This window comes from Homo sapiens, chromosome 1 (genome assembly GCF_000001405.40).
Source record: "Homo sapiens chromosome 1, GRCh38.p14 Primary Assembly".
NCBI classification, from domain to species: Eukaryota; Metazoa; Chordata; class Mammalia; order Primates; family Hominidae; genus Homo; species Homo sapiens.
In genome coordinates, this window is record NC_000001.11 from 208509891 (window position 1) to 208753683 (window position 243793).

General features: G+C 40.5%; 4 long non-coding RNA genes and 1 pseudogene across 12 annotated transcripts, besides 15 other annotated features; 1 reads left to right on the top strand and 4 right to left on the bottom strand.

The window, feature by feature from the left end:
* Positions 74144-74313: an enhancer, noted in NCBI's record as "experimental_1926 CRE fragment used in MPRA reporter constructs". NCBI's record gives its function as "activates a minimal promoter by MPRAs in K562 erythroleukemia cells, with activity observed for the introgressed 1:208757464 variant allele {active_cell/tissue: K562}" and the evidence as "EXISTENCE:reporter gene assay evidence [ECO:0000049][PMID:34662402]".
* Positions 90912-91412: an enhancer, noted in NCBI's record as "H3K4me1 hESC enhancer chr1:208774147-208774647 (GRCh37/hg19 assembly coordinates)". NCBI's record gives its function as "activates a minimal SCP1, AML or CMV promoter by ChIP-STARR-seq in primed H9 embryonic stem cells {active_cell/tissue: H9 hESC(primed)}" and the evidence as "EXISTENCE:reporter gene assay evidence [ECO:0000049][PMID:30033119]".
* Positions 94406-94455: an enhancer, noted in NCBI's record as "active region_2463". NCBI's record gives its function as "activates an Ori minimal core promoter by ATAC-STARR-seq in GM12878 lymphoblastoid cells {active_cell/tissue: GM12878}" and the evidence as "EXISTENCE:reporter gene assay evidence [ECO:0000049][PMID:35858748]".
* LINC01735 (long intergenic non-protein coding RNA 1735) lies at positions 96225-104232 on the bottom strand. Its single transcript, XR_001738430.2, has 2 exons — positions 102200-104232; positions 96225-97385 (listed from the first exon to the last, which is right to left on the bottom strand). It is a non-coding gene; the product is annotated as a long intergenic non-protein coding RNA 1735 (long non-coding RNA).
* Positions 98187-98356: an enhancer, noted in NCBI's record as "experimental_1994 CRE fragment used in MPRA reporter constructs". NCBI's record gives its function as "activates a minimal promoter by MPRAs in K562 erythroleukemia cells, with activity observed for the non-introgressed 1:208781507 or rs1417077 variant allele {active_cell/tissue: K562}" and the evidence as "EXISTENCE:reporter gene assay evidence [ECO:0000049][PMID:34662402]".
* Position 98272: a transcriptional cis regulatory region, noted in NCBI's record as "Neanderthal adaptively introgressed variant 1:208781507 (GRCh37/hg19 assembly coordinates) or rs1417077 in the experimental_1994 CRE". NCBI's record gives its function as "modulates activity of the experimental_1994 enhancer by MPRAs in K562 erythroleukemia cells {active_cell/tissue: K562}" and the evidence as "EXISTENCE:reporter gene assay evidence [ECO:0000049][PMID:34662402]".
* Positions 102814-102983: an enhancer, noted in NCBI's record as "experimental_2023 CRE fragment used in MPRA reporter constructs". NCBI's record gives its function as "activates a minimal promoter by MPRAs in K562 erythroleukemia cells, with activity observed for the non-introgressed 1:208786134 variant allele {active_cell/tissue: K562}" and the evidence as "EXISTENCE:reporter gene assay evidence [ECO:0000049][PMID:34662402]".
* Positions 102814-103053: a biological region, named in NCBI's record as "Neanderthal introgressed variant-containing enhancers experimental_2023 and experimental_2030".
* Positions 102884-103053: an enhancer, noted in NCBI's record as "experimental_2030 CRE fragment used in MPRA reporter constructs". NCBI's record gives its function as "activates a minimal promoter by MPRAs in K562 erythroleukemia cells, with activity observed for the introgressed 1:208786204 variant allele {active_cell/tissue: K562}" and the evidence as "EXISTENCE:reporter gene assay evidence [ECO:0000049][PMID:34662402]".
* Positions 104233-116400: 12168 nt separating the features above from the next.
* On the bottom strand, positions 116401-128358 carry LINC02769 (long intergenic non-protein coding RNA 2769). The gene is made up of 3 exons (NR_187286.1): positions 126095-128358; positions 118084-118206; positions 116401-117023 (listed from the first exon to the last, which is right to left on the bottom strand). It is a non-coding gene; the product is annotated as a long intergenic non-protein coding RNA 2769 (long non-coding RNA).
* Positions 122409-122578: an enhancer, noted in NCBI's record as "experimental_2148 CRE fragment used in MPRA reporter constructs". NCBI's record gives its function as "activates a minimal promoter by MPRAs in K562 erythroleukemia cells, with activity observed for the non-introgressed 1:208805729 variant allele {active_cell/tissue: K562}" and the evidence as "EXISTENCE:reporter gene assay evidence [ECO:0000049][PMID:34662402]".
* Positions 142469-142655: a silencer, noted in NCBI's record as "fragment chr1:208825704-208825890 (GRCh37/hg19 assembly coordinates)". NCBI's record gives its function as "represses an EF-1alpha promoter that drives an FKBP-Casp9 reporter gene in an ReSE screen in K562 erythroleukemia cells {active_cell/tissue: K562}" and the evidence as "EXISTENCE:reporter gene assay evidence [ECO:0000049][PMID:32094911]".
* LOC105372892 (uncharacterized) lies at positions 161457-218525 on the bottom strand. Of its 9 annotated transcripts, XR_007066861.1 has the most exons (6): positions 218433-218525; positions 218051-218116; positions 173658-173748; positions 170987-171042; positions 170419-170531; positions 165588-165868 (listed from the first exon to the last, which is right to left on the bottom strand). It is a non-coding gene; the product is annotated as an uncharacterized LOC105372892 (long non-coding RNA). The 9 variants fall into 9 exon arrangements; XR_007066854.1 differs by lacking the exons at positions 170419-170531; positions 173658-173748 and adding an exon at positions 161457-161660 and having other exon boundaries at positions 165732-165868; XR_007066856.1 differs by lacking the exon at positions 173658-173748.
* RPS26P13 (ribosomal protein S26 pseudogene 13) lies at positions 187393-187830 on the bottom strand (annotated as a pseudogene).
* Positions 187922-188091: an enhancer, noted in NCBI's record as "experimental_2240 CRE fragment used in MPRA reporter constructs". NCBI's record gives its function as "activates a minimal promoter by MPRAs in K562 erythroleukemia cells, with activity observed for both the introgressed and non-introgressed 1:208871242 variant alleles {active_cell/tissue: K562}" and the evidence as "EXISTENCE:reporter gene assay evidence [ECO:0000049][PMID:34662402]".
* Positions 190988-191157: an enhancer, noted in NCBI's record as "experimental_2254 CRE fragment used in MPRA reporter constructs". NCBI's record gives its function as "activates a minimal promoter by MPRAs in K562 erythroleukemia cells, with activity observed for both the introgressed and non-introgressed 1:208874308 variant alleles {active_cell/tissue: K562}" and the evidence as "EXISTENCE:reporter gene assay evidence [ECO:0000049][PMID:34662402]".
* A 272-nt stretch (positions 218526-218797) lies between the features above and the next one.
* On the top strand, positions 218798-223294 carry LINC01717 (long intergenic non-protein coding RNA 1717). Its single transcript, NR_146914.1, has 4 exons — positions 218798-218844; positions 219253-219387; positions 219928-220185; positions 223208-223294. It is a non-coding gene; the product is annotated as a long intergenic non-protein coding RNA 1717 (long non-coding RNA).
* Positions 220807-220976: an enhancer, noted in NCBI's record as "experimental_2323 CRE fragment used in MPRA reporter constructs". NCBI's record gives its function as "activates a minimal promoter by MPRAs in K562 erythroleukemia cells, with activity observed for both the introgressed and non-introgressed 1:208904127 variant alleles {active_cell/tissue: K562}" and the evidence as "EXISTENCE:reporter gene assay evidence [ECO:0000049][PMID:34662402]".
* Positions 225757-225926: an enhancer, noted in NCBI's record as "experimental_2353 CRE fragment used in MPRA reporter constructs". NCBI's record gives its function as "activates a minimal promoter by MPRAs in K562 erythroleukemia cells, with activity observed for the introgressed 1:208909077 or rs58229061 variant allele {active_cell/tissue: K562}" and the evidence as "EXISTENCE:reporter gene assay evidence [ECO:0000049][PMID:34662402]".
* Position 225842: a transcriptional cis regulatory region, noted in NCBI's record as "Neanderthal adaptively introgressed variant 1:208909077 (GRCh37/hg19 assembly coordinates) or rs58229061 in the experimental_2353 CRE". NCBI's record gives its function as "modulates activity of the experimental_2353 enhancer by MPRAs in K562 erythroleukemia cells {active_cell/tissue: K562}" and the evidence as "EXISTENCE:reporter gene assay evidence [ECO:0000049][PMID:34662402]".

Sequence of the window (243793 nt, forward strand, 5' to 3'; positions counted from 1 at the left end):
ACTGTGCAAAAATCAAGGTGAAACAGGAAATGGGATAGTGTTTTTCTAATTCCACAGTTTGAGACATCGTGCAGTGCCCAATAGCACATCTATCCCATTAGCAAGTAATTGTTGTTATTCAAGAAGGAAACTAAATGCTATTTCTCTTTCAATTTATGTGTATTATTATTATTTTTAAATGGCTAGAGTGTTGTTAAGACATAAATACCCACGGAGTTTTTTGGACCTAACTACTTAATAAATAGAACTGTTAGGTATTTCTTTTGGCCTATAGGACTGTGAAAACACTTTCCTAAAACATTAAGGATGCCATGAATGGAAAAGGTTTGGGAACCTCTGCTAGAAAGTACCCTGAAGATGCTTTCACATTGTACACATTGTAGTACACATTGGCTGATAGCTGTCCCCAGCCCAAGTCCTGGAAACAGCTAAGTATGAGTAAGCTAGATGACCACAGAATGTTAAAAATGCAAAAGGCCTTTAAAATCCTCCTGGTTAGCACCCTCAGGCTAGCAACCAGAGTCCTTGAGATGCCTTGCCCAATCCTATTTTTTCTTTGTCTGGGTTGCAAAAGGAGGGAGAAGGGAAAGGCCAATGTGTGTGGAGGGGGCAGTAGTGGAGAGGTGCAATCCCTGAGAAAGCAAATAGGGCTGACTCAATAAGAGAAGGTGACATCGAATCACGAAAATCACACACCTGCTGTGTCTTCCCCCATCAGTAGGGTGGGTGGGCAGTGGATCAAGAGTAACCTGAGGGGGCTTTAAGGATGCCTTAACATAGACAACCCTGAATTCTTCATAAGAGAAAGAAAGGTGGAAGCAGGGTTCTGGCACGTGGGGACTGTGCTGCTGTGTTCCAGTGTCTGGCTCCAAGAGGCTCTTGCCTTGTTTGTTTGTTCCTCAAGGGTAGGCTGGGACATTCATATCACAAGAAATCACCTCTATCTAAATTAAATCTCCCCTGTCTCAAAGAGGCAGGGCGGGATCTGCAAGGGGAGTGGTTTGGGTTTTGTATTCTTGCGTGCCTAGCATTAAGTCAGCATCTGCATCAGTAGTACATGGCTGAACAGGAGTGTCCATGGCTGTTTGAAAAGGGGAGGTGGGTTGGGGTGGAGGGTGGCGGGGGCTTGTGGCAAGAAAGGGAAAGGATTCAGAGCCCTGGGGCAGGTTGTCAAGGTCAGGTGTGGAGGTGCTGCAGTTTACCTAAATGTCAGGAGATGGGCTACCTGTCAGATAATGCAAACTCAATTATATCTCTAGGGATTCTAGAGGTCAGCAGAGCTGAGCCTGGTTATCTGTTTGCAAGACACAAAGCAATATCCAGATAAATTGCTAATGAAAGAGAGCTATGTAGACCTCTGTTCGGCCACCTAGAGACTGGTATATGGAAGAGACATATTTACAAAGTTCAGAGCTTAAAGGAGGCAGCCTGGTGTGGCGGAAATAGTTCTGGTTTAGGCATTAGGCATTGAGGGACGTTAGTCCTGCTCAGCTGCTAATTAGCTGTGTGACCTCTGGTAACTCATTTTGCTTTTTCAGACATCAGCTCCCCATCTGCCCACACACAGGGCTGCTGAGAGGCCAGGGTAACATAATAAATGTGACCATTTATCAAATGCTTTCTAAGTGCCACGTGCAGTTTCAAGCACTGCACATACTTTATCTCATTTAACCCTCACAGGCCCTATCTGAGGTAGAGATTAACATAATGTATAATCAAAAGTAGAGATGAGGAGGCTGAGGTCATGTTGATGGAACTCATGTGCTCATCTCTCTGAGCACCATGGCATAGTTGGGAGGCTTAAGTGTTCCTAAGACTCTGATGTAGTCGATCTGGGGTGGGGCCCATATATTTGTGATTTAATAAGTGCCTGGGTCATTCTGATGTGAGTGGTTCATGAAGTCCTGTTTAAAAAATACAATTGTCCCTACGTATATGTGGGGTATTGGTTCCAGTGTACCCAGATCTGCACATACTCCAGTCCCACAATCTGCCCAGCAGAGCCCATGTACACAAAAAAGTCAGCCCTCCATATGTGTGAGTTTTGCATCCTGAGATACTTTATTTTTGATCCACCTTTGGTTGAGAAAAATACCCCTATATACATGGACCTGTGTAATTCACACCCATGTTGTTCAAGGGTCAACTGTATTTCCCTAAGCCATATTGCCCCACTTCCACTCTAGAAACCATAACGTGACTTACCCATATGAGGAAGGTGTTGACCAGAGGACACCTTGGAGTTCAGAGGCCATCAAATGTAGGTTGAGAGAGGAACATCAGAGAATGTGTGTCCTTCTGGGGTCCCAGATCCTGGCATGGTCTCAGACTGTCACCCTTGGAAGCCTATAACATGTGCAGTGAGGCTGCCAGGGCAGCTTGGTGGTTGAGTGGTTCTTCTGCACAGGAAGGTAAGTAAGGCCCATGGTTCCTACCCACTCTGTCCATCACTAATTACCTCATCTCATGTGTGCAATTAGTTTAGGATTTTTGCCTGTAGTATCTTCTTTGATCCTTTCACAACCACTTTATAAAATGTATAAGATTTCCCTATTTTATAGACAAGGAAATTGAAGTTCTGAGAGGATAAATGCCTCACCTCAGAGGTCTGGTCTCACAGCTGGTAAGTGGTGGGGTGTGGACTGGAACCCCAGTCTTCTTGCATTAAGTCAAGTGCTCTTTTCAGTACCCCATGGCTGTTTACCAATGACAGCCCCACCATAGGCACAATGGGGCAACAGAAGGAATGGGAAGCAGCATCCTTGCCCTTGAGTAGTTTATAATTTAGTTGGATGATAGGAGTAATGCAACCAGAGGATAATAGAGTGGTCTGGCTGACCCAAAGAGAGCCAAGAACAAATTCAGCCATTAAGAACCTTTCATAATCGGGCATATGTCTGTGTTTGTGATTCAGAAACAAGACTGACTGCACCACATTCAAAGGTGATGTTTCCTTAGGCTGGATAGGCTGATTTAGGTCTCCTCTGCTTATAATCCTTCCATGGTCCCCCCTCCTCATAGGATGAAGTCCAGAGCCCACCTCCCTATCCAGCCTCATCTCGTGCCATACTGCCCTTCTCTGTGTTCTTACAGTTTCCCTTGTCTGGGGTACTTGTTCCTTGCCATGCACCTGTCCCTTACCTGTCCCTTTCCTCCATCACCTCTTTTTTCCAAAAGCACCTCCATCACCTCACCTTTCCAAAGAGAGGTGATGGGGGAAAGGGACAGGTGCATGGCAAGGAACAAGTACCCTTATCGAACATTCAGGTCTCAGTTTAAATCCCCCTTTCTCAGAGAACCCTTCTTTCCCATTCCCTCACAGTGAGATAGGTCCCCAACCTGTTGTATGCCCACAGAGCATCCTGGACATTTTCTGTGAAGCACTCATCACAAATCTAATTGAAATTTAATATTTGTCTCCTCTACTTCAAGTTCCACGGGTCAAATATTGTGCCTATTTCATTAACAACTATATCCCTAGTACCCAGTGACTGGCACATAATACAGATTCAAATATCTGTTGCATCAATGAATGAACTAATAAATGTGGGGACAGGTGGGTGGTTGAAACATCGAATGAGTAGTAGAAACTGAAAGATCTGTGTTTCAGGGATGCAAGCCAGTATACAATGCTCATTTCAGTTCAGTGAATTTTTACTGGCAGTGTGCTAGGCAAAGAACAAAAAGATGAATAAGACCTGGTTCCTTACAATCAGGCTTACAAAAGGGAGAGATGCAAACAAAGGACAGTAGCATATGTGTTTTCTTTTTGAAAAATTGGTATACTTAGCTTTCCCAAAGGTTAGAGCCCAAAGCCAAATGCCCATGGTTAAGAATTCTTTCCAATGGCCTGCATTAGACCCCTTCAGGATATAAGAGGAAAAAGGAGAGGTCTTCAGAGAGGATATTTGGAAGGAGACAAGGCCTTCAAAGCCAGAGGCAGGTCCCATGATATCTGGTACCTAATAATTTTGGTATTGCAGCATTTGTACCATCTGGGAACTTGTTGGAAGTACAAATTTTCGGGCCCTAACCTAGATTCACCAAGTGAGAAACTCTGGGGTGGAGGGACCCAGCCAGTGATGCTGGAGCTGCCTCGTATAAACCCATGAAAACAGATGATGCACATTCCTTTCCAATTCCATGGTCAGTGAGGTCATATTGGTAGTTTGAGCCTGGCTGTTGTGAGAGTATTTGCACCACAGAAATTGGCAAATGCAAATTAGATCTTTTCTTCCTAAGAAAGCCAATTGTTAAAAATTTACCAGTATTCCATTTGCCCAGAAATCCATGCTTTAACAGGGCCTCCAGGGGATTCTGGTATCTTCTAGTTTTTCCTTCCCAATGCTAAGGGCATCCAAAATTTAGGTTTGTGTGGATTTCATGAGCCTGAGCTTGGATGCCTCCAGAAATTGTTTGTTCCTGGTTATGACATGAGTATTAGTAAGGGAACAACTGTTCCTCCTCCAGGGATCTCATCTCCTGCTCCCCTTTCTTTCACCCCATAAAAAGGAGGATACTGAGGGTGAGAAGTGACTGTAGAATGGCTGTTTTTGTCTCCACGTCCAACATTGTTGAAAAGAGACCTGATTTGCAAACAAAGATTATATAGCTGTGAATCTCAGCAGGCTAAAAACAGCCCCATTGTGTCTAGATAGCAAATTGAGGCCTTTTTTAAAAAACAAAATTCAGAAACACTCTGGATGACAGTGGTTTATTGAAATAACCAAATCCTGAATTCTGCCTGTATCAGCACTGTGCTCATCACACACCTGCATATGGTCCCTCAGAACAGACTGATGTGCATTAAGCAAGGAAAGATGAATACAGAAGTAGACAAAAGTTGCTGTGAGCAGTTACATCTCCCACTACTGCAGAGGGGTGAGGGTGGGAGGTAGAAAGGCTTCTATCTTTTAAAACAAAAAATGCTTCATCTGTTTAATCAAATGTATTATTCATTGAACCAGGTATATTGGCTAATGAACCAGATAGTTCCCCTAATGAGTCAAGCAGATCACCTGCTGAAAACATTGTCAATACTAATTCATTCGTCAGCTGTGTTCTGTCTTCTAAAGGCAAGGGGTTTAACCTGGGTCTTGGCTCCAGCCCCAACCGATGCTTATTTTGTGGCTAGTCTTGATCAGAAATAAAGTATGTACTTACATTATGGAGGAGCGAAAACTAGAAATTTGATTGACCACCTATAAAGAGCGTCTTATACACTTGCTGCCATTGTTACTTCCAGGGGTTGCAATCCAGACCCCAAGAGAGGGTTCTTGGATCTCAAGCATAAAAGACTTTGGGACAAGTCCACAGAATAGGCAGAGCAGCTCCAAGGGCTGCTGGTTGGCTATTTCTATGGTTTTATTTTATCATATGCTAAATAAGCGGTGGATTATTCATGAGTTTTCTGGGAAAGGGGTGGGGAATTCCTGGAACTGAGGGTTTTTCCCCGATTAGGACCATATAGGGTAAATTCTGGCTATTGCCATGGTATTTGTAAACTGTCATGGCTCTGGTGGGGGTGTCTTTTAGCATGTTAATTTATTATAATTAGCCTATAATGAGCAGTGAGGACAACCAGAGGTCACTTTTGTTCCCATCTTGGTTTTGGTGGATTTTGGCCGTCATCTTTACTGCAGCCTGTTTTATCAGCGGGATCTTTGTGACTTGTATCTTGTGTCCACCTTCCATCTCATCCTGTGACTAAAATTGCCTCACCTCTTGGAAATACAGTCCAGCAGGTCTCAGCCTCATTTTACCCAGCCCTATTCAAGATGAAGTCACCTGTTCAAACACCTCTGACACAATCTGTAATAATTTGTTGCCAGGAAATAGAAATGGGTGTTCATTTCATTGATTTTGTAATACAATACCTGGCACTTAGTTGATCCTTGATAAGGTTTGTATATATGGACAGAGAAGATGGATGTATTAGTCCATTTTCACACTGCTGATAAAGACATACCCAAGACCGGGAAGAAAAAGAGGTTTAATTAGACTTACAGTTGCACGTGGCTGGGGAGGCCTCAGAATCAAGGCACTTCTTACATGGCAGCATCAAGAGAAAATGAGGAAGATGCAAAAGTGGAAACACCCAATAAAACCATCAGATCTTGTGAGACTTACTCACTACCACAAGAACAGTATTGGGGAAACTACCCCCATGAATCAAATGATCTCCCATCAGTTCCCTCCCATAACACATGGGAATTATAGGAGTGTAATTCGAGATGAGATTTGGGTGGGGACCCAGCCAAACCATATTATTCCACCTGTGGCCCCTCCAAATCTCATGTCCTTACATTTCAAAACCAATCATGCCTTTCCAACAGTCCCCCAAAGTCTTAACTCATTTCAGCATTAACCCAAAAGTCCACAGTCCAAAGTCTTGTCTGAGACAAGGCAAGTCCCTTCTGCCTATGAGCCTGTAAAATCAAAAGCAAGCTAGTTACTTCCTAGATACAATGAGGGTACAGGTATTGGGTAAATACAGTCATTCCAAATGGAAGAAATTGGCCAAAACAAAGGGGTTACAGGGCCCATGCAAGTCCTTGCAGAATCCAGCAAGGCAGTCAAATTGTAAAGCTCCAAAATGATCTCCTTTGACTCCAGGTGTCGCATCCAGGTCATGCTGATGCAAGAGGCGGGTTCCCATGGTCTTGGGCAGCTCCACCCCTATGGCTTTGCAGGGTGCAGCCTCCCTCCCAGCTGCTTTCACAGGCTGGCATTGAGTGTCTGTGCTTATCCATGCAAATGGTGCAAGCTGTTGGTTGATCTACCATTCTGGGGTCTGGAGGATGGTGGTCCTCTTCTCACAGCTCCACTAGGTCATGCCCTAGTAGGGACTCTGTGTGTGAGGGCTCTGACTCTACATTTCCCTTCTGCACTGCCCTAGCAGAGGTTCTCCATGAGTGCCCCGCCCCTGCAGCAAACTTCTGCCTGGGCATCCAGGCATATCCATACATCTTCTGAAATCTAGGTGGAGGTTCCACAGTTCTTGACTTCTGCGCACTCAAAGGCTCAACACCACGTGGAAGCTGCTAAGGCCTAGGGCTTCCACCATCTGACGTCACAGCCTGAGCTCTACATTGGTCTCTTTTAGCCATGGCTGCAGTGGCTGGGATGCAGGGCACCAAGTCCTTAGGCTGCACACAGCACCCTGGGCCTGGCCCACAAAACCATTTTCTCCTAAGTTTCTGGGCCTGTAACTGGAGAGACTGCTGTGAAGACCTCTGACATGCCCTGGAAACGTTTTCCCCATTGTCTTGAGGATTAACATTTGGCTCGTCGTTACTTAGGCAAATTTCTGCAGCCTGCTTGAATTTCTCCTCAGAAAATGGGTTTTTCTTTTCTATCACATTTTCAGGTTGCAAATTTTCTGAACTTTTATGCTCTTCTTCCCTTATAAAACTGAATGCCTTTAACAGCACCCAGGCCACCTCTTGAATGGTTTGCTGCTTAGAAATTTCTTCCACCAGATACCCTAAATCATCTCTGAAGTTCAAAGTTCCACAGATCTCTAGGGCAGGGGCAAAATGTTGCCAGTCTCTTTGTTAAAACATAACAAGAGTCAACTTTGCTCCAGTTCCCAATAAGTTCCTTATCTCCATCTGAGACCATCTCAGCCTGGACCTTATTGTCTGTATAGCTATCAGGCTTTTGGTCAAAGCCATTTGACAAGTCTCTAGGAAGCTCCAAACTTTCCCACATTTTCCTATCTTCTTCTGAGCCCTCCAAACTGTTCCAACCTCTGTCTATTACCCAGTTCCAAATTCACTTCCACATTTTCAGGTATTTTTTCAGCAACACCCCACTCTACTGGTACCAATCTGTATTAGTTCATTTTCATGCTGCTGATAAAGACATACCTGAGACTGGGAAGAAAAATAGGTTTAATTGGACATACAGTTCCACATGGCTGGGGAGGCCTTAGAATCATGGCAGGAAGTGAAAGGCACTTCTTACATGGTGGCTGCAAGAGAAAATGAGGAAGATGCCAAAGTGGAAACCCCTGATAAAACCATCAGATCTTGTGAGACTTATTCACTACCACAAGAACAGTATGTGGGAAACCACCCCCATGATTCAAATTATCTCCCACCAGGTCCCTCCTACAACATGTGGGAATTATGGGAGTAAAAGTCAAGATGAGATTTGGGTGGGGGCACAGCCAAACTATGTCAATGGGTAAATAAATGAATGAATGAATGAATAAACAAATGTTTTAAAAAATGTGGTCTTACAGATTTTACTTTTATTTGCAAGTCTGATTTAGTTTTTCTGCTAAGGCAAATTCTACCTTGCCTCTCTTAAGGAACTGCAGAAGTTTTCTGCTGACTTTCTTAATTCTGTGGAACCAGCAGGGTTATTGCTATAACTAATATCTATAACTATGGTTGATGTATCAGGTTGAGAATTTGAAATACACAGGGCATGAGTTTTCCATTTTGTTTGCCTTAGAGGGGACAAAGATGAAAGCTCATCAGGGTTTTTACTTTCCTGCTGCCAGTCCTGAGTTGGGGAAGGTGCTCTTACCCATCACTCTAGCCATCCAGGCCACATTGCTCCCAATTATATAAAGAGATCCATAGTGTATAAACTCCCCACACCACTCCAGACAGATTGGATTTTCATACCCTCAAGCCTCATAGGAAACTGGGGGGACAGGGGCCATACTGAGCCCATGCTCTATGACGGATATTATATATATTAGCTCATTTAATCCTCTCAACAAGGATTGTAAAATAATTATCTCATTTTACAGAGAAACAGATGGGTTTGGGGGGAGTTAAGTATTATAACTTTTTCAAGATGACATAGTTCAATAATAATAGAACTGACATTTGAACAGACTTCACATTCTTTTTACTTTTCCAACTTGCTTTTTGGTCCTTGAGAATTCTAATTATAGAAAAACACAAAAAAACTAATATACACCTGTGTAAGAATGTGAGCAAGCAAAACTTTAGTACAGGTTCAGCTGTGTTAAGCAGCAGAAGTCAGGTTAGCAATGAGCAAGGAAAGTTACTGCTGCCTAAGTAACTTAGTGGGTTGTTGGGGCTTTGCCGACAAATGATACCACTTCCTAGACTCATGGGCACTTGCTGAGATGCCTAGAGTCCTCCCTGCTGTTGGGCTTTCCTCCTTGCCTGATACCAACTGTGAACAATTTTCCTAGTTACATGATATGACCACTAATCCCATTATAACTATTACTACTGCTAAAAACTAGCAGCTAACATTTATTGAGTACTTACTATGCTATGAAATCTGAATCAGCTTCTTACTGATTAGTGTTTTCATTGTGTATTTGTTACCATCCTTTGCTTTTAACTATTTAGATCTTTATAGTTGATGTGGGTTTTTTGAAGATAGCATGTATTTGGTCTTTCCTTTTTATTAAATCTGACAATCTTTGCTTTTCAGTTGTGATGTTTAGACCTTTCATGTTCAGTGTAAATATTGGTATGGTCACATTTAAACGTGAAGTCTTGCTAGTTGTTTTCTATTTTCCAATCTGTTGTTTGTTACTTGTTTCTTTCTTTTTCTGCCTAATTTTGAATTGAGTACTTTATTGTAATTCCATCTTATTTTCACGCTTGACTTTTTAGTTATACCTGTTTCTGAATTTTTGTTAGTGGTTGCTTTATGGTTTACAGTGTACCTCGAATTTATCACAGTCTGTCTTAATATAATATACCACTTCATGTAAGCTTGAGAACCTTTCCAGTGTCATCTTCCATTATTCTCTCTTCAATCCTTTGTCCTATTGTTTTCATACACTGTATTTCTGCACATGTTATAACCCACTAACTGTACTACTTTTGCTTTAGACAGCCAATTTCCTTTTAAAGTGAATGAAATAAGAAAAATAAAGACTTTTATGATTACCTTTATTTTCACCATTTCTAGCACTTCTTGTTTCTTTATGTAGGTCTAAATTTTCTGTTTGATATCATGATTCATCTGTGGAAGGACTTACATTTCTTGTAGTGCAGTTCTACTTTCAATGCATTCTGTCTGCTTTTGTTGGCCTCAAAAAACCTATTTTGCATGTGTTTTCAAAAGATATTTTTGTTGGGTAGAATTCTTCACTGATTATTTTGCCTACTTATCCAATTAACTACTGAGAGTGACAGTAAAATTCCTAGCTAAAATTGTGGATTTGTCCATTTTTACTGTATTCTGTCAATTTTCTGCTTCATGTATTTGTATGATTTGCTCCTAGATTGCTATGTCTTGTGGTAAATTGACCCCTTTATCTCTAGGAAATATTTTTCTCTGTCTCTGGTAATTATCATCAACTTGAAACCTACTTTGTCTGATATTAATATAGCCACATCAGCTCTCATACGCTTTGCATTTGCAGGGTGTATTAGTTATCTATTGCTGTATAACAATATTACCACACACTTAGTGACTTCAAGCAAATTGATTTTTCAGGGTTTCTATGGATCAAGAGTCTGGTCATAGCTTAAATGGGTCCTCTGCAAGGTTACAGTCATGATTATTGACTAGGTGTTTTGCTGGCAGTTGACTGTAGGACAGAGTCCCTCAGTCCAACAGGATGCAAGTAACTGAACTTTGCCAATAACCACTTGAGTTTGGATGTGGATCCTTCCTGTCAAACCTGGAGATGAGAACCCAGCCCTGGCCAATAATAATTGCATTCTTGCAGACAACTCATCTAAGCCATGACCAGACTCCTGACCCACAGAAACTGAATATTCAATGTGCTTTAAGCCACTAAGTGTGTGGTAATATTGTTAGGCAGCCATAGATAACTAATGCACCATGCAAACACTAAGCATGAAAGCTGATGTGGCTATATTAACATTAGACAAAGTAGGTTTCATGTTAAAGAGAATGACTAGAGACAGAGAGAAGCATTTTCTAAAGAGAAGAGAAGGTATAAGCTGAAGTAAATAATATTTACTCCATGTGTTAGTCACTCTTAATTCCTAGCTGATTGCTGGCAGGAGGTTACCCTCAGCTCTTTGCCATATGGGCCTCCCCAGCATGCCTGCTTGCTTCGTCAAAGCCAGAAAGAGAGTCTCCTAGCAAGATAAGTGTTCCATGATTACAATGCATAATACTGTAAGTGACATCTCAACTTTGCCATATTCTATTGATTAGAAGCAAGTCTTTGGTCTTGTCCACACTCAAGGGGCAGGGATTACACAATGGTATGAACATGGGGTGTCAGGAATTGTGGAGGCCACTTTCAAATATGCCCATCCCATATGGTACACATTTCTCTGCCCTTTGACTTTCAACCTGTGTCTTTATGTTTAAAGTGTGCTAGTCATAAACAGCATACGACTCACTCTTCCTTTGTTATCAAGTCTGGAAATCTCTACCTTTTAATTGGTGCATTGGTTCATTTGAATTTAACTTAATTATTGATATGTTTGTATTTGTCTATCATCTTGCATGTTTTAAAAACTGTGTTCCATTGGCTTTTTGTTACCCAACTCCCCATTTCCTACCATTTTTTTTTTTTGTGAATAATAGCAGTTTTTAGTTTTCTACTTTATCTCCTCCGTTATCTTTTTGTATTTTTTTTGTTTTATTTGTGTGTATGTACATATGGTTGGGTAAGAAGTTTTAATATGTCTTTTTATCTTATCAGAGTCTGTCTTTTAAAAAAATTATACTACTTTTTAAACAATGTAAAAACCTTAGAACAATATACTTCCAATCGCCATTCTCCTGCCTTTTGTGTTTCTTTTATCATCTATTTCACTTTTGCATAGATTAAAACTCCTCAATATATCGTTACAATGTTTACTTTAAACAGTCAGCGGTCTGATTTATGGACATATTTACCATTCCTCATGTTTTTCATTCCTGCAGAACTAGGTTTTTACCTGGTGTCATTTCCCTTCAGTGGGAAGAGCTTCTTTTGCATTTCTTATCATGCACATCTGCTGAAGCCAGAGAATCTAAGCTTTTGTCTGCTTGAACTTGTCTTTATTTTGCCTATATTTTTGAGAGATATTTTCTCTGGGTATGGAATTCTAGGTTGATAATTTTTGTTTTTTAAATGTTTTTCTTACAGCGCTCTAAAAGTGTCTTTCCATTGTCTTCTGGTCTGTATTATTTCTGATGAGAGGGCAACTGTCATTCTTATTTTTTTCTCTGCATGTAATGTGGTTTTTTATTTCCTGTCTGATTTCAGATGTGTTTAAATGTAGTTTTGTTTGTATTTATTCAATATGCTGCTTATTATGGATTCTTGTTTTTTATTCATTTTGGAAATTTCTTAGCCTCTTCAAACATTTCCTCTGCCCTTTTTTTGTGTCTTTTTTCACTCTGGAGTTTTAATTACACAAATGATAGTTCATTTAATAATGTGCCATAAAGCTCAAATGCTCTGTTCTTTTTTTTAAAACATTTTCCTTTATATGTTTCATTTTGAATAATTTATATTGACTCGTTATCAAATTCACTAATTATTTTCTCTGGTCTTGTCGGCTGATGACTCATTGAAAGATTCTTCATTTCTTGCATGGTATTTTTTTTCTTAGCATTTCCATCTGGTTTTTCTTTTTTCATAGAAAGTATAAACTGTCTCTGCCAACTTTCCTCATCCACACTCTCATGTTGTTCTTCTTTTATAGACAATTGTGTAACATATTGATCATATAACATGTAACGATAACTTAGTTATCTTAAAGTCTTTCTCTCATAATTCCAACATCTAGAACATCTCCGTGACTGCTTCTGTTGACTCTTTCCTCAGGGGACACGGAGTGGGCCACATCTTCTTGCTTTCTGTGGATCTCATAGTTATCTTGCTTTTAATTTTGAAATAATTTAAAACTTACAGAAAAGTTGCAAAAATAGTATAAAGAGTTCCAGTATATCTTTTGCCCAGATTCCTCTGATGTTAAGCCCTTATATAACCATGGTACAGTGATCAAAGCTAAGAAATTAATATTGGTATAATACTATTCATTAAACTACAGTCTTTACTCGGATTTCCCTAGTTTTTCTTTGCCATGATCCAATAAAAAATATTGTATTTCATGTAGTTGTAATGTCTCCTTAGTCTCCTCCAATCTGTGAAAGTTCCCAAGTCTTTACTTGTCTTTCATGTCCTTGCCATTTCGTATCATGACTTTTGATTGAATGTCAGACATTACTGATAAAAATACAGTAGAACTCCTTGGTACCAAAATCTGCAGTAGCCAGGATTCTCCTGACTATATAGGATATATATATATATATATATGTTCTATGGGTTCCATTTGCATGATTATATATACATTATATCTATGTTTAATATTTAAATACTTATATATTTAAATAACATATAAATATAATATATAAATAATATTTATTTAAAAATATATAAATAACTCACGTAACCATGCAAACAGAACCAATAGAATATATATATATTTATATAATCATGCAAACAGACTCGTATATATATATGAGTCAATTAACTGACTCGTGCAATCATGGAGGCTGAGAAGTCCCGAGATTTGCAGCCAGCAAACTGGAGACTCAGGAGAGCCCATATGTAGTTCCAGTTTGAGTCTGAAGAAATGAGAACCAAGAGAGAGTCCATTCTATAGTGATAAAAATCATCATGTGTCTCTTCTCTCCTAGGAGGGCCATGTGATTTTTTTGAATTTTGTTTCATTATGTTTTTTGGGAGAGTGTTTGGCTCCTTGATTGGATTAAAAATTGTAATTTTGTAGGCAAACCATCTTGTTCTTATTGTTCGAGTAGCACCAACATTTTCTTGTGATTTTCTGTATCTCACATAGACTTTGAAGTCAATCTTTGTCATTTGAAGCCTCTACATTTTTTTAAGACACAGAATTACCTAGAATATTCTGACTGACCCATTGGAGGTTTATATGTTTTGGTCCCCTATACCTCTAACTCCTTTATCCATGAATCTGGTTTCTCCTCTACCTTAAGTCAACAAACATCAATTCTCTTACTGGCTTCTATAAGAAATCAACTTGCATCAAACTTTTAGTGGAAATTCACTAATATTTTAAGTGATCATTTGGAAGAAGGTCATTTTATAAAACCTTGTCACTCCGTCATCTTTTCTTTTCCCTTCTTCTTTTCTCTTCTCTCTGTTCTTCATCCTCTCCCACCTGACTCACTCTGAAGATGCAGATCACCTTTTAGTTTATGTTCCCACACTTGCATGCTAAGGAATTCGGTAAAACAAAGTACCTTCCATGCAACAGGATCTATCCTCTTGAGGAAGCAACTGGGCTTATAATTGCAAAATTTTCTTGTTATAATATAAAATAAATCAATGTCTGTATCACAAAACAGATTAGATTATATGACTCTTAAGACCCCATCAATCTTGGGAACCATATAAAAACATAGAGATGGGAAAGGAAAGAAGAAAGTGGAAAGAAAATCAATATTTATTGAATGGCTACTATATATTCCATGGTAATAATAATAACACTTCTCAATATTTATTTAATGTTTGTTAATTGCCAGGCAGTCTACTATGCATTAATATTAATTATGTAATTGAATATTACCTATGGGATAGATCCTATTATCATCTCCATTTTGTAGATGATGAAATTGAGGTTTCGAAAGATTAGGTTAATCGCTCAGTCATCCAGATAGTCATTAGTAGAGTACAGAGCAGGAGTTGAACCCTGGCTAGTCTGACTCAAGCTCAGTGCTTAATCACTAACACAAAAATGCCAAGCACTTTCTGTATACTCTTCACAATTCTCACAACCCTCAAAGGTAAGTACTTTTACCTCGTCATTGCACAACTGAGAAAGCTCAGAGACGGTAACACTGATTTGCTCTTGGTCACACATCCAATAAGTGTCAGGGTGCCAGAATAAGACCAATCCTGTGTACCTCCTGAGGCTCTGCTCTTTCCATGGTACCCTGGGCACTCTGGCTGGTTGCTGTTTACATAACGGTGCTAACACTGCTTTGCCAGAAGGGAAAGCAGTTTACGAAGAAATTCTGCCATGAGGGAAGAGGTCAGAGATTCTGGGCTAGAACCTAGGTCTGTGGCTTCTTAGTCCCTGTCATTTTATTTACCTCCAAAGAAATAGCTTCTTTTTTTTTAATTTCAAAGCTGGTGGGCAGTTCTCACTCTCTTGTGACTCTCTTGGGACAAATCATCCGCTGACAAAAGGAGCTGGAGACGCAATAGCATGCAACTAAGTCAATACCAAGCATGCTTAGGCTAATGTAACCCTGAACCAGACCAGCAACTGTGGAATGAGCAGCTGAGTGTGCAGTGACGGTAAGTGGGGAAACAGATGTACTTTGACTGGAGTCAGCAGAACATCTGGCGAACCTGGCCCATTGCTTCGTAATTAATCTTGGTGTTGAATCTAATGACACAATGGGATTGAAAAATTGAGCAATGTGATTGGACACATTTTGATAGTTTAATTTTCAATAACACATGGTCAGAGCTTGTTCGCATAATTACTAAATAGATTAATATGCCAATATCTCTGACCAGCTGGAAGGGAAAGATTTAGGCTTTCAAAGATCTCTGACGGGCCTTTAAATTAAAGCTGAGGTTCTGGAGAGAATGAAGGTGCAGGCCTCCTGAGAATAAGAAGTCAAATCAGGGCTAGGGATGAAGGCCTTGAAAACAATGATTCTTGTTATTACCTCAGAAATAAACCTTCCATGAGTCGCCTTCCTTTCGAATGTCAATTTGTTTGCAGATCTACTGCATCATGAGTTACAGGAAAGTTGGTACACCTGTCATCCTCCCATAAGCTGTGTGAAGTCACTAGTACTATGCTCATGTTACAGGTCAAGAAAAACCTTGTGTAAATGAATCAACAGTGCCAGAGAAATGGTACCAATTATCCCCTGTGTGTTGTGGTCTCCTCTATCAGGCTGAGTGTTTCAGACACAATCCAGTTGCAGTTATCTGCAAGACCTGAAAGAAGGAGGCTAAGTTTCTCACACCTGTAATCTTCAGTCTATGCTCTGTAGCACGCAGAAGCCAGGTAGCTGATATTATTTTCCCTCATGGAAAGAAGAGGGCAAAGGTTTGTCACTGAGAGAAGTTAGGATGAGAACCAAGGCAGGGTCGATGAGGCAGAAAAGCAAGCAAGTGGACCCTGCAGTCAGGCTGCCTGGGTTTCTTGATAAACAGGAATAGGGTAACAATGATAGGCCTGTTTCCTCATCTGTAAAATGGGATATTTGTAGTGCCTATGTCATAATGAATCCCTGTAAAACACTTAGAATAGCAAGTGACACACAGTAAACTTTACTAAATGCTAAGTAGTTTAAATAGAATGGTCTAGGAGGAAGGCTGTGGACTATTTGGGGTTAGGGACTAGAGGAAGGCAGTGGTGCGTGAGGTGATGTATTTTTGTGAGGAGGTGGAGTAGGGTAGTCGGTGTACATGAGCAGAGAATCATTTTAGAGAGAGTAGATTTGAGTTTCGGGGAGGGTGCTTAGGAAATAGGAATCAAAGATCAGGGTGGAGCAGGGTTAGAGTGGGGAGACTTTTGCCTATTTTTCCTCTTATGCCTCCTTTGTTCAGGGTCCTGGAATTCACACCAACACTCAAGCCTCTCCAACAATATCTGCTCATTGACAGTCAGTGGTTAGTGGTCAGTGGACCTGGTGAGGGCAATTAGAGAGACTGTGGCTCCTTAGGACAAGGGCTGGGTATTATTCATCTAACCAGCAACTGATACACAACATATTAATAACTTTTGGTTCTACAAATGAAACTTTGTAGCTTTCTATCTCTTCCTGGCTTTATTCCTCTTCCCTTTTTCTTGGAAGAAGGAGCCAGCCACAGCTGTTGCCTGACAAATGACCATCAGTTGTTTAGAGAAATAGCCTGTCTAAGCATCACTGACAGGCACATTCTTACAGGCCTAGCCCTCATCCCCTGCAGCCTAAGCATGGACACGCCAGCCCCAGGAAAGCAGGCTCTTGTTTAGACTGGATGGCACCTGCTTGCATTGGAGGGGAGAGTGAGGATGTCTCCCAGCCCTGAGGCCTTTCTTGGGGTCCATGGGAGGGGCTTCAGACAGCCCTCCCCAGTCCAAGTCAAGCTGTCAGTAGAAGGCAGGGCTGTTTGTCTCTCTCTGCCCTTTTTCTCTGGGCCCTCAGGGCTAGAACTGCTCAGCACTCAGAGCACTGTGGGCACTTGAAAAAGCTTTCGGGGGAAAATGGCAAAAAAGTGAAAACAAAATTAGAGGGAGAATGAGGCTACCAAAAAGAAAGATTTACAACACCACCCACCTTCTGCCTGCGGCCTTCTCCTGCCTTCTGCCCCCCTCCCCCGGCCTCTCCCTTTCTCTTGCTTTCTCACATACGCTTCAGAAATCAAGGACTGTCATCAAGGCCATTAGCGATGTCTATTCTGGGGATGTACAGTACAAAGCTTAAACCTGGTATTTACTGATGACTGACAAGTGAAACGTTTTAGCTGTCTGGGTGGGGATGTGACAGAGAGCCAGGAGAAAGTCTGCTCCTGTTCTTCAGTCTGTTAATTCTTTAAAAAAAAATGTTTTAAGTGAATTTTGTGCTTGGGGAAAGAGGTGTGATTGGCAGCCCCTGGGGGAGGGGGAGCCTTGAAAGAGATGGTGCTGAATGGGGGCTGTCGCTTAAGAACCACTTATTGTCTGCCAGGTCTTACATTTCTGTGTCACCTGTTCAAGCCCTTGGCAGCCATATAGAATGATAACAATAATGATTGGGAGGATGATATCACTTGTGTCTGCCTCTGAGGAGGTCAGGCTCCATGGGTTATCTGTCCCTGGGGAAAGAATTTATTTCATGGATTTCCACCTATCTATGAGAAGAGGGCAAAGTTATTTTCTTCCCCTGGAAGGAAATTCAATTCAGTTCAACAAACATATGTTGATTTATTGAGCACCTACTATATGTGAGAAGCTAGACCCTGTGCTGTCAATGGAGGGTCTACAGTAAGCTATAAAGATGTGGTGCAAAGCTTAGAAGATAATGCAGGAAGGAAAAAAGAGGGAGAAATGTGTTGAGTAGCAATGTAGGGTGGTGCTGGACTTTGGAGTCAAGAGAGTCCTGGGTTTGAATCCCGGCTTTGCCACTTACCAGGCATGTGGTATGGGGCACACTGTTATCTTTAAGCCTCAGTCTCCTCTGTGAGAAGGTGGGCATAGTCTTAGCGACTTGGTAGAGATTATGTATATAAAGCATCTGCCAGAGTCACTGCTCAATAAATGTGGTGCTGTTATTGTATGTACCATATGCCAACTCACTCCGGAAAGTTTGCTGGAAAATCCAGCCTTCTGCTCAAAAAATGTTTATCTTCTGCAGCTTGTGAAGGTCTCTAAGTGCTGCCCACTGCACATGTGGGTGACTGACCCCATCTCTGAGGTCCACCCCCACAGCTCCATGAAATATTCAATGTCGATGTTATTTGTTGACAGTTATTAGCTCTGCCTCATGTTCCTCTTGCCACAGAGAGGAGGTGATTCATTAATATTTATTCATCTTGATTTGCTTTGTTTTTCTTTTTTTTCAAAAGCCCATTTCAGGATTTATGAACTAATTTTGTAGAATGCATAACTCACGCTCTGTGTGTTTGGGCAGCCTACATTGCCTGGAACAAAATCCTTCCAGGGGTGTAGAGGGTCAGGGTTATTACAGCTCCAGCTAGACTCTGTTTGATCAAATCCGTCTGCAAAGGCATTTAGGAAAGGCTTTGGCCTCTCTGCATTAAGAGCCTCTGTGTTATCTCACTGTGGGTGCAACAACCAACCTGTCCCTGTTCCCGTATTCTCCCAAAGCTCTTTCCTGGGTGCCAGAGACCCTGGCAAGGATTAGCAGCAGGTCCTTAGCTCATCCAAGACATGTGCAGCTTCCTTTGGCCTTGCTTCCTTCCAGGAGCTGAAGACATTTATGCCAGAAATGGTGCAGCTGGACCTACAGGGACTTGTTACTGTTTCACGTAGCCCTCAGACAGCACTCGTGCAGCCAGATAGGCAAGTACATGAGGAGATTGGCTTCTAGCTTCGATGATATAAGCCCTTCCTTTCTCCTTTTGGCTGTGCAGAGCTCCAGGACCTCTGCATCAGACTCGGAACATTCTGTGGGTGCACAGGCATGTTGCACATCCAGAAGCCTGCCAGCGAGCGCCCCCTCCTTTCCTGGCTGAGCTGCTCTCTTTCCCAAGAACCGCCTCTGTTGTCAACGCTGCCATGCAGGCAGCACCCCGGTGCCACATCTTAAGTTAGATGAGAAGGAGTCAGATTGGGGAAGGAGAACACATTCAGCATCTAAAGGACAGGTGTTTTTCAACCTACTCTTGCATATCCTTGAGTGCTGGCGTGTGCTGCAGCCGGCATCGAGCATGAGTGAGGTTCATCTGAGGGTAAGTTAAAGTGGATTCTGTCAGCACACACAAAAGGATGGAAGGGGATTTGGTGTTTCTATAGCAATTATGGGGGGAGAATATTGCTGACGAAAATAAAACCTGAAAATGTGCCCTTGACATGTGACTGCTTTATTCTCTGCTCTCAGATAGGAAAGGAAGACAGTTTGCTCTGTTTTATTCAGATTTTTTTGAAAAAGGAGGCAAACTGACAGACAGGCAGAGACAGACACAATGAGACACAGAAGGAGAGTTGGAGTTCAGGAAGAGAAAAAGATTACAAATAGGCAACTATCCCAGAGGCTGCAAGCCAATCTCCCCCCTCCCCGTGCCCCCAACCACCTTTTCTGACTTGTTATAAGGAGTTTGCCATTTAGCATACCTCTGCCTTTCCCCAGCTCGCTGGAGGATGGGGCAGGAAGCATGGCTGGTTGTAGCTAGACCTATATCCCCTGACATGGCTTGTCTTATTTTTTATTATTATTATTTTTTAATCCAGTATTCTCTGGAGCTGTGCAAAAGTCTCCTGAAGGCTGGTATGCATGGGGGGCAGTGCTCCAGCATGGGCTCCCCCAGGACCCAAAGCAGCAATGCTGCTCAAGATGGGAACAGAGTGAGGGTGGAAGCAGGATTACTTTTCACCCAGCTTGTATTGTAGCCAGCTGGCACACAGAAGGGAGACCCCGATTTCTGTTTTCAATATCCATATTCCATCAACAAGTCCTGATTAATTATTTCCTATTCTGTGTAAGAACCCAGTAGGCAATAGGGAGGTACGAGGTACAATTCTTACCCTAAGGGAATTTTCTGGCTGGTAGAGGATGCAAGGCAACCATCCATGAAACAATGAAAGGTAATATCAGTATACCAAGGAGTATCTAAATAAGATTACAAATGTGATAGAAAAATAATGTCAATATACCAAGGAATATCTAAATAAGGTCACAAATGTGATAGAACCAGAGAGGATCAGATGATGAGGAAGGCTGGAATACACAATAAAGTCTTCACAAAGGGGGTGGGGCTTGACTTGGGCCTTAGAGGGTAGACAGAATTTAGAAAGGCAAGAAAATACCAACACGGAAAGGAACAACATGTGCCAAGGCATTGAGGCATGAATGACAAGAAGAATTCATAATGCAGGAAGGAGATCAGGAGGTCTGAAGAGGGTGGGGGTGGTCAGGGATTGCATCTCTTAGGAAAAAAAACTGTTAAGAGATAATAAGGTGTAGAGAATTGTTTCCTAAGTGCATCCTGAGAACCCCAGTCCGGCAACTTGCATTGTGAAGGGAAAAGGGGGTTCCACATTTAAATAGGCTGGATTTCTCTTTCCAAGATTCACCATTCCTATCCTATCTGCATTTTTAGGGCTCTGAGAAGTCATATTCTAAGGAAACCCCTTAATTTAATTTAATTTTGAATTTTTTAAACGTCTCTCTCTCTCTCTCTCACTCCTCTCTCTCTCTATATATATATGTATGTATATATACACACACATACATGTATATGTGTATATATATTTACATTTGCCAGATGTATATATATTTACCAGATGTGTGTGTATATATATATATATTTACCAGATGTGTGTGTATATATATATATATACACACACACATATATATAAAAAACACCAATATAATATCTGTTACCAAATCTTGGAACTTAGTGTTCTATGACCCGCACACTGGGAAACATAGACACAGGAGCCAAAGTCTCGGGATTTAAGCGCATATCAGCTGTTTCCAACTGAGTAACTTATTAGGTGAGGAAAGCAGTCATATCACTTAACATTCTTGTGCCACCCCATTTGATTGTTGTGATGATACAGTATAAAGTGAGCTAAGGTATACCAAGTCTTTAGCATAGAGCCTGCCCTAGAGTACGCACTGAATAGGAGGTGGCTGCTTGGGCCAGTGCCAAGTGCTGCAAGCACAGTGGAGTGACTTCGACTTGAAGCAGGAAGAAATCAAAGGCTACTGAAAAGTCTCAACTAGGGTAGCCCACTGTGAAAGCAGTTGTTGATAAGGTGCATCTGGAAGGAGCGGCAGGATGGATTGCATGGGGAACGAATCAAGATTTACGAAGGCATAGGTATATGCTACAGGCAGAGGGTCCAGAATCCAGCCAAAGCTGTACACTGATATTTTCCAAAGTGAAGGAAGGAAGTGGGCAAGGGCCAGGAAAGAATCACCTCCCCACTTGCAGATAGCCAGGCAATTATGCTGCAGCTGCATCTGGCTACGTGGGGTCTGGAAAGTGTGGCTTCTCTTCCATGACTCTGACATGGTGAGAGCCCCACCTCCCCTGGGGCTGATGCATTAAGATCCAGCACAGATTGTCACCGTCTCTGCTCTCACAGACATCAGCTCGCCATCAGCTTGGCGAGTGATTGACAGGGACTAAAGGACAGGCATGTCTGCCTGTCTTGTCATGCCCTGCCATGCCACCCCGGTGCCCACCCCTTTCTTACTCCTTACACCTCCTTTCATCGGGCTGCAGCCCAGCTCACCCAACCTGCTATCGTTCACCTGGCTCTTGGGCCCCTGAAGTAGAGGTAAATGCAGATGTGTGTCTTTTCTCTGTGGCTCATGCATTCTCTCTTTCTCTCCCTCTCTTTCTATCTCTCGTCTCTCCCCCTGTGTTTATCTTATTGACTTTCAAATTCAAAAACAACAAACATTTACTGGGCACTTGCTTTAGGCCAGTCACTCTGCTAGGTGTTTTATTTATTTAGCAAACACTTAGGTAGCATTTACAATATGCTAGAAATTGCTCTAAGTACATTTCAAACATTAAATCAATTCTCCTGATTTAATCGCTTGAGGTAGTTGCTGCTGCTATTTTCATTTTTACAGATAAACTGAGGGGCAGAGAGGTTTAAGAAACTTGCTCAGTGTCACTTAGCAAATAAGTAGTGGAACTGGGATTCCATCCCAGGGACCTGGCTTCACCTCCTGTGCTCCTAACCACTGTGTCTTACTGCCGCTGTGCCTGTAGAGCATTATAACATTCACATCAGAACATGTGAATGTTGGGGTATTTTTGTACTTAGGAAAAGAGGGACTCCAAGAAATGATGACTTGTCCAAGGTCACACAGCAGCGAAGAAATGGCAGAATAATAAATCCGAGCCTAGGTCTTTTGTTTCAAGTTCAGGGCTAATTCCTCTCCACAGGCTGGCTCATGTCTTCTGGCATAGTCCCGTATCTAAGAGGGAAGTTGTGTGGGGAGAAGCAGGTTCTGCTGAAGTTAAGGTGCAGCCCCAGAGGCTCCACTTCCAGAGTGGAACTGCACTGCTCAAGCTAGTGAGATGAGGGAGAAGGGGTGGTTCAGGCAGGTGGCAGCTGGGGTGATGCCAGCCCAGGAGCTCTGTGTGCTGAAATTTGCTGGTGGGCACAGAGAACTCCTGTTCAAGCTCTCTCCACCCTGCTGGGAGGGCAGAGGAGAAGACAGCCTGAAGTCTGAGAAAGGGAATCCATCTGGAAACCCATTTGATGTGCAAACTGTAGTAAGCATATGAATTTCCTGGCTTTGTTAAAGGCAGATTCTGATTCAGTGGTCTGGAGAGGGGCCTCAACTTCTGCATATTTAGCAAGTTCTCAGGTGCGGTTGGTGCCACAGGTGGGGATCACATTTACCAGATCTCCTGGGTGTATGTTATCTATGGGTTTCTGGCTCTTTTTTGTGGGAGGTCAGAGGTTGTGGTTTGCAGAGGTCTTGGTTGGTGCTATATACCCTACCCTTGCTGCTAATTCTGGGAGGGTGGAAGGGTAGGGATTAGATATGAAGGAAACAAGGGCCAAGGGCATCCTGCTTTTGCCCTGCCTATTTTCTAGGCTGCCCTGTCCTTTGGCTCCAGTCAAAGCTTCAATGCCCTGCAAGGTTTCCCTGAGACTCTCTTCCTCCAAGCACTTACTGACCAGGTCAAGCCCCCAAGCATCTCTCTCCACAGCAACACTGCATTTGACTGCTCGCCATCTGTCCTTGCTTAAAATGCTCTCAGGTTTGTTCTGTAATTGGCCTCATATGCTTATGCTTCCCCTATCTGACTAGATGATATGAGCTCCTTGTTCTTTTATCCTCAGGCCTAAGACATTGCTTGGTATCTAGGATGAGCTAAAATGTGAAACAAATAAAATAATGAATGAAATAAGACCTCTTTAAAAACTTTCCTTTCTATTGAGAGGTTCTCAGAGGGATGCTGAACAACAGTTTCCAGTTTTAGGTAAACATTTTTAATCCACTTCTTATTTCAGGGGTCTTTCCCAGTGGCCTAAATTTTGGAGAAAATGGGTGAAATGGGCTGGCTGCAGAAACTCAATGGGGCATACGGAGCAGCTAGGAAGGCTTGTGAATTCACTCAGTTAGTCAGGACGGTGAAAAGGCTGAAACCTATAGCCAGGAGGGCTCCTCGTCCCAGCCTAGAGCCCAGCAGCTTGCTCTGCCCTTGGCTTCTCACAGGTCATTTGTTAGCCTCCACAAATTCCATAATCTCCTGCTCACATTCCTGTTTTATTCCAAGCCTGTGATCTTAGTTTCCCAATAGCATTGATCAGATCCATGAAATTATCCCCCCACCCCCATCCCCGAGGGGGAGCCTTCACTAGGGGGAAATTGGGGAGCTAATAAGTTTTCTTGCTGGCTAACCAGTTGCCTGAGGCAAACACCAGCAGCCCTAGGCTCCCAGATCCTGCAGTGATAGATGCTGGCAACCAGGCTGCTCACAGCAGAGTCAGTACTCAGGAGGCAACAGGCAAATTGCATTCTGTTTGCTTGCTTTCCCTGGGCAGTGTTTCTCCAGGACCCCTGGGGGCTTAGGTAGATCTAGCTCTGAACCCTTGAATGTGATCCAGATCTTATTTTGCTTTATTTTATTCTCAAATACTACCCGTTTGGGGGGATAGGTTGTCTCTGATCTTCTCCCTTCCCTGCTGCCCATCTCTGCTTTCCCTAAGAGCAGAGGTGGGAATATCTGCAGGCATGTTGGACATTCTGCCTGTTTGTCAGGCTTTCAGTTCCAGTTATGGCGAACGAATTTGTATTGCAGCAGAGAGGAAAACCCAGTGTCTGGTTATAGTGGTGGGGTTTGGGGAACAGTTGCTTTTTCCTGGGCCAACACTTCATTGCAAGAAATGCTCAAGACCCTCTTCTAAAGCACAGAGGGTTTTAAGGTGGGGCTGCGGGACGCCCTTCCCATTCCTGACCTTCTCTTTTACCTCCCAGGCTCCTGCCCTGCTTCCCTAAACTCTGCAGCTGGCCAGCCTGTCCACTGCCAATCCACGGTGGATCCCTTTTTGCAGGTACTTCTGAGCTCACATGCAGCTTTTGTACAGCCCCTTTGCATTCATCTCCTTCCAGATTTCCAGCTTGACGAAGGCTCAGATGAAGAGTTCCAGAGAACAGATGGGAGGCTGTCATTACATGTTACTGATACACGGAGCGGCTTCAGCCTCATGCATGCCAGTGTGCTCAACCACACCCGTAATTCTTCCTCTGTTCCCCAGCCTGAGCCAGGAGCTCAGCCAGTTTTGGCAAGGAGTGAAAGTGTGAGCTTTCTAGGGGCATTTATATAAAACATGCTAGGATTGACAATGAGTTAGGGAACAAAACCTTTCTTCTTTTATTAGGGGAGAAAATATTGTGTTTCTCTAATTACCTTGTGAAAACTAAAATCAGAAGTCAAAAATTTGCTAGCCTAACTTGGGTGCCATGGCAGTTGGTTCACACAGGAACCTTCTGAAGATTGTTTCTTTGTCTAGTCGCAGACCTCCATGACAGCCACAGAACATACTTGGTAATGAATATTCTAGCAGGTTCTACAAGGTCATGGCACTGGAAGAATCAAAGCGGGTCAAAGGGATCTTATATTTCAGCTTCTCTTATTTGTCAGAGGAGCACAAACATTGGCCAGAGCAGAGAAATAACTCGTCAATGACTTACTAGTAATAAAACTGGGAATTGAACTTGGGTCTAATTCAATGATTTTTCAAGGAAGTACAGTGACCTCAGATTGTATAGTGAGGGATTTTATTTTCTAGAAGTAAGGAATGGAGAGTGGCTTATTTGCAAAATTTTATATGAGAGCCCAGAATTTTCCTTTATGCCTAGGGTGGTTTAAAAATCTCATAGGAAGAAGGACATCAGTTATCTTCTGGGCAATCTAATACTTTTAGTTAAAAAAAAGTTCACTTTGGCCCTCTTTGAATGGTCTCAAGAGAGACAAAAACAAGTTTTCCTTGAGCTTCATTTCTGCATGAAATTTAAACCTTAGGCCTTTGAAACCTGTATAGAAATAGTAAAGCTGAAAACTCTCCCTTGAAAGCTGGCCCAAGATCTGGATTTTTCTTTACTTATCCCATGAGAAGTGGAGCTATATGCACACCCTCAATACAGCCTCTTCCTCTGTTCTAGGAAATCCACCACGTGGCTCTGGAAATTTGAAACCCAAGCACTAATCTGTCGTGGAGATTAATAAGAAGCGTTTGCTCTGAGGAGCTAGGCTGTGACCTAGTAGAGAGTTGTTGGCGCACTGGCTCACGCCTGTAATCCCAAGACTTTGGGAGGCTGAGGTGGGCGGATCACCTGAGGTCAGGAGTTCGAGACCAGCCTGGTCAACATGGTGAAACCCCATCTCTACTAAAAATGCAAAAATTAGCCAGGCATGGTGGCAGGGGCATGTAATCCAAGCTATTCGGGAGGCTGAGTCAGGAGAATCGCTTAAACCCGGGAGGCAGAGGTTGCAGTCAGCCAAGATCGTGCCACTGCAATGCAGCCTGGGCGACAGAGCAAGACTCTGTATCAAAAAACAAAACAAAACAAAAAAAAGTTGTCTATGTGGTAAGCAGAGCTGTGACTCCTCAGGCTCCTTCCTCTGAAGAGATGCTTGTTTTCTAAGGATGAGTTTAGACTGAACTGTGCCCACAAATCATTGCTTGTTCTGCGAATGTCTGTGTGCTTGTTTGAAGTGATGCTTATAGGAGATGGAGAGCTCAGGCTTGTGAGACAACAGGAAGGAGCTGCAGGCATAATCTTCACCCCATGCCAGAGAAAGGACCATCAAAAGGAAATGATTAGGAATCATTAGGAACCAGAGCTCAGCCTGGACTGTTCTGTGGTTTGCCCACTGTAGCACGACAGGAAATTGAACAGACTAAACTTTAAGAAATGCGGAGAATGAAGGGTATCATGAAAAGGAGATAAAAGTCTGTTGCAGATTTTCAGGCCTTAGGTGAGGAAGGCCTGGGATGGGCAGAACTGAATGTGAGAGGCGATTACCGGGGAAGAATAGGTTGGATTTGGTGGCAGACAGCATCTAAGGGATTAAGGAAAGGGAGTAATTGATATTATCTCAAAGAGTTTGAGCCTGCTTACTGTGGATCTGCAGTGCCATTAACTGCATAAAGAAATTTTGAGAAGGGGAATCATTTGAGGTCTGCCTCCGCACTCAGTGGTGGTAGAAATTCTCCTCCCAACAACACAATAGCTACCACCTATAGATTGCCAAGCCCTTCCGCAAATGCATGAAGGGAGGTATTAAGTGACTTGCTCCCTCAAGGTCTTTATCTACTTTTCTGTGGGTTCACCTTTGGTTCCCAGGGGAATTTTGCATTTTTAGTGAAGTAGCCATGCAGAGACAAGGTCTGTAGACTGGTGTGTGGGGACACAAAAGGCAGTGAGCAGATAAGAGCTGACAGTTGCTATGCCAAAAACAGGAGAAAGGGGAGACATATTTCTCTTTATGCAGCGGAGATCTTCTTTGATCAATTTACATAAATTGATTTTTTTAAAGTTTGAAACCTTTCTCCCCATTATTCTTATTTTCCTCTCAAATCAATGAATGCATCTCAGTTTGATTTTCTATAATCAGTGGCTTGCTATGAGCATTTCTATCCTACAGTTTAAAGACCTGTAAATAAACACTTTCGTGTACTCAGGGGAACAGATGCTTAAAGGTGTTCTTTGATAATGTACATGATCAACACTTAATGCATCTTTTTGTAGCTTCCCATTTTCATGAAAACAAGTTATCCTAAAGAGAATTATTTCTAAAGTCAAGGACTGGCTCCTTCTGGAAACCCCCATCTAGCCCCCAGCATAGGTTGATGGCTGGGCTGGGCTTTGTCTCTCAGGCTGCTTGGCAACAATGGGCTCTCTCCTCACTGGGCACTGACCAGCCGCTGGGAACAATGAACTCATGCACCCTCAGCCAGCACCAGGAGTCACTTAGTTCTCCTTTTGACCTTGCCTTTCAAAAGCTGATCCTTATTAACCATCAGGATGCGGTGGGGAGTTGCTGAGACAATCCTCAGCAGCAGCAGGGTGACCCCCGAGTTGTGTCTGCTCTGAGACAATATAACCCCTAAGCTCCAGGGCTCCGAGGGTAGTGATTTAACAAATCGTGTGTTTAAACAACTGATGGCACGACGCTGTTGGAGGGGTCTTTGAAGCACATTTCTAAATAATGGGGGAAATAATGAACACCTCTCACAAGGGTATTTAAATGACATACACATTAGGAGGTTGGGGGGAGGCTCTTCTCTTCTTGCATAATGGACACTTTTTCCTGTTCTTTCATCCTGTTTTCACTTCATGCTTCAAAAATAGTTGTTGAGTGAGCAGACCTCTGGGCACTTTGTAACCAGAAAGAGAAAGACCGCCAATGGCCTGTCACCAGCCTTTCTGAGAGGTCCCAGCCTCTCAGATGCCCTGATGCAGGCAGAGGAGTCCAGTGGAAAGCCCAGAGCATTCCTGCTCCTAAATCCCCTTCCTCACCTGCCATTGGAAACATATTTCCTTATTTAAGACATTGCTGTCAGTAGATGGGAGGTGGCATAGAAAGCTGCTTGTGGGCAGTGACATTTGGCACATTGCAGTTACCCAGATTATGTTCTAAGGAAAATATTAGCTGGGAGAGAATGGGGCACAGGATTAGCAAACTTTGATTTCGTGTTGTGGGGTACGTGGGAGTATGGAAGGGAACAGGCTTGTAGGACTAATTCCAGGTTCTTAATATAGCAAATCTCTGCCTACATCTTTACCTAGTTTCTCACGACTCCCCATATCCGGCTTGTTCCCTAGCATCATGCTGATATTCTTGACACACGCTTACACTGGTCCCTCGCCTAGACCTCTCCTACTTTGCCTGTGTATCTTCTACTCTGCCCTAGTTTCTTCGTGAGGCAGGGTCACAGTACCACTTTTGCTGGTCCTAAGCAATTTGGCCTTTGTGGGCTCTTCTTCCAAAAAAAAAAAAAATGTAAAATTCTATTTGATAACAGCACTGGCATGAAGATGCGTATAATGTAGGCTGAATTCATTGTTACTAGCCGTTATTATTATAATCATCTATTCTTGTTTTAAAAGAAATTAAAATTAAAGCATTTTTGTGGGCCACAGGCTCTGTGGCCTGACGGATGTCATGGCTAACGGATGTCAGCTCTGCACCTGAGAGCCCTTTCTGCCTTCCCCGCAGGTTACACACCCATTGTCTGTTGTTCTCATTAACTTCTCTTTAATATTGCTCTTGCCACACTGTACTGTAGTTTCCTGTTTGCGCAGGTTACGCACCCATTGTCTGTTGTTCTCATTAACTTCTCTTTAATATTGCACTTGCCACACTGTACTGTAGTTTCCTGTTTGTGTATTTGCCTCTCCTATTAAACCTGGTTCTTCTTGAGAAGAGAGAACTGTGCTGTGTTCATTGTGGAATACTGCACAATTCACCCAGGGCCTAACTCGTAAGTAGCCACTCCACACATCCACATTGTACTGAGCGGTTGACAAAGACAGAGCTGGTGGGGCACTGTCCTGAGGGTTCGGCCACAGCAAGGAAGGCACTGGTCAGCAGGAATGGTGCTGACAGGGCAAGTGGGTGGGAGGATTTCGCAGATTTGCCTTGCCTGTTCTACACATTAGCTGAGGGCCGAGACTGCCCACAGGCAGTCATAAACTGGCTGTGGTGGTCAAAGCCACCTGCAGATCTGACAGGAGGAAAGGCTAAGCTCCTCTCTGTCCAACGCGGCTTTAGTGCCCTAAGGAGATCACCTTTCCAAGCACAGCAACCCTGCCTGTGAGCAGGGCCCTGTGTGCCCACATAAAATGGAGAAACAAAAACAACACAATCGATAAACGAGCAATTTCATAAGTATGATTTGGGGTCAGTTTGGCTGGAGGGGAGAATTTAATTGCAAAGCTCCTACGTCTCAACTGCCTGAGGGTAGAAATTGGAGAGAGAAGAATGGGAGACTCGAATGTTGATTATTAATAAGTCTTAAGGGTTGAGGGTGGAGGAAGACCTGTGAAGACTGAGGTTAAAATGATGCAGATGAAGGCACTTTAGGTGAATGCTTTGAATTTATACATTGCTGCTTCAAATGGCCCCAAACTTAAATAGAAAGATGATCTGTGTTGCATTTCAGAATTTGTTCTTATAAAAATGAAAAGCCCAATAGGGTATTGTGCTAACAACCTACTAGAATACCATTTGGCATTAAAAGAAAAAGAAGTTCAAGATGTAGTCCCTACTGTCAAATAGCTTGGAATCCAAACTGGGCAAGGCAGGTCATGTGTGAATCTCTTGTTGAAAGTGACAGAGCAGAGTGAAAACCACATAGACCTCTGGACTGAGTAAGCAAAGAGCAGGTGGGCAAGAGAAGTGAGGGGATCCAGGCTCCCATGCATGAGTGGGCTGGGCTGCCGGGACAGGTTTATCTAGCTGGCCTCACTGGAGGGTTCCAGTGGGACTAATGGATGGTTGCTAAATCTGCATCTCCAGATCTAGTCCTGTTTCTGAGCCCAAGAACCAAAATTCAATCAGCCTTTGGGATATGTTTTCCGCAAAAGACCTTTGTCAACTAAACAGACTTGACCGTTGCCCTCTAGCTCCTGCTGGTGTCCCTATTTCTGTTAATGGCAGCTTCATTACTTAATCAGAATCAGTTTCAGCATTCTTCCTGACTCCATCCTTTCCCGTATGCTCTATTTTAATTGGTACTCTGGCCCCAAAGATTCTTTTTTCACAGCTTCGCTTAAGTCAGATCTCATCTTTCCTACTCACAGGCCACCCCCTTAATATCATTTCGTGTCACCTTCTTCTGGACCGTTGAAATATCCTCCTAATGGTTTCTTCTTAGACTTATTTTAATGTATATATTGGCATTAGAATAATTTTACCCACACTGTCCTGGCTCAACATCTGCAACAGCTGTTCATGGCCTCCTAAAAAAGAGTCTTCATTCAGGCATTCTAGAAAACTGATTGAGAAGAAAAGGCTTTGGTGTCAAACAGACCTAGTTTGAGCCCCAGTTCTATTACTTAGCAGTGTGACATTTGCTGAATTAACCACTCTAATCCTGATAGTTAAAATTTAGGTAATTATTGTGTCTACATCATCATGTTGCTGAAAAGATAATAGATGCAAAGTGCGTAGCACAGTGCCTGGGACAAATAAGTGCTGGATAAAGCAGTTATTATTTTTTAGCTATTATGATGCTTTGCTTCTTATCAATCTGACTACATCTATATTTAAAATAACCCTGATGTTAATTACCTCACACATACCTATGTTCTTACCAAGTGAGACTCTTCACTTGCCTCCTGCAGGGGGGGCTCTGAAATTCATTCTGCTGCCACAGGACTGGCATCCAGGATAGCCGAGTGAGGACCTGGCACCACCTGCTCCCTGAGCACAGCCTGCCAGTAACCCACAGCATTTCCCAAGCCACAAATTCAGACTTCTTCTTCAGTCCCTGGTTAGTGATGAGCCTCTCTTCAGTGCTAGGACCCTTCCCTGAGTCCCAGTAAGATGGGCCGCCCTTGAAACCCTGCTCATCCTGGCAATCTGCTGTATCTTCCTTGCTGGCATGTGGATGTCTCTGTTTCCAACAGGAAGGGCCATCCACCCTTGAAACACTGCTATGTGGAAAATTCTGAGTATGAGGCAGCATAGAAGAGTGGTTAAGGTCATGGTTGTTGGAATCAGCTGAATAGGGTCCCATTTCTGACTCCAGTGTGACCTGGAACAATTTATTTAACCTTTTACTTCCTAATCTTTAAAGCAAGGACAATCATACCACCTTATCCTGTATTCTTCTAAATGCAGGGCCTGCTAAACACACCTATGAGCTTACTTGGGCATGTGATCCCAGAAGAAGGAACCCAAGCCAGGGGAGGAGTGAATCAGTGTAGGAGGGCAGGCAATGCAAGGAGGAGTTATGGATTTGGATACTGCACAAGAGACTGGTGCTCAATTCCATTAGAATTTCTAAGCGGCATTATGAAATCCAAATCAAAATGAGCTGTCCAGGGAACAAAAGGAGAAGCATTTATCCATTAGCTTCTGTCACCCATTAGTCAAGGGTGATCCCCACTTGGCGTTAACCACTGGCACTTGCAGGTTGCACTTGTGTGCGTGCCAAGCTGCAAATCAGAGAAGCTCTAGGACAGGAAATGAGAGGTGCATGGTGAGACTGGAGGAGGTGCTGTCAGGCTGTGCCTGAGCAAAGCTGGTGGAGGCCTTTGCAGGCGGGTTCTGCAGAAGTGGCTGGAGCAAGAGACAGAGCCTAGAGATGCCTCTGTACACATTTCTATCTTGCAGAGCTGTAGTTCTCATGAGGAAATATATTAAAAGGTTAAGCTCCCACAGACATATAATAAATACTTTCTTACTCAAAACTCTCCCATGGCTTTTCATCAAGTTAGAAAAAAATTTAAAGTCCTTGACCGTGGCCTCCAAGTCTCTATATGATCTGGACCTGAGTTACCTTGCAGACTTTATTTCTTACACTCTACCTTTGGCTCTTTCCTCTCCATTTATACCCTGCAGGTTGGACCACAGGCTGCCGTTCACTCTAAAGTGAAAAACACCCTGAGCTTATTTTGGCCTCAGGGCCTTTGCACTTTCTACTGCCTCTGCCTAGAATATCCTTTCCCTTGATGTTTGTATGGCTTTCCCCTCCCTTCATTCATAGCTCTGTTCAACTCTCACCTCCTCAGAGAGGCCTCCCCTGACCAGCCCATCTAAAATAGCACCCCTAATACTGTGGTGACACTCTATCTCCTTACTGAGATCTCCCATACCACTTACCTTTCCTGACATTATGTTGTTTGTAACTTATCTGCTCATTGTCTATATCCGTTTTTAGAATATAAAATCCATAAAGGAAAGGACTTTGTCTATCTTGTTCATAGCTCTATTGCCAATGCCTAGAGCAACATCTGGTACATAGTAAGTGCTCAATAAATGTTTATTGCATGAATCAGTGAATAACTTGTATCACGCCATATCCTGCTTTGGATATGGACAGCAGCCAGCCCCTAAGGCACTCATTGAATCCCGCTCCAGACCCTGCCCTGACCAGACTTCCTCCCCTTCTCTGCCCACCTGTGCACCTAAAGACCTACAGTGCCTTTCAATAGATTTGGTAGAATCATAACAGGGGCCATAGATAGAAACCACTTCCCATCTTGCTGCGTTATGCACATGTGTTTTCCCTTAGAGACAAGGTTAATTTGAAACCCTTCATGATGCTGGACAAAAGTGACTTTGTCACATCACCTCCACCACACATTCAAATTTTCTAAAGTAATCTCTGCATTGCTTATAAATATAAACAGTTTACGTGAACTCCTGACTACCCAGGGCAGGATACCCTAGGGTCAATATCCCTGTTTAGCTCAGGTGCTGAGAAAGCTTCCTCCCCATCCTGTTAGCTAGTTACTTCCAAACCTCATCTATTCCGAGCCAGGTATGTGGAGACTCTGCAGGAAAGTTCTGCTTATTTGTAATATTTATAGTATAATACACTGGGGAATGTGTTCTAATTTCCTAAATTTCTATATTTCCCCCATCCCTATCCAATTTGCTATAGATGACTTATCTACTATTTTCGGCAGATGGTGGTGAAGGTGGTAGGAAATGGAAGTTGTGATAGAGATAGTGATAGAAGCAGAGATGGAAGTGGAGGTGGAGGTGTTAGAGGTGGTGGTGGAGGTGGAGGAGGTGAGAAGACGGAAGTGGAAGTGGAGGTGTTGAAGGTGGTGCTGGAGGTGGAGGAGGTGATGATGGCGGTGGAGGTAAAGGCATTGGAGGTGGTGGCGAAGCTAGTGGTGATAGTGGAGATAGTGTGGTAGAGGAGGTGGATGTGGCAACGTTGTCATTCAAGGAATAGGAGTGGCAACATGCTCAAAGTGGACACCAAAAATTTTCTTCTACCTGGTCCCAGGAATGGGATATTACCCACTAAAAAATAGCTACCACTTCTATATTAGCAGGGAATTTCCTGAATATAAAAATTTTATTTTCCCAGTTATCAACCAGTTTCTCCACCCTATCACTTGCCTACTCTTTCCCTCTAAGATGTTATATTTTTGAAAATACTGCTTGAAAATACGACATTTTGATAAGCAATTTTAGTTTTAATACAGTTTGTGTTTTCTGGTTCTATTTATAAGCAATGCAGGATTCCTTTAGAAAATTTGATGACATAGAAAATCCTAAAGAAAAAGGAAAAACAATTACCCAGAACTGCTCAGAGGTCACCACTACTTACCTGTTCCTGCATTTTTCTTCCATTAGTCCATATGTTTCTTCCTTCATTTTTTCTTCCTTCCTCCCTTCTCTTCTTTCTGTCTTCCTTTTCCTGTCATCTTTCTATTTTCTATTGTGAAATTGAAATTCATATTATATTTATATAAAATTATAGATATAAAGCAAGTTTTATAGTGAAATAGTCTCACATCATTAAAAAATTCTTCAAAAATGTTTTTAAGGCATAAATAATATTACATCATAAGAATCACCTATAATATACTTATAGGGTTGAGTATTGAGGTTATTTCCAATTTATTTTTCTTATATAAAGGTCAGTTTTCCTGGGGCCATCTGAGAGTTCCACTTCAGGCAACCACGCACATTTCCTGAGCCTTTCCATACACAGAGTTATGCATATGCGATCAGAGGGGGTGCAAATGGAATGCAGAGTCACTGCCTTTGGGGAATTTTTATCCAGTCTGAGAGAGAGATTGAAATGAAGTCACAACATTTATAAACTAACATATCATCAAGTGAGAATTACTGTGCAGCAGAGCCATATTATAAAGCCAGCACCTGGGGAAGGATCAAGATCAAACTTAGTGGCTAACTCTTAGGCACCTAGGAGGGATTAGAGGATCATTGTTTATCCCACAGATATCCAAGTCCAGTCCAAGCTAAGGTGTAAGTTACTGCTCTGGGGTACATGTACAGAAAGGTATAATTTAAAGCTAAACTTTAAAGGGCAATGAGAGGCATGAATTAACAGAAAGGAAGAGGAGAACATTTCAGATCAGGGGAATGACAAAGTTTATAAAAGAAACTCACATGCAGGGCTTGAGAAGCCACTAAGCTTGGCTGTGGTGAAGGGCGGCTGGGAGGAATAAGGAGGAGTGGGGTGGGGAGGTGGGAGACACTGAGGCCCTTGAGAGGGAGGACAATGTGATGAAAATATCTCCTGAAGAAGATTTTCCTGGCAGTTGTGCTGGATATATTGGAGTTGGCAGACTCTGGGGACAGGGACATCTGAGTAGAAGGTGCTGAATTAAATCAGGCATGAGCTGATACGAACTGGATGTAGAATGATGGCAGTAGGACTAGAATGGAAAGAGAAAGCAAGGGAAACATTTTAGCAGAAGAGAAGGCTCAATGTGTAAAGGACAGATTTGGTAACAGGAAGTGAAAGAAAGAAAACTTAAAATTGGCTCAGTTGGCTTGAGCCTATGGGACAGGGCCCTTTTGGTTGGAGGAGTCAAGAAGACACATCCCTTTGCTTCTCTTTTCTGATACTTGGAATCCCCTACATCTCACAGGTACCATGAGCCTATAGAGGAGAAGATGGAATGGTTGTACATGCTGATGTTCGGTGTTGGTGAAAGAAACTCTCAAAGGGACAGCCAAATATTTAAAATCCTCAGGCATACACATTCTTATTCTGACCTGCCTGTTTGCTCTTCCTAAGACAGAAAGTTGGAATCAGTGTTTTTCGTTTGTTTATTCTAACAGTTCATGTTCCTGACCTTAAATTATTCTGGTCTACTGGGTCTTGGACTCACTTCTGATGTCTCCCATTGCTAGATAATGTGTCTGGTGCTTTTGAACCAGGATCGATGTGAATACAGCACTTCCAAATGGAGGCCTCAAACGTATTCCTTCCAAAACCCATCTATGATGTTTGTGATGATGATACGATAATTTTAGTACGGCTATTGCTATTATTGGGTATACTTTACATCCAAGGCTTGTATATGCACTCATTTTTGTCCTCCATGTAAATGTTACTCTCTCCATATTATTGAAAGGAAATAATGACTCAGAGTCATTATACAGCAACTAAGGTCACACCACTGATTAAGAGTTGGAGCTAGGATTCAAGAGTCTGATCACTGAGTCTGTGCTTTTTTTTTTTTTTTCATTTATATCACAGGGGCTTTTAAAGTTGTCCAGGTCTGTACAGGAAAACATCCCAAGGCCCCCCAGGATGTTGTTAACTAAGCTAAGCAGCTGAGACCCACTCATCTCATAAGTGCTGCTCTTTTCCATCCTATTTGTAAGTCCTGGCATTGAGAGGCCCTATGAAAATAGTCTGAAAACTCTTGAATCTGTCTCTCCTCTTCTCTGTGTCAGAACCAAGGATCAGACATTGATCTCCAAATCTAAATGGCTTAGCATTTTTATAATGACTTTTCTTTTGTTCCATTTGTTGTACCAGCTAATTGCTTTAGAAAATCTTGGCTAATTCCCACAGTTTCACCATCTATCGTATTTAACCAGCCTCCTCTCTGATATACAAAGTTGAGATAGCTTGAAATGTTCAAGGCATAATGTCTGGAATCAGAATAGTTTCATGGAATGCCAAAGCAGGAGGTGAGTCCTGAGAGGGGACTCACACCAGAAGCTTTCCCTCAGGTCTCCATTATTAATGAAACGTGGGTTGTCATGGTGATGGTAGAGCAAGTGGAATTGGGAGAAGACTTGAGAAAATATTGTAACACTGGGAGCCATAAAATCTTTGTGACAGAGTGTATCTTCGTGATGAGCTTGGGACATCCATTGCTTTCTCTCATGACATGTCTCAGACATTATGAGGTCAATATAATATCCTAGGATTATTTGAACCAGATGGGTCTGTGCCTTTTTTTAGTTAGCCTGGCTCCTAAGAGACCACATACAGGGCAACGGATCCTGATACCTGATACTGGCTATAGTTAAACCCTGTGGACATTATCTACAAAGCCCAAATAGGAGGCACGTTGAAAAATCCTAGGTGGGGATATCTGTTTTAACATACCCTTTGTTTCTGTACTTTTATGCCATGTACTCTTATATCTCCTTCCCTTCCCACCCTACACAGAAATAAGAAAATTAAAGATATACTAAGTATATTTGGGTGTAGTTCATGAGATTTAGTTAGGGGAATGACTAGATGTCCTGGTTTGCCCAGGATACACCTGTTGTCCTAGTGACTCCCTTCACTAAACAAGTGTTCAGGTGTGGATGATATATGGTTACTCTTGATAGAACTGCTGCTGTGGATATGAGGTATACCTAGGAAGGCTTGCACATCAGCAAGAAAGGGTAGTGTTGAGTACACAAGCCTGCGTTGCCTGTGAGCAGCACTCATGGCTTACTCCTTGGTGGTGAAGCCAAAGGGCCAATAGAAGCTAATCTGATGGCTCCAACTCTGCAGGACTCCAGCGACCCAGGAAGCCACATCCATCTGCAGGACTGAGTACAATTTCAAAAGATAGTAATGCCTCCAGAGGATGAGGGGGGGGATGGAGGACATTCCCAGTAGAAGAAAAAGCATAGGCAAATGTATAGTGGTTAGAACATGGATAAAAATTGGTGTTCAGTTTTTCTCTAGAATAGGATATACACATAGAAAGTACTAGGGGTTGACTTTAGAAATGTATACTATGGCCAGAGTATAGGGAACCTTGAATAGAAAGTAAGAACTTGAAATTCATTTCAGTGCCCAGTGGGGAACCATTTAAAGTATTTTAAGAAGGAGAAGAATGAGAGTTGTATCTTTGGAGGATTAATCACAGGAGGAAGACACAGATAGTAACTAGTTGACTATTGAAATTGCCCCCTGATTAAACAGTTAATAAAATCAAGAAATAGACTTAAATAGAAAGTCAGCAATAAAGAATAAACAAATTAAGTAGTCAACTCAATAGATTAGAAACAAACCTAATTAAAAGGAGGAAAGAAAGATAAAAGGAGAAATTAATACATCATTAAATAAGATAAACAGTAAATTTATAAACATATTCAAGAGAGAGTTTTTTTGAAAAAATTAAATTGAAAAATCTTTTGGAATATCAATCTAAGAAATAAAAAGTGGAAGTATACAAAATTCGTGATGAGAAGAGGGAGATAAGATTAGTGTAAAGGACATTTTAAAACCCAGAAGCCAAATTGTACATATCTACGGTAGTATATTTAAAATTCTTAATGAAATTGACGATTTGTTGGAGAAAGCATGTACACTAAAAATCTAATAACCTGTCTTAAGAATTACTCTCCCTTCCAAACTCAGTTCTGGATTATTTTACAGCTGTTTTCTGTCAATTTTTCAAATAACGAATAGTGTGTAATTAATTAGTCTCCCTAAGGAGAAAAAAAAATCTGAGTTCATTTTAAGAAGCAAGTATTTCCATGATACTAAAACTTGACAGAGTGCCACCCCCACAAAACAGAACAAAACAAAACAGAGCAGAACATTATCAGGACAATATGAGTTATAAATATTGATGTAGAAATCCAAAACAAAAGATCGGCAAATCACATTCATATGTATATTAAAAGAACTATGCTATCATATAACGAAGTACAGTTCATCCAAGATTGCAGCACAATAAATATAACAAGTAAGGGGCTTAGGCCTTAATAGAACTCATTTGAATTCATAAGAAAGCCCCTGCAATCCCAATAGAAAAAAAATGGGCAGGATATGAATGGACAATTCACATAAAAAATAAAAATGGCTAATAAGCATATGAAAAAGTATTAACCCTGTTAGTTATCAAAGAAATGCAAATGAGGCATCACTTTTTGTAAATCAAATTAGCAAAGCTTAAAAATAAATAATAGTAACACAAATGCCAATAAACATATGAAAATATACTCAACCTCATTAAATCAGGAAAATGCAAATTCCAACCACAATGAAATGCCATTTTACGCCCACTAGCTTGGCAAAAATGGAAAACTCCGGCAATCCAAAGTGTTTGGAAGAATGTGGAGCTATTAGAACTTTGTGGTTCTGATAAGGCTGGACAACTTGAAAAACAATTTAATGTTATCTAGAAATAATGAAGATGTGCACACCTCTTTACACAACAATTTCACACCTGGGTATGCACCGTTGCGTAGTGGTTGCCAAATGCTTTCACCTGCACATCCCCCAAAAGAATTCTGAAAAATGATACACTGCTTGCACAATTTTAAATTGTCATCTTAATTTTTCACTGGAGGTTTTAATGTAGTCAAGGAGTGTAAGTTCCTGTGTATTGTCTTTGAATTAGAAAAACAACATGATCAAGCTCTTCTTTAAGGGTTTAAGATTTTAATCATTTTTTCCTCCATAAACCTGTATTTTAATTTCATGAGTCCCTAAATGATTCTGTCCAAATTTAATATAGTTTTATGCTTGAAAGTCCTTAACTGATAATAATACATCTTCAGAGCAAAAATATGTGGATGAATTGAATTTTTCAAAGAATTTCTGTACGATCACAAGATTCTAAGCACTGAAAATTTCTTCTGGGTTGTGTTCTCATTGTAGTTATTATGAATACACAATTGATCAAAACAACATAAGTTAAGATTTTTGTTAGATAATTTCTAATTATGAAAACTAAATTTTTTATTGTAAATATATATCTTATTGAAATGGATAGAGGTGTTTCCCAATTGGCTGATGAATAAATATTATTTATGGCTAAAATGAGAAACAATACAGCATCAATTTTATTCCTGTTTATGGTTTTTATAGATGTAAGTGCTGCAAATCCTTGTTCTTATAAATAAATAGAAGAGAGAAGGGTGGAAGAACTTTTGTTTAGCCATGTCACTCAATTCTTTGAATTCATTTCCAGTCATATGCCAGGTATCACCTAGTGATTTATGATTGATGATTTTATCACCAGAAATTATTTTTAATAATCTAGCAGCTGAAAATTTGGCTTTGTGGAAAACATATAATTGGAATGCATCTGACTTGCAAAATTATTTGTTATCCACTCATTAAAGTCATTTGCTTTCTCAACATCGTTATAAAATTTTGAAATATCTGTTTGTCATCTTGGAGATTTTTATATTCCATTTTGATACAATATGGTATGGATCTGCCTGAATGAAAGGTATGCTTTTCTTCTATACAGTGGGAGAATAGCTATTAAAATAAGCGAGGTTAGAAAGAATTGGTTTCAAGAGAATGTATGTACAGAAATTGATGATTTTTATTTATTATTTATTTCTTAATTTTATTATTATTATACTTTAAGTTTTAGGGTACATGTGCACAATGTGCAGGTTTGTTACATATGTATACATGTGCCATGTTGGTGTGCTGCACCCACTAACTCGTCAAGAAATTGATGATTTTTAAACCGATTCCTGAACGATGTCTGTTCCCTGAAAGCCTTTGGAACAGTTCATGTCTCCCCAGGACCACACATACTGCAGGTTGTAAATTGTTGCCTGGGAGAAACTCTCACCCAAGGATTCTGGGAGACAGAGAAGAATCTTCACAGCTGCATTTTCCATAAATAGGCCCAGACTAGAGACAGCCCAAATATCCATCAACAAGAGAGAGGATAAGCCATGATGCATTTATACAATGAAATACTATATAGCAGTGAAATAAATGAGTTTTAAACAACCAAGTTGCTGAAAAATATATACAGTATGATGTCATATTTATAAAGTTCAAAAACAAGCTAAATTGTAGATTATTTAGAGGATAAAATACATAGCAAAGTTGTAAAGGGAACAGCTAACAAAAAAAATTCTATGTTGTGTTTACTTCTTAAAGGCAGGGAGGCTATGAAAGAAGTGCATAGGGAACTTCAACACTTTGGATTATATTCTCTTTCTTAACCTGCATGGCAGGGTTTCATGTTTCCTCCTGCTTTAAAATTTTCATAAATTATTTTAAAAGTGTATGTATATTTGATACCTGGGGAGAACAATATATTTCTTTGTTATGTATAAGTAGTTAAAAATTTTAAATAGAAAAAAAAGGTGTGTGCAGTATTCCGTGTTGGAGATGGTTTTAGTGAAACCAATACTTATTATTAATTTTTTTGCACTGCTTCTGGGAATAAGAATGGGTACAGGTTTCTGAAAGGAATTTAGAACTATTCATAAAGAGTTAAAATTTTCATATTTTGAGATTCAGTAATCCTACTTCTAGAAATATGTCTTTAAAATCATTAGAAATGTTATCAAATATTAATATTAAAGGATATTGATCACAGTAGTATTTATAATAGGGAAAAATTGGAAATCACATAAACAGGCAATAATAGAAGCATATTCAAATATATTGTGCCAAAGCAATATGATAGATCATTCAGCCATTAGATTATATATTAAAATAATATTTAATTATCAGCATAGCAAAAAAACCTCATGATTTATTAAGGGAATAAAACTAGAAAACTGTATGTACATTATTATTTCAATTATTCTTATGCATGTGCATGTTGGAGTGTGTAGTTGGTTTGCTTTTGTATTACCACCACAGAGCCCAAGAAATGCTGCTTTTAAAAATTTCATTGTCTGCTGCACCCTCTCCTACTTAGCTGAGAGAAAATCTAGTCCCAGTCTCTCTGTCTGTCCCTCTGTAGCATGTCAACTGCCCCAGCTGCTGGGCCTGCCTGACGTGGAGCCTGGGAGGGTGTGAAGTTTCTAGATGAGAGGTTCACAAGGCAGGCAGCGCATGCAGGAGAGAGCCAGGCCATTTGAAATGAAGTCTTCGTTGTTTAAGTATCACAGTCATTATTTATACACAATGCAGCTTCTCCTTGCTTGGAATGATTTGCCTTGCCTACGGCCATCCAAATTTCTACCCAATTTCTAGCTCTATATCTCCTCAGTCCTCTTCTATGAACCTGTTCTTAATTTATTTGACCCTCATGACCCCCTTCCCCATCCTTATCAGCAGCCCTGCTGCCCGACATCACAACATTTTATACTTAGTTATATTAGGGTTCACAAATCACTTTCATTTTATCTGTACCATTAACTTAAAAAATCATTTTAGTTTCATAGTTACCAAAGTATTTATATAGGGCAGGAAACCCAAGTGGGATCCACTAAGTACTCTTGGTTAATTGATTAATTGATTGAGTTATAAGAGATTAAATCTAGCCTTCATGTGACTTTAGGTATTAGATCCAAAATCTGGATCCTTAAACATCAACTTTCCCCTCTCCCCTCTAAAATGGCACGATCTTTTCAATGAGAGTCTGAGCAAAGGCAGTTCAGTTACTGAGAAAGAGAAACAGAAAGGCAGGGGAGTTAGGTCCTTTGATGTGCTCGCTACACAGAGAACTGAAGAAAATGCAAATGTTCCCTTCAACTAAGAGAAGCTTATCAATATTAAGAAGTACATGGAAAAGAAGAAAGACGGAAGAAAAAAAGATAACACTTAACAAGAGGATAATTTAGCTTGTTGGCAAGCACTTAGGAGTCTGGTTCATGAAAAATTGCTATTGCATAGCAGGTTTTTCTAGGCTTTTGTGTGTGAATCATGGTATTGATTTCATGCAAATAATCACATTTTGGTGGGTGTTAGGCTGTAGGATGGGGTAGAGGGAGGGGTAATTGAGAGAAAATCAAAGAGAGTAGAGAAAGAGATGCCTGTTGCTCTTCCAGCCCTTCCTACAAAGACCAGCAGCTGGACTGTGTGCACATTGCTAATTAAAAGATGGACGCCCCTTCCTTCTGCTTCCTTTTCTCAAGGGTTGCTCCAGAAAGACACTTGCCAAATAGAATGTTTTCTTCTCTGCGTTGGTTGAGATTGAATTATTGGAAGGGAGAAGAAAGAAAGATTGTGGATATACCTTAGGGATACGAATAAACCTGATTTTTGCTGAAAAAAACAACCTGTCTCCAGCCACGGCTGAATATGATAGCGACTTTTTTTTGGCTGAGAAAAATCCGCTAAGTCTGTTTGCCAGTTGGACTGTTGTGGTGCCTTTTCTAAAGTATTGAAGTTTGTCTTTTAAATTCTTTTGAAAAGCAGAATTAGTTTACTTAGTTTGTTTCTAATAGCTAATGAGAACATCCAGGAGAGCTCAGGCTGGGGTAATGATGGTGACAACAATGAAAGCCATCTAAGATTTATATTTGGTGTTCATGATTTACTCTTCCCTGGCCTTCACAGTTTACATATATTTATTCATTTAATCTCATGTCAGTCCTATAGGTAGGGGGTTTACAGATGAGGACATGTTAATATTCTAGCATTATGTGGCATAGCAGCCCCAGAGTTCATGTCTGTTCAAATTGTCTCTTGGGTCCAGATGGGGCCCATGGCTCTAATCACAGGTGAGATGGCAGGAAATAGGCAAAAGGGAAGAAGAGGTGAGGGCTGGAGTTGTGGAGGAGCTGAGGACAGTACCCAAGAGTGAAAGCCCCCAAGCAAATCAAAGACAGAATAAGAACAGAAGGGTCACATTTGGAAGGCATGGGCCAAGAGTCCAAGACCCCATCCATGCAGTGGACTTTCAGTCTAGGATAGGCCAGTAAAGCAGTGAGTGAAGCCCAGTATTGAGCAGGACCCTGTAAGGCTGAAGCACTGAGAAGTAGGCAGTGATGGAGGATGCTGAGTCATCTAACCACTATGCAGAATGATATTAACAAAAATCAGGTGATGGAGTAAAGTGATTTGACCCCTAGTTGAGAAGATGATTCTGGGGTTGTTTAAATATCTAGTTAGCTCAGGGGGAAAAAACAAAACATATCAAAGGGGTGCATTTTTCTCAAGCTTGGTGGTTGTCAGGGCAAGGAGGGTTGGGAAACCTGCTGAGCTGGGATCATTGCTCAGACTAGAGAAATAATTCCGCTTCTCTTTACTAGAGAACCACTGATACATGGCTGCAGGCTCTTCTATTTTATTTTAGGGATATGTTGCCAAAATCAGGGATAAACCATTCTCTCATTTTGTCTTCATCAATGCTTTCCCTCCCACTAGGTTCCTTAGAAAATTATTTTCTTATGATTTTTTAATAGCTAGTGTTTTGAAGATAGGCTAACTACATGGCTAACTTGGGCAGCTAGTCCAAATCTCATTGCCTGCACTATTTGACTGGGGAAGAAGAAAATGGCTTGATGAAGTTGCTGCAGAGCTCCTTCGGGCTTTGAACAAATTGCTCTAATATGAGAAGTCGCCACTCTGCTTCCCAGTGTCATTAAGGAGCCCCATGTGAAGGAACGATATTAGTTTTCACTTAGAGAGCGAAGGCCACCAACAACTGGAAAAAAGAAAACTGAAATGTGGTTAATGGGCCAATTTGGTGACACAATTGGGAACCCAGACATTTTGCCTCCTGCCAAGCTGTCTTGAATTTGTATGATACAGAAACAGAGCAAGAAGAATAGATCAATGCATTTGTTCGTTCTATTAAGGGGAAAAAGAAAAAGGCATAGTTTGGATTTCTTTCTTTCAAAACCAATTACTCCACCTCATAGGCATGGGAATTGCATAGCACTATCTTTGTGTAGAGAGCTGGAAAGTCTCCCAGCAGGGAAAGGTCAAGTTTTATGCAAGGAAATTTGAACCAATAATCAGCCTTTCACCTCCATGATATCTGTTGTATTAAAAACTTAATAAATATTAATTACATGTTAGGGCTATTCTTGTTTCATTTTACAGATCTGACTCACCTGAATCTTTTTTAAATCTGCAAAGAAATGTCTATTTTTCTTTTATAAGAACTCTTGTAGAATGATTGGCTTTCTATCTATTTTGTGTTTTCTTTCTGTTCTGAGGTTACAGTAAAATTTGACAACATTTTAATACTGAACGGAATTGGTTTCTCTTCACCATGGAGAATGAATGAAGGCAGGCCTGACAGGAAAGCAGAGCACATGCAGAGAATGGAATTCTGCCCATAGCCAGCATCTCCATTTATTATGTGAGAGTAGGTAAAAACCACTTACTAACTAATGTTTTATCTTTAATTGTCCACCCTTGGACCTACTTTCCTCTTTCCCGAGTGCCCAGCAGTATATCCTAACATGATAAATGAAGAATTATCTCCTGTGATGGGCACTTGTTGCTTTTACCTATCTAGCATCCATTTCCCTCTCTTGTTAAAACAAAACCACAGGGCCAGGCACGATGGCTCACTCCTGTAATCCCAGCACTTTGGGAGACCGAGGCAGGTGGATCACCTGAGGTCAGGAGTTTGAGACCAGCCTGACCAATGTGGAGAAACTCCATCTCTACTAAAAGATACAAAAATTAGCCGGGCATGGTGGCACGCACCTGTAATCCCAGCTACTTGGGTGGCTGAGGCAGGAGAATCACTTGAACTCAGGAGGCGGAAGTTGCAGTGAGCCAAGATCACACTACTGCACTCCAGCCTGGCAACAGAGCGAGGCTCCGTCTCAAAAACAAAAATGAACAAACAAACAAAAAAACCCCACAAAACCATGACTTACTCAGGAAAAAACCCTTCCCCATCCTTAGTTCCTGTCATTTGGGTGGGTGGCTTTAGAAGGAGGCAAATGATGCAGGACTGGTTGGCCAAGCAGAACATCAAATGCCCTCATCCTTTTTATGAGCTCAGGAGTAAATATGTGAACCAGCCCCAGCTAGTCAGCACAGTCCTCATTTTGTAGGCCATGATGAGCTGTTTAAGGATTGGGACATAATCATGTCAGTTCAATACAAACTAACCCCAGGGTAATCATTTGAAAGAAACTGTATCTTTCTGATAGGCTTGGAGCTGGAAAGTCATAAGCCTGAACTGATGGGGCCATTCACAGAGAGGCTCTACCTGATAGTAAAGCCACCATGAAGGAGAGTAGAGCCAAGGCTGAGAGTGTGGAACCTAGTTCTGATGGCTACGTTCCCCTCTGAAGCTTCCTAAGACGTGAGCCATTAAATTTCCTCTTTACCTAAGTCAGTTTGAGTTGAGCTTCTGTCACTTACAGATAGATGTTAATACAGCACCCTCTTCCAAAATATGATTGATCCGTTCAACAAGCAGTCATTTTTGTATCTCTTATTTTCAAGGTATTACACTTGACTATTTGGAAATTTTAACAAGGTCTGGTTTATTAGGTTGATTAATATGCACTGAGGGAAATAAGAAATGAAACAACTGGAATATATATGGAAAAAACCATATGCATAAACATATGCATAAGTGTCCCAATAAATGTGCTGAGAAAACTACAACTCAAAGAACACTGAAGGGTAAAGTGATCTGGAAGTTTGCTTCATTTGGGTTATGAGGTTTGAATTAAACTCTAAGGATATATGGAATTTGGATTGGTGGAGAATAAGAGATCATTTAAGTGAGAGAAATTGCATTGGTGGAGACCTCAGGAGTGAAAAGGTGTAAGTGACTAAGGTATTGCATGAAGATGAATATGACTAAAGAGATAAAGGACAGAATTGGGTCCAGATAAGAGAGGATTTTAAATTTGGATCTGACCCAGTTAGTGATGACAATGCTCTGGTCTCTTAAGCAAGAGTCAAATGCTGAAATGAAATTTGGCAGAGTCTTTTGTCAGTAATGTTAGAGATGGGAGTGGACAACCAGAGACAACTGAGCAGAGGAAATGACCAAGAATCTGTTGCACAAATCTAGGAATAAATTGATGAGGATGCATTGACTGAGGGATTGGAGAGCAAGGAAAAATGTGAGTCTTTGGAGCAAAACACTGGCAGTCTTCAGCAACTGAGGAGACACGGGGGAGTAGAGGAATGAAATGGCTGTGTCATGGTTTAATGAATTTGAGATTTGAGAAATAAAGAATGAAAAATCAATTTGAAAGGAAAACACATTAGGCTTGATTTTAAACAGTAATTTGGGGACATAATAATTTAGTTTAAAAATCCTGTATGTAGCTGGAAATGTAGAAGGTTACAATGGAGTTGTGAGAACAATTTTCATGGTGTCTTTGGTCAACATCCTCAGAAATGAAGCTTCTCGAAGGAAACGATTATAGGCAAGAAGGACCCAGATTGAATCTTACATCTTAGAGGGTAGACACAGGCAGGACTGAGAAAAAGAAAGAGGAAATGGTGACCAGCTTTGAGTCTCAGTGAAGGAGGATTAGATATTGCAGTACAGATGCCCGTCAACTTATGATGAGGTTATGTTCGGATGGAGTCACAACAGCATTACATCCTGACATCCTGACATCACTCCATCATAAGTCAAGGAGCACGGTGAATGCACATCGCTTCACACCATTATAAAATAAAAAAAAATCCTAAGTTGAAACATCATAAGTCAGGAACCATCTGTATTTCTAAAAGTTGCCCCAAAGGTTTTGTCAAGGTAGAAGAGACTAAGGTGTATTACTCATGAAAGGCAGTTATACAAGTGAGAGGAAGGGGGTGAGTAAAACATGTGAGATGGGATTAATTCACAGTGAAAATGTGTTTGGTTTTTTTGGGGGGAAAAGGGCCACACGTGTATGCAATAAAGAATTTGCATGGGCAAAAAAAAGAATCCCAAATCAATTTTATTGTAAAGAACACTGCTCTTAAAATACGTTTTCCCCAATGAGCTTATATTATATGCATAATTTTGTAGTTTGTAGACTCATATAGATACAGACACAAATGCACTAGGAGGGTGTCTGGATAGTCTGTGTGGGGAATGGAGGGAAAGTGATGCTATAAAAGCAATCCAGACAGGACAGAATTACTCTGCATCCATGACAGCATGTGTGGCTTGTTGCCATTGGCAGCACAATGTGTGTTGCAAATCAAATCAAATTTTTGTTTCAGTTTTCTTATCTCTGATCTCACAAGAGACACACTGAAAAACCTGCAATCCCCACTCAAACACGCCCCAAGACATCCACTGAGACTTCTAAGGAAAAGCAGAGTTCATCTGAGCTTGGGCCCTTAAAGTTAGCCTGTGGTTTCTGATGAGGGAGATCTAAAGCATAGAAGTTGATCCTATATGCTGGTGGAGAGATGACTTCACAGAATTTTAGAGGGATAAAAACATCTAGACACACATCCACATCCACTGCCTACTCATACACACATGGAGAGAGTCACGTTTAATAAGATCCAGACTGATTTGACTTTAAAAATATTATCTGTGCTTTTAAAATAATCCATGCTGGCTTCAGTTCAACTCTTCAAATAGTAACTAAAGTCAGCTCATCTTCTATATGCATCTGTTTTGCATCCTTGAAATAGAGTCCTTCAGTCTCCTGTAATAGAAGGGTCTGTGAGGCTAAAGCTATCAGATACCGTTTCCTGAACCTTGGAAAAAATTATTCAGTTAGAAAGTGATTGAGTTCCCTGTCACCTTCAGTGTGGCCTGTCCCAGAAGCCCAGTCTCAGGAATGCAGGTAAGAGGAAGACATTCTCTTCCTGTGATATAGGCAATTCCCTAGGCCACAACCAGAGTAGATACGGTTCTGAGTCCCAGGATGTGCTAAGAGGACTTTTGGATTCTAGCCCTTGCTTCGAAAGAAAGTATTTTAATGCTTTTTGTACCCTCCTCCTGCCAAGTCCCAGTTAAATGAAAATGGGCCTTAAGAATTAAGCCAGAAGAAGAAAAAGAGATAAGTGGGAAAAGGGAGAAAAAGAGAAAGGAAGAGAGAATCAAGTAACGGAAAAAAGAAAATAAAGCAAAAAGGGAGGAAGGGAAGAACGGTAGAAGGAAGGAAGGAAAAAAGTCCAGAAGTAAGGGATTCCGTGAGAGACACAGAGAGCGAGAGCCGGAAACAGAGGGTTAGAGAGGAAGCGGGAGGAGAGGTTGTCTGGAGCAGCTCATCTGAACAAAATCAGACTTCCCACAGGCAGCTGCTCAAGTGGCCCAATCCATCATCCACATCTCAGGCTCCCACGATCAATGGCAAAGTCAGTCATTTGACCATCCATGTAACATCAGAATCATTATGAACCAAACACCAGAGACTGGTGTATTGAGCTGCTCAACCGTTTGCACCAGAGGTAGGGAATGCTGAACAAACAGGCTCCACAAACTGCACCTCAGGGGTGTGCGTGCTTGGTTTTGGACTAGGCCATTTTTCTTGCGCTCTAAAAAAGTTATAAGACAAATCATGTTCTTAAGAGATGACTGTAATCCATTCTTCTGCTGAAGAGGCATCTCATGGCATACAATGTCCAGCCTAGAGACTACCCTATGGCATCACAGCATTCCTTATCCTGCCCCCAGTGACCTCCTATCCAATGGGCTCTTCTCAGGTTAGATCTCTCTTGCCTTGGATGCTGTTGATCATTCTCTCCTCCATGGAAATTTGCCTCCTTTGACTTTAGAAAGAATGTCTTTCCCTGCTTCTTTATCATAGAGTGACCAACCATCCTGGCTTGCCCAGAGTTTAGGGGTGTCTAAAACCGAGGGGTTTCTGGTGCTCAGGATTTTTAGTGCTAAGATGGAAGCTTCCAGGCAAAGTGGAATGGGTTGGTCACCCTGTCTCACCTCACTAATCTCTGCCCAGCCCCCAGTATGGGTTCCTTTCCATTGCCCATACTTTGAAAGCAGGATGCCATCTTCCTCTCCTTAGATCACACTTTTTCCAGGGTATCTTATTCATTGGGTTTTTAACTTTTCCTATGTACTGACATGTGCAAATGTGCCTCAGATTCAACAGGTTGCTCACAGGGTCACATCTATACATGATATATCCATATAAGCCATTCTCCCATTGTCTTTCTCAATTGTCCTTTTGGCCTTTTTAGGTATAACTTTAGCTAGATCTTCTCCATATAGTTTTACCTGATTTCTCTAGCCATTTCTAGTTTCTCTTCTTTCAGACTTCCTTTAATAGAGACTGCATCATACACCCCAGGACTTAATCATACCGTGTTCCAAAATGTTACCTAATTTTGTGCATTGATCCTATAGGTCTTTAAAATTATGGTGTTGAGACAAGTAGACCTGGATTTTGAGCTCTACCAATAATTTCCTAATAGTCATTGAGCACATACTATGGAGAGCCAATATTTCAACTGTTTTATATTGTGTCTTATTTATTCTTTACAACTTCATGAGGAACCATTTTACAGATGAGAAAAGTGAGACTCAGGGGTATTAATAACATGTCCATGGAAACACAGTAGGTAGGGTTACTCTTTAGTTGTCTGAATTAGAGCTAAGTGCTTGGCTAGTAATTGTAGTTAGGTTTCAGTAAAAGCACGATTAAATACACCATGACTATTTTCAAGAAAATTTCTTAATACTTGAATGTTTATACTACTAGTGACCAAATCTTTCCATAAATTCTCTTCTCATTCTCTCATAACCTGCCCAGAATGTCTAAACAAAAGCTGCTTTGGCCCTCAGAGATTCCAGGCCCATAAGAGCTTGATGCTAATGCATCCTGTGGCACTCTTGCTCTACACTACCCTGAAACTCCCCCCTTGGCCTCAAACCATTGTAACATCCCCACCCTCCCCAAGTAAATATTTTATCTTTCACAAGCAGCTGGAAGAAGAGAGGTGCACTAGCAGCAGCCTCGGTCAATCCTGCTTAAATATTGATCACAAACATCGTTAAAATAAAAGTCTATCGACTCAGCTGGTGACTTTGCAGCTTCAACACTTTGCAGAATGCAATTTTCCATGTGCGGTGACTCCAAGCAACTTACTTGAGTTATGATGTTAATAAGTGAGGCACCTCCTTCGGGAGAGCTCTGGTGTCCTGGAGGCAGCTGCAGAAAGGAACCAACCTTTTGGTTGGAGGCAATTACAAAGTTCCCTCCCTGCCTCCTTCCCACAGCCTTAGTATCCCTGCAGGTCAGCTTTTAGGATGCTAGCTTTTCACCTTTGGAAGCAGAGTTGGCATGCTTCCAGGAGCTGGAAATGAGTGTCTTCTGTGGCCTTGAAAACACAAGGACAAAGTGAAAGAAAGGAGAGTTGGAAGGGATCTGGCAAAACTGGGTTGAGTTTACTGCTCTGAGGCAGTTGTGCTCAAACTTTAGCATCTATCAGAATCATTTGGAGGACTTGTGAAAACACAGATGGATGTACCCTACCCCTTGGGTTTCTGATTTAGGAGATATGGAGTGAGGTTTGTGAAGCTGTATTTCCAACAAGTTCCCAGGTCATGCTGAAGATGCTGGTCTGGGGACCACACTTTGAGAACAGTATCATTATCCACAGCCATGCAAAGATAACTGGCCATGGAACCATTGCCTCCTCAGAGTGTTCTCTGGTGCCAGGCATCCTCTATTTTTGCAGCTTAGAGCTCATCTATCCAGTGGTTTTTAAACTCTTTTAATGAAATTTCTTACAAATGAAATCCCATGTGGAAGCCCAAGATATAGGAGTGATAGACGGCTTTGCTCTGGTTGAAGTGAGGGCAGAAAGCACCAGCAGAGTCCTGTGCCTCTGAGAAACATGATTTGAAAACCTCTGATTTACTCCAATCAGAATTGGGTGTTTCTAAATACACTTCTTTTACAAATGAGGCAGCTGAGACCCCAGATGAAGACATGGTTCATCTACAGAGAGCCAGGCTTAGAGCCCGTATTTTCCTCTTTCCCAGAACAGATATTACATCTAGCAGATGACGGATAGTTGACCATTCTTAGCAGAATGATGACTGGGGATGAAGAGACCTTTTATGGGAAAATTCAGCCAGTCATCAGTCTTGTAGGGAAATCTGTATCTTTCACATTGGCTAGTGGGGAGAAAAGACATTCAGAGCTTTCCCATGTGGCCTGGCTCTAGGAATTCATTCAGTCTGTTTTAGGAGTGTGCCTAGCCTATCCCTGACTCTGACCTCTAGACAGACAGATTCTCTGGAGAAAGGAGGTAGTTGTATGGCAGCATAAAGAAGGGTTGGCAAGAAAGAGGCATGGCCTAGGAAGCAGGAGGGGCATCTTATACATAGCACCTAGCTGTAATTGGCAGAAATTTGACAATGGGCAAATCTAAGGAGAAGAAAATGATAAAATGTTCTGCTTTTCAAATCTTCCTATGTGGAAATCTCAGTTATTGGATTGATGGGATAGGAGTGGAGAACCAGAGCAATTCAACAGAAGCTGAGCAAGAGGCAAGAGATTCTAACTCCTTTTCTCTCTCGTTTGTGTTTTTCCTTCCTGCCACCACTTGGGATCATGACAAACCCCACGGTCCTGAGTAGGCACAGGATAGTTGTCCTCTGGGTTCCCAAGAGGAAAGGTAAATGGAGTCTCATTCATGATAGGTTTCCCTCTAAAATGGGACATGAAGACAATAGGAGAGTCCCATTAACTGGTTTAACTTTGAAACAGTCAAGGGATACTGACTGTTTTCACTCCTCTGGTACCAAGTGGCACAGAACAGGTGACTCAGGTGGCACAGGAAAGCAAGGCCAGCTTAAGCTTCATGAGCATTTGCTCTGGGAAGCAAAGCAGACTATTGATGAGATGCTCAGCTCCATATGCAGAGAGGAGTAAGCTGTGCAAGTGGATTTCCATTGCATATGAAAACAACTAGAAAGCAAGTATATGTGCATTCCCCACATCCAGCAAACCCTATCCATTTTGTTCCCTTCCAACTCTCTCAGTTCTGCAGCCAACTCTTTCTCTGCTGGTAATGTTTCAGGAGTCCTGCAGTGTGTTGAGAAGGCCGTCTGTGACTCCTTTCACCACAGCTTTTACAGGACCAGCCACTTCTTCCCAGTTAGCTCTGAAGATAAATAGGGAGCATTGAGGCCTCAGGAGGTCTGATTGGGATAAACAGTTCCAAATGCTCTTTCGGAGTTCCTAGACCTTATTTGAAACAGCTGACATGCTGAACTCAGTCAGCTTTGACTGGAAATGCCATTCCACTTGAATGCAAAGTTTATGTTGCTGTTATATTACCCATAAGGAATGAATAAATAATAATTAAAATACTAAAATTAAGAGATTAAAATCTCTTTTAGGGAGACATAAACAATGCTGGAAAGGCTCTTGGGAAAGCATTTAATCTGAACAAGAGTGAGTCGGAATTGCCTTATTCCTCAGACATACCAAGCATATTTTTTCCTCAGGATCTTTGCATATACTTTCATTTAGGAACATTCTTCCCAGAAATTCAAATATATATATATTTACTGTATTAGTCCATTCTCATGCTGCTCTGAAGAGAAGAAATAACTGAGACTGGGTAATTTATAAAGGAAAGAGGTTTAATTGACTCACAGTCTTGCATGTCTGGGGAGGCCTCAGGAAACTTACAATCATGGTGGCAGGCACCTCTTCACAGGGCAGTAGGAGAAAGAATGAGTGCCAGCAGGGGAAATGCCAGACACTTAAACAACTATCAGATCTGGTAAGACTCATGCATTGTCATGAGAACAGCATGAGGGAAACCACTTCCATTATTCAATTACTTCCCATGGGGTCCCTCCCATAATCCCCATGACACGTGGGGATTATGAGAACTACAATTCAAGATGAGATTTGGGTGAGGACACAGCCAAACCATAAATATGGCTGTGTGAGTATATATCCCATATATGTGTGTGTGTGTCAGAGAGAGAGAGTGTGTGTGTGTATATATATATACACACACACAGACAAACCATATATATAATATACATATATTCATATATACATATATATGGGATATAAACACACACTATATATGGGGTATATACACACGTATGTGTGTGTGTGTATGTGTATTTCTCCCTTCTTTCGTTAAAGTCCCTGGTCCAACATCAGTGCCTCAGAAAGTTCTTCCCTAATCATCCTTTCTAAAGGGGCACCCCACCTTTATTCTCTATAATACAGTATCTATACAATTATCTCATTTTATTTGTCCCATAGCACTTATCAGTACTTGGCATTCTATTCCATGGTCTTGTTTCTCAGTTCTTGTTGGCCTGTCTTCTAGCAGTATGTAAGCTCCATGAGGACAGGGTTTGCTTGCCCTCTTCCACACTGTATCCTGAGGGTCTGAACTTTGATTTTCACATGGTGCATACTCAGTAAACTTTTTTTGAGTGAGTGAATTCTGGAGCTGTCGCCACCAACTCTACTCTTAGAAGCCTCCAGAGAACCTACCATTGTAAACTGTAAAGTGCCATATATGTCTATTATTATTGAGTATTAGTTTCTATTTTTAAGACCTCCATGTTGAAAAGTATTCTCCTTTAACTTAAAATCTTTCAGTATAGTTTTTTTTTCTTTTTAATTTCTTGAAGGAAACCAGGAGTGGTTTTTAGTTGCCTTCTTCAAAGAAAACAAAGTCAAATTCCATTTTTCTCTGAGAGTTGGCCTATTTGGTGCCAAGCCCTTTAGTACGGAGGGAGGGAGAGGGGAGCCATGTTTTCCCAAACATTTCCAGAATTACTAATCATGGAAAAGGTCTATTTCATTGCATTGATATTACCAAATGATTCCGTTTACTCAGAAATTTCCACAGAGCATTTTATGTAAACCTCAATGGCCTTGAGAGAGAGAGATTATTATCCTTATTTACTGGGGAGAAAACAGACACTGAGGGCTTCAGTGAGTTGTCCAAAGTCACAGAACCTTGGCAGCTGGAAAGAGAACCAGTTACTGGAAGTAAGTAGGCTTCAAGCTCCGATATTCAGGCCCCAAGCCCAGGGTGCTTTCTTTTCAAATATGCTACCTCTTCCTGAGAATGTGATTTCCAGGGAAGGTAGAGTCGGCTTTGCATTTCCCTACCAGGGAACTTATTTAATAAATTCCTATGGCTTTTCCTAGCAGATTTTGGGATAAGGAACCAAGTAAACATTTTGTCTCTTCACACCATCCTCTGTAGCTAAGTTTCAACAGAAGGAAAAACATTCGGAAATCAATCAGGGAGCATTAACAGGCTGTGCTTGCTAATAGTCTAATAACAAACGGTAAATACTCCTCTCTGCCTAGACCTGCCATCTGCCCCAGCAGGGTCAGTCACATGGAGAGACTTGGGGAGGCAGAAAGTAGTGTGCCAGAGAGGAAATCCAGACACAGCCTTACAGAACCAACAGCAACAAGGATGCCTCCTACTGAAGATGTCTTTCCAGCATGGGATGCTTGTTTTGGGAAGTGCAGGAATTAAACAGGTGGATCGTGGGGGCTGCATACCACCTCTGCTGGGTGTGAAGTCATTGCACTATAATTGCCTGACTCAGGGCTTGTGACCAAGGAGGAGGTCAGGTGTCCCAGGTCTTCTTTAGTTGAAAAGCACAGTTATCACAGGTAGCTGCTGCTTTCCCGGTAGGTGACATTCCTCTTAGGAGGTGGCTTATCTGGTGATACCCCAAACACTCAGCATGGTGCTGTTATTCTGCTCCTATTCTTCAGTACTAATTACACAGGTGGAGCTGGGTGATGGCTCAAACCCCAGAAGGGACTTTCGGGATTCCTATAAGGAGCAGACTAATTTACAGAGGAGACTGTGGTCTGCTGAAGGTAAAATCCATAAAATGGAAAGAATGTGAGCATTGTGCCATTTCAATGAGAATCAGTAAGTGAATAAGTCCTTCTGAGGACCTATCAGGTGTCCAAGAAAATGTTCTGCTCAATGTGCAAACAGGCTGTAACATGGCCCCTGCCTCCAGGAAGCTTGCAGTCTTTGTAGGGAGAGAAGCTAAAACATGTACCATATGTGAACAAAATAGAACGGAACTGAGTGCTAAACTGAAATATTTTAAGTGCCAAAGTGACATCTGAGGAGTGGACATTGAGCACACTTAATAAATACCAACCAGATTCATGGGCATAATGGAGCCTGAGCGGAGCACCTTGAATCATGGATGAAGTTTGACTAGAAGGAGGGGGGTGGAGAGCATTTCAGGGAAAGGGAGGACATATAAGAAAACAAACAGAGCCAAATAATGATGGCTTTCATGAATATTTTTGTAGCTCTAACTTTAAAACACACTTGTACGTATTTATACCTCACAGCTAACTTTCAGGTAGGCTGGTTTGCTTAGAGAAGAAATGTAAGGCTTAGAGACGTTAGAAAAAAAAATCTACTATTACTGTTAGGTATCAGAACTGGGGCAAGAATCCAGCTCCATGCCTTTCCCTTTAAAATCCAGAGGGCTTTCAGATTTTTCTGACTATAACCCAGAGTGAGGAATATATTTTACATCATAACCCAGTACACACATAATATTATTTTATAAAATAGTACTTATCATTATCAAGTGTCATGCTTCCTGAACTATTCTATTCTATTCTATTCTACTCTATTCTATTCTATTCCTGTATCAGATAATCTTTGTTATGTAACAGACTACTCCTAAAATTTAGTGGCTTAAAAAACAATCATTTATTTTTCTCATGATTTTGTTGGATGGATTCCCTAAACCAGTGATTCTCAACTGGGGGTAATTTGTAACTTAGGAGACATTTGATCATGTCTGAAGATATTTTGGTTTTCACAGCTGAGGTGGTGGAAACTATTGGTTTCAGTGGGTAGAGGCCAGGAATGCTGAAAAACCCTGTACAGGAATGAGCTAGTCTCAGCTCATCAGCTGGGCTCGTTCACACATCTGTGGTCATTTGGTGGCTTGGCTGGTGGGGTTGGGGGAGGTTAGCTTGTCCTGTATGGGCTTCACTCATATATTTGGTGGTAGATTTGCAGTTTCTGGTACAAATGACTGGGTGGGCTGTGTGTCTTTCTTTTTCTGCAGACTGGCCCATGTTTATTTGCATGGCAATGGTCTCAGAGTTCTCAAGAGCAGCAAGAGAGGACAAGTTCCAGTGCTGAAGCATTTTTCAAATATCTGCTTCTGTCACACTTAACTATTTTTCCACTAGCCAGTGAGTCACATGGAGGCAGGAACTAATCGACGATCGTGACTGCAACAACCTACCACAATTTCGTTAAAAGAAAATGCTGACTATGATCTACTAAACTTATTTCATGACTTACAAATGGATCCCTACCTGTGGACTAAAAGATCCTACTTTATACTAGACCTTTTGCGAGCTGGCCACTAGGAATTATCTTTGTATTACCAGAATATTGGGCAATGTCACATGCATAGTAGAGGCTCAGCATTTATTTTATGAATGGGCATAATAAATTGGAGGTGCCAGGAAAGAAACCTTGCCTTGCCTAGAATGGACTCCCTGTAAGAGAAGGTTGGCTGTGAGCCAGATCTTGGCACCTCTAAAATGCCAAGCAAGAAAAAATTGTTAATTCAGCTAACAGAATGAAGACTGAAGCTACCAGATTCTCAGCCAGGCTGACTTTTCTGAATTTATAGGATTTCTCATAGCAGTCTTTTAACTTCTGTTTGCTCCACCCATCAACTAAGTTAAAGTTCCTAGGTCTTCCCTACCTAATAAGGACATATGACAAAAAAAGAGATGTTATACTATAGTGAGTAACAATTATAGGGAGAAAAAAAATCATGGTAATTCAAGAAGTTGTGAGCCTATTAACTTTCTCAGAGAAAAGTTTTGCTTTTTCTTGGAGAAAATGTAAAACCACATGTTCATGAAAGCAAAGAAAGTTTTTTTAAAGGTCCAGAAGGCTGGCTTTCGGTTAATGGTATTAAGCAAGTTGCACTTTGTTGCCCCTAGGAAGTCAAGAGACTCTTGGAAGGTCAAAAATGGTGAAACAAATCTTCTCTATTCTAGTCTAGCTCTGACTTGCTGCATGTTGTAGGACAGGTTACCATTCCTCTCTGGGCCTCAGTTTTCTTTTTTTTTTTTCTTTTTTTTTTGAGGTGGAGTCTCACTCTATTGCACAGGCTGGTGTGCAGTGTCATGATCTCGGCTCACTGCAACTTCTGCCTCCCAGGTACAAGTGATTCTCCTGCTTCAGTCTCCCAAGGAGCTTGGATTACAGGTGCATGCCACCACGCCTGGCTAATTTTTGCATTTTTAGTAGAGACGGGGTTTCGCCATATTGGCCAGGCTGGTCTCAAACTCCTGACCTCAGGTGATCTACCTGCCTTGGCCTTCCAAAGTCCTGGGATTACAGGCATGAGCCACTGTGCCCGACCTCCATTTTCTCTTCTGTGGAGTGAAGTGAGGGGACCGAATGACTGTGAAGATTACTTCCAGCAAGCAAATTCTGAGAGCCTGTGCACCATCTGTGTCTCTGTTGGCTTTGAGGAATTTTGACCTTGTTTCCTCCCTTACTTCATTGTTTTCAGGCACTGCCCTGCCTCATGAATAGAGTGAATGTTTGATGCCAATTACAGGATGACAGAGTCGGTGTCTTCCTACCTATACCCTGAAGGAAATTGCAGGCAGAAAATTAATCCAGACTTTTACAACAGATCCCCCTTCATACAACATCTGATGGGGAAGGTCTCTCACTTCCCTTCTGGCTCCCACATGTCACAGAACCTGTTGCCACATGATTCAATCCCCCATTCCCATTAAAGTTAACCATCCCCTTGAAAACGAATGCACAGTTAAGAAAGTGATAAGTTGATGCTTAAACTTTAAGCAGATTGCTTCCAGCTAATCTCAGTTAAGCGGCAGACAAAATCATAGGCATTCAGCTCTACATAAGCCCAGTGCCCAAGAAAATGAGTTGGGTTCCTTAGGGAAAATACTTGCAATGTGTGCGTGTGTGTGGTTTCTTTTTCTAAATGCTGAAATGGGATAAGCATGAAGGTGGGGGCAAGGAGGAAGGGGGAGATAAAAGGATGTCCTGCTACACTAAGGACAAAATTGGCTGTGTAGCTTTAGGAACATCATTTAACTACTCCTGAGAGTCAATTTCCCTATGAGTAAAATAGCGATAATGATACGTCTGTTGCAGGGCTCTTATGAAGAGGTAGTCTTCATGTGAGTAAAGTGATTTGCCCAATCCTTGCACATAGTAGGCTCTCAATAATAAGGGAAGAATTTTGCCTAGGTAGTTCCTGATATCAGTGGAGCTTAAGAGAAGGAGAACCCAGTACTGCTACCAAAGATTTTATGTGGAGATTAACACAGAGAAAAGCCAAAAGCTTTTTCATGCTTTGGAGAGAGAGCAGAGACAGGGCTGAATTTTTTTGTGTCCAAAGACACTTTTTAAACATATAAATTCTCATCCTTTTGTCCCTAAGAAAATATGGAAGAAGCCTCTTCTGCCTCTTCAGGATAATCAGAAAAGAACTACACTTTCTTATCAGTCCCTAGTATGAGAGTGGTAAGTACCACAAGGAGAGAGGAGGAGATATTAAGAATTAAGAAAGAAGAAAGAAAAGAGAAGACAAAGCATTGAGATGAATGAGGGAGAAATTAGCTCATCGCAGTGCACTCCATCTGGCTCTTTTCTTTATGTCAGCTTCTCCTGTGCAAATTCTGACATTTCCTGTGAATGAGGATCACCTAATATTTTCTGAGCAGCTCTTACGTTCCAGGAGCTGTGTCAGGCACTGGGGATGGGATGCATGGTGGAAAGGACACGTAGTGCCTGCCCTCAAAGAGCTTATAGCCTAGAAAGGAAGACAAATGAAAAAATGGCCGTAAAAAAGTGAACTACCCAGTCAGCTAGTCTGGAACATCAGAGAAGGTTTCACAGTTGGGTGCAGTGACATTTAATGGGGATTGAAGGAGAAGCAGGTATTCCTTAGGTAAAGAGGGTCGGGTGGGGAAAAGTTTTCTAGGTAGAAGGTATAGCATGGGGAAAGACCCTGGAGGGGGAAGACGGGAAGGACTAGAAGCAGAGGGAAGTGAAAGATGATTGGAGGGGCTGGAGTGGAGCAGATGAGGGTGACATGGATGATGCACAGAGGCTGGTGAGGGAGGTGGGATCTAACTTGCCATTTTGAGGATTTTCACCTAAGAGCAGTGGAAAACCTCCACTTCTTCTTAGTCCTCTGAGTGACATATAGAACATAACAGTAGCTTTTCTTTGGTACTTCAGAGTTTGTAAAGAGGTGTGGGATATATTATCTTCATTGTAAGAGGGTGCTGAACTGGGGAGAGGCCAGGTTAGTTTCCCAGGTCACAGAGTTAGTCAGCAGCATGACTAAGCGGTACAGGCTCCTTCCAAGCTCTTTTGTCTGTAATGATTTGGTGGGGTAAGGAAGAAGCTCTAAGGTAGAGGGCATGGCTTTGAGCTCTGGCTCCCAAAAAGTGTGCTAAAGTACCCCAAGGCACTGCAGCAAACTCACAGGTGTGCCACTGGATATTGTAAATTACTGAGGGAAATATAGTGATACTCGACATCCGTCAGACCCCATGCAAACTGCTAGCTCAAAGCAGCTCGCCCTTCAACAACAGACTGCATCACATGCCCTTTGATGTCATCATATTTTCTTTCCCTTGGGGTAAAATGTACATAAAATTTGCCTTTTGACCGTTTTTTAAAATTTCATAGTTTTGGGGAAACAGGTGGCATTTGATTACATGAGTAAGTTCTTTAGTGGTGATTTGTGAGATTTTGGTGCATTCATCACCTGGGAAGCATACACTGAATCCAATTTGTAGCCTTTTATCCCTTACCCTCTTCCTACCTTTTCCCCCGAGTCCCCAGAGTCCACTGTATCATTCTTATGCCTTTGCATCCTCATAGCTTAGCTCCCACTTATGAGTGAGAAATACAATGTTTGTTTTTCCATTCCTGAGTTACTTCACTTAGAATAATAGTCTCCAGTCACATCCAGGTTGCTGTGAATGCCATTAATTCATTCCTTTTAATGGCTGAGTAGTATTCCCATTGTATGTATAGACCACAGTTTCTTTATCCACTCATTGATTGATGGGCATTTGGGTTGGTTCCATATTTTTGCAATTGTGAATTGTGCTGCTATAAACGTGTGTGCAAGTGTATTTTTCAGATAATGACTTCTTTTCCTTTTAATCATTTTTAAGTATTCGGGTCAGTGTCATTAAGTGTATTTATATTTTTTTGTGCAGCCATCCCCTCCACTCATCTGGAGAACTTTTTCATCATTCCAAATTGAAACTCTGTACCTATTAAACAATAACTCCCCATTCTCCCTTCCCCTAGCCCCTGATAACCATTATTCTACTTTCTGTCTCTCTGAATTTGACTATTTTAGGTACCTTATATAAGTGAAATTATATATTTGCCCTTAGGCATCTGACTTATTTTCTTAGCATAGCATTTTCAAGGTTCATCCATGTTGCAGCACGTATTAGTACTTTATTCCTTTTTGTGGCAGAATAATATGCCATTATATGGACATACCGCATTTTGTTTATTCATTCAGCTATTTTTTTTTAGATGGAGTTTCACTCTTGTCACTCAGGCTGGAGTGCAATGGTGCTATCTTGGCTCACTGCAACCTCGGCCTCCCGGATTCAAGTGATTCTCCTGTCTCAGCCTCCCAAGTAGCTGGGATTACAGGTGCCTGCCACTAGGGCCGGCTAAGTTTTCTATTTTTAGTAGAGACAGGGTTTCACCATGTTGGTCAGGCTGGTCTCAAACTCCTGACCTCAGGTGATCCACCCACCTTGGCCTCCAAAAGTGCTGGGATTATAGGCATGAGCCACTGTGCCCAGCCATTTCATTCAGCTATTGATGGATATGTGGAATGCTTCCACCCTTTGGCTATTGTGAATAATGCTGCTATGAACATGAATGTACAAATATTTGTCTTGCTTTCAATTCTTTTGGGTATATATCCAGAAGTGGCATCCCTGGATCATATGGTAATTCTATGTTTAATTAGTTTGATTGCCGTATTGTTTTCCACAGCAGCTGCACCATTTTACATTCCCACCAGAAACACACCCTCACATCTCTGTAAAGCAGTGCTTTTGGTGGTTACTATAACAAAAAGCAAGTATTGCATGGATATCAATGTGGAACAGGAAATAAGGATGACAGTGTTCAATTAGATTCCAAGGTTCGAAAAGCTCTGTACAGGCCCACGCATCCCATTCCTACATAATTATGGTTATTTGAGAATAAAATACAATTTTTTTCTTTCAACTAATATACATGAGTTTTTAAGTGGCTACTATGCTGTTAGGATATAAATACTTATGTATTTACCCTAACTACTTGATAAATGGAACAATTAGATATTTCCATTGGCTTAGAGACACCGTGAAATCAATTATGGAGGCACTAAGGTGCCATAAACTGAGGAAGTCTGGAAACCTCTGGCCTTTAATTAGTATTAAACTAATACTCCCTAATTAAACTAATACTCCCTAATTAAACTAATAATGGTGGGTATGAAGGAGAGAATATTTGGAAGCCTGGGGGTTTTCCCATTCTTTTCATCATGGTTTATGACAAGTTGCTGCTGCTAGAATCTTTCAAAATAGAAAGAAATGGCTTCAAAGTGGTACAAAGTTGAAAAATGTCAGCAAATCACTAAGCTTCCTCAAACTGGGGTTAGGTAACTCATTCCTTTGTATTTATTAATTTGAATTAATGATTATCCAATTTAGCCAATAGGGCAGGCAAATGCATCTTTAAAATATATCATCTCTAATCTCCTTCTTCTGGATTGGTAGCACTACCTTTAAATATGTCAACAGCTCTGACACAATCAGAAATAACAGCTGTCTCTTCAGAATACAGTGTCAGAGAAAAATTAAACTAACAGAAACATATTTCAGAAGTCACATCCTCTGTGGCATTTTCTTACCTCTCACAGAGGCAGCCATTTTCTTTGTTGTGGTCCCACAGATTTTGTTTATATGCCTTTCAATGAAAGCATTTTCCCTGTTGTATTTTGTTTATTTATCTATGCTTATTTATTTATATTTACTGTAGAAAGTAAACTCCTGAGGCCAGGGTCTTTAACTTACCACTTATGTCCTAGTTCCAGGGAGTATTAGTTTAATTATCTGGAGGAAAAAAGTAAAAGTAAATTAATATCTTTAGACCTAGAAATTGCACTTTTGTAATTTTATCTGAAGGAATTAAGAATAAATAGAAAAAAAAAGTTTTATGGACAAAGAAGTTCTTACAGCATTATTTCTAATCCAAAAAAAAGTGTATACAACTTCAAGTGTTTGACAATAGGGAAATGTTTAATTAAACTAGCATGCATCTCTTTAATGATCATGGGACCATTAAAAATAATGTTTACAAATAGTTTATATTAAGAAGAAAATGCTTATGTTAGCACACAAGTTTTTTAAAAAAGTAGGACTCAAAACTGGACATACAACATGATCTCAATTTTGAAAAACAAACAATCTATGCATCTAGAAGAAAAAAACTTTGGAAAAAAATAGATGAAGACTGTTTTAACAATTATCATCTTTGAATAATTAATATTTTTCTTCCTCCTACCTTTTTATGTTTTCCCATGACTTGTCTACGTATGAATCTTAGTTTATGCTCTTTTCCTCTGCTGGAATGCCTTTTTATTTATGCACAGCCAATTCTTTCAGGCTAACTCCAATCCTAGCTCTCTCATGATATCTTTTCCATCTACTTCTCTAACCTCCTATTGCTTTCATATAATAAAATGTTGAGCTAAAGTGGATGTTATTTTGAGATTTCCCTTTAATATCTCACAGTTGGTAGAAATGAAACGTAGGGTGAATCTGGAACCAGAGGGCTCAAATTTGAATCTCGACCCTATCACTTATTCCCTGAGTGACCTGCTGAAAGTTACTTATTCTCTGGGTTTTCCTATCTGTAAAATAGAGTCTTCTCCTGTATCCAGATACAGTATAACCTTCTGAGGCAAGACCACATCTTCATAGCCCACAATTGAGTACCTCTAAGGCTTTGCTATATGGTACGTCAAAAAGCAAAGTTCAGTTAATTGCATGTGATTCACAGAAGGAACATCATAACATCAATTGCATGCCTATTCATAGACACAAACTACTTTACAAAAAATTATGTTAGTAGTAACAATGACCTGCTGTAATTGGTATGGCCTTATATTTTAAAGGCAGTTATTTTTTAGTCACCTATTATAACTCAGATTTTCAGGAAGGCTCTCATTTGTTCATTCCCAGACAAACTTTCTATTGAGTTCACTTGTGTTATAGTCACTGTTCTAGATTCTGATGATGAAATGGAGGAAAACAGTTCTTACTTTTAAGAAATTTAAAATTTAGCGATGATTGTCATGGTGGATACAGACAAGGTAACATACAATTACAACATGGAGTGATAAGATTCGGTAGAACTATGTGTAGGATACACTGGAAGCTCACATACAAGGCAGTTACACAAGTCTGAGAGACAAGAAACAGAACCATGCCAGAGGAAGCAGTGATGTTTGAGTGGAGTCTCAAAGAATGATGAAGAATGATACAGGTGAATTTAGTTTAAAAATGCCATTCAAGGAAAAGAAAATAGCAAATTTAAAGGCCTGCATTGTATTATTCCTCTGGCATTCTATTTTGAGAACACAATGGTTATTTCTGGTTGAGTCAGAGTTGTTGAGAAATTTAACAGTAGGACTACTGACCCAGAAGAAGGGGGCTCAGAGATTGTATATATTTAAGATCAATTCCCATTGTGAAATGGAAGATGATTCAAAATGTCTGGAATATAAATTATAATCTAAAGCAAACTGAAAAATAAACCTAAGGGGGCCTAAATCCATCCTCACCATCAGAACAAGCCTGTAAAACATTTTAAATAGTGAGTGAAATTATTGGGTTAATTAATAAAAATAGTTTGGAGAAAAGGAACTTATTAGGAGAAGTTGCAGTAATCCAGCAAGACCTGCACATGGACAGTGGGAAACTGATTTGAGAAATAGTAAAGTCAAGTTCAGCAGAATGGTAGTGGATTGAGTGTGGCTGGTGAAAGAGAAGGAAGTGTCTAAAGTTCTCCCAAATATGTGGCTTGGGAAACTGAGTGAATGGTGGCGATGTTCATCCAGACAGAGATGCAGTATGATGTGTCTGCTTAAAAAGAAAAGTAAAAGCATAATTTTGATGTAGTCTTGAGCTTGAGTTCTTGTGGGATATCCAGGCAGAGATACATGGTAGACAGCTGAATATTTTGGCTCTAGAGCCAGGAAATAGATCCAAAATATACTTCAGAAAGCTAATGATAAAGTAAGTCTTTAAAAATAGAAATAGAAAACCAAATTCAAACAAAAAGTAGAGGAAGCAAAAATTCTAATAATCATTGAGATCGAACATTTAATTTAGCTTAGAGCTTCCTGGAAGTCAGGGCAAAACAGAAGCTTTTATTCTGTCTACAATATTTTTCCATTTGTCAGAGTTTATGAAAAAAAGTGAGTTTGCTCATCATAATGTATCAGAATTTGGGAGAAAATAACAGAGTGCTAATGATACTCTCTGAAATAAAAAGTCAGGAAATGCAACTTCAGGATGCTGAATCCACACTGGTGGGCACTGAAAACATGGCCCATTAGAGGATGAATATTGACCCTGTCGGAAGTCATAAAGAAAAATATCAATATGTTATTTAAATATTTCTTAGAGTTGGTTATCTTAATATAAATGCAGTTTCTTTAAAATGCTGTGTCAAACAGCACTTAGGATGGCTCTTATAATTCTTGGAAGATGATTGGTTAAAATTAAATGGAGTTGGATCTGGAACCCTATGAATAACCACCCAGACCCAACCTCTGAGTTGTCCTTTTCCCTGTCAGACACCTCTTCTGTGCCAGGTGCTGGACACCATAATCACATTTTAAGCCTAGACCCAATAGTGTTCCTGCTGATGACATACCTGTCCCATATCTCTACCATGGCTTGGGTGTGTATATTTGTTGAGGAGAACTGAGCTATTGCAAATGTATGCCATCCCTTTGTCCTTCTCTGAATAAGAACAAGGATTTCCCCAGTGAAGTCAGCTCATCTTTAGAGTTACTCAATTTTTCAAACATGGTTTACTTTGAGCTCAGGAGGAAAAGCATCAGGAATCTCAGCAACCTGTGTTATGACCTTATGAAATAGAGCCCAGGTCTGGCATCAGCTGTGTGCTCAGTTTCAGCTATATGCCAGGCCCTTGCAAAACTTGATGCTGCCTGGTTCTTCCCAGGAGGTGTGGTATATTAGTTTCCCATGGCTTCCTGATGTAACAAAGTACCACAACCTGGGTGGCTTTAACACCAAAATCCATTGTCTCGCAGTTCTGGAGGCTGGAAGTCCAAAATCAAGGTGTCGGCAAGATTGTTCCCTTCTGGGTGCTGTGAGGGAGAATCTGTTCCAGGCTCTCTCCTGGCTCCTGGTGGTTGCTGGCAATCTTTGGCGTTTCTTGGCTTATGCATCACTGGAATCTCTGCCTTCATCTTCACTGGTGTTTTCCTGTCTCTGTGGTGAAATTTCCCCTTTTTAGAAAAATACCAGTTATATTGAATTAGGGTCCACCCTAATGACCTCATTTTAACTTGATTACCTCTGTAAATATCCCTATTTCCAAATTAAGTCACATTCTGAGGAATGGGGAGTTAGGGCTTCAACATATCTTTTGGAGGAGGGCAGGCACAATTCTGTCCACTTTCTAAAAACTGAGGATTCTCAAATTTTGATATGCGTTAGACTCACCTGAGGAGCACTGTGTTCTAGGTCCCCATTCCCTTGACGCTTTTTCTCTTCTGCACATTACTACCGTTCATGCAACAGCTAAGAATAGTGTGGGTAATTTCTTATATTTCTGTAGGGAAATCTTTCCCAAAGTGTGCTCTGAAAATTTTAGTCATGCAAGATACTCTGCAATAAAAGATTCTACAGTCCATTTAGTACTGGAAAGATATTCACAAATCCTACAATTAAAACAACAACAACAACCTTTTAACTTTATTGTTGTTTTTTTGACTTGAGGATCTTACTAATATCCCATGGAATTAATGTTCTACAGAGAACATTATGGAAAATGCTAGTTTAATGTTTTATCATTTACAAAAGATATCCACAGTTATTACCTCATTTCATTCTTAAAATGGGCTCTGGTGGAAGCGGAGTGGTTATTATGTTTTTATTATGGAAAAACACGCAGTTTACAGGGTCTCCTCATTGGCCAGGATCAGGTGGCCAAAAACCACACTGATGGAGCTTGGATCTGCACCTCTTGATTCTATAATAAGTCCAGTGTTTTGTCCCGTGGCACCAGGCTTTTCAAAATTAGAAGAATGTTATATAATCTTTCCTTCCCTCTTTCTTTGCTATCATGATTAAATTCAAGCCAATTCTTTACCTTTTCTGAGAAGCAACAATCCATTTCCGGATGAGGTTGGGAAGAAAAATGCAGAAGAGAGTGAGGAGCATCCCACACCCAAAACACCAAAACATCTCCTGCTGCCGCCTCCTCCTCTCTCCCTCTTCTAGCTTTATATTTAGCAGTTGGTGTGCTCTCTCCCTCTCGTTTACCTCTATCCTTTTGGGAGGAACTCCATAGGCTCTATACATAAATTGGCTTCAGACTCACCACACATTCCCCTATTCCAGTGTCCTCTCCTGCCCCACATCTTTAAGACCCTACGTGATTGCTTCCTGATAGTAACATTCAGAACACAACTTTCATCTTGGGACTCTGTCTGTTGCCATAGAAATTTGCCTGAAGGGAGTCTTCAGCTTCCTGGAACATGCCTTGGGGGAATCACAAAAGCTCTCAGACACTAATGAGACAGGTTAGTCCCTGTGCCTTTACTCCCTGACCTGTGAATTGGGAAATGTTCCACCACCCATCCTCAACCCCCAACTCACAAAGGGCCACTGTTCAAAGGCTGGTTAGGGACAGATGCCTCCTGTGGAAGAAGGAAAGTTGATTTAACTTAAAGTATAGCCTAAGGTCCTTGTGGGAAGATTCTCCAGCATTTGGAGGAGCGGAAGGGAAGTTTATGTAACAGACATTGTTGTGAGTGTAGATTCTGTGCCATAGAATCACAACAATTGCTATATTAAGTCAGGCCTTACACTTTTTCTGAGCTGAAACTCCAATATGACTGTGGTGTGGAAAGACACGGCTGACCCTCTTGGTAATAATGCCATGTCATCCCTAGTGGGGACTCGGCAGTAAACCATCCAGGGAGACATAGGGAGCTAGGGCTGAGCCTGATCTCACATAGCCATTGTGAGTTATCAGTCTGCCTCCATGGAAAAAAATGTGTTCTGCAAAAATTCAGTCTCCAAAGGGGTCTATGAATTCAAGCCTATTTGGAGTCATGATGATCTTTCCAGTGAAGCAGGTCTACAGGATAGTAGGATTGCAGGCATTTAGCAATACCCCAGGTCTGGGTTAGCAGGAGCCCTCCAGGCACTGTCCAGGGTCATGGGGAAAGGAACTGGGGTGATAAGGCAAGCCGACAGATCCTGCACTAAGGAGACACTTTGCCAAATGTTGCACATTCCTTACTGTTTCCCTCATTCTGCTTGTGTTTGGCATTTGGTGCATTATATTCATTCTGAATTACTTGCCCTCTAGAGCAGGTTTTCTCAGCCTCAGCACTATTGTCATTTTGGGCTGGTTAGTTCTTAGCTGGGGAGCTCTCCTCTGCATTGTAAGATTCAGCATACTTGGCCTCTACCCACTAGATGCCAGAAGCACCTCCCTCCAGTGATAACCAAAAAATGTCTCCAGGCACTGCCAGATGTTTCCTGGGGTGCAGAGGGAGGAGGAGGAAATTACTCCCAGGTTGAGAACCACTGCTTTAGAGAAAAGAACTTCAGGGTTATTGGAAGGACTGACCAGAGCTAGGCCCTAGGCAAAAAGCCCAGGGTAGAGAGCTGAACTCCAGTCATGCTCGGGAAATGGAACGGCAGGGAGGAACCTGGGGTTCTTGCAGCTTTGTCACATATATAGAATGGATTCAGTAAGGGGATCTGCTGCCTGTGGCACAGCTGGTACCGAGGGCATAGTCACTCTCAGCCTACTGTATACTGAGCTCACAGCAAAGGGATTAATTCCAGACTTTACTTGCTGGCAGCACAGAGAATCCTTGAACTTGCTTGGTCTTGGTCAGAACAGCTCAAGACCCGAAGAGCACAGGTAGATCTCCACGACTTGCAGCAGAACAGGCATAGGAAAGTCAGAGGAAAAATGATGCTGCTGTTGTTGCTGCTGGCAAACGGATCTATCAGACTCACTGTGTTCCAGGCAGTAGTCTAATACCTTTATCTTCTTCCCATGAGATGTACCTCTGGCTCGTTTCCTGATTTTCTTTGGATCTCTGATTTAGTGTCGCTTCTCAGAGATGCTTTGCCTGGTCATCTTATATAACCCAGCAAATGCATCCCCGTCACTCCCCCACTATTCCTTTTACTCTGTTATTTACTTTTTAGTTACCTACGTCCTCACTCAGAAAAATTAGCTCTTTAAAAATAGAATCATGGCCAGGCCCGGAGACTCACACCTGCAATCCCAGCACTTTGGGAGGCCGAGGTGGGTGGATCATGAGGTCAGGAGTTCAAGACTAGCCTGACCAATATGGTGAAACCCCATCTCTACTGAAAATGCAAAAATTAGCCAGGCATGGTGGTGCATGCCTGTAATCCCAGCTACTCAGGAGACTGAGGCAGGAGAATCGCTTGAACCCAGGAGGCAGAGGTTGCGGTGAGCTGAGATCGTGCCATCGCACTCCAGCCTGGCAACAGAGTGAGACTCCATCTCAAAAAAAAGAGAATCATTTCCCATTTCCCATCTCCATACACTGCCAACTACACAATTTGAGGGGCACAAGTGGGCCGAATTGTGTGCCCCCAATTCATGTGTTGAAATCTTAATCCCTAAGTACCTCAGAATGTGACTGTATTTGAAAACAGAGTTTCCAAAGATGTTATTACATTAAAATGAGGCCGTGAGGGTGGGACCAATATGACTGATGTCCTTATAAGTGGAGGAATTTAGACACGAAAGGACACACCAGGGTTGAGCACCTGCACAGAGAAAACACCTTGTGAGGACACAGAGAGCAGGTGGCCTCCTGCAAGCCAAGGAGGGAGGCCTTGGCTTGGACACCTTGCTGACACCTTGATCTTGGACTTCCAGCCTCCAGAACTGTGATCAATACATTTCTGTCATTGAAGCCTGTACCATTTTGTTATGGTAGCCCTAGCAGGTTAATACAGGGGTTCAGTGCAAAATGAAAACACAGGCCTCTTATTCAAAAAGCCTGAAAACAGTTCCAGTCAAGATACTAATAGATAAAGCTTTTTCCATTTTTCCAGTTTCTCTCTCTTGGCCTGTCATAGTGGTTTTATTTCCTGTTTAATGTTGACTCCATCAAGCACAGGCATACTTGCCAGGCCAGGGCAGGCCTTCTCAGGTACTGGGTGCCCCCCATGTGTCTCAGGGCACTCAAGCCCCATGGGCTGCCAAGTTCGAGCTGCAAGACTGATGTGCTATTTCTTCCAAGGGGTCAGAGCCATGGCAGACGGGCACCTTCCAAGTGTACCGTAACCCTTTGTGCCAGGATGAACTAGTTACCTGGATTGGAGTGAGCAAGAGGCTGCTTGCCAAGTCATCTGCCAAATGTGCTGTGGCACTGCCAGCGCAGGGCAGGAATGGCCACTGCCATGCCCTGTCCCAAGATGCTGTAGGGCATGTGCACCTGACCCACTCCACGTCTGTACCTAGACTCCTGTTGGAGGCAGAAGGTGGCACTGGTTACATTTGGGAGCAGAGGGGAAGGCCAGAGCGATATCACCTATTTAAGGGAGGCAAGGCCATATGTAGGCTGAAGCTCTAAGCACCCAGGCCTGTTCCACTGCTCTATCAGACTTCACTTAAAAATTCAAATTCAAAGATACAGTCATTGGGAGTTTCAAGACAGCAATCTCAGAGCATTAAACTCCCATGTGAAGCCTTTTAGAATGCAGGGCCCTGTGCAACTGCGCAGGTCATAAACCCATGAAGCATTTACGCATGAAGCCAGCTCTGCTGCTATATCCCCAATGCCTAGAATAGTACCTAGAACATAGTAGTTGCTTAATAAATATTTACTGATAAATGAATGAATTTATACCATTTCATCCTCACAACAATGGAGGTCACTTCAATTTAACAGATGAAGACATTGAGTCACCTAGACGCTAATTTACTCTGTAATAATAATTTACTCAGTAATGAGAAGTTGACATTGAGTTGTGCGATAGATCCGTGTGAAATCTGAGGTTAGAATCTGATTCTTCTGTTGAGGGCGCAGAAGCCATTCTCAAAAAGTAGTTTAGGGCATGGGCTTTGGAGTCAAACAGGCCTGGGTTCAAATGTTGGCTCTGACACTTCGTAAGCTGTGAGACTTAGGTAAAGTCTTTCACCTTTCAGACTCTCAGTTTCGTCATTTGTCAAGTAGAAATAACATCTATCTCAGGAATCGTTTTGACTTTAACAAAATACATGCTTCCCACCATACCTGGCACTTGGTAGGCTCTCAATGAGTGGTAGCTAGTATTACTCTTTTTGGAGGTTAATGATGTATTATATGGACTCTAGAGTCAGACTGCCTGCCTTCAAAACCCTGCTCTTCCATTTCCTAGCTGGGTGAGCCTTGGAACAGGTACTTTACTTCTCCATACCTCAATTTCCTCATCTGTAAAAATGAGGATAAAAATAGTACTATCTTACAGGGATGTTTTGAAGATTAAAGGAACTGATGTTTATAAAACACTTAGAAGCAATATCTAACACACAAATACTCTGTACATGCTTGTTAAGTAAATAATTAATAGTTTATGAGACAACTTTACTGACTAGCTTTTTTATGTTTATTCCCTCAAACTCAGATCTTCGTGTTTAGGGCCCAGATCTCACTGAGTGTGCTGAAGTGAGGAATGGTCCAGATCTTATATGTTCATTTGTATCCGCTACACTCTTACCAGCAGTGGGAACCATGTTGGACGTGGAGTGCAATGATCTGGCTCTCTCATACTTGTGTTGCGACTTCATATTAATTGTTTCTCTCTAGTCCTCACTTTCTCAACGTGTTTGGGGGTGGGAAAGACATTGAACTAGATTATTTCCTAGGTCCTTTCCAAGTCTGATTTTCTACACATCTGATTCATTTCTAAAAGTACCCCCTGCCTTCCCCGCTGCAGCTCCAGTGGTTCAGCAGATGACCTCAACTTTCTCAGCTTCAATTTTGTGGTGGGCAAAGAGTGCTTCAGGTCCCAGGAGCATCGCAGTCCTGATCTGACCCCATAAAGAGGAGTAAAACAAACAGATGAGCTCATGTCTCTGCTGGGGATGCAGCTGATGGGATTCCTTCTGGGATTATTGGCCTCCCCTTTCTGGCCACCTTCACTGTGAAAGGTTATTTATAGCATTGTCCTTGGCTTAGAAAATCTGTTTCCCATTTTCTTGCCAATCTCTCCTCCAGTCCACCTTTTGCTGATTCCATTTTTTTGGTGATGGTAATCCTTCCTAAGCACTGTCCCATTGGGACCCCAAGGCCCCCCAAATCCCATGGATCCCTTCCCTGATTCTGACAGAGGAGATGCTGAGGGGTGGATACCCCGAGAGTGAGACTGGGATGAAGACTTTATCTGCTCCTTGCAGCTGCAGCTTTTGTGAGTTGCATTCTCTGGCTCGTCAATACCGTTTCCCATTAAATTAAATAGCTTATTGACTCATGTGCCACCCGGCAATGGGGTTGATGGGATTCACCGAGACTCCTCACTCCTCCCCTCTCCCCCAACAATCACAGGTCACTGCTCAGTAAATCAGCTGGTAATGGAGTTTGAACTCTTAGAATCAGCTCTGTGTATCCTTTTTATTTGTTTTTAATTTGTATCAATGGTAATTCTGTCTGTTTCAATTTATGTGATAGTACAGGCTGCAGAACTGAGGAAGTGCCCCTTTTTACCCCATTAACCACAGAGGGGGTAAAAATCCGTGTCAGGCTTTTTATGACAAACCTGCTCCAGTGGGCAAGGGATGATTCCCTTTCATGGAAGTTCCCTCTTTGTCTGGGACTCTCCAAAGTGCCTCCCATCTCCACCAAGTACAGGGCTAAGCACTGAGTTTGTTTTCCTTGGGCCATGGTCCTTTGTACCTCTTTGTTCAGACAAACTATCGAAGAACACAGGATGGCAGCATCTGGAGAGAGAAGATGGCACCCCACAATCTCCAGGATTCTGTGGCTGGTAAAGTACTTTCTGCCATGCAGGTTCCTACATATTTTGCTATCGGTCCTGCTAGAAGTTAAGTCGATGGCATCTCATCTCTACTCTAGCTCTCCCAAGTTATTTGCCAGCAGGCGAATGCCATTTGCAGCTTATTAGTGTCAAGACACAATTGTAAAGTAGATATAGTTTGCTACAGTGCCCTTTAACTTCCTTTGGTTGTCCTCTTTTCTCCCCTCTGGCCTTGTAGGAAATATGGAGATACAGAAGGAAAATTAAAATGCACATAAGAATGGTTGAAATGAGATGGAGGAAGTAAATCCACAGGAATTCCCAAGACAAGGGTGGCAAAGGTTGGGAATGGTTTGGGGAATACAACAGGCAGAGTGACCTGACAGAGCTGCTCCCAGGAGGGAAGCAGACTAGCCCCCGTGTCACTGGGGGGACATATTGACTCTAAAGGTTTCTGAAGAGGGTAGGGCAAAGAGCAGGCAGGGCCCAGCAGTGCGGGAAAGACTGGAGGTAGAGGAAGTAGCAGAGGAGCTACTTTGAACTGTGACCCCAGCCCGCCCCCAGCATGGTCCCACAGATCTTCATTGAAAGCAAGGAAAAAAAAAATGAAGGTGACATTGAGCTCCAAGCAAAATATAATGTTCAAAATAACATCCCAGAACACAGAGAGAGCCATGAGGAATTCAGCCTCTGACCTGGAGGATTCAGGGTGAAATTATCTAAAGCTCTGAAGAGGACTGAAGCCCCAGCTGGTGTTGGAATGACTTTGCCACTTACAGGGAGCAAGTTTCTGCTCCCACAGGAGCCCCTGTGTCCTCTGTGTTCTGTGGTTCCCTCTCAGGGTGACCCACTCTAAGCTACCTCTCTATCCTCAGGTGTCTCTTTCCCTCTTAGCCGTGAGATTCTCACTCTCTGTCTTATCTCCTGGCTCCGGGAAGCTGATTCTAAAAGTCCACACTATCCCAACTGAGGACAAACTTTCCATTGTTTAATTTAAAAATTCAAAATCTCCCCTGAGCCAAACCTCCCAGACTGCTGGTACTTCCCACTGTCTTCTGGTGTGAGATTTCTTCTGAAATTCATTGGCTAGTGTGCGTTGTAAGTGAAATGCCACTGATCATAGAACTTAATTATTTGGTTAGATCTAGTTATTTTTACACCCAACAGATTAGTTCCTCCTATCTCTAACCAATTTATGAACACGAACTCAGAGGGCCAGACTTCCACAAGTACCCATTTCATGGATCTAATAGGAATCAATCTGCTGAGTTGATGGTGGGATTTACAGATTAAGTTCCAGGTAGAAAGAGAGACAATTTGGGACAGACAACCCTTCCCATGGAGGGACATCTTAATGTAATGGAAAGTCATATAGAGAGAGGGCTAACTGAATGATAAGCATTTCACATGCATTATTTTGTTTACTCCTCCTATCAATCCTAAAAGGCTGACTTGATAAAAATCTTCCTTTCTTTATCTCCAAGATGGGAGTAAAAATACTATTTACCTTAACAGGTACTTTTAAGGATCAAATAAAATAGTATATGTGGTAAGAGTTTGTAAATCACATGCATTTTACAAATGTTAGTTGACGCTCTTATTATCCCTCAAATCAAACCATACAAGCAACTGGTAATTTCAGGTGCAGTCTTAGGCCTCAATATGGTTCGCTGCCTCCATCAGACCTAAACTACTTAGCTCTGTAGCCAAAATTGTGAATTTGATTACATCTCATTGCTTTGCTCACAGGCACCAACATTTCTTTCCTGTATTAAAGAACAGTGTAATAAGGTGAGAATTTCTCTCTTTGTCCAGGGACTGGGATCTAGCTTAGCCCCTGAAGAGAACAGTTTCACAAGTCCCTGGGTGAGCTGGCTGGATGACCCTCAGGTAGAACTGAGCCTTCCCTCTAGCTGAGGAGGTTGGCCCCCTTGGAAGTGGCACAGACTTGCCTATTTGATGCTGTAGCGTCTGACTCCTGGAAGCCTCTAGCTGCTTAATGGATTCATTTAAGTGATAATACGAGCCGATCATATGTCAGGTTGTTAAAATGGTGATAACATATTGCACTAGGAGAACATTATCTACAGTAACTGCATTATAATGGTTAGGGAATGTCGACAGAACTACATATGATATTCCCATAAACACCAAATGAATGCAGAGCAACTAGGCTATTCATTCCAAGTGTGGCCAAGGCAAGAGGTAACACTTCATCTTCCAGGCCCTCGTTTTCCAAACATTGCAAAAAGGAGACATATGCAGACAAGTGTTCACACATCAAAGGCAAACAAATGCACATGCTTCTCTGATTTATAACCAATCCGGAAACCCACTTACCCAGCTTCAAGGGAGGGTGTGAGCTCACAAAATGTTCTTTCCCAAGGAAGAGAATGAATGAGAGGGACAGAGGGAATGTAAGATACTACATGAGCAGCAGGAACCGTGAGCTCTCTGTCCCCTGTTTCTGCTTTACTCTACTAGAGAATTTAAAAGGGGTGGTTGGGTTGCACAGTAAAGCGTCTGCCCTACTTCCCACTCCCTGCACCCTCTAGGACCACCCATTGAGAAAGAATAGTTAAGTAGATAAAAGTTTCTCTTTGCCACCTTCAGCCCCAAGTTTCAGTACTGTTCTCCTGTCTCTTAGTATCTCCCCAATACTCTTCTCTAATACCTCCTCCTCTGATGTTCCGTCTTAAAGTGTTATTCCTCTCATGGTATTTATACTGTAAAGAAGAGTACTACCAGAGCAGAGAGATTCGGCTTATTAGAACATATAGATGTGACTTTGGGCTTCCAACTTCAAATTGGCAATACTAATAGTTACCTTTCATTCAGTGTTTCCTATGAGCTAAGCAATGTGTTTTACATTATCTGTAAACTTCAGAAACATCCGCAAGGCAGGGTTTACAATTACCATTTTAAAGATGAGGTAACTGAGGCTCAGACAGTTAAACAAGTAGCCAGAAGGGAAGAAGCTAGCATTGATATACAACTCTGCAAAACCCTTGTGTTAGGCAGGTTTTCCTTTTAAAGAGCCAAACATCTCTGAGGCCATTCCTTATTTTTTACTTTCAAAAATATTGTTCTACCTTACAAGGCCACTGCGAAGGTCACTTTCCCTTTGGAAATTGCAAACAACTTATACAGATGTCAATAAACACCAGTACAAAGTAAAAAAAAGAGCCCTGAGTCTGGAGTTACAAGACTTGGATTCGAGTTCCTCATTGAATAATATCCACTGGGAAAATGGCTTTATATCTTTGTGCCCTGTGATATGGTTTGACTGTGTCCCCACCCAAATCTCATCTAGAACTGTAGTTCCCATAACCCCCACGTGTCATGGGAAGGACCTGGTGAAAGATAATTGAATCATGGGGGCAGTTACCTCCATGCTGTTCTCATGATAGTGAGTTCTCATGGGATCTGATGGTTTTGTAAGGGACTTTTCCCCCTTTTGCTTGGCACTTCTCCTTGCTGCTGCCATGTGAAGAAGGACATGTTTGCTTCCCCTTCCACCATGAGTGTAAGTTTCCTGAGGCTTCCTCAGCCATGCTGAACTGTGAGTCAATTAAACCGCTTTCCTTTATAAATTAGCCAGTCTTGGATATGTCTTTATTAGCAGTGTGAGGATGAACTAATACATCCTGTCTTCTTCCTGTAAAATGGGGTTGCTGTGAGCACTGGAATCCTTTACTGCCTGCCCACTATGTGTCCTGTAGTGTGCTGGGTCCAGAGGCCTCTGCTCTGTAGCAACTTATAGTCTAAAGGGGCAAATAGATTGCATAAACAGATAGTGATAATAAATGTCCATCAGTGCTATAATAGAGGTAAGTATAAAGTGATCTGGGAGCACCAATGAGGCAAAGCGACTGGTCCTCAGCAACCTCGTTACAAGGAAACAGATGGATAGTGTTCTATCAAAACTAATAGAATGGAAGATATTGCAAAGGCAATATGTGCTGAGGTGCTTGGTAAACTAAAGCACCAAACACATGGAGAGTTTATGATTTGCTCAAAGGAAGGAATTGCTATCTAGAAGAACAGCTATCTTGCCAGCAGGGGAATATTTTTAGGGGAAATACTTCCCTAAAAACATAACACCTCTGGGAGGCTGCCTAGTCCCCTGGTCTACTTCAAACCCTGTTTCTTGGTTTAAACCTAAGTCCTTCCCCACCTCTCTCTATTATCAAGGGCAGGGAATTGTGACCTAACATGCTTGTAGGCCCCAGGCTTTCCCATCACCTGGGGCACTGAGCCGTAGGGAATGCCCCAGGGCCAGAAAGAAAGGCCTTTATGCTTTTAGAAAGTGATGCCACAGGGAGCTCTGAAACCCTGATCCCCCTGCCCTGGGGGAGCCTGAGGCCAGGGGAAATTTCTGGCAGCCTCTCTAACACTGCAATTCTCCCTGCTTACCTGGCTGTGATTTGGGGTCAGTGCTGTTGTTTTTCACTGCTTAATAAGGAACATCCTGGAAAAAGGCTATGCATTCCTCTGTTAAATCAAAACATTTTGTCATAGAAGACAACATGTGGTGTGATTCTATTTATATGAATTGTCCAGAATAGGCAGATCCATAAAGAAAGTAGATTAATGGTTGCCTTGGTCTGGTTGGGGAGTGGCTCTGGTGGAAGACAGGATGGGGGAGTGCACTGCTAATGGGTACAGGGTTTTTTTGGGGGTGATGAAAGTGTTCTAAAACTGATTGGGGTTATAGCTGCAAATTCTGTAACTATACCAAAAACCATTGAATTATGCAATTTAAATTGGTGATTGTATTTTGTGTGAATTATATCTCAATAAAGCTGTTAAAACAAAACACTCAGAAATATTAAGGTTTTGGCCAGGAAGTCACAATAAAGAGTCTCTTGGTGGTGAGAGAAAACAGTACAAGAAGCTGGTCTCTGATGTTCCAGGTTTCAGTGTTCATGTGGGGTTCTGCCTCTCTCAGTTCCACTTGCTTCACAATGACAGGTCCCCAGGGAAAGCTGGTGCTCTCTCCTCAGGACAGAGTCTGGCCAGCTCTTCTCTCCTCTGCCTGCTGCCTAATTTGCCTCAGCCAAGGCAGACGATCTTTCTTTCTTTCTTTTTTTTTTTTTTTTTTGGAGATGTAGTTTCGCTCTTGTTTCCCAGGCCAGAATGCAATGGTGCGATCTTGACTCACTGCAACCTCCACCTCCTGGGTTCAAGTGATTCTCCTGCCTCAGCCTCCTGAGTAGCTGGGATTATAGGCATGCACAATCACGCTCAGCTAATTTTTGTATTATTAGTAGAGATGGGGTTTCACCATGCTGGCCAGGCTGGTCTCAAACTCCTGACCTCAGGTGATCCACCGGCCTCGGCCTCCCAACGTGCTGGAATTACAGGCATGAGCCACCGCACTCGGCCAAAGATCTTTCTTTATAAGGCAATTAAATGTAAGTGGAAAAGATTAGTATAGTGGACGGGGGAAAGGGGGTGTTATTTTTTTAATGGGCATAGAGTTTTGGTTTGGGAAGATGAAAAAATTTATGGAAATGGATGTTGGTGAGGGTTGTACAATAATGTGAATGCGCTTAATGTCACTGAAGAGTACAATTGAAAATGATTAAGAGGGCAAAGTGTATGTTATGTGTGTTTTACCACAACCTTAAAAAATATTGTTATCACATAAGTAGGGTGGTCTCTAAAACATTATTGGAAAAAAGTAGGAGTCATGAAAAGAGAACTTCCTTGCAGGGATGGTATGGAAAGTATGCAAACTGAAAGTAAGCAAACTGATCATAGCTTAGTTAATATGACAATGCTGGCCTATTAGGAAATCTTGAAATTATACCCCTGTGAATGAAAAGGGTGCTTCTTCCCTTCCAACCTCCTTGATCCTGGAGAAGAGCTCCATGTCATGCTGTACTGTCTATTTGCAGTTGACAGAACCATGCTGCATGCAGGATGCTTTGGAAAGACATGTGTTAATAAATACTAATCACAGAGAAAAAGGAGTTTGGTATTGTAGGCTGTGTCTTACCCATCTCACCCTTCCCAGACCTGATACGCTGTTCTTATCTCACCACAATATATTTTTTCTTCTCAAATTAAAATCACTGTCACCATACACCCCAAACTCTTTTAGCATTCCTAAGCTCATCCACCCAGGTTCTCAACCCAGAAACCTTGAGGTCATCTTTGACATCTCCATCTCTTCCCAATAAACCATCAAAAACCTCTTAATTCTAGTCCAAGATATCTCTTGAATGTGTCTGTTTACTTCCATCCACACTGCCTCCACCCAAGCCTAGGCACTATTAGCACTAACCTGGACCTCTACAATAGCTTGTAGCAGAGTGGTCTCCCACTTCCATCCTGGGTCCCTAGTACTTCATTCTTTGAGAAGCAGTAAGAGTGACCCTTTTAGAGATTAAATGAGATTGGGTTACTCCCGGGCTAAAGCTTCACAGGCTAGCAATCCCAGCTAGAGCAAACTCCTTCCTGTGGCCTGCAGTGCTCTGCAGAACAACCACATGCCTGCCTCTGTCCATCATGTCATCATATCACCTTCTCCCTTACCACATTTTTCGAGGACTTTTAACCTTTAAAAAAGAAAAAAAAACCTGGCCTTTTTCAGTTCTTAAAAGGTCCCATGCTTTCCTTGGCTAATTCCTATTTGTCTTTCAGTTCTCAGATCAAATGTCACTTATGCAGAGAGTCCATTAATTAATTCATTTACAACTTATGCATTTATCCAATAAATAGATACCTAGCATATACACTAGTGGTAGGCACTGGAATTGGTTTTGAGCCCTCTTCCAGTCTAATTAAAGCCTCCTATTATTTCCTTTCATTGCACTCTGTTCTCTTTATTCACAGTATTGAACACAATTTGTCAGGATAATTTTAATTTTTTTAAAAAAGCCTTTCTTCCTACATAATGCTAAGGTCTTTGAGGGCAGGTGCTATTTAGTTCGCCACTGTATTGTCCTTATAATAACAGTTATTCAATAAATATTTGCTGAATGAATGAATATATCTTTAAATAGAGGTTCTTTTTGCCAGCAGCATATGGCATATGGAAAGTTTATTGCTTTCTTTCTCTTCCCGACTTCCTCCACATCATAAAATAACAGTACATGATGCTGAGGGTGGCTAAGTAGGAAATAGGCTTGCCAAATGCTTCCTAATGAGAATCAGCATTGGTTAATAAATGACAATAATAATGAGTAACATTCGTATAGCATTTTACAATTTGCAAAGCATTTTCCAAATGCATTATTAATAAAGATAATCTAGTTCTTTGTTGCCCTATAAGAATTACATTTAAAAAAAGAAAAAGCTTAAGGACAATAGGGATTAGGCTGTTACAATATTTAAAGTCTATTAGTAAAAGATCGGTGAGATAGAAAAAGAAGGATAACCCTTTCACTTGGTTGCTCCTTCCAAATCTTGAGGCCACTTTGCAAATTTGCAAAAACAAGGCACATCTTTTAAGTTCTTTGTATCTGTGCTCTATCAGAGTTTTGGGCTGCTCACCATGCTGGATTAGAACTTATGGTGCAATGTACACGACATGATGGATTCCACCTTAGTGTTTCATCAGTCTGAGGAATCCTCCCTAGAGCTCAAGGACAAAGAGGAGTCTCAGCAAGTAGAAGCTGGAGTACAGGACTCCTTGATTATTGGTTATAGAGAGAGGGAGGGTTCCCTGGATTGAATGCCCTGCCCCTACAGAGGCAGCCGTATTTGGGATTACTTACGTCGACCTGGGCACTCCGTTCCTCCCTGTTTTCTTCCAGAAGTCCTTCCTTTGTACCTGCACTGTATAAAGAATGGACCTTCCCAAATGCAAAGATCCATGATATATATTAGAAGCAGATATAGGAAATTGACTAGGGAATCTGCACAAATGATATTGTATAGAATTAAGTAGAAGATACCCCAACATGCACATCCCTTTACAGCTTAGCAACTGTTTTACTCTATCACATCCAAATGTCCTTAACTCTGGGCAGTAAAGTTCTGATCAGTTTACCTTTATCATCACAGCATGGCATTTTCAAGGACTCTGCCTGGCACTTTCAATCTTCTTCTCCTCTTGGTATCGATTCTCTGGTGTCATGATCGCAAAAGGCCATCCTGAGGGGTGGAAGCCCTTGGGAGGTAGAGGAGAGTGAAGTGACAGAAGAGATAGATCTGTCACCTTGAACGTATTCCAGCTCAGCCAATCACAGAGTTGGCCTGGGTCAGACCTGTATAATTTGGGGATGGGAGACCAGTTTGGAATACCAGGCACTGTAGACTGAGACACCAGATGCTATAGGGGAGCCAGAACTGAAACTGCTCCATCAGCTGGAGCTGCAATTTTTGGCAAGTCACTCTTCCTCTTCTTCTGCCCTCCAAACTGAATAGTCTGGTCTGATTTTCTCTGGGGTCTTTCTGCTCTAACATTCTATGATCTTAATTTTCATTTAATTATTCCACAATGCCTCAAAAATGAGGACACAATCAATGGTGTCAAAGGGCAAAGAGATATAGGATAAAATGAGAATAAAAGGTACCCACTGATTTTTGCCATTTTGAATGAGATGATCGGGGTGGAAGAACATGTTAAATTGAGGAGTGAATAGAAAGTAAATAGAAATAGATTGCAAAGAAGAAAAAGACATAGAGAAATGGCCAGAGCTGTGATGAGTCTGGTGAAATTTGGAAAGGGGAAATGATAGTACAAAAAATACAGCTGCCCCTTGGTATCTGCAAGGATGATAGGGTCTTTCTTCTTATTTCCCAAAGTTCTAGAAGGGATTGGTCCCAGGAGCCACACCGCCCCCTAACTCCCCACCCTCGGGACACCAAAATCCATGATGCTCAAGTTCCGTATATAAAATAGAATAGTATTTGCATATAACCTACCCATATCCTTTCCCATATTTTAAATCATCTCTAGATTACTTCTAATATCTGATGCAATGTAAATGTTATGCAAATAGTTGTTCTACTGTGTTGGCTTTTATATTTGTATTACTTTTTATTGTTGTATTGCTATTTTGTCCCGAATATTTTCAATCTCAGATGGTTGAATCCAGGGGTACAGGGAGCCAGCTGTATACTTTACTATTAGATATATAAAAGCAGCTAAGGAAGTCATATGCTATTCAACTTGTAGGATACTTTTCAGCTCTTAAATTGGGATTCCTGAGTGTTTTAGTTTTTGTTTTAGGATGACCTGGGGAAAAGATAAAAATTGATGGAAGTGGGAAAAGAGTAAAAGAGTGAATTGTGCTAAACAGAAGGATAATAGTCTTTTTTCTTATTCCCCAAAGTTCTGGAACTGAAGAAATAGAATATCCCTGGACACTGAAGGTGGGTGGAGATGTAGAGGAAAGAGTGTGACATTGGAGCATGTGGACCTGACTTACCAACCATGGCCAGGGAAACAGGATCCAGAAGACATATGGGCACCACCAGTAGACTCATGACTCAGCCCCTCTTCAGTCTAATGTTTTAAAAGCACTTGTTCAACCATACTTAAAGGAGAAGCTGACCAAGGGAAGGACAAATGACCTCTAGAGCCCACAGTTCAAATCTGGCCCCACACTTGGCACTCATGCATCCAAACAAAGGCTGACATTTGCCCAAACTGTCCTGTCTTAGAAAGCAGTTTAGCAGGTTCCTTAGAGGTCTCACCTCCCATCTCCAGTGATTTTTTTTAAAGTCTCCTGTTCCAATAGTCTCCCTGAGGTTAAATATGTGTATATGGGTGTGTACGTACTAGTATATAAATGTCTATGTATATGTGTATGGTTGTATCAGAAGTTTAAAAAATACAGTTCATTCTCTTTATTCATAGCAACTGTGTTCTATAAAATTACCAGGAACTTTGAATTAATGACTACTGAACCATTGATCCTAAGGGAAGGACAGGACTAGGTTCCTTGAAGCCTCTGGTCATGATGTTGTCATCAACTGATCAATACATAGCCTTGTTTTATGTTGTCTCTGTTTAAAGACACCTTTACTAGATATTGTTGACTCATTAACATTGAACTCTCGGCCAACAGTGCTGTAACTTATGCCTGGATGAAGCTTATCTAACACAGGTATTTTCTCTGTAAGGCTCAGAACAGTGTTCTTGCGCTTAGGAACAGTAGCCAGCCCTTCAGCATTGTATTTGGGGGGTCATTTTAAACAGCAAAATCACCAAAAAACCGCATAAAAATGTAAAAACATGTGAGACTAAATAGACTGCTAAAAGGACACTTGTTTACAGTATGAGAGCAGAAAAGCAAGGCAGAGTACCAGTTCATTGAACCTTTGCTGAAACCACACATATGGTGACAAATAGTTCCTCATTCTGCACATGTCTGTGAACGACTGAAAAAAGACCAAGAAAATGGATTGAGTTGTACAAATACATTTTAGCTAGTAGATGAATTCATGAATACAAAAAAAACCCATAAATAATGTGGATCAATCATACAGGTATGTGTATATATTGATATTGGGCAAGTTCTCTAATCTCTTGAAGCCTCAATTTACCTAACTATAAAATAGGATTCATAATACTTCCTTATAGTGCTAGTGTGAAGGTGAAATAAAATAATCTGTGGAAAGCATCTGCAGGATATGCAATAAGCTTTTTGAGCCACTGAGGAGGGAGCTATCACCTTTTCCCATGCACTCCCCTTCTCTTCATTTGGCAGCCTCATTTCTTCAGCAGACCATCCATGGTGAGCGGCTCTAACTTTCAATCTGGCCAGATCATTTTCCCCTTGTATTAAAATTGTCCTGGAAAACCATTAGGTTGATTTTCAATCATCACAGCTAATACATTCCTTGTTGCAAATGCCAAGTATTCTGCACTTGCTTCAGTTTTTCAGATCTTCTCTCTCATATTCAGTACCTGGGGTGAAATCCATGCCTAGTAAAACAGCCCTTTTGTATCCAGGCCAGGATGCATCTCTGAGACTTGAATGCTTTTGCTTTCTCTCCTGTTTTTTGTTTTGTTTTGTTTTGTTTTGTTTTGGTTTTGTTTTGTTTTGTTTCTCTTCTCTGCCTGATCAATACTTTCCCATCTGAAGAAGCAAAACATTCTCTCTCTTCTGTTTCCCTTGCTGCTGATTCTGGCTCAAGGGGATGGGGGCAGGAGTGGAGGAAAGAGGGTCAGAGTCTATATTTAACCACAAAGATAATTCCTCCTTGACAGCAGCTCCAGAGAGAATTTGACATTTGAGGGGACTGAGTAGCAAGAGTAATTTGCATTTATCTGGCTATAGAAACAGAAGAGATTGGGAGCAACAAGTGATCTGTGGAGGTAAAAATGAGTCAGGGGTTTGGAAGAGGGAATATAGGGCAGGTGAAGAAGAAGAAATTATTTGCCAACAATGATGGAAGGATAAAGAACAAGACTCCTGAAACTATTTCCTTAAATGTCACACTAAAGCAACTCCAAGAGGATTGTAATAGCTTTGGAGTGGGACAAGTGGCACAGATGGGAAGGCTGACATGTCCCGGCTGCTTAAATACTCTGAATTCTAGATCTGCATTTATCAAAATTTAATGTACACCCGAATTGCCCTGGATCTTGAATAAAATGCATATATTAATTCAGTAGGTTGGGGTGGGCCCCAAGATTTTGTATTTTTAGCAAGCTTCCAAATGAAGCTGATGTTGGTCCTGGGACCACACTTTGATTAGCAAAGCTCTGCTAGAGCGTTTTGGGAGTCCACAGGCAAAGAAAAGCAAGGCAAGGTGAGCAGACAACCATCTCCCCTTCTCCCTTCTCTATTTATAGTTCTCTCTGCTTTTAAAGCCTCATTTTGTATTTTCCTCTTTACTTGTCTTTCCCCATCTACACTCAAGCACTTGGAGAATTTGGATTGTGTTTTGTCGATCTTTGCATATAAGGCTTTGTCCGGAGTGGGCACTTCATAAATATTAAAGTTGTACTTTAAAACATCCCTCTTTCTCCATGAAGCTTTGCCAGATCATTCCAGCCCTACAGCACTTGTTATCTGTATCATTCATTTGGCAATTAATCTTAGACAGCCTTATGACAGTTTACGTATTGTTGTACTGGACTGTTATATATCTTTTGAATTGCTATTTATTTTTTAGCCCTTTATGTATTGACTCTGCTGCTAGGTTGTAAATAAGTTCTTTGAGTTGAGGGACTGCATTTTTATTTATTCATCAATCATTTAGTTTGTACCTACCTGTGCAAGGCAGTGTGCTAGGGTCTTGGTACACAAAGATAAATAAGGTAGGGTCACTGAGAGACAGCATGGTATAATGAGAAGGGTTCAGCTCTCAGCCAGAAACAACTAGGCTTGAATCCCAGCTCTGCTACTAACTAGCTGTATGACCTTAAAAAAGAAAAACACACCACGACCTCGACCTTTACAGCTGTAAAATGGGTTAAACACATTAATCTTGTAGAATTGTGGTGAGATTAGCTAAATGACATATATAACAGTTCCTGTAATAAGGATCTGGTGGGCACTTTGAAAAAATAATTCCCTGCCCTTCGGAAAGTTATCACCAAGTAGTTTATAAAAAATGACAAATATACAAATAGCCAAAGCACCAGAGAGACTATTTTAGTGGGGTCCTTCTTTATAACTCCCCCAGGTCTAGCTGGGAAGGGCTTAATAAATGCCTGTTGCTTGATTGAACACAACCATAGTATCTACTACCATAAAGGTGCTTGGAGAGAGTTAATTGGATTCAATTTTATTTATTAATTTTAATTATTTGAAACTTACTATATTGACTCCTCCTATGATCAGGCCATGGACTAGGCTCTATAAAAGCATAAGGATCTCTCAGTTCTTTGCTTCATGGAGCTTGTAGGAAGAACTCTGCTTACAAAAAAAATGCTGTCACTAAAGAATGGATGACATAAACAAGAACCAGAAGTGCAAATAAAAACATAAGCTGAGAAGAGGAAGGAATATATCAATTCTGACAGTGGTAATAGGGAGGAGGAGGTGGCCTCTGAGCAAAAGGGGAACCCAAGGAACAGTGCAGGTGAGGGGCCAGTTAGGAGGGCTTGGGGAAAGTTCGAGTTGGTGGAAGGCAGCCTATAGCTGTCTTCTAGGCCGTGAAGAAGCCGACTAGATGGCAATACCCTAGATGCTGCTGGGGGACTCCAGGCATGGCCTCCTTTGCTCTGACACCCTCACTATTAAGAATAATCTCTCCTTTGGTCCAGATGAGAAGCCTGAGGCAGAATCTAGGAGATGGCTGCCCACATGGTAGAGATAAGGCAGGGCTAATATTTGGTATACCTGTCTGCCAACCTGTGGATTAGGTGGGATCCAGACTTTCTTCCATTTTGAAATAACTAAAAGGAAGAAGACCTTGGAAGCAGAAGAGCAGAAAGTTCTTTTTGGCTCCTGGGCCAGATTATTGTCCCTACTCATCTACTTGGAGCAAGGATAAATATTGCTTCCACCCTAGTCTTCATGTTTTTCCCTGAGCCTGCGCTGAAAATATGACTTTAGTGACTATGGCCTCTGGTTTGAACCAATCCAGGAATTTCTGGCAATGACAGCTATCAGCAGGCAGTGAGCCCAAAGAGGTTAAAAAGTTAAGTCTGTCTGACTCATCATGGTGCTGAATTCTTAGCTTCAACGGAGTCCTGGTTCTTTACTCCTGCCCTTGGAATCTGCTAGAGTAAATGTCGGCCTGACATATGGTTCACATTTCTGCCATGCCCAGAGATGTCACGTGGGAGCAGCTCTTGATGGTTTCAGGGTACCAGGCCATATTTGCTGCACCCTTAATGGTGCTACCTGTCTTGCAAAAATCCTGTGGATTATTCTATAATCCAGAAAAGCCATTCAGAGGGATTTTACTTAATTTAACCTAAATGAGAGATACTTTTAAGAGCTGTGTAGGTTTGTCCAATCACACCTAGAAATTAACAGTTTTCATACTTCTAGCTTCCTTCTCACAGCAAACAATCATGGGTTATCAAACCATAAATCAGCAGTTAATGGATTTTTTATCTATGTGCTTTGGCCTTTGGTATGGTTTTTAATTTTCTTTTAATTTGTATCAGTCTCAGTCCTGCTTCTTCAATTTTTCCAGCATCTTCAGGTTAGAGGATGCTGCAGTGATGCCCTGCTCCTAGGTGATCTGCAGGAAGGAAGGATGCATGCCCATACCTTCACAATCAAACACAATTTTCCACAATTGAATAGCACAGGCTGGGAAGAGGAAAATACAGTCATGTGCCATCAATATTTCAGTCAATGACAGACTGCGTATAAGACAGTGGTCCCATAAAATACTACCATATTTTTACTGTACATTATTTTTTTCTCCCCCAAGATGGAGTCTTGCTCCATTGCCCAGACTGGAGTGCAGCGGTGTGATCTCGGCTCACTGCAACCTCCACCTCCTGGGTTCAAGCAATTCTCCTGCCTCAGCCTCCCGAGTAGCTGGGACTACAGGCATGTGCCACCATACCTGGCTAATTTTTGTATTTTTAGTAGAGACGGGTTTTCACCATGTTGGCCAGGCTGGTCTCAAATTCCTGACCTCATGATCTGCCCACCTCGGTCTCCCAAAGTGCTGGGATAACAGGTGTACCTTTTCTATGTTTATATACACTTAGATACATGAATACTTACCGTTGTGTTACAGTTGCCTACAGTATCCAGTAGAGTAACATGCTGTATAGATTTATAGCCTAGGAGCATAGGCTATGCCACACAGCCTACGTGTGTAGTAGGCTCTGCCATCTAGGTTTGTGGGCATACACTCTATGATGTTCACATAACAATGAAATCACCTAACAATGCATTTCTCAGAACACATCCCTGTAATTAAGTGAGCAAGTACTGTATATGTGTGTTTAGAGTTGGGGTAGGAGGAGAAGGCTGAGAGCAGGATGGATTCCCTCATGAAAGCTCTGCATGGGAAGAATCTGTCTTGCAGTTCATATGACTTCAGCCTCCAGAGAAGAAGGCTGGGTGAGCAGTTAGAAACATAAAAATTAGAGCTGGGGAAGCCTTCTGATTAAAATGGGCAGCCAGGTGACCTGAGTGTTGCATCAACTGAAAAATTCATATCCAGTACCAGGCCTGTTAAAGACCAAGGGTGGAAATTAACCTCTCTTAGCACAATGATTAAGCTGCTGTCAATAGAGCCCTTTTCCACTAGTGCTAAAAACTTACTGATTTTTCTTTTCTTTAATTGGATTAAAATGAAGGCAACCCAAGACCTCAGGGGAAAGAAAGCTGAGCAGAAACCATACTCTCTAGGGGCTCCAGACTCTGCCAACTGTGTTGCTCCAGGTGTGAGAGAGCTTTGTGTGCCTTTGATGCCTGGACTGAGCAAGCCAGCTATGTGGCTTAATTATCACAAGGCAAACTGCTAGGATAGGGTCTGCAGTGGACTTGCTTCAGATACTACAGACTTCCAGAGCCAGAAAGAGAAGTGAAGCACGTTGTTTAGCCTACAAGTGGTTTTAATCTGTTGCTGTCTTGAGACATTAGGGACCTCTGGCTGGTGGTGAGCACCTGCCTGCATTTGTCTTCTGGGTGGATTCAGACCATCCAGTATACCTCTCCTGTTTCTGCAAAGATCTATAACTTGCTCTCATTATCCTGAGATGCATAAGGATAGATAAATAATGGGGGTGATGAACGCCCTGGGGTAATGGTCCTGAAGTGGATTCCCAGGGCCAGTGTGAACCTGCACAGTGTCTTTGGGTGAATCAGAAAAAGGGTGTCCCTCTGGGCAGTGATAGTCACTCAGCCGCACTAAGTGGCCAGATAAAATGTTGATGCCAAGAAAAGAGTGGCCCTTTCTGGGAAAAGAGATGGAGGAGGGGGGATCAGACACAGCCCTTATGGTTCACAGCTTGATAAACAGAATGCGGACTGGACTTCAGCCATCCCTCCCCACCTCAGCAAGATGCATCGGGACAGGGCAAAAATCTGCATAACCATCAGTAGTGGCCCTGGTGACAACTTGTGAAGCAAGGGAGCAGTGAGATATCTCAAGGCATCGGACTGTGTGGAGGAGGAGGAGCCCTTTACTTCTGTAGGACTTTCCTAGCAGATTCTATAGGATTTTGCTAGCTCCGGGCTCAGCTAAACAAATGTTGGTGAAATAGGAACACAGGACTTTTGAACCAAAGCAGATCTGAAGCAGCAGGCCAGGAACTGGTGCAAAGGGAAGGAAATGATGTCTGCTTCCCAGGTATATGCTCTGATCAGCACCACTCATCTTTCCCTGTGAGTTGGTGCCTCAGTCTTCCCCACAGCCCCAATGTAGTATATTCGGAAAGACGGCTGTAACATCCCCAACATTTTTGCAGCAGATGGAGTCAGGACGCACTCTTGCACTTCACACACAGATAATGGTGCACACCCCAGGTGCCTCACATTCTTCCTTTCTTTGAGGTTGTGTGCTTTTTGATGTCTTGGTTCCCAGCCACAATGGGTTTTAAAGGGATTTGGGAGGAATACATGGGAAGAAAAATTATTTCCACGTGAGTTGAACAATTGAGAGGAATTTCTGAACCAGACAATGACCATAGAGCAAGAAAAAAAATCTGTTGGGGGTGATTTGAAAGTAATACTAGACCCACATATATCTACACTTAGATGGGAAGAAAAAGTGCTTTCTTTTCCCTGTCTCCATTTTTCTCTCTCCCTCTCTGTCTCTCTCAAATGATAATCCTATTGCCGGAATAGAAACTAATTGTTTTCTTCTTCCTAAGTATTTTTCCTTCCTGAATACTGCCTCTTCTTTAATATCCTAAAAAAGCATTACCATGTGAATAGGTTCCAGCCAGCACAATCAAGAGCCTTTTCTGGGGTTTGCCAGATGCTTTTAACAGACACCATACTTGCAAGCATCCGTGAAACATTTAAAACTGTTTGTTCATCCTCATCCACCCCCACCCATCTGCATGGTTCTTTTCTTCTGTAGGAATACAAGTCTTACCCTGGGTTCCAGATTCTGGGAGTCCCCACAAACCCTCTTCAGTGCCTTCTTGAGCTGTGCCTGTTATGATATGGCCAGCAAGATAAGAATAGTTTTTTAAATGGTTGGATACAAACCAAAAGAAGAAGACACATACTAATTATATGAAATTCAGATTTCACGGGTAGAGTGGAGTAATTGCACAGAGATGGTATGGCCAATACAGCCCTAATTATTTGCTCTCTGGCCTTTTACAGAGAAAAGTTCCCTAAATCCTGAGCTTCTTAACTGAGCTTCCAGTCACTGAGGAAGAACTCAGCCAGAATTGTTTTCTAGGCTAGGCCCGTCCAGGGAAGGCAATACACTAGAGATAAGAATTCAAAGGGAGACTCGTGTTGAGGGCTCTGGATTGAGATGAGCATAGATATTTTTGCGTGGAGATTTTGGAAGTGCAGTGTTCATACGCACATGACGCTATGCAATTTTTCACCATACACAAATGCACATGCACACACACACACACACACACATACACACAAATCAGGAAGTCAGAGTCTTCTATTCATGGGGCTGTGGTTGCATCACCCCCTTAGGTCAGGTTGTCAAAGGAGCCAACGGTCAGGTTGGCTCAAAGGAGCCCCTTAGGTCAGGTTGTCAAAGGAGCCAACGGCAATGTGGCTGGTCTGGATGGAGGATTCTAGGACTCTGCTGTTGATCAGTTTACTCCTGATAACTGAAATATTCAGGGGCATTGGGCTCTTATAAGTGAAACAAAACCCATGAGGAAAATAGTTTAGTCCTTCTGCAAGTATCTTGTTATCTGTCCTATCTCTGCTTAATTCCAAATCTAACCTCTCTGCTGATTGGACACTCCAGAGGAAACTGAGCTTTTGGCAGCTAAGTGTAGATCTATGCCTGACTCCTCAGGTTCTCAATGCAACACTTTAACCTGGGGGTGGCTTGTAAGCAATTAAAAAAATATAAATCTGATTCCTAGACCTCATACTCAGGAGAATGTGATCTGTGGGCCTGGGATGGAATGGAGACTAGTTATTTGCATTTTCAAAAGCACCCCAGGTGATCCTGATACACACTAAAGACTAAAAGCTGCCTTTCTCTTCTTCCTCACAGGTGTCAATTGGCAGCATTTCCACCTCAAAAAAATTCAGAGGAAACACACCCCTGCTCCATTTTTCCTCATACCCACCTATTGTCCTTCAGTTCTGTTCAGTTGGTTCATTAACTCTGCCTGGAGAGCCTGCTATGTGCCAGACACTGCACTAGGCTGCATGAGTACCAAAGCAGGTTAGACAGGGAGGCAGGGGTAGGAGATATACATGCCTCAGGAGGTCATTCTCCCCCTGCAGGGTGACCAGTGCTCTGATGGGTTGCCAAAGGTGCTGTGACTCACAAAAGAGCAGGGGCATGCTCCTCAACCTGCACTCACCTGGGCAGGTTCTCTGGACTTCTCTATATCTGTGCCACCACCTTGCCCCTTTGCCTGGGCTGCCAGCTTCCCTGTGGCTGGGTCTGCAAGAACATTCATAATTGCAGGAAGGAGGGAAGCTTTGGTGGGAGTGTTTGGCCCTTCTGTTGAACTAAGAGTCCTCTTTTCCTCTCTCTGCAACTCATCGCAGGGGCTGGAAGGAACAATGAAGTTTGCACTCAGCTGTCGATTCAGCTGATGATGCAGGAGGCTGGGAACGAGGTGCTGGGGCAGCCTTCCATGGACAGCTATATTGGCCCCACGGCGCTCAGCTTAGAGATAATACAAACTTTGTTCTTTTCTTTACTCTTTTTGTTATCAGTAAACAAAGCAGATCCGCTGCTGGGGTGACACTGAGGGATGAGATGCACAGTGACAAGGTGCCTGAATATATATTTTTCTGAACTATGATGAATTTTTTTCAACAGAGTCAGTATTCTGACCACTGTCCCCCGCTGACACTTTTATTATCTGTAGCTCAATTTCATGGAGCAGATTTGGTTTTCTTCTCCAATCCTAAGATTCTTTTTAAAACAAATCAGCTTCACTCTCTGGTGGTGGCTTTGTTTGTCCTTTTCTTTTTCTGGGATGACATTTTTTGAGGACTGAATATTTGTAGCTCTGTGTGGAATAAAAGCATTCATTTTCTCCAAGAAGCCTCTTTTTTCACCCCCTCTTGTTGCCAAAGAAGCAGGGCTGGACAGTGAGACCAATGATAATAATAAAAGATAATATTTATTGAATGCTAACTCTGTAACAGGCACCTTTCATTTGGCTCTATACCCATGATGGCTTCTACTCCTCACAACAGCCCCATGAAGTAAGTGCTAGTATTACTCTCATATTACAGAGAAAGAAATGCAGGCTCAAAGAGATTTTGAAAGTCATTTGCCCCACATCGCAAGTTCATAAGTTGCAGAGTCAGGATTTAAACTCAGGCTCAGTCTGGCTACAGAGCCTGGGTTCTTATCCATCACACAATGCTAGGTTACTCTGGACACAGTCTTGGCTCTCACATATGCATAGCATTCCTTAACTCCCTGGATACTGAAAGTGGCTAATCCGGAAGAGGAGAGAAGGGAAGCTGTTCTTTTGAGTTTCTTATGTCATTGCTTTCCCCGGACTTAGTGGTGTAAGTAATTTGGGATTGAACATGGGGATAAGAGCACACCACACAGTTCAAAATGAAGGTACTGATGTTCCCTTCTCAAGGAGCTGGGGCCCTCATTTTTGCTCGGTGTGTTATAATTATAGCCCCACTGGCTGCAGTCTATTTAGTTAAGACGGAAATGTGAGTTTAATAAACATTTCAAAGTGACTTTATTGGCTGTACATTCTTGATGATGGCGCATCAAGAGAAAGAAGATTTTACCAACATAAAGATATTCAACCTCACTGAATCCATGGCTATGATCAATTCACTGTGAGTTTTCACCTAGAATTAAAAACTGTGGATTATCAAGGTGAGGGTGAGGATAAAGATATAGAATAACATATCAGAGATTCCAATAAGTAGCCAAGAATATTTCATCAATTTTTCCAAGGGGATTTCTCTTTCTCTCTCGTTCTATTCTAGCCTTTCCTCACTCCTCATTCACATCGTATCAAATTACATCCTGGAAATGGCTTGCCTGTCCCTGCTGCCTGAGCTTACTAAAGGTAATGCTGAGCTGCCTGGCATGAGCTACCCCATAATCTAGTGTGGAGTTTTGTCAATGTTCAGATCACAGAAGCAAAGGAAAGAAGAGGAACAAATCTACCTATGCACCTTATGGGACTCATCTAAATGGCACTTCCTCCACCTAAAGCCCCTAGCCTCATTTTCCCCTACTCATCCATTCATTCACTCACCAAATATTTATTCAGTTCAACAAATATATACTGGGCATCTAATGTAGGCCAGGTGCTGTGCTAGGCATACACAATAGGGAAGAAGTAGAATAGCCCCTGCTGTCCACATGAGCATAGTTAAGTGGAGGAGGCAAACAATAAAATAAGTGCAATGATTGCATGTGGCTGGGATACACGGAACACTTTGGGAACTCCTGGTGGGAAAGTGAATGTGTCGATATGGTACCCCAGGTAGAAGGAACTGTCTGTTGGGTTTTTGTGTTACTTGCAGCCTGTAGCACCCTACCTGAAGAAGCATGCTTGAGAAGTCACTACATATACGCCACACTTCTACTTCACTGGCTATGTTCCTGTACATTCTGCAAGCATAGATATCTTCTTAACAGCTCTACCTATAGTCTTACACACTGTATGAGAACTACCTCAAATGTCCCCTCCCTTCATCCAAACCAACATGCTTCTCCTTCCCATATGACTTTATGCCCATTTTGGAAGGCAATGGTCACATTTTCCCTAGTATCATAATTACTTCTGTGCTTATCTGATTCCTCCTACTGAACTGGAGGCTCTTTGACCCTAGGCACAGTGTCTTATGCTTCTGTACAAACCCTGCAGTGCTTTCACAGTGTCTGACCTCAGTAAATACTAAGTGATGAATGGATGAATGAATGGATGCAATGCAATGGGGATCTGGGGAGAAGTGAGATGCAAACAAAGGAGAAGGTGAGATCTAGTGAAATGTGAAGTGAAAGGGAGATCCAGCTAGGCAGAGAAAGTATATGGCCTGAGAACCACTGATGTCAGGGCATGAGGAATCACCAAGTTGGAAAAGCCATATTGCTTGGCATCTCAGGTTAGGGCTGACAGTACCATGTTGGTTAGGAGTTGACAGCTGAGGATAAGAAACTCGGAAGCTAAAAAATAACAAGCACAGAGATAAATTTATATATATACATTTATAGTTCATCTCAAATAATGTCTTTCTACCTTAATAATGCAGGAGAGAAAGCCACACTCTGAAGTCAGGGATGGCAGTGTGGCATGTACCTAACAGGTGAGATTCAGCATCATGGAATGATTACTTGCTGTTAAGTTACTCTTAGCTAGGGCTTGAGAACCTATGATACCACCTTGCAACAGCTGTCCGGACCTCAGAACAGCCCCTAGTTGATGCTAAAGTGGCTTTTGAGATCCAAGAATGTGCGGGAGCTGCAAATAAAGTGGTAAAATATATTTGCAACTGAACACATTTAAGAACTTCTTGTGACATTCAAGGCTGTAGGGGAGTGGGCCAGACATGCCCCAAGGGTAGATGTGGAAGAGGCTGCTTTTGAGATCTGCAAATGAAAAGATGAGGAAGTGAGCAGTTCAAGTTTTATTTTGGGTGAAGAAATGAAAAAGTGAAACTTATTATTCCAGGGCTGGAAACAGAAGAGAGGCACCAGGCATGTTAGTATTGAGAAACTAACTTTTGTCTAGTTGGCTAGACTGGATCCTTTTATTCTGTGTAGACGAGAAAGTTTATTTACATTTTTCTTTACTTCTATCATTTATTCCTTCATTTTTCCTCTTTCTTTCCTCTTCTTTGTCGAGAAATGGGGCTTCTACATCTGTGAAGCAAAGTAATGGCTTCAAATTGATAAATGTGTGGCCTAGTCAATTCATGTCCACGTCCCCTTTTAAGAAAGTGAAGACTCGGCTTGTAGGTAGAAGAACCAGTGTGAACTGTGGGAGTGGGCTAGGGGGTGTCCGTTTCTCAGGTGAGAACTCAAATCAAGCCTTCAGTAACACTCGTAGCTCCTGTTCTGTTTTTGTGATGCATTCGGTTATTTATGGCACATTTCTATGTCTCTGCTGGACTGACAGTCATCCAGATAGACAGACCTGATGGAAGAACACAGGAAATGCTTGCTGAGTGAAATGAGTCAGATGAAAATTAATCACTTTGTGCTCTCTGAGAAAGAACTAGAGTGACAGCCCTCCTCATTGTCTGAAGCTCACAGGACTAGAAGTTGAGAGTCAAGTTCAAGTCTAACTGTGGCCCTATCCAGAGCATGCTGCTTCTCCTTTCTAGCCTTCTTTTTTTTTTCGTCTCTAAAGACAATGGACTGAATAATCCCTAAAATCCCTTCCAGACATTTCACTCTGTTTTTCTATGCTTCTTTACTGTGCATTTCTAAGCTTGTGAAGCAAGAAAGAGAACAGGCAACACTAGAACCCTCAGAGCTGGGCATGTTTCCTCCAGGAAGCCTGGGTCCTGCAGATGATGCCTGGAGAGCTCACAGGCCCTGGATATTCTGGGCCACAAAGATGGGCTCAGCTGGCCCTGGGCCCAGACTGAGTTTAGGCGCAGTATGGATTTTTTATAAAGAGAAAAGTTTTGTTTGATAAGCGTACACAAAACTCAGGGTTGCTGAGTGAAGCTGACTGTGTGCTGATTCCCTGTAGCCATGTGGAAAACACAAGTCAAGTGTGAGTCATACATCAACTTATTTCGTGATTCTTAAGTTGCAAGGTGTTTTGTTTTATTTTTATTTTATTTTTTATTTTTATTTTTGCCTTGTTTAGAAAACTGGCCCTTTCTCCTCTAAATGCCTCTTCCAATCTGCTGCCTTTGCCCATTATAACTACGTCTAGAGGATGCCTCTGGACATGCTATGGTCACTGCTTTGGTCCCACCAAACTCCTTTTCCTTCCCACTCCCAGCTTACCCTGCCTCTCTTTTCCTGAAACCCTCGTCCTCCCAAGTTTTATGGAAATCAATCTTAAAGGAATGCTGCTCATTTGATTCACTCTAGTTCTCATTAGACCTGCTATCTGATTTCATAATGTTCCGGGTTTGTGAGCCAGTGCCATTTTTTGACTGTATTTTGTTTGAGTTTTATAGGAAGCACACACACAGACACGAATATCAAGCAACTGATACTATGCTTGTTTTAAGTACCAATGTAAAGTCACAACTAAAACCTAAACTTGCCCTTCTCCTGAACTATGCCTACTGATCCAGCTCTACAATGTGCTCTGGAAGGGGCCCTGGGACAGCCATCTCCTGTCCCTCCAATGTTCTATCGAGCCCAGAAACCCACATGTAACCCCTGCCACCCTGCACGGGAGGGGAGAAAGCTTATCTGAACACTAAATTCATTATACTCAAAGGCAACATTTGTCCAAAAGCCAAAAAGAGCAAATGGAACAAAATAACAACTAGTGTCTGTGTATCACTGTGTAATTTGCAAACCACTTTCCCACAGGCTCTCAGAGGCATTACCCCTGCCCTTTGAGAATATGTAGACTATCTCCATCGTGTGGGTGAGAAAACAGGCCACAAAAGTTTAACTTACTTTTCCAAGGTTTTCTCATTATTAAATGGCAAATTCAGGCTTTAATCCCAGGTTTGCCTCCTATAGATTCCACGGAAATTTCATGGCGAGGAAATGATGTCCACAGTAGATGAATATAGGCTGTAGGACAGACTAAGTATTTTTACTGCATTTAAAAAATAAGTTGTGCCAATTTTGTTTTATTAGTTTCAAGGTAAAACAGCAATTTTTTCAAACATCAGAAAATATGTGTTCTTTTCTATATGCTTAGATAAAGGTTCAGCTGAATCACCAGATCTGACTGCCAATTTATGTGGCTATGAATTTTTTATATACTTTTTTTTAGATCAGTTTTAGGTTCACAGAAAAATAAGCAAAAGATACAGAGATTTTCCATGTGTTCGCCACCCCCACACAAGCCTAGCCTCCTCCATTATCAACATTCCCCACCAGAGAGGTACATCCAAAAGTCCACAGTTTACATTAGAGTCCACTCTTGGTTTTACTGAGTTTATTAGACTGGGTTTTAGTATTCCTTAGGGCTTGGTAATTCTAAGACGTCTACTATGATTGGTCACTAAAGACCACAAAATATCATGAGCATTGTTTTATTCATGCATTAAACAAACACTTTTAAAATCCATGTTGAGTTCAAGGTCTCGTGCTAGTTGTCATTGTACCAAGACCTGCCCCCTTGCCCCTCAACACACACTGTAATCAAACATGTACCACTCCATCCCCAATCTGCCTGTGTCATGACCAAAGCCTGAGCACTGTCTTCATAAACCCTCTCCAAGTCACTGCCAAAGAGTTCTCTGTCAAAGGCTACCATGAAGTAGTTTAAAGGGCTTTTGGGACTCCTGGATAAAGCCAATTCAAAAGAGACTCTGGCAGTAGGTGGTACCACTACCTTCCTAAGAACCCCTGGCACCCCACCTCTCTCCCTGGATGCACCACTCTTAGCTTTTATTATCTACAAACTAGGGTACTTTATTTCCCCTCAGCCTGTTTCATAAATCCAAAGCCATTCTATGAGCTGCAATACTAGTTGGTGGATTAAAACTACAATCTGGACTGGCAAGCTGCTAGTCAGTAACGTGCTTTGGGAGCAGGAAGGCTGGTGGAGGGGGGTGAGAGTAGAGGGAGGGAAGGAGATGGGATGGGGAGGACAGTGCTGTCCAGTCCTGCATTGTGCCACAAGAAAGGTAGAAGACAAGGCCATTGTGTTTGCTCAGTGGCTTTTCTTTGGTTTTGTTCTTTTCTCCAGTGTCTGACAGCACGTGGGCAGGGGACTTGTTTCATTGTTTAGGTTCTCTCTTCTCTCTGTGTTGTCAACGGCACCCATCTACAAAGAGACAGCCAAGGAATAGTTTGTTTGTTAAGAAAATAAAAAGGAAAATTCTTTTGTTTCCTGTTTCTGTGCAGCTTGGAAACAGCCCTCACAAAGAAAGATTTTCAAAGAAATGCTTCATCATTCAGAGACAGGTCAGTCCATTTATTTCTGACCCCATCAACCTTCTGATCTAGGCTTCTTCCCAGTGCTTCTTGCCCACCACCAAGAAGAGCCACCTAAAACCTGGGCTCTAAAAAAAAACTGTAGACAGACCTCCTAACAAGATGGGCTACTGCCTGGCACCACCATAATTTATTTATTGATTATAATGGGTAGGAACTTGGCTTATTTATGGCAGACTTTTCTGAGTATTTATTGATACTGCTAATTCTTGGCAACCAGAAGGGAGAGTTGGCAGGTTCAGTAATCCAAAGAGTGGCGCTATGAAGCTCCATCCTCAGAATAGCACCAAGGAAGCAAATGATTTGTGGTGCTCAGAAGCAATTGTGAATATTCAACTAGAGTTTAGGCTGAGGTGATTTCCCAAACAAATCATTATAGAGGAAATGTTTAAAGAGAGAGAATGTAGGGAAATAAGGAAAGGTGTTGCTAGATAATATTTACCCCAGCCCTGAGGCCAGGCTGAGTTCATGCAACCCTAAAAATAAAGCAGTTCAGATGGTGAGTTTGGGCCTACTGAATCAGAGGGAATTCTGTGATTTGGATGTCACATCATATTTACAAGGCTTGTCCCTGTGGTGCCATTCACTATATGGAATTTTTAATTTAAAAATTAAGAAATAAATTATTAACATAGACTCTGACACATGGGTGGTAGCAACCATCCAGGTTGGCATATTAATGTCTGCAACTGTTGGTTGCTGGACTATAACACCTATTGGCAAAGTTTGGGATTACATCTCATCACAGACCACTTATTATTCGTGCAGTCAGTATAGTTCCTCAATAGTTATTAAGCGCTTATTGTGTGCCCAGCATTCTTCTAAGCTCTGGGGTTACAGTGGTAAAGAAAGACTGACACATTTTTTGTCCTATGAACAGAAAACATATTGAGGTGAGACAGATAGATATAATCAAATAAATATATAAGACTATTTCAGATAGTAGTAAGTGCTATGAAAATTAACAAAATTTAGTAATGTAATAGAAAACAGAGCTACAGGGCCAACGGTGGGACTGCTTTACTTGGGGTAGTTATGCAAGATCCGACATTGGGATGAACCCAGAATGAGAAAGAGTGAACTATACAGAAACCTAAAGGATCAACATTTCAGGAAGAGAAGATGTCAGGTACAAAAGGCATGAGATGGGAACCTGTCTTAGTCCATTCTGTGCTGCCGTAACAGAATACTACAGACTGGTTAATATATAATGAATAGAAATTTGTTTCTCCCAGTTCTGGAGGCTGGGAAGTCTAAGGTCAGACACCAGCATGTTCATTGGTGAGGGTCTGGCCTCTGTTTCCAAGATGGCACCTTGAATGTTGCAGTCTCTGTGCTGGGGCGGGGGATGCTGTGTCCTTACATGGCTGAAGGAAGAAGGGAAAAGGGTACAAACTGCACTCCCTCTCTCAAGCTTTTTTTAGAAGAGCACCTAATCCCATTCATGAGGAAGGAGCCCTCATTGCCTAATCACCTCTTAAAGGTTACATTTCTTAATATTATTACATTGGCAACACAAGATTTTGGAGAGGACACATTCAAACCATAGCAGAACTCATTTTATGTGTTTGGGAAACAGAAAGAAGGTTAGTAACACTAAGAGTAGAGAGTCTGGGAGAGCATGGCAGAAGACAAGATCAGAGAAGAGTATGTAGGAAGCCCACCATGGTATTGTGTGCCTACAGTCCCAGTTCATGGGAGGCTGAGGTGGAGGATCCCTTGAGGCCAGAAGTTCAAGGCTGCAGTGCTTTTCAACTGCATCTGTGAATAGCCACTGCATTCCAACCTGGGCAACAGAGCGAGACTGTCATTTGGGGTTTTCAAAAGAAGTACATAGTAAAATTAGGATTAGAAGTTTGGATTTTATTTTAAATGTCCTAAAAAAACTAGATGGCTTTCAGAAAGAAAGTGATAAGATATTATTTCAGGTTTCAGATGATCATCCTGGCTGCTATGTGGAACATATAAGCAAGGAACACCAGCCGGAGGCTGAGCAATTATCCAGGCAAGAAGTTATGGTGGCACTGGTTATGACGGCATTTATTTTTTTGTATAGAGGTAGAGATGGAAGAAAGAGGTCAAATTTGAAATATATAAGAGGACAGTTTTAAGAATTTCTAAGTATAGAATCACAACACATTGCTTTATACTTTAGATTTGCAAAATTAATATTTGAACTAAGTATTTTACTAATACCTAGTAAATACTTAGCACTAGACTCAACTGTCTCCTTCCAAAACCCCTCCAACCCATTCTAAATTTCTCTAAAAACTAAGTACCTATTACCAATAGCATAGAAATTAAGAGGCTCAATTCAACTATCAAATGAGCCTGTTTTCAAATTTTTATTATACCAGTTAGCAGTCCTGAGGTCTTTGGCAAGTTATTAAATTTCCTGAGCCTCAATTTTATCAACTGAAAATGGAGATAATAATAGGAACCACCTCACAATTGTTTTGGGGCCTAACTCACATAGTGTATATACATAGCCTGCCTGTAGACACATAACAAATTCTCAATACACATTAACTAGCATTCTTCTTAAAACTTCTTCCAGGTGGAAGTAGATGCCTTATCATTACAGTCTAATCTATAAGACACGTAAATGTCTTGCCGGACTTGCATATTCACAGAGCAACGTTGAAATTTTTAAATTGCCAAAAGCGTAGCTTTTATTTTTTTCATTTTTAATTGATGTATAAATAACACACATAAACTGCATGTATTCAAAATTTACAATTCAATTTTTTTGTATAAATATATAACTGTGAAACCATCACCATGATTGAGATGATGAACATGTTCACTGTCTCCAAAAGTTTCCTTTTGTGGCACCTCTCTGTCCCTCTCTGCAGCCCTGACACTAGCCCCTAGGCAACCACTGATCTTTCTGTCACTCTTGATTGGTTTCCATGTCCTAGAATTTTATGTAAATGAAGTCATACAGTTTGCACAGTTTTTGTTGTTCTGGCTTCATTCACACAGTCATGCATTCCTTTTAATTGCTGAGCAGTGTTCCATTGCATGGATGCGCTACAGTTTGTTTATAACCGCTGATGGACATTTGGGTTGTTCCTAGTTTTTTATTATTACAAACAAGGCTGCTATGAACATCCATGTATAAATCTTAGTGTCGTGTCTTAGTCTATGCTGCTGTTACAGAACACCTGAGAATGGGTAATTTATAAACAACAGAAATTCATTTCTCACAGTTCTCAAGGCTGAGAAGTCCAAGATAAAGACACCAGCATCTGGTGAAGGCTACTGTCTGTTTCCAAGCTGGAACCTTGAATGCTGTGTCTTCAGGAAGGGAGGAACGCTGTGTCCTCATGTGGAAGAAGGAGGAAGAGTAAAAAGAGGCTAACTTTCCTCTGTCAAGTCCTTTTGTAAGGGCATTAACCTATTCATGAGGCAGACCACTCATGAGCTAAACACCTCCCAAAAGACTCCCCCTCCCAACACTGTTGCATTGTAAATTAAGTTTCTGTGTTTCTTCTTTTTAGAGACAGTGTCTTACTCTGTCACCCAGGCTTGGGTGCAGTGGCACATTCATAGCTCACTGCAGCCTCCAACTCTGGTGCTCAAGTGATCCTTCCACCTTATCCTCCTGAGTAGCTGGGACCACAAGCATGTGTCATCATGCCCAGCTACTTTTAAAATTGTTTTGTAGAAGTAAGGTCCTGCCATGCTGCCCGGGCTGGTCTTGAACTCCTGGCCTCAAGTGATCCTCTCACCTCCATCTCTAACACATGAATTTAGGGGAATACATTTACACCATAGCATGTGGACATATGCTTTCATTTCTCTTGGGTAAATGCCTAGAAGTTAAATAGCTGGATCTTATGGTAAATATATGATTAACTTTTTAAGTAAGTACCAAAATGATACAACTACATTTTCCAAAGTGGTTGTATCATTAAAGTGGTTGTATCATTTTACACTTCCACTAGCAATGTTTGAGAGTTCCACTTGTTGCAGTATTTGGTATGGCTAGTCTTTTTAATTTTAGCCATTCTAATAGGCGTATAGTGGTTTCTCATTGTGCTTTTAATTTGCAGTTTTGTAATGACTAATGATGTTAATTAAGCATCTTTTCATATGTTTACTTCTTTCTTCTCTGAACTCTTAAGATAATTAATTGCCTCTAAGAATTCATTAGCTTCTCTAGGCTATCATAAGTAAATAAAGAATTAAATAGATTATAAATAGGTAGGAAGGTAGGTAGGTAGGTGGATGGATGGATAGCTATATTGATAGGTAGGTAGGTAGGTAGATAGCTACCTAGCTAAATAGCTACCTAGCTAAATAGATAGATAGATAGATAGATAGATAGATAGATAGATGATAGATAGATAGATAGATAGATAGATAGATAGATAGATAGATAGATAGGAATTTGAGTTCCTGTCATGTGCCAGACATGATTTTAGGCAATGAGAATAGAGTGCTGAATGAGACAAAAATTCTGCCCTTATGGAATTTCTATTCACATGACAGAGACAGGCAATAAACAATGTAATAAAATGTTAAATATATATAATTACTATGAAAAAACCCTGAATAGTACACGATGACAGATAGTGAAGGGATGAAGCAGGGATGGAGCAACATTTTAACATGATCTCAGACTGTTACATTTATTACCTGCACCTCCTGTGAGGCCCTGAAGAGCACTGTACAGCACTGTTCTGCAGTACTATGCATCATGGGTTATGCTCAGTGCAGATTTGTTCATTATTTCTAGTCCTCTGTCGCCTTCACAAGGGTGGGGTGTCTTAGTCCATTTGGCTTGCTATAACAAAATACCATAAACTAGGTGGCTTATAAACAACAGACATTTATTTCTGACAGTACTGGAGCCTAGGGAGTCCATGAACAAAGTGCCAACAGATTTGGTGTCTGCTGACGCCCACTTTTTGGTTAATAGGTGGTGTCTTCTAGCTGTGTCTTCATGTGGTGAAAGGACCAGCTAACATTTTGGGGTCTCTTCTATAATGATGTTAATCCCTCATGACCTAATCATCTCCCAGTGGTCCCACTTTCTAACACCATCATTTTGGGAGTTAGGTTTCAACATACGAATTTTGGGAAAACACAAACATTTGACCATAGCAGTGGGGCTCCTCCCATCTGTCTTGTTGCCTGGTGAATCTCTCACATGTGGCTCAGGGTCAAGAACATGGTAGGCATTTGTTTAATAGATATCAATTAGATAAATTAATGGAGGAAGGGAGGAGTGAATGGTTCACAGTAGGAATGTAATGTGCAGGGAGAACTCAGTACCAGAACTGAGGCAAGAATTCAGACTTACCAAGGCCTCTTCTGCCAGCTTCCTCTTCTTGGCAGAATGCCTGTGCCACAGCTCATCCAGACAGTTGTGTCCATTCCTTTTGGTCCAGATGAGATGCAGGTGCTCTCCTGAGTATCTTTGTCTCCACCATAGAATTATTTGATTCTAGGTAACATCAATGGCTCCAAACCCTCTCCTTGTGGCCTTACTATGTGGCATTTACCACACTCTGCATCATGAGTGATGTGGGAATTATGCTTCTTGAGATGAGAAAGAAGCCCAGATCATCAACTTTGTGACCCTCTCGGCCCCATTTCAGTATCAGATACGTAGAAGCTCAGTAAATATTTATTGTATTAAATTGAATCCTAAGTCCCTCTAAATGATTCAAGATGTCAGTGAAATACCCTTCACCATTCCAAAAGGCAGAACAAGAGGAAACATCCTATGTTCCTGAAGCACGACTGATTAGACTTAAGAAAATTTTTTATTTTGGTCCTCTAAGTTGTTTAAACAAACTCATTCATATAATTTATATTTGGCAATTTTTGAAAACAGGAGACATTTTCACTCTGAAATAATTTTGAAGTCTTCCAAAGAAGAGACAGAGGCATGGATGAGATGACCTTTAAAAGTTGTTTGCAATGTGTTCAAGACGTGTCACTTGTTTATCTGTAGGTGACATCCTCAATGAGCTCAAGTTCCAAGCCCATAGAGCTGCATGGGCCACCAGAGTCCTCCGAGGCCCCTGGCAAGCTGCAGATCCTGCCTTCCTGTCTCAAAGTTTACAGCCACTGCAAAGGTCAGGAATTGTGGTCCTCACATGTAAAAGATGAGACAGCCAGGGAGCAGGCAAGTTTGCAACCCAGAGCTCTCTTGAGGAACACGGAGCAAAGCCACCAGCCAAGGCATGTTGTTTCCGTCATAATGTGTGCTGCACAGTGTGGAAGAGTTTTATGGTGGCCCTGGCCTAGAGCTGTAAAGTTTATTTCTGCACATTAGCTAGTCCATTGTCCCCTGCCCCCAATATCTCTTTCATCTTCTTTAGGTAGACTTGTCAGGATCCTCTTTTAAACACAAGCCAACTCGGGTGGGACAGAGTTTGTATATCAGCACCTTAATAAATGATCTTCTTTTAAATACAAACCAACTGGGGCAGGGCTGCTTGTATATCAGAACCTTAAAGAAGGCACTAATGTGGCACCCATGGCATCCTAGCCTGTCTTCCTCATTATATGCTGTACTATGAGAATCTAAATAATCTCAGTCTCTCCTGCCTGTGCACTGACTCTGAGGATGCAGTGAACTAACAATAGGTAGAATCATTGCAGACAAAAAGTAGCATCTTTGCATTGCATGGTGTGTTTGGGGAAAATGAAGAATTGTATCTGTGTTCACATTTTTACTTCTACAAAAAGCTGTGTTTCTCCCCAGGCCATGATCCCTGAATCCAAAGAAAAATATTTTAATGCAATTGGGAAGTAAGGAGGAGAGAAGAAAAAATGTGGTGCAATATTCTCATCCAGAAGATGGGGATAAAATATCATCATCTTTATGGGTATTTTGATGATTAAATTGTAAGATCCACATAAAGAGCTCAACACAGAAACTGGTACCTGGAAAGTGATCAATAAATGTTACATAGAATTATTATCTGCTATAACTGTTATGCCCAACTTTCTGGGAAGTTCACTGGACATGGAGGGAGGGAGAGGGAGATGAAAGGGTAGGAATAAAAATAATACAAGTGAGAACACATTTCTTGCTGAGAGGCAAGGTAATGTAGCAGAGAAAGTGCTAATGTTGAGTGCTAGACGAGCCTGATATGTTGTGGGAATGAAAGGCAGGTTAAGAGGGAACACTCAATACATGTTGGTTCATTTTTCTTACTTCTATCTTTCACTTAACTGATTTGTTCTCAATAGGAAATACTTTTTGTCTGAAATTACTTCACAATTCTTCCATAACTAGGTTCAAATCCACAACTATTGATTTCTTCTCTCTCTTAAGAGACAGGGCCTCATTCTTTCTCCCAGGTTGGAATGTAGTGGCACAACCCTAGCCTTGAACTCTTCGGCTCAAGTGATCCTCTCAACTCAGCCTCTCAAGTATCTGGGACTAAAGGTACATGCCCACTAGGCTGAGCTAATTTTTTAAATTCTGTTTTTATTTATTTATTTCCACTTTATTCTCCACTTGAGGAGAGGAGAGGGAAAAGGAGAGAGTAGAGATGGATGCTTACTTTGTTGCCCAGGCTGATCTCGAACTCCTGGCCTCAAGTGATCCTCCCGCCTCAGCCTCCCAAATAGATGGGATTACAGACATGAGCCACTGCCCCTGGCCCCTGATTCTCTTTTAATTAGGACAATCCTGGTTTCCAATGCCAGTTGTCCTGTTTACTAAGCATATGGTCTTGCGTATGTGACTTAACCACACAGGGGCTAAATACCTGATACATAAAATAGAGATGCTAACCCCTATACCAGAGGGTTATTAGGATGATCATATAAGATAACACATGGAGCGGGCTTATCATACAGTGGTACTCAATAAATGGTATCATTGGTAGATTTCCCTAAGCATAGCTGGGTTGCAGGAGTGACTGCTAAAACAATTACCTTGGCTAGCATTTATGGGATTTTTACTAGCAAAGAGGAAAAATAATTTGCTTCATCTAAAATCTTGACAAGTGAGCTATAAATGAAAGAAGATGTGTACACCCTAGAGAGGGAAGGCATTCAGCTTCTCTGTGGTCCTACAGAGGTTTGTCTCCATTCCTGAAAATCTTTTTCATTGCCTCTTTTGACATTCCTACCAACTGACTGTATAATACTACAGTTTCTCTCTGGCTTGCTTGTTGCTTCCTATTGAACTCTCTGGGGAATATCATGCCCCACATGCAGATATGTTGTACTCACTCTGGGTCATTAAGTCCTTCCCTCATCAATACCAATGGTGCACAGAAGCAGCTCATGGCAGGTGTTTACTTCTTCTGAGATGTGTTAACCTCAGGTCTTGTTGGACTGGTATTTACCGCAATGGCTCTATTTTGTAGATTAAAAAACCTGAAGCTCATGGGTTAGAAATGAGTAGGTCAAAGCTCTAATGAGGAAATAACATAGAAAGACAATGAATTTCAGGTTGTTCTCAAGCTGCAGTGGATTTTGTTGAGTTTTTTTTCAAGTTATAAAAGCAGTTTGTGTTTATTACTCTAAGACAAACAAAACAGTTCTTATAGGAGCTGGAAAGCAGGTGCCAACCACCAGACCCATAGTACCTGCCTTACTTGGAAGACTAATTACTATTGCAAAAACTACTCTTTATTGTGCTCTAGCTGAATAGAAGGGTTTAACATCTTAATCTCTTAGAATTAAAATCTGCATGATATTCTGGCCCTCATCAACCCGCAGCAAGAAGGCTCGTTAAAACCTGGGCAGAATAGGAGGTGAAGCAAGATGGTGTTAGAGAAGGCTTCACTGATCATTCCCCCAGACAAGGACACCAAGTTAACAGCTATCTACACAGAAAAAAAACACCTTCATAAGAACCAATAAACAGGCGAGCACTCATAGTACCTGGTTTTAACTTCTTAGTGCTGAAAAAGGTAGAAAGGTAGAAAGTGCTGAAAAAGGCACTGAAGAGGTAGAAAGAAACAGTCCTGAGTTGCTGACGCCACCCCTCTCCCACCCCTGGCAGCAGTGGCCTGGTGCAGAGAGCCTCTTTGGGTGCTGGGGCAGGGAGAACCCAGCAATTCTGAGGCATTGAACTCAGTGTTGTCCTGTTAGAGCAGAAAGGAGAACTGGGTCAAACTCAGCTGATGTCTGCCCACAGAGGGTGCATTTAAACCAGCCCTAAACAGAAGCCAGTCATGGATCCCAGCAGTCAGAACTTGTGCCTGCAAATCTCACCACAGAGGGCTACAGTGCTCTGTGACTCCAAGTAAACTTGAAAGGCAGTCTAAACCATAAGGACTGCAATTCTTAGACTAGTCCTAGTGTTGAATTAGGCCCAGAAGCAGTGGACTGGGGTGGGCGTGGTGGGGAGGTGGCGTGGATGCAACCTACTAAGGCACCAGCTGGGGCAGCCAAGGGAGTGCTGGCATCACCCTTCCCCTAACCCCAGGCTCCACAGTTCGTGGCTCCAAAAGAGACCCCCTTCTTCCACTTGAGGAGAGGAGAGGGAAAAGTGGATAGGACTTTGTCTTGCATCTTGGATACCAGCTCATCCACAACAGGATTGGACACCAGTCAAAGTTGTGAGGCCCCCATTCCAGGCCCTAGCTCCTAGACAACATTTCTTAACACACCCTGGGCCAGAAGGGAACCCACTCCCTTGAAAGAAAGGACCAAGTCCTGGGAGCATGCATCACCTGCTAACTGAAGAGCCCTAGGGCCCTAAATAACGAGCAGCAATACCCAGGTACTACATCAAGGGCCTTGGGTCAGCCTCTGAGACTTGCTGGCTTCAAGTGAAACTCAGCCCATTCCCAGCTGTAATGACTATGGGGCAAAACTCCTCCTGCTTGAGAAAAGCAGAGGCAGAAGTAAAGGGGACTTTGTCCTGCACCTTAGATACCAGCACAGCCACAGAGGGGCAAAGCATCAAACAGGCTCTTGGGATTCCTGATTCTAAGACTTGACTCTTGGACAGCATTTCTGGACCTGACTGAAGCCAGCAGGGAGCCCACTGTCCTAGAGGGTGAGTTCCAGGCCAGGCAGCATTCACCATGAGCTGACTGAAGTGCCCCTGGACCTTAAGGAAACATGGGTGGTAGTCCAGCAGTACTCCTTGTGGCCTGGGGTGGTGGTGGCTACAGGGAGAGGCTCCTTTGCCCTTAGAAAGGGGAGGGAAGAGTGGGAAGGACTGTGTCTTATGGTTTGAGTGCCAGCACAGCTGTAATACAGTAACACCAGATAGACCTCTAAGGTCTTTGACTCTAGTCCCTGACTCTTGGATAGCACCTCTGGACCCACCTGGGGCCTGGGGGACCTCACTATCCTGAAAAGAAGAATACAGGCCTGGTTGGCTTTACCACCTGATGATCGCAGAGCCCCAGGGCCTTTAGAGAACATAGGCAGTAGCCAGGGAATGGTTACAGCAGGCCTTGGGCGAGCCCCAGAGCTGTGTTGGATTCAGGTCTGACCCAGCCCAGTTGTATTGCTGGTGGTGCTTGTGTCACTCCACCCCCAGCTTTATGTGGCTCAGAACAGAGAGAACGATTTCATTTGTTTGGGAGAAAGTAAGGAAAGAGAACAAGAGTCTCTGCCCGGTAATCCAGAGAATTCTCCCAGATCTTGTCCAAGACCATCAAGTCAGTACCTCTATGAGTCTGCAAGAATCACAGCATTATTGGGCCTGGGGTGTCTCCTAAAGCAGATACAGCTTAGATCACAACACCCAAGTCTTTTCAAATATCTGGAAAGCCTTCCCAATAAGGATGGCTACAAATAAGCCCAGACAGTGAAGACTACAATAAACACCTAACTCTTCAATGCCCAGACACCAAAGAACATCTACTAGCGTCAACACCGTCCAGGAAAACATGACCTTACCAAATGAACTAAATAAGGCACCAGGGACCAATACTGGAGAAACAGAGATATGTGACCTTTCAAATAGAGAATTCAAAATAGCTGCATTGAAGTAACTCAAAGAAACTCAAGATCACACAGAGAAGGAGTTCAGAATTCTATCACATAAATGTAACAAAGAGATTGAAATAATTAAAGAATCAAGCAGAAATTCTGGAACTGAAAAATTCAGTTGGCATACTGAAGAATGCATCAGATTTTCCTTTAATAGCAGAATTTATCAAGCAGAAGAAAGAATTAGAGAGCGTGAAAACAGCCTATTTGAAAATACAGAGTAAGAGGAGACAAAATTAAAAAAATAAAAAACAATGCAGCTTGCCTACAGGATCTAGAAAATAATCTCAAGGGCAAATCTAAGACTTTTTGGTCTTAAAGAAGTGGTTGAGAAAGAGATATGGGTAGAATGTTTTTTCAAAGGAACAAGACCAGAGAACTTCCCAAACCTAGAGAAAGATATCAATATGCTAGTACAAGAAGGTTATAGAACACCAAGCAGATTTAACCCAAAAAAGTCTACCTCAAGGCATTTAATAATCAAACTCCCAAAAGTCAAGGATAAATAAAGGATCCTAAGAGCAGCCAGAGAAAAGAAACAAATAACATAAAATGGAGGTCCAATATGTCTGGCAGCAAACTTCAGGGGAAACTTTACAAACCAGGAGAGAGTGGCATGACATATTTAAAGTGCTGAAGGAAAACAAAAACAAAAACAAAAACAAAAATATTTCACCCTAGAATAGTATATCAGGCAGAAATAGCCTTCAAACATGAAGGAGAAATAAGTATTTTCTCAGACAAACAAGACCTGAGGGATTCCATGAATACCAGACCTTTCCTACCAGACGTGCTAAAGGGAGTAGTTCCATCAGAAAGAAAAAGACATTAATGAGCAATAAATAATCACCTGAAGGTACAAAACTCACTGGTAATAGTAAGTAAATGGAAAAACAAAGAATATCATAACACTGTAACCGTGGTGTGTAAACTACTTTCATCCTAAGTAAAAAGACTCAAAAATAACCAATAAATTATAATAACTAAAATAACTTTTCAAGACATCATCAGTACAATAAGATATAAATGGAAACAACCAAAAGTTAAAAAGTGAGGAGACAAAGTTAAAGCATAGAGTTTTATTAGTTTTCTTTTTGCTTGTTTGTTTGTTTATGCAAATAATGTTAAGTTGTTATTCGGTAAAATAATAGGTTATTTATAAGATAGCATTTTCAAGCCTCATGGTAACTTCAGACCAAAAAACATACAATGGACTCACAAAAAATAAAAAGCCGGGAACTACTTTATATGATCAGAGAAAATCACCTCTGCTAGAGGAAGATAGAAAGGAAAGAAAGAAGAAAGAGAAGACCAAAAAACAACCAGAAATCAAATAACAAAATGGCAGGAGTATGTCCTTACTTACCAGTAATAACATTGAATGTAAATAGACTAAACTCTCCCATCAAAAGACATAGACCGGCTGAATAGATTTAAAAAAAAAAACAAGACCCATTGATATGTTGCCTACAAGAAACACAGCCTACAAATACACACAAAGGCTTAAAACAAAGCAATAGAAAAAGAAACCCCATGCCAATGGAAACCAAAAAAGAGCAGAAGTCACTATATTATATCAGACAAAATAGATTTCAAGAAAAAACTATAAGAAGAGACAAATAAGGTCACTATATAATGATAAAGGGGTAAATTCAGCAAGAAGATATAACAATTTTAAATATATATGCACCCAACAGTGGATCACCCAGATATATAAAGGAAACATTATTAGAGCTAAAGAGAGAGCTAGGCCCAAATACAATAATAGCTGAAGGTTTCAACACTCCACTTTCTGCATTGGACAGATCTTCCAGACAGAAAATCAACAAGAAATATCAGACTTATTCTGCACTATAGACCAAATGTATCTAATAGATACTTACAGAACATTTCATCCAACAGCTGCAGAATACATATACTTTTCCTCAGCATATGGAACATTATCAAAGATAAGCCATATATTAGGTCACAAAACAAGTTTTAAAACATTCAGATGATTAGGGCATCTTCTCTGACCACATGGAATAAAAGTAGAAATTAGTAATGAGAGGAGTTTTGGAAACTATAAAAATACATGAAAATTAAACAATATGTTCCTAAATAACCAGTGAATCAATGAAGAAATTAGGAAGAAAATTGAAAAATTTCTTGAAACAAATTATAATGGAAACACAACATACCAAAACCAATGGGATACAGCAAACTAAGAGGGAAGTTTATAGCTATAAGTACCTATATCAACAAAAAGGAAACACTTCAAATGAACAATATAACAATACATCTTAAAGAACTAGAAAAGCAAAAGCAAACCTAACCCAAAAGTAGTAGAATAAAATAAATAATAAAGATCAGAGCAGAAATAAGTTACATTGAAATGAGAAAAAATACAAAAGATCAATGAAACAAAAAGTTGTGTTTTTTTTGAAAAGTTTAACAAAATTGACAAATCTTTAAGCCAGACTAGAAAAAAAAAGAAAGAAGATCCAAATAAATAAAATCAGAAATGAAAAAGGAGGCATTACAATTGATGCTGCAGAAATTCAGAGGATCGTTAATGGCTACTATGAGCAACTATATGCCAATAAGTTGGAAAATCTAGAAGAAATAGACAAATTCCTAGATATATAGAACCTACCAAGATTAAACCAGGAAAAAATCCAAAACTTGAACAGATCAATAACATGTAACAAGATTGAAGCTGTAATAAAGTCTCCCAATAGAGAATAGCCAGGACCTGATAGCTTCAATGCTGAATTCTAACAAACATTTAAAGAACTAATACCAATACTACTCAAACTATTCTGAAAAATAGAATAGGGGGACACTACTTCTAAACTCATTTTGCAAAGCCAGTATTATCCTAATACCAAAATCAGACAAACACACATCAAAAAAAGAAAACCACAGACCAATATCTCTGATGAATATCAATGCAAAAATCTCAACAAAATACTAGCAAACTCACTTTGGGAGGCCAAGATGGGTGGATCACGAGGTAGGTCAGGAGATCGAGACCATCCTGGCTAACACTGTGAAACCCCGTCTCTACTAAAAATACAAAAAATTAGCTGGGCATGGTGGCAGGTGCCTGTAGTCCCAGCTACTCAGGAGGCTGAGGCAGGAGAATGGCATGAACCCGGGAGGTGGAGCTTGCAGTGAGCCGAGATCACGCCACTGCACTCTAGCCTAGGTGACACAGCAAGACTCCATTAAAAAAAAAAAAAAACTAGCAAACTGAATTCAACAATACATTAGAAAGATCATTCATTATGACCAATTGGGATTTTCTCTGGAATACAAGGATGGTTCAACATATGCGAATCAATCAATGTGCTACATCACATCAACAACGTGAAGGATAAAAAATGTATGATCATTTTAACTGATGCTGAAAAAGCATTTGATAAAATTTAACATCCCTCATAATAAAAACCCTCAAAAAACTGGGTGTAGGAGGAGCATACCCAAACATACTAACAGCCATGTATGACAGACCCACAGTTAATATCATACTGAATAGGAAAAAAATGAAAGCCTTTTCTCTAAGATCTGGAACACAGCATGGGTTCCCACTGTCACCACTGTTATTCAAAACAGTACTGGAAGTTCTAGCTAAGGCAATCAGGCAAGAGAAAGATATAAAGGGCATCCAAATTAAAGAGAAAAAAGTCAGATTATCCTTGTTTGCAGATGATATGATCTTATATTTTGAAAAACTTAAAGACTCCTCAAAAAAACTATTGAACTGATAAAAAAATTCAGTGAAGTTGCAGAATACAAAATCAACATACAAAAATCAGTAGCATATTTATATGTTAATAGTGAACAATATGAAAAAGAAATTTAAAAGGTAATCCCATCTACAATAGTCACACATGAAGTTAAATACATAGGGATTAACTTAACCAAAGAAGTGAAAGATCTTGATAATGAAAACTACAGAACACTGATGAAATTGAAGAGGACACCAAAAAATGGAAAAATATTCCATGTTCATGGATTGGAAGAATCAATATTGTTAAAATGTTCATACTACCCAAAGAAATATACAGATTCAATGCAATCCCTATCAAAATACCAATGGCATTCTTCACAGAAATAAAAAAAATTATAAAATTTATATGGAACCACAAAAGACCCAGGATTTCCAAAGCTATTCTAAGCAAAAAGAATAAAACAAGAGGAATCACATTACCTGACTTCTAATTATACTACAGAGCTATAGTAATCACAACAGCTTGGTACTGGCATAGAAACAGACCCATAGACAAATGGAACAGAATAGAGAACCCAGAAACAAATCCACACAGCTATACTGAACTCATTTTTGACAAAGATGCCAATAATATAAACTGGGTAAAAGAGTCTCTTCAATAAATGGTGCTGGGAAAACTGGATATTCATATGCAGAAGAATGAAACTAGACCCCCATCTCTCACCATATACAAAAATCAAATAAAAATGGATTAGAGACTAAAATCTAAGGCCTCAAACTATGAAACTACTACAAGAAAACATTGGGGAAAATCTCTGGGACATTGATTTGGGCAAAAATTTCTCAACCAATACCCCACAAGCACAAGCAACCAAAGCAAAAATAGACAAAAGGGGTCACATCAAGTTAAAAAGCTTTTGCACAGCAAAAGATACAATCAACAAAGTGAAGAGATAATCCACAGAATGAGAGAAAATATATTAATAACCAGAATATATAAAGAGCTCAAACAACTCTATAGGAAAAAAAACCTAAAAATTTTATCAAAAAATGAGCAGAATATTTGAATAGGCATTTCTGAAAAGAAGACACACAAATGGCAAACAGGCATATGAAAAGATGGTCACTATCATTGGTCATTAGAGAAATGCAAATCAAAACTACAATGAGACATTATCTCATCCCAGTTAAAATGGCTTATATCAAAAGACGGGCAATAACGAATGCTGGTAAAGCTATGGAGAAAAGGTAACTCTTGTATACTTTGGTGGGAATGTAGATTTTTACAACTACTATGGAGAACAGTCTGAACATTCCTCAAAAAAGTAAAAATTGAGCTACCATATGATCCAGCAATCCCACTTCTTGGTATATACCCCTAAGAAAGGAAATCAGCATATGAAAGAGATATCTGCATTTCTGTGTTTGTTGCAGCACTATTTACAATAGCTAAGATTTGGAAGCAACATAAGTGACCACCAATGGAAGAATGGATAAATAAAATGTGGTACATATACACAATGGAGTACTATTCAGCCATAAAAAAATAAGAACCAGTCATTTGCAACAATATGGATGGAACTGGAGATCATTATGTTAAGAGAAATAAGCCAAGCACAGAAAGACAAAATTGCATGTTCTCACCTATTGTGGTATCTAAAAATCAAAACAATTGAACTCATGGACATAGAGAGTAGAAGGATGGTTACGAGAGGCTGGGAAGGGTATTGGGAGGGTGGCAGAGGGAGGTGCGGATGGCTAATGGGTACAAAACAATAGCTGGAAAGAATGAATAAGACCTACTATTTGATAGCACAACAGGTTGACAATAGTCAATAATCACTTAGTTGTACCTTTTAAAATAGCTTAGAGTGTAATTGAATTGTTTGTAACTTGAAGGATAAATGCTTGAGGGGATGGATACCCCATTCTCCATGATATGCTTATTTCACATTGCATGCCTGTATCAAAACATCTCCTATACCCCATAAATATATGCACCTACTATGTACCCAAAAAAATTGAAATTAAAAAACAAACATGAGCGGAAGGCAAACAATTCTGCCTGAGGAGCAGTGGTTCCACCCAGTTTTCTCTCATAGAACCCCAGTTGCTGTCTTGGAGTTGGCTTGTCTCCAAACCCTCTACTTCGTTCCATTTGTTCCGCTCGTGTAGCCTGTCTTTGCTTTTGACCAGGCCCATGCCTAGCTGTATAGCTATCTGCTAACCTGGACTTACTGACCTGGAGTGCACACCATGCCTGCTCTCTCATGGCTGGCCTCACATGCTGAAGTCTGGACTTGGCTTCCTTCCCTGGATCCATGGTACCCACGGGCACTTTCTGCTTTCCCTGGTGTTCCATGGCCATTCTTCTGGCCTGGCTCTGGTTCCTGGCCTTTTCTGAGAGAAGTCCTATTTTTCTGCTGCTTCTGCTGCTGCTGCTTCTGCCAGACTGGGTTGGATTCCTTTGTACTCTTGCCTGAGCAGCTCAGAGTTTTTGTCATTTTTTTATTCCCTCACATTACCAATAAGAAGTAATTGCAAGAAGGGTAGAAAGTAGAACCAGAGTATTGTCTCCATTTTACAGATAGCTAGACTCAAATCCAAAACATTAAGGTGGCTATGTTCGTCAAATTAAGACCAGCTTAATACAGTACCAGCTTCCCCTGACACTCATTCCTGCTCTCTTCTCTGCCAGTATTCTCAAGATTTGGGAGAATGCTGTTGCAGTAACACAGGAGATGAGACCCAAAGCAGGATACACCACCTGCCAATGTCTTGTTCACCCTCAGCCCTCTGACATGACCTTGGAAGAAAGAGGAAATTCTGTTTCTATGTAAAGAAGGCCATCAAGGGAAGGTTTACTGTATTGGTTTCCCAGTACTACCATAACAAAATACCACAAACTAGGTGGCTTAAAAAAACAGAAATTTGTTGTCTTATAGTTCTGGAGGCTGGTAGTTCCAAATCAAGGTGTTCAAAGAGCAATGTTCCCTCAGAAAACTGTAAGGGACTTTTTTCTTGCTGCTTTGTAGCTGCTGGTGTTGCCTGCAATGTTTGGCATTCCTCAGCTTGTAGATGTATTATTCTGATGCTCTGTCTTCACACAGCATTCTCCCAGTGTCTCTGTCTTCACCTGGCTGTCTTCATAGAGGATAACAGTCGTATTGAATTAGGGGCCCACCCGACTCCACTATGATCTCATCTTAACTAGTTACACCTGTAACAACCCTATTTCCAAATGAGGTCACATTTTGAGTTACTGGGGCTTAGAATCTCAACATATCCTTTTTTCAGTGACATGTAAAGTTCACTCATAAAGTGACTATCATAAATTCAGCTCATAAAGGCATTAAAATAAGTTGAATTCCCTTTTAGGAGAAGAAGTGGTCCAAGGGCATGGGGATCACAGAGCATGAAAAGGCAAACACACCTTAAAAATGCTTTTGAGGGCCAGTCACGGTGGCTCACGCCTGTAATCCCAGCACTCTGGGAGGCCGAGACAGGTGGATCATGAGGTCAGGAGTTCAAGATCAGCCTGGCCAACATGGTGAAACCCTGTCTCTACTCAAAATACAAAAAATAGCCGGGTGTGGTGGCACGCACCTGCAATCCCAGTACTCAGGAGGCTGAGGCAGGAGAATGGCTTGAACCTGGGAGATGGAAGTTGTGGTGAGCTGAAATCGTGCCACTGCACTCCAGCCTGAGTGATAGAGTGAGACTCTATCTCAAAAAAAAAAAAAAAATATATATATATATATATATATATATATATATACACATACATATGCTTTTGAGGTTTGCATCAAGAAGCAGGTACCCAGGTATCCTATCTTCTAGTCCCCTCCTCACAAGGCAGGAGTGGCTCACAGGCACCAGCTCCCCTGCAGGGCCTTGTAGGAAGACTCTGACGACAGCAAGATCTCCCCAACACATATTATAAAGTGAGAGGCACAGGCATTTGTGCCTTTGCTTCTGGGGAGAGTCCTGCATTCAGAACTTTTCTTGACACTTAATTCAGTCTTGTCCTCAAATTTTCCAGAATCCAGAGGCCAAAACTAAGGTTCAGTTCTTGAATTTGCCTCATGTTCAAGTGTTATCACATTTATTATACTGAGGACATGTGGGCCCAGATGAGTATGTTCTTTGTACAGGTTGGAGAATCTGGAAAATCTAGAAATCAAACTACAGTCTCAGTTGAAAAAGCCAGGGAGATTTATTCTGAAGAAGAGAATAAAGGATTGGGGAATGGAAATAATGACTGCTTTCAAACAATTGACGAGCTATTACTTAAGGAGACAAATGGTTCTTACATATTAGTTTTTCTTTTTGATAGAAACCCCTAGCAAACAAAAAATATTAATACAGAAGTATAAAGAAATTGAACAGGGAAAAAGAGAGAGAGAGATGCTCAAGTTGAAGCAGAATGTTTCAGGAGATAGGCCAAGCTCTCTCAAAATATAATTTTGAGCATGTCAAAGACTCAAAGAACCTGAGAGTTGTAAAGCAACTTGAGGTAATGTCATCTTTGTTTTCTTTCTTAGTGCAGGAAATACTTTTATTGCATTCCTGACAGTGGTCTTCTAGCTACCACTTGATTATTTCAAAGACACAGAAATCACTAACTATACCACAGAGCATCCCATTACCTTTTGGATGGTCAGTTTTAATTATTAGAAGATTCTTCCTTATCTTGAGCCAAACTTTAACCCTTGATTTCAACCACCCTTTGGATAATCCTCGGCCTAGTTTCCAGTGTATGTTTTCCAGACGGGTTCCATTCAGCTCTAGGGTTTCTGGAGACCCTCCTGTATCTGTCTATGATGGAATGAGGAAGACAGAGTGATAACACTTGAACATGAAGACAGCGCAGAAATCATATAATTAATTTTCTCATTTACTTGTAGTCCTAAGACGGAGGGCATAACCTGCAGAAGTCAAGTTTGCCTAAAAATATATATATATTTATTTTAATTTAATTTTGTTTTTTTTTTTGGAGGCAGAGTCTTACTCTGCTACCTAGGCTGGAGTGCAGCGGTATGATCTTGGCTCACTGCAACTTCTGCTTCCTAGGCTTAAGTGATTTTCATGCCTCAGCCTCCCAAGTAGCTGGAATTGCAGGTGCACACCATCACGCCCAGTTAATTTTTGTATTTTTAGTAGAGACAGGGTTTCACCATCTTGGCCAGGCTGGTAACTCAGGCAGTCTGCCTGCCTTGGCCTCTCAAAGTACTAGGATTATAGATGTGAGCCACGTTGACCAGCCAAAAAATTTGTGATACTGAATTCCAATCCTCTCGGAAGTGATCATGAAGACTAATTTCCTGGTTCTGAAAGTTTTCCTTTATTTGATCTTTGTATGTCATTTTACTGTCACAGAGTTGCTAGGGAGTAATCATTTCCACTCTCAGCCTACCCTAGACACACACCATGCTCATTCTTAAATCCATGAGTGTAGCACACTTTATCCCTCAACTAGTACTGATTGTATTTAGCAGGCTGCAGTCATTGAAGGCAAGGACTCTGTATCCACATGCACTAATGCTTTCCTTTTACTAGGTGCTCTACAATGTGTGTTGAATGACTGAATGATGCATCTTTCTATGCTGTTATTCTTGGCTTCTTGTCTATCTTCCATCTCCCTACCCATCTAAATTGGAATGATAAGCAACTTGAGGTGAGGTCTGATGCTCTGTATGCTGCTGAAATGGCAGAGCCCTTAGGGAATGCTGGGCACTGGAGAGTAACAGAATAAATACTGTTGATGGATGATTAGAGAATGAGTGGGTCAATTGTCGCCATGTAAGTCTGGGATTCATACACATGGGCATGTACTTACATTTCTATTCATGTTTTATATAAAGGGCTTTTGACTCACCTTGGTACCTTGATCCAGTTTCCTCCAGCACAGTCCTGTGGTCAATGCTCGGGTCATGGAAATACTTCACATAGATGCGACAGCACACACATCTTTTATGAGCTCTGGTGACTTGGGTTGTACCTTGAAATTGCAAAAGTGAAGGTTTGTTTAATGATTTTTAATTAATTTTAATTACTTACATTTTGAATGGTGGCTTAGCATTCTGAATCCCAGCCCCTCAGATCACTCTGGGATGCATGCCAATTTTCTCATTACACACTGCTCCCCTAACACTATTTGATAATGAAAGGCTTTAAAGCAACCCCCACTCAAATATTCAATATGTAATGGGGAGCTCTTGGGAGACAGGAGTGGATTACAGTGTGAGGTATAGATAATATAGCTTATTGGACCTGAATTTATAAAAAGATATTTTCAGCGGGGGAACATTCTGCTTTTGGCAATGAGGCAGAACTCTTCCTCCTTTTACCCTTGTCACTGTGCTTCAGTGTCCTAACCCTAATGCAATCCTCATCAATGCCTGGAATGATGAGCTAATAGGAGCAATAGTCCCAAAGGGATTAGATTGCATTTCCCCTAAAGGTTGAAATGTCATTTAATTTTAAAAGATGTATTGGAGATAAATCAGAGGAGAGCGAGAAGTGGGAAGCATTCACTCACTAACGGAGAGGACATAGGTAAGATACTTTTTAGTTTTAGATGGTAAAACACACACCAGCATAGACTTCCAAGCAAGGTTGAGAACTCCCTAGGGGCAAAGACCATAGCATTTTGTAATGTACGTGAACTTTGACACAATACCAGTGAAGTTCCAAACACTGAAATGTTTTAGCTGTGGGATCAGGGAAAATAATTTAGCACTCAGAATTTAGTTTCCACAGTTCTAAACTCATTCCTGTCTCAACGACCATGGAGAAAGTTCAATATAGTATTTGGCACATATTAGATGCCCCCAAGTAGTAATCTCTTCCCTCCTTTATCTTATGTTTAAAACTATAAACAGGTCTTGTTTTTTTTTTTTTTTTTTGAGACCACATAGGGAAAGTTCTACCTAGAGGCAAGGGAGGATAAAATGATTCCTGGAATTATATATAGTGCCAAAATATTCCAAGGATATGATAATTTAACAGGCCTCATTTGTCTGTCTCCACTCTGATGTTGTCTAGAGAGAAAAGCAGTAGTAGAAGAAAGAGTTATATCTGCTGGAGAATATATGACAAACTTGATCCAATAGGTGATGGCCTATGGCCCTGGTTTCCTGAGGGTCCTGAGACTATGAATGAATGTTGTTCAGAGTGCTTGTGCTAGTGATGTAGCCTGAACCAGCTGATCAGTCTTGGGCATCAGAGAACTATGTATACAGCTTCCTGCTGCTGCTGAGACACTCAGCTTATTATCAGAGCTGAAATGGGAGGGGGTCAGACTACTATATTTTTGTGGACAATGTGGCTCACAGAGGAGTAAGATATAGCCACTCATGTTTATTCAAAGGATTTAGAAACACTACTTTTTGAGGTGAAGGCTGAGTGTTACTCCAATTCCAGATGCTTGTCAAAGATATTTACTGGTCATCATATAAGATATTTCATTTCTCTCTTTTTCTCTGCCCATTTCATTCTTAACTGGCTGCTTTTCCACTTTCTTTATTTTTCCCTTGGCTAACAACTGAGAGTTGCCATTTGAAGTCTCTGTCAGGAGTTGTGAAGTAGATATTTGTTAAGGTGATTAGGAATTGTTATCAAAGGAAAGAAATTTTAAGAATTATATGAGGCCAGCAGAGATGGCTCATGCCTGTAATCCCAGAACTTTGAGAGGCCAGGGCAGGCAGATCGCTTGAGCTCATGAGTTTGAGAGCAGCTTGAGCAACATGGCAAAGCCCTGTCTCTACAAAAATAGAAACATTAGCAAAGGTTGGTGGTGTGTGCCTGTAGTCCCAGCTACTCAGGAAGCTGAGGTGGGAGGATTGCTTGAGCCTAGGAGGTTGAGGCTGCAGTGAGCTGTGATTGCAGCTTTGCACTCCAGCCTGGGTGACAGAGTGAGACTCTGTCTCAAAAAAAAAAAAAAGAAAAAGAAGGGAATTATATGAGTTCACCAAAGTCAAGGATATTTGTTCTTAGCAGACTTCTTTTCTTGATCAACTCCTTGTCAAAAGACCGAAGAGGAAGTGATGGGTGCTGCCACCCAGGGATGTTGGAAGTGAAGGTGAACTCAGTAGAGGTGAGTCAAGTGGGAAGTAGCCGACCTCTTTTCTGTCCACAGTCTGTGCATAATTCATAGCACAGAGATTACATACAATTTCTTATTCGTGAACCGTTAAGCAGACTGGTTATTACTCTTGGCCAACTGAAAGGAGATGACTCCCTCTACCAGCATCAAGGACACATAAACATTCTCAGACCCTTAGAAAACAGTCATCAGTTCCTTCAAAATCCTTAGTTTTGAACTCTTGCTAAGCTGTTGCATATCCCCTTTCAAAAGGACCTTTTGCACCAAAAGACTCCACTGTCAGCAGGTGTAAATACAAGTATCACTCCTGGAGTATGGAGGACTGAGGGACAGGAGGTATACAGGCTGAAAGGGAAAGAAAAAAATAGAAGGAGTAAAGTCTACTCATTTTCTTCCTTATGGCAGTTGGAATTGAATAAAAAATAAGCCAGGGGCCCTACATTAACTAGGTTTCAATTCTATTCCTTCCTCTCAGCCCTGTCTTCTCATCCACATCAGAAGATGGTCCAAGTGTCTGTAATCTTGAGATGAATCATAACAGGTGTTTGAAGTAAAAGCTGGGAGTACTACTTCTGCTCTTGTGTTTTCCATGCAGCCAGAGTGAGTGAAGAGAGAAGAGCAGATGGGAGGGGGAGTCACAGAAGAAGTGTGGGCACGCAAGCTTTGTGTCATGGGAACTTCCCCCCAAGAGTGGGGTGCATTGGCATCGTGGTTTCACATAGGTGTGTGCCACAAGACACTGAGACTCACCTGCTTTCTTTACCCAATAGTTTAGAAAGCCAGCAAAATCCTTGTGTAGCCTGGATCAAATTCACTCCCATGCTACCCTGCTCAAGGTCCCAGAAGTATTTTTGTGTTCAATGCTATGGAGTAAAAGCTAAAAAGATACAGTTCCTGTCTTTGCAGTTTAACAAATTTTTATAGGCATTTCATATCTGACAGCCATTTCATGCTTCTTTTACTAAAGCTTGGGAGGCAGCCGGGGCCAGTTCTCAACACCTTTGAGAAGAGAATTTCGCTTCTTTGAAATTTTAGAGCAAGTTTTTTATAGCTTTGGCTCCTGTGTGTTCCTCGGCGCCTGTATGTGACGCATGTTGTGTTGCTTCCACATTTTTGTCAGTGTCTGGAAGTCTCCGAAGAGTTGGCAATGTCTCTCGCTAGCCCCAGGGACTCACTTTTGTTTCTTCATTGACTGAGTTTGTTCGCTCTCTTTCTACTCTTTTCTTCTCTCACTTAAAAAAAAAAATAGCAAAAGGCATTTTAAATGAGTGAGGCAGTAAGGTGCCAGAGTTGTGACTTCCATACCTCAGTGAGTAATGATAGGATTAAAAAACATTCCATATGTTTCATTCAGGTAGCTGTCCAGGGACCTTGCCATAAATAGAAAGTGATAGAAAGCAGGATATCACAGTGGAGCACAATACAGAGCCGTGTTCACAGAGTCCCATTACACCTCTTTCTTCCCTTCCCATCCAGCTCCCCAGGGCCTGGAGGAGCTGGGATGAAAGAGCCTTTCATGGAATGAAAAGCCAAGAAAGCCACACAATTGCCAGTGTCTTGGAGACAACAGCAAATGGAGTGTGACGCTCAGTTAATTAAGTGATGAAGGCAACAGAGCTCTTCCTGAGTTCGGTTGCCCTGGTCCCTTCAGAAGCAGAGGCAAGTCTGAGTTCGAGCCCTTCTGGTCCTAACAACTTTGCCCTCAGGGGTTTATCTGAGCTCTGCCTTGAGGCAGAGTGGAAAATAATCACCACCAATTCTAAAGCTGACAGAAGTTCTTTTTCGAGGTTCTTCTCCTCCACTGCGGTGGTGTGTGGTGTGTGGAAATAGCATTGAATTTGCAATCCAGTAGTCTCAGATACCAGTCCTGGCTGGACTTCCTTCTTGCTACAACTTGATTTCTCCTCCGTAAAGTGGGTTAACAGTAATTCTTACATCACAGGGCCATTGAAAGGATCAAGTAACATAAATATGTGTTTTATAAACTAATAGGTATTATCATGACATTGACATTGTAACTACTCCTAACTGGACTGAAAACATTCAAAGAAAGGCAGACTAGAGCTGATGAGAAAATGAAAGAGGTCCAAATGGAAGGGAGTGAATTGATATATATTTCTTTTTTTTCTTGAGACAGAGTCTCACTCTGTCACCCAGGCTGGAGTGCAGTGATGTGATCTCATCTCACTGCAACCTCTGCCTCCCAGGTTCAAGCAATTCTGGGACTACAGGTGTGCGCCACCATCCCCGGCTAATTTCTGCATTTTTAGTAGAGATGGGTTTTTTGCCATGTTGGCTAGGCTGGTCTCGAACTCCTGGTCTCAAGTGATCTGCCTGCCTGAGCCTCCCCAAATGCTGGGATTACAGGTGTGCACCACTGCATCCAGCCAATTGTATATGTACGTATACATACGTATACATACATATATATTTTATTTTCATTTATTTATATTTTGAGATGGAGTTTTGCTCTTGTTGCTCAGGCTGGAGTGCAATGATGTGATCTTGGCTCATTGCAACCTCTGCCTCCCAGGTTCAAGCAACTCTCCCGCCTCAGCCTCCCGGGTGGCTGGGATTACAGGCATGAGCCACCACACAAGGCTAATTTTGTATTTTCAGTAAAGACGGGGTTTCACCATGTTGGTCAGGCTGGTCTCGAATTCCTGACCTCAGGCGATCTGCCTGCCTTGGCCTCCCAAAGTGCTGGGATTACAGGCATGAGCCACCATGCCTGGCTATATATTTTTATTTTTAAAATTAGGTTACACATGCCATCTTAAAAATAAGCCCTGTTTTTTCTTGTCTCCTCATTCTATTTTGTTTTCTTTAACATTAGCCCACCCAGCTGGCTAGAGAAAAATTAAATCACAAATGAATAATCATTTAATTGTGATTTTTGCATAGTAGTAAGTGCTCAGGATGTATATGAATTAACCAGAAAGTCCACATCTAGTAGACAAAAAGAAGACTCCCTGGATGAAGCCTAGGTAGTCTTCTGGCCAGTGATCTGCCTGTCCCTGCATGGAAGGTGGCCTGCCTCTCAGAGATTCTTGAGTCCCTCCTATGACCTCTGGATTTATTGGTGTTCACTTGACAAATGAACTTAGCCATCTGAGTTTCTGAATTTGTCTGAACAATGTGAGTTTGGTTTCTCAGAGGTCTTTGCTCCTGGTGCCTATATCTGCTTCTCCCCAGAACATCATGTCAACTTTTCATCTCCACATCCACACCCCTAGACTAATAAGTCAGTCCTTCTCCGTGATTGCTCCCAACTTTATTGGTTGGTGCTGACACCACTAGCCTTGTCAGAGCTATTGAATAGGTAAGTTTTTGCATTCCTCTTCTTGACAGATTCAAAGTCTTTATTTATGTCTTTCCTAAGGTAAAAACTTTCTCAGAATCTCAGGCGTGTCCTATAATTTATAAAATAATACAAAACTCCAACCAAGTCTGGTATGAAAGCATATATCAGCATTTCCAGTGGTACCCAAATGCCCAACCCCTGTCTTTTCAGATACAATAGGTGAGATTACATTAAAACAGTGGTTCTCACATTCTTCTACAATCTGGCATTCTCAGATTAGAAGAGATAGCTCAGTACAGAAGTGATTCTTGTGAGGATAGGAGGGGTGGTAAGGGGAAATACCTTTCTTCAGTTGGACCAGAAGCTTGAGGAGGAAGAGGAGGTATGCTAATTTAAATAGGACTCTTCAGTGGGAGCTGGAATGTGGTTAAGGCTAAACACATGAATTGCCCATCGGGGTTACTTCTTGAAACATGAGACTAATGTCACTACTCCTTGGCTTTCATCATCAGCTCTAGAACCATAATTTTTCCGTAATGTATCATATGATTATAATTTGACTTGTTCAGGCTCCTCCCAGGACCAGAGCACAAACTCATGCCGTAGCTCTATTCAGACGTTTTTATATTGTTCCATGGAGCTGCAATCTCTTTTGGGAACTATACCAGGCTACATAGTATGCCTCCTTCATGTTAATGTTCACCCAGAACCTCAGACCTTATTTGGAAATAGAGACAGTGATGATGAATTTTATGTGTTAACTTTACTGGGTTAAGGGATAGACCAGATATTTGGTCAAACATTATTTCAGGGTGTGTTTGGAGTGTGTTTATGGAAGAGATTAGTATTTCAATTGGTAGACTGAGTGAAAAAGAGCGCTCTCACTAATGCAGTTGGGCAGCATCTAATACATTGAGGGCCCAGATAGAACACAAAGGCAGAGGAAGGATAAATTTGCTCTATCTTTAAGAGCTGAAATGTCTGTCTTCTCCTGCCCTCAGACATCTGTGCTTCTGGTTCTTGGGCCTTCAGACCCAGAATGGGACTTACACCATCATCTTCTCTGGTTCTCAGGCCGTTAAACTTGAAAAGAATTATATCACTGGCTTTCCTGGATCTCTAGCTCACAGATGACAGACTGTGGGGCTTCTCAGCCTCCAAAATCACATGAACTAATTCTTATGATAAATCACCTCATATATATATTTATAAATAAAGCAGATTGCCCTCTGTAATTTAGGTGACCTTAATCTAATCAGTTGAAGGCCTGGATAGAACAAAAAGGCAAACCCTACTGCAAGTAAGAGGGAACTCCTCCTGCCTGGCTGGAAGCTGGGACATTGATCTTTCCTGGCATTTGGACTCAAACTGAAACATCTGCTCTTTTTGGGTTTCAAGGCTGCTGGCTTTTGGACTGAAACTTATAGCACCGGCTTTCTTGGATTTCGGGCCTTCAGACTCAGACTGAACTGCACATAGCACCCCCGGGTTCCTAGCTTGCCAACTGCAGATCTTGGGACCTCTCAGCCTTCATAATTGTGTGAGCCAGTTCCTTATAATAAATTGTGTGTGTGTGCCTGTGTGTGTGTGTGTGCATGCAATCTCCTATTGGCTCCATTTCTCTAGAGAACCCTGACTAATACAGGGGCTTTGGAGATGTAATTTATTAATCTAAGATAAGGTCATACTGCATTTGGGTGGGCCCTGTTCCCACAACTGATGTCTTTATAAGAAGAGAAAACAGAGGCAGAGGCTCTTAGAGAGAACATCACATGATGACAGAGGCAGAGGTTAGGGTGATACACCTGCAAGCCCAGGGACACCAATGACTGTCAGCAACCACCAGCAGCCAGCAGAGAAGCATGGAGCAGATTCTCCCTTGGAGTACCCAGAAGGAACCAACTTTGCTGGTATCTTGATTTCAGACCTCTAATCTCCAGAACAGTGAGAGGATACATTTCTGTAATTGTAAGTGACCCAGTTTGTGGTACTTCGTTATGGCAGTCCTAAGAAATTGCTACAGTTTCCTACTCAACAACCTGCCTGCAATCAGTTCCTCTCTACTCTCTACTGCCATCCAGGACCGAGGTGCTGGTTCCCAGGCCCACCTGATGTCACATTGCTCCATCAATGTGATGAAGGCCCTCCTACTCTTACCCTCCCCATCTGCCTTCCCTGCTGATGAGCAGCTTGTCTGTCTGGGTCTCTTCTAGTGCCTGCCCTGAGTCTTCCCCTGTTATGGTCTGGAACAAGCCGTCACAGCCTTCTTGCTACCTTCACTGGCACCATCGGATGGCCTGGACTCCCACCTGCTTCCTGATGTCAGCCCTCTGGCCACAAGGAGCCATCCACCTGGCTGCAGCAGGGTCCGTCTCCACAATGCCTACTCCATCCCCACTGTGTTGGGAGGGGATAGTTTGTTCTAGGTCTGATTCCAGTCTATTTTACCCTCTTAGATATCCTTCTGTGCCAGGTTACCTGGTGAGGCAGGAAAGTCAGGATCTGAATTCTCTGAAATCTTGTTGTCATCCCCTCAGAAAGTATTGTTTGATGCAGGTGTCCTCCTGCCTCCGTTTTATTTACTGTGCAGCAAGTAGAGTCCCTTTATCTGCTTGGCACTTGGCCTCATTTAGATTCTTAAATGTGCTGGCGAAAGAGTCTGTCTTTCTGTGGGGAGCTCCTTTTGTTGTTTCATCCTTTTGACTTTCTTCCTTCTTCCTCTTTCTTTCTTCTAAAAATGAAAACAAAGGAATTTTAAATGAGCCAATTCATTGCTTACAAAAATGGTCTTATCCATATTTTGGTGAGTAATTAGTAGCATCGGAATCCTGCCTGAGCAATTTTTTTTGCCTCCCATCCCACCCCAATCAGCCTAAAAGTTATAATCTCTAAAATCAGAGTAAGAGGATACTTCGGCTGCTTTTTATGCCCAAAAAATTATATACATGTACATATGTGTACATATATATGTCTTTTTGTGTATTTATAGAGTATGTGAGACAGAGAAAGACAGATTAACTAATCAGTCACAGGAGGCATATGACACATGGATACAAGAGGCAACTACAAGGATTACTAGAAGCCAGTTGGGTGAGAACCGTGTACACCTGCACAGGACAGATGCTGGAAACAAAGATACACTATCTCTGGCACCTTTTTATGGAAAAAGAAATTTACCTCACTTTGGGGATGTGTGACTGTGGAGAATGTGGCTTAGTATTTATGGAGTGTTCATCTTGTAGTTAGCGGTTTGTCAATTCGTAAAATTTTAGAACTAGAGGACCTCTTACCTTAAAGATTAGGAAATGGAGCCCACGGAGGTTATCCATTCCATAAGCCACAAGCAATAAAGTATGGCCACTCACATCTAGAAACACATCTTGAATGCAGAATCAGTGCCCAGCAGTCACAGGACTGAAAGGAACTTTCATGACTTTTCTTCTCTGTCAACAGTAATAGGTGGATCTTTGGGATTTCTGGTCATTTAGGCCACTCAGTAACTGGATCCCAGTTTCCCTAATAATGTGTTGCATTTGCAAAGTCGACCCCCAGAATAATCTGCTTCTTCTAGTCCCACTGTCCAGTGTGCCATGAGATAGATACCTGCTCTTCTTGTCCTTTTTTGTCTTCATAGATAATGTTTATGTATACACTGTATATAATAAAGGGAGATTTTACCAGTGGGTTAGGATTGGCACAGATCATGCTAAAACTCTTTCCATAATTTAGCAGATACTCTCAGAGCACCTCTCACATGCCCTCAATCCTTTGCCAGTTACCAGTCGTGCATACAGTTTCAGATGTGCTTCTTTTCAGGACAGTCAGTCCCCAACTCTGTCCGAGGACTTCCCTCAAGATCCAGAACTTCAGCTTTTCTTGTGTATGCAGACAGCTGCAAGAGCTTAGGAATTTACATCCCTCAGGGAGTATCCCTTAATGACTGATGCGTGTGAGGGTATAAATAATCCAGCTACCCTGCTTCTAGTTTGGGATAACCCTAGTTTTGTGATTTACTCTCCAGTGTTTCCTTGCATGACTGAGCTAAAGTTACACTCACAGAACTTTGCTTCATATTGCACCCTTGCTTGGCTTCCTTCCCTTTCTATGTCCCACTTCCCTTCTCCCCTATGGATTTTGCCAGGGGGCACTGTGTAATAAACCACTTCCATAAAGATCATCATCTCAGAGTCTGTTTTTCAGGGACCAGAACCCAGAACACATGGACTATCTTATTTAGTGCTTTCAACAAGCCCATAATGTAAGTTTTTACAGAAGAAAAAACAGAGGCTCAGAATTATGGAGCCAAGATTCCTGTCCAGTTTCCCTGGCAGCTGAGTCCATGCTCTCAGCCCCTCCACTGTATGAGGCTTAGTTCTGTGGTGCTCCTCTTCCCCTGACTCAGGGCTGGCTAACCTACTCTTATTCCTGGGTAGGTGGAGCCAATGTCCTCTATCAAGTTTCTCTCAGCTGATCCCAGCATGTCCACTAGGGAATTTGACCTTTTTCCCAAGTCTTTGTAGCTCCTTTACTGAGTCTGGACTCTAGAAATCCCATACATCGTCATCCCCCATGAGCACCAGTGAATGATTTAGACTCCAAATGAATATACATAGCATACATTGTACCCAAAACCTTCACCCCACATACATTTGAACTCTAGAGTTAGATTCCTTATTCCCTTGCTATTCAAAGTGTGGTCTGTGGACTAGCAACATGGACATCATCTGGGAGCTTGTGAAAAGTGCAGAAGCTCAGGACCCATCCCAGATCTGTTGAATCAGAATCCGTACTTTGAGAAGACCCCCTAGGAGTCATGTAGGTTTTAGAAATTGAGCCCGAGTGGAACAGGACCTGATTTTGCCACGCTCCCATGAATTCAGCCACCTGGATTCCAACCCAGTCCCTCTGCACACCACCCCTCCCTGGCATGAGCTCCCAGCATTCCGTTTAGCCAGGACCAGGCCTTCTGTGTCTACTCAATTCATAGGATTGTGAATCTCTCCTCTAGCTAAGGAATTCTGCCTCTCTTCTCACAACAATCTCCCTCTCGATAAATTTAAATTTATTTTTTCCTGAACTAAAATGGACTCTCACCTTGGGTGGGAATAAGATGGCTATTTGCCTAAAAGACAGATAAACTACGCATACTCTTAATATAGAGGATACAACCTGCAGGAAAGACTCAAGTAGAAAGTGTAAGATGAGTCCTGACTTCTAACTTGAATTAAAAAATACCTAATGCCCTGACTAGAAAGATACATTCTAAGAAAGGAGTACCTCCACGTCAGATCATTTGTGAAAAGTGATTCCTTGAAGGTTGGCTGTATTGATGGCAAAGATTGCTGCATTCAGCTGTTCTTTATTAGAACTCCTGAAGATACACCTTCTTGGAAATACAAACCTGCTCTGTGGAAAAGGGAGAGAAATTTGTGGAAAAACAGATGGAAGTAGTGAGGACGCTGCTCCATAGGTTTATTTTGCAATCTTCACAGACAGTTTTATTAAAAAGACTTCCAGTCATAATAGGGCTGTGAGTGATGTTTGTTGAGAAAGGAAATAATTTGGTAGATGGCTAGTTCCATATGAAGAGCTATTGCAGCCACAAGGAGATCTGAAGGTATGGAGATTACTTCAGATATTTGTTATGGTAAAACACCAGCGGGCCTGACTTCTTTCCACCATCAGTAACTCCTTTTAACTCCAGTAGCAATTCAGCTTTGCTTTATTCCCCATTCATTCAATTTTTCCGTGGTCCTTCTTAAGTCCTCCTTACTTGGCCTTAAGCTGATCAAAAGAGAGATTTCCATTGTATATCAAAGAAAAGTTTAAAATACTTACCCTGTGGTAAGTACTTATCTCTCCCATTCCAGAGAGAAAGTGGCCATAGACAATATGGACATGAACAAGAGTGGTCGTGTAGCAATAAAACTTCACAAAAACAGGCAAAGGGTGCATTTTACCTGAGCCCAGCTCTAGAGAGACTTTATGATCTTCTCCATCACACATCTTCACCCTGGTCCAAACTACCTTTATTCCTTGGGAACGTAACAATAGTTTTCTAATTATTCTCCTTCTGCTTCCATTCTTATCAGCCTCTAATCCTTTCTTCCCACAGCAAAATGAACTTTAAAACATATGTCAGAACATGTCCCTCCCATGTTAAAACCCTTCTGTAGGTTTCCTTTTCAGAAAGCTTTGGATATTCTGCCATCACCTCCCCTCCCCTTGCAGTCCCTATCTTCATCTCTTATTGCTATTCTCTTGGTGCCTCTGTCACATTGCCTTTCTTTCAATCCCTAAAACACTCCAACTTCTTTTCTATCTCTGGGCTTCCCATAGGTGGGGCTCTGCCAAAAAGACTCCTCTCCCTCCTTTGCCTGGATAGCCCTGCTCCTGTTTTAAGTTCTAGAATTGGTGTCATGTCCTAGACTGGCTCCAAACTGAATTTCATCTTCTTTGTTATTCTCTCATATGGCAGCTTGCTTTTTTTTTTTAAAGCACTTTGTGTAATTTGTAATTATAAGTATACCTTTGTTTGTTGGCCACCTGTCTCCACTAATGTAGTAAGCTCTGTGACAACAGAGGCCATGCAGTTTGCCACCATGGACTCGGTGTCCAGAGCAGTGTTGGCACAGGGTAGGCCCAGGGTCTTGATTTTTGATAAATGAATAATTGGGCAAATGTGTAAATCAGGTGATTGTGTGTGATGGGAAAAGGATTCTTTGGGTAGAAACACAACAGGGTGCAAAGTCAACACCAGATCAGTTGCAGATTGTTTTGTGGGAAATGAATGATTCAACAAGAAAAGCTAAGTAAAGACTGAGGTAGGGGCTGGGTAAGAACAAAGGAGTTAGTAGGCAGCAAGTGTATTCACGTGCTATGGACTGAATGTGTCTCCGCAAAAAAAGTGTGTTAAAATCTCACACCTCAATGTGATGGCGTTAGGAGGTGGGGCCACTGCCAGGTGATTAGGATGTGAGGATTGAGCTCTCCTGAATGATATCAGTGCCTTTTAAGAAGAAACACTAGAGAGCTTCCTCTTCTCTTTCTCTCTCCCTCCCCGCTGCACCCCCCTCCACGATGTAAGGATACAAGAAGACAGCCATCTGTAAAAACCAGAAAAAAGGACTTCAACAAGAACCCAACCATACTGGAACCCTAGTGTTGAACTTCCAACCTCCAGAACTATGAGAAAAAAAAGTTTGTTATTTAAGCCACCCAGTCTATGGCACTCTGTTATAGCAGCCTGAACTAAGACAGTGAGAGACAGAAGACCCTTGAAGGCAGAAACCAGATTTCTTTGTTTCTTTTCGTGTCAGTGCATGACAGGATACTCCATAAATCCCAGTGTAAACTCAGAAAATGAAAAGAAAAAGTACTTGATTAAAGGATGAAAGCTTAGAGAGGGTTTTGGGGGGCTCCCGTACAGTTTTAAGGTTCAAAGACAAACACATTAGGAGTCAGGGGACATTCTACTTGGTTAAGTACTAAAGAGAATGGAAAATTAGAAAAAAGAATATGATTGATTCCTTAGGGTAATAGAGATAGAAGATTTGGTTAGTGGAAGTATGGTAGAGAAAGGAATGAAAGACAGAGCTAATTATTTCCCAGTATTCCTTCTTTCTTTCTTCTTTTTAGTAATAGAATCTCAAACCTTTACTTGAGAACACAAATTTTTGTGATACCCCATATTTTCCAGTCTGCTTTGCAGTTAGATATGCCATGTTCCTAAGTTTTGGACAATATATGTGAGTGGAAGTGAAGCATGCATCACCTGAATCTTTACAATGTAACAAGTTTCCCTCTACTCTGCCTTTCCTTCTTTCTGTTCCACTACTGAGTGTGGTGACATCTGGAGTAGCCACCTTGACCCTAACATAGAAGCCTCATGTTGACGATGGAAACACTGGAGCAACAAGCCTTGGTCCCCGTGTGACTCTGTGGAGCAGAGCTGCCTGTCCACCCTGTGCCTCCCACTAAGTTTCTGCCTTATTTAATCTCATGTATTTAAGGTTAGAGCAGGTTAGCCTATTACATAGCTAAAGCAGTGTGGTAGAGCTAGAAAAAAAAGTGCCCTTCTCAGGAGCCATGTAACAAAACTCCCTGGGCCACGAAAGACTGAGAATGTGGTACTAAGTCAATAAACTCAGTTCCAATTTATCTGTCAAACTGGATAACAGTTATTCTAAAGGGGTGTGATTGGTAGATCTTTAGATTAGTAGACCTCTCCACAGTAAGTTCTTATAACTCTAAACATATGGTGAAAATGGATTAATCTTACTGATGACTCATTCCCTGGATGGATATAGAAGGACTAGGATTGGGCTGAGGATGTGAAAAGATAGCAAAAAGAGGACAGTTTCTTCAGTGATTGTGACGAGTGTCTGCCTGGCATTTGTGGATTGCTCTATGTGTGCATTCTATCTGCTCATCTAGGTTTTAAGTTTCCTGAGAGGATGTTTAGGTCATATTTATGTCCTCCATGACATGAAACCCAGTGTTCTGCACATGGTAAGTGCTCAGCAAAAAATTTCTGACTGAATGATTAACCGAAAGTTATTTTCCTCTGTCATGAACACTTCCTTGTTTCCTGTGCTAACCTCACCCCTCTTCTAGCCAAACTATTCTGACATAACCCTAAAAGTAGCAGAAACAGGCACCCAGTAGTTCAGGAAACCCTGGGACTTCCCGGCAAGCTAAAAGCCAAACTAGATTATTGGTATGAATTTGAAAACCAAGAACCTCCAAGGCTTTAGAAATAGAAAAGGATTGAATTTGCATCAGTATCTGTCCCAAACTGTCTCTTGTGAAGAGGGAGAAATGAATGTCAGAGTAGGTAAGACGAGACCCAGAGACCAAGAGATAGAGAACAAGAGGTGGACTGAGAACAGCATATTCCAATTCCCTGAGCTGTCAATCCAACACCTTTCACCCCACATCAAATTCTCTTCCAATTTCTCCTGTTAAATTGCAATCCAAAACACACTGCAGATGTGATATCATTTTCCCTGATAACTGGACCCTCTGAGTTAATGACTTTCCTTCCTTCCAGTGGGGAAACAATTTCATTTTGCTTAATGTAATTATTGTAGTCTTTTTCTGTTCACCACTCTGACCCAAGGAGGCCCAGTTTCAGAGGAGCTCAGCTTCTCCTCTCCAGCTGCACGTGGAAACATTATTATTACTATAAGTCTACATTGTGAATTGTGGCACAACAGTCCACCTCAGCCTAGCCGATGACCTCTCATTGACAATAACCAGGGCTGGCCAGGAGACAAAACTGGTCGGTATGAAGGAGAGGTGTGTGCCTCAGAGGAAAATACAGACAAACTGCTTATGTTCTATGTTGTAACGTGGTTCACCCACAATTAAGTTCCCTGGTCTAGGGACAGAGTCTGGGAAATGTGAGTAGCTTGATTCTGTCATTTACCTTTCCCTGAGCCACAGGTGGGCTCTGGGAAATAGGAGTAGCTTGGTTCTGTCATTTACCTTTCCCTGAGCCACAGGTGGGCTCTGGGACCCTCTTTTCCTTCAGCGCTCCGTACTTCTATCCAGAGGAAATTTAAAGCAGACAAGGGTTAGCAGCGCTGAGCCCCAGCAGCCTTGAAACAATTGAATGGAGACTACTGAGCTCTGTGAAAGATGTGTCGGGCTCCTGCGAGGAGCTCCCTGAAACTAGAGGCAGCCACCTCAGCTTCACTGCTGACTCAGGCGAAGGCTTAGCGCTTGCACCAACATAGTTGATGAATGGGAGTGAGGCTAATTTGGTGTCATTTGTTTCCCATTTCCAAGCCCTCATTAAAATAATCTGCTCTGATTGTCTAGGGAAGTTATTTTTTGCACTTCCTTTCCCTTCACTTTACAATTTCACAGGCAGCAGATTTCTGTGTGGAGGGGTCCAGTCAGCTCTGAGGAGAGATGGGGGAGGATAGGAGGGGCTCAGGAATTGCTGGGAGCACAGCCAGACCTCTTGGCAGCCAGTGAGGTGGGAATCCCAGACCCTCCACTGTCCCCTGGACTGGATCCCTGACAAGCACTGGATTCCTGGTATTGAGGGATTCCACCTCCCTGGGAAATTCCTTTGATTAGAGAGTAAAAATAAAGGGAAATCTTGGTTCTGGTTAGCATATTTCAAAAAGGGTTCTCCGAGGAGGAAATGAAGCATCCCAAAATAGAATTCAGAGCTTCCATTCTCTCAGTCACCCATACGTGATATAGTTTAGCACACGCTGAGATGGTGAAGGGAATGACTGTCCATTTACTCAACTCTTGCTGAGCACTTGCTATGAGACAGGCAGTGTCCAAGATGATAGGGACACAGAGATGAGTGGAACACAGGGCCTATCTCCTTTTCTATCTCAGAGTGTATTCTTGCTCATCTATCTCCATTAATTCAGAATACTTGTCTCTGCTAACAGGCCCGCATTGCCATCTTCACACCCTTTTTGGGGATCCAAGTAATTTCCTGCAGGCTTTGTCTTGACTCACATCTCTGGCCCTCATCATTTTCTTGCCCTTGGGTAGAAATGCTTTGGTTTAGATTTTACTGTTCCAAAGCCAGTCTCTGACTTCTGCTTTTGGCTAGAGCCCAACCAGGCCAGCCCCAGCCCCAGTCCCATTGAGGGTAGCCCTTGAGTAGCAGCCCTAGAAAGTATTACATTCAGCTGGGGAGACAGAATGCCCACGTTTGCATAGATCATTGAAACTGACTGGACAGCACATGCCAGAAGTCTAATGCAGGGCTCTTTCCTGTACTCGCAGTCAGATGTTTGTTCCTGGCCACTCTCTCCGAGTCACAGATGCAGCAGAATCGCCCAGGGTCTCCTGCCCCAGCCAGATTTCCCAGAACCATAGCAGCAATCTCCTTCATTTGGCTTCTGTTTAAACCAGTAATAGGATTTACCCTTGGTTTGCATAACAGAAGAAGAGTTCTTTATTTTTTCTACTATTTATTATGACATATAAATTATGATAATACTGGTTAAACTATTTTTTATTACTCTAAATTGTCACTTACTATTTGCCAGGCTGTATGCAAGGCAATGAAACACTAAAGTCAACAAGGTACAATCACTGCCCTCAAGGAATCTATTAAAAAATGGGCCAAATAGCCCCTTTGGTTTCTGACTGTAAAGGAAGAGTCCTTTACATACAGGGTAGATATTCATGAAAATGTCTTCCTCCTGTAACATCTTTTTTTTTTCATTCTGGTGTCTGAATATCATTGACTCACTCCTGCCTCTTTTCCCCACTCCCTCCCCCAGCAGCTCCCTCCCCCAGCAGCTCCCTCCCCCAGCAGCTCCCTCCCCCAGCAGCTCTCTCTTATCCCAAAGCAGGGATGCCTCTTGCGTTCACGTGTATTACATGGTCTTCAGGCACTTCATGTTTCTACAATCAACATATTTTAAAGTCTTGGGAAAGGTTTTTAATTGGCTGAAATGCTGATTGCCATAACAACTGGCTAATGAACCATCTGGTAGCACATGCAATATTTATTTATGAATTAAACAGCTAGGCACTATGAAGTCTAGTTTCCTCTCAAGGACAGCATGGGGGCCATCTTTGGAGAATGCAAGTTCTCTGCAGGGGTTTGCTTAATGGATCTCCAAAAAGTCAAGAGAAGGGAAATGATGCTTCATTTCAGGGCAGGTGTGTATTCATGTTGAGAGGAAAACAGCAGAGTCATGGGCAATGGGCAGGAAATCCAGAGAGGAGAGGACAGAGCAGGGTTCCAAGAACTAGGAAGTGACCCTCCCTATCTTTTGCCCCTTAAGATGTAAAAAACTCTCAACAGTAATTTACAGCTAATTTGTTCTTCCTAAATTTAAGTAAATTTCCCATTCTAGCTGTGACTGTCAGACATTGAATGTATGGCAAAAAAGTTTTTATTTCCAACTGATGCCAGTCACTATGACTCTCGAATCTAAGGGTTTACTTTTAGGGGATCAGAAACCTTTTGAATATCTAATTCAAGCTATGGACCTTTCCTAGAAAAATAAATATATTCGTATTCACACAAAATATAATTGCAATATCGGGGCCCATACCCAATTGCCTACACCCCAATCTCAGGATTTGAAAATTCCAGGTTCAGATCCTGGGTCACCCCCATGAGTGTTTTAAATATCCACAGGTAATTTAATGACAAGGTGAGCACTTTTTTTTTCCCCATAGTCACTAGATGAACTATTCCAAGATGAATTTAGCAAATATGAAAGTCTAGCACCATGATTGGATCAAAAGGCGATTTCGGTAAAGATTAGCATTGACATTTGAAGGGGTCTTATAGGTAATACTTCTTTGTTTTCACCTGATTTTAAAGCAATTCAAGGACAGATTAGAGGCATGTAAATGGAGACCACAATGCCAGCTTTATTATTTGTTAATATATTTATTGGAAAGTGTGACTTAGGCTTTCCAAGATTGAACCCCAGAATTAAATAGACTTGTCCTCATAAAGGGGGAAGACTGGTGTTAATAGTCAATGCAGTGTCAGGAAAAACTGAAAACTTTAACAGGATCTGGGCATGAGGAGAAACCTAGATCTAGGGCTTTGGGAGCTGACCAAAGAGATTCTTAGAACAAAAGTTTAGGAAAATAAGTTGAGTACTCAAACACACACACACACACACACCACAAAAACAAAAACAAAACACAACCGAAATCAGTGCACCAAGAAGATGGTAACAAACTAGATAGGGCATCAGGGTCTCTCCCTTTTGTGCTGAGGTGGATTTTGACTGTGCATGGGTTTTGGAGCTGTTTGTTCATTGGTTTGTAGTTTTCTTTGCTCTAGGCAACACTTGCAAAGCATATAAACAAAAAGAGAAAAAAATCTCTATACTTGTTGGCTACCTTAAAAATTATCCTCCAGGCCCCCATGAAACTGGACAGCACAGGATTCTTCAGACTCTTTCTTTACTTTCTTTCTTTTCCCCGCCTTCCTCCCTCCATTATTCCTCTCTCCAGTCCCTCCCTCCCTCCCTGCCCTCCTTCCTGTCTTTCTGTCTTTCTTTCTTTCTCTTTCTTTTTCTTTTCTCTTTCTTTCTTTTTCTTTCTTTTCTTTCTTTCTTTCTTTTTCTTTCTTTCTTCCTTTCTTCCTTTCTTTTCTTTCTCTTTCTCTTTTTTCCTTTCTTTCTTTTCTTTCTTTCTCTCTTCTTTCTTTTCTTTCTTTCTTTCTCTCCCCTCCCCTCCCATCCTCTCTTCCTTCCTTCCTTTTCTTCTTTCTCTCTCATTCTCTCTCTTTCTTTCTTTCCTTCTTTGTTTCTCTCTTTCTTCTTTCCTTCTCTTTCTTTCTTCTTTTTTTTTTTTTTGACAGAGTCCGAGGCTGGAGTGCACTGGCATGATCTCAGCTCACTGCAACCTCTGCCTCCCAGGTTCAAGTAACTCTTGTGCCTCAGCGTCCCAAGTAGCTGGGATTACAGGTGCATGCCACCACACCTGGCTAATTTTTGTATTTTTAGTAGAGGTGGGTTTTCACCATGTTGGCCAGGCTGATCTCAAACTCCTGGCCTCATGTGACCCACCTACCTCGGCCTCCCAAAATGCTAGGATTACAGGTGTGAGCCAATGCACCGAACCTGCGTCTTTCTTTCCTTTTTTCTTTCTTTCTCTTTATTTCTTTCCTTCTTTCTTTTCTCTTTCTTTCTCTCTTTCTTTCTCTCTTCCCTTTTTTCCTTCCCTCCCTCCCCTCTCCCTTCCCCTTCCCCCTCCCTCTCTCCCTCCCTCCTTTCTTTTCCTTCCTTCCTTCTTTCCTTCCTTTCTTTCCTTCCTTCTTTCCTTCCTTTCTTTCCTTCCTTCCTTCTTTCCTTCCTTTCTTCCCCCTTCCCTCCCTCCCTCCTTCCCCCTCCTTCTCTTTCTTCCTTTCTTTCTTTTTCTTTCTTCTTTCTTTCTTCCTTCTCTCTCTCTCCTTTCTTTCCTTTCTTTCTTTCTTTCTTTCTTTCTTTCTTTCTTTCTTTCTTTCTTTCTTTCTTTCTTTCTTTCTTTCTTTCTTTTCTTTCTTTTCTTTCTTTTCTTTTCTTTCTTCACTTGGTCTACCTGCCTGACAGCCTTCCTTTCTTGGTTCTTTCTTTTTCTTTCCTTCTTTCTTTTTTCTTTCTTTTCTCTCTCTCCCTCTTCCTACACAACACACACACACACACACACACACACACACACACACACACACACACACACACACACACCCTAGCAACAATAAAAAGAAGAAACAGGCAAATAAGATATCCTCCATCTGTCCCAGGGAGCCAGCCTCTTGCCCTGTGTAATTTTCCTCTTTGCTGTCATCAGAAACCTCTTCCTCGGCCCCTGAAGATTCACACATCTCATCTGTTAACTTATAGGCAATGTCAATAAAGATATGTAATTTCTTAGAGAATCCTAGGCATTTGTACCTACCAATCAGCAGCTCCTCCATGAATTGAATGGAATGAGGCTTCAGTTTGATGGGAATCAGATATATTTTTAGTTTGTGGTGGGGGAAGGGGACTGAAGGGGGTAACCAGAGAAGAATGGAAAAAGCCCAACCCTATTTCATTAAATCTTCATGAATATGCAAAAGAGGAGTAATTGCCCTCTTCAAAAACTAATCATTCTGAATTTTACAAGCTGAATTATAAAACCTGACACACATATTTTTCTCTTTTATTATATTTGTAAGCACTACTCCTTCTGCAAAGAAAATCAAGTCCTATTTTTATCAGTTGCCTCCATCTCCCCTTTTTTTTGCTCCCGACCCTGTTTCTCCCTCCCTTTTGCTGAATGCTGCAGCATTGCCATGTGTATTAATTGCCCTGTGAAATGCACTTGAAGTCATTAGAATTTCCCATTCAAAACTGTTATCTTGTGCCATTATGCCTTTGCATTATATTTATTTAAATGTGCCTCTTCTGAGTTAGCTCATTTTTAACAGCTAGCCATGCCTGAAATATTGTTCCCATCCAAGCTGCTCTCGTATCATTTTTCTCTCTTCTATGGAAGAGATGTCTGCACTCTACCCTTCTGCCTTGACAGGCACAGCTTTGTGGGAAGGCAGACGTTGGTTGTGTGTAACAGGCTTCCTTGAGAAGGAATCCCAAGCTCGGGATATTTCTGCAATGAGGGAACCCCAGGGTCTGGATTAGATATATCCTTCCCAAGAGCAGGTTGCCTATTATCTGTCATATTTGATCTTCATTTATTCTAGAGCATTGACTGAAGAAATGGAGAAATCAAACCCAAGCTTCTAGTATGTTCTTTGCCTTTTGCTCTGAAGAATGCAACAGCGATGCCAATTATCACAGGTGTGACTTCCCAGGCACCATCCAATATCCACATGGTAATCTTACCTTGAGGAGAAGTAATGAATTAAATGGCCATGCAAATTCCCTCCCAGATGTGGGCTTCTTGGGGCTATAGGGAAATTCTGATATCACTTCTCTGACACTGAACTTTTTTTTTTCCCTACTAAGACTTTCCCTACTGTGAAAAGGAATAGCTGTTCCTATTTATCAAATGGACCTTTCTATTTTCACTTGTCTACTAGAGAATTGGCTTCCATTCCCATCTTCTCTCCAGTCAGAGGAGAAAACATACTTGATATGGTTTCACTGTGTCCCCACCCAAATCTCTTCTTGAATTGTAGCTCCCAAATTTCCCACATGTTGTGGGAGGGACCAAGTGGGAGATAATTGAATCGTGGGAGATAATTGAATTGTAGGGGCAGTTTTCCCAGTATTGTTCTTGTGGTAGTGAATAAGTCTGAGAAGATCTGATGGTTTTATAAGAGGTTTCCCCTTTCCCTTGGCTCTCATTCCCTCTCATCTTCTGCCATGTAAGACATGCCTTTCACCTTCCACCATGATTGTGAGGCCTCCCCAGTTATGTGGAACTGTTAGTCCATTAAGCCTCTTTTTTTTTTTTTTAAATAAATTACCCAGTCTCAGGTATGTTTTTACCAGCAGCATGAGAACAGACTGATACAATACTTTATTCAATAACTGAGCTTAGAAAGTATTATTCTTACATGTTTGTACCCCAGAAAGAATTCCACTGGGTAGCTTTTGCTGCTAAGCTCATGGGATCTCTATGTCACATCTGTGTAAAGCATGAAACCAATAACACAGCATCTCCCTAAGTGTGGTCTCACAGAGTTCTTATTTTACCCTTATTATAACATTTTACTTATGAGAAAATTGGAATAAAGAGACTTGACTAAAGTTTACTATCTAGTGAGTGGTGGAGAATGAATTTGAGCTCAGGTTCATTCTGGATTCTTTTTTCTTTCTATGACACCAAGCTGCCAACAGTAGAAATAAAATCAATGTGTAGACATAAATAGTTGGTAGAGAAAATCAAGAACAACATTATGATTGGGTTGGTCAGAAGTTTGACCTGGAGATTAGGAGGAGTGCTTTATGATATGAGGAGCAGGATAAATAAGTTTATCCTTCTGTAAAAAACAGAAAGTTGAGACCTCAGCACTCTTAGGATTCTTGCAAGGCTTCAATAAGGTAAGTTTAGGCAAAAGCTTTTGTGAGCTATGATGAAAGCTGCACGTGTGCAGAAATGTTAACCTTTTTGTTCACTGATGAATCCCAAGTACCTAGAATGTTGTCTGGGTAAATTCTTTTAAAAAGTCTTCAGTTGAATGAGTATGTGACATTATTATTATTGTCAGTACCCTTGGAGGTTCCCTTGATGTTATTATTAGTAAAGCATCAGACACCTGAGCTGGGAGTCTCAAAATCTAAGGGACTAGTCAGCCTACCAACATCACTGTCTGTGAACCAGCTCTGAACACCTCTTGCCTACGTGCAATAGAGAGACCTGGCAGACGAGGGGACTCTGTAATTACTCTAGGGTACTTAAGACTAATGAACAGGTAAGGCCAGCACAAATAAAGGTGTTAAGATATATGTTGGCCTTCCATTAACCCATTCGATCTCTCACATCAGTCAGTCTAATTAGACAGTGGAGACTTGTGCCAGTGGAGACTTATACTTCCTGAATTCTAAGAAGAAAAGGAAGTAACTGGGAATTGAGGAGTGCAGGGAATTGATTGAAATTCCCCTATGAAAAAGGCACCAGGCATCCTACGTGAACCTTTGCACATAGGCTCTGGGTTAGGGTTGGGCATCATAGTGGTTGTCTGCCTGCCCCATGGTGTTATAAGCAGGCTGGGGCATAGGAAAATGAGGTTGAGAATATACTGCATGTTGTAGTTGGTGTACCTCATAACCTCAATACTGACAGAAACTACCATACAGTCTAGTTCTGTCTCTTGGATTTCTTTTTTCTTGTTAGGGAATGATAAGAGAAAATACCTTGTGGAGGTTACATCTGGCTTGATTTCCTCCTAAGGACTCATCTGGCACAACTAGCAGCCTCTTGCTGAAAGGAGAAATATCCCTTCCTAACTTTCATGTGGAGGACCTCAGCACATCCACAGTAGAGAGCTCAGGAAAGATGCTGTGTTGGTCCTGAGAGGTTTGCACCCCCATCTGGCTTGAATCTCTGAAAACTTCCTGTCCAGCCCTATCCCTTAGGAAAATAGAGAGGGCTTTCTCTTATAAATATATTTTTTAAACAAGTAACATCCAGAAAAAGCAAACCCATCCTTCGCTTGCTATGTCAGCCCACAAGTCAAGACCTCCATCAACAATGCCTTCTTTCTAAAACAACCAAACCACAGAAGATTGCTTCTCTTTCAGAGGATGTCCTGTGATTGTGTAAGCGGCTAAAGGCTGCTGTACTTGAACGTCCAAGTACCAAGAGATGTAGCAGGGAGGGATGACAGGCAGCTTGGGCTAGGGTAGGAGTAGGTGAGGCAATACCTGAGAAATTCTGTGAGAAATTGGAGCCTCTGTAGAGAGGGTGTGGCTGAGGGAGTGGATGGGGTAGAACGCGTTTTTACTTTTCAAACACTTTTTAAAAAATTCTACTGTCAGATGACCCTATTCATTAATTCATTTTCTCCCTGAAGACTATTGAATATTTAAGCCAGGAACCTGAGATGTACCCAGCGATTTCATATCAGGTTATATCCGGCTTAATTTCCTCTTACAAGGACTCTTCTGACACAACCAGCAGCCTCTTCCGTATTCCTGGATGGCCCCATCGTTCACTGCCACAGGGACCCAGCAACCCCCTCCTCTCTGCAGCCAGTCCATATCAAGCCGACTTCTTTTCTTCCCACCGAGAAGATTTGTTATTCTCATGTACGGAGAGGGAATTTAGAGATGAATTTGCAGGTGGAAGAAACTCTCTCCTGACTCAAAAATACTTATGTAAAATTGGCTCCAAACACTAAGCCAATTTTTGTGCAAGGGCTGGGGTTTGAGCCTGGTGAAAAACCAGTCTCTTTTTTCTTTTTTTTCTTTTTTTTTTTGAGATGGAGTCTCTTTCTGTCGCCCAGACTGGAGTGCAGTGGCGCCATCTCGGCTCACTGCAAGCTCCGCCTCCCGGGTCCACGCCATTCTCCCGCCTCAGCCTCCCGAGTAGCTGGAACTACAGGCGCCCGCCACCACGCCCGGCTATTTTTTTATTATTATTTTTTTAGTAGAGACGGGGTTTCACTCAACACTTCCATGTCTTTTCCTAGAGTCAGTAAACAGTTGATCGCAAGTGGGAAGGTAAGGGCTGAGGGCCTGACTCCTAGCTCCTACTTCATGGCTCACTAGCTGAGTGATTTTGCTCAAGAAGCCTAAATTATGACTGATCATCTCGTCTTTAAAAAAGAGATAATGATGTTACAAAATTCACAGGGCCGATGTGAGAATTAAACGTGATAATATTTGTAAAAGTGTTTTATACAACACCATAAGCATAAGACATATTATTCGTGCTGGCTGGAGGCAGATGTCTTGACAGAAAATCTCTGGAGGTTGCTCCCAATATAAACATTCTATGATTCTTCCGGCCATTTAGTCAGAGTGGAGACAAATGGCTGCAGCTGCTACCCTTAGCAACCGGCCTTCTTCGCTGTAGGCTGCTGTTTGTCACAGTGACCACTAGGTGTCACCTCCTTTTAAAATCTCTCCCCCTTTCCCAAGCGAATCTAGATCCTTTCAGAAGCAAAAGGCATTGAAGACGGGGTTTAGTCAAGACTGGGGGAACTTGGAGTACTGTCTCCTCCACAGTGACAGAGGTCTTTTGCAAGGATCAAAAGGACTCTTGAATTTAAGAAACATGGATGCATTCAACACACCACCCTTTCTTGCTTGTTCTCAGCTCTCTCTCAGTACTAGTGAGATTAGACTGTTAATTCAAGTCTGTCCAGAAAAAAACTGTGGAACCATTTTGAGGGGTCTGGGAGAAGAAAACTCGCAGCTTTATCTGAACTCCTTGAGAAGAGAACAGTATGAGGAAAAGCACCTGCAAAGCCCCCTTTCTTTTTCCATAACTAGAAATGTGTCTAATCTCACTGCCAGGACCTGTTTATCAACAAGCTCCTACTCAGATTCCCTCACAACATGCCACTAGCCTGAGCTCAGAGCAAGCAATTTGGTTAAAAAGGCCATTGAGCTCTAAGGGTTTTCACTCCAAGTCAGACAGAAGGAGGCTTCAAGAGGTTCTAAAAAGAACTCTGGACTAAGAATGGGGATACTGAGGCTTTAGGCTTCAAGAGGTTCTAGAAAAAACACTGTGCTGGCGATGGGGATACTGAGGCATTGGTCCAGGCAGTCCACATGCTAGCCGCACCACCTCGGGTGAAATCACTCTTCCCCTCTGCATGTATTTCCTTCTCTGTAAAGGTAAAGATTTGAGTAAGAGGATAATTAAAATCTCCTTCAGAGGCTAAAATTCTATAAAATCACAGAGTTACGTGTGTGGGTAATGTGTCAGATACATAACATTGACATTCATCTGCTTGTTGCCTTGTCAGGACACTTGATGAGGATTCTTGCCAGTTTAAGAAACATGCATCCATTTACTTACTAAACCCCATTCTTTCCCAAGGAGTTCAGATAAAGCCATTAGTTTTCTCTTCCTGAAGCCTTCAGAATGGTTCAGTGGTTTTTCTGGAAAGATTACAACAGACAGTGATGAAAATCCACTCGTGTTCTTATTACTCAGAGGACAAGCCAAAAAGAGCGGTATGTTTAATTTATGCATGTTTCTTAAATTCAAAAGTCCTTTCATCCTTGCTAGTCTTTGCGTGTGCACTATAAACTCCTGAAGGCAGAGGCCACGTCTTCAGTCTATCCTCCTTCCTCTTCCCCCTCCATATAGACTCAATCCAGGGCTCTGTACTCTGCAGTTGTGCAGTAAATACAAATGACTCACTGACATCAATTACAGGGGAAGAAAAGACTTAGTCTAGATGAAAAGTTCTAGAGTATTCAGGTTTAGTATAATATATCAATAATAATGGCTAATCTTTATTTAACACTAATTGATAAGCAAAATAAGGACAGAGATTTGTCATCTGCATTGTTAATTGCTGTATCCAAGAGGCTATAACAGAATAATGCTTGGGACATCTAAGGCATTTGCTAAATATTTGTTAAATAAATAAATGAATGAATATTTACCATGGGTATGTTTTACACATTGCCTTGAGAGGCATTACTATTATTTTCATCCATATTAGGGGGGAAAGAACTGAAACTAAGAATATAAAAGTAACCTGCCAATTCTCATACCTACCGTGGGCAGCAGTGGGATTCATACCAGCTTGTCTGGTCCCCAAATCTACCTTATATATAAAGCTCAACACTATGAAAACAACTTATCATTTCCTTTGATAACATATCTGAGGTGAGAATATATACTTTTCTTTTGTGATGCATTAATAATTGTTTTCCCTCAAAAGAAGAGGATAGGAAAAGATGTTTTCCCAGGTCCCTAACTCCACAGAGTGAAGAGGGGAAACCTTCCATTTCTCTGGAAAGGAAGGTTCAGGAGGAGTCAATTTACAAATCTGGCACTAGGTGGCGAAAAGCAGATTAGCGTATGTGTCACTAAGGACCTGTACTAGGATTAAGCACGGATTAAGTGCTTTGTGTGTGTTGGTGAAAGGATGAATAGGGAAACCCTGGAGGCATTCATAAGAAAAAGAACTTTGGCTTATAAGAAGAGGATTGGAAATTGCCATGATGGAAGAACCCAGGCATGATTCATTTTCTTTCTATAATTCATGTGCTTGTTCTGTAGATATCTGTTGAACACCTATTTATGTCATTATTTTTCTCAGTGCTGGGGATACAGGAGTGAACAAGACAAACATCCCTGCCCATATTATGGAGCTTATGCACTCCTGGCACACCATGGATCCTAAGCAAACTCATATTTCTCCCTTAGTCCTGCTAACCAGGGTTCAGAGAACCTACTGAAGGCTTTGCAGAGATCTTCCCAAACCTGAAAATGAAAATCATAAGAGTTGAGTTATTTTTTCTTAATTATTTCCGATATATTAAACTTCCATAAACACATACACCCTTATTTCATCGCACCTCTTTCCCCATAACTCCCAAAAGTTATGTACATCCTGATTTTATTCTACATCTTTTTTCTAGTCTTCCCAAGGCTGGGGGAAATGGACCCTGTGAAGCACAAGAATGCATAAACTAAATCAGATATTGTAAGATTATTTTATCAATGTTAACTGGCATGAGGAGAGTAATCCTGTACTCGCTGCCAATACTCTTCAAGAAACTGTAAACCTGGTACTGAAAGAGACCTTAGAGATGGTGGATTTTAACTCTTCTATTTTACAAACGGGTCTACTGAAGCCTGGAGAGGGAACATGACTACCTTATGAAGGTCACAGAGACAGTTTGAGTAATAGGCCTGTATCTCAGGTCTCATGTTACCTAATCCAGAATGACACAATTGCAAGGCTCCCAGTGGAGACACAAAGACAGGAAGAAACTTCAGGGGGAGAAAGCAATGTGGAAGTCCTCAAGCATGCTGGATATTAACTGTATGATTTGCCACAGCTTAAATTGATTCTTCCATTAAAATAGGCATTGAGTATGCCCATGACATCTGTTCCCAGGGCTCTCCACTTTTACCCAGCAGGACAATAAGACTTCAAATATGTCAGTAGGTATCCACTGTCCTCATCATCACATGCCTAGGCCGTTAGCACCACCTCCGGGAGTGTCTCAAAGCTTCCCACCTCTCTCTCCGTACTTGGACGAAGTTAATTTTCCAAGCCCACCAGTTAGCCATTCTCCTTCTTCACACCCATGAAGATACTATGTTGTCTCTCAAATCAAATACAGCCTTCAGAGTCTGACATCAAAGGGCTGGCTCAGAGTAAGCATCCATGGTCAAATACCTTCCTGTCAGGTACCAGACACAGGCTTCATGTCAGCAAGTTGCCTTTAATTTGCCCCCAAGCCCTATGAGTTCAGTGTGAGCTGTGAGTGCTCTTTGCCAAGTATATCCAGCTCTTCTCCTTCTGAACGAATACAAGATTGTACTTCCCTGAATCCCTTGAAGTAAAGCACGAATGATTAGAGAAGACCAAGCGCGTGGTTCACAAAGCATCCTACCCCTTTGACAAGGATAGGCTTGAAACAGGAGAGGAAAAGTAACCTTTTAGAAGCCACAGAGATGTAGGGGATTGTTCCTGCAGTATATTCTATTCCAGCCTATCCTGACTAATTCAGCTGTTCTTATTAACCCCATTTTACAAAGCAGGACACTGAGGCTCACAAAGGTCTTATAAGTTGCTCCATTTATGCATCTGGCAATTAACAGAATGAAGTTTTAACTTTGAGCCCTGGCATGCCTGATTTCACAGCTTGTGATCTATGGACCACAAAGAGGTGTCTACCCATCTAGGCTGGGGCTCACAATTGGTCCCTCTGCCTTTAATCTCTTATGCTTCCAATATTGTATATTCAAATATTTATTGTTGTCTTTTCTAAGTACCACTTTGATCATGTTTTTCACAGAGAAACTTCCAAGGCTTTCTTTTGCCTATATAATTAAAGGAAGAAAGTAATAGGAAGCCTGATACAAGATCCTTCCTTTCAAAAACATCTGCTTGCTGCTCCCCTGACTGCCTGGACTCTGACATCACCTGTGAGGTTGTACCAATCAGGATGAGCTGAAAGAAGGGACGGGACAGTGCTGTAGATTTCCTTGCCTCTGGCTCCAGGGATCCTGTGGATGAAACAGATCTTTGGGAGTTATTTTATTTTCTATGCCGATACTCACTCTTCAGAATATATCAAGAGAAGCCATCTCCACCTCATTGTAGGGTAGATCAACTCTGGAATTTTCTCAGACTCCTTCATTGCCCTAAGAATTGTTCTCTTTTCTATTTCTCATGAGACTAGAGATGACCCAGCTCTCACATGCAAAGAAGTGCCAAAAAGACAGATCAAATATACTTGGAAAGATTCCACCATGCAACCATATGCCCTAGGTTAGGTTCTGATTTCCCAAGGCACCTGCCTGCTCCCTCGAACTATTTCTCGGCATTGATATTTACAGAAAAATAATAAACATAATCCACATTGGCGCACATATTGATCCCCAGATTTCACTGACATTTACGGATAAATGATGGATTGCCTTTTTTGTGAGGCTAGCTGAGCTGGCCTACGTGGCCTGTACATAATTTACTTTTGATTAAAGGAGTGCTTCAACATCGAGATTCTGTTTGGGAGCATGAGGCAGGATCGATGCATTTATGACACAAACTTTCAAACAATGTACTCTGAGCGAGAAGTCTCTGCACTCAATTCATCTCAGATTTAGTTGGTGGGAGGGAAGGGAGAAGAAAGAGGAAAGGCCTGGCATTTCTAAGAGTTTGTCATGGGGTAACGTTCAAGAGTCTGAAAATAAAGTGGCTTTGTTTTCTGTGGCTTTGGGTCTATGCCATCATCAGGGAAGAGTGATAGAAGGGATTTCAAGGGTCCAGGATCACTCCCAAAGACCCCTAGAGAAATAGGAAGAAACAGTGACACCAGTTATTAGGAAGGACAGGCCTTCCAAGAAAACTGGGAATTTTCTTATCCAGTGTTTTGCCTGTTTTTGCCCATCCTGCAAAGGCAAAATTTCACTTGCAGACTATATCGGTTGATCTCAAATGCTGGAAGCTGAATGCTTTTAGATAGATGGGGTGTGCATGCTCTGTTTTGCCACATTCCACACTATCCCTTGTTACATCACAACTGGCCTGTTTTAGTAACCTTTGCTTCTGCCTTATCCCCAAGGTAATTCATGTTGCCACTCCTGCTCAAGTTACTCTGGTTTGGTGTTCTTTTTACTTTTCTCTTAAAGACAAGGCCTCCCTATGTTGCTCAGGGTGCTCTCGAATTCCTGGGCTCAAGTGATCCTCCTCCTCAGCCCCCAGGATAGCTGGGACTGCAGGCATATGCTACTACGCTTGGCTTGGTGATTTTTTTTTTTTTTCTGAATGTGCTAGTCCAGAATGATGTCTCCATTTTCTTCATGATTACATTTGGTTGGTTATAGAATGACAATTATTATAGCAAAATGTATGAAACCTATACCTGTGTCTCATTTAAGGCTCACAACAGGCCTCTGAGGAAGGTAATGTCATTACCCTCATTTTCAGGATAAGAAAATGGAGGCTTTGAAAGGTAAAATGACTTATTCAAGGTAGCATAGCTGGCAAGCATGCTACCTTGTTCAAACCAGGTATGTCTCACTTCTAGGCCTTTAAATCAAATATCTGACTGATTAAACCACCTGAAGAAGCTACTGTCTCTTCCTTTGTTGGAGAATAATTTCCATGAAGATGGGAGACCCATTTTACATACCACTATAGCCCCAGGGCCCATACATTATAAACACACTCTTCATAATGTGTGCAGCTGTGGCTGAAGTTCAAGGGAGCCCTGGCCCAGCAGCTATACTTGTACAGGTTATGCCTTGCACCTGACTGAGGACCAACAGGAGGAAGGGGTTGGGGGAAGCTGAAATCCAGCCCCCACTCCGTGGACCAGACCGAGCCTCTTAGTTTGTGGCTACATCCACCTGGAAAAAATGGGCACCTTTTCCTAATTTGTACAGAGGTGCTATTTGGGCAAATAGTGGCCTAGATAGAGCTTCAGGAGACCTCAGGGTAAACCCATTGCCAGTGACTGGAGGACACAAGGTCTCAACTTGGCATTTCAGGATGGGTGATGGAGGGAGAAACAGAAGGATGCAGCAATAGGGAATAGTCAAAAAGGATGCTACTTAGGGCCCACAGTCAAAGGAGATAGTCTGTCCCGTTTGTATTCTTGGTTCCCCATATTTCCCAATTCTTTCCTTTTTGTTCCCCATGGTAGAAGCCTTACTCAAATCTCTTATTTCCTATTTAGCCCTCCCTTTCTACCTTCAACAAATATTTATCACACTTCTGCTATGCACAGGGCACTGTAGTAATATAGATCTGGTCCCTGACTTTGTGAAATTTGCAATCTTGTGGGTGGGGGGGTGTATGACCATTGATTAGTTTTTGTTTTTTTTGTTTTTGTTTTTGTTTTTTTAATTTATTTTTTTATTGATAATTCTTGGGTGTTTCTCACAGAGGGGGATTTGGCAGGGTCATGGGACAATAGTGGAGGGAAGGTCAGCAGATAAACAAGTGAACAAAGGTCTCTGGTTTTCCTAGGCAGAGGACCCTGCGGCCTTCCGCAGTGTTTGTGTCCCTGATTACTTGAGATTAGGGAGTGGTGATGACTCTTAACGAGCATGCTGCCTTCAAGCATCTGTTTAACAAAGCACATCTTGCACCGCCCTTAATCCATTTAACCCTGAGTGGACACAGCACATGTTTCAGAGAGCACAGGGTTGGGGGTAAGGTCACAGATCAACAAGATCCCAAGGCAGAAGAATTTTTCTTAGTGCAGAACAAAATGAAAAGTCTCCCATGTCTACTTCTTTCTACACAGACACGGCAACCATCCGATTTCTCAATCTTTTCCCCACCTTTCCCACCTTTCTATTCCACAAAGCCGCCATTGTCATCCTGGCCCGTTCTCAATGAGCTGTTGGGCACACCTCCCAGACGGGGTGGTGGCTGGGCAGAGGGGCTCCTCACTTCCCAGTAGGGGCGGCCGGGCAGAGGCGCCCCTCACCTCCCGGACGGGGCGGCTGGCCGGGCAGGGGGCTGACCCCCCCACCTCCCTCCCGGACGGGGCGGCTGGCCGGGCAGAGGGTCTCTTCACTTCCCAGTAGGGGCAGCCGGGCAGAGGCGCCCCTCATAGTTTTTGTTTTTTGAAACAGAGTCTCGCTCTGTCACCAGGCTGGAGTGCAGTGGCACAATCTCAGCTCACTGCAACCTCCACCTCCCAGGTTCAAGAGATTTTCCTGCCTCAGCCTCCCGAGTAGCTGGGACTACAGGCACGTGCCACCACGCCCAGCTATTTTTTTGTGTGTATTTTTAGTAGAGGCAAGAGTTTCACCATATTGGCCAGGATGGTCTCGATCTCTTGACCTCGTGATCTGCCCACCTAGACCTCCCAAAATGCTGGGATTACAGGCATGAGCCACTGCGCCTGGCTGACCATTGATTAGTTATAATAGAAATGCTTTTCAGGATGATAGTAACCAATAATTACATTTATTGAGAGGCTACTATGCATCAGGAATTTTGGTGAGCACCGTTAATGCATTATCTTATTAACCTTTACAATATGCTATGAATTAGATATAATCTTCTTTCTTTAAAGTCTTTACTCCAGAAATTCTATCCTAAATGAGAAGATGAGAAGTAGTTAAAACTTTTCCTCTCAGTCAGATGCTGCACTCACAATCACTTGGATTTTTATGTGTTCTTTGTATGTGGTTGAATTTTAATGCTAACATATCTACCTTAGTCTCTTCCATCTCCAAAGCTAAGGTTGAGAAACCTCAGCCTCCAGACCACCCACAGCTCTTTATGTCATGGCTCTGCACAGCTTTCCCAGGCTACCTTTGGTGTTACGGCCATTGAATACCCTTCTCAATGCTGAACCCCAGCTCACAAGTCCTCAATGTGTAGAGCTCATCTAGGATTTATTCAATAGTAAACAAGCTCCAATCCCCGCTCTCTAAAACAGAGCCACCCTTCCTTGCCATTCTGTACTTAATGTTGCAGATATAGCAGTCATTAAAGCAGAATTTAGACTTCTATTAGCATAGTTTATGGCTTTCTTTTTTGCACCTTCCATATGGAAGTATCATTTCTTTGGGCTGAGCAAGAAAACGGTGACTGGCAGATGCTATATTCAAATAGAACATGTCAACATTACATGTAAACCATTGTTTTTTCCATGTAATGATCTCTTGGTCACTAGACTGCTCCATTGACCATCTTAATGGAAGAACTTGTGCAGGATCACGTTCCTATATGAGAATGTAGAAGACTCTAACTTGAATCAGGTCCAGCAGTAGGCGGGGAATGAGAGAACTTTTACTGATGTATCAGATCCTGTGCTAAGGACTTTATATTTGCTATCTTCTTTATTCCTTACAAAACACTTGAGAGAGATTATTGTTGCTATTTTTTTTTTAATTTGAAAACTGAGTCCCAGTGAGGCAAGCAGTTTGTCCAAGATCACTGGGTTATTCCCTAAAAACCTATTGGAATAATAATAATGATAACAAGATCACTAGGTCAAATAGAAAATAAGCCAGATGTTAGAATCAGGCCTAAAAAGCTCTGAACTTCCCCCACTGGTGCACCCTTCATTCACCCACACACACCAGAAGAGGGTGGGGCTGGTGTCATAGGCCCAAGTGGCCACATTTGTAGTTCTCAAAATGTGGGGAAACAGCCCATCAGCATCACCTGGGAACTTGCTAGAAATGCAAATTCTTGAGTCCCTGCTCAGAACACCTGAAGCAGAAACTCCAGCAGGTGGGGATCAGAGATCCAGATTTATTAAGTCCTCTAGGCAGGCTTATGTTTGAAAACCATTGGCTTATTTCACTCTTTGAAGCTCAGTGAATCATCATTCTTTGCACAAAAAGAGAGAAGCAGAAAACTTCCTCTCTGAAAATTGGAACTAGGCGGGCAGACTCTAGCTTGTTTAGAGATTTGAACTGGAGTTCCTGAGATTTGTCCTGGCAGAGGAAGAATGTTGAAGTTGACCATGGTGTGAAGAATGGTGGCTCCCACCATCATGAGCAGAAAACTCAGAGAGGAGGAACTAGGGAAGATTAGATTCAATCATCAAGAGTTTTAGTGATTTTCTTAGCAAAAGAGGCATTGGACAGAGGAAAGCTGGTCAGAATCCTATGGGATTCTCAGAATCAGAAAAGCGGTTTTGCTTCCCTCCTGTCACCCAATTCTTTTCTTCCTTAATGTAAAATAAAGTTACCTTACAAATGCCAGCTTCATCTTCCCAGTAAAGGGAGTTAAGGGAAAAGGCTTTGCCTACCTTTGGACTGGGTGTTGGTGATAAATGCAAGATCCCTGAGTGCCTGGCATAAAGACAGTTGCCTGAGCCAGAATGAGGAACCCCTAGAATCCTGCCTCTTTTCACATGGAGCTTCTCGCCACTAGTTTTTCCTCTCTTCATATTGTATCCCTGTGATGAATGTGTGTGCGTGTGTGTGCACATGTATGTGCATTTTGCAGGGCGGTTGGGGAAATGCACAGGTTTGTGCTTTATTTTCATAATGGGCCCTGCTTCTTAGCAGCTAATCTGGGTCTGGAAAGTGAAAATCATTAATACAACAAGAATGAAAACCCAGACAATGCAACTTTAAGAAATTTGGGCGGTGGAGCTTAAACTCACCTTTGTGGGCAGTATCACCTCAGATATTAACAATTTAAATATCTGATTAAAATCATGTCAAATATAGCCATAAATTCAGAAGTGTGTGTACACCCCCCCCTCCCCCAACAAACACACATGCAATAAGTCTCCCTCTTCCTTGAAGCCTTGAAGAGGTAAAGACTTCACAGAGAGGCTGGCAGCTTTAGGGGCTATCTAATATCCTATGGGGGGTCAGGCAGCCTGTCCTAGGAGTGTGCCCTGAGAACTTTTTACTGAATAATTTTTTTTAAAGCAGGTTCTCCCTCTGTTGCCTAAGCTGGAGTGCAGTGGTGCAATCATAGCTCACTGCAGTCTCAAACTCCTGGGCTCAAGCGATCCTCCCACCTTGGTCTCTCAAAGTGCTGAATGAACTTTTAAAAGATCCAGGCAAGATCATATCCTTGCTTAGACGTTGTTAATGCTTCCACTATCTGCAGAGTAAAGTCCAAAATACTTTAACATGACATACACTGCACAGCCCTGCACAATCTGATTCTTCATTTTACCTCATGCAGCAACCACATAAGATCAATGTTCTCTCCATTCCCCAGAATTTTGTCTCTTTCATGCTTCCTGGGCTTTGTTCATGCTGTTCCCTAAGGCTGCATGTTCTGTCTGCCTGTCTTCTTCTGTCTACTGACATGCTGTTTGTTTATCAAGCCCATCTGAAATGCCACCTTTGTGGCATGGTTCCTTTCTTGATCTCTCTCAGGCAGAATGGATTGTCTTTACCATTCCATTCCCATTCGTGCTGTTTTATTTGACACCCAGCTTCACTTCTTACTAGCTTGTAGGTGGGCACATCATTAAACTTGTCTGATACTCAGGTTAGGTTCTTTGCACAATTCTTGTCTCATTCAAGTTATTATGCTGATGAAATGAGATAATATGTCCAACGCACCTAACAGTGCATTTATGCTCTCCATCCTCCCCCTTTTTTATTCCTCTATAGTATTTTTTTACTATACTCTGCACACTCATTTGCTTAACTCTTGGCCTGGCTATTATCCCTTCAAAATAGAGAGTTTCTGAATGGTAGAGGTCATCATATTTAGCATTATTTCCCCTAAATGCATTGTACAGTGCCTGGCATTTAGACTGGTATTTTAAAGATACTTGTAAATTTGTATTTATATGAACTCTAAATCCACCTTAGCACCACTGGTGATGATTTTCTCTGCTCACTTGCTGATTTACTGAATTCCCCCAACGCAGTTTCCCCAGTGATGATGGGTTGAAGCTATGGAATCACCCTGTGGTTGATTATATTGTTCATACTGTCAACTTCCCCCCTAAGTGCATAATATACATCTCCATCTCTGCAAAGCCTTCCTGTTTTATTTACAGGGTTTTCCTGTGACTTGCTTTGGCTAGTGGATCAGGGGAGAATATGAAATTTGCACTCTCAAACAGAAGTAGTAAATGCACTTGGGTGATTGGTCTCGAACCCTTTCATAGACGACAAGTATATCTCAGACTGTGGCCACTCCTCTAGCTTGGCTTCCGAATAAGAGCTCAGCCAGCTCATGTTACTCACAGTCTTCATAGAACATGAAAATGCAAGAAACACTGTTGGCATAAGCCCCTTCGAAATTGAGATTGTTACTGAAGTAAAAGTTCACTAGCCCACAACCTTGAATTCTCATCTGCAGGGTCTGCTCTTGTCCAAGGGGTTGAGACTTCCTAGGCCCTAGTTCCTGAATTCCCTTCTCTCTGAGATTTGCTTTTATAAAGCTCTGTACCTAAATGGCAGCATGTACTGTAACTAAATGTGACCATAAAGAGGGAAAAGTTATAATGTTGTTTCAGAAAATTGTTGTTCTCATTACCTACCTTATTGCCATATGTTCTAATCTAAAGCACTGCGATATGGGAAATTATGGTGACACAAAGATGAAGTGATGTTCTGGCTAACGATACCCCCCAAATATTTATTCTGGTTCCCTCCCCAGCCATGCCCACATGCACAATTGATGCCAGCTTCCTCAATTAGAAGTCCAGGGCATAAAGAAAATGAGGACGAGGCCGTTTGCATTTCTGAAGCTTGACAAGGGAAGATTAAAATCTTTTATGAGTTCTCCCCCATCATATGTGGAACGTGGCGCTCGCATATTTCATTTTCTCAGGAAAAAATAGTGTTTGCATTATTTGGAGAAAATCATTACGAATGCGACTAGTCAGCAGCCGTGGTGGGCCCTGTTACATTACCATTTCTGAGTTATGCTTTGTACTTGGCTTTCTCTACATACTCTTTCATTTTGTTAGAGTTTGTGCATCAGGAAAGGGATAAAACACGGCAGCTCAGGCACTGTGAGTGCACCGGACACACAACATGGAGAAGCACTTCTTGCAAACTGGAGAACACTGAGAAATGTGAACGGGGGTCTCCTGGAGTGGGAAACCCAGCCATCAAAACCTACATTAAATTGCAGCCAAGTCTCCTCACCTTCTTTCCCTACAGATGCCTCTCACCCCTAATCTGAGTGAACTCTCGGGAAAAGAAGGCAACCCAAGAGACTGGCTTTTCACATGGTTTGACCACATTATCTCAACTGCCTTTTGGTGACCTCTGTGTCATGTGTGCTGGGTAACAAAGAGGAGGGCCCATATTTAGAAGAGAAGGCATTGTGACATTTTTTGAAGAGCAAGTATGGGTGTTACAGTCACATAGAACTGGCTTCATATCCCAGTTCTTCCACTATGGCTGTGTAACCTGGAGAAAACTATATAATCTATCTGTACCTCAGTTACTGCATGCATAAAATGGGGCAATGATTTTTTAAAAACTTGTGAGGATTAGTGATATTGTATGTAACTTACTAGGCACAATAGGCATTCACAAAATGTTATTTGCTGAGTGGCTTTCTAACATTATAATAAAGGGATTCTTGGGGGTTTTCTGTTTGCTTGTTTTCATTTTTAGGTATTTTTTAAATTTTGAAAGAAAGAGACACCACTCTGTTAGGCCACAGCATCTTGTGCTAACTTCAAAATGAGCACTGATCACGTTGTAACATAAGCGTAAACCCACCTGCCTCTCCTGTTCAATGATAATCCCCAGAAGATAGAAACTCTGTTTTTATTTGCCACTGCCACTCCAGTGTCTGGTTAGCAGCATCTGGAGCACAGCAGCCACTCAGTAAATAATTGTGGAAAGAAAGAAAAAAAAGAGAGAGAGAGAATGGAAGAAAAAGAGGGAAAGAAAGAAAGAGAAAGGAAGGAAGAAAAGAAGAAAAGGAGTTAGCCAAATCACACTCCTTGGTAATGGAGAAGCTGAGATTTGAAACCATGTGGACTTAATAGCCAAATCCTTGCTGTTTCCATTACAGCTCCCTGTATCTATTCCTTACTGCCTGAAACTCTTGCTGGGGATGAAGAAAGGGACACTTAAGATCCCAAACAGGGCCAAGTACCATGTCCAAAAGGCATTTGGTTCATTTTCCGGCTTCAAGTGATTAACCGTGCTATTCTAAAAGATAACCATGAAATCAAGTGTCCAAAAAATGCATGACAGTTTTGAGCTGGTTGGCTCTTACTTCATCAGTTCTTGAGTACTCATGAGTTGATCCAATAGAAGTTATCTTCAGCTCCCTTCTTTTAAATCTATGTCCTCTGACTCCAAGTGGACTTCAGAGATGCTTTGATTTGATTTGCCCAAGTTTGCTTCAAATTTGCCATAAACTTTGTTTCAAATTTTAAGGCTATATCTCCAAATTATGTGCTCTTTCTGCATACTACATAGCATGGCATAAGTTGATGTTGTAAGGACCATTCTGTAGGGAGGCTATCGAGAAAAAATTTAGATCCAGAGACTATTACATTTGGAAGACAACTTAGAGTTCATCAGATCCAGCCCCCTCATTTTGCAGATTGGGAAACAGATGCCCAGAGAAGGGAAGAAAGTTGCCTAAGGTCACAGAGCTGTGACTTCCAGTATAGGATATTTTTCACTATATGAGCTCATTTCTTGTTCTGCAATCCTGGAGCTTCTTCTTTCTCACATTCAAGATGGCCTTATGACCTGTTTTTTATTGAAGCCAACAACCTCCAGCACTCTTTCGGAGAAGCCAGAAAGGCATCCCCTCTTTACCTACTGACAATCGTTAACATTTAGACAACAAACCGCAAAGTTTGTATACCAAGATTCATCAATATCAGTCTTACACTTAGGCACAGGCAAATGGTAAATATTTACTCCTTTCTCATCAGGTTTTGCAAATAGGAACAAGAGAAATTTGACACAATTTCTCCATGGTCTTTGAAGACAGACTGCCATACTCCTCAGATTCACTCTAGCTGTCTTCCTTGGCTGCCCACTCTCCCTTCTTGCTAGGAGATGAACCTCATAGCTGGGCTCAAGTTTCAGCTCCTTCACAATTGTTGTCCGTCACGAGCTCCCAGTCCATGTTGATGTCAATGAAGAGATAAATAGAGAATTACAAGTCACTGGGCTGCACCTGTATATCTTAGAAGCCCAGTATCAGGTCTTCTACTTGATGTCTTTAATGTCACCAAAGGCAATGAAGGCATTTATAGCCAGAGTTTGGCTGCTAATTTAGGTTTTAGTACGAGCCACTGAAGGACATCTGGGTCATCTCTTCTTGGACCAGCTTGGGGCCTGCTGGGCTGATGGAAGCAAACACAATTTATGCAGATAAGATCATCATCTGAAACTGCTGAAGGCAGAAGAAGCCCTGATGAGGTGGAGAAGTCATCCATTTGCAGGCCTATGATCAATGTTTTAAATATCCTAAGAAGGTCTGTTTTAATAGTTCTAACTCAGAGAAAGTATAACTCAGAGTTACTGCAGTATGTCTCAGCCAGACCCAAGTCACCGTGGGTATAATTTATACACACATACTGGGCTGCCTGTGCCAAGCATTGGCATGTCTCGTTTATATGCTCCCATCATGAGGACCTCAATACATTTTTAATTTAAAAACAATTGATAGGACTGAAACTGTAAATCCCCTTTTGCTAAAGAGAAAACTTTCTAAGAGTTTCAGTTTTGCAGAAGGGAGGTGGAAACCACTCTTAGCTGATTAACTATTATTATTATTCTTTTATTCTTCATCTCTGTGTAACTGATCCTAGATTTTCCAGCTGTTTTCTCTAAATGCAATGTTGATAACTTACTGCCTAGGCTAATCCTATGTGGCTCAGCACCAAAAAGTTTTAGCTGATTAGTTAGCTCCCTAGGTTAGAGGCCTGCTTAGAACATGGTGGAGGGGGAGAAAAAGCTTACCTGGAAATCTGAAGAATGAGATCTTATGGTACATTGAGTCACCACAGTTGCTTATGCCCTCCCTTCATTAGAATTATATATCTGTATCTTTGGCCCAAGTGACTTCGAAGTACTTCCACTAGAATGAATGAAATTTTGTTTTCCTGTCCCACTGCTTCTTTGATTTAGCTCATCTAACTTTATTTAGCCAATGGAATGTAGGTGGAAGTGAGAATGTTCCAGTTCTGAGCTGAGGTCTCAAGAGATATCTTATTTTTCTGCCTGTCCTCCTTCACACCTAAGCTCCACTATAGCACAAACATGCCCCTGGCAGTGGCTGACCCAAGAGGGTAAGAGACTCATGGAGCAGACCTAGACCCAAACAGAAGCCTGGAGCCAAGACGAGCAGAGCCCACAGCTGCCACAATTGACATGCAGTCCTGTGAGCAAAAAATAAATAATTGTTAGAAGCTACTGACTTTTGGGGTGGTTTGTTACACAGCAAAGACTAATATAAGCTTTATCTTAACCCTGTCAATAACTAGTTAACACTAATCAAGTCATTTCTGCCCAGGGCCTCAGTTTTCTCCTCTGTAAAAAGCAAGAGTTAAACCAGGTAATTTCTAAGTCCTCTTCAAAATCTCTTCAAATTCTAGAAATTAGTGTCTGCAATGTATGGCATGAATTTCTAGGAAAACCTCTTGTAAATGCATGCTGCTGGTTACTAAGGAGAACTGAACTGGACAGTGAATTTTTGCTGGTTATTATTGTTTTCTCTTTCTCATGGATAAGATTAAATTAAATGTGAGAATACAAATGTTATAATTTATAGTTGATAATTGGTGTGTATTTTGCTAATTCGAAGTATAAAACCAATGTATTTACCACGTTGGTTGTTAATTTCCTCCTCAGTGAATTGCTATACTTAATAGAAATATTGCTTTATGCAATAGGAAATTCATAAACAAAATATAAAATGATTGTGGTTAAAAGAACACATCAAATTCGGTTAAAATAAAAATTATTCTCACTTATGAGAACAATAGTAATTTCCACTTTGAGCTCCTATTAACAATTAATAAGTGTTCTAAACCATTACATATATTACCTCATTTAATTCCCAAAATAATTTTTTGAAGATTGTTTTAGTTTTCTAGATGAGTTACCTGAAGCCCTAAAAGTTTAAATGCCTTGTCTCAAATAACCACCTTGCAAAAACTAGAGGCAGAGATTTGAACCCAGGTCTATCTGACTCCAGACCTGAAGCTTGTGCTTCAGATAGGGTTGCTACTTGCCTCAGAGCTCTCAGCCCAAGTCAGGTACAAGGCATGCCCTGTGAGGTAACTGTACCTTTTATTGCTACACCATACAGTGGCCGACCACTGACTGTGTATTATCTGTGATGCTTCTGGACATCTTTCAAATAAGTGTGATGTGTAATAATTTCATATCACAAACTCAAGTGTGGAAAAAAATACCATTTCCACCTGATGACAAGAAATCTGCATATTTTCATATAGTCACAAAATTGAAATGAAACTTTTTTGGCATAAACTCAGTCATATTAAGAGTTCATTCCTTGTCTCCTTTCTGGCCAGGTGTCATCTAATGTTTGGAGGAGGGTCTTAAAAGCAACCAAAGGGTGATGAGGGAAAAATGGCGAGAGACATTGCATTTGCCACTCCCTGCCCTCACCCTTTGTTGGCCTAGGATGCTGTTTACTCTTTGGCCATTAGCTTTGATCCCTAGGGCATGTACTGCCCTTGTCCATGGTCCTGCAGTTACCTCTCAGTACCAGAACTCATGGCTATCTCTGTGTGCTAATGCTATCAGGCCCCTTTAAATCTACAAGGTATCCCTCAACCATTTCCACTTGTCTCCTGGAAGCTCAGAAAATTCTGTATGCTTCCCTTTGCTACTCCTAAAGAAACCTAGGAGGCTGTTTCAATTCAACTTTGCTAGACACATAATGCCACTTTACTATTTCAGTACTGCTGCTCCATGCTGGCATGCAGGAATTCTCTCCTGACTCTTCAGGTTTTACCAGCACAGTGAAGCCTATGTCTTCTCTGAGACCCCTTGTTCCTTCAGGACCTGCCCCACTGGGTAGCTGGCAGGACACTGGGCCCCTTGTCAGCTATCATCTGGTGTCTCCTCATGTCCCCTTTGATCCTTGCCTACATACTTCTCCTCTCCCTCCCCCTACCACCGGCTCCATTTTTGTCTTGCCTCCAGGGCTAAATAAAATGGCTCTTCCATTCTTTTTTAAGTCACTTGCTTATGTCATGCACTTTATGCCATGATTCCTTCAGGGCTTTACCTCTGATACTGAAAAGGGCCTGGCTGTTACAAATCAGAAGCAATAATTTTAAAAAATCTATTTAGAAACTCAAAAAGCCCAGAACTTACTGGGTTTTCTCTCCCTTTATATTACTGCTCTAATAATCTTAATCTCCCTTGGGGCAAAGGGTGCCTCTGATTTAATAGGAGAAGGATGGCAGGATAACTTGTGGAGGTGAGGAAGGCACAGGAGGTAGGGAGATTCTTGGGTAATATCTCAGAATAGTCATCAAGCAATAAAGGGATGCAGTTGATAGTGAAAGCCGTAAATGCTCAATTTCTGAGGCTTCTCATTCATTCATTCAATAAATATTTGTTAAACACTGACTACGTGCTATCTTAGGAGCTGCATAAACAGCAATAAACAAGGCAGACAAGGCTGCTGCTTTCATAAAGCTTTTATACTCTAGTTGGGGGAGACAAACAATGAACAAGAAAACAAATGTATAAGGTAATGAATTACATATAGTGCTAACTAAGAAAACACATTGATGATCTATAGAGCATAGGGAAGAGGTGGGGCAGCTACTTTAGACTGGTCGGGTAAGGAAGGTCTTTCTTAATGTCAATATCTGAAATGAAACTGAATAGTGAGAAGGAGCCAGAAATGGAAAGATCTGGGGGTCAGATGCTCCATGGAGAAGGCACAGCAAGCACAAAGGCCTGCATAAACAGCAGCTAAGGACAGGAGGAAAATCGGAAGGATGTCTGGAAGCATCATGAGTGAGAAGAGAGGGTGGCGCAGAGGTCTGAAAGAAGCAGGGGCCCGATAAAGGTCTTTCATGGTGGAGTTTGAATTTTATTCTAAGGGCAAGAGGAAATCATATAGGATTATAAGCAAAAGAAAGACACAGTCATTTACTTTTAAAAACATTCTATCTATCTGCTGGGTAGAGAATAGCGTACAAAGAGGCAGGAGCAGAACAGGCAATAGCCTTAAGGGTTCTGCATAGAAAAAGCCCTATGAGTAGCTCTCCCTGCTAGTAGTGTTCCAGATTTCAGCCAATATCAGGGAAGTCCAGAACTCCCCTTCAAATAACCTCCTGATGAATGGTCACTAGGATGTAGTTCACTGAACTTCAGCAGCTTTTCCTGCCCCTCCTCTCTGTCCAACTGGAGCCCTTTGGAGGGAACTCAGGGAATGTTGTGCTCTGTAGGCGCCGGCTAGAGACCACCATGAATCCAATTATTTTCTCTTATCTAAATTGAGGCTTCCAAGGTGGTGGTGGGGGTGCCTCTTTCTTTCTTTGCTTCATTGTTTCCCCTACAGCATTATCATAGTGCTAGGCACATACCAAGGAATCAAAGAACATTTGTTGATTCAGAGATTGATTGATTCTGAGGCACTTGAGTACATTTGTAAATATCCTTTGAGGATCTTGCATCCCATTGGAATAAAACACTTCATGTTTTATTCAGTTCTTTCCCCATATGCAAATGTGCAGGTGCCCCGATGGCATATAGATAACATCATTACACACACACACACACACACACACTCCTGCACACCAAAGAAATGACTGCTCACATAGATGACACGATTAGAGGAAGTATTGGGGTTTAATGCAAGAATGATTGGATATATTCCCCAGATGCTTACGTCCTGCATTTGCAGGGCATCCTTTCCTACAAGCTCCATGAAGCAAGAGTTAGTTAAGCTAGACAACCTGGGATAGAGCAATAAAAACTAGACAAGGAGCCAGGATGTTTTTAGTTCTAGGTCTACAATTCGTAGCTATGTGACCTTGAGCAAGTCACGTCAGCAAGCCAAACTTCAGTTTCTGATCTGTAAAAATGAAATAAAAATAGTTGCTTTGAATAACTTTTATATTGGAATGAAGCATCAAATAAAATCATGTAAATGAAAGTGATTTGTAAACTGTAAAGTGAAATGTGTGAGAGAGTTACAAACTAATTTTACCACAGCCCCTGTCAAATGCTAACGGCCCAACCCTGCAGAGCTGGAAAAAAAAAAAGAATATGTCAATGTTTTTAAAACGGTGGAATCAGATCACTGGGTCCATTTCAAATTGCTATAAAAAGCATATAATTAACTTTCAGGATTTTACATTCCTTGACTATTCAGCAACAGCTGTTTCCATAGTTCTTCCGAGGTATTTGAGTTTTCCTCATATTTTATGCTTTTTTTTTTACAATAATTGGATGTCCCCATCTTCATCACCAAGGAATATATTGATGCTTTTAAATACTATCTATGATATGAAGACGTGAGAAGTCACTTTCATTCCTTATTCAAATTTTTCTATTTCTAAAGTGTATTCTTTCTTTGATTATTTATTCCAATGCTTTAAAATATCAAGATCATGTGTGGATAGGTGTCCCAAACTCATAAATCAGGATGTAATATCTTTTTAATGGATTTTTTTTCCATTTTGAAAACTAAATACATTAAAAACAAAAAACAATATCTACTATGAACTATCACCATCATATTATAAAAGCAAGAACCTTTGAAATAAATGAAGATTAAATTCATGGAAAATTCCTTCTTTTGATTAATAACTTTGTTTTAATTGATATTTTGAATTGTATTTTTAATAAATGATATATTCGATGTGGTTCTACCACTTAAAAGGTACAAAAGAAGGTTCTATCCAAAGTTTTCCCATTTGGTCACTGATCTGCTCAGCTCCCTTTCTCAAAGTCAATTTTTTATCAGTTTTTTGTGTATACTTCTAGAGCTTTTATGCACACACAGATATTTACGTGTTTGTGTGTACTTGTGCGTGTGTGTCTTTACTATACAAATGATAGCATGCCATACAGATTTTTATTCACTTTACTTTCTTCACTTAATAAATTTTGAGATTTCTCCATATCAGCTTGTAGAGAGGATCCTGCCTGGTCTTATGCACGGCAGCATAGTATTCTATGGTATGGATACTCTGCTTACATACCTGCTGACAGACATTTATTTAGATAGATTCCTGCCAACAGACATTTAGGGTGTTACCACTCATTTGTTATTGCAAACAATCTTTGCTGAATGATCTTGTGTATTCACCATTTTATTCATGTGCAATATATCTTTAGAATACATTTCTAGCAGTGAACTTGATCAGTGTAAATGTATGTTAAATACTGACAAAATGCCCTCCTTTGATGTAGCTCCAATTTATATTCTCCCTAGGAAAGCCTATTCCCCCATGTCTTTTTTATAACAAATTTTGTATCTTTGACAAAGAGAGATGAAAAATAGTATCTCTCCTTGTAGTTTGATTTTTGTGTCTCTTAACATGAATGAAGTCAAGGACCTTTTTACATGATTAGTAGCCAATTGTATAAATTTTTCTGTGAACTGTATGTTCACGTCTTTCATCCTTTTTTTTTTCCTTTAGGGATGTTTGTCTTTTTGTTAAAGGCTTATGTGAATTATTTTTATATTACAGAAATTGGTCTTCTGTCCATGATAAGATTTTTAAAGAAGTATTTTTTCAGAGTTTATCACAAGCTTTTGAATGATTATATTTTGCCTTAAGTGTATGTTTTCTAATTTACTGTAGTTTGGTGTATTAATATTTTCTTTTAACTCCAAGATTTGTGAAATGGTTAAAAAGGCCTTCTTTCTACACTATGAGATTATAATTTGTTCTCTTAGTTTCCTCTGGTAACTCTATGGTTTCACTTTTTACCCCTAATTCTTTGATCCAGTTTTAATTTATCCTGGTATAAGACTTAAAGTATGAATTCAACTTAAATTTTTTTCCAGATGGTGACCCAGTTTTCCAACAAAATTTATTGAATAATCCATATTTTCTCACTAATATGAAATGAAAATTTATCATATACTAAAGTCACGTAAGTCTTTTGGCCTATTTCTAGACTTTCAGTTCTGTCCCATTGGCTGCCAGTTTATTCATGTACCAGAACCAAAATTTTATTATTGCAGCATGATATTTTAATATCTGATAATGAATTTCTCACTCCATTTTACATATTTTTAAATTTTGTTCCTTTTCTTTGTTTCTCCATTTGAATTTCAGAATAAGCTTGTATGCTTCCAGAAACAAATCTTATTGACATTTGTATTGGAATCATGTTAAATATAAAAGTTCAGCTCAGGAATAATTGATATAGTCTTATGTTGTTGAGTCCTTTTATCTCACCATATGGTATGTCTAGCGATTTGTGTAGGTTGTTACATTTCCTCAGTAGTGTATTTTATGAGAGTGCGTGCACACACACACAACTTATTAAGTTTATTACTAGAAATTTTATATTTTACACTTGATCTTAGCCAAAAGGCTGAGAAGTGATGATATTTTATATTTTAAAAATCAACCGTAAATGGTGTGTTTCCTTCTAGTAGAGCTTTAACTGTTTATTGTTTTTACATAAGAAAGCTATTTTCTTCCTTTCCCTTTTACTTTACTGAGTTTAGTTTGTAACAGTTTTTAGTTATACGATATACAAATAGGTAACTACAACTTCTAAGTTACATGCCTCTAATTCCTGCCTTTCATATGATCCCATTTGCTAGTACTTCCAGATGATGCTGAATAGCACCAGTGATGTAGGTCATTCTTGCTCTATTCCTAATTTTAACACTTTCTGACTATTAATGCTTCTAGTGTTTTCTTAATAAGCATAATGCTGGCTTTGCAGTTGCAGTACATTATATTATATTAAAGAAATTTAATTTATTTCTATTTTATGGACTCTTCTCTTTTTTCCTTTTTTAAAAAAGCAATTCTAAAATGTAAAGTGCCTTTCTTCAGTACCTATGGAGAAACCTGATAGTCTTCTTTCCTCCTTAAATATAGTGAAATATGGTAGTATGTTTCCTAAGGATCATCTTTTTATTCCTAGAATAAACCCCACTTTGTCAGAATGGTTTATAGTTTTAATTTATTTAGGACTTTTGCATCATATTAGTACATGGAATTCATCTGTAGTTTTATGTTTCTGTGCAATCTTTATCAGGTTTTGATGTACAGTTTCATATAAAGATTATCCCAAGAGTTTGGTAGTTTTCTTTCCTTCCACCGTCACCACTCCGCCCACGCTCTGGAAGAGTTTAAATGAGTTTAATTCTGTTCTGTAAAGGTGTAGTAGAATTTCTGAAACTGGATTTTATGCCTTTGGTGTGTGGGAGAGGGAAGATATTAATAGCTTTCTTATTTCATTTATAGGAACTGGTCTGTTTAATATTTCTAGTATATTGTCTAGTATACTTTCCATTTCATTTATGTTTCCAAGTTTGTATAAAACTGAGCTAGGTAATTTATTTAAATTTCCTCTATGCCTTTGGTGCTACTTCTTATCAATCATTTCTTACTTTGTGCATTTGTGCTTCCTTTTAAAACTGTTTAAATATTTTATTTTATTTTAAAATCAGCTTTTGAACGTATTTGCCTTCCTTTCAGTTTCAACTTCTTTGCTGTGATGGATTTTCTCTGCCATTTAGTTTTTTGTTGTGTTCTATAGATCATGTCTCAGATCCTCCTGTCGCCTTGAGTTCTATTTTTTTGTGTTCTTTCACCAAGATGATTGCTTTAAGTTTTTTATTATTATTATTTGGGCAAAATACTTTATCATAATTTTTAGATCCTCTATCAGTTCCTTTTGGGACACTCATCTTTAAAGGAGGTTTTTGTATTGTTTTGTTTTTTGTTTGTTTGTTTTTGTTTTTTACCTAAGCCAGCAATTGCTGGAGGTTTCTGTTGGCAGAAGTCAGGACCATGTCTCAGGCTAGTTAGAATTTTCTTTATTCCCAGGAGCTTGTATACAAGTTATTTATCCTTGGTTCCTCCACAGCCAAAGAATAAACAAAGGTGGGCAGGTTTCCACAATTTATAGTCTGTTCCTCTGTCAAACTGCTTCAAACAAATCTGACCTGTTTATGTGATTCCCTGCATGGCCTTGCTGCTTCTCCTTGGGACCAAACTGTACTATTGGTGCCAGCCTATGAGCTCTGGTCCCACTATTGCCTGTAGGAATTTAGCTTGCTCCTCAACTGTTTTTTGTTAATCTCTGAAAGGAAAAGGAGAAAATGCTCATTTGTGTTATGTCTTTAAACTGGAAATGTTCGAATATCTTACACAATAAATATGACATTATTTATTTTACATTAAATTAAAAAACAAAAAACAAACATTGAGCCGGGCACAGTGGCTCACGCCTGTAATCCCAGCACTTTGGGAGGCCAAGGCAAGTGAATCACATGAAGTCAGGAGATCGAGACCAGCCTGGCCAACATGGTAAAACTCTATCTCTACTAAAAATACAAAAATTAGCCAGGCATGGTGGCGGGTGCCCGTAATCCCAGCTACTCGGGAGGCTGAGGCAGGAGAATCGCTTGAACCCAGGAAGCAGAGGTTGCAGTGAGCTGAGATCACGCCATTGCACTCCAGCCTGGGGGACGAGAGCAAGACTTTGTCTCAAAAAAAAAAAAAAAAAAAAAAAAAAAAACATTGATATTGCTTTGAATGAAGTAACTGGTAAATATGCATAGTTTAACTCCAGACCTGTATACTTCATTATTGTCTATTTGGTGTCTAACCCGGCACTTGACACATGACCCTTCAATATATATTTAGGTGTTGTTGAACTAATGAATATATGCTATAAATGATACTGAACAATTACCTTAAATCAGGAGTTGCACGCCGGTACAAACATGGCCTGCCAATATGTTCTTTGGGCAGAATAGCATTTGTTAAGCAGGGTGTGCGTTCTGAAGTTCTTCCTACACTCTATTGTTTTGCCTAGCTGCTTTATCCACACACTTTATTTACTTGACCTCTAAAGTTATTGGATATGGAGACCTCTGCAAATACTTGATTAAATATGTCAGATTATATTATCTGGACATTCTTATTTTTTAAAAAAAATGTTATCACACACAAACACAATCTAGAGTTTAGAAAAATTGTAGTCAGCCTGGAGTAAAATTTGGAAGTCAGCTTGAGAGATGATTTAACCCATCCATAGCCTCAGGGAAAACAGTGCTTCATTCATTACAGGAGTCTGCCTTCTGGACCATATATTATACCTTGCATAGAATCCAGGAGGAATAAGTAAAATGAAGTGGCACCCAATGGCTGTCAGTGTCTAGTTACAACTTCTCAGCTTTCTAGAGGTCTGATCCTGTACCAGGTATCCAAGGGCATATGCAGAGAGTGGGAGCTCTGCTCCATATGCCCCTGGAGCTACCCATCTTTCTAACTAGTGATCCATACTCAACCTTTTCCAGGAAGCTCAGCTGAATAGCATGGGCTGTATTTGAGAGTATGAAGATTTTCTCAAGGATTTAGGTCCTCTGATACGTTTCCTTTGAAGTACTCTCAGGAGAAAATGTTCTGAAACAGAGTGAGGCATCACTTCAGCTCTGGCCAGTGAACTCACATTTATTTTATTCCAGGTGAATCCATCTTAGTATAACCTGCCAGCTGAGTACATATAGAGAAGTGAGGAAAAAAGGAGGGACTACACAGGATGATAATCTGATCAATATTCTCTGATCATAATATGTGGATCTTTGCCTCTTCTAAGATCTGACTACTGAGATGCAGGAAGCTACATCTCAATTCCTGTTCCTTCGGTCCTGACCCTACAAGAGTCAATTTCCATTCCCTTCAGCAAGTTAGAGTTAAAGATGGTTCACGGAGACTGGAATAAAGCAACACCCTAGAAAAAAACTTCATCAGAGCAATGCTAGTTTCAGAGTACTGTGGAAGCCTCCTCCACTAAGGGTAGGACAAACAGATTTCCAGCCCTACATGTCCTCTTCTTGGGAACTGCTAAGAGTTTTTCAGCTTCTATGGAGTAAAAAACCATAGAACAAATCGAGAACTTTAGAACGCTAAAGGAACTTAAAAACTGTCTATCCCAATCTCCTTATTTTATGGAGCAGATAGCAGAACTCCAGGGAAGAACTGTTACTTACCCAAGGTTACAGAACTAGTCAATTGCTCTTTCTGAGGCTCTACACTGCTTCACTTTACCAATTTCACTGTACACGTATTATATGCCAGATATGATTAAGGGTTGTGAGACACATGAACATAAGACAAGTTCTTGCTTTTGAAGAACTTTAAGAGAGGTAGGAAAAAATGATCATTTCAGGAGGCAAAACATTTAAATTTAGGGCCATATTTTCTCAAAAGATTAAGAACAGATTATATTCTTAATCTTTTGATTACAAAGAGACAAAGAGCATTCAAACAGCTGAACTCTTATTGTATTGCCCACCAAATACAATAGCAAGAAATATATAGAAACTGTCTATTACTGATGGTTCTCTTCAATAGTGTTAACAAATCTGGATCCCTGGATTCATTTGATTCCCTAAAGCCCACAGCCAAGTGTCTTCAAGGACAGTGGGGTGACTGCTGCAATAAGGAAATGAGGCAGGAGAGAGGGCATTCTGGCTCTTTTGGCAGAACCTAGTGTTCTTGGTGGTGGCGTGTTCAATCACAGTAAATTTTTGCCTTACTTGGAAATACAGAACAAGAATTCCAGTGTATACATAGAAACATATACAGAAGAACAAAACTATTAGGATTTCACACCAAAACCCTTTAAATAGGAATTTATTAAACATTAATTGTTCCCTCTTTCAGTACAGAGACAGGACCTATGTTTTTGGAAATGCTCCCAAAATAGGTAACATGTTCATACCATTTGCTTCCCATATCCTCTTCTGAGATTTTCACAAGTTTCCTAAAATAAGATAGCAATGCACATAAGGAGCTATCAGAACATAAACAGTACATCGAGCTCCCGGCAGCCATCAAGGTGATAGCTGAGCTGGGTCCTACAAAGAGAAAGACTGCACCATGAAGAACAGTGGGAAGGCATATCTACAAGAGGAAAGAATATGGGGACACACACATACAGACAGAGAGCTATACCAAAGAATGGCATGTGAGGAGCTATATGCCAACACCCTCTTTAAAAAGGGGGAAGCTGGCCGGGTGCGGTGACTCACACCTGTAATCCCAGTGCTTTGGGAGGCCGAGGCAGGCAGATCACAGGTCAGGAGATCGAGATCATCCTGGCTAACACGGAGAAACCCCGTCTCTACTAAAAATACAAAAAATTAGCCGGACGTGGTGGCGGGCGCCTGTAGTCCCAGCTACTCAGGAGGCTGAGGCAGGAGAATGGCGTGAACTCAGGAGGCGGAGCTTGCAGTGAGCCGAGACTGCGCCACTGCACTCCAGCCTGGGCAACAGAGCGAGACTCCGTCTCAAGAAAAAAAAAAAAAAAAGCGGGGGGAAGCTGAGACCAAAAGTAACCAGGGCAGGTCCAGGAGTAGTAGCTAGTTAGTAGCAAAGCAAATGGAGAGCCCCAGTTTTCTGACTCCCATGCCTGTTGCGCCTATTCTTAGCATCTCTGCCTCTGACCTCACATCTCTAGAAGGCCGCAACAAACAGGGGAGGCAGGATGTACCTACAACATTCCTTTGTTTTTTCCAGTACTCTACTAGTGTCTAAAATATCTTTGCTATAGCAAGCTAGCTTGCTTTTTTGGCAAGCTTGATTAGAGCAAGAAAAAGTGCTGAATTTCCAATATGCAAATTAAGTTAAAGGCTACCCAGGGATGAAGGAGCCCTACAGGAATGCTTTATTGACTGCTGCAAATTTACCCAAATAACTATTTTTTAAAAACAACAACAACAAATAAATTGAGTTCCAACCTCCTTTGTTCTTCCCTTAGGAGTCACATGTTTTTCACCTCTAATTTCATATCATTGTTGAAGTGGTGCATTGTGCATTATTTATAAATGGAATTCAAATGAAGGTGGCTACACTAAGAAACTAGAATTAGATTAATCACAAAATGTATGGCTAATAGCCATTTGCTCTTTAAGTGCTTCGTTTTAGTGGGTGTAAACAGGGAGTAGAATTTAATTTTCTTGGCTAGTATTAGCAGAAAATATATAAAATACTGTGTGTTCTTTCTATAGTTACTCCAGGAGTATTTGTGCAATTATAGCCTTTTTGTCCCCAAGGAAATCAATCTAAAATAAATAGTGAGGGCTTCTGAGAGGTATACTGACATTAGGGAGATTGTATTTTTAAAGAACAAGAAATTAGGTGGCTCAGAGAACAGTTCTATGTTGGTATCGTTGTACTACTTGGACTGGGTTAAGATGACAAACCTCTTAATAAGTACCAAACTTATTAAGCCCCCTTGCATGGTGTCTTAAAGTGTTGGAGCCATAAAATTTAAAATTTTAATCCAATTAGGCTCCTATTAACTCAAGAGATAGTTAGAATTATGGCTTTATGGGTCTCCCTGCTTCCTTCCTCAAAATGAGGGGTTATGACTTTGAACCACGGAAATTAGCTTTATCTATGAAGTTGGAAGAAGATCAGTACATTCAGCAGAGGATCAGCTTCTTCCCGCATTCCTGTGTGGACTTCAGGAACATGACACATTGCTCCACAGCTCCTTTTGGTCCCCATGTGTCCCTCATTATTTGGAAGTCCTGGGCAAGCTCCGCAGGATGAGGGAGTATAAAGAAAATGGGCTGCCTAGCTGTTGTAAACCCAAGCTCTGGAATCAAGCAAACTTACGTTTGATTTTGGCTTGATCCTCACAGGCAATAAGAGCTGGCATAAGTAGCTTGAGATACGCCTCAGTTGTATCTTCAGTAACATAGCGATAATATTGCCTACCTCCCAGGCTCCTTGAGAGGAGGAAATGATACTTATAAAGTTTTGGACACACGGCAATTGTCCAACTCTAAGAAGATTTTCTTACAAAACGGGAGAAGAAGATTTTCTTACAAAACAGGAGAAAACAAGATAGCTCAGGCTTTTGGAGTCTTTCTATGTGCCATGGGCTGTGTCGAGTGCCTTACTGTATTAGCAAAGTGATACTTCTTCCGTCTATTCAGTGGCAGAACCAGGGTGAAATCCAGCAGCCTGGCTCCTGAATGTGAGTGCTTAATCACAAAGCTTTGCAATGGGCCCTCCTTGGAGCAATGTGACCTAGCATAATGACCCAGGAACATTCTGTGCCTCCATTTCCCCATTAAAAAATGAGAACATAAGAAAAGCAAGCCTGCCACTAAGGTTCTGAGTGTCTGGTATGCTTTCAGACTGCCGTGGGCATTAGGCAGCTGACACATATATTCCATACCTCTCTTTAGGGTCTGTTGCCAGCCTGGCAGATATTTGTGGGTTTCTGATCAGCACCTTAAAGAAAACAAACAAAAATAAAAACAGAGATAAACCTGCAGTCACTGTCTTTATTGGAGCAATTTCTAATTCAAACAGTAAGTGCTTGTGACTAAATGAAAATGCAATGGTAGTTAATAACTGTTATTCTCCTCTAATTTTAAAATAATGTGAAATCAGTTTAGTAAGACTGGAGTGAACAAGTATAAGGTGAATAAACTCGTACAAATCTCTACCACAGTCAAAATGACAGCCTCAGAAACTCATTTACAACTGTAGACTATATCTTCTGAGCTTTCAGAATAAGGTGGGAGTTCAAGTTCATGGTCTTATGGTCCAACTTTAAGATATATCCTGAATCAGTCCTTTTTTTTTTTTTTTTTCTTTTTGCAGGGACATCAATAACCCTTCAGTCTAATCCAAGGATCAGCAAGTTATCTCTAAAAAGTTAAAGATAGTAAATATTTTAATCTCTGTGGGCCATAGTGTCTCTACAGCAACTACTCTACTCTGCTGTGTAGAGCAACAGCAGCCATAGATAATACAGAAATGAAAGGACATGACTGCATCCCAATAGAGTTCTATTTACAAAAATGGGTGATAGGCTGAGTTTGACCCATGATTGTAATTTGCCAGCCCATGGTCTCAACCACCGTGACCTTTCAACATCTTCAGTTACTGTTCTTACTCCTTCATTATGAACCCTGTCTAACTAAGGTTCTAAAAGGATATGCCACTTCCTTGCCTAAAATGCTGCATTGCATTCTTATTGTACTTAAGTTAGAAGCTAAACTTCTTGGCATGGCATCCAAGGTCCACATATTGGGAGCCACCTGTCAATCCAGTGTTTTCTCACGTTGTGCTCACTTCAGCTCACTTTATTTCTGTGTTTTTCAGCTTGTCAATTCAGGGCCTTTGCACACGCTGTTTGTTTCCTTCCCTTCAAAGTCCTCCTCCTCACTTTCTGCTTCCCAATCCTCCAATTCAAATTAGATCATTTCTCATACCTCCCATAGTATTCTACACTCTCCCTTCAGAGCACTTAACTAATTCAAAATTAAATGCTCATTATTTGTGCAAGTATTCATTTAATAGTGGTCTTCCCTACTAGACTTAGTGCCTTAAGAGCAGGAGTTAGTCATGTTTGGTTATCACATACTTCTGACAAACAGTAGATGCTCAACAGCTGCACATTAATTGCATGAACAAGTTGTTTAGTTCTAAATGTTCAAATATTTTTATGAAATTCAGTCATCTTCCTTCCTTGGGAGAACAAAAAAATGTCTGGGACCAGGATGATTTCTTTTCTATGTTACAAATGGAGAAATAGGCCCAACAATGACTGTACGAGTTACCAGGAAGAGTTTGATTAAAAGTCCAAGCATGTTTTCCCAGCTTAGTAGTTTCCTGAGACACTTAGAAGTCCCACGGGTTCATGTTTGAGAAATTGCCATGTAATTTCAACCTTGCCCTTGCTGATGTCTTTGGAAACCTTCCAGTCAATTTCCCAAGGCTGAAACCTTTTGTGCTGGAATGATGCTTATTCTGGGAGCCCTGATGCCATTATCACCTTCATTTCGGGTATTGACCCAGCACAAGAATTGTACATTTACTATGTGCTAATTTTAAAAAGTTTACAGAGCTAGGCTCCTCTACAGATTTTCAAGAAGACATTTGTGGTTCTAGGCACCTTCTCTGGAATCATTAGGCAACAAATTTGCTTGGAAATTTCTTTCATTGTGTCTCGGTGGAGATGAAATATGGTCACTTGCTGGGAAGAAAACAACAATAAAAGGAGAGAAAAATCTTTCTAAGTGCTCCCTAAAAACAAGGAAATCTGATATGCAGACTGTGTGCTGATACTATTATGAGACTTCTAACTCAGAGCTGTAACAGATGGGCGTTTTCTGTCTTTGGTGATAAGGTGAATGACTTCCCCCAGGGATGTGTGGGGAGAACTGCTGAGTTGGCCGTGTTGGTGCCAAGCATCTGGCTGCTGACAGGATTATAGGCAGAGATTGGCACTGTGGGGAGGGTGGGTTGATAACATGGAGACAGAAGACTGGAAAGCAAAAATAGCCCCTCTTTCTTATCCATCTGTAGCTGGAACTTTAAGCAACCCATTCTGAATAGTGAATGAGGCAGCCAAGAGAGGCTAAAGATGGGTACCCATTCATTCATTCCTTTATTCATTCAACAACCATATTGAGTAACTGGTATGTGGCAGCTATTATGCTGGCTCCTGAGGAATGAATTCACAGCAGAAATGAATTGATTTTACCCTCAGGAGGCTCCCAGCTTGGGGAAGGAGATGAATACTGAAAAAAAAAAAATAAGCTTGATAAAGTGTTATTGTGAGCAGAAAAGGCCTCATAGTGATGGGAATTCAAGATAAAAATTTGAAAAGTCAATGGGTATTTCCTGTGAGGATGTAAGGACTGGGAGGGGGAGCAAGTATGATTTAGATAGAGAATGAAGCATAAACAAAGAAACTAGAGGGACCTCTCTAGTTTCCTCTCTCTCTCTCCACCCTCCACTGGTCCCTTGCTAATGTCATGCCCATCTGCTTGCAGTTTCCTTATGAAGCATCATCATTTTTTGTTTCTGCTCTTTTCCCATGGTGTAATTTCTACCTGGATTTCCTGTCCTTCCCCCTTGAGTGCTCCTGGAACAGTAGAGAGCTTTGTAGACCATGTTGGACAATTTGAACCTTATCTGAAGGCCCTGAGGAAATATTAAGGATGAATAAGCAGAATAGTTATGGTCATATTTGATTTTAAGAAAGTTCACTTTGGTTTTTTAAGGGAATGAGCTAGAATGTGAGGCTGGAGCACATTCGGAGACAGATACAATCATTCACTCAGACGTATTGAGGACCTGAACTAGAACAGCAATAGTTGTCAGAGACCAGCCTGGGTGTGAAAGATGTTACAGAGATAAACGCAAACACAGCTGATTGGTTACAAAATAATTTTTTGTCCTTTGATTGGTTGGGTAAATAATAGTAACAACACTGTATAATTGAAGAAAAGTGAAGAAGCAGAGCTTAGGGAAAGATTATTGATTCATCGTGCGTTGGTGATATTGGTTTGGGATTCAATGTTAGAAGTACACTTTTGACATCCAAAAGGAAATGTTAGGTGGTGATGTCACATAGCGATTTGAAACTCAAGAGACAGAAGCCATGGCTTTTATCAGTTAGGATAAGCTAGGTTATGATGTAGTAAAAATAAAAATCTCAGCAGCTTAAAATAACCAAAGTTAATTTCTTCCTTACTCTACTATCTACTGTAGGTCAGCAAGAGTGTTTTGCTCACTGCAGCCACTCGCAGACTCAAGCTGCGAGAGCAGTCACCATTTTGAAAGTCATTGGCTATTGGGCCAGAGGGAAAAGAGAGGTCTGGAAGGTCTTGTCTTGGTGATTAAATGTTTGACCAGAAAGTGACACTTGACATTTCTGCAAAGAACTAGTCAGTGGCCACACCTAGTTTCAGGGAGCCAGGAGTGCATTCCTCCTGGAAGGAAGGAGAGCTGGAAATATTTGGCAAATAGCAGTAATGACTACCACAGGACCAGAAATAAAGACCTAGGTATGATCAGCATGTAGGTGGCAGAAAGGCTGTGGCAGTGGATAATCCCATAAAGCTACATAGAGATTAAAAAGAAGGAAGCTAAATCAGAGTCCTAGGAAAGCGTCTATATTTAAGGTACTTTGCATGGGGGAAATAAAGTCACAGAGAGAGGATGAGACGAAATAGTCAAAAAAGTATCAGGAAAACCAGAATGGCATCACAAAAGATTATGAGAACATTTCAGTAAGGGAGCATTTCAATAGTGACTGACTGAATCTTTCTTTTGAACAGTAGCTAAGCTGCCCTGATAAGATGATGGATAGACATCTTTGTCTTTTTTTAAACAACTGGTGCATTATAGTCATTAATTCCTAGAGTTGACAGGGTCCTCAAAGGTCATCCAGCTTACCTACCCACCAAATATCAGAACCCTCACAATGACAGGTTACAAATCTCTATCTTAAATTAACCTGGAATCTTTCCCTTTGTGCTTGTATCCATGGTTCTGCCCTCTACAATCACAGTTAAAGGGAGGTTTTTATTTCTGTTATCCACTCAACCTTATAATATCATTGAATAGCAGATAGGGTTGATGACAGATTTCTAAGACATAATTAATTTGCATAAAAAGCAACTTTTTTTTTTTTTTTGGAGAGATGGAGTCTCACTCTGTTGCCCATGGTGGTCTCCAACTCCTAGTCTCAAGTGATCCTCCCACCTCAGCCTCTGAAAGTGCTGGGATTACAGGCATGAAGCACCATGCCCAGCCAGGCTTGTTAGAATTTAGGTCTGATTTCCAGATGGAAGCTCAGTTATCCAAACTACAGTTCCTCTTTTGATTTAAGCAGAAAAGACAGGAGGTGAGGCAGGAGAGATAAGATGAGATGATATAGTATAATTTTTAAAAAAATTAAAGATTGGCTGGGCATGGTGGCTCATGCCTATAATCCCAGCACTTTGGGAGGCTCAGGTGGGAAGATCATTTAAGTCCAGGAGTTTGAGACCAGCCTAGGCAACACAGTGTGACCCCATTTCTAAAAAACAAAAAATTAAACATTATTAGCATAGGATAATATATACTCTATTTGGCTTCTAACTCTGTGAGCAGACAAATCACTTAACCTCTCTGAGCAGAAATGTTTCCATCAGTGAAATGAATGCCTGTTCTGTATTCCTCACCTGGCTGGTTGTTATTAGAAAAGATGAAAGTAACAGCTATGAATAAAATTCATATCTTTAATACAAAAGGTGGGAAGAGATAAAATAGAAAAGAGGACAACACAAGATTCAGGTTGCACCAGTCATGGGCAGACATCAGCTACTCAGACCAAGAAACAAGCTGAGCTTGGAGGCCAGTAGTTGATTTAAGGAAACCCCGTCCTGTATTTATTGCCATAGTAATATTGTATAACAATAACAACAACAATAATCACCTCAAAACCCCTGGGTGCACAATGACAAACATTTATTTTAATTCATGAAGCTATGGGTCTGATGGATGTTCTTGTGTTATGAACTAGGTCTGGCTAATTTTGGCTTGCCTTAGTCATGTGTATACAGTCAACTGGCATGTCAGTTGTGGGTTGGCTGGTCTAGGATGGCCTGATGTAGAGAACCCTCCTCCATGTGGTCGCTGATGCTCCACTAGCAGGCTGGCCTGGGGGTGTTCACCGGTGTCCAGGAGAAGCCCTCTTGAAGCTTAGCATCATAATTGACACACCCATCATTTCTGCTGCCTTGTATTGTCCAAAGCAAATCATGAGACCAAGCCCATGTTTAAGTGGTATAAAAATTGACCTTAATTTTTAATGGCATACATTTTTGTAATCAGTTTATCACAATCTTTTCTATGGTAGTCTGTAAGCAAGTTGAGAAAGTTGTTCAAATTCATAAGGAATGCTACAGAAATGGAAAGACCTCTCCCTCCTGCCGCCAAGGGAAAAGCCAACAGCCATGGAGAACAATGAAATGAGAAGCCACTTCCAGGGAGCAGAAGTGAGGTCTAATCAAGGAACTCTCCCCATGTCTGGAGTGAAAGGCCTAGAAACATTTACTCAGGAGGATTTAAGAGTTGCTATGAACCAATTCCTGGTGTTTACCTTCTGTTATGTCCCTTTTTTGAGTGGAAGTGTTTGTTGTAGTCGTTTTATTCCTCTTCATCATTGTATCTTTTGTGTTTCGGGGACATAACCTGTCTTTATATTCAGAGGCTGTGGATTATAAGCAGCTGCATCCAGACATGATGTCAATCACAAGATCTTGGTGGAGGTCCTGAAAGGGACTGAAACTTGAGAGAAATACTTGTGGCTAGAAGAAAGACTATGGTAGACTACAAAACTGGCTGCAAGTCATTGCTCCTCCCTGAATTCATGTTCTTTGCAGTGTGACCTTGTATCCATTTCAATCAATAGGTGGAGCCTATTTTCCCATACCTTGAATCTTGGCTGGTCTTTGACTTGCTGTAGTTAATAGAATGAAAAAATATGATGGTGTGCCATTTCTGAGGCTAGACCTCAAGAGGTCTTGACAACTTCCTTTCTCTCTAGGGACTTGTGCTTAACCCATGAGAATAAGCCAGACTGGAACGCTGGATGATGAGAGACACATGGCCCAGTCACTCATCACACTAGCCGACAGCCATACATGTGAGAAGCTAGTCCAGAGCTTCTCCACCAGGTGACCACAGATACTTAAGCAAGCCCAGCTGAGCAAAGACTAGAGCCGATCAGCAGGACCGTCCAGCTGACATGTAGACCTATGAGAAATAATAAATGCTTAATTTTTAAGCTGCTGAGTTGTGTGTGTATGTGTTACTCGGCAATATCTAACTAATACAACCTCAGTTTATTCCCCAGCATTTGGGAGACATTTCCACAACACCATGCCTTGCAGATGAAGAAAACACAAAAAAGATAAAAGAAAGTCCCATCCTGTCAGCTCTGTTGTCACCATAAGTGCTAGCACATTGTGGCTGTCTCTTTTGAAATAAGCCTAGGTTTGTGTCGTCCTTCAAACCACTGTTTTGCACTGCTCTCTTTCTTCCTCTTTCTCTTTATCTCTAAACCTCTGACAGTCCTTCTCCCATCAGTATCTAGGGATATATCTAACAGAGTGGGAAAGCAAACAGAAAACCAGTGGCTTTGAACTTTCAAAACAGAAAAATACTGTCATTCTGCTAGTTTCCCTTCTCTTGATAGAGAGAGAAGGAGAGAGTAAGTAATGACTATCTGGAGAATTCTCAGGAACGAGAAGTCCAGAAACACCATGCAAATGGCCTCTAGTATAAGGAAACATGGGTTATTTTTCTCTTTTTGTTTTGTTTTGTACTTGCTTCTACTGGGAAAGCGAAGAATGAACCTTAAAAGACTCTGAAACAATAGGCGGCCTTAAATGTGCCATATCTTTAATGCTGACCAGTTAGGCATTTGGAGTATGGAGATTTGGGTATGGGGAGAAAACAGTGATAATGTCTAACTATAAGAAGTTAATAAACTGAGAGAGAGGCAGGGCTGCATAAAGGAAAAGGCATGGTTTGTGGTCTGGGATCAGAGTTGCTAGCTTTGACTCTTCTTATACAACGTGGCCTCTCTTTACCCAATTCGTTGTATAATCTTGGCCTGGTTACTTACCCTCAGAGTCTCTATCAGAAAATAGATATACTTGGTAAAGCTAAGAAGGAGTAATGTTGTGTTCATTAGATGAATCAATGTATGTGCCAGAAAAAAACAGGGGGTTTCATTTTGCCTTAATTATTTTAGAAAGCAAGTCTCTGGGGTTCAATAGTTTATATTATCTAGATAGTTTCAAAGGAATGCTTCATTTCACTTGAGTCAAAATAAATCTAGACACCCTTGAGAAAAAAAACTGACATGGTTTGTGTCCTATTATTTTAATCAATGAGCTTGTGCTCCAGGTCTGTGCTAGGGACTACCATGACATAGAAGAGTAAGGTGTCCCTGTTCTTAGAGAAACAATTTGTAAAAGACTCAAGCTAGGAAATTGTTAAGTGGTATGTTTGTTGGTACTAACCACATGTGCTGCAGATATTTAAAGGAGGAGGAAACTAGAGTCCAGCAGATCAGTCTTTACCTAATTAATGAGATATTCAAAAGGTAAAATGTTACAATTAAAATTCCAATTTAAAAAGTCCAGCCATACAAAGAAATAGGAAAATGTGATTCATAATGAGGAGAGAATGCGATCAATAGAAAGAAACAGAAATGATACAGATGATAAAATCAATAGAAAAAGGCATTAAAAGTTATAACTATTACCTATATGTAATATAGGTTACATATTAACCTATATGTAACCTATAAGTTACATATTAACCTATATGTAACCTATAAGTTACATATTAACCTATATGTAACCTATAAGTTACATATTAACCTATATTATGGAGGTTATAGGAAATGGGCCTAGAGTTGGGTCTTAAAAGATGAAGGAAGGGGGCACACTGGGTCCCAGTAAGACAAGAAGAGACTATGTGCTAGACATGGCGCTCAGTGATTTACATGTATACAATGCCTCATTTAGTACTCAGAAGAACTGGAAGAAGATGTATTATTATCCTTGTTATAGTTCCACAGAGGTTAAGATGTTTACCAAAGCCACACAGTAAATGCTGATAGTAGGTAGGAAAACAAATGTCTTTGACTCTAAGGCTCATGTTCTTCTTACTGAGCCCTACTACTGAGCCCTTGTCCCAGGGACAAGAAGGAACATGCTGTGTTGCTTGTCAGTGAAGTGAACCACCAAGAAATACAAAGAATGTGTGTTGAAGAGCCCAGAGGTAATGCTGAATAGGTAAGGTGATGCCATCATAGTTTGGAAGGTCTGAAAAGAGTTGGAGCATCTAAGCATGATTTCTTGGGAGATACGGCCATTGGTGTTTTTTCTCAACCTGTCACTAGAGAGAGATACAGTCAAGCCTCCGTTTTCCTAGGGGAAGACTTGTTTTTCTACTCTGGGTGGAGAAAAATTATTAAAAAGTCTTGATTATCAGAATTTGGCCCCTAGTTTTTCTCATCATAACACAGTCCAGTATGTATGTTCTGAAATATCCATGGGCCCGCCTTTGACTGATGCAGACACAGTGAGGATCTTATGGAAGAGACAGAGATGACTGGAAGAGGTTGAGTAGGGAACATGTCTGTTCCAGCTTTCCTAATACTTCATCATCGGAAGAGCCAGGGGTATAGAAAATGGAATTAAAAGCCCCAAGTTAGAAAACAATGGCTCCCTTATTTTGTGTCAGGGAGTCAGACTGGTAGAGTGCCAATAGGTTTCATCATGCTTAGAATTTGATTATCTAGCACCCTGTCATTCTCAATCCATTATCCTGATTTCTTCTCTATAGCACTTATCACTTCACAACATTTTATTTTATATGAATTTGTTTATCTGTTATATAGATGCCCCACTGAAATATAAGTCTAATGATGGCAGGGACTTGACTTGTTTACTGTTAGCTTTCCAGAACCTGAAAATACTGCCTGGTACCAATAAATATTTGTTAGGTAAGTAAAGCTGATCATTGTATTAATCATTTCACTTATATTTATGGACTGATCATGGTAGTCAGGCCCTGAGAAATAAAACAGAGCTCATAACCTGGCGGTTCGAATGATAAAGAAGTGTTGGAAAAGCTGGAACAGACAGATTTCTTACCCAACCTCCTCTGGTCATATCTCTCTCTTGCGTAAAGATAATCCTTCTGGAATCATCATCAAACAGGGACTCCTCAGGACTAAAGATAAAGGGCCACAGATCTGAGGAGCCACTATACAGACACATGCTCAGATATAATCTGAAAAGTGCAATGCAGAGGTGTATGTAGAAAATAGTGGGAGTACAGAGAATGGATCCTAACCAGAGGAATCACCTGACCCCAACTTTAAAGAATAAGTAGGCTCTGGGTTAGGTTAGAAATCAATTGACCTATGTGCATTAACCCCCTTCTTTGAGGAATCCGGGGCACAGAGACAAGTGAGGTAGGGACCAGAGGTATGAGGAAGCCAAAATTATGTATTTAGATAACAGAAATCCAGAAAGATTTTTTTAAAAGGCACATGATGGGCCACCAAACATAAGTGCCAGAAGCGAATATTAAATACAAGGTAAAAGTCCAGAAATCCAGATTGATGGGCACAAGAACAACATAGAGTGGTGAAGGTAAGAACAAAAGAGGCAAAGATATTGAATAGTTTTGCAGAACAGGCACTAATGTTAAGGATTGCTTTGACAGGTAGACTGGAGATTGGGGCTGGTCCAACTAAGAGGAGAAGGCTCAGAAAAGACTCAGCCTACCTATGGCTATACTTACCTATTGTCCTGGGGCCGTCAGCCAGGAGAGCTGCATTCTGGATCTTAGTTCCACCTAAATACAGTTTGCTTCTTTTTATCCAATGTGGATATAGAAAGCAATGCGAGGAAAGATGGGAGAAAAGAGAAGCCAGAAATAGAGAAAGAGGATTAAGTGTGTAAAAGATATGAAGGAGAGAGGAAAAACAATTTTTATAAAGGTATAAGGGGAAGAAAGTTAAAAAATAAAACAAGAAAGAAAGGAACTTTCCAGCCCTTATTAGGTTTGAGTGCTAGTGGTTATTTAAGTGGTCCCTTTGGATGGGTAGACACGTTGAACATTTCACTTCTGCTTTGTTTATATTTATAAACCATAAAGTCAAGCTCAGATTTCTGCTAGAAAAGCACTTTTAGAAGGCAGTGAGATCTTATCTTTCATTTTCTATAGATCAGTTTCACAGCCTCTTGAAGTACTTATAGTTTTAATACATAACCATAAATGCCCCCTAAACAAGGAATATTGCACCTTTCGATTACTATTATTGCTTTATTGCTCATCACAGCCATAAATTAGCAACATCCTCCGGCATACTGAAAGAGCACTGAATTAGGTTACAACACGAATACACAAGAACCTATTAAAGTTTTGCTATTTCTTGAAAGTCTTTATAGTTTTCTAGTGTGCCCCATAAGTGTTTCAATTAAAGAACTACTTGCCTGCTCAGTAATAGCCTTCTTGTTTGAGATAGGATTGCATATCAGAAAAGCAAGATTAAAAGAAGGAAAATGGAATATAAAACATTAAAAATGAAATTGCTATAAAAAGGAAGGCAAGAGTTTAAATTACGCATATTAAAGCTATTTCAACCATTTAACTCTATTTGATACAAGCTGATGTACATACATATATTTCTATATCAAGTCTATAGCTAAAATTGTGTGTATGCATGCATTTACATACTTTATTCTCTCAATGACTCTAGTGCCATCTGACATTTTTATTGGAGTTCTTGACCACATGACCAATTATTGAAAAGTTATAACCAACAAGATGAGGACAATTATGTTGTTTATGATGATATAACAGCTTGGAGCTACATACCACGTAGAATATCATGATTACAAATCAAATACAATACAAGAGAAAAATTATTGAGAGCCAGGAGATCTACACCTTGATTATAGCTCTGCTAGTAATCTCTGTAAATAAGATATTTATCTTTCAGTTCTAGGTTTCCTTGGGCACCAATAAGTTGATAACATGTGAAGTATTCATTTTAAATATGTATCAAGTAACTACTAGGCATTATGGGAAATTTAAATGACTAAAAATTACATTGCTTATCCTCAAGGGGCTAATAGTTTATTTGGGGGTAAGAAAAACATACATTTGGGTATATGCAATGCAAATGGTACTGTTTCTAGCTAGTATGTAAAAAGTCACAAAGGACTATCACTCCTACATTAACAAGGAGAACAAGGTACATATGCTACAAAAACATAGCTTGTGTGTGTTTGTGTGTGGGAGGGCTGTGGTTAAACACATTGAAGTGCTGAGAATGCAAAGCAACCTCCTCAAAGTGATGACAAAAGGGTCCCACAATGGCTCTCATGCCTGGTGGAATGATAGTCATGATCGTCTTCCTCTCGTCTTAATAATGAGAATAAGCCAGATAAGCCACAAAATTCGTGGGTTTTCTCCAGTCCATTAGAGAGACAAGAATGCAAAAAATACAAGAAAGGAAAAAAAACCCCACAAAATTTCAGAAGTTGGCAAGCTCTTTTTAAGAGAGAAGGAACCGATTTCATTTCCGGTAGAGCAGCAGGATGAGGAAGAATCCACAAGAAATAGAGATACAAAGAAACAAGTCAAACTTTTAGCAAATGTTTAACTTTCTCTTGAGCCTTCATTGCATATGAGGGGAAATATTCTAAAAGATTAGGGCAAGGCAGGAAAGCTGAGAGTGGTCCTTCATTTTAGGCATGCAAGACCATCTTCAGGAATACTGCAGCAACCTTCAGAACAATGTGGACAGAAAAAGTGACCTGATAAAAATGCCTCCAAGGCATCTGACCTATACAGTATGTAAGATAGCTTCTCTTCAAAGGCTAGTGTAAGGATAGCTGAGTGGAAATAGATCTTCCAAGGTACAGTGATCTGAGGGTGAGACTGGAGACCAAAGACAACACCCTAGTCACCCAAAAAGGCTGGCAGCTTTCCTGAAAATGAAATTTTCTCAAGGTTCAGAAAGCTGGCAATGAAATACAGTTTCTTAAGAGCTCAGATACTAAGTTTGCCAGAATTGTAGTCCTGATTCTGCTCTCAAAACATTTGAAGTTAGTGGTAAACTAAATCTAAGTTGCAACAAAGGCCAAACCCAGACCAACTAGAGATTAAATTAGCTTAATCATCACAAACTGCAGTCTACCAGAAAAATAGAATGTCCAATTGGGGAGATAATATGTACTTCAGTCTCTACTGTTCTTTTACATATAATTCATGCATACCATTTAACAATGCACAGAGAGGCAGGAAAATGAAATTCCCTAGTCAAGAGAGAAACAAAGAATAGAAGTAGACCCAGTGAGTACTTAGATATTGAAATCACAAAAAGGACTTTAAGATATACATAGACAAATATTTTAATGAATCTAGGAGAGAAGTTGGACATATACTCTAAAAGATGGAGAATTTCACCAGAGAGATAGAGACCATGAAAAGAGACAAGTGGGTCTACAGAGGCTTCCTCTCTAGTGTTCAGCTAAGTAATAATCAGCACATGTATATGAGAAAGTTACCTAAGTGTATTTGTCAAGGTTCCCCACAGAAACAGGCTGAGATCATCTGAAAGAGGCAAAGCTATCAATCTCTGGAACTTCCACAGAGCCAACACAAGATTATGCTCTTATTATCCAGAGAGCAAAAAATCTTCATAAGTTGTGTCACTCCAGTAGAATACTCAAAAGGGTATTACCTCCATAGTAGGGCAAAATTAAGCTTAAAGGGCTCTGTGATCTCAACTATCAAACTTATAAATAAGTCTTGAAATAATCAGTTTACAAGAAACTTAACTGTACCCTAGAGAAAAATTTAAGAATATTTATAAGAATTCAATAAGATATTCAAAAGGTAAATTGTTACAATTAAAATTCCAATTAAAAAAGTCCCGCCATATGGCTGGACGTAGTGGCTCACAACTGTAATACCAGCACTTTGGGAGGCCAAGGCCTGTGGATCACGAGGTCAGGAGATCGAGACTATCCTGGTTAACACAGTGAAACCCCATCTCTACTAAAAATACAAAAAAATTAGCTGGGCATGGTGGTGGGCACCTGTAGTCCCAGCTACTCAGGAGGCTGAGGCAGGAGAATGGCATGAACCCGTGAGGTGGAGCTTGCAGTGAGCCGAGATCGTGCCACTGCACTCCAGCCTGGGAGACACAGTGAGACCCCATCTCTACTAAAAATACAAAAAAATTAGCTGGGCATGGTGGCGGGCACCTGTAGTCCCAGCTACTCAGGAGGCTGAGGCAGGAGAATGGCATGAACCCGTGAGGTGGAGCTTGCAGTGAGCCGAGATCGTGCCACTGCACTCCAGCCTGGGAGACACAGTGAGACCCCATCTCTACTAAAAATACAAAAAAATTAGCTGGGCATGGTGGCGGGCACCTGTAGTCCCAGCTACTCAGGAGGCTGAGGCAGGAGAATGGCATGAACCCGTGAGGTGGAGCTTGCAGTGAGCCGAGATCGTGCCACTGCACTCCAGCCTGGGTGACACAGTGAGACTCCATCTCAAAAAAAAAAAAAAAAAAAAAAAAGTGCAGCCATACAAAGAAATAGGAAAATGTGATTCATAATGAGGAGAGAATGCAATCAATAGAAACAGACAGAAATGATATGGATGATAAAATCAATAGGCAAAGGCATTAAAAGTTATAACTATTACCTATATGTTTAAAAAGATATAGAAATATTTAAACATGTTAGGAGAGATAAAGATATAAGAAGGAAAAAATCAAGTTTCAAAAGATTCTTTTAAAGTCTGAAATTAAAAATACACTAGATGGGATTAATAGCAAATTAGAAATTGCAGAAGAAAAGATTAGTAAACTTGAAGATGTAGCAATAGAAATTATACAAAATGAAATACAAAGAAAAAAAGCCTGAAAAGGGGAACAGAGCATGAGGGATCTGGGAGACAACCTCAAGTGGCCTAATTTATGTGTAATTGGAATCATCTAAGGGGAGTAAGGGATGTACAGAAGAATATTTGAAGAAACGATGATCAATATTTTTCCATTTGACAAAAACTATAAACCCACAGATCTAAATGAGGCAGGATAGGTAGTCAAGCAAGTAATCATTTCCTTGGGACATGGCAAATGTGGCAACCACGTTATCAACACAAAGAGTTCCAGCGCTCACACATTATAGTCAAGCTCATCCAAGTAGGACTTGTCCTCAGACTGATCCTTTGCTGATTATAATAGTAAAAAACATACCCACCGGGTGCAGATTTAAAATGCTAATAAGACATGTGATGTATAAACAAGCATGTACAGCAACTGAGCGTATGCACCCAGAGGACCACCCCAAACATACTTACTAGTAACACCTCCTCTCTCTTCCTTATGAATAACCATTTAAGACCCCAATAAAGGGAGTCTCCTCAGAGCCAGTCTTTGCTAACTTACCTCTTGAGCAGCCCTAACTTATCTTTTCAAATGTATCTTCACTTAGCTTTAGAGTGTTCTTTCTCTTTTGCAATAAACTGCTTTCTACTATTTTTCTACTGCAGTGTGTCTCTTATTTAAATTAGTTTAAACTAAGAAAACAAGAACCAAGGACTCTCAATCACTGTCAACATTAGAAGGTGGACAAAAGTAGCACAATAATTATGAAGAAAACTACACCAAGGAACAAGGCAATCACATTACTTAAAACCAGCAATAAAGGGAAAATCTTAAAAGCAGTTTGGAAAAAGACACACATGAACAGAAGAATTATAGTAAGGATAAAATAACATATCCTGTCAGTAAAAAGCAAGCCAGAAAATAGTGAACAGAAGCTTTAAAATACTAAAAGAAAAATTTGTCAACCTAGAAATCTCTGCCCAGAATAAATATTTTACAAATGTGAAGGTAAAATATATTTTTTAGCCGAAAAGTCTGAAAGAAGTAGTTGGTAGCAAAACTTCCATTATATGCAATTTTTAAACAAGTTTTAGGGTGCTGCTAAAGCAGTGCTGAGGGTAAGATTTATACCACTAAATGCTTACAGTTAGCTTTTAGGAAAAAATGTCTCAAATTAATAATCTAAGCTCTCACTTCTAGAAAATAAAAAAGCAGAGCAAAATGAAACAAAAGCAAGCAAAGAAAAGAAAATAATAAAGAACAGAAATCTATGAAATTAAAAACAGAAAAAAATCCAAGTCCTGTTACTTTGAGATCAAAAATATTGGTAAACCTTTAGCCAGACTAATTTGTAAAAAAGACACAAATTATCCAGAAGAGAGAGAACATCACTGCAGATCCTACAGTTAAGAAGACACTAGGGAAATATTATGAAGAACTTCAATGGCAACAAATTTGGCAATCTAGCTAAAATGAAAAAATTACTTGAAAAACACAAACTACTAAAGCTATCTAAAGATAAATTAGGCGAAAAAAAGACTCCATATTAAAGACATAGAATTTGTAGTTAAAAATCTTACCACCAAGAAAACTTCAGGCCCAGATAAATTCACTAGTAAATTATATCAAACATTTAAGAAAAGAGTAATATAAATTCCATACAAATACTTCCAGAAAACTGAAGAAAAATAAAACCTCCCTATGCAGTGAATAAGGCTAGCACTTCTCTGACATAAAAATCAGAAAATATAAGTATTATTTAAAAAGAAAACAAAAGACCAATGTTAACAATAACGATAAATGTGAAAATTATTAACAAGTTTTAGCTAATAGAATCTAACAATATTTTAAAATATAAACTATTGCCAAGTGGGGTCTATCTTTTTATCTTATTAGGAAATATTGGTTGAATTTTTAAAATGTGATTAATATTACTCACCGTATTAACAAAGTAGAAACAAATGATCATCTCTACAGTTGAAGAGACCATTTGTCTTACTTTGCTTATAACAGAATACCTAAAACTGGGTAATTTGTTTTAAAAAGGAAATTTGTTTCTTACAGGTATAGAGGTTGAAATGTCAAAAGGTAAGGCACTGCATCTGGTGAGGGTCTTCTTGCTCCTGTAGTTAAACTTTCTGTAGTGTCCCAGGTTGATGCAGGGCATCACATGGCAAGGGGGCTGAGCATTCTAATGTATTATGCTCAGATTTCTCTTTCTCTTCTTATAAATTCACTAGTTTCACTCTCATGGTAACCCACTAATCCATAAATCCTTTAATCCATTAATCCACAAATAAATTAATCCATTCATGAGGACAGAGCTCTCATAATTGAACCACCTCTTTTTTTTTTTTTTTAGTACAATTTCCGTTTTATTTTTCTCCAGAGAATAGTCTGTCTTCAGTCTTTAAGAACTCAGCTCCTTACATGGGCTTTGGTGGGGGACGTGGGCAGCACTCACAGGTCTAAATCGGGGTGGGGGTGTTCAGTCCTTGTGGGCTTCATGAGATCGATTCCTGACTACTTTGCTGTGAATTGCACAACTCACACAGTAATGTAGCTTCACAAACAGCTTGGGAAGCACATAGGCATCGAAGACGCTCGCTTCAGAAATGTCCCTGACTGCTGCGGCCTCCACTATGTTTCAAATGACGAATTTCTTAATGGCCTTGTCCTTGGGCATGCATCAGGCACAGTTAGTGCAGCAAATAGGCTGCACGTGGCTGTGGCCCTTTTTGGCACGACCATTGTTCCTTCTTTTCTTTGTCATCTTGGAGGCACGCACCGGAGAGCTGAATCACCTCTTAAAGACCATAACTCTCAATACTACTGCATTGGGGATTAAATTTCAACATGCATTTTAGAGGGAGCATTCAAACCATACCACCATTTCACATAATCCATCATTTACGTCTGAAAACAAAAAACAAAAGAGCTCTTGGAAAATTTGGAAAATAAAAAAACTTGCCTAACCTGGTAGAAGACATCCCTGAAAGAACTCCATAGCTAACATCACATAATTATGAAAGACTTAATTCTTCCTTTTAATATCAGGAAAAAGACAAAGATATCCATAGTCATCAGTATTTTTCAATATTGTACTAAAGTTCTAATCAGTGCAATAAGATGAAAAAAAAAATAAAATATATCAAAATTAAAAATGAAGAGACTAACACTATCCTCAGCCAACATTTACCTATGTAGAAAATCCTATGGAATCAACAAAAATGCTATTAGAACTAATAAATGACTTTAGATTGAAATAAATTGATATACCATGTTGTAGAATATCAAGTCCATATAAAAAATACTTAGGGTAAATATGACAGGAAATATGTAAGATTTATTACAAGTTTCAGCACATTTAGCATTAATCACTAAGTCAGGTGCTCTCTGACCTGCTTCCTCAGAGTTGTTTGGTGACTGTTGCCTCAAAATCATCGAGATCCTATTACAAGATTATCTTTCCCCTTATCTACTCTATAGATAATATCTTGAACATTATAAAACATTACATTTTCCATCTGAGACATTCTTTCAGGTCATGCATACCAATGAAACTAATGATGTCAGCTGGTCTGAAGGACCCCACAGGAGCTGACTCACAAAATAATACAGTTTCCACATCCAGAGTATTTCATCTCCTTTACCCCAACCAATCAATGACCCAAATTTTCTAGTCCCTTGCCCTCCATGATCCTTTTAAAAACTCCAGCCCAGAAATCCTCAGGGAGCTGATTTAACGGTCTTTTCCCATGACCTCACTCATTGCCCTGTGATCATTAGACTCTTTCTTTGCTGCAAACCTTACTGTCTCAGGGTAATTGGTCTGTTACTGTGTGATAGGTATATGAACCTGTTGGTCCTATAACAAATTCTCTCCCAAATTAATTTATAGGTTCAATACAATCCCAATCAAAATGAACAGCAGGCTTTTTTTCCCTTACAAATTAAAAAAATAGTTTCTGTAAGTTATATGAAAATGTAGTGGGACTACATTGGCAAATCAACTTTCTAAAAGAACTAAAACAGCTTTAAAAATAACAAGGAAAACCCAATTTAAAATTTTAATACTTATTGTAAAGCTAGAATAATTGATTCTGCATGGTTTGGAAAAACAAGATATATTCAGCAATGAAACAGGATAGAAAATCAAGTAATGGACACGCATATATGTGGTCAATCGATGTTCAACAAAACTGCCACGGCAATTCAGTAGAGGAAAAGCAATCTCTTCAAGATACGTTGCTGGAACAATTGGAGAGCCATCTACAAATGAACTTCAATCTTTATCTACCTCAACAAGAAACACAGAATAGATGAGAAAACAAATGTGGGAGCTAAAAATGTAAATATTCTAGAAGTAATCAGGATAAAGTCTTAATGATCTTATGTTTAGCAAATATTTCTTAAGAATCAAAAAACACAAAAAGAAAATTTCAATAAATTGGAATTCATAAAAATGTTAAACATTGCTTTTGAAGGCACTGTTAGTAGCCACAGTCTGGGAGAAAATAGTTCCAAAATATGTATCTGAGAAATAACTTATATCGAGAAGGCATTAAGAACTGTTACAACTCAAAAATTAGAAGACAAAAATATTTTAAATTTTAAAAATGGGGAAAGATTTGAATAGACACTTTTCAAAAAAAGATAATTCAAATGGCAAATGAGGTAAAAATGGCAAAAAAATGCTCAACGTCATTAATCATTAGGGAACATGAAACTGAAAATGATTTTTAAAGAAAGGATGTGGTAATTTAATTGAGAAATAAGAACTTTATCTACAAATAATTCTGGAACAACTGGTCCTTCCTAAGAAAACACAAGAATTTCAACCTTAGCCTCTCCTTGTAAACAAAAACTAATTCAAAATAAAGGATAGACCTAGAAGTAAAAGTAAAATTTTAGAAATTCCAGAAGAAAACTAATTAGAGAAAGAGTTTTGTGACATGTTACTCAAAAAGTATAAAACATAAAAGTTGGATAAATTGTAATTCATTAAAATAATTAACTGCTCTTCCAAAGACACCATTAATAAATGGTCAATAAACAAATGAAAATATGCTCAGCATCATTCATCACCTGAAAAATATAAGTTAAAACCACAACCGTGGGCTGGGTGCAGTGGCTGACACCTATAATCCCAGCACTTTGGGAGGCCAAGGTGGGCAGATCACTTGAGGTCAGCAGTTCGAGACCATTCTGGCCAACAGGGGGAAACCCCATCTCTACTAAAAATGCAAAAGTTAGCCAGGTGTGGTGGTGTATATGTGTGGTCTCTGCTACTCAGGAGGCTGAGGCACAAGAATTGCTTGAACCTAAGGTGGAGGTTGCAGTGAGCCAAGATCATGCCACTGCACTCCAGCCTGGGTGATGGAGTAAGACCCTGTCTCACACACACACACACACACACACACACACACACACACACACACACCATAAAAACCCCTCACAATGGTATACTATTGTATGCGCATTAGAATGGCTACAATTTTAAAAGACTGGCAGATCTAATTGTTGATGAGGTTGTGGAGCAACAAGAATTCACATGCATTATTGGTGGGATTGTAAAGTGGTAAAATCACTTAAAAAAATAAACCGTGAATTTCTAAAATGATCACAAATATAAATACCATACAACTCAGCAATCTTATTCTTAGATATATACTCAAGAAAAATATAAACACATATCCACACCAAAATTTCTACTCAAATATTCACAGTGGCTATATTCATAATAGCCCAAAACTAGAAACAACCCAAATGTCCTTCCACTGTAGTATATTCATACAATGGAATACTGCTAAGCAATAAAAAGGAACCAACAATGAATACTAATGACGACATGGATGCATCTCATAATAATTATACTGTATCTTATTATTAATTATTATATTAATTGTGCTCTGACTTATTATTAAGATACAGACAAGAGTACATAAAATTCCCTTTATATGAAACTCTATAAAAGTCAAATAGAGAAAAATCCAAATATTCAAAAGTTTATCCTTTTGAAAAATTAAAATATTGGTAAACCCCTTGCAAAAATCAGCAATAAAAAACAAAACAGGCTGGGCATGGTGGCTTATGCCTGTAATCCCAACACTTCAGGAGGCCAAGGCAGCCAGATCACTTGAAGTCAAGAGTTCGAGACCAGCCTGGTCAACATGGCGAAACCCAATCTGTACTAAAAATACAAAAAGTAGCCAGGCGTGGTGGCACATGCCTGTAATCTCAGCTACTCAGGAGGCTGAGGCATGAGAATTGCTTGAACCCGGATGCGGAGGTTACAGTGAGCCAAGATCATGCCACTGCACTCTAGCCTGGGCAACAGAGCAAGACTCCATCTCAAAAACAGGCAAAAAAAAAAAAAAAAAAAAATTGTCACTCCATATCTGACTCCAGTGACTAATACTAATTTTAAGATGGATTATAAATTCCAGCATTAGCTAGAACTCCAAACTTGTAAAAGAAAACAAAACAGAATATCTTTGTAACCTAGAGATAGTTAAATAATTTTGTTTTTTAACCACTAACCAGAAAAAAATAAGCAAGCCACAGACTGGAAAAAATATTGATAGATAGGTAGGTAGATAGATAGATAGATAGATAGATAGATAGATAGATAGATAGATAGATAAATAGATAAATGGATAGATAGATAGATAGATAGATAGACAGCTAGGACAAAGGACTTGCATAAAGGACATATGGATGTTCTCAATCTGTTACACATGAATAACAAGAAAAAAAACAACCCAATAGAAAGGTAGACAAAGTACTAAAAAGAAACCCTTTACCAGTGTTGATCACAAGATTGATCACCTGGAAAGAGGCTTAGCATCATTAGTTATCAGGAACACACAAATTGAAACCAAAATGAAACACCATTATGTGCGCACAACGTGTCTAAAATAAAATTTAAAAAATGTCAGTAATACTAAATCTTGGCAAACGTGGAATAATGAAAACTTTTATACATTGCTTATGGCAGAGTAAAATGTTAAAAGCACTTTGGTTAACTCTTTCTTTTTTTCTGATAATGTTAAGCATAGATCTATTCTATGACCCAGCAACCCACTCCTGTATTACTCAAAAGAATTGAAAACATATGTCTACTGAAAGACAAACACAATACTATCATAAAGGCGTTATTCATAATAATTCAATATTGGAAGCAGCTCAAATGTCCATCAACAAGAAAAAAGACAATGGCATTGTCATATGTTTAGACAATGAGTGCTATTCATCAATTAAAAAGGAGTGAAATACTGACATACACAACAACATGGATCAATTTCCAAATATTATTTTAAGTGAAAGAAAGCAGATCCAGAAGGATACAGACTGGATAATCCCATTATAAGAAATCCAAGAATAGGCAAAACTCACTACAATGAGAGCAATAAAAAAGATTTACCTCTGGAGGGTGGAGGAATTGATAGAAAAGGGGAAGGATCAGTATTATATGTTAAATGTTTAGAACTAGCTGGGGCGGTGGGTGGGTGAAAGTTTTGATTTGTAGCATTTGTTGATTTTTATGCTGTGAATACTTCCAATCTCAAGATATCTAGCTGCCAATGTGATATGACTGAACTAGGAGTTAGGAATGCATGTGAGCAGTTGACTCCCACAGCCCCAGAGAGCTGGCTCCAGCATGCCACTGGGAGGAGATGAAGAAACATTCGTTGGTAATAGAAACATTCTAATTCTTCTTCTGGGATGTGGTTATATGGGTATATAAAATTGTCAAAAGTCAACCTGGGTGTGGAGCCAAGATGGCCGAACAGGAACAGCTCCGGTCTACAGCTCCCAGCGTGAGCGATGCAGAAGACAGGTGATTTCTGCATTTCCATCTAAGGTACCAGGTTCATCTCCCTAGGGAGTGCCAGACAGTGGGCGCAGGACAGTGGGTGCAGCACACCGTGCGTGAGCCGAAGCAGGGCGAGGCATTGCCTCACTTGGGAAGTGCAAGGGGTCAGGGAGTTCCCTTTCCTAGTCAAAGAAAGGGGTGACAGACGCCACCTGGTATATCGGGTCACTCCCACCCTAATACGGCACTTTTCCAACGGGCTTAAAAAATGGCACATCAGGAGATTATATCCCGCACCTGGCTCAGAGGGTCCTATGCCCACAGAGTCTTGCTGATTGCTAGCACAGCAGTCTGAGATCAAACTGCAAGGTGGCAGCGAGGCTGGGGGAGGGGCGCCCACCATTGCCCAGGCTTGCTTAGGTAAACAAAGCAGGCAGGAAGCTCAAACTGGGTGGAGCCCACCACAGCTCAAGGAGGCCTGCCCGCCTCTGTAGGCTCCACCTCTGGGGGCAGGGCACAGACAAACAAAAAGACAGCAGTAACCTCTGCAGACTTAAATGTCCCTGGTCTGACAGCTTTGAAGAGAGCAGTGGTTCTCCCAGCACACAGCTGGAGATCTGAGAATGGGCAGACTGCCTCCTCAAGTGGGTCCCTGACCCCTGACCCCCAAGCAGCCTAACTGGGAGGCACCCTGCAGTAGGGGCAGACTGACACCTCACACGGCCAGGTACTCCTCTGAGACAAAACTTCCAGAGGAACAATCAGACAGCAGCATTCACGGTTCACGAAAATCCACTGTTCTGCAGCCACCACTGATCGTACCCAGGCAAACAGGGTCTGGAGTGGACCTCTAGCAAACTCCAACAGACCTGCAGCTGAGAGTCCTGTCTGTTAGAAGGAAAACTAACAAACAGAAAGGACATCCACACCAAAAACCCATCTGTACATCACCATCATCAAAGACCAAAAGTAGATAAAACCACAAAGATGGGGAAAAAACAGAGCAGAAAAACTGGAAACTCTGAAAAGCAGAGCACCTCTCCTCCTCCAAAGGAACGCAGCTCCTCACCAGCAATGGAACAAAGCTGGATGGAGAATGACTTTGACAAGTTGAGAGAAGAAGGCTTCAGACGATCAAACTACTCTGAGCTACAGGAGGAAATTCAAACCAAAGGCAAAGAAGTTGAAAACTTTGAAAAAAATTTAGACGAATGTATAACTAGAATAACCAATACAGAGAAGTGCTTAAAGGAGCTGATGGAGCTGAAAGCCAAGGCTCGAGAATTACGTGAAGAATGCAGAAGCCTCAGGAACTGATGCGATCAACTGGAAGAAAGGGTATCAGTGATGGAAGATGAAATGAATGAAATGAAGCGAGAAGGGAAGTTTAGAGAAAAAAAAATAAAAAGAAACGAACAAAGCCTCCAAGAAATATGGGACTACATGAAAAGACCAAATCTACGTCTGATTGGTGTACCTGAAAGTGATGGGGAGAATGGAACCAAGTTGGAAAACACTCTGCAGGATATTATCCAGGAGAACTTCCCCAATCTAGCAAGGTAGGCCAACATTCAGATTCAGGAAATACAGAGAACGCCACAAAGATACTCCTTGAGAAGAGCAACTCCAAGACACAATTGTCAGATTCACCAAAGTTGAAATGAAGGAAAAAAGGGCAGCCAGAGAGAAGGGTCGGGTTACCCACAAAGGGAAGGCCATCAGACTAACAGCTGATCTCTCAGCAGAAACTCTACAAGCCAGAAGAGAGTGGGGGCCAATATTCAACATTCTTAAAGAAAAGAATTTTCAACCCAGAATTTCATATCCAGCCAAACTAAGCTTCATAAGTGAAGGAGAAATAAAATCCTTTACAGACAAGCAAATGCTGAGAGATTTTGTCACCACCAGGCCTGCCCTAAAAGAGCTCCTGAAGGAAGCACTAAACATGGAAAGGAACAACTGGTACCAGCCACTGCAAAAACATGCCAAATTGTAAAGACCATCAAGGCTAGGAAGAAACTACATCAACTAACGAGCAAAATAACCAGCTAACATCATAATGACAGGATCAAATTCACACGTAACAATATTAACTTTAAATGTAAATGAACTAAATGCTCCAATTAAAAGACACAGACTGGCAAAGTGGATAAAGAGTCAAGACCCATCAGTGTGCTGTATTCAGGAAACCCATCTCACATGCAGAGACACACATAGGCTCAAAATAAAAGGATGGAGGAAGATCTACCAAGCAAATGGAAAACAAAAAAAGGCAGGGGTTGCAATCCTAGTCTCTGCTAAAACACACTTTAAACCAACAAAGATCAAAAGAGACAAAGAAGGCCATTACATAACGGTAAAGGGATCAGTTCAACAAGAAGAGCTAACTATCCTAAATATATATGCACCCAATACAGGAGCACCCAGATTCATAAAGCAAGTCCTGAGTGACCTACAAAGAGACTTAGACTCCCACACAATAATAATGGGAGACTGTAACACCCCACTGTCAATATTAGACAGATCAATGAGACAGAAAGTTAACAAGGATACCCAGGAATTGAACTCAGCTCTGCACCAAGCAGACCTAATAGACATCTACAGAACTCTCCACCCCAAATCAACAGAATATTCATTTTTTTCAGCACCACACCACACCTATTCCAAAATTGACCACATAGTTGGAAGTAAAGCTCTCCTCAGCAAATGTAAAAGATCAGACATTATAACAAACTATCTCTCAGACCACAGTGCAATCAAACTAGAACTCAGGATTAAGAAACTCACTCAAAACCTCTCAACTACATGGAAACTGAACAGCCTGCTCCTGAATGAGTACTGGGTACATAACGAAATGAAGGCAGAAATAAAGATGTTCTTTGAAACCAATGAGAACAAAGACACAACATACCAGAATCTCTGGGACACATTCAAAGCAGTGTGTAAAGGGAAATTTATAGCACTAAATGCCCACAAGAGAAAGCAGGAAAGATCCAAAATTGACAACCTAACATCACAATTAAAAGAACTAGAAAAGCAAGAGCAAACACATTCAAAAGCTAGCAGAAGGCAAGAAATAACTAAAATCAGAGCAGAACTGAAGGAAATAGAGACACAAAAAACCCTTCAAAAAATTAATGAATCCAGGAGCTGGTTTTTTGAAAGGATCAACAAAATTGATAGACCGCTAGAAAGACTAATAAAGAAGAAAAGAGAAAAGAATCAAATAGACGCAATAAAAAATGATAAAGGGGATATCACCACCGATCCCACAGAAATACAAACTACCATCAGAGAATACTACAAACACCTCTACGCAAACAAACTAGAAAATCTAGAAGAAATGGATAAATTCCTCGACACATACACCCTCCCAAGACTAAACCAGGAAGAAGTTGAATCTCTGAATAGCCCAATAACAGGCTCTGAAATTATGGTAGTAATAAATAGCTTACCAACCAAAAAGAGTCCAGGACCAGATGGATTCACAGCCGAGTTCTACCAGAGGTACAAGGAGGAACTGGTACCATTCCTTCTGAAACTATTCCAATCAATAGAAAAAGAGGGAATCCTCCCTAACTCATTTTATGAGGCCAGCATCATCCTGATACCAAAGCCGGGCAGAGATACAACCAAAAAAGAGAATTTTAGATCAATATCCTTGATGAACATTGATGCAAAAATCCTCAATAAAATACTGGCAAACCAAATCCAGCAGCACATCAAAAAGCTTATCCACCATGATCAAGTGGGCTTCATCCCTGGCATGCAAGGCTGGTTCAGTATATGCAAATCAATAAATGTAATCCAGCATATAAACAGAACCAAAGACAAAACCACTTGATTATCTCAATAGATGCAGAAAAGACCTTTGACAAAATTCAACAATGCTTCATGCTAAAAACTCTCAATAAATTAGGTATCGATGGGATGTATCTCAAAATAATAAGAGCTATCTATGACAAACCCACAGCCAATATCATACTGAATGGTCAAAAGCTGGAAGCATTCCCTTTGAAAACTGGCACAAGACAGGGATGCCCTCTCTCACCACTCCTATTCAACATAGTGTTGGAAGTTCTGGCCAGGGCAATTAGGCAGGAGAAGGAAATAAAGGGTATTCAATTAGGAAAAGAGGAAGTTAAATTGTCCCTGTTTGCAGATGACATGATTGTATATCTAGAAAACCCCATTGTCTCAGCCCAAAGTCTCCTTAAGCTGATAAGCAACTTCAGCAAAGTCTCAGGATACAAAATCAATGTACAAAAATCACAAGCATTCTTATACACCAATAACAGACAAACAGAGAGCCAAATCATGAGTGAACTCCCATTCACAATTGCTTCAAAGAGAATAAAATACCTAGGAATCCAACTTACAAGGGATGTGAAGGACCTCTTCAAGGAGAACTACAAACCACTGCTCAAGGAAATAAAAGAGGATACAAACAAATGGAAGAACATTCCATGCTCATGGGTAGGAAGAATCAATATCGTGAAAATGGCCATACTGCCCAAGGTAATTTATAGATTCAATGCCATCCCCATCAAGCTACCAATGACTTTCTTCACAGAATTGGAAAATGGCCGTACTGCCCAAGGTAATTTATAGATTCAATGCCATCCCCATCAAGCTACCAATGACTTTCTTCACAGAATTGGAAAATGACCATACTGCCCAAGGTAATTTATAGATTCAATGCCATCCCCATCGAGCTACCAATGACTTTCTTCACAGAATTGGAAAAAACTACTTTAAAGTTCATATGGCACCAAAAAAGAGCCCGCATCGCCAAGTCAATCCTAAGCCAAAAGAACAAAGCTGGAGGCATCACACTACCTGACTTCAAACTATACTACAAGGCTACAGTGACCAAAACAGCATGGTATTGGTACCAAAACAACATGGTATTGGTACCAAAACAGAGATATAGATCAATGGAACAGAACAGAGCCCTCAGAAATAACGCCGCATATCTACAACTATCTGATCTTTGACAAACCTGAAAAAAATAAGCAATGGGGAAAGGATTCCCTATTTAATAAATGGTGCTGGGAAAACTGGCTAGCCATAGGTAGAAAGCTGAAACTGGATCCCTTCCTTACACCTTATACAAAAATTAATTCAAGATGGATTAAAGACTTAAACGTTAGACCTAAAACCATAAAAACTCTAGAAGAAAACCTAGGCATTACCATTCAGGACACAGGCATGGGCAAGGACTTCATGTCTAAAATACCAAAAGCAATGGCAACAAAAGCCAAAATTGACAAATGGGATCTAATTAAACTAAAGAGCTTCTGCACAGCAAAAGAAACTACCATCAGAGTGAACAGGCAACCTACAAAATGGGAGAACTTTTTTTGCAACCTATTCATCTGACAAAGGGCTAATATCCAGAATCTACAATGAACTCAAACAAATTTACAAGAAAAAAACAACCCCATGAAAAAGTGGGCAAAGGACATGAATAGACACTTCTCAAAAGAAGACATTTATGCAGCCAAAAAACACATGAGAAAATGCTCACCATCACTGGCTATCAGAGAAATGCAAATCAAAACCACAATGAGATACCATCTCATACCAGTTAGAATGGCAATCGTTAAAAAGTCAGGAAACAACAGGTGCTGGAGAGGATGTGGAGAAATAGGAACACTTTTACACTGTTGGTGGGACTGTAAACTAGTTCAACCATTGTGGAAGTCAGTATGGCAATTCCTCAGGGATCTAGAACTAGAAATACCATTTGACCCAGCCATCCCAGTACTGGGTATATACCCAAAGGACTATAAATCATGCTGCTATAAAGACACATGCACACGTATGTTTATTGCGGCACTATTCACAATAGCAAAGACTTGGAACCAACCCAAATGTCCAACAATGATAGACTGGATTAAGAAAATGTGGCACATATACACCATGGAATACTATGCAGCCAAAAAAATGATGAGTTCATGTCCTTTGTAGGGACATGGATGAAATTGGAAATCATCATTCTCAGTAAACTATTGCAAGAACAAAAAACCAAACACCGTATATTCTCACTCATAGGTGGGAATTGAACAATGAGAACACATGGACACAGGAGGGGGAACATCACACTCTGGGGACTGTTGTGGGGTGGGGGGAGGGGGGAGGGATAGTTTTAGGAGATATACCTAATGCTAGATGACGAGTTAATGGGTGCAGCACACCCCCATGGCACATGTATACATATGTAACTAACCTGCACGTTGTGCACATGTACCCTAAAACTTAAAGTATAATAATAATAAAAAATTGTCAAAAGTCATCATATTTATTAGAAATTTGAAATCTGTGCATTTTTGTATGTCAGTTGCATTTCAGTTTTTTAAAAAGTGGTAAGTGGCACATGCTAGGTAAAAAGAAAAGACTTGCCACTGGAATTGTCTTCAGGCCAACACTGTAACATGCCAGAATATCTCAGTATAACAAAGAACCCCCAAATTTAATGGCTTAAAGCAATGACATCATTTATTTTGCTCAAGAGCAAAATATTTATTGTCATTATCAAATGAAATATCATTTATTTTGTGCAGGGCTTAGCAGGGATAGCTCATCTCTGCTCCGCTTATATTAGCTACATCAGTTCCAAGGCTGGACATTAGAATCATCTCTCACTCACTCAAATATCTGATGGTGGATACTGGGGCTTACATGTGACCTCTTAATGTGGCCTGGGCTTTCTTACAAACCTGAGCCCAGGTTCTAAGAGTGAATATCCAAGAGAAGGAAGCCAGACAGAAGCTGTATCATCTTTTCTAACCTAGCCGGGGAAGTCACACTGCTTCCCTCCTAGTTCATTCTATTTGTCAGAGCAGCCACAAGCCTGCCCAGGTTTAAGAGATGGTGAAATAGTCTTCAGCTCTTCATGGGGAATGCCAAAATGCTAGAAGAATATATGAGACCGGAAATATTGTTGCAACTATTCTGAAAAATACATTCTGCCATAGACTGTTATCTGGCATCATACCCCTCCCTCTTACATAGAAAATACTCAAGGCTCTTCCTAGAATCTTCCAAAACTCATACTAGCCCCAAAAGATGTATAGATATACTTTTTTAAAAAGACATCCCATTTCAGCATTATATTTTAAATGTAGAGAAGATTCAGAATCTTATTATCTAAGTCAGATACAGGGATAGGGAAGGCTCCTTGAGTCTGATCCTCAAGAATTCCAAGTACGAAGAACTGGGAAATAAAGAGACGAGTTATCTGTACCCTACACAGCTAATAACCTAAACTGTGTGACAAGCATGAGATAATCGTAATGGATGTCTCGTTAGTAAAGTGGGAAAACTGGAAGCATCCAGTAACTACTGGTTCATAGCAAATGTGAAATACTTGCCAATCCTTGATTAGGGCTCTGTTCTACTTCCTGGGAGTGAATGATTCACTATTCCCCTTGGCTCCGTTCTCTGGGCTCTTTTCTCTGGGCTCCTCCTTGTGCCCTCTGTTTGGCTGGTTCTTGCCTGTAGTCATTCTAGAGTCCAAAGGCCTCTTTTTCTTTTTTTTTTTTTAACGTAAAACTACAAACTTTGTTCATATTTTACAAGTTTTTCCTTTAATTTTCCATGAATGCCCTAAAATTTCTGGATCTAATTTAGGATACCTCATTGCGTTTAGTCATCTCTTTAGTCTCCTTCAATCTGTGACAGTTTTTCAGCCTTTTACAATCTTGACACTTTTTAAAATTTAAAATAAAGTTTTACTGAGATATAATTTGCATACCATACAATTTACCCACTAAAGTGTACAATGAAATGATGTTTTAAATAATTTCAAAGAGCTTTGCAATCTTTGTACAATCTGATTTTAAAACATTTTAATCACCCCAAAAAGAAGCCTCATACCCAATTGTATTCATTGCTCATTTCTCTGCCCTAAAAACCTCCCAGCTGTAGGCAACTACTAACTACATATACATTTCCATATACATTTCAGAAATATATTGTCAAGTACTATAAGACAGCTATGATTTTGATAGGAATTGTATTGAATCTATAGATCAGTTAGAGTATATCACCATCTTTACAATATTAAGACTTCAAATCCATGAACATATGATGTATTTCTGTTTATTTAGATCTTCTGAATTAATCAATGATGTTTTGTAGTTTTAAGAGTATAACTTTTGAACTTTTTCTGTTACATTTATTCCTAGGTATATTATTCCCCTAGACACAATTTTAATGGAATTTTATACTTAATCTCATTTTCAGATTATTTGTTGCTAGTATATAGAAATACAATGAATTTTTATACATTGATCTTGGGACTTTATACATTCACTCTTGGGACTTGGTTTTTCTGGACATTTAGTATAAATAAAATTATAAAATATGTGATCTTTTGTGTCTGGCTTCTTTCACTCAGTGTATTGTTTTCATAGTTTATATATGTTGTAGCAGATATCTACTGAATGAACTACCGTTCCTTCTTTTCTATTACTAAATAAAATTCTGTTGGACCAGGATGCCACATTTCACTTATCTGTTTGTCAGTTGATAGACTTTTGGGTTGTTTCCACCTCTTGGCTATTATGAATAATGCTGCTATGAACATTTTTGTAGACATTTTTTTCTGGTGGAACTATGTTTCCGTTTTGGAGGAGTATATGCCAAGGAGTAGAATTGCTGGGTCGTATGGTAACTTTATGTTTAACATTTTGAGGGGCTGCCAAACTGTTCTTCAAAGCAGCTGCACCATTTTACATGCCATCAGCAATGTATGAAGGTTGCAATTTCTGCACATTCTTTCCTACACTTATTATCTGTCTTTTTGATTACAGCTATCCTGATGGGTGTGATATGGCATCTCATTGTGGTTTGGATTTGCATTTCCTAATGGCAAATGATGCTGAGCATATTTTTATGTCCTTATTGGCCATTTGTGAATCTTTTTTGAGAAATGTCTATTCAAATCCTTTGCCCATTTTTAAATTGGGTTATCTTTTTATTGTTGAGTACTAAAAGTTATTTATATATTCTGGATACATTCCCTTAACAGATATATGACTTGCAAATACTTTCTCTAATTCTTTGGGGTTTCTTTCCCCTTTCTTGATGACATGGTTTATAGTATAAAAGTATTCAATTTTGATAAAATCCAATTTATCAATTTTTTAGTTTGTTACTTTTGCTTTTGGTGTCATATCTAAGAAACCATTACCTAAACCAAGATCACAAAGATTTACTTCTATGTTTTCTTCCAAGAGTTTTCTACTTTCAATCCCTAAATTTAAGTCCACAATCCATTATGTGATAATTTTGTGTGTGGTGTATTTTTGCATATGAATATCCAGTTGTTCCAACACCACTTCTTAAAAAGACTATTATTTTCCCATTGAATTGTCACAAATCAATTGATCATAAATGTAAAGGCCTTGTTTCTGGACTATCACTGCTATTCCATTGATCTATATGTCTAGCCTTATGCCAGTACAACATTGTCTTGATTACTGTATCTTTGTGGTAAGTATAAAATTGGGAAGTGTTAATCTTCCAAATTTATTCTTATTTTTCAAGATTATTTTGACTATTATTGGTCCATTGATTTCCATATACATTTCAGAAATATATTGTCAAGTACTATAAGACAGCTATGATTTTGATAGGAATTGTATTGAATCTATAGATCAGTTAGAGCATATCACCATCTTTACAATATTAAGACTTCGAATCTATGAACATATGATGTATTTCTATTTATTTAGATCTTCTGAATTAATCAATGATGTTTTGTAGTTTTAAGAGTATAACTTTTGAACTTTTTCTGTTACATTTATTCCTAAGTATGTTGTTCCCCTAGACGCAATTTTAATGGAATTTTATACTTAATCTCATTTTCAGATTATTTGTTGCTAGTATATAGAAATACAATGAATTTTTATACATTGATCTTATATTTTGAATTTATTTATTAGTTCTAAGAGGGTGAGTATGTTTGTGTATTCATTAGTATCTTCTATGTGTGGCGCATCTGAAAATAGAGATTGCTTTATTTATTCATTTTCAATATCGATGTCTTTCTTTTTCTTTCCTACTTTCCTTGGCTAGAGATGTCAGTATACTGTTGAGTAGAAATGAGAATGGACTACTTGACTGATTCCTGATTTTAGGGAGGAAAGCATCCAGTCTTTCACCCTTAAGTATGACAAAGCTGTGAAATTCTGTAGATGCCCTTTGCAAGTTGGAGTTTCCCTTCTATTCCTAATTTGTGGAGCTCTTTACATTTTATATCATCTCTTTTTCTTCTAGTTAAATTTTATTAAGGTCTACTCCATCAGACAAAAGCCATAGCCATTGAAATTCCTTTGAAGTAAGGCCTCGTCCATCTTGGGCTTCCCGTAGAGCTATTGTGAGACAACACCCTTAAGATTCTTAGAAGCTCTTCTTTTAAAAAAAAAAAAAAAAAGGATTTTTCCATGAGAATTAACCTTAAGATAATTGGAGCAAGATTTTTTTTTTTTTTTTTTAGCTTGAGCTATCATCTTAAATGTTTCTGATGTCTCAACATAGGGTTTTCTGGTCACAGTCTTGTCTTCCTCTGTAGATAAAGCTCTATATTTGACCTTCCTGATAACAGTTCTCAATTTGACCTTTGCCTGGAAGCCATTTCCCTTTTTTTTTGTGAGACAGAGTCTCGCTCTGTCACCCAGGCTGGAGTGCAGTGGTGTGATCTCGGCTCACCGCAACCTCCGCCTCCCAGGTTCAAGTGATTCTCCTGCCTCAGCCTCCTGAATACCTGGGATTACAGGTGCATACCACCACTCCTGGCTAATTTTTTTTTTGTATTTTTTGTAGAGATGGGGTTTCGCCATGTTGGCCAGGCTGGTCTCGAACTCCTGACGTCAGGTGATCCACCCGCCTCGGCCTTCCAAGTGCTGGGATTACAGGTGTGAGCCACCACACCTGGCCACCATTTCTTAATTTTAGCATTATTTGCTATATGGAGAGGCTGGCAATAAAATGGAGTTGTAATTTTTGAACCCAGTACATCCTCGTTCCTTTATATTTAACAATCCCTTCTTCAGTTATAGCTTTCCTCTTGCATTTTACTGTGAACAGCTAGAAGCTAGACGACATCTTGAACACACTACCTGGAAATCTCCTCAGCTAGATCCAGTTCATTAGGTAAACTTTCTATTTCCTATGTCACTATAGGTGACAGTGTTGCTAAACTTTCTGTCACTTTATATTAAACGTCCCCTTTCCTCAAGCTCCCAATAACATTTTCCTCACTTTTTTAAGACCTCACAGACAACTTCCTCAGGGCAATCAGGCCTCAGCTAACAGTCTCTTCAGGGGCCATGCACTTCTGCCCTCTCCTTGGTCCCAAAGCCACTTCCACATGTTTAGGTTTTTGTTATGATAGTTTTCTACTTCACACAATAAAACCTGTTCTACTTATCATGGCTGTACAACAAGTCACTCTAAATTTTAGTAGCTTAAAACAATGACAGCATTTATTGTACTCAGGAATCTGCTGAGTGAGGCTCAGCATGAATAGCTCACCTGCACCCCATAGCATCTGTTAACAGCTTGCAGAGTGAGAATCAAAGTTACCCAAAGGCTTGTTCACTCACATAATTGGAGTCGATGTTGATTCTCAGCTGAAACCTTAAATAGGACTTTCAACCAGAGCAGATACAGGGACCTCACCACGTCGCTTGGGCTTTCTTGCAACATGATGACCTAGTTCCAAGGGCAAGCACATGAGCAAGAGAGATAGAGAGTGCACTAGGGAGAAGCTCACTCATCTGTTCTAAGATAGCTTCAGAAGTCACGTGACATCACTTCCACCACATTTTCTATGTGACACAGTCACAAGCCTGCCAAGGGTAAAAGGAAGGGAAATAACCTTTATCTCTTAATGGAGAGTGGTGAGGTTCAGGGAGATTATATTGTATGGAAATATCACTATGCCTTTTTTTTTTTTAAGAGACAGGGTCTTGCTCTGTTGCTCAGGCTGCTATACAGTAGCATGATATAGCTCACTACAGCCTTGAACTCTTGGGTTGAAGCAATCCTTCAGCCTCAGCCTCTTGAGTAGCTGGGACTAAAGGTATGTGCCACCACTCCCAGCTATGTGCCATTTTTGATAATTACAACCTGCCACAAGAGTCAATTCATTTTCCTTATAGAAATGATGCATTAAGATAATCCTTGAAAAATAGAGTTGCATATGAATTGATGAGCCAAGTGAAAGATATATTTATCAAATATATTTAACATATATATGTATATATTTGATAAAATTGTTTGCCTTTTAATACTCAGGTCGCCTGGGCTGAACTGAGCTTCTTTACTTTGAATTTCTTTTTATTTGCACATATTATGCCTCTGATTTTTGTCTTTATATCATTTACCTGGATCTCCCTTACAGAAGCAAGAAGTTAGACCCAGACAAATCTCTGAGTCAATCAAAGATAGTTGAGGCTTGGGATGTTAAATGAGATGGTTCAATGAATCACAACTCTTTTACCACAGATATGGGCATTGGAACACATGCCCTTGCTAGTGTAGGAGGGAAAAATGAGCTGTGTCTGTATGGATAAAGACCAGATGGGGATGTGACTCCATGCCTTCAGTGTGACTTGCTCCACACCATCAAGACTCATTGGCATGCATCTGCATTCTTCTCCCTGCCCATGGTCAGTTTTTCAAGAACTAAGTATCAGTAAGAAGGTAAGCAATAGACAATAACTGGTGGGCATTAATTAAGTCCACACTGGGCTGACTCCAGCAGAACACATGTCTAATGGTTACACAGAGAGGAGAGAATAAAAATCAATCTGGTTAATGTTATTCTGGCCTCTGTCAAGGGATGAGGAAATGGACTTATCATGCTTTGAAATGTAATGCAAACTTGGATATCAGGATGATAGACAGCATAAAATACAGATAGAACTGGTTTTCTCCCTCCTCCAAAGCTCCCTAAAAGAGCCAACTTCCCATTTGACAGACCAGGTCAATAAGGCTGTCTTTTTTACATTTTCATAATGATAACTTCAGTTTTAGTACTTCCATCACCATTGGACAGGAACAGGCATCCCTTGGCACTAGTACTGTGGCATGATTCTTGAGCATAAAAGTTGGCCCCAGTCAGAATAGAGGCAGTAGGCATGAAAACAATCATTCCAAGAAAGGCTAAGCAAACTTCCAGAGGCCAGTTATGTAGACAGCATCCAAGAGATCAGATCTCATAAGTGCCTCTTCCTACCTGGATCAGCAGAATGATTTTGGTTGTTGCGTGGGTTAAGGGAAACATTAAACTAGCAAGCAGGAGGTTCAGTTTCTACTCGTGAACCAACTACTAATTCAAGGCCTCAGTTTATGCATCTGTTACATGAGGAGGTTGGTTTTCATGCTCTCTAAATAATTCTCATCTCTGTCGTTCCCCTGTGACCTCTCCCATATGGTCCCAACCCTGTTTATGTGAAGTGGGTGCCAGCTTTTACCCAGGCTCCCAAGCTAAAGTGAGACTGTGCAAGGTCCTGAATGTGGAAGTTTATTTTGTAGCACATGCTATATGCAATTTCTAGCTTTAGGGACTCTAATCTTGCCACTAGAAATAGACTCACAAAACGTTTCTGCCAGCAGGCTAATGTCAAAATCATCTGAGGATAATTCACAGGCACACCTGAACAGACCATGGAGGGGTTGGCTTTCCACAACAGAATCCTTCATGGAGAGAATGCTTGGTGAAGAAGCTTCCTACAGGAAGGTTTTTGGGACCTGGGACATGCCTGCCCTGAAAGAGATGGGAAGGTTTTAGAAATGCAGCCCTGTTGTGCAAGCCTCCCCTCCAGTGCCTGCCTATTTTTATCAAATTTATTCCCATCCTCAGTGAAAAAAATGTGTGAGATTATAGAGGAAACACTTGGTCAGTGATGCTTTCCTAGGACCCATTTCATTTTGTTTTTGTTTTTTTTTCCCTAGTTAGCTTATTGTCTTAAAGAGGTGTCACCTACCTCTCTGTGTCTAGTGGCTTCCTCTGTTAAATGGGACCGCCTTTCTCAAAGAGTGCCTCAGTCAGAGTTCTCCAGAGAAGCAGAACCAACAGAGATTATATACCTATTGAACATATACAATCTCCTATTGGTATTTATAATATGTTATAAATAAATGTATATGTATATAAAGAGGTATATTTGTATTGGCTCACAAGATGATAAAGACTATAAAGTCCCACAGTCTGTCATCTGCAAGCTGGAGATGCAGGAAATCCAGTGGTGTGGGCTGAAGGCCTGAGAGCTAGAGGCTGGAGGGATAGATTCAAGGCCAAGTCTGAGGACCTGAGACCAGGAATGCTGGGGGCAGTAGATGAAAGTCCCAGCTCAAGTAGTCAAGCAAAGTCCAAGTTCAACCTTCCCTCTGCCTCCCTTTTGTTCTATTCTGGCCGTCAATAGATTGGATGATACCCACCAACATTGAAGCGGGGATCGGGGGGGCATCTGCTTAACTCAGTCCACCAATTCAAATGTCAAGTGCCAGTTTTTTTCCCAGACACCCTCACAGACACACCCAGCAATAATGTTCAACCAACTATCAGGGGATCCTATGTCCCCATTAAGTTGACACATAAAATTAACCATCACACAGAGTGAGGTATTAATTTTACATTTTAAAGTAAGATTTTGTATGCAAAATTCTTTGAAAATGGGATAGTAGAATACGATTTTAAGGTACTGTTATTACTGAGATATTAGCTTGCTCTAGAAACCCCTGGAGTAGTCTGGATCAGCGTTCGGTGCTTTTCAGGTACGAATGGAGAGATCAAAGTCAGAGATTTTTGACTTCCAAAGCAACCTGAGCACTTAGGGCTGAACTATTTAAAGCCAGCACCACAGAGGGAACAGCAAAGGTGGAGACAACCTGCAGAGTCCAGCCTTTTCAAAGGAAATAATGAGCTATTCAGTTAGCATTCTGTGGGCTTTAAAAAATGTGGCAGGGGGCGGGGGGAATGTTAGTTCAGCCACTACTACTGAAAAATGCTCACTGTTCAACTTGCCTGCTGCAATTTAAGCCGCCAAATAATTCAGAGCTGCTACAGATGCTGGAGTCAAGAGTGTTTCAAAAAGCATCAGCTTCCCCAGCTCCTAATCACATTTTAAAATAAAATTGGAGCTTTCAACACAGCCCGGGAGCTGTTCCTTATATTCTTCAAGGACTTAGACATCCACCCTGGAGCTACTGGACCTTTGTCCATGTCTGGTTTTGAATCTTCTTCCATTCCTTTGGCACTTGCAGCCTAGTAGGTGAAAGGTGGTGGGTTTAGCTGGTTTGGATTTTAGTGGGAGCCCCCCCTCTGCACTGAATTGGGAAAAATCTAGTTATCAAATACAGGAATTGGGCTCAATGAGCGTACTGCAAGCACTTACTAAGAATCACTATGACCCCAGCACTGTATTGTTGCATTAGTGGAGACACCAAAGTGCCCATGGCTTTCATAGTGAGAGGTAATAAGGGATCTTTAAGAGTAGGGAGGATTCACTGAAGGTCCTGGATGGATTTCTCCAGAGTCCCTTTTGGGAAGTTATGGCCTCAGGCCTCTGCTTCTCTGGCTATGCTGACATGTTTTTGTTCATGGTAGAAAATTGTCCTGGTATTATCTATGCCCTGTCCTTATGATTTCAGCATCTGGTCTGGACTCTCCATCTCCCATTCCTTCTTTAGCCCATCTGCTCTTATTTCCCAGCAATTTAACCTATTCATTTCCTCTTCTTTGCTTCTCTTGTTCATTCTAGTTTCATCTCTGGCTTGACTTTCTTTGAATTCCTTTCTCACCTTCTAGCCAGGGACTAAGTTCCAACCTCTCTGTGCAACTCTATCACATTGTCCATAGGGCAAGAGCCTTCTGTGCTCAGCCATTTCTTTGATATTACTTCCTTCCTGGTAGTCAGGCATATGTTGGTTAGAGTAATCTCTCATAGCAAAAAGCTAAACCTTCACTCATAACCATTTGTTGGTAGAAGTTGAAAGGTGATGACCTTTTGGGAAAAGAATTCGGGATTATATATGAAGTTTTATTAAAATTATCACAACCTTTGTCCTAAGACTTCTACATTTAAGACTGCACCTTAATACATTGTTTCTTAATAAATAACTATTTTACTAACACATAATCTAAAATAACGCGAATGTCTAAACATGATTAAACTTTTGAGCATGGTTAAGTAAACTTTTTGAAATGTAATGTAGCCTTTAAATATGTACTGCATAAATATTTCTTTAATGAAGGAATAACACTAAGGGTTGTTAAAGAGGTCAGCTGTTCATGCCTGATTTATTCCTTTTCAGTCTCCTATTGAAATAGCCATGAAAAGGCAGAAAACACAGTCTGAACGACACCAGAAACTAATGAAATCATTCAATGATAGCATTCAAACTAAAGTGAGTTTCATGAAGGAAATATTCTGGGAGGGAGAGTGTCTGAACAAGGTAGAAAAATCATTCAGACACATGAAACGAAACAACAACATTACACCTACACTTGGGATATAGAGCCCAGGCTACAACCAGATAGCCTGATCATTCTTCCTCCTGCTATAAGAGAACGGAATTTTTTTTTTTTTTTTTTTTTTTTTTTTTTTGAGATGGAGTCTCACTCTGTCACCCAGGCTGGAGTGCAGTGGGGTGATCTCGGCTCACTGCAAGCTCCCCCTCCCAGGTTCACGCCATTCTCCTGCCTCAGCCTCCCAAGTAGCTGGGACTACAGGCGCCCGCCACCACGCCCAGCTAATTTTTTGTATTTTTTAGTAGAGACGGGGTTTCACCGTTTTAGCCGGGATGGTCTCGATCTCCTGACCTCGTGATTCGCCCGCCTCGGCCTCCCAAAGTGCTGGGATTACAGGCGTGAGCCACTGCACCCAGCCAAGAACGGATTTTTGAGACACATAAAGACACTACTTCCATTGAAGCTTCTCTCATCAGTAATTATTTTGTTTCCAACTTCTAACTTTCAGCAATATAAAACTACTATAGCTGAAAGAGGGGCTTATGAATCGTGGCAGTGAAATATATTTTTACATAGGTAAGAGCTCAAAAACTATCCCACCCATGTATTCTTCCTGAAAAGGTTATTCTAAGGTACAATCTAGCTGACAGATACTGTGAAGCAAATGTGGGAACTCAAGAAAGATGAAGGTGGAGTAGGAAAGGATTGCAAGTACAATTCTATCAGTTCACATACATAGTTATGTTGAAATATTAATTTAATTGTTTTAAAAAAGTGCTAAAGTAAAAATAATCTGGAAAGTGTTATACAACAAAAATAATATCTAGTTTTATAACTTTATATTATGTTATAAAGATTGTGTAATGGTGAGCAGAAAGAAGTAAAATTGTACTAAATTCCTTATTTTACATTAATATGGGCTAGCTTTTATCAAAACTATTAGAATTATGAGAACAAAGTGATAAAAACATGTTTGACAATTCAAGAATATAAAAATGGACACAAATTTTAAATAATAGGAATAAAAAATTAATAGGGACTTTAATCGCTATCAATCAGACTTTAGTCTATAAAATCACAAATTAGTACCCCTTTCCAAGTGTTCATGCAACATTTACAAAAATTGGCCATACACTACTTTAAAAAGAATGCCAATAAATTCCAAAGGACTTATGCCAAATGTTCTTTCAGCATTTATTTTCTCTTGTCAGCCTCTGTAACCCATATCCAAGTAAAATCACACCCACTGATGGTCTTCTGAAACTCAAAGGACATACCTTGCCTCATTTCTATACATGCCATGATTCCCAACATTTATGGCTTGAGAAGCTTTGAGTATGGACACAATTTTGTTAAGAAGAATAAATCAGAATATCCACTAAGAATGTAGAAAGTTTTAAAGAAAGTTGCTTCCCACCTAACAAGAAGAAAAAGTGGAAAATCTACAAAATCGCAACTTTTCTTGAACCCATCAGAGAGTTGACATGGCAGGGAAACGAGTTAGTCTGAAGTCTAAAGAAAAACAGGCACCTTTTGGCAGATGCAGGATACAAGCCCTGGCTTATTTGGGGCAGAGGACAGATGACCAAAAGAATGTGGTGCAGCCATGAAAACAAATAAGAGTTCAGCTGAACTTTTAACAAATGGCTAAAATCAGAGTGTGAGCTAGTGTGAGAGCATAGAGCCATAGATATGAGGGAGTTTCTAACTATTTGAAGTTTCTTTGTTTTTATTTAATTTTTTTGAGATGGAGTCTCATCCTGTCGCCCAGGCTGGAGTTCAGTGGTGTGAACACAGCTCACTGCAACCTCCACCTCCTGGGTTCAAGCAATTCTGCTGCCTCAGCCCCCCGGGTAGTTGGGATTACAGGCGTGCGCCACCATACCCGGCTAATTTTTGTATTTTTAGTAGAGACAGGGTTTCACCATGTTGGTCAGGCTGGTCTTGAACTCCTGACCTCGTGATCCACCCACCTTGGACTCCCAAAGTGCTGGGATTACATGAAATCTCTTTATTAACCTCATGGGGGGTTCATTAGAAAGATTGGGAGCAGGGCAACTGATCTCAAAAAAAAAAAAAAAACTATTGTATTGCAGGCTTGGGGAAGGGGAGCAGCCATTGCTGCAGGAAAGAGGAAAGACAACAGAGCTCTGCCCAGGTCCTTCTCCCCCATGGAAAAGTAAGCTTATGTCACTAGGGGATGGCTGGCAAATACTATCATTCTCAAGTGAAGACCTATTGAGGCTAGAAGAAAACAGAAAAACTGCCTACCCTTAGAGGAAAGACAGGAAACCATCCTGGCCCAGATCTGGAGATCTATCACTAGGGGAGGAGAAGGATCACTGAGAAAGTCCACCCCTGGAAGCCAGGAATGCTGGGCTTGCCCCAAACTGAGGTTGAGCAGAGGTGATAGAGAATACCCTTCCGGCCCCCACCACACCTAGGCTATTAAGCATCAAATAAGAACAAGTAACAACAATTTACTGTGTGAAGGGACAAGATCATAGAAAAAGACCATCTTTGAGGTATAGATTCATAGAGAAAACCTAAAGCTGAAGGCCATACAGGAATATTGAAAAAAATCCACCAGCAGCCCAGACCTCACACTAAGTACAAGGAAATATTAGAAGAATTTGAAGCCAGTGTTATATTGAGGGTAACTTTTACCATGAAACTGAAATGTTGACTAGCTCAACACATGACTAAATTGACTCAACTCTGCACACTAAAAGTCTAGTAGAAGTGTTCCATTTCCAGGCACAAATACCATTGCCTCAGTCTCAAGTGTTCTGTACTCAATGTCTGGCTTTTGACCCAGATTTACAACACAAAGAAGAGCAAAACAAAACAAAACAAAACAATAACAACAAAAACACTGTCAAGAGGCACAGCAATCAACAGAACCACACACAGAGATGTATGATTCATATAAGGGAACTATTAGAGAAATAATTTAAAATAATTCTAATTAATATGTTAAAGAAAATAGTAGAAAAGGAGGACAACATGCATAAACAGATGTAAAAATTTCAGCCACAAGATGAAAATATAACAAGGAATCAAATAAAAACACTAAAATAATATTAATTAAAATGGTAAGAATAAAGAATGCCTTCTATACTCATCAGTACTTACAAGCCATTTGATTTTTTTCTCCAGCATGCCTATCAGTACTCTAGGCTGGAGACAAAAATCAAATAGCTTAATAGGAATTACCTAAACTAAAACATAAAGATAAAAAAAAAGAAAAGAATGTGTGTGAGAGACAGAACATTCAGGAGCTGTGAGAAAGTATCCAATTGTCCAATATGCATGCAATTGGGCTTCCAGAAAGAAAGGAGAGAGACCGCTGAAAATAGAAGAAAAATTTAAAAGACAATGGCTCATAATTTTTCAAAATTAATGACATACATCATACCACAGATTCAAGTTCAGAGAATACTAACATTATCAAAAACAAACAAAAAGCCTAAATGTATTATAGTCAAACTAAAGAGAAAATCTGGAAGGCAGCCAGAGGGGAAAAAAAGGCATATAACATACAGGGGACAAACATAAGAATGCATCAGATTTTTTTCATCAGAAATTACACAAGTCAAGGGACATCTTTAAAATGCTGGGGAAAAAACAATTTTTTTTTTTAAACTGTCAACACAGGACTTTATAAAGGTGAAAACATCTTTCAAAAATGAAAGTAAAATAAGAATTGTTCAGGCAAACAAAAATTGAAAAATAAGTTACCAACTAAAATGTACAATAAGAAATGTTAAACGAATTTCTTTAGGCAGAAGCAATATCATGCCAGACAAAAAATTAAATCTACACAAAGGAATGAATAATGTTAGAAATTATAAAAGAGTTATACACTGAGAGATATTAAGTTTATTACATGTCACTTTTACCTCAATTTTTAAAACATGCTTTTTTACTGATGACACTAACTTTGATTATTTGGTATTATGGACAGAATTATGTTCTCACCCCAGAATTCATATGTGGAGATCCTAAACCCCAGTAGCTCAGAATGTGATTGCATTTGGAGGTAGAGTCTTCAGAAAGGCAATTAGGCTAAAATGAAGTCCTTTGGGTGAACCCTAATTCAATATGACTGGCGTCCTTATGAGAAGAGGAAATTAGGACACAGACAACAGAGGAAAAAAACATGTGAAGGGACAGGAAACAGACAGACAGCTACAAGCCAAGGAGAGTCCTCAGAAGAAACCAACCTTGCTGATACCTAGATCTTGGTTCTAGCTTCTAGGATTCTTATAAAAAAAATATGTTGATTAAGTCATCCAGTTTGTGGACTTTGTTATGGTAGTCCTAGGAAACGAATACATATACATGTAAAGGGGTGATTGCCAGGTTTCTCTACACTTGTTATTTTTCCATTTGTAGATATAAGTATCATGTGGAGAGATACTTCAAAACTATGTAAATATCTGTATCATACTTTTGCCCATGATCCAAAGCCAGGTCCTACTACACAATGGACTCCAGAAATAATAATGTTTGCACATAAATGAAGATTTGACTTCCTATATCAATGTTTCTTGCTTGCAACAGCTTTCCAGCATCAGTGCCCTCCTACTAAACCCAAGTCCTACTTCACCCTAACACCATGTTCAAGGAAAACTAAGGGTGAATAGGCCTGCACTGCTGCCTGGCTAGGAGAGAGTTCAACCCTTATAAGGGAAAAAGTTAATACTCTGATGGGCCTTTATAACTTCAAACACTCTGTAGAAGTAATGCATATAACTGATGTCTAATTGTTCCTTTCACTACTGCAAATAGGTCTGGTATTCTCTGAAGCACATCTCAATATTTTTCTGCACTTCCATATTTTGATTCAGATATTTTCATTCTCTTTCAGTTTATCTAGTATAAATCTTACACTGTTATTTGCTATCACTTTAGCCTAACCTATGCCAGAAAACATTTACTAAATATGACCATTTATTCTAGAGAGAGATAAGTTAATATAGCTTGTATGCTATGTGTATCAGTTCTCTTTTTTCCACTGAGATAGCATAAGAATGAGGAAGTCTTTTACTTTTTAAGAATTGTGGTTGAGCAACAGAAAGAATGTACTATCGAAGCTGTGAGACTGTAATATATGAACAATGTAGGACAATACAGATAAAAAAGTGTTTCAATCAGAATTGAACCAGGAGTCACATATTTGAGTTCCAGCATTAACTTCATCATTATTAATTGTATAATGTTGGACCAATCACTACACCCCTCTAAGCCTCAGTTTCCAATCCATAAAACAGGAAAAGTAATAACTCTGTTTGCTTTCCTGTAAAATATGTGATGGGAAAAGAGGGATTTACATCATGCCCAAGGTGGTTTCAGAGACCAAAATAATGTCCCAGCAGTGCTTGGAAAACAGTCCAGTGCTATATTTTTTAAAAATTTAATTTTTACAGGTATATAGTAGCACATTATGAGGTATGTAAGATATTTTGCTACAGGCATACAATGTGTAATAATCACATCAGGGTAAATGAGGTATCCATCACCTCAAGCATTTATCATTTATTTGTGTTACAAACATTCAAATTATATTTAGTTATTTTCAAATGTATAATAAATTAGTGTTGATTTTATTCACCCTGTTGTGTTATCAAATACTAGATTTTATTCATCCTATCTAACTGTATTTTTGTACTCATATACTAGTTCAGTGCTATTTAAATGAGAGAGTTTTCCGTGTGAATTGTTGTTGCTGTTTTTGAAATAGAAAGCAGGGTCTCACTGGTGTATAACCCAGCTTATGGTCAGGGCATGGATTCAGGCTTCTCTTTCTCTCTTCTAATCTCAGAATTCAAGAGGAGAGAAGAGTCCCAGTGCCTAAGAGAGACCCTGAGTTCTATTTCCCCATTCCTAGCCCACAGCCTCCGGTTCACACACCAATGCTACAGGAGTTTTTTTCTCCCCAGGGGCACAGTGGACAGTGACTAGAGGGGTCCCCTCCCCAACTTCATGAAGCATAACTCATTCTTGGGTGGGCTATTTTCCTCCCTGACCATTAAGCCTGATATCACAAACCAACACAATTTGTAATTAATTTAAAGGTTAAAAGCTTTAAACCAAGCAAGAAGCAGTATTCACAGTATGTGAAGATGCTCAGGATTAAAATGATTTGTGTAACAGTTCCCCTACTCAATTAGCCCTGTTAGGTTGTAGCTACCACCTAATAAAAGTTGAAAGCAAGGGCTTTCCTAACACTGCATTCACTTTCAGCCCAGCAGGAAAAGGCATCTTTCAGCTGGGAAGCTACTGAGTTACAGCGGTTGCTTTGGGTAATGTTATTCTAGTACATTCTAACTCAGAGGTGTTAGCTATCTTATGCTAAAAAAAATGTTATAAGAGGATATTTAAGAAGTCTATAAATCAGTATTCATTGTGGCACTAAAGATGCTAATTTTTAAGGAGGATAATGTATGGCATTTTGCTAGAATTCTATATGACCATTTTACTGCAACAGAGTTGTGGAGATAAAAAGAGTTGTTGCATTCATTGACTCTAACTCTCATTTATGAAGGGAAATGCACTTGCATATCTTTTACCAGAGGAAATGTAATTGTTATTCATGTTGAGAAAGAGGTTTATTAGCAATTTTATCATAAAGATTCAGATAGAAATAAAGACATTTGGGTTATTACAAGATATTAATTATGAATGTCAGCCAACTACAGTACTAGGTTTCTTTACGGTATAAGATGCAAAATTATCTGCTGATTTGGTGGCTGCTTATAAACACAGCAGCTTTGGTCTGAGTTCAAGATTTTCATCACATGTATAAATACCCATACAGTGTTCAGATTATGCCTGTATGTTTCTAAGTATGAGGGATCCATAGCCAAGATTCCTTAATTATAAGCTGTTTCATAAAGTTCCTTGTTTTTGTTTTCCTTCTAAGTGACAATAGCATTTTAGAGTGACTATTCACATTTATTCATTCAGCAGGCATTTATTGAGTGATTTCTGTTTCTAGGAACTCTGTTTAGATCTGGGAATAAATTTATTAACAACAGAGACACAGTTTTAGCCCTCATAGGGCAGGAAAGACAGACAAGGAAATTGCAACATGCTGTGTTACTTAGTATGATATGGATGTGCAGAGCACTAGAAAGATTCTAGAAGGGGCATCAGACACAGGTTTGGGGGTGGTCAGAAAAGGTTTCAAAGGAGGATCTACATACAAGCTGAGACATAAAGGGTAGATGATAATTGGTTAGGCAAAGAGAGAGTAGAAAACTATTTTAGGTGGGTATTAAAATGTGAAGAAGGGTCTGAAGGGCAGAAAGAGTCAAGCAGCAGCTTAAAAACTGAGGTTCGATATGTTGGGGGCATTGCGTTTGAGTATGGCCTGGGAAGAAATGAGACTGATGGAGATAGGCAGGAGTTGGTCTAATAAGAGAGTACATATCCTGTTAGGCGGTCTGTGTTCCATCCTATGAGTTTGAAAGATTTTAAGCAGGGTAGTGAAATGATCAGATTAGCTGCAATGTTGGAAATGGATTGGAATGTGACAAAACTAGTAGTAGTTAGGAGGCTATTGCAATAAACCAGACGCAAGTGGGAAATTTTGTGGCATAAAAGATTATGGCTTTTATTTTCTGCATGAACTGGAAAGAGAATATATGAGAATGAGATGAAAGGAGAGATGGTGTTCAAAGATTTGAGAATAGTAGGGAACAAATTGTAACTAGGGAAACAGAAGGATTGGTGGGCAATCCTGAGGGTCCCACTGGTGATGCAGAATATAAATTTATAGTGGCATCTGTATCATTGCATGATTTTCTTCATGATATTCAAAAGTACATATGTAATACGTTGCTAGTGGGCAGCTGAACTCATGGATCAAAAGACAGGAAGAAGAGATGGACAACGGAATCTAAACTGAATAAGAAGCTAAAAAAATACAAAATGGGGCTAAATGATAGGATGGAAATAGTGAGGTCCAGGATTCAAGACCTGAGATCAGACAACATGGAAGGATTAAGAGGAGGGCCAGCTAAAGGAATGCATAAGGCATTGATCTATCACAAAGGTTAGCACATCACTGATGACTTAAATGCCACTGGAAATACACTAGATAGACAAAAATTTTAAATTTTAGATTCTTTTCGGGGAGAATCCTAAATGCGTTTTGAACCTCTGCGAGTGAGAAGTCTGAAGGGTGAAAGGGATATAATCCATTTCTGCTTATTTCCTGTGTCTCTCCTTTGTCTTTTGGTCTCTTCCTGTCTGAGATGCTAATTACGGTTTATGAATCTACAGGGCCAGGGCTGGTACAGGGAAAAAAAGATAAGGGAGCAAGAAAAGTCTTACTGGACTAATATTATACTAAGATGACATTAGTGCTCTCTGAGCTTGGCAGATAGATAGATAGAATGGATGGATGGATGGATAGATAGATAGACAGACGGATGGATGGACAGACGGATGGATAGATAGACAGATGGATGGATGGACAGATGGATGGATAGACAGACGGAGAGATGGATGGATAGATGGATAGAGGGATGGATAGATAGATAGATAGATAGATAGATAGATAGATAGATAGATAGATAGATAATTGAGAGAGAGAGACATATATATCTATATATAATACTGATTCCTTCTTCCATGGGATGCTCGGTGGAATTTTCAAATATACCTCCTCCCCATCATAACACTGAGGATCTCTTACCTCCAGTTCTCTTAACATAGTCAAATGTATCTCCTCTTGTTAGCCAATTATGATTCCTTCCCTCATCTGTGAACATCCAAAGGTACACATTCAACCTCTTACTGCAGAGATCTCATTGCACCTCCAGGAGTCTCCTGGGAAATATCACCTATTGTTCATGTGGCCATATCTAGTTCATGAGCAAATGCACAATCTGGGTTGGCTGTGATAGCCATGGAGGTGTTCTACTCAGATTTCCCTTAAAAGAAACTGCTGTGACTAGCATAGCTGAGCTGCTGCAACTTTGTATTCATTGAGGAATTTATCCCAGGCCATGCTCTCCTGGGCTACTCCTGCACAAAGACTGAGCATGGCCAGGTTACTAGAAAAGAACCAGTACTACCTGATGCAGAATTTGTCTAATGGGCAACCTCAGCTCAAGGGCTCTCCATCGGCCTCGCTGAGGCTTTCTCAGAACTAAGCAGCAACCTCAGGCTCTTCCTACTAAATTCTTCCTTCTCTCTCTCCTTTCACAGGTATTAGACATGGGGGAAGGCTCTTGTTCTCTGTTCCTTTGTCCTTCATAGGTGGTTTTCCATAAATATCTTGCACATTTGAGCCCATCTTGGCATCTGCTTCTTGGAAGACCTTAATGCCATAGTTACTTCCCAACAGTAATTCTACTTATCCTTTAGAATTCACAGGCTCTACTGAATTCTTTTAGAATTCAATCCATTATGGACTCATTCTCCTTACCAAACTCTACAAATAATCTTCTGTCTTAAGAGCACCCAGGATGTGTTTTCATTGGTACGGTAAGACATGCAGACATGGAAATGACCATCATGGAGGAAGAAGTTTGTTATACTCACAGATTGCCAGACACAGGAGGCACAGTAGACCATGCAGGGCCACAGGGAAATACTAGGGTTTGTCAGAGGCAGAGGGAATGAAATGGAGAAGCAGCCAAGAGTCTTTATTGTGGTTTCTGCAGGAAAGAGCCATCAGGAAGGGTAAGCAGATTTAGGATTAATTAGTTTAAATGATTTCAGCAGGCTGGTGTGGAGAGGCTGTAGCTGTCTGGCCCAGGCATGATTAGGGCAGGGGAGTAGTGCCCCAGAAGATGAGAGTCTGATAAAGAAGGCACTTGAGGGCATGAGCTCTAGATTTGTGGGTTTGCGTATGCAAGGCATGGTCCTAATTGAATTGTTTGCTACCTCTAGGAATTAGCTAGCCCTGGGAAAGACAGTCCCTCCAGAGTTAGCAACACCCCAAGATGTCAAAGATAAAAATGCAAAAATTAAAACTCCATGATTAACACAACTTTGAAGTCCTTCTCACTTGTCTTTAGATGAAGGGTAAGTACTCTTCCACATCTATTCCATTATGTACATGTGAGTAAGGGTGATGGTGGGGGAGAGAAGCTCACAGCATTTCAACAAATTATCTCTCTATAAAAGTCCTTTTCAATTTCTTTTGGCCTCTCCAATCTCTTTTATAGACTGAATGTACAGGTAATAAAAATATGTTATTTTTTCCATGAAACTGATTCTTGGACAGCTTCTATGCAAATCCCACATATGTGGTCTAGAACTTCTCTTTGCTCTTGAGCCATACTTGACAGAGTCCCATTTTTATATCCTATTAACACAGCTTTACTCTTGATTTCCCTATATCAGGTATGCTGTTTTCCACTTCTTTGAAAATCTTGCCTATTTTCAAAGTTTCAACTAAAATGTCACTATATTTCTGAAGATTCCTTCAACTGCTCCAGCCAAATGTAATTTCACCTTCCTGCAAGTTCTCACAGATCTTTACTTCTCATTTTCATCTCTATATCAGCTTCTCTTAGCACTTGTACTGTTTGTAAGCTTGATTTTGTTTTGGTTTTGTATTAGGCAACATCATTGCAACAAGTCACACTTTGAGAACTCAAGAGAATATGTTTGTTCTGAAAATCCAGGAATTATTGCCAACCCATGGTTGTCTCCATATGTCTTGGGAAAAATAGGAAAAGGATTTTTTGAGTTGGTGATTTGAATCCAAGACACAAAGATTCAGGCTCTGGTAAAAAGATTGTATAGGCTATATTGGCTGACATAAAAGGTAAGAGCAAGAATGCAGAGGATTTCTATCAACATAAAGAAGAGTCAAAGGTATGCGACTTGTTTGAGTACAAAGATTCTGAAGCAGAGGTACTGCAACTCCTTAGCATTTGCAGAAGCAAAGACTTGACAGTGAAAATTAATTGTCATAAAAATTTTTAAGGTAAAATAAAAAGAATACTGGAACACTCATAAAGGCAAAATTGCTATTTTAAAGTTATCCTAAAAGATATCAAATATTTTGATAAAGAGCTAGAAATTCAGATAATATGGTATAGGTGTAGTGAAGGAAAAAAAGTCAATGCACTACAATTAAGAGTTTAGAAAGAGATCTAAGCATATCTGAGACCTTGATATATGATTAGAGAAGATATATAAAATCAGTTGGGACCGAAATGATGCTGAAACACTTGTCTTTTCATATAAAAAATAAAATCAAATTAGATTTTCATTTCAACCAAACTCAAAAACAAACTCCAAATGTCTATATGAATTAAATGTGAAAAAATATTTTAAAATATTAGAATACAATATAAGAATAAATAGCAAAAGCTTGAATAGGAAAGCATTCTTAACTACAATAATAAAATAGAAATCTTCAAAATTTCTGTGGACCAAAAGATACCATAAACAAAATTAAGTTATATCACAACCTAAGAGAAAACATTTACAGCATATATAGCAGGCAAAACATTAATATTCAAAATATAATAACTTTACAAATCAATTTAGAAAAAGACAAATAGGAAAATGAATGAAAGATACAAAAAGGCAATTCATAGAAGATGAAGCCCAAAGAGAAGATAAATATTTAAAAAGTCCCACCTACCTTTAATCAGAATTAAAATACTAACAAGATACTCTTTAGCCCCATCAGGTTGGCAAAGATATTTATGTCAAAGGTACCAAACTTTGGCAGGGAAAAGGAAAAATGATAACTCTCAAACACTGCTGGTAAAAATATAAATTGGCACAACTGTTTTGAAGTACAATTCAGAAATATCTAGTAAAATTGCATATTTGTATAACCTATGACCTGGAAATTCTACTTTTAAGTATATACCCCAGAGAAATTCTCCCTCATATGCAAAAGACGCTATCTTCAAAGATAGTCATTGAAGCATTGTTGGTTGTAGTATAAAAAAAAAAAAAACCAAAAAGTAGAAAAACTAAAATATCCATTAGGCAAAGAAAGGATAAATAAAGTGGTACGGGACATATTATACAGTAATTAAAAGAGATAAGGTAGATTATACCTATCTACCTATCTATATAAAATGATGCAGATCTGCTCATCATAATATTGACAGAAAAAGCAAATTTCAGTATGATGTTTAATGTATGATATAAATTTTATAAACTAAAAATTCAGTATGATGCTGTATATTTTTTATGAATAGATTCACATGCAGTTAAGGTTAAAAATATGGATTTGATACATACATATCACTGTCACATTCACTGTCACGTTCATGATAGTGTCAACTTCTGTAAAGAAAGGAAGGACATTGGAAGACCAGGAGAACTGAGAAGACTTTAATTTTAGCAGTGACATATTCTTTTAAAAATAAATTTCTTAATCAAATGTGAAAAATATTTTAGTGGTAAGCACAAAAGTGTTATTGTATCACATTCAATTTTTTATATTTAACTTTTTAAAACAATAACTTTAAAAGCTAGGAAGAAAAAGGGAAAGAGGGAGGAAAATTAAAATAGCTTCTAGGGAAAATTACAGAAAAGAGAAGTGGCTTAAGGATTGGAATCTATATAAGAAAACTAGATAAAGATACAGGCACAAATATCACTAAAATTTTCCTTGAGTTCTTGATTATTTCCAAGAGTAGTTGGTTATCTGCAGACATATCTAAACTGATTTCCTAAATGCATAGTTTTTGATTCACATATCTGTCTGTCACCCACAGCATCTAGCACAATGTTTTACACATAAAAGGTGATATCTAGAAGTATGTTGACTGAATCAAATAAATCACCTTCTCATCAGGTTTCCCAAAAGGTGAAAAGATAATTTCCCCAGTCACTTAGAGGATTAGTTGCCCTTTTTGAAAAAGAGAAAGACAACCAGGAGAATGGCCTGGAATGGTGGACATTTTCCCAGAATGCTTTGAGGAGTCCCCACCTGCATGACAGCTGCTCACACAATGGATCTTGCAGACAAATAAAGAAAATTAGCAAATGGGGAATGGGCCAAACCCTCTTCAATGCAAAGGGAGTAATAAAGATATGCTGTCTAACTCTTCCTGCCATAGATCAGTAACAAAATCTTATCTATGAATCACCAATCCTGGGTGGGAAATGCCAATCAACATTAATTTGGTGCTCTGAATGTCCTGGCAGGAGGGACAGGAGGCTATCCTGCTAAATCATATTTAAATTAGCCAAGGTGGGCAGCTGCCTCACAGATAATGCTGGTGGAGAACAATGCAAGACAGATGATTTACCAATTAAATGAATCAAGCTTCCCAAACACTGATGGCCTGAGGACTAGGGTGCCATGTGTTTCTGCCAGACACAGATCTGTTTCCACAACCAAATTAGGCTTCAAGTTTATAACTCATATGTCTAACCCTCCGTACTTTGTCTCCCGCCCCCTACACACATACAAAGTAAATTGCATGTTAATGAACAAAGCTCAGACTTTCTCCATTTCTCCACTTGTCAAAATCTCTTTCACTTTCGCAACCAACAGTAAATCACACGTTCTGCTTGAACAGGCACTCAGACAAAACCCCTGCCAAATGGCTATCATAGGAAAAAGGTCTTTGTCAGAGCATAGGCATTGTGCTTTTAAAAGGGAAAGATAGCCCACATGGAAATAGGAAGGCTTGCTCTGGCTATCCTTTTAAAAATACAACGTGTCGGGTGCAAACTAGAATTCAAAACTGAATTCAAGCACCAGCTTGCAAGGGAGAGCTAAGCCAATGAAAAGCTTAGGGGATTATGTAATAATAATAAGTAACATTTAGGTAGAAAAGTTTGCAGTGTGCTTTATAGTATCTCTTGTTTAGTCTTCAGAAAAGTGTTTAATATTTTTATTATAACCTTTGTTTTACAGATGGAGAATAAGAGAAGTTAAGTGGTTTTCCTAAGATCACATAATTAAGACTTATTAATAAAAAGTTTGATGCTCTTTCTATTATAACATAGTGTCTCTCCAAAATATTTTCTAATTCTGAAATTCTGTGAGTATAAATCTAAATAGCACGAAACAATGGAGAGGCTATTCAAGACCATTTATAGTTCCTATCACAAAAAAAGAAAGAATGAGAAGACAGGAGAGAGCAAAGAATAAAACAAAAACTGAAACAAAAAATAGAAACAGAAAAGAATAAAAAAGAAAACAGAGCATTAAAAATGCATTCAGAGATTAAGAGAGATTTGTTCACCTTGATTTTTGCTCAAAAAGGCAGTCACACACCAATTCATTTCTTTTTCTTTTTTTTGTAGAGACATAAAAGGCACACAATGAAATCTTAATAAATGTATTGGATGTTGCAGCATTAACTGATGAGCCAGACAATGTAAAGACCTCAGACTACCAAATGTTTTGAAAGACGAATAGTGAATGTGAAACTGTGAACCAAAATAGATTTTTAGAATCCTTGAAAAAATAGAGCTAGAGAAAGTCTTTGAGACCATTGATTGCAAATATTTGAGTTTACAACTGAGCAAATGGAGAAAAGAGAAGTGACTCGTCAGTCCAACAAGTGGCAGAATCAGAACCAGACCCCAATGCTTGGGTCTTCTGTCCCTCCTGGCACCAAAGTCACCTATCATAAGTAACTTGAGTTTCAGAGGGGAAGGAAAAGACTACAATGTCCCAGCACTGTTCCAGACACTTTTTAGGGGACTCCAAGACACCTTGTGTAATGCCTATTTTAAGTAGCTGGAAGATTCTATAGCATGGGAAAAGCCCACTGAAGGCAAAAGTAAACATTACCTATTGTGGTCCTGGAAAAGAAAATCATCTCTCATTTATCTCCTGGAGCTGTTTGACGAACTTGGTAAATATATGAACGTGGAAAGCCAATGGGTATACTTTTGTAAAAATCTTTGACACTTTTGTCAATTTTCTAGAAGATGTTTTAGAGCTTATTAAGCATAGAATGAACAAGGGAAAACAGCTTCATTAATATTGTCTTTAAGCCAGTACCTTACACTTATACCTTATATATACTCATATAAGACATATAAAGTACCTCATACAAGAAACAAAAAGTAGATTTTAAAAAACGCTTTTCCTGTATGTTACGTCAATAACAGAGAAACCTCCAGGATATTAATTTGGGAATGTATCTAATATCATTTTTAAGAGATTATTTTGAAAATGGCATACAATGAAGGCAGGTGGAGCTAAACCATTCCACGTAGTAATACACCAAGCTGACGTGAGTAAATTACAGGCTATGAGACTGAGCAGATATCTAGCCTGTGAATTTCCATGTGAGCTTGTACAGGAAATGCATTCAAAGAAAGAAAAATAAATACACATGATACCTATATGATGATGGGTTCACTATCAGTTACAATTTGTAATAGGGTTGTTGGGACCCTTGCATTCATTTTCTGCAATATCTGCTCCACATGCTGATATTGTGGCCAAAAGACCAGCAATTACCTGGACATGATCAGAAAGGAGGCTGGGAATGTACAGACATTATTATCATTCTGTATACAAAACCATGATGTGGCTGCAGCTAGAATGCTCCCTGTAATCTCAATGCATACTGCAAGAGATATTGTGTGACAGTGCTGAAGAAATTCCAGAGAAAAACATGGAAATAAAGAAAAGGAATTAGCTTGGACTAACCTAAACTAACAGTTTGTCTATAAACATGAAGGTGACAGGGATTTAGCAAAAAACATGCAATGTGAAAGGGACAAATATTGAAATATAGAAGTAGGTTTCCTCTCACACACTAATTTTTAAACTTGAATGAGAGCATTTCAAGGAAATAAAAGCATTAGCTCTGTCTCTGCTACTAACTAGCTAATTGACCTTGAGTAGTTTCTTTAAGCTCTCTGGACTTCACTTTCTTCATCTCTCAGATAAAGGGATTGGAATAGATTAAGTCAAATCCAATGCATCAAGGTTTTATTGAGCAACTACTATGAAAATACTGAGAGCTAGAAAACTATATGACACTTGGCCTGTGCCATTTAAAAGCTTACACCCTTTTCATAGGAATAGGATGTATTCTAATTGCTGCATTAATACAGATTAGGATGTATTAAACATCACCCAGAGGTACTACATGCTGACATGAAAACCTGGGGGAGAACGATTGCCTAATAAAGTGATCTCTAAAGTCCAGGACCATGAAGGCAACAGACAAGTCTTTGTTTTTATTTGCAATACCAAACTCAGTGACTGCTTCTTAGAAGGAACTTGATAAATAACTGTTGATCATAGAATGTAGCGTCTAAAATAAAATTTGAGAGATGAGTAAGATTGTTTTTCTGTCAAAGATGAATTTGAGAAAATCACTTACGTTTAAGGGATTTACATAGAAAAATATTTAGATGCAAGGACGTGTAAAGTATTTCTAGAAGGAAGAATGGCATGATTTGCCTGTAGTATAAGGTATTGTGACAGAATTAGAGGCTGGTGTTGAAAAAAATAGGATGGGAACACATAAAAGAGGTACTTTAATTCCAAGGGCACACATTTATATCTGAATCCATTTAATGATTCTAACCAAAAGATCAAAATTGATTAATATCTAGTTTTTTGAAGATTTTTTTGAAGATGGTTTAGAAGAGTTGAGACTAAGAGTCTATTTAAATAGCAAAGTTAGTGCTTCGTAATCCCAAAATTAGTGTTGTGGAATTTATTTATTTAATTTATTCATTCATTAATTCACCAGGGATTGAATGATAGCCTCCTATGTATTAATCACCATGCTAAGGGTTGAGGACTCAGATATGAATGAGAAGTGGTTGTTGACTTTAAGGATCTCAAAATGCATAGACTTGTAGTGAACAAGTTTTATTGTTACCTATGTAACATCTATTCTCCTTTTCATTCTCAACAGTGCCCTGGTTTTACTTTGGGAGCCACCTTTCTCTTTCAGGTGCTGTCTCAGTGGAATAGTCAACCAATGTATCCTACATTTTGGACCAGCAGAAGGAAGTAATGAGAACAGAAAACAAATAAGAAGTGAGTTGGAGGGAGAAGGAGACTTTAGCATCTTCCTGAAATCAGGAAGAAAGTTTCAAGAATAAAGTAATCCATAGGGTCAAATACTGCAGTAAGTTTAATTAGGATGAAGACTGCAAAGATGGTATTAGTTTGGTACTTAGGACATTGGTGACCTCCACAGGTGACTTTCAGGAGAATTATCTGGGGAACTTGTTGATAGAATTTGTGAATCTCCACCTTTAGGGATTCTGATTTAGAAGGAGTAGGAAGAAGGCCTTAGGATCTCCATTTATAACAACCACTACTGATTATTTTGAGGCAGGTAGCATACAGACCACATTTGAAAGAAACACTAGGTAAGTGTGATTTTCATTCAAAGGACAAAAAACATAAAGTTACCTAATTCAGGGACCATTTCAAAGACCAAATCAAATCAGTAGCCTGGCTGATCTGATCGACTGCGCAGAAACTAGCCATTACCATGGCAAAGTGGGGAGGAACAGTCAATAAAAAGCAATTGATGGCCAGGCGCGGTGGCTCACGCCTGTAATCCCAGCACTTTGGGAGGCCAAGGCGGGCGGATCACGAGGTCAGGAGATCGAGACCATCCTGGCTAACACGGTGAAACCCCGTCTCTACTAAAAATACAAAAAATTAGCCGGGCGTGGTAGCGGGCGCCTGTAGTCCCAGCTACTCGGGAGGCTGAGGCAGGAGAATGGCGTGAACCCGGGAGGCGGAGCTTGCAGTGAGCCGAGATCGCGCCACTGCACTCCAGCCTGGGCGACAGAGCAAGACTCCGTCTCAAAAAAAAAAAAAAAAAAAAAAAAAAGCAATTGATTTATTGTTCATATGTAAGATGAATGTAGACATGGATTTTCTTTCAAGTGATTTGGATGAAAAATAAAAGCTGTCTAAGCTCAAAGGAAATGTATGTTTTTATTTTTTTTTAAATAACTTGATTTCCATTACTGTTTTAATAAAATGGGCATAAAACATAGAGCATATATTATATCTCAGGTCTTTCTTCTGCCACATCCTTGATCGTACTGCTCCCCCACTAAGAAGAGTTGGAGAAAGATTGATTAATTCCTTATTTTCATTGTTGCCACACTCCCCTGCATATCTTGATTGCTGTTGGGACTGGAACTAAGAAAATGACACCAGAACAAATGTTGTTGGGGCGTTTCCAACCCATTAGAATTAGTAAATATTTGAAATCTTGCTTGACAGCTGGTTCTCGGGAGATAGCATCTCCCCTTCCGGATTTAACTAAAAAAGTAATTTTTTTTTTTTTACTCATACAGAGACCTCATGCTTTCAGTGTTTGAGCATTAAGATTGATTCATTGAGGTGGAAATTTTCAGGAGTTCAGGTTATCTGGGAACACCTCATTAGACAGAACAAAATCCTTATAATCTCAGATACTAGAAGACCTCAGTTCTAGGCCCTGCTCTGCCCTGAATATAACATGTAATCTGGGAAAGAGTTTTAGCACTTCTGCTATCATAGGTGATTCTAGACTAGAAAATGTTAGTGCTAGATAGAACCTAAGAGATTAGATTATTTGGCCCACTCGTTTTGTTTTAAAGTTGAGAAAACAAAGGGGCTGACCGGGGAAATGACTTCCCCAAGGTCAGTTGGTTGATAGTGGCTCTTGCCAAAGCTGAAACCTAAGCACTCTGGCTTCCCAATTTTATCTTTTTTCCACTGAACCTTATAGCTTTAGGGTATGCACCAGGAAGGCACAGAAATTTCCATTTTAGAAATGAGGAAATTCCCTCAAGGCAATTATCAATTTTCCCAGCATCACATGTTGAAATGGGAGAAGTTCCCTTGTCCCCTGCACAGGGTGTGCGACAGGGGGAGTGGCTCCCTTCTTCAGTGCCCCACTGCTCAAACCTCTAGGGGGAGCATACAGATGGGCAGGTGGTGGGGCTCTGACCACAGAGCAGTGTCTAGGAGTGAATGTTTACAGCAGAAGCCCGGTGGGCGTGTGTTTCAGTATGTACTTTTAGTTTTGCCGTCTACAGGTGGCTTGTGTTAATCAGCTCAGTTAGACCCTCTGCCTTATTGCAAGGACAGAAGACTTCCTGTATCTCAGGTTCTTGCCTTGGTGTACCAGAAAAAATGGGATCACACATGGGCTTAGAGAATGGGTGCAAGGTTTTATTGAATGGTGGAAGTTCCTCTCAGCAGATGGATGGGGAGCCAGAAGGGGGATGGAGTGGGAAGGTGATTTTCCCCTGGAGTCAGGCCGCTCAGTGGCCAGACTGTCTTCCACCTGCCCTGCCCATATTCTTACACTACCAAAGCCATCAAAATGGGAAGGAGAGGGGAGAACAGCAGCATAAGCAGTTGGCAGAGGTAGGGAAAGACCAGCAAGAAGGAAAGAGAGAAAGAGAAAGAGACAGAGAGAGGAAGAGACAGAGAGACAGAAAGTCAAAGAGGGAGTCAGAAACAGAGAAGAGGGAGTCAGAAACAGAGACAAAGAAAAGGAGTCAGAGAGAAAGAGGGACAGACACAGAAAGTCAAAGAGAGTTAAAAAGAGAGGAAGAGACAAAGAAGAAGTCAAAGAGAGAAAGAGAGAGATGGAAGTAGTAAAGAAAAAACAGTGTACCCTATTCCTTTAAAAGCCAGGGTAAATTTCTATCTACCCAGCCAAGGCATATTCTACTTATGTGGATCTTCAACTCATATCTGCCTCTCAAACTGTTTGCAAGAAATAACGAAATCTATGCTAACTTTACAATCCCAAATAGACTCTTTGGCAGCAGTGACTCTCCAAAACCGCCGAGGCCTAGACCTCCTCACTGCTGAGAAAGGAGGACTCTGTACCTTCTTAGGGGAAGAGTGTTGTTTTTACACTAACCAGTCAGGGATAGTACGAGATGCCGCCCAGCATTTACAGGAAAAGGCTTCTGAAATCAGACAACGCCTTTCAAATTCTTATACCAACCTTTGGCGTTGGGCAACATGGCTTCTCCCCTTTCTAGGTCCCATGGGAGCCATCTTGCTGTTTCTTGCCTTTGGGCCCTGTATTTTTAGCCTTCTTGTCAAATTTGTTTCCTCTAGAATTGAGGCCATCAAGCTACAGATGGTCTTACAAATGGAACCCCAAATGAGTTCAACTAACAACTTCTACTGAGGACCCCTGGACCGACCCGCTGGCACTTCCCCTGGCCTAGAGAGTTCCCCTCTGAATGACATTACAACTGCAGGGCCCCTACTTCACCCCTATCCTGCAGGAAGTAGCTAGAGCGGTCATTGGCCAAATTCCCAACAGCAGTTGGGGTGTCCTCTTTAGAGGAGGGATTGAGAGGTGACAGCCTGCTGGCAGTCCTCACAGCCCTCGCTTGCTCTCGGCGCCTCCTCTGCCTGGGCTCCCACTTTGGTGGCACTTGAGGAGCCCTTCAGCCCACTGCTGCAATGTGGGAGCCCCTTTCTGGGCTGGCCAAGGCCAGAGCCGGCTCCCTCAGCTTGCAGGGAGGTGTGGAGGGAGAGGCGCGAGCGAGAACCGGGGCTGCGTACTGCTTGCGGGCCAGCTGGAGTTCTGGGTGGGCGTGGGCTTGGCAGCCCTGCACTCGGAACAGCCGGCTGGCCCTGCTGGCCCCGGGCAATGAGGGGCTTAGCACCCGGAACAGCAGCTGCGGAGGGTGTACTGGGTCCCCCAGCAGTGCCAGCCCACCGGCATTGCGTTTGATTTCTCACCAGGCCTTAGCTGCCTTCCCGCGGGGCAGGGCTCCGGACCTGCAGCCCGCCATGCCTGAGCCTCCCACCCCCTCCATGGGCTCCTGTGCAGCCCCAGCCTCCCTGAGGAGCGCCACCCCCTGCTCCAGGGTGCCCAGTCCCATCGACCACCCAAGGGCTGAGGAGTGTGGGCGCACGGCGGGGGACTGGCAGGCAGCTCCACCAGCAGCCCCGGTGCGGGATCCACTGGGTGAAGCCAGCTGGGCTCCTGAGTCTCGTAGGGACATGGAGAACTTATGTCTAGCTCAGGGATTGTAAATACACCAATCGGCACTCTGTATCTCGCTCAAGGTTTGTAAACACACCAATCAGCACCCTGTGTCTAGCTCAGGGTTTGTGAATGCACCAATTGACACTCTGTATCTAGCTACTCTGGTGGGGCCTTGGAGAACCTTTGTGTAGATACTCTGTATCTAACTAATCTGGTGGGGACATGGAGAACCTTTGTGTCTAGCTCAGGGATTGTAAAGGCACCAATCAGCGCCCTGTCAAAACAGACCACTTGGCTCTACCAATCAGCAAGACGTGGGTGGGGCCAGACGAGAATAAAAGCAGGCTGCCCGAGCCAGCAGTGGCAACCCACTCGAGTCCCCTTCCACACTGTGGAAGCTTTGTTCTTTCGCTCTTTGCAATAAATCTTGCTACTGCTCACTCTTTGGGTCCACACTGCTTTTATGAGCTGTAACACTCACCGGGAAGGTCTGCAGCTTCACTCCTGAAGCCAGTGAGACCACGAGCCCACCGGGAGGAACGAACAACTCCAGACGCGCCACCTTAAGAGCTGTAACACTCACCATGAAGGTCTGCAGCTTCACTCCTGAGCCAGTGAGACCACGAACCCACCAGAAGGAAGAAACTCCGAACACATCCGAACATCAGAAGGAACAAACTCCAGACGCGCCACCTTAAGAGCTGTAACACTCACCGCGAGGGTCCGCGGCTTCATTCTTGAAGTCAGTGAGACCAAGAACCCACCAATTCCGGACACAAGATTCCCCTCAGCATCCACATCATTCTGCCGATCGATGGCCTGCTGGTATCTGCTGGTGCCTGTTGGTGTGCTCTTCAGCTCCTCTACATGTCCAGCTGCTCATTTGTCAGTGTGTTCCCCTCAACGTTCAGCTGCTTTTGTCTCTGCCTGCTAGGGTCTCAGGGGTTTTTATAGGCACAGGATGGGGGTGTGGTGGGCCAGGGTGGTCTTGGAAAATGCAACATTTAGGCACAAAAACAGAAATGCCTGTTCTCACCTAGGTCCGTGGACACAGGCCTGGGGTTGGAGCCCTAGCCAGGGACCAGCCCTTCTCTACCCAGCACTTCCCTGCCCCCTTCCCACATCAATATCTCATACTAATAGCAATGCAAAATTACATACTAATATTCTGCTAATAGAGTATTGCCAAACATTTGAGGTATTTTTCTTCAATATTCCCAGGCCAGCGTTCATTTATTTACTACCCAGCAGATAGAAAAGAAATCTACCATCTTTGGATGGCACATTTAATGATCTCAACATTTTGGAATGATAAAACCACAACCGAAACCACTATCTTCTAACATCCAGCCTAATGTTTTATCCACAATAACACACATTATGTTCCCTGAAGTGATTTAACCAAGGAGAAGCTTTGGATTGTGACATAGAAGTCACATCATGGAGTCTAGCCATTATGTCTGCCCTTTCTTACCACTCCTGCAAAGAAAGCCTTTCGAAATGATCAGTGAAATAATTTGTTTTTAATTCAAAGAAGCATTTCTTGCCTATATTGAGGTCTCTGGGTTGTGTTTTATTTCTTCTAGAAGAAAAGTTTCCAAGTGGGGCTGTTCCTCCATATTTGGCTAAAATTTCCCTCTTAGGGCCATGTCTCTGTGGACACATTAATAGAAAGAGCACTAGTGGACTTGTATGGGATTTGCAAATGCATCCAGAACACTGGATAAATTTATACAAGAAAACACGATGGAGCCTGGTGACAAGAGAAGGAAAAGAAGAGATGGGCAGGTCCCAGAATTCAGAAGCCTCCACAGTTAAGAGTCCTCTGTCTAATAGTATTTGTTTGCTCCACGGCTTAAGCTTTGGTGAAGGAATATAAATAAAGGACTAAATAATTGGACAGAGCTAGTCCTGAGAAAATTAGTAGAAAACATGAAATAATCTGTCACCATAGTCAGTAAAATTTGAGGGACACTTTGAAAGTCTTCTGAACTACCTACAGCTGTAGTTCTCAAACCTCTTAGTCTCAAGGCCCCTTTGTTAGCTCCAAACAAAAAAATGAGTGAGAAAAGTTACGTTGTTTTTGGCAAATCTTTTTTACTTATGGCTTAATAAAAAACAGCTATGTTATCAAATATTCTTCTGCAATCAATCTATTGTGATACATTGTTCTGGTTGAAGTATATAAGAAAACCCAGGCTTATCCAGATATGTAGTTGGAAAAGGGAATATTTTAATAGCTATTTTATATAATTGTGTATATTCATCTTTGACATTACACCAAAACTGAACAAATAGTTTGTGTTTTTTGTGTTTGTTTATTTGTGTTTTTTGTTTTGTTTTGTTTTGTTTTGAGATAGGGTCTTGCTCTGTCACCCAGGTACAGTGGCATGATCAGGGCTCACTGTAGCCTCAATCTCCTGGGCTCAAGTGATCCTCCTACCTCAGCCTCCCCAGTAGCTGGGACTACAGATGCATGCCACCATGCCCGGCTAATTTTTAAATTTTTCTTTTGTAGAGACAAGGCCTCGCTATATTGACCAGGCTGATTTCAAACTCCTGATTTCAAGCAATCCTCTTGCCTCAGCCTCCCAAAATGTGGGGATTACAGACATTAGCCACTGTGCCAGGCCAAAACTGAACAAATAATTTCTTGAAGATTTATTGCAATGTGGAATCTGAAACTGTATTAATTTTTTACGCTTTGCTACATCAAAATCCTTTGGTCTATTTTGTACATCAAATGGATCTTTTACTCACATGACTCACATATGATTTGTAGCACCATGTATTGGTGATACGGAAAATATTGGTTCCTTGAATTGTTTAGATCTTCCAAATGTTGACATATTTCATTGTCCAATATTGAAAACATCTCATTTATTAATGTCATTACCAATCTCATCCAAAAAATGTCATTAACTATTGGGAAACTGTCAAGTTTATGGCACCAGATACAGTTTTCCAGAATTCTAAATTTTGCTTGAAAGCATAAATATTGACCAGGCGTGGTGGCTCACACCTGTAATCCCAGCACTTTGGAAGGCCGAGGTGGGTGGATCACCTGAGGTCAGGAGTTTGAGACCAGCCTGGCCAACATGGAGAAACCCCTTCTCTACTAAAAGTACAAAAATTAGCTGGTGTGGTGGTGGGCGCCTGTAGTCCCAGCTACTCAGGAGGCTGAGGCAGGAAAATCTCTTGTACCCGGGAGGCAGAGGTTGCGGTGAGCCAAGATCATGCCATTGCACTCCAGCCTGGGCGACAAGAGCGAAAATCTGTCCCCCCACCGCCCAAAAAAAAAGAGAAAGCACAAATATTAGCATTGGTGGGGGAGAAATACTGTTAGTTGTTTTCTTTGAAGTAACAGGCTTACTTCATTCTTAAAGAAATGTCTGCCAAATATCCAAGTCTCAATAATCATTGCTTGTTGGTCAGTAGCTCATTCTAGTATAAATAATGGCACATGAAAAGAGCAAGTAACTCAGCTCCCAATTTATACAATTGCACAATTGCTTGGCCTGAGACAGTCATCATACTTTGCTATGCATTTATGTGTTTCATACGTACTTTCCATGTTGTCAAACTATTAAAAATATATTAATTCTAGGCTCAAGATTTAGTAAAATTAGAAATTTTGCTTCTTCATCAAGAACATTTTAATATTAAACAGGTTTCCACTTTCTACGTTTCCTCCATCCTTCTTTCACTCCTTCCTTTTCTTCTTCTTTTATACCTTTCTCCCTCCCTTCTTTCTTCCCATCTTCTGTGAGTGGGAAGTGAGAAAGAATGCAATGACTGCCAGTGCAGCTTGGAGGCATTGCCTTGATGTAAGGCACCAACAGTTGACCCACAATTTCTCTGTAACATCATTGCAAACATCAAGACAGTGAAATATAATGCTTTTTATCATTATGAAAATAGTTTTGACAATAAAATGGGGAAAGATAATCATTTCAACAAATTGTACTGGAACAACTGAACAACCACATGTAAAAAAATGAATCCAGACACAAACCTTACACCCTTCACAAAAATTGTCTCAATACACATAACAGATTTAAGTGTAGAATGCAAAACTATAAAACTCCAAGAAGGTGACATAGAAAAAAAATCTAGATGGCCTTTTTAGGTATAACAACAAGGCATGATCCATGAAAATGAGAATTAATAAGCTGACTAAAATCTTAAAAATTCTGCTCTGTGAAAGACTGTCAAGAGAATAAAAAGGATACACCACAGACTGGGCAAAAATATTTGCAAAACACAGAGCTGATAAAAGACTGTTATTCAAAATATACAAAGACCTATTAAAATCCAAAAATAAGAAAATGAAAAACTCAGTTAAAAACTAGGCCAGGTCAGGCGCTGTGGCTCACACCTGTAATCCCAGCACTTTGGGAGGCTGAGGTGGGCAGATCACCTGAGGTTAGGAGTCTGACACCAGCCTGGCCAACATGGCGAAACCCCATCTCCACTAAAATACAAAAGATTTTCTGGGTGTGATGGCGGGCGCCTGTAATCCCAGCTATGCTGGAGGCTGAGGTAGGAGAATCGCTTGAACCTGGGAGGCAGAGGTTGCAGTGAGCGGAGATTGTGCCACTGCACTCCAGCCTGGGAGACAGAGCGAGACTCCTTCAAAAAAAAAAAAAAAAAAAAAAAAAAAAAAAAAACAAGGCCAAAGACCTTAACAAGTACCTCACCAAAGAAGACATACAGCTGGCAAATAAGCATATATGATACAATACTTTGCATTATATATCATTAGGGAAATGAAAATTAAAATGGCAGTGAGATAACACTACACATCTTCCAGAATGGCCAAAATCTAGAATGCTGACAACATCAAATGCTGGTGAGGACGTAGAGCAACAGGAGCTCTCATTCGCTGCTGGTAGGAATGCAAAATAGTACTGCCACTTTGAAAGACAGTCTGGCAGTTTTTCACAAAACTAAACATACTCTGTCATATAATCCAGCAATCACACTTCTTGGTATTTACCCAAAGGAGTTGAAAATTTATGTCCATATGAAAATCTACATGCAGATGTTTATAGCAGCTTTATTCATGATTGTCAAAACTTGGAAGCAACCAAGATGTTCTTAATCAGGTAAATGGATAAATAAATTATAGTACATCTGGACAATGGTTATTATTCAAAGCTAAAAGGATATGACCTATCCAGAAAACAAAAGACATTGAGGAAATTTAAACGCATGTCACTAAGTATAATAAGCCAATCTGAAAAAGCTACATATTGTACAATTCCAACTACACAACACCCTGGAAAAGGCAAAACTATGAAGACAGTAAAAAGTTTAGGGGTTGCCAGAAGGTAGTGAGAAGGCAGAGATGAACAGGTGGAGCACAGAGAATGATTAGAGCAGTGAAAGCATTCCGTATACTACTATAATGGCAGATACATGTCATTATATATTTGTCTAAACCCACAGAATGTACAACACCAAGAGTGAACCCTCATGTAAACTGTGGACTCTGGGTGGTGTGTCAATGAAGGTTCATCGGTTGTAACTAATGAACCATTCTAGTTGGGAATATTAATAACAATGGAGATTATGCATGTGTGGGGGCAGGGTTTATATGTAATATCTCAGTCACTTCCTCACAATCTTGCTGTGAACCGAAAATGGCTCTTTAAAAAAGCCTTAAAAAACAATTTTGACCTCATAAACCCTCTAAAAGTGTCTCAGAGACTCAAGAGTTCCTTAGACCACACTTTGAGAACTGCTAACCTATACTGTCTACTTTTAAAATATTCCCTTGGCAAATGCATCAGAATCACTTGTTATTTTTTAAATGACAAATAAAAATTTTAAATATTTATGGTATATAGCATATTCTGACATATATATATACATGGTGGACTAGCTAAATCAAGCTAATTAACATATAAATTTGCATGTGAGCATTACCTCACATGCATCACTTTTTGTGTTGAGAACGCTTGAGATCTACTCTCTTGGCTATTTTCAAGTATCCAATATTTTGTTATTAACTATAGTCACCTAATGTACAACAGATCTCTTGAACTTATTTCTCTTAATTGAAGTTTTGTATCCTTTGGCTAATATCTGCCTAATCGCCTCTACCCCCAGCCTCTGGTAACCACCGTTCTACTCTCTACTTCTATGAGTTTGACTTTTTAGGAGTCCACATATAAAAGTGATCACATAGTATTTATCTTTCTGTGCCTGGCTTACTTCACATAATATAGTGTCCTCCAAATTCATCATATTGTCAGTTATGACAGAATTTCCTTCTTTTTTAAGGGTGAATACTATTTCATTGTGTATATATACCACATTTTCTGTATTCATTCCAATGGACACAGCTTAATTCCATATCTTGGCTATTGTGAATAGTGCTACAATGAACATGGGTGTGCAGATATCTTTTTAACATATTAATTTCATTTCCTTTGGATATGTACCAAGTAGTGGGATCGCTGGATCATATGGTAATTCTATTTTTAATTTTTTGGGGAAACCTCCATTCTGTTTTCCATATTAACTGTCACTCATTTACATTCCCACCAATAGTGTGCAAAGGATCCCTTTCCTCCTCATCCTTACCAACACTTGTTATCTTTCCTCTTTTTGATAACAGTCATTCTATCAGGTGTGAGGTGATATACCATTGTGGTTTTGATTTGCATTTCCCTGATGATTAGTGACATTGATAATCTTTTAATATACCTGTTGGCCATTTGTATGTCTTCTTTTGAAAAATGTCTATTCTGGTTTTTGCCCATTTTAATTTAATTGTGTGTTCTTGGCATCTCTGCTATAACTCTATTGACCATAAATGCATGGATTTATTTCTAGGCTCTCTATTCTTTTCCATTGGTCTGTGTGTCTGTTTCTATGTCAATACCATGCTACTTTGATTACTATAGCTTTGTAGTATATTTTTAATCAGGTAGTGTGATGTCTCCAGTTTTGCTCTTTTTGTTCAAAATTCCTTTGGCTATTCAGGGTCTTTTGTGGGTTCATACAAATCTTAGGATTTTTTTTTTTTTCTGTTTCTGTGACAGTGTCTTTGGAATTTTTATAGGAATTGCACTGAACCCACAGATCCCTTCAGGTAGTATAGCCATTTTAAAAATATGAATTCTTCCAATCCATGAACATGGATATTTTTTCCTTTACTTGTGTCTTCTTCCAGTTCTTTCATCAATGTTTTATAGTTTTCAATGTACAGATATTTCACCTCTTTGGTTAAATCTATTCCTAAGTCTTATTTTATTGCAGCTATTGTAAATGGAATTGCTTTCTTAATTTCTTTTTCATTGTTAGTTTATAGAAACATTACTGAGCACCTGAGCAAACCCTACTTACCTTAAACAATTTAATTGCTGTCTTTAGACAGCTTGTTTCATCCTTAGCTTCCATTCTCAACTCCATTTTCCTATGCCCTCAGCACACAGTCCATGTGCAAAGACATATTTCTCTTTTTTTCTTTCCACATCATATAATCTACAAAGGAGATGAGCATGCATGGATTGAAAAAAAAAAGGATGCTTTGTTCAGCTTTGAAGGCACTAACTAGAACTTGGGTAACATGTATGGAATAATTAAAGCTGCTATGATCTTTTATGCTCCAAAAGCCTTTTACATTCATGTCATCTTTGGTCAACAGCTTTACAGTTCTAACAAGCAATTTTCGCAAAGCACTATTAAAGGCCGTAAACTATCTTCTTCTAATTCTCCTTAAAAAATTTCTTAAGTTGCTCTGAGTTGAGAAGGGATGGGGACAATGTATCTTTAAATAATAAAGAAACAATTTTAATTTTCTCATAAACATCATCCCCTCTGCTGGCTGCTACAAACTTTAACAGCCCAGCAGCCAGAGAAGCAAGTAGGGCAAACAATACAAGAAGAGTCATTATCGTAACTAAATTAGACCGTTTGTTTTCTTTCCCTCAAATCAAATTGTGTAGGAGCTGCTTTATTGCAAAACAGACATTAAAATTCCAGCAAGACCTCAGAGAGAAAGTAATTTCTATTTTATCAGTGCTGTAAAGCTGTCTTTATGTTCTGAAGCAGGAAATATTGCAAGGATATTTATAGCTTCAGCTCCAAAGCCAGTTTGAATAGAAATGTTACCGCGGTCGCTGGAGCTGTCATACTGCTCGGTGGAGCAGGGAATTTTAGTGAATTTGTGAATTACTGTTCTGGTCTTGACAAGTCTCTCAGTGAAGCTGGTGTGTGTGTCTGGAGCCGTTTGGTGTTTTGGGAGATAATGATTAAAGACTTGGATTAAGGAAAGATTTAAATGATATTCTACAGCTAATCAGTTTTGCTCGTCAAGTCCTCCTGGAATAAAGGCAAGGTTTCCAAACTTTGCCATCCTTAGCAATTGGTGACCCAGCAGGAAGCATTCTCCAGCCCTCTTCACCTTCCTTCTCCCTTGCAGCCCTCCCCTTTCTGTCCTTGACCTTCCCATCTTGGTGTCCCTACTCCTCTTCTGTCTGAACTGCTTACCAAGATTTGACAGTTATTTACCATCCTGCTCCTCCTCTGGGGTCTGAGGAAATGATTCATTTTTGTATCTTGCATTTATTTTAACCTTCTGGTGAAATGCTCCAGGATTCTACAAACATTATCCTCACTGTCAAAGTGGAAAAAGCTTTCTTTGTTTCACATGGGGAAGAACTGAAGTCTAGACATGGGAAGACTGAGGTCACCCAGAGCTTCAGCAGAACAGATGGGATGTGCATCAAGTTCTCTCATTTTAGTTCGATTTTTAGTTCACCATTGCCATTTCCGTATCACGCCAGCAAAAACAGAAATTTCGTGACTGAGGTGTAAATAGACAACCATTTGAACTAATTTATCTGAAAGTGGGGCAATGAATAAAGCCTTTTAATAGCTCCAGGGCCACCCCAGGCTAGGAGGGAAGACAGAGCTATCCTGTGCATGGGCATATTATTGCTCTGAAAGCCAGCGGCAATGGGGGTGGGGAATGGCTCTTCACAACTCTACCAGTCTTGGGATGAAAGAGACCATGGAAGTGTGCAGTGGTCTTTTTAATATAGCTGCTCAAAACTAATCAAAAGGGCTTTGCTTTCTGTTTGTGGGTCAAGGGTTTGATTTACAGCACACTGCTCATTGCCTGACCACTCAGGTCAATAGCAGAGTTTAATTCCCGGTTAGGCAATCTGTAGTGAGGTTTTTCCCCAGAATCACATCCGAGAGAATCCTTTTGCTTTATGGGACAAAGAACTTACCCTCTGCTCAGAACCTGCTGTTTCGGTGAGAGATGAAGATGCTTTTTAAATCTCCCTAAGCTTATATAGAAATAACAGGCCTTGTCTTAGGGAATGTCCAGCTGTGGAGACTTGGTCATTCTTACCAAATTTTTCAATGCACCTGCATCCTTGACTTGCCATTGAACCAGAGAACATAAGGGCTAAAAATGACTCTAGAGGCCCTCTAAGACAATCCACCATTTAAAGGCAGATTAGAACTCAGGTCTTTTGTGCTCAGGGCCAGTTATCTTTCCTCTGCACATGTGCTAGCCAAAGCAGTGGCCAGCAGCCACATGTGACTGTTGAACCCTTGAATATGGCTAATCCGTTTGGACTAATCCATGTTGGCTAATCCAAATGGAGATGTGCTATAAGTGAATAGACTATGACAGATTTCAAAGACCTACTAGAAAAACAAGAACGTAAAGTAGCTCAAAAATACTTTTTTATATTGATTACATATTGAAATTATAATAAATATTGAGTAAAATAACATATATTAGCATTAATTTCACTGCTTTCTTTCTTAATGTGGCTACCAGAAAACTTTAAAGTATATATGTGGCTTGCATTATCTTTCTATTGGACAGCACTGTTCTGCACAACTTTCCATCTTGACTACGGGCTCAGAAAGAAAGCAATGAGTGCCCAGACTCTCAAACCCTCCTGTAAGGATCCAACTTAATTCTGATTAGGCTACTCTGCTCCATTCCTATTGGCTGTCTGAACTCATCTTCCTTTAAGCAAAAAAACAAGGAAAAGTGTCCTGTTCTACATCCCAGGGCTGTGCAAAGTGGTCATCTCTCTGCGAAAGTTCAGAGGATAGTGAATGGTTTGAAATTCAAGTTTCCAGTGAGAATATCCCAAATTAAAGATAATTCAGACATAGAATTATTAATTTCCTCTTATCCATGTCTAGATTTTTCTAATTTTTCCATTTCTGATTTTTAGGATGAGCTTTAAAAAGGATGTATTCAAACATAGGTTATATGGATACTCAGCTTAGGGAACACAGCTCTTCCATCGACTAAAGCCTACTACTGTGGTTTGGCTCTGTGTCCCCATCCAAATCTCATGTCGAATTGTAATCCCCACATGTTAGGGGTGGGACCTGATGGGAGGTAACTGGAACATGGGGGCAGATTTCCCCCATGATGTTCTCATGAGAGTGAGTGAGTTCTTATGAGATCTGATGGTTTAGAAGTGTGGCACTTCCCCCCTTGTACCCTCTCTCCTGCTTCACCATGGTAAGACGTGTTTGCTTCCCCTTCACCTTCTGCTATAATTGTAAGTTTCCTGAGGCCTCCCAGCCACGCTTCTGAACAGCCTGTGGAACTGTGAGCGAATTAAACCTGTTTTCTTCATAAATTACCCAGTCTCAGGTAGTTCTTTATAGCAGTCTGAGAGTGAACTAATCTCCCTGCTTTCTATTTTCTTTTATTTCCCTTCAGATAGCACCCTTGTAATGATAAAGTTGCTGCCCATAGATAACCTGTATTTCCTTTTTTAACTTAAATGCTTTGGTTATTGGAGTGCTGCTAGGTAAATATAATCCTTTGCCTTTCAAAATTAGCTATTTTGGCCTTATTTATTGGCATCAGACATTGGAGATGATACCTATGTCCTAAGCAATATCTCTGGCTTCATGAAATTAGAAATGCTTTGATTCAGATGGATTCTCAATTGATAAATAGCTGTTTCATATCACGGACTGTGAAAATGATTCCCAAACTTATCTGCACATTAAAATCACCTGGTGATCTTTTAAATCTTCCAAAGTTCAGAATATACCCCAGGCCAATCACATCATCATCTCTCAAGTGTCAGTAGTTGTTGAAGCTTCTCAGGTGATTCCAATGTGCAGCCAAGTTTGGCAGTCACTGGCTTGTCAGAAAGCTAGATGAGAACCCAAACACCAAACACCTGCCAGAGTACAAGCCTATTTAAATTATACTATGTTATCTTCCTAGAGGGTCATTGTTTCTTCTTCCTTCATAAACCTTTACCACTTTTTTGTTGTTTTCCTTGTTATAACAAAGTAAAGGGTCTTAACTGGGGAGACTATAGAGCAGATAATGTATGTGAATAAGAACATGATTTCTACCCACTGCTTGCTAAGAGATGGCTGTTGTGTTGCTGGGAAGGATTAATTTAGAAAAAATTTAAAATAGAATATAATATTAAAAAGTCAGTATTTATATAAACAAGTTTCCAATTTTATTCCTTTGCATTAGGCTTCAATATCACATTGCTTACATCCATGGTACCTATGCATATCATGACTTTAGTAAAATTTCTTAAGATTGTGTTGGCCACACCTAACTTCGTCCCCACTGAAATGCTCTAAAACCACATAGATCCCAGAGGAGGTAATACTGCTGAATTCAGAAATAAAAGCTGAGAAAAGACACTTCCTATAGATTTCCTCTTTAAAGGACTTCTGTGTTCAGAGTTTCAAGGACTGATTGTACAAACAGACTATGATTATCACACTAGGATATGTGTCAGAACCACTTGTCAAGGTGAACATACCTGCCCAGGTCATGGTGGAGTTCTTGATTCCAGTTTATTTTAGCTACCATAGATATTGTCTGAATTCTAGTCCGACTTCAAATGCAAAACAGAACCTGGATGACAATGAACAAGTATCTGCAATATATACTTTAGGAGGAGGCATTAGGCCTATCAGCATGCTCTACAACAGCGCCTATTGATGCACCTGTGTCTTTTCAAAACATAGACCCCAGTTAGTTAAAGACATATGGGAAGTGACTAGTCCAGAAGCTGTATCCCTTAATTTCTGATGAAACACTAAGCTACACATCTCTGCTTTTCTGTCTATATCTGCTCTTATTTCACAATTTAAAATCTTTTAAGGAGCATGCATTAAATGCCAATTATGTACATATAATTATAAAAAATATACATCTATAATTTGATCTTCATAATTACTCTATGAAGTAGGGTACTGCTTCATACTGTGAGGCACATACTACATATTATTAAGTATGTTTTATTCTGCCTATATTACAGATAAGCATTGTAGAGAAGAAGGGTCAAATAAATCGACCAAGATTTTGTGGCTAGCAAATAGTGTGACCACAATGTAAAGCCAAGTCTCTCTGATTATAGGGTCCATGTTCTTTTTGGTAGGCTATGTCTTCCAAAACTGGGGAGTGACTTAATGAGGAAGGATTGTGTGGCATAGGTGAGATACAATAACAGGGCAGTAAGGGATGCTTCTACGAAAAGACAGTCAAATTATTCTTTTCCTTTTCATTTTCGATTTTTATTTTGCAATTGTGTGCCATCACAAAGCTAATGCAATCAGGACTTATGTTCTGTATTTACACAGCTGATTACAAGTACTTTCATGGTTCATGATCTATCAAGTTTCTGAGAGTTAATGCAATTTCTCCTGGGGTGTAGGAACACCACATTGGGATACTGGGGGGAATTCTCTGATGAATGAACATGCTGGGCTGTGAACAAGTGCACACACTCCACAGAACCTCACTGAACCTGCTTAGGTTGCCTATATATCAGGGGCTATATTGAGCTCTGTGGCCCTTTTGATTTGTGCTGAATTCTTATGGCTCAGTCCTTTACATTCATTCATTCATTATTTAAACATATTTTTTGGTTTCTCTATGTGCCAGGCATTTCTTTTATGTGCCATTCTCTTTGCTGGGGATGCAATAACGAGCAACATAGCAAAAATCCCTGCCTTCTTGGTGCTCACATTCTAGCAGAAAGACAGGAGACAATTAAAAAGACAGCTAAGTTAAATATAGACTATGCTGGACAGTGATAAATGCTGTAGAAGAAAATAGAGAAAAAGGTTAGTTGTATGTGTGGGGATGGTGGGCAATTTAGATGGTGTAGCTAGAAAGGACCTCAAAGAGGTGAAGGATCAAGCACTGCAGATGTCTGGGGAAGTGTGTTTTGTGCAGAGGGAATAGCAAGGGCCAAGGCCTTGAGGTGGAAGCTTGTGCTTAATGAGGTCAGATCTGTAAAACCTTGTATATGATTAGAAGGATGTTGCCTTCTACTCTGAATGAAATGATTGTAAGCTGAAGAATGACATGATTTGACTCAACTTTTACAGGGTTACTGTGGCTACTATATGCACAGTAGGCTGAAGGTGAGCAAATTCACATCAAGAAAGACTCTTGCAATAATCCAGGTAAGGGCTGACAGTGAACTGGGCCAAAAGGACAGCAACTGGAGGGGTAAGATGTGGTCAGATTCCAGATGTTTCTGAAGAGCTAG